Source organism: Dendropsophus ebraccatus, chromosome 13 (genome assembly GCF_027789765.1).
Source record: "Dendropsophus ebraccatus isolate aDenEbr1 chromosome 13, aDenEbr1.pat, whole genome shotgun sequence".
NCBI classification, from domain to species: Eukaryota; Metazoa; Chordata; class Amphibia; order Anura; family Hylidae; genus Dendropsophus; species Dendropsophus ebraccatus.
The window spans coordinates 39954438-40184838 of NC_091466.1; the positions used below are offsets into that span (position 1 = coordinate 39954438).

At 44.7% G+C, this 230401-nt stretch overlaps 5 protein-coding genes across 7 annotated transcripts; 1 reads left to right on the forward strand and 4 right to left on the reverse strand.

The window, feature by feature from the left end:
* Positions 1 to 32716: 32716 nt before the first annotated feature.
* Positions 32717 to 50786, reverse strand: ATP5MJ (ATP synthase membrane subunit j). Its single transcript, XM_069949648.1, has 5 exons — positions 48179 to 50786; positions 47646 to 47878; positions 34662 to 34785; positions 32851 to 32932; positions 32717 to 32795 (listed from the first exon to the last, which is right to left on the reverse strand). The coding sequence occupies exons 1-5, from the start codon at positions 50784 to 50786 to the stop codon at positions 32717 to 32719; spliced, it is 3126 nt and encodes a 1041-aa protein (XP_069805749.1).
* A 7826-nt stretch (positions 50787 to 58612) lies between these two features.
* On the forward strand, positions 58613 to 209621 carry TDRD9 (tudor domain containing 9). Of its 2 annotated transcripts, XM_069950673.1 has the most exons (36): positions 58613 to 58854; positions 85184 to 85275; positions 91476 to 91570; positions 92570 to 92791; positions 93064 to 93186; positions 107878 to 107958; positions 117906 to 118070; positions 119970 to 120073; positions 122200 to 122261; positions 137718 to 137772; positions 138031 to 138115; positions 138770 to 138827; positions 139906 to 140010; positions 140096 to 140193; positions 140304 to 140435; positions 141693 to 141855; positions 141947 to 142010; positions 142101 to 142164; positions 142249 to 142293; positions 142439 to 142492; positions 142862 to 142975; positions 144891 to 144998; positions 155158 to 155258; positions 155423 to 155593; positions 162721 to 162832; positions 165256 to 165468; positions 174997 to 175086; positions 175381 to 175641; positions 192477 to 192629; positions 193413 to 193483; positions 193609 to 193718; positions 195493 to 195589; positions 196468 to 196603; positions 197676 to 197791; positions 199607 to 199679; positions 209253 to 209621. In XM_069950673.1, exons 1-36 carry the CDS (start codon positions 58706 to 58708, stop codon positions 209352 to 209354), a joined length of 4044 nt encoding a protein of 1347 aa, XP_069806774.1. In that variant the 5' UTR covers positions 58613 to 58705; the 3' UTR covers positions 209355 to 209621. The 2 variants fall into 2 exon arrangements, with proteins under 2 accessions (XP_069806774.1, XP_069806775.1); XM_069950674.1 differs by lacking the exons at positions 58613 to 58854; positions 85184 to 85275; positions 91476 to 91570; positions 92570 to 92791; positions 93064 to 93186 and adding an exon at positions 107566 to 107637.
* Positions 67557 to 72412, reverse strand: RD3L (RD3 like). 2 transcript variants are annotated; one of them, XM_069950678.1, is made up of 4 exons: positions 72357 to 72412; positions 71825 to 71901; positions 71389 to 71696; positions 67557 to 68776 (listed from the first exon to the last, which is right to left on the reverse strand). In XM_069950678.1, exons 3-4 carry the CDS (start codon positions 71685 to 71687, stop codon positions 68485 to 68487), a joined length of 591 nt encoding a protein of 196 aa, XP_069806779.1. In that variant the 5' UTR covers positions 71688 to 71696; positions 71825 to 71901; positions 72357 to 72412; the 3' UTR covers positions 67557 to 68484. The 2 variants fall into 2 exon arrangements, with proteins under 2 accessions (XP_069806779.1, XP_069806778.1); XM_069950677.1 differs by lacking the exon at positions 72357 to 72412 and having other exon boundaries at positions 71825 to 71982.
* Positions 123601 to 125420, reverse strand: LOC138771158 (uncharacterized). Its single transcript, XM_069950676.1, has 2 exons — positions 125274 to 125420; positions 123601 to 125192 (listed from the first exon to the last, which is right to left on the reverse strand). The coding sequence occupies exon 2, from the start codon at positions 125169 to 125171 to the stop codon at positions 123735 to 123737; it is 1437 nt and encodes a 478-aa protein (XP_069806777.1). The 5' UTR covers positions 125172 to 125192; positions 125274 to 125420; the 3' UTR covers positions 123601 to 123734.
* LOC138771323 (uncharacterized) lies at positions 126166 to 128776 on the reverse strand. Its single transcript, XM_069950948.1, has 4 exons — positions 128702 to 128776; positions 128191 to 128619; positions 127523 to 128108; positions 126166 to 126389 (listed from the first exon to the last, which is right to left on the reverse strand). Exons 1-4 carry the CDS (start codon positions 128774 to 128776, stop codon positions 126166 to 126168), a joined length of 1314 nt encoding a protein of 437 aa, XP_069807049.1.
* Positions 209622 to 230401: the final 20780 nt, after the last annotated feature.

Below are 230401 nucleotides of genomic sequence, written 5' to 3' on the forward strand. Positions count from 1 at the left end.
AAACATACTAGTTCTTTCAATGGTAGATGGGGGCCTGCATTGGAGTATGTTTATATGATGCCTGTGCAGTGTGTTTCCTTCGGATTTGCTACTGGTTTTGGACAGTGATTGTCAAAGCTTCCCCTATAGATATTCTGCACTGGTGGCACATTATGTCTTGTCAGTCTGGTCTTTTTTTATGTTTTTAAATCAGGAAAAATCTGTAATCGATAATTGTCCACACGATTTTCACACAGTTTCTGCAAAATACTCTTGTCCAGATTTATCAAAGGATGTAAAATATAGACTGGTTAGTGTGAACTGCCCACAGCAACCAATTACAGCTCCTCTTTCATGTTACCAGAGCTGGAAGCTGAGCTGTGATTGGTTGCTGTTTACAGTTTACACCAATCTATATTTTACATCTTTTGATAAATCTCCCCCTCTGTGCGCACAAGGTCTAACTGTACTCAGAATAACATCATGTTCTGTTTTGTATAGAGGTATTTATTATCTAACCAAAAGGGTCCAACTGCTCAACATCCCCTTTGAGGTGGAATTTCAGGTAGAGGTTAAAAAAAATTAACCTTCTGCAAAAGCATATAGCATTACTTACCTATCATCTATAAAACTACCAAAAATCCATTTGTTTTTGTTCTGTATTGTGTTTCTGTACTTCCTGGTTGAGCAGTTGTACACAGTACTACAGGTTCCAGAATGCAATGCTTTCCCTCATCTGTTTATCACAGTCCTCCACTCTGCACATTCCCAAATCTGTTGCAGAACATCTAGGCTGTGTTCATACATTGCTGTTTCATTGTGTTACTGAATTATTTGCAGTACTTTATCATTTCATTATGTCCCCACCCACACAGCACACTGTATTCTCTACCGATCATGCTGATATTAATAACTTTCTCATATGCAGTTACCTTTTCAACATTTTTCTTTACATTATATTTTTTATATTTTATATAATTTTTCTTTTTTGTTATCTTTCTACATTTACCAATAAAATTATGTTAAAATGGATTTTATGACAATTCCACAGGGCTAGTATACCACAATATCGCTAGTATGATATGCTGTCATTGTTTTGTTACTTAAATGATGCCTCAGATTTGCTTTAATGCCTGCTTTGGCTGGTGGGGCGATCCATAGTAGGTGGATCGCACAGGTGGAACGCAGCCCTGTTCCGTCTTCCTTTCTTTCTCAATAATAATTGTCATGCTGATATTGGAATGAAGTAAAGAATTTTTTTAATTTCATTTAATTTTTTTTTTCTTTTCATCTCCACGCACATATTAAGATTCAGCATCTTTTATCTGTGAAGTTGAGCCCCATAATAAGGACTTTATCGGATATTATCTTACATAGGATATACTGTGTATGCCTTGTTTTTTGTCCATGTGGGATTGGCAGTGCTGGCTCTGATCCTCTGTGCCATTTAGCATCATTTAATTGTGTTACTGCATCATTTTTGTGAATATGCTGCAGTACTGCAATGAAGCTCCAACATGTGTAAACACAGCCCTAATTTCACTGCAGAGTTTTGCACAATCACTGAAGTTTCAGCACCTGCTTCTGGATGGTCAGAGATGGTGAATCACACAGGGGATTAGGGATCCAGCCAAGCCTCCTGTGACATCACACCCTGCCCCCTGTCTGCATCATCAGCCTGATCTCAGCAAACACTCACAATGTGAGACAGAGGAATGGAAGATTTGTCTCCTAAGGAGGGAGAGCAGTGGGAGCAGGAGACAATGTGGAATGGCACACAGGCCATTTTTCTTCACTTCCTGGACTTCAATCAGCTACCAGTATGGCAGAACCGTACAGATATGGTAATACATTATATAGACACATCTATATAACTTAAATGTACTTTTATTAGAAAACAAGTTTTCTATATGTGGAGTTCCCCTTTTAAGCGGCACTATCAGCAAGTATCAGCAGGTTCTGCCCACTGTCATAACTTTTAAAATCTAAATCAACACTAGATGTGAAATAAAGCAAGTTTGCAATATACATTTATTATTGTTTTTTTTTTGCTATCATGCTGTAAAACAAAGCTGAACTTACCAGAAATCCAGGTCCAGTCTCCAGAAGGCAGATTTTCTTTCTAAACACAGGAATTCTGGTCAGTACAGAAAGTCACAGCTCAATGTGTCTATCAGTCTTCCTGTTTTGTTTTTTTTTAAAATAAAAACTGTCAGAAAATAGGAAGTGCTTTGTTCTCCATGATAACTAAAAAATAATAATAACAATGTAAAAAATAATTGCAAATTTACTTTATATCACATCTACTGTTGATTTAGATTTTGAAAGTTATAACGACAGTGACACTTTAATTTAATTCCCTAATTGCCCCTATTTTAATTAGCGGCTTAGTAGTATTTGGGGCATCGCCCTGTGACCCGCTTGTCCTGCCCAGTCTGCCCCCTTCTGTCCCGCCCCCTATGCATATTCATTTATGCATTGTGGCCTTTTTACTGCGCATGTGCAGGGAAGATGTCCAGTCCCACAGGACTTTAATAGAAGTAGTGAAGAAGAGGACTGCAATAGAGATCGGGTGCCTGGGAAACTGGCAGTACTGGGGGAGAGGACTGGGTAAGCGTAAAGCTTAGTTTTTTTTAAGGTAGCCAGGGCCACATAGTAACATTTACCCAATGCCCGGAGAACCCTTTTAAAGGCATAAACAGATTTGAGAATTGCAGATTTAAGGACAGTAAAAACTGTGACAAAGAAATCTCCACAGTGGACCAGATTGCAGTCAGTGTCATTGTGCCGGGTAAAAGGTGATCCTAGGATAAGCCAACTCATTCCCTATTATGAATAATACTGTAAGGTTCTCTGAAGAATGTACGGGCCTGCTGGTACAATGTACGGGCCTGCTGGTGCGCCAACATTTTACATATCAGTAGCTGAAGAGATGAAACGCTTTGTAATATGATCCGTTTCTTAATTACTTGATGTATAATTATATAATACTCAGTTATTAGGAGCACAAAAAGAGCACAACAGGCTGAGGAGTCTATGTAGCCTGGAGCAGAGACATTGATGTGTAACCGAACATTACACAACTGGCGGGAATATAACATGGTTGTGGTTTGTGCAGTTTAAAGATTTACAGTAAGAGTGGATCTTCTCATATATTACTGGTATTCGTGCAGGAATGATGACAAGATAGAAGATGGATGAAAGATAGATAGATCTATAGACAGATGCCCAGCCCAGTGCCCCCATTGCACCGTTATCTCCTCCCCTCAGTAAGGGTGCCTTCACACATACCGTATCGCTGCGTATTTAACGCTGCATATTTATCGCTGCGTTTTTGTCGCTGCGTGTTTGGTGCAATTTTTACATGCAAGTTTTGATTTTCACATGATTTTCATGTGAAAATCAAAACTTGCATGTAAAAATCGCACCAAACACGCAGCGATAAAAACACAACGATAAATACGCAGCGATACGGTACGTGTGAAGCTACCCTAAGGGTGAATTCACTCTGAGGAATCCGCGCTGAGAAGTGCCTGTGCATAGAATAGAGTCTGGGGGACTGGCAGATTCTCTCAGGGGAAGGAGGTATTCACCTGGCCATAGAATGGAGTCTATGGGACGGGCGTAAATGCGCATGGATGTAAGCAGGGATGAGCAACGGAATCCACGGGAACCTCTTCTCCTAGATTCTTCAGTGTGGAGCCACCCTGACGGTCAGGTCAGGGACATACTTCATTCTGAAGGCAGCGTATCACTAAGAGGAGTAGACATCGATGGACTGGGGGCACTGGGCATGCCTTTAGTGCATCAAAGTAGACATTTGCTTTTTTTACAAACCAGAGGAGATCTCAGGAACTGGGCGGTAATACAAGCAATGAAAGGCACCCCTAGAATCTGCATGGCGGTGCAATCTGAAGGTATGCAAATCTTTATCTTTGGTACATTCGGTTTAAGGGAATCTACCTTCTACCAAGCTGACAACACCACTGTATAGATATCAATAAAAGCATTAAGAACATACCTTTGGTGCCTGTGTCTGTGTTTTCTTTTATATAAATGATTTGGTCTATAGTTAGTGTCATGGAGGCAGAGCCTATTGCCCACCTCTTAATAAGAGATGTATACAGCACATTATTCACATTATTCACAGGCAAAACAAGAGTCTGTGGAGCCTCGGTTGCAAGTCTCAAAACACGGGATAGCCAGATATCTCTAGCCTGTTGCCACGGGGTGACACCATGATGGGGAGAGTACCACACCACCCTGATAAGTAGCCCCTTAAGTCCCACTCGGTTGCGAGTATTGGGACAAAAATAGAGAAACAACAGGGTGGCCCTAACTATGTCTAACTTAAGGTGCGACTATTGCGATCATGACAAGGGCTTGCCAAGGCAGGCTTCCATCCACAGACAGCCGTTTCGGGGTATTTGCCCCTCGTCAGTGTGGAGCAGGATTCTAGCTGGTTGGGGCAATGACAAACCAACAAAACACAGTAATCACTGAACTCAAGGAGATCAGTGAAAAAATTCCAAAGAAGTACTCATTCAAGAGTCTCCGCTGATGCCCTCAAAAATGTAAATATGCAAAACAAGAGTCCGTGGAGCCTCGGTTGCGAGTCTCAAAACACGGGATAGCCAGAAATCTCTAGCCTGTTGCCACGGGATGCCTCCATGATGGGGAGAGCACCACACCACCATTATAAGTATCCCCTTAAGTCCCACCTGGTTGCGAGAATTGGGACATAAATAGGGAAACCACACTGACGAGGGGCAAATACCCCGAAACGGCTGTCTGTGGATGGATGCCTGCTTTGGAAAGCCCTTGTCATGATCGCAATACTCGCACCTTGAGTTAGATGTTGACAAAAAGGGGCCACCCTGTCATTTCCCTATTTATGTCCCAATACTCGCAACCAAGTGGGACTTAAGGGGGTCTACTTATCAGGGTGGTGTGGTGCTCTCCCCATCATGGAGGCACCCCGTGGCAACAGGCTAGAGATATCTGGCTATCCTGTGTTTTGAGACTCGCAACCGAGGCTCCACGGACTCTTGTTTTGCATATTTACATTTTGAGGGCATCAGTGGAGACTCTTCATTGAGTACTTCATTGGAATTTTTTTCACTGATCTCCTTGAGTTCAGTGATTACTGTGTTACATTATTCACAGGCAAATTAAGTTGTTTGGGGGTTTTTTTTGCAATAAAAATAAGAAAATTGCGGCTGGCCCTCTGACAGTGTCAAAGGCGTCCCTGGTGATGGGCCCAGCCGGTTGCTGGGGGTGCGCCTAAGGCATCCCTAGCTAGAGGCCGGGTTGCTGGGAGCACAGCTGCGCCATACCAATTGTTGTAGCTGCGGCCGGGGCTTCACCACCCCTGGCTGATCAGCACAGAGGTCTGAATTTGTGTGAGCTGACTGACGGTCAGCACTGCCCGTTAGAGTCAAGAATTGCCCTGGAGCTGGAGTCTTAGGCCCAATCAAGCCTGGGGCTGTGACTCCAGGCCTCATAAGTATCCTGCCTTGTGTGTCATACTTTGCCTGCGATAGAGGCTAGTTTACTAGTTTGTCTTGACCTAGTGTTCCTTCCTGCATTTGTGTACTTACCTGGCTTGGTGTAAGTCAGGTATTCTGACTTCTGGATTTTGGACTTCGACTATTCTCTTGGATTTTGTTTTGTACTGCGCCGCCCCCTAATTGCTGACTTGGACCCCTGACCCTGCTGTATTGTGTTGCATTTGTCTTGTCTTTTGTTCTGTGTTCACACTTAATAAGGATTAGCTTACGTGGTCATCCATTCATTCATGTTATACCATATTTCATCTCCAGTGGGGCTGCTGTAGGAAGAATGTGTTGCTTGACCGACATCAATAGTGTATTACCCAGATCCAGACACCCCTTTAACCTCTTAAGGACCCATGACGTACCGGTCCTTAAAGAGGGCGCGGCGGATCGGCCGCATGCGATCAGGAGAGATGGCCTGCTGAAATACACTGCAGGCCATCTCTCCCTGTCGGCATTGGGGGTTGTTAACCCCCCCCATGCCGACGATCGCTGCTATTGGCTGATCAGTTCAGATCAGCCAATAGCGGCGATCGGAACCTTTCGGGGCCATCGGTGACTCGATGACCCGGAAAAAAATGGCGGTCGGTGCCATCCTCGGACAGCACCGACCGCCATTACTGTAAAAAGTAATGCTGATCACGGTGCCACCGGCCCGATCGCGATCAAAGTCCCCAGAAGTAATAAATACCTGCTCTGGACCCCTCAGCTAGGTAGCTGAGGGGTCCAGAGCAGGTATTTGTAGATTACTCACCTGTCCCGGGGTCCTGATCAGCGTCTTCCGGGTTCGCGGCTTCCTCGTCTTCTCCTCGGGGCTTCTTCCGTGCGGTCCCCTTCGGCTTTTTTTGGCTCCAGCGTCGTCTTTTTCCGGATTTTGCGCTCTGCTGCCCTCTAACGGCTGATAAGTGTAATACAGTTATCAGCAGCAATAGGGATGTTCAGTATGTAGTAAAAGTTTTTTTTTCCAATTTTTTTTTCTATTTTCCGCACCCTATCGCCGCTGAGTGTTGATCAGCATTGCACGAAAGTGCGCTGCTAATCAGCAACTCCTCCTTTTTGGGTGTAGGGTGTTTTTTTCTATATCCTACTGCCACGGTCTGCTGATAAGTGCCGCACATAAGTGCGGCATTTATCAGCAACGCCATTTTTGGCGTAGGTTTTTTTTTTTTATACTTACTGTAAAAAAACACATAAAAATCACTACATTACACCACACTACACTACATTGAATAAAGTTTGACACTACACCACTACATACCCCATATACCAATCCCCATATAAAAGTGGCCCCCGGCGTGTTTTCGGTATCAGACGCATATGTTATTATTGCCTCCAACACCGAAACAGCCAGTGAGGATGAATGGGGGGGTCCTTCTTTCCTCCATTCATCCTCATCCTCATCATCCAGTGACGTGTCTAGGGGTAGCGTAGTGTATGCTGCCCCCCAGACACGTCTTTTCCGCCAGTACAGTCCCAATAAGAGATGGCGGTATGACGTGAAATTCTACAAACTCTGTGAGAGTACCTCAGGGTACACTTACAGATTTAGGGTAGGTGCACCCGCCGGCGGACTGATGCAGGCGTGCGTCTCCGCCCATGTCTTAGACTCCATGTTATGCATGGGTGGATTCCATCGTCTGTCCAAAGAATGAACACATTGGACGGAGAGCGGAATCCGCCTGTGCATAGAATGGAGTCTGACACGGACGGAGACGCGCGCCCACATCAGTCCGCCGGTGGTTGCCAGCTGCGTAATGCACAAAGGGTTATCCTTCGCCATTCCGCTGTGTGCACGTACCCTTAGAGTGTATGAAGGAAGGGACACCCATACTGTAGCTTGCAGCACGATCCGAAAATATCAGAAGCAGTAATAGAGCCCTAATATTTAGCAGCCAAGGAGCGGACCCAGCGCTTTTGGATATGAAGGACCCCGTATCGCACCAGGGCAACATTTTCCATATGACGTCCCGCACACTGGAAAACAGGAGACCCCAGAAGTGCAGAGCGTGGCGTAACAGGGGGATCAGGAAGGACACCATTTTCCAGTGTGACACCTGTCCTGATCACCCCGGCCTCTGCATACTGGATCGCTTCAAGGCGTACCACACGTCATTGGAGTTCTACATTTTCTAAATTCTTTCCCTTATTCCTATTTCAGGGGTCACGTTGATCCAGGGATTATTCTGATCGCCATTATGGAGTCGGGAAGGAATTTTTTCCCTGTGATGAGGCTACTGTCGTCTGCCTCACAAGGTTTTTTTTGCCTTCCTCTGGATCAACACAGGTTAAATTTGATGGACTCCTGTCAACCTTATAAACTAATAATTGGCCTAATACCCCCAAATAAATTAGAATGGTCCCTTTTCCCCAACTAAATAGGTATGGCCGCCATTCCCATTAGAAGATGCCATGATGCAATTACAAAGCCTCTGTGCGGCCAGGACAGTAGAACCCCCCCCCCCCAAGTGACCCCATTCTGGAAACTACACCACATATGGAATCTAACAAGGGGGGCAGCGGGGATATGGTTCCCTGGTGACGGCCACATTTGGGACGTGAAAATGAAAAAAAATATATTTTTTATTTTCACGGCACATGTTTTACATATGTGCCTGTTAGCAGTGGGGTCCATATGCTCACTGCACCCCTTGTTGGTTTTCTTATGGGGTGTAGTTTCCATAATAGGGTCACTTGTGGGGGGTTTCTACTGTCCTGGCAGCACAGGAGCTTTGTAATTGCGACATGGCCTCCATCCTCCATTCCAGCCTCTAAATGGCGCTCTGTCCCTTTGGTGGCTTGCCCTGTGCCCATATGGCACATTATGTCCACATGTGGGGTATTTTCATACTCAGGGGAAATTACCCTACACGTTTTGCGTTTATTTTCTTTTTTAACCCCTTGTGGAAATGGAAAAAAATCAAGGCTAGACCAACATTTAGTGTAATTTTTTAAAAATTTTTACTCTAAATCATTGATCTTGTCATGATTTTTTCATTTTCACAAGGGGCTAAAAGATAGAAAAAAAACAAAATGTATAGAGCAATTTCCCCTGAGTACGGAAATACCCCACATGTGGACATAAAGCGCCATGCGGGTGCAGGGTAAGCCTCCAAAGGGAAGGAGCGCCATTTGGTTTTTTGAGGCTGGATTTGGCTGGAATGGATTTCGAGGGCCATGTTGCATTTAAAAGGCCCCTCTGTTTCGAAGACAGTTGAAACCCCCCACAAGTGATCCCATTATGGAAACTACACCCCTCATGGAATGTAACAAGGGGTGTAGTGAGCATATGGACCCCACTGGTGACGGGCACAAATGTGGAACAATGTGGCGTGAAAATGAAATATTACATTTTTTACACTGGTCTAGCCTTGAATTTATCATTTTCACAAGGGGTTAAAAGAAAAAAAAACAACACAAAATGTGTAGAGCAATTTCCCCCCGAGTCCGTAAATACCCCACATGTGGACATAAAGCGCCATGTGGGTGCAGGGCAAGCCTCCGAAGGGAAGGAGCGCCATTTGAATTTTGGAGGTTAGATTTGGCTAGAATGGATGATAAACGCCATGTCACATTAACAGAGCCCTCGTGCTACCAAGACAGTGGAAACCCCCCACAAGTGACCCCATTCTGGAAACTAAACCCCTCAAGGAATCTAATAAGGGGTGCAATGAGGATATGGACCCCTTGATGACGGGCACATTTGTGCCGTGAAAGTGAAAAAATGAAAATTTTCACTTTCACGTCACATTTTTCCACATTTGTGCCTGTCACCAGTGGGGTCCATATGCTCACTGCACCCCTTGTTAGATTCCTTAAGGGATGTAGTTTCCAGAATGGGGTCCCTTGTGGGGGGTTTCCAGTGTTTTGGCAGCACGAGGGCTCTGTAAATGCGACATGGCCCTTGAAATCCATTCCAGTGAAATTCAGCTTCCAAAGGCCAATTGGCGCTCCTTCCCTTTGGAGGCTCGTACTGCGCCCGCTTGGCACTTTATGTCCACATGTGGGGTATTTCCGTGCTCGGGAGAAACTGCGCTACATGTTTCTTGTTTTTTTTCCCTTTGTGAAAATGAAAAATTGAAGGCTAGAACAACGTTTTAGTGTAAAAAATACTTTTGTCTTTTTTTCACGCCATATTGTTCGGAAAATCTGTGAAGCACCTGTGGGGTCCAATGCTCACCGCACCCCTAGTTACATTACTCGAGGGGTGTAGTTTTCTAAATGGTGTCTCTTTAGGGGTGTTTATGTTTTGGCACCCCAGAGCCTCTGCCAACCTGAAGTGGTACAGTCAGAAATGACCAAATATAACGGAGCCATTGAAATTCACTAGGCGCTCCTTTGTATCTGAGGCTTGTGGTTGCGTCAAATAGCGCAATAGGGCCACATATGGGGTATTTCTATAAACTGCAGAAACGGGGCAATAAATATTGGGGTGCATTTCTCTGGTAATAGGTTTATAATTATGAAAAATATTCGATTACAATAAAATCTCTGCACAGAAAATGAAAATTTTCAAATTTCTTACACACTTAGCTTTTATTTCTGTGACTCCCCTAAAGGGTTAAAAAAACTTTCTGGATGTGCTTTTGCAGAGTTTGGGGGGTGCTTTGTGGGGCTTTCTAACATACAGTCCCCTCAAATACACTTTAAGGGTACAAACCCACTTGACGTATTTGCTGCGTGAATCAGTCTTAAAAATAAGCAGGCAAAACGCAGGTTGGCTTTATACAATTGTTCTGCGTTAAAATACGCAATTGCGTATTTTTAAAGCGTGAAGCTACATGCGTTTTTTGCACAGGTTGTTAACAACTGATGCTTTGCTAACAACAAGCTTCACGCTTCAAAAATACGCAATTGCGTATTTTAACGCAGAACAATCGTATAAAGCCAACCTGCGTTTTGCCTGCTTATTTTTAAGACTGATTCACGCAGCAAATACGTCAAGTGGGTTTGTACCCTGAACCTGAACAGGTCCCTAAAAATATCTGATTTTGAAATTTTACTGAAAATTTGGAAATTTGCTGCTAATGTTTTACGCTTTCTATTGTCTAAAAAAAATGAAAGATAGTTTAATAAATGCTGCCAACATAAAGTAGACATGTTGCTAATGCTATTTAACATATAATTTATGTGGTATAACCATTTTCTGTATAAGCAGAAAAGTTTTAAAGTTGGAAAAATGCATTTTTTCACAATTTTTCACACTATTTGGGTTTTTTTTCATAAAGATTCGTTATAAGTATCGACTTCAATTTACAAGAAATGTGAAGTACCATATGTCATGAGAAAACAATCTCAGAATCAGCCGGATAGGTAAAAGCATCTTGGAGTTATTAATGAATAAAGTGACACAGGTCATATTCATAAAATTTGCTCCGGTCCTTAAAGGGTTACATAACTGTCCAAATTAAAATATTTTCCTGATTTATTTTTTGTAAGGAAAGCAATGTCACTATATAGGTGTTTTGGGGGTCAGGTTGCTTTTGCATTGTCTACCCTACAGTTTTATATCACTTTCTATTACATATCCCGGACAGTAGCTCAGGTCAGCTTTGGTGAATGTTTGTCATTTTTTACTTTGTGTGTAATTTATAGACAATGTAATGTAAGCTGTATTTGTTCAGTTACCTTGGTTTATGGGAGCATAAAATTTAACTACAACCCTGACAAGATCTTGCTCAGAGGCACGAACATGTAACAGGTGAGTGGTAAAAGCATGAGTGGTTTATTTCAGAGATCACGTGTAAACACCCACAATGGGATGTTACCTAGAGCAGCAAGGCCACATTAGATTCCACGAATGTTTTCTTCACATATTAGATGAGAGCGATCCATTTTACAACCCGCATAGTTGCTGTGAGAAAGTGCTTAATCTGCAGTTTAGCTTCACTTTTAAACCTTTTTGTTTAAATAGCTTGAATTGGTGAATATTTTAAAGCATTAGCTAAGTTCACACTATGTAAAAAGGACGGCCCTCTTTCATAATAACGGCGGCCATCGCTCAAATAACGTTAGGTGTGAACCTAGCCTTACTAACATTTAGAAAATATTTTGCCGTGTTATTCAGACATGTTAAAAATATACATTAGACAAGGTCTCAGTCCACAGACTCTTACTGATCTCGAAATATCCAGGAGAAGTGCAATGAAGCACTTCAGTCCCCATCTCTACATCCCCAACTTTCTACATCTGCATGACATAAAGGAGAGTGTCCGACAGCATCCAAAGTAAAGTTCAGGGTTCTTTTATTGCATGTCCAGGTACATCAGGAAAATGCAACGTTTGAACCTATCCGGTCTTTATCAAGGTCGAATTGCACATTTTCCTGATGTACCTGGACATTCAATTAAATAACCTTGATCTTCACTTTGGATGGTGTCGGAAACTTTCCTTTAAGTTTGTTACTACAGTGTCAGCTACCTGGATTGCTGACCATCTGGCATGCATCCCACCTTCTGCTCCCCATGCAGATATCCATCCTAGTCTGCATGACATGTCAAAAATATTTCTAAGTGACAGTAACAGTATAGGGTGAGGTAGACATTTTTGTAGGTATATAATTCTCTACTTATCCTCATATTAGAATTGCCACTTTTATAAGAAGGAGGAAACCATAAGAAAAGGGCAGAAATATGGAGTATCTTTCATAAAGAGGTAAACAAAATTCTATGACCCAAACTAAACATGGCCCCCACTTTACTGTCCTTAGGTTGGGCCACCAGCATTAGATCGGTAGGAATCCACTACGTATCACCACTGAAGCCATTGCTACGGCCTTTTTGTGAATTGTGAATAGGACAAGGTGAAGTACTAGCTGTAGCCACTACCAAATGTATGGAGCTGTGCCTAATAGACAACAAAGAGGCTGTGCTCATAATAAGATGATGATCCCTTTATTCATTGGCATGGATTTGACCACATGCAGCATCAGTAAGTGAATTGACCTTGGATGCTTCCTATGGCATAGACTGCCATTTTTGGAAAATATATGGTGAAGAGAAATTTCCTACAAAGGGATATTGTAAAAATCAGAGGACTCTGAGAACATTGCTGTGCTCCAGTTACATATTGGATGTGAAAGAAAACCTGTCGGTAACAATTGATCGCCTTTAAGTGAGTTATGCATGAGCTGTGTCCATGGGAAAACAAATTCCTTTTACGCAACTCCCCAGCCTCAGCCCCAGCACAGGAAGGATCCTGGATATAGATTTTCTCAGTGTATTAAAGGAGTGTTCCAGTTTACTAAGCACTTTATACATTTGGAATAAAGTTAAGAACCAGTGGTGTAGCATCAGCATGGGTTGCCTGCCCCCAGCGCATGGCCAGTGTTTCACCCCTACCCTGAGCAATGCCCCAGTCTAGTGAATGGGTTGTGTAAGGCTGTATACTGCTGCAATCACTTTGTGGCCTCTTTGTCTGAATATTGGAGAAATAATATTCTTTCTATAAATTCAGTGTCCTGTGAGGACAGCCGCCAGTCCTGTTATTTGTGTTTTTGTGTAAACAGGTGATGTGTTGCAGACACATGTCAAAAGTTTTTGATCACACTGGGTGTCACTCTTGAGACCCAATGTGATCCCGAAACACAGGCAGGGAGAGCAAACCACTTGGAGTAGAGCGTGCTGCCGCAAACTCCTCCCACCTCCTCTGTACCTCATATAATAAGTGTATATGTATTTCCAAGTGGTATGCTGATATATATAGACACTCGTGCACAGCTTCATTTATGTCCTGGCAATCTGGTGAAGAGGCTAAGGCCTTGAAACATGTTATGGTGGGACTTAAATATTACATTACATGCCCTGTGCAGATGGTTAGGCTGGGTTTACGCTACGTTTTTGATGCATTTGTGTGCACCCATTTTAAGCAGCTTTTTTTGCATTGACTCCTAATATAAAAAAAACAAACAAACAAAAAAAAAACGGTTTAAAACGCATGCTTTTTTAGCGTACTCAAAAATGTGGTCAATGCATGCAAAACATGCATTTTGATCTTTCTTTTTATAATGGAAGTCAGTAGAAAAATGGTTCAAAATGGATGCATGCAAATGCATACGTTTTTCCATCCGGTTTTTGCTAAAGGAGATGAAAACAAACTTGGTGTGAATCCAACCTTACTTGCTTTTTAGAGTTTCAACTGGGAAACAGACTTAAAGCGACTCCGTACCCACAATCTGACCCCCCCAAACCGCTTGTACCATCAGATAGCTGCTTTTAATCCAAGATCTGTCCTGGGGTCCATTCGGTAGGGGATGCAGTTATTGTCATAAAAACAACTTTTAATCCGGCAGCGCTGTGTCTAACGGCTGGGACTTACATTTGTATATGCATTAGGCTGGCACAACCTCTCTGTCCTTCCTCCCCACCCTCCTCATCATTAGGGTCCATTTACACAGAAAGATTATCTGACAGATTATCTGCCAAATATTTGAAGCCAAAGCCAGAAACAGACTATAAACAGGGAACAGATCATAAAGGAAAGCCTGAGATTCCCCCTCTTTTCAAATCCATTCCTGGCTTTGACTTCAAATCTTTGGCAGATAATCTTTCTGTGTAAATGGGCCCTTAGGAATACTCCAGGCAGATTGCTTCCTATTCCCCACCTGTGGCAGCCCGTCACATGGGCTGGATCGTTAATACACCTGTGCAAAGCTCAAACAGCAGTAAATGTTCCTTGATCATTCCTAATGATTAGGAGGGTGGGGAGGAAGGACAGAGAGGTTGTGCCAGCCTAATGCATATACAAATGTAAGCCCCAGCCGTTAGACACAGCGCTGCAGGATTAAAAGTTGTTTTTATGACAATAACTGCATCCCCTGCCGAACGGACCCCAGGACAGATCTTGGATTAAAAGCAGCTATCCGAAGGTACAAGTGGTTTGGGGGGGGGGGGGGGGGGGGTCAGATTGTGGGTACGGAGTCGCTTTAAGGCCCTATTACACAAAGTGGTTATCGGCTGTATTTAGGCAATTATCCGCCATTACGGATGATAATCGTTTTGTGTAATAAATGGCAACGATCAGCCAACATGAACAATGTCGGCTGATCGTTGTCTTTCAATATTTTTCACCATGTTGAAAGACCAACGATCTGGATAGCAATGATCTGTTGTCATTGCCCTGTGTAATAGGAGCGGTGGCAGCAGACCGCTATGTTCTATGAGCCTCTTGCAGCTCCCCACGGCCCCTCGCTCTTTCCCACTCGCTGTCAGCGCGTATAATAGCACCAGCAGCAACCGGGGAATGAGGAGCAAGCAAGCACTGACCTAACAGGTTGGCACTAACTTGCTCCTGCTGATCGCCCTGTATAATACGGGCTTTAGAACCAGGCACCTTTTTTTTTACTGAAAGCTTTGTTGCAAATTGATCCTGTGTTTTTTTTTTAAGGAAACCCGATTTATATAAAGTATATCTAGAATATTGCAAGTGAGCATATCATCATCAGGCGATTAGATAATCTATAATAAAATATGTGATTCCCACCCCTGGACTGTCTCCAATATAAGCAGACTTCTAACACAAAATATCCCTGAAATGTAAAGAAGTTCTCAGTTTACTGCTAAGTCCTCAACATGTTGGATGAAATAATATGGAGAGGAGTGTTTGGTGGAAAATCTCACACACTCTTCCCATCAGAGTGTGTAAAAGACATATGTCCAAATACATCTATGTAGCAGCAGTGGAAACATAAGCTCTATGGTAATGGAGTGACTGTATTTAAAAGGCTCTGGCTGTAGTCTTATGCATACCCATCTATAAAATGTCCATTTTTTATATGTGATGATGAATGTATGCATAAATAGCATAGACGTGACACAATCCATCATTACTGGTGATAGTTTATAGTCAACTCTGACATCCAGTCATCTCTTTGTCTGGGTGATGATTTCATCTGTCAGAAATGGAATTACTTTTCATGTGTTAATAGATCACAGACAGTAGATAAGACATGATTGAACACATATATACATCCTCATGTTACATGTAGATTTGTATTCATATGTCCCCTGCAGCAACAAAGTTGTGTCTGTGCAATACAAACATCTGGAGTGAGAGATGCTGTCTAAATCTGCTTTAGGGGGATTCTTTTATTGCCCCCCCCCCCCTCCATTGTCATAGCAGGGATCCCCTGTTTGCGACCCCCTGTATGAGCCACAGTGGAAAGTCAATTCTATGTGTGGCTCACACTCTGGTGAACTAGGAGACTATGTATTACATGCACCCCTATTCATTGAATGCTACAGTCACTGCAGGGAATAAGATCATGCGTTCTATGATCATGATCATTAAAACACATCTGTTTTTTTTAACATACGCAAAAACTTACTTGACCTTATTTTTGTGTATGTTAAAAAAGATGTGTTTTGATCCCTTTTGTATGATGAAAGTCAATGGAAAAATGGAATAAAATGGATGCACAAATGCAACGGATTGCATAAACGTAATGTGAACCCAGCCTTACAGTCGACACTTGTCAGCAACTGCTGGGATCAGACATCTGACATACCTCCCCCCCACACACACACACGTCAGAGCTCTGAATGGCACCCCCGCAATGCAAATGGGGTGTACTGTGTCTGCCATGGCAGATATTTTAGCTCGGCTTGCTGCAGGAAGGCTGTACAGAACAGCACCAATTTAACTGCTCAATATAAAATTTGCTAATAAAAGTCCCCTAGAGAGACTAAAAAAAAAAGTTGTCTATGTTACTTCCCCTTTATTAGCACTATAGCGCAACTTCAAAGTCAATATCCAAAAATTTTAAATCCTAAATCTTTTGTTTAAATGAAGTTTTTTCGTTAAACTTATTTTTTTAATACTTTTAAGCGATATTATCTTCTAATTTAGCATTTTACTATCTATTAAAAAAACTGAAATCTTGTGATTTAATTCTGACCACTAGGCTTAAAGAGTCACTGTCGTATTTTTTTTTTTTTTTGCAGAAATCAATAGTCCAGGCGATTTTAAGAAACTTTGTAATTGGGTTTATTAGCCAAAACTGCCATTATCTGCATGTAAAAAACCTTTTCCCAGGTCCCCCCCTCCTTCCTCTTTTTCATCCACTCTGAAAAATCTGAAAATTGTGACTTGTTGCAGGAGTCGTACCCTGTCTGTTTTAGGGAGAGGGGAGGGGGGAGGAGGAAGGAGGGAGTTAGCCGGCAGCAGAAAGCAGATAACAGAGGATTACAGGCACGGAGCTGGGTGACAGCTGTAATCCGAGCTCAGACAGGTCACTGGTGACTGTCACAGCAGATATCCCGTGAGGGATTTGTAGATTAACTCTTTGTTGTCCTGTTTTGGTCTTTTCTTTAGCTCTCTCCATAGGAGAACAATGAAGACAGGGGGGAGAGCTTCAAACTGTTTTTTTATGATAAAAATGCATTTTTCGGATAATAAACCCAATTACAAAGTTTCTTAAAATCGCCTGGACTATTGATTTCTGCAAAAAAAAAAATTCACGACAGTGACACTTTAAAATTAAGCTGAGAATTTGTTTTGTACAGATCATTTTCCGTCTGTGCCTTCCCTATCATCACAAAGTACATTGACAGGTTACACAAGTACATAGATAACAGAGGTACACGCAATAGCCGCTGCTCACAACTCATCATCAGCCCCCTCTATAAGGGTCACAGCATGCCCAGATTCCTTTCATCTATTCATCTGAATGGGACAGGTTCAAGTTATTGTGTACTATGACCACTGGAGCATGCTGTAAAGCATATCTCTAAATAGTGTTAAACACACTAGGGCAAGATGGCTGCCCTCTTTATTAGAAAGAAAACAAACAAAAAAAAACAGATTTGAGTACCTGATACTGATCAGTAATAACAATTGGGGTGGTATATTCCTTTTAAATGCCTTCAATATCTGAGTGTAGTAAATATTGACAGCAACTTCCACAGTGAAATGACAGATGTAACATTAAGAAGCTTGTTTCACTGGTTTGATGTGACGTATCTAGAACAAGCGATTTAGTCAATTCATATAAATATCAGTCACAGAGACTGTGAATTGAGTAACATTGGTTTATTAGAGATTTAGGAAAGGATGTCAATTAGGTTTCTATTGGGATCCAGCAGTAATTGGTGGTATCTATTGTGTAAGTCCATTAAGGCCATCACTATTTCTGTCTAACAGTGACCTGGGGTATTATAAGCTGAAATTTAGGGAAACTCAGGATCAATGTGGGGATGTTACTTGATGATTTCCGCCCCTGCACATATATAATATTTGTTGTATTTCAATTCTTTAAAATGTTTAAGATCTCTGTTTGCTGTCATTGAAAGGAAACATTCCTGTTTGCAGCCAGATGTTTTTTTATGGTCTGGTTATATTGCTTGCCCAAGTAGTCACAGCAGGGTACATATGCAGATCACAGGTTCTAAGGAATTTTATCTCCATAGTTGCCACAAAAGTCCTGGAGATGGTTCAGGCATCCATACCTCTAAGACCAACAAAGCTTTCTGAAGCCTCTTTGCCAGTCCATTGGCCTCTCATGTCACATGTACAGCAGGTCAGGACTAGAGTAGCCTGGAATGGCAGCATTTGCTGGTTTAAGTGGCTCAATAGCATGCTTGAGGTTCGCTCATCTCTAATTATGAGCATATTATGTTCCGGGACTGTACTTGAAACCAAATCACTTTTAAACTTTGGCAAAATTTCCCATAGGAACACCCCCAAAATAATGATTTTTTTTATTCTGAATAACATGTAAAACAGATTAAACAAATATTTAGAAAGCTGAATATTTTATATTATATGTTACTGTACAGTATAGCAATGTATAGTATATTATGTAAAGTAAGTGAATAAACCTGAAAAAACAGCAGCGGTTTGTAGATACAGGATGCAACTGCAGATCCCACAATGCAGTAGCGTAGTACAACAGGCTAGAATAGAGAAGCAGGGCTGCTGTCAGAGGTCTGTGTGGTCACATGACAGCAATGGAGAAGGCTGTGTTTGGCATGGAGCAATCAGGAAGTGAGAATCACAGAACTGTGCAGGAGGACAGTAACAGAAACTTTTCTTTACAGCAGTGTGAATAGAGAGTGTAAGTGCAGGAACAGTATAGCAGGTACCACTGTATATACCCAAGATGATGGTGTTGTGCAGCATTGCTGATTTTGTATTTGGACCAGTACATGAGATCCTCAATGCTGATGTTCTTTAGCCCTTCACCCCTCTTCAATGTACAGCATGCACTATATATATATACAGTAACAGCATTGCACTGGCTTTTCCAGTGAATAAAGCCTTAGGCCTGGTTCACACATAGTATTCTGATGATCAGTAGTTTTAACCAAAACCACCAGTGGGTCCAAGACACAAAAATAGGTGTAAGTCTTTCCATCATAGTTTTATCCACCTCTGGCTTTAGCTAAAATACTAACCACAATTCTACATGTGAACCCAGCCTTACATGAGCACTGTCACTGTCAGGTCCTAGTCACATTTTAAAAGTTTTGATCATGATGGTACGCCAACTCCAATCCTGCCTGGACAGCCCAAGCTGTCCAGGCATAATGGGAGTTGTAGTTTTGCAACAGCTGGAGAGCCAAGGTTCCCTACCCCTGCAGAGTTTAATGGCCCTATTCCACGAGTCGTTTGGAGGAGCAAATGAGCGCTATTAGCGCTCGTTTGCTCCTTGTTCCCCGCTCGCTGCCGCCGCTATTCAACGCGGCGTCAGCGAGCGGGTGAGTGCGGGAGGGGCGGCGGGGAGCTGCTGGGGGGGCTGCCCGGACGATCAGCTGATCGTCCGGGCAGCCCATAGGATATAACAGCGCCTGCTGCCGATGCTCCTATTCAACGGAGCGACGGCAGCAGATCGCTGCTATATCAGTCGCTTGTTTTTCAACATGTTGAAAAACAAGCGACTGCAACGATCAGCCGACATGAACGATGTCGGCTGATCGTTGCAATCTATTCCACGGGACGAATATCGTTCGTAGCGGCCGATATCGGCCGAATACGAACGGTATTGCTCCTCTAAACGACCCGTGGAATAGGGCCATAAGGTTTTATAGTCCCAACAACTATTAGATAGAGCTAAAAGAAGCGCTGAGCCAAGTGCTTCACGCTGAAGCTCGCTGACATTTCCCTTTCACAGGAGTGGGCAGGGTTTAGCATGGCAAGACAAGATCAAAAACACACCAATAGGTTTATTAAATTACAAGCCAGAAAACACTGTATGGTGCATGGCTTCTAGTAGGGATTGTTGACCTGAGGTACCTATGTTCTCTAAACCTTTGTTGGGACAGATTTCTCAGGAAATGCAAGTACCCTGCTCTCTCTTAAGGCCCTATTCCACCAACAGATCTGACGACAGATTATCTGCCGAAGATTTGAAGCCAAACCCAGGAGTGGATTTGAAAAGAGGAGAAATCCAGTCTTTCCTTTACTACCTGTTCTCTGTTTATAGTCTGTTCCTGGGTTTGGCTTCAAATCTTTGGCAGATAATCTGTCATCAGATCTGTTGGTGGAATAGGGCCTTTAGTAGTAGATTAAATGATGTTGTAATTCCAATAATACTACGCACATTCAAGTGGAAATGTGTTTCCATATAATCTCCAATGGTAATCTGTATAAACAGTCGATAACAACAATAGGTTCTGCTCAGGATATAACAACATCTGTCCATGGTTCCACTACAGCAGCCGCACAGTGACATCTCCAGAATAAGCATCCATTTCCTTCTCCAGAACATTACTCATATACCTTTTAGCAGTTGCATGGGAAAGATAAATGGCCGGGTCATGCCCAGCATGACAGATTTATTTCTTACTTGGAAAGTGAGTTTTACTAGAACAGGTTTTCAGGCTTTCTGGGTGGTCAGTGTGGATTTCTCCATTTCATCATTTATTGCGATGGAGAATGTTTGTATTATCCTTGTATCATCTGCTCTATTATTTCATCTATGGCGTTGGGTTTGTACATGTTGTACCGTACTCAGTACATCAATCTGTTTATAATGCTCTCATTCCTGTGACACCCAGAAAAAAGCTGATTATTAAGGCCCAATTTTTCCTACAATTTTGCCTTTGTTAGGACCAGGCTGGTCTCAGGACTTAGGAGCCTCCGCATGCAATGGTGTATGATTCTCTAGGTAATAGGTGAAAAGGAAAAATATCAAACATTAAAGGGGTTATCCAGCGCTACAAAAACATGGCCACTTTCCCCCCTAATGTTGTCTCCAGTTGCGGTTTGCAATTAAGCTCCATTTACTTCAATGGAACTGAGTTTCAAAACCCCACCCAAACTGGAGACAACAATAGGGGGAAAGTGGCCATGTTTTTGTAGCGCTGGATAACCCCTTTAAAGATCATATTAGCCGGCCTGGCCAGCGGAGTAATTATTATTACACATAAGCATTTTTATTATTTTCTATACCCTTTCAATAGCCATCAACCGTACATCACCTATTACTTACAGCAATTATTTTCAAACTTTTTGAAAGAGCACGATCAGCCGATGAGCGAATGATTGCTTGCTCCTTGGCTGATCACTGTCTTTATTACACAAAGTGATGTCTGCCTGATTGGCCAGATAATCCCTCTGTGTAATAGGGCTCTTAAAGTGTCACTGTGGTTATAACTTTCAAAATCTAAATCAACAGTAGATGTGAAATAAAGCACATTTGCAATATACATTCATTATTTTTTATGTTGTTATCATGTGTTGTAGAAAAGTAAGTATTACAACAAATATGTCAGGAGACTGGATGGATCCTTTTTAAAGGGGTTATCCAGGCTAAGAAAAACATTTCTGCTTTCAGAAACAGCACCTCTCTTGTTCCTCAGTTAGGGCACGTTCAGACTGCGGAATTCTCGTGGATAAATTCCGCCGAATTCCGTCATTTGAACGCGCTCACGGTTGCGCGCCATTCCGCTGGCTCCGTAGACACCATTCTATGAGTCGGCTGATTCCGCTATTGGCATAAAGAATTGACGTGTCAATTATTTCAGCGGAATGCAGAATCCACCAGTGCACAGAATGATGTCTATGGCATGGGCTGAGTGGTGCGAAGCCGTGAGCGCGTACAGGCAATGGAATCTGCTGGATTTTATCCGAGCGAATTCCGTAGTCTAAACCCACCCTCAGTATGTGGTTTTGCAGCTCAGTTCCATTTAAGTAAAAGGAGCTGAATTGAAATACCACATACAACCTGAAGACAGGATTGACAATGTTTTTGCAAAAAAGTAGCTGAGCTTTTTCTAATCTTGGGTAACCTGTTTAAAGCGACTCTGTACCCACAATCTGACCCCCCCCCCCAAACCACTTGTACCTTCAAATAGCTGTTTTTAACCCAAGATCTGTCCTGGGGTCCGTTCGGCAGGTGATGCACTTATTGTCCTAAAAAACAACTTTTAAACTTGCAGCCTGTGCCAAACGGGAGTATCTGTGCCCTAACTCTGCACCTCTCCATCATTAGAAATGCCACTGAAACATTTTCTCCTGTCTGAACATTGCACAAGTGTCTTAACGATCCAGCCCATGTGACGTGCTGACACAGGTGGGGAATAGGAGACAATCTGCCATGAGCAACGCCCTAAATGCTCTTATGCTAGTAATTTGCATGAGAGCATTTATTGATTTTATAAACAATGCAGGGGTGGAAAGAAGTGTAACTAATGGACATCTTCTGCTAATGTAAACGGCTACTGTGGCATATCAGGAGGTTCTCTGGGAAGAACCTGCTGATAGTGCCGCTTTAAGGCACATTGACATCTATCTGTCATGGTTTAATATGTCTTTCAAAATATTTTTGTAAACTATAAATTCTTTCAGAAATGAATGTTGGATTGATATAGAGACTAGAAATGGCTGCCGGCTGTATGTGCTCAGACAGATGGCTGCACATTGATTTTGGTCATTGTGATGTAAATATCTGAAGGGAATTTGTCAATGACATCTGTGTGATGGCGACCATTCTCTCCTGTGTTTGAGCTCTTAGTCCCAGTGTATGTGGCATTTTCCCAGCTCCTCAGGCCATCATGTAACTTTCTTTTGTCAAGTTGTCCCTTCATTCATTCTTCTCTATGATGGTGGTTTCATACACAGCTTTTTTTTTCCCCAGAAAACCCTGTGTGATCCTCATTTTCCAAAAATGCAGCGCTCAGATGTGAGATAAAAGTCTATAGTAAAATGCTAAGCACACTACAATGCATTTTTTTTGTTTCATTGCATATACATAACGCATAGAAAAACAATGTACCGTATGTTTTTTTTATTTTTAACATCATCATGCTTTGGGCTCCAGCAGTAGTCTGCCACGATATGTCTTTCCCATCTGCCAGGTTCTGCAGCGTTATCCCATCCAAGTCAATGGGGCAATGCTGTAGAACCACTACTGCTACCAGCACAGTGATGCAAAGTAGAAAAAAAATATATATACCCTACAGCTTTAACAGAAAATCCACAGCCCCTTTGTACAGCTGATCGATGGAGTTGCCTAGAGTCAGAGCCCCATGAATAGAACATTGATGACCTCTACTATATACTCACAATTATGCTATAAACTCGGAGGCACATGACATTACTGCCCAGTGCCTGGCATAAGGATGTCACTTCTTAGAATGCATATCATCAGAATAAACTCTTTGTAGACATAGAAGCAGAAAAGAAAAATTGGATTCTTGTGGAGTAACCCGCTGGGGAGGTAGATGTTAGCGGTATCCAGGCTGCCACTGTCAGATGTTATGGTCACGTTATTGGCACGAGGGTGCAGGACTAGACCACGGGAACTTGAGCAAGTGGGACCCCCGGACAATTCTTCGTTGCCCTTAGTCAAGGCACCAATAACTAGACCAATGCCAGGGTTCAGAAACAAGGGGAGTTGTGCGTTTATTAACACGGTGGTTGTCAATAGCAACAGTCGCTCTGGATGCAACCAATGATAGGCAAACTTGGATATAACTGAGCAAATGGGTGATGTTACAACAGGCCGTAGTGTGAAAGTGTCACTTTGGGTGAGAGGAATCTTAACGGAGGATGAGGGTAGTAGTTCCCTGAGAATGATGCTGGGTGGAATGATACTGAAGAGAATACTTGCGGTTGAGGATGAGAAGAAGATAGCGACTGGAGGACGGCACCCAGATCTCGAATAGAAGGGAAAATCTTGAGAATGAGACTGGTCAGGACTGGACCGGAGTATGGGCCCTATTCCACCGGACGATTATCATTCAGATTATCGTTAAATCGTTGGAAACTAAACGATAATCGTTCAGTTGAAATGCAGTTAACGATTAACGACCGAACGAGAAATCGTTGATTGCTTTATAAGACCTGGACCTATTTTTATTGTTGCTCGTTCGCAAAACGTTCGCATTGACTAAGACATCGTTCGGTCGTTCACAATAGATACGAAAGCAATAGCGAATAAATAGCGAAGAAAAAACAATCGCAATTACGATCATAAGTAACGATTATCGTTCCATGGAAATGAGTGAACGTTTTCAGGTCTTTCGTAATAGCGGTCGTTTGAGATTGTTAATTGTTAACGATTATGCAAACGATAATCGTCCGGTGGAATAGGGCCCTATGTCTCTGAGATAGTGAAGAGGATCACACTAGGTTGCGGCCTTTCTTGAGGAGCAGCAGAGAACACGTCCTTCCCTCTTTAAGGTAGAGGGAGAACAACCAACTAGAAGGGGAGTGACCAACTGACCCCAGCCAAAAGCTTGACGGCTATTGGGGTTACTATGGCAGCCGGGGAAAGTCAAATGACACTAAGCTGTTTGCATCACCACACCATGTGACATGGACACATATGCAAATCAATGTACATGAGAATATGAGGAACACAGAGAATAATACCAAACTTGAACACTGAGGGGGGGGGGGGGGGGGGGGGGGGGGGGGGGGGGGGGGGCGCGCAACATAAGCTGAGCTCTTTGCAGTGGCCATTAACCCTTTACAGTACTATAATATATAGGACCTTTCCTGTACTGGGACACTGCACTTGCAGCCTGCATAATTGTGAATACAGCTCAGGACTGTAAGAATAAGTTCAAGCCTAGTGGATTAACTGTAGACTAAACTACAGTATAATTCATGTGAATGGAGGGTAACAAACTGCATATGTAAGCTACATAAAAAATCTGCAATGATTTATGAGAGTGCTGTGGACTTTGATAGGTGGCATATACTATTTGTTGGTATATTAGCAATATAATGAGTGAATTCCTCTATTTACTAGTGTTTATGGCATGTTGTTGTCTTTAAAGTTTAGCACTAATTCTACTGTTTCCCCGAAAATAAGACCTAATAGACTCGCAGGGGTGTCAAACTCAGGCCCTCCAGCTGTTGTGAAACAATTCCCATCATACCTGGACAGCCAATGCTTTAGCTGTCCAGGCATGATGGGAATTGTAGTTTTGTAACAGCTGGAGGGCCTGAGTTTGACACCTGTGTAAAGAAGAGGTTTTGATAAATTGTTAAATATAAGGCCTCCTCCGAAAGACCTAGCAAAGTTTTTGTTTGAAAGCATACCCGTTGAACAGAAGACCAGGGCATAAAGCAGTGTTTCTTTTTAGCCTACCACCCTTGTCCCCTACCTTCACTGTCCGTTGTAGAACGGCTGCATGCAGGACATGAAGACCATCACCTGCCACCAACACCGATGTTCCTTTCCACGTCCATCACTTGTAAATGTGCAAGGAAGGCATCAACAGGCCTGTCGCCATCAATGTTGTGCCCTACCGCCAAATGTGAAGCTTTACAAAGTCTGCCGTGATCCCGTCGCTATACCATACCCTGTCCCTGCTGTGCTGTACGAGTGTGCTATGGTGCCCCTGCTGTGCATGTGACATAGGAATTCTTCTTCATGGAAAAATAAGACATCACCTGAAAATAAGACATAGTGCATCTTTGGGAGCAAAAAAAAAAATTAATACAACAAATAAAATAAAAGTAATATAACAAATGAATATGGTGTCACAGTGCAATTAATAATAATAAAATAGCTAGACCTATGTAATTTCATGGATACAACCTCACCAGACAATACTAGATGCAGAAGAAGGAGGAAGAGCAGCCCTGGCACAAGTCTGCCCCACACGTTCTGTCAGTGCATGACTACCTTCATCAGGGTCAGGTGACTGCACTTCATCTATATTCCTTTATCAGTGTCTATCTCCAGTTTGGTGTTTCTGGAAGAAAGTAGCAGTGTTTTCTAATCCTAGATAGGCACTTAATGGGGTTTTATTGTAATGGTAATCATTTTTTGCACTTAGATGGCTGTAAGATAGTTCCATCCTATTCATGTTTAGTCAAAAACAGAATTGGATCCCATTAAGTGAAAGCAGGCAAACCTAAAACCCTCAATGCAGATAAAAATCACAATGGCTGCTGTCCATACAAAAGCTTAATTTTCCAGCTCTGCTTCTGCCATTGAAACTATATTGTTATACTGACATCTACTGGCCGTTTCCACACATGCGTGCAGACTGAACTTAAAAAAAAAAATTGAGGCTCCTTCATATTGGCATGAACCTGTACAGTGGAGTATGGGTCCATATGGTAATATCTTTAGGAGATAATATGACCATACAAATATCTAACAGACACTAATTGTCACTCTCATTCCTATAGGATGAAGCCATAGAGTGCAGATGTGGGATTGTGGCTAAGGACTGTTTTATTTACTGGGTGCCGTGTACTTCAGTATATGGGCGGGTTCACACTACGGAATTCTCTCAAACAATGTCCGTGGAATTCAGTCAGCTGTCCGCCCGCACATCTGGGCGCCTTTCCGCCAGCCCCATAGACACCATTCTACGGGCCGGCGTATTCCGCTATACGCTGAAAGAAGTGTCATGTCACTTCTTTTAGCGAATCGCGGAATACGCCGGCCCATAGAATGGTGTCTATGGAGCCGGCGGAAAAGCGCGTGCCCATGCGGGCGGACAGCTGACGGAATTCCGCGGACAGCTGATCAAAGGAGTCACTCCTGCAGTCCCTTTCTGCCTACCAGGCACAGCTGTGTGCAATAAGTAGTGGTCACAAGGGATATTGCAGCTCATACCAGTGATGCTACTGGGACAAACTGCTACATCAGGTACAACCACTACCCATTGTATGCCCAGTCAGAGGTGCCCCTTGAATGAGCTGGTGGTTTTTCTAGATGAAAGTGTCCCTTGCATGAGCTTATCACAGAGCAAGTAGACCAAAAATATAATTGTCCAGGAGAACCTTCTTAAACACCTAGCTATATTTGATGCTGTCCAGAAACAGATCAGGTAGTTATAGTTTTATGCGGCATTAAGCACTTCATTGGCCAAACATCTCCTTGTGTAGAAGGGGATGTGTAGCCGATGTATGATGGGAGAGCTGCAGGAACTTGTGTGGCCCTGTTTGCACAATTACAGAGCTAGGTATCTAGCTAGATTTTCGGCAATTGCATCATGCAGTAATCTGCCCATCTAATATCACCTTAAGGGTTCCTTCACACCTACCAGATCTCACTTCTACGGATTCGAAGCAAGAACCGCTGCGGATCCGGTATCAATTCACCCTTATGATAGCACATATTCGCAGCGGGATTAACATCCCACTGTGAATATGTGCTTTAACTCCCTGTTGCCCGCAGCCCCGCCATCGCATCCCCAATCCCCGGCGGCGGCACATCCCCCCCCATTAGCCCATCTCCGTCCCGCCGCCGCAAGCATACATTACCTGCTAGGCGGCGCGGCTGCAGTGAGGCTCCCGGCTCCGGTCCCGCTCAGATCAGCTGAGCGGGACCGGAGCCGGGAGCCTCACTGCAGCCGCGCCGCCGAGCAGGTAATGTATGCCTTCGGCGGCGGGATGCGGGCGGCGGTCTGGGCTGATAGGGGGATGTGGCCGGGATGGGGGGATGGGGCGGCGGGCACCAGGGAGTTAAAGCACATATTCACAGCGGGATGTCAATCCCGCTGCGAATATGTGCTATCATAGGGGTAAATTGATACCGGATCCGCAGCAGTTCTCGCTTCGAATCCGCAGAAGTGAGATCCGCTGTGGATCCGGTAGGTGTGAAGGCACCCTAAAGAGAACCAATCATAAGCAAAAATGGAAATTTTTATTTTTTTTGCTAATTAGATGTCAATTGTGATTTTATTAATATTTGTAAATATAATTATTTTTATAATTTGCAGTCTGTATCTTATACTTTACCCAATTCCTGGTTTTCGGTGCAGCAAGGCCGGGCGCTGCCATCTCGATTACGTCACTTGCGGTGGAACGCAAGTGACGTAATCAAGATGGCGACGCCGGCCTTGCTGCACCGCAAAAGAGAATTGGGTAAAGTATAAGATACAGACTGCAAAGGCAGTCTGTACCTTCATAAATGGACTAAATGAAGATACAGACTGCCTTTGCAGTCTGTATCTTATACTTGACCCAATTCTCTTTTGCGGTGCAGCAAGGCCGGCGTCGCCATCTTGATTACGTCACTTACGTTCCACCGCAAGTGACGTAATCGAGATGGCAGCGCCCGGCCTTGCTGCACCGAAAACCAGGAATTGGGTAAAGTATAAGATACAGACTGCAAAGGCAGCCTGTATCTTCATAGATAGACTTAGGGAGAGATGTACTTTGATAATAGGGAAAGTGATTTTTAGGTGATAGGTTCTCTTTAAGGGTGCCCACACACACACACACACACACACACACACACACACACACACACACACACACACAGTTGTCTGGCATTTTTCAGGCCAAGGAGAAACAGCAATGTGGCACATGGTGTTTTTTTTCTGGCATGTTTGACGTGTCTGAATGATCCTTTATGTCAGGGGTGGGGAACCTTTTCCATGTCGAGGGCCGGTCGGGCATTAATAAAATCATTCGAGGGCCGCATACCGTGCGCGGCAGTTAGTAGCGGGGGTTTGCAGCACCCGGGGCAAGGCACAGTATTGTTCCCCTAGTGCCCCTGCTATTGTAGTTAACCCCCAGTGATGCCCCTTGTAGTTTAGTTAACCCCCAAGTCATGTCCCTGGTAGCCTAGTTAACCCCCATCAGGCATGTCCCTGGTAGCCTAGTTATTCCCCCCCCATCAGTCATGTCTCTGGTAGCCTAGTTATTCCCCCCCCCCATCAGTCATGTCTCTGGTAGCCTAGTTATTCCCCCCCCATCAGTCATGTCTCTGGTAGCCTAGTTATTCCCCCCCATCAGTCATGTCCCTGGTAGCCTAGTTATTCCCCCCCCATCAGTCATGTCCCTGGTAGCCTAGTTGTCCCCCCCCCCCCCCATCAGGCATGTCTCTGGTAGCCTAGTTGTCCCCCCCATCAGTCATGTCCCTGGTAGCCTAGTTGTCCCCCCCCATCAGTCATGTCCCTGGTAGCCTAGTTGTCCCCCCCATCAGTCATGTCCCTGGTAGCCTAGTTGTCCCCCCCCCCCATCAGTCATGTCCCTGGTAGCCTAGTTATTCCCCCCCCCCCATCAGTCATGTCCCTGGTAGCCTAGTTATTCCCCCCCCATCAGTCATGTCCCTGGTAGCCTAGTTATTCCCCCCCCATCAGTCATGTCTCTGGTAGCCTAGTTGTCCCCCCCATCAGTCATGTCCCTGGTAGCCTAGTTATTCCCCCCCCATCAGTCATGTCCCTGGTAGCCTAGTTGTCCCCCCCCCCCCCATCAGTCATGTCCCTGGTAGCCTAGTTATTCCCCCCCCATCAGTCATGTCTCTGGTAGCCTAGTTGTCTCCCCCATCAGTCATGTCCCTGGTAGCCTAGTTGTCCCCCCCATCAGTCATGTCCCTGGTAGCCTAGTTGTCCCCCCCCATCAGTCATGTCCCTGGTAGCCTAGTTGTCCCCCCCCCATCAGTCATGTCCCTGGTAGCCTAGTTGTCCCCCCCCCCCCCATCAGTCATGTCCCTGGTAGCCTAGTTGTCCCCCCCATCAGTCATGTCCCTGGTAGCCTAGTTGTCCCCCCATCAGTCATGTCCCTGGTAGCCTAGTTGTCCCCCCCCCATCAGGCATGTCCCTGGTAGCCTAGTTGTCCCCCCATCAGTCATGTCCCTGGTAGCCTAGTTGTCCCCCCATCAGTCATGTCCCTGGTAGCCTAGTTGTCCCCCCATCAGTCATGTCCCTGGTAGCCTAGTTGTCCCCCCCCATCAGTCATGTCCCTGGGATCCTAGTTAACCCCCAAATAAAAAAAATAAACATCCCACTCACCTAACCTCCGCTCCCACGCAGTCCAGGTCCTCTTCTCTCCCAGGTCGTCTGTGCCGGTCTTCTCCTGCAGGCGGCGCGCGATGAAATGACGTCATCGCGCGCGGCCCGCAAGAGACTAAAGACACGCGCCGCTCTGCTGAGGAAGGAGCCGACACAGACAGCATCCTCCGGTGTCCGCCAGCTGTCACAGACACCGGAGGATGCGGTGTATGCCGGCTTCTTCCCCAGCAGAGCGGCGAGCATCACAGGGGAGCTGCGGGCCGCGGGCCGCATCGGGAGGTCTCAGGGGCCGGATGCGGCCCGCGGGCCGGAGGTTCCCCACCCCTGCTTTATGTGGTTAAGGCATTTTTGTGTGAACTTTTTTTCCCTCTGCCATCACATGACCTAATTGGTGGACCACAAAAGGCGACAAAAACCCCGGGGGCAATGGCGTTTTTGAGATAACTCCAATCCCAAAACAATCCCATTGAAATCTATGGGAGAAAAAACACCAGTTTGCAAAAAAAAAACACCACACCCTCAGCATGCTGCATTTTGAAAAAAGTGCCACAGAACCTCAAAAACGCCAGAGAAAAGAGAAAAATGTCACCCCAAAAAACACCACGTGTGTAAGGCAGATGATTAATTTTCATTGACTTCCAGCTACCATCTTAAAAACTAGTGTTACAGCAAAATAAAACAAAACATGGTGCTTTTACTAGGGCTGGGCGGTATACCGCAAAAATACCGATACCGTCACTGGCGTCGGTTAACCGACCTCAACTTAGCCAGGACGGTATCTGCGGTATTTTTGTATTTTTTTCTGCTGCTCCTCCACCACTGACATGCCGGCGTCTCTGCACACAGGGACGCCGGCATCAGAGCGGGAGGTGGAGGAGCAGCAGGGCCCAGGTGACAATGCCGCCCGACCCGCCCCCCGCCCGTCCAAGCACCCTCACCCGTCAAGTCCGCTCCCGTCCGGCGTCCCTGCACACACGGCACATTGACATTGCCCTCCCAGGCACCAGTCCCGTCCCCCCCCCGGCCGGCGAGCACTGCACATGTCAATGTGCTGTGTGTGCAGGGACGCCGGACGCCGGGTGGGCGCATGGATGGACAGGCGCGGCGGGACGGGGCCTAGGACCGGACGGGTGGGGAGGGTGGTGGTGGGGGTGAGGGCGCTCAGACGGGCAGGGGGCGCTCAGACGGGCGGGGGGCGGGTCGGGCGGCATTGTCACCTGGGCCCTGCTGCTCCTCCACCTCCCGCTCTGATACCGGCGTCCCTGCACATGTTATTGTGCTGTGTGTGCAGTGACGCCGGCATGTCATAGCTGGAGGAGCAGCTGTACCTGTAGTCCCCTCAGTACCAGTACAGGGCTGTAACATAGGAGGAATGGATGTGCTGCAGCAGGCAGGAAAAGCTATTGCTGTGTGTGGTATCCTGCCTGCTGCAGCACATCCATTCCTCCTATGTTACAGCCCTGTATTGTTACTGAGGTACCAGCATGCACCTCCCTGTATAATACTATCCTATCCGCCTGCCATCCCTATGTGCCCCCTTTAAAGTTACACGCCCCTATTCACCCCTCTGTATAGTCATACACCCCTATCCACGCCCCCCCTGTTTAGTCATACACCCCTGTCCGCCCCCCTGTTTAGTCATACGCCCCTATCCGCCCCCCATGTATAGTCATACACCCCTGTCCGCCACCCCCAGATAGTCATACACCCCTGCCCGCCCCCCCCCCCCCCGAATAGTCATACACCCGTCGGCCTCCCCCCAGTATAATCATACACCCCTGTCCGCCCCCCATATAATCATACACCCCTGTCCGCCCCTATCCGCCCCCCTATGTATAGTCATACACCCCTATCTGCCCCCTATGTATAGTCATACACCCCTATCTGCCCCCCCTGTATAGTCATACACCCCTATCTGCCCCCCCTGTATAGTCATACACCCCTATCTGCCCCCCCCCATATAGTCATACACCCCTATCTCCCCCCCATATAGTCATACACTCCTATCTCCCCCCATATAGTCATACACCCCTATCCGCCCCCTATCCCTATGTGCTGCCTGTATAGTCCTGTAACCCGATCCCAACCTCCTGTATAGTAATACACCCCAATCCATCCCCCCCATATAGTCATACACACCTATCCCTCTGTGACCTGTGTATACCCTGTAGAGGGTGTATACCTGTATATACACATGTCCAGGTCTCTGCTGAGACCCCCTAATAATGACAAATAATAATAATGATAATAGACTAACCATGGGTTGCTGCTCAGTGAGTTCTTTTTAACTTTTTTTGAATCGAAATATCGCCAGTTTGGCACGGCAAGTGGGTGTGGTTTGCAAAAAGGGGTGTGTCATAATTATCGTTCAATTATCATTACCGCGGCTACATGTGCGATAAACCGCGATATTGATTTAGGCCAATATCGCCCAGCCCTAGCTTTTACTGTTTTTTTTTTGAGGTTTGAAGCCAGCCCTAGATCTGGAATAATCCATATATCATTCATAACCATACAATAATGGGCCATCTGGTGTTTTTCTGCCATCAATCTTCATGTTTCTGAGATACTGTATTATCAAATCCACTGCAATGATTTCTACAACCAAGATATTAGAGAGAAGTGGAAGTTACTGATAGTATTGGGAGGGCATGCACTATTACATATGTTCAGATGATGTACAGATTCTATGGGAAACATCTAAAGCATAATCTCACGTCTATCAAGGATTTAAAAGCAGATGAGACTCTTTCAAGAGGCCAATTCATATCCTGGCTACCTGAACTTGTTTACACGTATGTTCCACATTCATTTTGGCAACTGGGCGGTGATTTATTCCCAAGCAAGATTTTACCAGAAGCCTTTACAATTATACTTAACGGATATACCCCCTGGAAGTAAAATCTAATCACGGAGCGACTGTGCATTGTAAGTAGGAGTTGGAAATAAAACCAGGTCTGGTAAGAGACCACATTTGAAAAACATCTTTATTAAATATCTTAGACGTGACAGTGTTCCTCCATATCAAGCAACATGTCAGCGCTGCATCTGCATGGTGATGGGGTTGCTGGGTAACTGGCAGATCAGGTTAGCACAGTCTAGTGACTTCCTGGCTCTGAAAGAAAGGAGAAAATAAAAAGGGAGAAGTGAGCGACATAGGGAGGCCAGACCCTTGGAATTTACATAAGGTCTGAGAATCATGATCAGCCAACCATGTGTAATACTTACTGCTGTCTTTTACAGCTTTCTTGCCTGCAAAGAAAGAACAAAATGTAAGGTTTAATTTTATGCATGTTTTATATGCTTTAGAGATGCGTCTTTAGGCTATTTTCACACACACAGTATTTTGGTCAGTATTTTGCAACCAAAAGCTAGGTTGGATTGAAAACACAGAAAGGCTATGTTCGCAATCTTGAAATTTAGTAGATGGCCGCCATTTAACAATATTTCAAAATACCAGGTGTTTTAAAATAACGGCAACTGTTTGCCATTAAATGATGGCAATGATGATCCAGAAATATGGAAATATGGAAACTGGTGATAAAGAAATAAAGAGTTACTCATAGAAACCATTCAAGTTTTCTTTTAAACCTTCCCGACATGTGATGTCCATCTGCCTGAATATTCCCTTTCAGATCAGTGGTGCCAAGCAGTTAAGATGGCAGCTAAGGCCCTTAGGTCTACCACCTTAATTATCCTAGTACACCCTTTAGAAGAACAGTCAAGTGTAACAAAGAAGAACTACAAATATATAGTGCCAATGAAAGCAATGTTCATTTTTGCCCTTTTGTATTTTCTTCCTCACCTTCTATCTACAGAGCCACATGAGGGCCTATTTTCTGCAGGAAAAGTTGTATTTTTCAATGACATCCTTCATTACCATAACATATACACACATACATATACAAAAAAAAAAAAATATATATATTATATATATATATATATATATATATATATATATATATATATATATATATAAAATTATTATTATTATTTTTGATTTTATTTGTTTTTTTTTAGCTGAAATTGAGGGGGAAAGCAATTCCAAGTACAAATCCACCGATAGCCGATTCATATGTTTTTTATATTACTACTTTAAATACACAATTTTATTGGTTGTGTTGCGATTTGCAGTTTTTAGGAAGTTGTAGATGTAACTTCCTTCTTTTTCCATGATGTGATATAAACAAAAAAAAAAAAAAAAATTTTTTTTTACAGGATTCATTGTGCAAGATGTAAATCGGTTTATTTTAATTATTTCATTGCATTACACTGATGTGTTGAGTTGGTGATCTACTAGCAAAGCGCATCAGGCTGTAATATTATTATAGCTATCGTAAGTTTTTTGGCCACACTGCAATGAATTTTTTTTTTGCTAAAATATGATGCCTGCAACTTAGTCCTGTCTGATCAAAATAAGAATAATGTAGCTGCATTTTTATATTCTTAATAAAGCCTCAAGTCACAGCCAGTTGGGGTCATCACACCTGTGCTTAGGCTAGGACCTGTGACCTTATTATATGGATGGAAATGAATGCATCAATATTACAGCTGTCCGTTTCATCAGACCTGTAACCATTAAATAGACACAAAAATGTATGCGAACTTGTCAAAAGCAGAGGACGAACTCCAACGGTTAATAGGTTCAGTCTTTAAGCAAATCAAACTGTACCATGAAAAGAAATCTGACTGTCAGCCACAGTTTTGCCATGGACACTTTTTATTTAAAGTGTGATTTCCTTAACAAAGTAACAGAATATCGCTAGGATATACCATCACTTTATGACTGTGGTGAGGGTCCAGTTGTTGGGACCAATCCTCAAATTAAAGGGTCTCCAGCACTGTGTCCCCTTCCCCTAAAAGCTGTGGCATTAGTCCAGTAGATATCTGTATCTGCAGCAATCATTCAACATAGTAACTAGCACACTTGTCTAAAATAATACAAAACACATAAATGTAAGCAACATAAGTGCTCGCTTACCTCCGTATGATAATTTGTAATAGATGTAACCCATTATCGGGATACCAATAAACAACTCTTGGTAGGCCTTAGTATAGTATGGTTTGGCGACAGACCACCAGGCTGCAAAAGCTTTTCCTAACATCTGAAACAAAAGAAATTAACATAAATAACTGGAACACAAAAGAATTCTACAAACATATGCTTCACTTATGTGTGCATGGAGTTAACAAGCCATCCAGCCCTGGCAAAGGCCAAACTGGTTGAAGACCCATTTTGCCTTCAAGTCTGTCCATTATCAGCATAGTCACTGCACAATACTCTGACTACAGACAAGATCTGCAGAGACCAAGGCATTAAGATCTCCACCGGCTTCTAGAAGCAATGTCCATGTCCAAATCTACAGCAGAGCTGAGTGAATCTCCAGAAGGATTTGCCTACTCCAAATCTAATAAATTGTCAGTCAATTAATTTAGTGTTGAAAAAAAAAAATTGTTCTGCTTTCCAAATCTTCTGACTCCTAGTAGAGAATTTTGGAATGAGTCAATTCAGACTTCTTCAGGGAATCAAATATATGAATGCAAAAATAGAACCAGCACCATCTGTACGATCCAATTTTTCTAAGTAGAAGATAAAAATGATAATGGGCTCCTATGGAGCTCCACTCTTTTTAAAACTTACAGTGGGGAGAGGACACATTGCAGCTGCGGTCCTCTCCCTGTTCTATCTCCTGATCTGTACTCAGACCCGGACCGATCAAAACTTTTGACGTGTCAAAAGTTTTTTTTAAAATGACAGGTATGCTTTAAGCACAATAAAACAACGTGTTTCAAGATCCAAACACTCTCTCCCTAAGGAAAGTGCTTCAAGCTTTATCCAATTTACCTATTTTTTGCATTTATAGATTGGATCTGGACTAGGGAAATCAACTTAAGTCACGAGCAGATTGTCCTGAATTAAAGGGGAACTCCGGCAAAAATCATTTTCTTTCAGATTAACTGGTTTCAGAAAGTTCTATTCTATTTATTAATCTCCAGTCTTCCAGTACTTGTCAGTTGCTGCATGTCCTGCAGGAAGTGGTGTATTCTCTCCAGTCTGACACAGTACTCTCTGCTGCCACCTCTGTCCATGTCAGGAACTGTCCAGAGCAGCAGCACATCCCCATCGAAAACCTCTCCTGCTCTGGACAGTTCCCGACATGGTCAAAGGTGGCAGCAGAGAGCACTGGAGAGTCAGACTGGAGAGAAAACCCCACATCCTGCAGGACATACAGCAGCTGATAAGTACTGAAAGACTGAAGATTTATAAATAGAAGTAAATAACAAATCTGTATATATTTCCGAAACCAGTAGATTTAAAAAAAAAGGATTTTCGCAGGAGTTCCCCTTCAAGCTGCAGATTCCCCCCACACTTTGGATAAACCTAAAGCTTCACTGCAAATTAAATAAACCTTTGACAAGTCAAAAGTTAATTGTTGGGGGTCTTGGTGCAGAGAACCCTTCTGATCAGTAGACACAGCTAGGTAAAGTGTGCTGCAGCATTCTTTTAGGAGATGCGCTGTAAGACAAGACAAACGTTTACGTAAAAGTTTATCCAACACGTTAGGAGAAATTTGCAGCACTTAAAGGGGTATTCCCCCCAAAATTATTTTTGCATTAATACATTGCCCACCCGTAGCTTTCCATCTTTTCAATATAAAGTTAATTTGGATTCTGCACAGTTTTGCTGTTATCTAGATGCATTCACACCCACCAAATGCATAGAATCATGAGATCTCAGTCCAACGGACACGCTCCCTGCTCCTGGCCCGCACCCTCCGAGACGGCATCACGTGTCCTCCTTCTCTTCAATGGACTGGGTTAGTGCTTCTAACTCAGTCCACTGGAGTGAGGGAGGAGAGTGAGACGCTGACGGCTGCAGCTGCTGATCTTCCTCTCTGAAAGCAGCCCCCCCAGTGTGTAACCCCATTTTCCCCCCACTGTGCTCTTCCCCACGGTGTGCTGCCGCCCAGATCTCACCGGATGGCCAAACGCCCCGCCACCCCGTGTCTCACAACATGGCAGGCCGCCCGCGGCACCCCTGCAAACCAGACTCACACCATAGCCGGCCGCCCGTGGCACCCCCGCATCCCTAACCCCGTCTCACACCATAGCCGGCCGCGGCACCCCCGCATCCCTAACCACGTCTAACACCATAGCCGGCCGCCTGCGGCACCCCCGCATCCCTAACCACGTCTAACACCATAGCCAGCCGCCCGCGGCACCCCCGCATCCCTAACCCAGTCTCACACCATAGCCGGCCGCTCGCGGCACCCCAGCATCCTTAACCCCGTCTCACACCATAGCCGGCCACTCGCGGCACCCCCGCATCCCTAACCCCGTCTCACACCATAGCCGGCCGCGACACCCTTGCATCCGGCCCGGTCTCACAATATAGCCGCCCAAGCCCGCCCGTGTTGTCTGTTGTACTGGAGCTAAGTTTACAAGCTATAGCAGTAATAAAAGTGAAGCCCCACACCCACCCACACACACACACACACACACACACACACACACACACACACACACACACACACACACACATCACCAGCTGTGCTACAACATTATTTGCTCTGCTACAACATCAGCTCATCAGGGAGAAGCGATGCATGATGGGAAATGTAGTTTCCCTGCCAGCGCCTTTAGAAAAACTCAGGAACTGCAGCAGCTAGAGAGACAGGAGATGGCTCAAAATACTCAGGGGGACTTGGTGAGTAAGTCCAGCTAGGTTTAGGGGCATTTTATTTTTTTAGCTCTTGTGGGGAATACCCCTTTAAAATTATAAAACTCAAAAATCTTATGTCACTGTAAGGTTTAAAAAAAAAATAAAATAAAATCATACTACCTGACCTGCAACTTTAGTGACTGCCTCTCCACTGCTGATTCTGAGACAAGAAGTCTTAACAGGACCTGCCCACCCAGACCACCCAGTCAATCACAGACTATGGCAGGACCCTGCTGTATCCAGTGATTGGCTATGAGGGAAGGTCCTACTGAGACATACCATTGTGAAAGTAGCAGTAAGCAGCAAAGAAGTCACTGGAACTAGAGCTGCAGGGGGCAGAGTAGATGGGCATAATTTATTTTACAAGCCCAGAAAAAAAAAATTGGAGCCCAAAATACTCCTTTAAAGGGACAGTGTCACATTTTTGAAACATTTTTATTAAAAGGTAATAAGAAAAACTAAGTGTGTTGTATGTTTTATTAATTTTTTTACATAAGGCTTGGGTGTTTTTTAATCAAATTAATGTATACACAGGGGGCTGCCATGTTTATAGTGTCTGTGTGTGACGTCATTTCACGACACACACACAGTCACTATACGGCACCTCCAGAACATTGAAGTGAACCGACGGAGTCCGTCTGGTTCACTTACACTGGAGGCTCAGTCACTGTGTACTGCGCATGTGCATAGACATGCGCAGTACACAGCTGAAGTAAATGGGACGGGGTGACGGCGCCATTTTTATGAAGCCCCTGGTTAGTAAGAAGCAGAAGAGGGGGGGAGAGAGACCGCACAGTGAGTGGGCAGGAAAACTCTGTGCAGCTCTCTCCTCTCCCCAGACACACACACACAGTGCCGGACAGGGCGCCCCCCCACTCACCATTTAGCAGACCGTCGCCGCAGGCCAGCCTGGGGTGGGCTTGGTACGATGGTTCCCCCCCAGTACAATTACGGGGCCGGGGTGAGCTTCCGGGATAGAGAGGCTGCAATACACCGGCCCGGAAGCTCACAGCTGCAGCCGCCCGGTGCCGGGACTTCTCTTCTGCTCGGCTGCGGTCATGTGACATCGCGGCACCGCCGAACAGTAATGTCACATGACCGCAGCCGAGCAGAAGAGAAGTCCCGGCACCGGGCGGCTGCAGCTGTGAGCTTCCGGGCCGGTGTATTGCAGCCTCTCTATCCCGGAAGCTCACCCCGGCCCGTAATTGTACTGGGGGGGAACCATCCAGCTGAACGGTGAGTGGCGGGGGGGCAGCCTGTCACCTCAGCCTCTCCCCCATCACCCCCGTCACCTCAGCCTCTCCCCCATCACCCCCGTCACCTCAGCCTCTCCCCCATCACCCCCGTCACCTCAGCCTCTCCCCCGTCACCTCAGCCTCTCCCCCGTCACCTCAGCCTCTCCCCCGTCACCTCAGCCTCTCCCCCGTCACCTCAGCCTCTCCCCCGTCACCTCAGCCTCTCCCCCGTCACCTCAGCCTCTCCCCCGTCACCTCAGCCTCTCCCCCGTCACCTCAGCCTCTCCCCCGTCACCTCAGCCTCTCCCCCGTCACCTCAGCCTCTCCCCCGTCACCTCAGCCTCTCCCCCGTCACCTCAGCCTCTCCCCCATCACCTCAGCCTCTCCCCCGTCACCTCAGCCTCTCCCCCGTCACCTCAGCCTCTCCCCCGTCACCTCAGCCTCTCCCCCGTCACCTCAGCCTCTCCCCCATCACCTCAGCCTCTCCCCCATCACCTCAGCCTCTCCCCCATCACCCCTGTCACCTCAGCCTCTCCCCCATCACCTCAGCCTCTCCCCCATCACCTCAGCCTCTCCCCCATCACCCCTGTCACCTCAGCCTCTCCCCCATCACCCCTGTCACCCCAGCCTCTCCTCCATCACCCCAGCCTCTCCCCCATCACCCCTGTCACCTCGGCCTCTCCCCCATCACCCCTGTCACCCCAGCCTCTCCCCCATCACCCCTGTCACCTCGGCCTCTCCCCCATCACCCCAGCCTCTCCCCCATCACCCCTGCCTATCCCCCATCACCCGTCACCTCAGCCTCTCCCCCATCACCCCTGTCACCTCAGCCTCTCCCCCATCACCCCTGTCACCCCAGCCTCTCCCCCATCACCCCTGTCACCTCAGCCTCTCCCCCCGGCCCCCTTACCTCCTCTACCGCTGGGCGATTAATCGAATTAATTCGATTAATCGTCCAGAACGTTGAAATCGATTAGATTTTTTGTGAAAATCGTAAATTCGATTTTCACAAAAAATCATTTCCAGCTGTGGTGTCGGAGAGGAGCTAAGAGAAGGGGGGTTGCGGTGCGGGCCGGCGGGAGAGCCGTAGAGGGGCGGTGTGGGTGAGCGGGGAGAAGATGCTGGGTGGCCAGGCTGGAGAGGCTCCTTCCGGCCAGATATGGAGGTCCCGGGTCTGTGGAGGAGGCCGCAGGGACTACAGGAAGTGGTGATCGCGGCGCTGCTCATACTGGAGCTATACAGCGGGATCGGGGGGCTCAGTGCAGACCCCCATTCCCGCTGTATAGCTCCGTGGCCCGCAGCGACGCGATCACCACCTACTGTAGTCCCTGCGGCCTCCTCCACAGACCCGGGACCTCCATATCTGGCCGGGAGGGGAGCGTGTGTGGAGGTGAGAGGAGGAGGAGATGTATGTGCCCTCCTGCTCCAATCCCCTCCAGCTGCACCAGTCACCCCCCAGTCCCTTCATTGTCCCCCAATCCCCTCATTGTTCCCTTAGTGTCCCCCCAGTCCCCTCAGTGTCCCCCAATACCCTCATTGTTCCCTCAGTGTCCCCCCAGTCCCTTAATCCCCCATGTCCCCTCAGTGCCCCCCCCAGTGTCCCCCCCAATCCTCACACTGTTTCCCCCCAATCCCCTCAGTGTTCCCCCAGTGTCACCCCAGTCCCCTTTAGTGTCCCCCAGTGTCACCCCAGTCCCCTTTAGTGTCCCCCAGTGTCACCCCAGTCCCCTTTAGTGTCACCCCAGTCCCCTTTAGTGTCACCCCAGTCCCCTTTAGTGTCACCCAGTGTCACCCCTCATCTATACCTGTACTACTACACCCCCTATCCACTATACCTCCACTACTACACCCCCTATCCACTATACCTCCACTACTACACCCCCTATCCACTATACCTCCACTACTACACCCCTTATCCACTATACCTCCACTACTACACCCCTTATCCACTATACCTCCACTACTACACCCCTTATCCACTATACCTCCACTACTACACCCCTTATCCACTATACCTCCACTACTACACCCCTTATCCACTATACCTCCACTACTACACCCCTTATCCACTATACCTCCACTACTACACCCCTTATCCACTATACCTCCACTACTACACCCCTTATCCACTATACCTCCACTACTACACCCCTTATCCACTATACCTCCACTACTACACCCCTTATCCACTATACCTCAACTACTACACCCCTTATCCACTATACCTCAACTACTACACCCCTTATCCACTATACCTCAACTACTACACCCCTTATCCACTATACCTCCACTACTACACCCCTTATCCACTATACCTCCACTACTACACCCCCTATCCACTATACCTCCACTACTACACCCCCTATCCACTATACCTCCACTACTACACCCCCTATCCACTATACCTCCACTACTACACCCCTTATCCACTATACCTCCACTACTACACCCCTTATCCACTATACCTCCACTACTACACCCTACGTAGATGGAGGCACAAACATGATTTCCTATACTATATGGGGCCTCTGTTACACTGGAAAGCAATACAGTTGTTGTCTAAAATATTAAAATAGTATCTGATGCTGCAGGGAGAAAATGTTCTGTTTATTTAGCAAAAAAGGAAAAAAAAAAAAATCGAGATTTAAATCGAGAATCGTCCAAAATTGTTAAAAAAAAAAAACAAAAAAAAAACGAGATTTTATTTTTTGCCCATATCGCCCAGCCCTAATATATACACACACACACACACACACACACACACCACACGAGAGTACAGACTATTGTTCTCTGGTGTCCGCAGTATTACACAAGTAGAGCAGATAGATAGATATAGATAGACAGATATAGATAGATAGAGATCTATCTATCTCCTCTACTTGTGTAATACTGCGGACACCAGAAAATAATAGTCTGTGTGTGTGTATATATATATATATATATATATATATATATATATATATATATATATATAATATTTATAGGAGAGTACAGGCTATTGTTATCTGGTGTCAGCAATGTCCCATATTACACAGGCAGAGGAGGTATATTTATATCTCCTCTGCCTGTGTGATGTGTTTGACACTGCGGACACCAGAGAACAATAGCCAGTACTCTCCTGTGTGTGTATGTGTGTGTATATATCTATATTTACACCTCCTCTACCTATGTAATCTGTGACACTGAGAACAATACACCAGACACCAGAGAACAATAGCCCAGCCCCACTGCTACAGCCTACAACTACTACCCCCAGCCTCCCAGCCCCACTGCTACAGCCTACAACTACTACCCCCAGCCTCCCAGCCCCACTGCTACAGCCTACAACTACTACCCCCAGCCTCCCAGCCCCACTGCTACAGCCTACAACTACTACCCCCAGCCTCCCAGCCCCACTGCTACAGCCTACAACTACTACCCCCAGCCTCCCAGCCCCACTGCTACAGCCTACAACTACTACCCCCAGCCTCCCAGCCCCACTGCTACAGCCTACAACTACTACCCCCAGCCTCCCAGCCCCACTGCTACAGCCTACAACTACTACCCCCAGCCTCCCAGCCCCACTGCTACAGCCTACAACTACTACCCCCAGCCTCCCAGCCCCACTGCTACAGCCTACAACTACTACCCCCAGCCTCCCAGCCCCACTGCTACAGCCTACAACTACTACCCCCAGCCTCCCAGCCCCACTGCTACAGCCTACAACTACTACCCCCAGCCTCCCAGCCCCACTGCTACAGCCTACAACTACTACCCCCAGCCTCCCAGCCCCACTGCTACAGCCTACAACTACTACCCCCAGCCTCCCAGCCCCACTGCTACAGCCTACAACTACTACCCCCAGCCTCCCAGCCCCACTGCTACAGCCTACAACTACTACCCCCAGCCTCCTAGCCCTACTGCTACAGCCTACAACTACTTCTCCCAGCCCCACTGCTACAGCCTACAACACTACTACACCCAGCCTCCCACCAGGCTATCACTACTACACACAGCCTACCACTACTACACACAGCCTACCACTACTACAACCAGACTGTGGACACCAGAGAGCAACAATAGCCTGTATTCTCATATATATATATATATATATATATATATATATATATATATATATATATATATATATATATATATACACACACCTTCTACCTGTGTAATGTATATACACTGCTGACACCAGAGAGCAATAGCCTGTGCTCTCCTGTATATATATACTACCTGTGTAATGTGTGACACCAGAGAACAATAGCCTGTATTATATACCTACTCTAAATATAATTATGATAGTGCTGTGTCCTGGATTGGGGGGGGCTAAAAGCGAATTCCGCACCCATCGACTCTAAGGCCGGTCTGAGGACCATGCGGCAGCGGAGGCTCTTGTACATATGACTTGGCTATTGCTGAAGCACTTTCCATGGCCCATACACCAAGAGGACAGAGATGAGACCTAAGTGTAACAACAATACTATGTGCATGTTGGGGATGGGCGGTGAGAAGTGTGGGCAGGTGACCTGTATGTGGTTCTGCAGCAGGTTAAGGTGTATTAGGAGGTTCTGCAGCAGCTGAGGTTTATTTAGAAAGGCTAGGGACACACTTGTATCTGTACTGCTGTGCAGACAACAACAAAATGGCGCTGCCCAGCAGTACACATAATAGCACCTTTCCCCTCTGTTTCCCTGTGAAAAGAGGAGGGAGGTGATTATGTCACTGCAGTTGAGCAGAGACTGCCTCTTTTTTTCAGCAGCTGGCTTTCAGGCTGCTTTTACCAGCATTTTCCTGCTGGAGCTCCCCCTGGTGGCCATCACTGGGAAATATGAAAAATTAGATCGTAAATTTTTCATATTTCCTTACATGTAAAAAAAAAAAAAATGAAAAACACCTATAAATTAACAAAAAAAAACAACAAATTCAGTTTTAACACTTTAAAATTTTTTCTTTTACTTTGCGACACATTCCCTTTAAGGGTGCGTTCACACCTACAGGATCTGGAGCAGATTTAATGGGCCATCAAATCTGCTGCAGATCCTGTACGTGTGAACGCACCCTAAATCTTCATTTTCCCCGAAAGAATAAGCACAATAGCATCAGAAAATTCACCCCATAAATGCTTGTATGCAGATTTTTTTCTGTTGTATTGCCCTGTAAATCTGCCCAGTGTGATATGTACTACATCCGGACCCTGTCATTACCTTTGCTTGTCCCCTAAGGATGTATAGACACATGGAATAATTGTCGCCAAAAACTCTGTGCAGAATCCATCGCTCGTCCCTGCTGGCTCCATAATATGTTCAGGAGGATTCCACTGTCCGCCCAAAGTATTGTCATGTCAATTCTTTGGGTGTACGACAGAATCTGCCCGAGCATATAATGAAACAAGCAGAGAGAAGCAGGAGTAAGCAGGGTATGTTCACACCGAGGAATCCGCGTGGAGAAGTTCCCACTGATTCCGCCGCTCACCCCGGCATGCATCTCGATTCTATAGTCGGGCAGATTCTGACGTCCGTCCAAAGAATGAACCTGTTCGTTCTTTTGACGGAGAGCAGAATCCGTCCGTGCATAGAATGGAGTCTGTGGCACATGTGGAGATGCAAGCGGGGGTGAGCGGTGGAATCCGTGGGAACTTCTCCACACGGATTCCTCAGTGTGAACATACCCTAATATAAGATGTATCTGGCAGAGACTTATCAATGTTTTCACTGGGACAAGAAATGCTACAGTCACCTCCAAGGGACAGACCAGAGCCTGCCATTCAGGAGTCAGGGAAAGCTGGATGACACCATGATGGAAGTATAATGGTGGTCATAATGATTCTAAGGAGGTGGGTTTTAGTAACTTTGGATGGGATTTGTAGTTCTACCACCGCTATAGTGTCACTGGTCTATGCCAAGAACTGTCAGCCGACGAATCCAGGACTGAAGCACACTCCGTATACAGCGAGTCCTCGCTCCTATAAGGAATGACATTGGGAGCCAATGCAATAACGGAGGATGCAGCATGGACGCACAGAGCCGGCCTGTCTCCTCCGGAGATCACACAACCTACCTCGATATCTCAGCAGCAAATCTGCAGCTCACGAAGGTCACCGGTGTTGGGCCCTGAACAGGAAGCCTAATCAATGATAGAGAGGACGTGAGAGCCCGGGGAAAGTCCTGCAAGGTCACGCGTTTCTACAGCGCCACCTAGTGTTGGAGGTGTGTATCAACCTCTTCAGTCTGATTCTAGCCAAATGAATATATAATGAGTAAATGTATTTTCAGGATGTAATACTGCCCCTGTGTGGGACAAAGAGGGGGTATCCAGGTTTAGTAAAATATGGCAGCTTATCCCAAAAGATATCAGCACATTTGTCCCTAGTTTGTTTGCAATATTACAACTAGGAACAGGGGTGGGGCTGTTTTTGGAAGAAAGAATGTTTTCTCAACCTGGATAACCCCTTTAAATGTGTGGTCTGCTGCAAAGAAATGGCATAGGTTCAGGAAATGGAGCGCCTTCTAGTGACTAGTAGATCATGTGCAGTACCCAGGGGGACGGAGGACGGATGCCCAATGGGGCGCATAGATGGTGATCATTTTAGTACAGCTGGTTACAGTGGTTACCGTGGCTGCCATTTGAGGACGAAAATATCTAAAGTTGAAAAAAATATATATATTATAGGTGCATGTCCTTTAGTAAAATTGTTCCCTCTCATTGGGAGCCAAAATCTGTCAATACTAGGAACAGGCAAACATCTACTCTTACACTATTCTCTCTCTTTTCTTAAAATTTATTTTTATGAATGATTTTTGGCAATTTTCATTATAACAAACACTCCAGAAAATGAATCAGAAGAATTAGGCAAGGGTACATACTGGACATTATGGTATATACGGACATGGAGAGAAAGGAGCTGCTGCACCTCCCACCTACGGCTGACACTAATGTCACTCGGCTACATTTAAAAACGCCAGGATGTTGGCATATAATTTGATCAAACCATATTGCCCCATGTGCCACGTGCAGGTCCCCTGGCTCACATGGGTCCCTACACTTACTCAACACTGTGTCGGTCAGCGACCGCCAACCCCACAAAGAGAGTGCAAGCAGGGAAGGGAGGCCACAGAATGGCCCTGCAACACCATTGTCACAGGACCAAACCCCAAGGGGCCCCCCAAAGTTTGGTAAATACCTCCTGACACAATGTGGACCAAACCTATTAGGAGTGGCAGATGAATGATCATTGGCTCTTCTCACACTAACATCACTACCAGGTATCTAATGAAATATATGCTATGTGGCAAACTAGATTCTCTACTACAGAGTAATTGGGCGTGGAGACGAAGCGCTCCCAGTGTGTTGGCAGGGTTGTTTTGACAGTACCACTCAATACATCTAAATGGGTGGACTATATCATTGATTTCCTGTATTTAGAAGTGGGTTAGTAGGAATTTCTGCCAGTAAATAAAGAATTTTTTGTGTCTTGATTTTTTTGCAACAATTCTCTCTAAGGGTGCCTTCACACACACCAGATCCACAGCGGATCCAGTGCCCGTTCATCCCAATGAGAATACATACGCATGTATGTAAGTTCACCCTCCGCCAGCCGGAGCATACAGTACCCGCTCTGCCCATTACCCATCCTGCTCAGCCAATCAGTGCGCTGCCCCGCTGCAGCCACTGATTGGCTGAGCGCAACGTCCAGCTGAGAACCCCTGAAGCAAGCCGAAGCGGGGAGCAGGTAATAAATGCTCCAGCCGGCGGGGGGTTAACTTACACACAGCAGGATGTCAATCCCGCTGTGAGTATGTATTTTCATTGGGGTGAACGGGCACTGGATACGCAGAGGATTTCGCTGCGAATTTGCAGCGTGAAATTCGCTGTGGATCTGGTGTGTGTGAAGGTGCGTGGATTTCACGCAGCAAAATCCGCTTCGCATCCCTTGCCGGTCATTTTCAAACAGAATACATACTCGCAGCGGGATTGACATGGCACAGCAAACGATGAAACGAAGAGCGAGAAATCATTCTTTTTTTTTTTTTATAACTGTCATTTTTTATTGAGATTTTTCCAAACAGAAAAATTTTGTTTTTACATGAACACATATAAAGGTATCCCCGTTACCGGGAAATCCTGAAGTAAACAAAACAAGGCATATAGTGGGCATGTACAAGTAAGTAGCAAAACATCAGTGCCGCATAGCACTCGTGAGGTTCAAATTAAAGACGCAGAACAATATACAGGCCCTAAACACAGGTCCACTAAAACATGGGGTACAGACAAGACAAACCAACATAGAAGACAAGGGCGAGACAGGAAGGGATAGGTAGAGAGGAACGTAAGGCTCTAGGGTAACCCAGTGGCGGAGAGGAGGGGGGCATAATAAGAGTCCCATGGAGACCAGACCGACTCAAACATGTCCATTTTATTATTAAGAGAGGCCGTTAGTCGCTCTAGGGATCGTAATTCCTGGATCCTAGCCATGAGGCAATCTAAAGTGGGGGGGGGAGGTCTGTTTCCAGCCCCTAGCTATAAGAGACTTGGCGGCTGTTAGGAAAACCAGCAAAAGTTTAGCTTGTTTTTTCCCAAGGAGCTTGGGGAAGAGGTTGAGCAGGCATACTGCAGGGTCCCTAGGGATATCCACTCTGAGGACTGTGGCAGCCAAGCCGCAAACATCCCTCCAGAACTGTTGAATAAGGGAACATCCCCAAAAGATATGAAAGAGGGACCCAACCGCACTCAAACACCTCCAGCACGAAGGGGACATTGTGTTATTCAATTTATTGAGTAATTCTGGGGTATGATACCAAAGCATCAACAGTTTATAATGTGATTCTTTATACGTAGTACAAATGGAAGACTTTGCCGCCCTCTCCCAAATAACACCCCAGCATTCCGGTGGAAGCTGTCTACCCAGGAACTCCTCCCATTTTAACATGTATGCGTGTCTCACCAAGGATCCCCCCACAGGTGAATTAATGATGCGATAAATGTCTGAGATTAGCCCAGAGGTAGAGGTGTTACATCTCACTAGCTGCTCAAACGCTGAGGGTTTAGAGACCGTGAGGGAACCCAGGCGAGACATCATGAAATGCCGCATTTGTAGGTATGTCAGCCTTTCGGAAGACGGCAGGTCCGATCTGTCCATGAGTTTGTCAAAAGGTAGCAGGGTCCTAGTAAGTGGGTCAACAATATCTGCAAATTGAAAAAGCTTTTTAGTACCCCATAGTCGTACAGTTTGGGACTGGAGGCCAGGTAAAAAGTCTGGAAAGAGAAGGAAAGAATTAAGAGGGGAAGCTTTAGACAGGAGCCCAAACTTAGCCGAGCAGGACGACCATATGTGCAAGGTAAAGCGTATGGGCCCTAGTAGTCGGAGATGGGAAAAGGAGGGAGGCGATAGGTGCCAAAGGAATGAGTTAGGGTGGAATGGAGCCAACCACACCTTCTCTATCTCGGTCCATTTTTTGTAGGCTAGATACTTAGACCAGGCTAGGATTTGTCTCAAATGTGTCGCCCAATAGTAATGGAGGATGTTGGGTACGGCTAGCCCCCCCTGGGTTTTACTGCTCATCATCACCGATTTGGGTATTCGATGTCTCCTTGAGGCCCAGATAAATTTAAATATATCTCTTTGGATGGCTCTGAGTTCGGAAAGAGGTACACGCACCGGGAGGGTCTCAAAATAATAAAGCAATTTGGGGAGTATCGTCATTTTCACCGAAGCTACCCTACCCAGCAGGGAGATAAAATGAGCAGACCACTTAGAGAGGAGTGATCGAATTTCCCGAAACAGACTAGGGAAGTTGGCAGAGTAAACGGTAGAGTAGGAGGGTGTCAATCTGATCCCCAGATATCCAAGAGAGGACGGGGTCCACTTAAATTTAAAAACTGTGCGTAGGTGGGTTACCAATGAACTAGGCAAGTTCAGGGGCATAGCTTCGGATTTCGTGGTGTTCACTTTGTAACCTGACAGCGTCCCAAACTTGGTGAGTAAGTCATGAAGAACAGGGAGGGTCGTAACAGGGTCAGACAGGGTGAGAAGAACGTCATCCGCAAAGAGCATAATTTTAGAGTCTTTTCCCCTGATGGAGACTCCATGTATATCCGGACAACCGCGAATGGCCGCCGCCAGGGGCTCGATACATAATACAAACAATAAAGGGGAGAGCGGGCATCCCTGGCGGGTGCCATTCCGAATTGGGAAAGGTGCCGATAGCATATGGGGGAATTTGATAGCTGCCGTGGGCGTAGAGTACAGTGCCTCAACCGCAGTCAGGAAGGGGCCCCGAATACCAAAACACTTGAGAGTCTCAAACAGGAATGGCCAGCCTAAGCGATCAAAGGCCTTTTCCGCATCCAGACTAAGAATCAAGGCCCTCCCCGACTGCTGATTGACCGCATCAATAATATCTAATGCTCTTCTCGTATTGTCTCCTCCCTGTCTGCCAGGCACGAACCCCACCTGGTCTGCATTGATGAGGGAGGGCAGCCAGTAACCTAATCTGGTGGCCAGTATCTTAGTGAAAAGTTTAAAGTCTGAATTTAAAAGAGAGATTGGCCTGTAATTTGCACACTCCATGTGGTCCTTTCCTGGTTTGGGGATGAGGGTTATGTATGAATGGGAGAGAGAAGAGGGGATAGGCTCACCCTGCAGAAAAGAGTTGAACAGTGCCAGTAGTCTGGGGGACAATTCCTCCGAAAATGTTTTATAGTAAAGATAGGAAAATCCATCTGGCCCCGGGGCCCGCCCCGACGGGAGGGATTTAAGTACCTCGGCCAGCTCCTCACCTGTAACAGGCGCATTCAAGTCCTCTATGGCATTGGGTGGCAGGGAGGGTAGCTGGCATCCCGAGAGAAATTCATTAATTCTATCAGCACGGGCCCCAGGGCCAGACGGAAGGGCTGAGGGCAAGGAGTATAGGTTTGTGTAATATTGAGAGAAGAGGGACGCTATATCAGTGGGATGGAATTTCAGCGCACCGGTGGAGTCCCGGAGGACCTGGGGAGACCGGGAGGCCGCCCTGTCATTAAGCATATTAGCCAACAACGTGTGGGCTTTGTTGCCCTTCTCAAAGAAGCGCTGTTTGGAGTAAAGGAGGAGCTTCTCTACCTTCATTATTGATAATTCCTTCAGTCGTGCTCTAGCTGCCACCAGTCTCCTCAGCGTCCGAAGGGACGAACGCCGGGCGAGGGATCTCTCTAGGGCTAGTATATCTTGTTTAGCCTCACTAAGAGCCATCTGAGAGTCCCTCTTTTGGCGGGAACTCAGTGCTATACACTGCCCCCTTATTACGGCCTTATGGGCCTCCCATAAGGTGGCCTCGGACTCGACTGATCCTCCATTCTCAAGGAAGTAGGACTGTATAGAGGTTTTGATCGAATCACGGGTGGGGCGAAACTTCAGCAGACTCTCATTCAGGCGCCAATGACAGTAGCGTGTTGGGGTCAGCAGACTTTTCAAAGAAATGATCACCGGCCCGTGATCCCACCAAGAGATTGGGTCAATAGTGGCATTCTGCAGCAGTCTAACAGTAGGGATGTTCCCGAAAAAGTAGTCAATCCTAGAGTGCATGCGGTGTGGGTGTGAATAAAACGTGTATTCCCTCTCCGTGGGGTGATCAAGCATCCAGAGGTCATATAATTTATGCTTACGAACGAGCTTGCGAAACTCTCTAGAGAGCCTAGCCTGCTCAGGTGGGGCTATTCGGCCAGTGACCGAGTGCCTATCTAGCACATCAGAAAAGGGTAAGTTAAAGTCACCCCCCACAACTCTGGGGGCTGGGGGATATTTCGCAAGTTTGTTGAGAACCCTCCGGAGAAAGGGAATTTGCGCCCTGTTAGGAGCGTACACGTTACAAAAGAGGAGAGGCTTGCCCTGCAGTGTACCCTCTACTATCACATAGCGGCCACCGGGGTCAGAGAAGGAGGAGGAAATTTGAAAGGGGAAAGAGCGAGAGAAAAGAATAGCAACGCCTGCCGTCTTAGAGCCTTTGGAAGCTGATACGACTATGGGGTATGATTGGCGTGTGAAGGAAAAAGTAGCGGCACTATCAAAATGCGTTTCCTGTAGGAAAGCCACGTCTGCTCTCACATTACGGAGCTCTCTCAGGGCCAGTCTACGTTTGACGTTAGAATTGAGCCCCTTAACGTTTAAGGAAACCAGCTTAGCCATCAGGGTAACAAAAGAAGTGTGGACCTGCAACAATGTAGCTTACCAAGAGGAGACCACTCACGGACAGATACAGCGCCATGATCACCATCCAGGAGTCACCCGCTCCATCCACTGGACGAACCCTAGAAAAGAAAGGGGGAAGGGGAAACAAGGGGAAGGCAGGGGGACGTACACAAACAACACAAAGACACCAAAAATAAACCATAAATTTAAAAAGGTCAAGAGCACATGTCTCAATACCCTGACATGTAAAGTCAGGTAAAGGGGGGCAAACGGTTGTCTGTAAATAGTTGTACCAGTAGTGTCCATCAGCCCGTAGGCTGAACTTCGGTAGCCCCCAGGGGGGGGAAGTAGGAATCACCAACAGATTTAAGCAGGGTAAGTTAAAGAGAGATAACAACATATCAAAAACCAAACCACGCAATTCGAGAATCACCGTGTATCACGGTGATGTGGCCAAGTAACAGCAATGCAAGCAACCACTTCTCCATAGAAGAGCAGAGGGGGGAATAGTTCCCACCAATCCCACTTCACTCTGGAGATAGGGGTGGACCCGACCCAGAAGGAGGGCTCGACTCAGCAGATCTCGGGAGGCGCCTCTTCTGCCGCGTAGCTTGCCATATAGGCGGCGGAGAGGGTGGAGGGGGAGCTATGGTCCATTCCGTAATCTTAGGCATCGGTATGTCGAGTATGTCACAGAAGTGGGATAGGTCTGTCAGGTTACGCAGAATGGCGGACCGACCATTTCTCCTGGCTGAGAGAGCAAAGGGAAAGTTCCATCTATAGGAGGCATCATGGTCCCTCAACACATTCAAAAGAGGTCGTAGGAGGCGCCGCTTCTGGAGAGTGATCCAAGAAAGATCAGGGAATATTTGAAGGGATGCACCATAGAAGTCCAGTTCCCGGAGATTTCGTGCTTTAGCCATGATGGCCTCCTTGACTGTGTGGTCATGCAAACAGCAGATGACATCTCGTGAGACTCCAGTAGTGGGTTTGGGCTTAAGGGCCCTATGCGCCCTATCAAATTTGATCCTATTGGTGGGTGGCTCTCCCAGAATAGAATTGAAAAGGCCTTCAAGAGTGCTTATCAGATCATTATCTTGAGTTGCCTCAGGCAGGCCTCGTATTCTGATATTGTTCCGTCTCCCTCTATTGTCAAGATCTTCTATGTGACGCTGCATGTCATCAAGGGCATGTGACTGGGTGCACACAGTGGAACGTAGTTTGTCAATGTAGTCTCTGGTACAATCATGGTCATCTTCAAGAGAGTGGACGCGCTGAGCAATATGATGCATGTCTTTTCTCACTTCGGCCAGTTCCACTCTAAAGGTCTCCTTCACCTCATCAATTAAAGATTTGAAATCACGTTTGGTGGGGAGTAGAGATAGGAGGTTGTGGACCCCTTGCTGTGAAAGAGTGCCCATGACTGAGGCTTCAGAGTCTGATTCAACTACGGGCCAGTCAGCTCTAGGGGAATCATCAGAGCGGGATGTGCCAGATCCTGATTTAGAGGGTATGATTTGGCCCCCTTTCTTTGTTTTGTCCCCACGCTGTGCTTTAGGGTTAGATGCCATCATGTATTTTAATATAGGCTGCTGTCTCTTTAAGGGGACAGATTCCTTGTGCTGTCGGCCCTGATGTGGTGGGGACTGTGACGGAGTACAGGGCGGGGGTACCTCTGGGGTACTTACTTCACCTCCTGTAGTGGCGCTCTGCGCTGTCTTGGAGGAGGACGGAGCTGCTGCAGCGTGTGCCTCCACACCGTCTGAGGCACAAGATGGCCGCTTGCCACGTGGCGGGGAGCGCCCGCTCTCACCTCCAGCCAGATAGCGGTCTCCTCTCTCCCCTTCCTCCGGTCGCTGTAATGCAGCCTTGCTGCGGCGTCACCGGGCTGTAGGAAGGCGCGGACTGCTGCGTGGAGAGCCGGCTGGATCCGGATGCGGCCGCGCCTCGGGTATGGTACGGGGTGAGAGAAGGCAGGCGGATACCGAGACCCACCGAGGCTGAGGCTGTACCGGGAGTCTTCCTGCACCCCTGCTCCATGTAACGAGGTGAGCCGCTGCGGTGGGGTCGGGTTATGGCCGCTTATGTAGCTGCGTGGTGAGGAGCTCTGGTCTTAGGCTGCTTCCTCCATCGGCGGTTCGCCACACCCCCCGAAATCATTCATTTTGATCTTTCAACATGTTCTCAAATTTTTGTTTGCTAAAAATTTGCAGATCACTTTGTGTAAACAGTTTTAAAGTTTCACCCTTTGTGAAAGACGGGCTTAAGCGATCTTAAAAACGATTGCAATAACGATTTTTCTAACGATTTATCCGTCTAAACGCTGATCGTTATAAAAACAAAATCGTTAAGCGATCGGTTGGGCGAATTATCGCTTTGTGTAAACACAGCATTAAGGGCGGGTTCACACTACTGAATTCTCGCGGACACTGTCCGCGAAATTCCGACAGCTGTCCGCCCGCACGGGCACGGGCCTTTCCGCAGGCTCCATAGACACCATTCTATGGGCCGGCGTATTCCGCGATCCGCTGAAAGAAGTGACGTGACACTTCTTTCAGCGTATAGCGGAATACGCCGGCCCATAGAATGATGTCTATGGGGCCGGTGGAAAGGCGCCCAGATGTGCGGGACATAGTCTGCGAGAATTCCGTAGTGTGAACCCGCCCTTAGAAAGAAAACAATCAATCTGTGGCAAGGGGGTGGGTCAGCCCATACCTGATTAATAGGGTGTAGCCTCACTCTCCATAAGGGTGCCTTCACACATGCCGTATCCGCAGCGGATTGACATCCTGCTGTGTGTATGTAAGTTACATTGTACTTACTTAGTACATTGTTACAATGTACTACATTGCAATTTTGGCCACAGCTATGGTCAGTGAATATGGTTCCATGGACCCATGAACCTAATTACTGACCTTGGTGAAATATCCGCAATGCAACACTGCAATTTGTAGTCATGTGATCCAGTTGTGGCTACAGTACTAGTTTATCCAGTGTTAGAAAAACATGGCCACTTTCTTCCAGAGACAGCCTGACTTTTTTGTTTTCTACATGAACAGACCGGCGCCAGCATGGGGATACAGACGCTGTGGTCTTTTTTTTTAACTGCCACCCAGTTCCTGGTCTGTTACCGAGCATTGATTCTAATGGAGCCACCTCAGAGGAGAGGGGGGTTTCCTCACATGAGAACAGGGCGACGGTTCAAAAAAAGGACCATGGCAACCGCATTCCACTTAAAAGGGTTATCCAGCGCTACAAAAACATGGCCACTTTTCCCCCACTCTTGTCTCCAGTTCAGGTGTGGTTTGCAGTTAAGCTCCATTTAGGGGCCTATTCCATGCAGGAACCGTATTTACCACCAGGCACCCAGCGGGGGGCGGCACCCACAGGGAACACTTTTTTTTTTTTTTTTTAAACCCCCTCCGTAGGCACCGGCCTACGGGTGCCTAGTCCGCGCCGGGTGGGGGTGGGGGGAGAGGCTGGGGGGGGAAGACTGAACGGCCGGGAGCAGGAGCAGGATGGGCGGGCAGGCAGGCTGGTTCCCTCCCCCCATGCAGCGCCGAGGTCAGGTGTCCGGGGGCCGGGGGTGAGCTTCCGGCACACACAGCCTGACAGAGGCCGGAAGCTCACAGCTGCAGCCCCGCGGTCCCGGATCTTCTCTCCTGCTCGGCGGCGCTCACGTGATGTGACGTCATCGCCGAGCAGGAGAAAAGATCCGGGACTGCGGGGCTGCAGCTGTGAGCTTCCGGCCTCTGTCAGGCTGTGTGTGCCGGAAGCTCACCCCGGACCCCGGCGCTGCATGGGGGGAGGGAACCAGCCTGCCTGCCCATTCTGCTCCTGGCCGCTCGTCTTCCCTCCCAGCCTCTCCCCCCTGCCCCCCCAGCCTCTCCCCTGCCCCCCCCCCCCCAGCGTCTCCCCCTAACCCCTAGCGTCTGCCTGCCCCCCGGCCCCCCAGCCTCTCCCCTGCCCCCCCCCAGCCTTTCCCCCTGCCCCCCCCTGCATTCTCAGCTGCTCCCCTGCCCCTCAGCCTCTCCTCTGACCCCAAGCCTCTCCCCCTAACCCTCGGCCTCTCCCCTAACCCCCAGTCTCTCCCCTGGCCCCCAGACTCTCCCCCCTGCCCCCCCCAGCGTCTCCCCCTAACCCCCAGCGTCTGCCCGCCCCCCCGGCCTCTTCCCTGCCCCCCCAGCCTCTCCCCCTAACCCCTGGCCTCTCCCCTGCCCCCCAGCCTCTCCCCCTAACCCCCAGCCTCTCCCCCTAACCCCCCAGCCTCTCCCCTGACCCCCAGCCTCTCCCCCCTGCCCCCCCAGCATCTCCCCCTAACCCCCAGCGTCTGCCCGCCCCCCGGCCTCTCCCCTGCCCCCCCAGCATCTCCCCTGCCCCTAGCCTCTCCCCTGGTCCCCAGCCTCTCCCCCCTGCATTCTCAGCTGCTCCCCTGCCCCCCAGCCTCTTCCCTGCCCCCCCAGCCTCTCCCCGTAACCCCCCCAGCCTCTCCCCCTGCCCCCCCAGCCTCTCCCTCTGCCCCCCCCAGCCTCTCCCCCTGCCCCCCCCAGCCTCTCCCCCTGCCCCCCCCAGCCTCTCCCCCTGCCCCCCCCCCAGCCACTCCCCCTGCCCCCCAGCCTCTCCCCTGGTCCCCAGCATTCTCAGCTGCTCCCCTGCCCCCCAGCCTCTCCCCCTAACCCCCAGCCTCTCCCCTGACCCCCAGCCTCTCCCCCTAACCCCCAGCCTCTCCCCTGACCCCCAGCCTCTCCCCCCTGCATTCTCAGCTGCTCCCCTGCCCCCCAGCTTCTCCCCCTGACCCCCAGGGTTGTCCTCTCAGAGACTACAACTCCCAGCATACCCTGAGAGCTGTATAAATAGAGGGTGTTCTGAGATTTGTCACAGATACAGATGAATTCAGGAAAGGACCGGGTCAGCATGTCGTGTCTCACTGGTTCTATATTGCTGGGCCCCAGGTGCCCCAGTCCAACACTGGACAGAACCGGTCCCCAAACTAAGACGTCCCCGGCCTCCTTCCTTCCTCCATCAAGTCTGTTTGATGAGAACAGCGGGCATCAAGCAGAGCAGCACCCAAGTGCCAGGGTATATACCATGCATGTACAGTAACGGGGGGGGGGGGGGGTACCTCAGCGTGCAAAGTGCCTAGGGCAGCATGAAATCTAAATACAGGCCTGATTCCACGGAGTGATTATTCGGCCAAATCGGAGCGATAATCGGCCAAATCGGAGCAGTAATCGGCCAAATCAGCCTGATTCGGCCGATTATCGCTCCGGGGAATAGAGAGAACGATCAGCTCATGATTGTGTCATCGGCTGATCGTTCATTTAGGTTCAGACCTAAAATCATCGGTCGCCACCAGCGCATCGATATGGTGGAACAGCAGTGCGCGGAGGCAACCGATGATTTCAGCAGCATCATACATTACCTGTCCGGGCTGCAGGTCTTCTCCTTCTTCCTCCCGATCCCGCGCCGCAGCAGCTTCGGATCAGGACTGTCTGAACTGACAGACCGTTTAGCCAATCACTGGCCGGAACCTCTGTGGCCAGTGATTGGCTGAGCGGTCTGTCAGTTCAGACAGCCCCGCTCCGAAGCTGCTGCAGCACGGCAGGGAGGAAGAAGGAGAAGACCTGCAGCCCGGACAGGTAATGTATGAAACAAGGGCTGCAAGGACATCGGTAACGATACCCCTGCAGCCCTCGCTTAGCGATCATCGGGGCCGTGGAATAGGCCCAGTAAACGAGCGCCGATCTAGCAGATCGGCGCTTGTTTACATCGTTGATCGGGCCCTGCTTGGCCCGTGGAATAGGACCCTTACTTCAGTGGAACTGAGTTTTAAACCCCACCCAATCTGGAGACAAGAGCGGGGCAAAAGTGGCCATGTTTTTGTAGCGCTGGATAACCCCTTTAATAAAATGGAACTGAGTTGCAAAACTCCACCCAAACTGGATACAGGATTTCTACTGTCTCTTGAAGAAAGTGTCCATTTTTTCTTACACTGGATAACCCCTTTAAGCATACCTCCTAATGCTGCGTTTACACGTAACGATTATCGTGCGAATTTGCGCGATAACGGTCGGATTCGAACGATAATCGTACATGTAAACGCAGCGAACGATCGAACGACGCACGATAAATCGTACATCGTGATCTTTCATCAGGTCAGCAAATCGTCGTTCATCGTACGCAAAAAATTTGCACATCGTTCCATGTGAACAGTCGTTCGCCGATTTAACCAATGTGTGAGATAGGCTTAAACGATCGCAAAACGATCGCAGTGCGAATATTCGTACGATATATCGTACCATCTAAACGCTGATCGTTATAAAAAAAAATCGTAAATCCGACATCGCTAATCGTACGATCGGGCCAATAATCGTTATGTGTAAACGCAGCATAAGTGTCCCAACTTTTGAGCCAAGTCCCTCTTTGCCCCTTACATGTCCCTCTTTATGACCTAGAAATGAGATTGGCATTATTAAACGTCTTGTTTAATTAAAAAAAAAAAATCTGTTTTCTTACAGTATACTGTTATTTTATCATGTAGTGAAAGTTAGATACTAAAAATTGTTATATTCAGATGAATCGTGGGACATTATGGCCCCTGTCACACATGCAGTTCATGTGGCCCCATACACACTTCTGTAGGTGTTATATGATCCGTGCTGCAAAAAAACAACAACAAAAGATTAAGCCATTGTGCGTCCGTGTCACCTACTTGAATCAGCGGGTCCCTGTAAATGCGGACAGTTACTGAAACACATTCGGAATCCTGTCCGCAGTTGTGGGTCTGCAATTACAGACAGGGTTACTGATGTGTGACTGGGACCTAAGGATGCATCACATATACAGGATCTGCTGTAGATTTACAGATACTGTAACTAACTACATTGGTACCTCGGTTTATGAGTAACTTGGTTTCAGAGCATTGCTTTGGTTTAAGAGCTCCCTGTACTGGGTGGGAGGGGGAGTGGAGGAGGGTCATGGTATGCATTGCTCGGTATACAGTACTGTACTCTGACCCAGGAAGTCTCCCTTACCTTCCAAATCATAGCAGATCCACTTCAGGCTGGGGCTTACATCAGGGGACAGGACTGTGGGGGTAATCTCTCCATAGCTGTAACCCCTCTCTACCCGGACAGAGAGTGCTGCATGTATGTGGCCTGCTCATTCCTTCCTGCTCCCTGCAGTCTCTGTCAGCCCTCGTGTTTCCCATCCTCTCCATTACTGTACAGTAACTTATAATATCACATATTCTGCTGTTTCTGAATGTTTGTTTCATCTGTCCTACATGTTATTCAGAATAATAAGTTATTTTTGGGGTGTGGAGCCAATTGTCTGCATTTCTAAAATTTGGATTACAAGCACGGTCCCAGAACGAATTATGCTGGTAATCCAAGGCACCACTGTATATGCATCAATCTGCAGCTGGGCCTGGCTGTGTGAATGCATCCTTGAATTAAAAAGTATAGAAACGTCTGCAAAATCTTCCAGGTGTGAACCACAAGTGACCTTCTTTGGTCGTCCAAATATTAGGGCGGTATGCCTTTAGTCCAGCAGGCATGATACAACCAACGTTTTGTGGTATAATGGACACCATGATGGCAGTGTGAACAGTCACTGTTACCTGCTGCTCCCCCACAGGACAGCACAGACTACTTTCCTTTGTTTGTAATACCGCAAAATATAGAAAACGTCATTATTCCAAGCCGCCCTGTTAGTACCGAGCTACAGTGCCACACCCTGTGTAGCCTCAGATCAGGCCTATGCGCACAATCCCCTCACACAGCCAGGCGGCAGGTCCGGTCTCTATGGTAACTAGTTTCCCGCCGCAGCCGGGGCCAGTCACGTGACCAGCTCCTGCCCTGTCAGTCCGCTAGACGGGTTCCGAGCAGGAGGGGAGAGCCGAGGTCGCCGCCACCATGCTGAGGAACCTCACCGTGGACCAGATAAACGACTGGTTTACCATCGGTAAACAGGTGTCTGATGTGAAAATATTGGGCACCTGGACCGAGACCAGACATGAGCTGCAGAAGGTTGAACCTGAAGACCAGCCCAGGAGGTCCAAGGGGTAGGTGACGCTGATTGACAGTGGCGGTCTGCTGTCTGTGGCACTAAGGGTACCAGCATGACTTTACATACTGTAGCTAATGTAGCTTTAGGAAATTGGAAAGTAGCAGGGGAAAATGTCGGACAGACTCGTGTATGTTAGTCACGTGATTAGGAGGCGTACTCAGCAGTTGCCTATAGCAACCTGTCACATTCCAGGTCCCATCTACAAAGGGACAGCAAGTGCACCACTCCCAGCCTGATGGGAGTTGTACTTGGAGAGTGCTCCCATGGAGCAATATATTGTGTATTGTGTACCCCCCCCTTTATTCCTTCCAGGAAACATGTGAGATGTAAGATGGCCGCTCTTAGAGGGACAACTACTACAAAAACCAATATATCTGTATACTAAGGAAAAATCACTACATTTCTTATAGCAACCTATTCATTTTTTTGTGTCAAGGCCTCTGAAATATGGGTGCCATGGGCAGCTGCTGTGTGTGACCTTGGTCCTAACATTATTATCAGTAAGGATTTAGTGCCATTTACTGGATCTCATCCAGGCGTCTGAACAATCTGCTCTGGAAGTGTATGAAGAGAAAACAAAACCCTCCTGTCCCTCACAGACCAGGCCGAACCGCTCTGTTCTCCCTGGTGGGAACACCTGGTGCGTCGGTGCACTGCCGGTGATTGCGTCGGTGCACTGCCGGTGATTGCGTCGGTGCACTGCCGGTGATTGCGTCGGTGCACTGCCGGTGATTGCGTCGGTGCACTGCCGGTGATTGCGTCGGTGCACTGCATGTCATTGCAGAGATCAGCTATTGGCTCCACTGTGTTTTGGATGCAACAAACTTCAACAAATCTGCCAGGTGTGAACAAACTTCTTAAAGGTGCCCATACATACTAAACAAAACTTGTCCCAGTTTTATTGATGGCATATTCATAAACCTGGACAATCCCTTTAGTTCCCGAGCATCTAGCGCTGCTGCACAGCACTAAACAGAGCAGGATGCTGGCTATGTACTGTATATGTTGTGTAGCATCACTAGAACATAGCAGGAGATCAGGAACTGCATGGCTTAGGGTGCGTTTACACAGACAGATTTATCTGACAGATTTTAGAAGCCAAAGCCTGGAATGGATTTGAAAGGAGGATAGATACCAGTCTTTCCTTTATGATCTGATCCCTGTTTATAGTCTGTTCCTGGTTTGGGCTTCAAAGATCTGTCAGATAAATCTGTCTGTGTAAACGCACCATTAGAGTCAGACACAAATGGTGGTGGCAGCAGGCACTGGAAATACATACAAAATAAAAAAAAAATTATATTATAATTAAAGCAGTCTATTAAACACAATTTTATCTCCCCAGAGTACCCCTTTACTCATAATAAATTTTGATGCTTTGAAACAGCCATAGTAAAGGCCATTTTTCTCGGCCCGAACTGCAGTGTAACTGTAAACCGTTGTCATCTGCTAGATCAGCTGCGCAAATCCTGTTAGGGTATGTGCACACTTCGGAAAATAGACGTAAAACCGATGCGGAATCCCCTACTCGCGGAGTGCGGCGGGCGCACTCTTCTTCACCCGTGTCATAGGCTCCATTCTATGCATGGGCGGATTCCGTCGTCTGTCTAAAGATTGAAAACGTGTTTTTTTTCCGTGTATTTTCCGAAGTGTGCACATACCCTAATGCAGTGAGAAGTTCTGCAGACAGCAGATTATTTTCTGACAGGTCTAAAATGAGTGCATTGGCTTGTTTGCTGGCTCTATTACATGAGATAATATATGCCTCATTTGGCAGATAATCTCTTTGTGTAATAGGATATTAAAGGTGTATTCTGGGAAAATAAAATTGTGGGGCACTGGATCCAAAATCCCAAATGATACAGGATTGTAATGATAACTGCACCGTTTCTGTGCAGTCATACGGCATTTACCCCCTGAAGCACCAGAAGTGCAGCCACATGGGAGGAACATCTGATCTTAATCTCCTATTGGCTTGCTGCAGCTTGTAATAGAAAGTCTCTGGTGTCAAGCGAATAAGACAGCGCTCTGTGCGGTAAGGACAGGTATCAGAATGCAATGTACGGGGCCTTGGGTTGTGCTGCCCTCGTGCCACCCACCAATCATTTACAGATTTTTCTCTTAGTAGGAACAGAGTTGAATCTTCTGGTCACTTGTTGCCTAATTTTGGCTGCAGGTTCTTCAAATCTACACTACATGCTGGCATAAGGGACACTGCTGAAAACAGTATGGCTGTTTTCACACGTTCCGTGTTCTGCCTGTAACAGACATAATTATTCTTTGGATGGACAGTGGAATCCGCCTGTGCATAGAATGGAGTCTATGACACAGAGTCCTCGAGTAGGTGCGAGCTGCGGAACCTACGCCGGGTTTTCCGTTGTGATTCTGTAGTGTGCATGTACCCTAACAGTGTTTCCCCTGTTCCCCCATATTAGCAGTTATGCTAAAATGTGCCTCCAAAAAGTAGTCAGACCGTACCCCCATATTATATTGGCACCCTCTGTGCCTCATATTGTAGTTGGGCCCCCTCTCTGCATCCATCCAGGTAGCTCCCTTCCTGGTTGTTAGATCACCCAGTAAGTAGTTTCTCCCATGTAGCTGTTCCCCATGTAGGTAATCACCCTGTAGTAAGCACCCATCTATAGATTGTCAATCCCCCCTGTAGGTAAACCCCATCTTCTGTAGGTAATCCTCCTGTAGGCACCCCCATTTTGTACAATAAAATGAAAAACCACTCGCCTGTCAGTGTAGTTAGCCCGCATCTCCTTATCCTCTAAACCCTGTGAGCGCATGAGTGACATCACTTGTGCATCAGAGCGCTGTGAGAGGGAGTGGCCTCTTGTGGTTAGAGGCAGATGCTGCATGCGGCCACAAGAGTGACTGTCCTTGCTAAAGAGGCATAAACCTTTCTTTTTTTGCAACATATATGTGATACAGAGCCTAAAGTGACTGTACCACCAGGCCCAGGCTGAAGCACTGGAGGCGGGCCGACCCACCCTTAGTGGGAGGAAACCCTAGCACCTCTATGATTCTAATGGAGTCATGGAGGGGCTGGGGTCTCTTCCCACTAAGGGTGGGTCGGCCTGCCTCCAGTGCTTCAGCCTGGGCCTGGTGGTACAGTCACTTTAAAGGGGTACTGCGGAGAAAAAGAATTGTTGTCAGATCAACAGATAACAAAAAGTTATAGCTTTGTAAGTTCAAAAATCTCTTCCAGTACTTATCAGCTTCTATATGTCCTGCAAGAAGTTTTCTTTCTAGTCTGACAAACTGTTCTTTGCTGCCACCTCTGTCCAGAGCAGGAGAGGTTTTCTATGGGGATTTGCTGCTGCTCTGGACAGGTACTGACGCGGACAGAGGTGGCAGCAAAGAGCAGTTTGCCAGACTAGCAAGTAAACATCACTTACTGCAGGTCATACAGCAGCTGATAAGTACTAGAAGGTTTGAGGTTTTTTTTTAATACAAGTAATTTATCTGTATAACTCTGACACCAGTTGGTTCAAATTTTAAGAGTAATCCCTTTAATTACCTTGTATTACTTTCATACTGCAGCACAGAAAAAGTTTAAGAGGTTTTCCGATAAAAACTTAGGGCCCTTTTCCATGGAGCGATAATCTGTTCTAAAGACAACGATCAGTCCTGACCTAAAATCATCGGCTGATTGTGTCTTTTGGTCCTGACCTAAATTATTGGCCGCTGACTGCGCATTGCTACATGTAATAGCGCTGCACGGCTGACCACTGTAAAGAAAATAATAAAGTATATACATACCTGTCCACGATCCCTGATGCTTCTACCCGCTCCCCGGTTTCTTCCTGGCTTCTGCCTGCAGCCAGGGGTGCAACTAGAGAGTTGTTCTCTGGCTGAGCAGCCTGTCACTTCAATCGCTGAGCAGCCTCTCACTTCAGAGACTGGCTGCGGGCAGAAGCCAGGAAGACCCCAAAAGCCAGCAGAAGTATGTATATACTTTGTTATTTTACACTAAAGGCAAGGGCTGCACGGATATCACTAACAATGTCCAGGCAGCCCTTCTTGCACGTTAATCGAGCTATGTAATGGTCTCAATAAACGAGTGCCAAGCTAGCCATGTAATACGGCTCTTACTTGTCATCTATTCACAGTATCTTGGGGGTCCAACCTCCATGGCCCCTGTGATCTCCAGATGGCCCCTTTCTCCTTTGTTATAAATGGAGCCTTGGGTCGGCATGTGACCTGCAGCTCTATTTATTCCCTATGCAACTGCAAGAAAGAGCTCTCTCCAGCGGTTCCATAGAGATTCAAAACAAAGCCAGGGGCCGATCTGGAGATCGCCGGAGGGACACGCATAGGAGACAAGTAAGTTTTAATAGGAAAACCTATATTAGCATCTCATTGGCTTCTGCACTGATGACCTCGGCACAGGATCACCATGCACATCCTTTTTTTTTTTTTTTTTTATTCTTTATTTTTCCCAGAGTACGACAGATTTTTTTGCAGTAAATAAAAAAACCAGACCCCCCCCCCCCCCCCCCCCCCCCCTAAGGACAAATCTAAATAATTTGATTGCCCAGCCCTAGGTGCCACTGTCTGAAATGTTCTTTGCAGCGTAAATTGAAAAATAAGAAAAAAATCCATTTGGTAGTCATGTGAGTGGTTCTGAGTTCCTGAAGAGTCGTACAGTTCTGGCGTTACAAGTCAGCTCCAGCAAGGTGTAATGGCCTTGGCTTCACTTGCACACTGCAGATTTCATACATGTCTTTCCGTGGTTTAGTTGTATACCTGTTGCTGAAATATAGACTTTTATTGCTTTGGTGCTGCTCTTGCCATTCCCATAATACTTATCTTTGCCACACACACAGCAGAAGTGAGGGATCATGCCGCCCGTAGTGTATGGGGCTGTCTGAAATGAAATCTAAGACATTTCTTTTTCTGAACAAAAAGTAAATGGGTTTTTAAATACTATTTTCAGGCTTACCAGCCCCTTCCTCAGGTAGTAATAGAAGGGCCTCTTGCTAAGCTCAGTATGATCAGTATTTTCCACTGATCCCTCTGTATTAGACATATATATATAAGTGGGGACTTATATCGATTCCAGACCCTTTGCCAATAAATCCCCTATTCATGATATTGGTTAGTTCCCAGCAATAAATTAGAGCTTTCACCTTTTTTTATAACGCTCATAGAAGACAATTGAGGTCTTTGGCTCTGATTCTGGCCGTCAATAGATTATTAGGGTATCTATGTTTATGGTTGTATGGAGGGATCTTCTCACTGTACAGCTGATTTACCTGTCTCTGTCTGTAACATATGGGAGACAATCTGGTCATTCTTCTGACAGTTTTGGGTAAGACATGCTTTTATGTTACTGGGGCACTTACATTGATGGCCTATCTTTTGCATAGGTCACCCATGTCTGATCAGCAGGTGGATGTGTCAAACATTGCAGGAAGCAGACAGCTCTGTTTGTTGCATAGTGAAGCCGCTGGGCTACTAAAGTGCAGTTCTCATTCACTTCAGTAGGAGCTAAGCTACAGTAACCTGGCACAACACCCTAAATAGAGTTATCCCTTCACTGAGCTTATACCTGTGCTGCGGCTTAGCCAAACAGTGGAATGGCAGGAGTGCCGGGTATGGGCACCTATGTCAGTGATGAGGATAGACCACCAGTGTAAATGTCCCGGAAAGCCCCTTTAGTTTGTTGGTTAGGAAAATAAAACCATTGATGGGTATTGTCCTCTACTTCAGAGACAGGCTTTGGGAAGCTAAAGTAACTTTCTAATACAAGTAACCCACCACACAGCAGTACATATGTAATCTTGTTAGATCTAGGAGTGTGACATTTCAAGATGAGTTATTGTTTTGGTTGGGCTTTAATTATAGCTTTCTTCACATGGAATCTAGGCAGCTGGTGTCATTCTGATTGCCTGTTGTTTACTGTGGCATGACTGTGTGCGGATTGTGTTACAATTTTTTTTTTTTTGTGTCCAAAGTCATGTGTAACCTGCGACCTAACATCCAGCAGGTTCCAAATCGTATTGCTAGTTCCATTAACATTTGGTGTTTTGGTATTTTAGAATGCAAGAATAGGGCTGCAGATGACGCTATTTTTGCTGTAAAAAATACAGAACCCTCTAATGAAATAAGCGTAGTATAAACATAAGCAAAATAAGCATAGCAAATATCATCAGGCCCTGAATATAATGGTAACATTTTGCCAGATGCATTGAAAACCTCCTTGCTGTACAAATGACATAGATGCTAGTCTGTTCTATAGAATAATAAGACATTCCAACAGATGACTCCAGTAAACTGAGATGGCAACTTTAGCTATACATGGAAAATGGATAAAAAGTTTATTAAAGTGTTGAATTGCATAGAACCCCTTTTAAGAAAGTAATTTTTTGGGATTAATGATTGAAACATTTTTCCGGGTGCTATACTATTCGGTTATAACATACCTTTTCACATAAGATTAAGAAATGATGCATAAACCATTGTGCTTTTGTATTCTTTAACCATGTGGTGACAATGTAGGTATCTCTGTACCTGCATAGGTTGTAGCCCTAGAATTGTCTAATGCGACGGACAGAATAGGCTTCTCTAATACATGCAACACAGCCTCTTAACTTACAATGGAAATATTGAGAATTTTAAGGTCACCTGATCCATTTTGCCTCTGGCTTCTCAACTTAGTTTTGTAGCTTATTTTAATCTTTCCTCTCGCATAGGCAGCTCTTTTTTTATAGCCATATCTCAGGATTTATGAGCCACTGTCAGGTCAGTGCTTGCTTGGTACTCATTTCATGCACGCGGTCAGTGCTATTACACGCGCCAACAGAAAGTGGGTAAGAGCGGGGGGAAGGGGGCACGGGAAGTTGTGGGAGGGGAGCCCATAGGGGATAGCAGCGGTCTTCTGCTGCAGCTCCTTATTACATGGAGTGACAGCCAGAAGACTGCCGCTATTGGCATCAGGATTTTTGTTACTCTTGTAAACCAGCAATCAGCTGCATTGTGCATGTTAACTGATCAATGTTTTAAACATGAATGTCCGGAACAGCTGGTAATTGGCCAAGTACAGTCATCAATCGTTTTGTTTAATACTACCCTAAGAATGCTCAAGTGAATGTGGCCTATTTATGGACAGCTATGCATAAACTGTAATGCACCTTCCAATAACAACCTTCCCTGGAAGCTTCAGAAGCCAGACCTATGGCTATGCAGCTGATCCCCAGGCTTGCTTAACTTAAAGTGTACCTGTCGTTATAACTTTCAAAATCTAAATCAACAGTAGATGTGATATAAAGCATGTTCGCAATAAACATATATGTATACAATATGCATGTATTCATTAGTTATCATTGAAAACACGGCACTTCCTGTTTTCTGACTTTTTTTTTTCTGAAGGAGTCAGAAAACAGGAAGTCTTTTGTTTTCCAGGCAATCTGAGCGCTCACAGAGAGAAGGCAGTCATGTGACTGAGCCGTGACTCTCTGTACTAGACGGAATTCCTGTGTTTAGTCTGTCTTTTACAACAAGCACAACTAGGGGCCCCAACATCTTATCCTATCTCATGGAGGATTATGTGGCAGACTGCCCATTAAATGCATTACTTATCTATTAGGTGGGGGCACAGCTTACTAACATCCAGGAAAACAGATAAAATTGCATATGTGACAGCTGAAGGCCCTATTACACTGAATGATTATCGGCCATTACGGACGATAAAATTGTTCCATGTAATAGAAGGCAACGATCAGCCTACATGAACGATGTCGGCTGATTGTTGTAGTCCTTTCTTTCAACGTTTCTATAGTTTTTTTTTTTTTTTTTTTTTAACAATGTAAGTCAATAGAAAGCAGATCCAGCAGAATGGCATACAACAGCATCCATCCCCCCCCCTTTAAACATATACGTTAACGGACAGCAAAAATGCAATGGGAGCCCAGCCTTACCCCCTCTCTATGGCACAAAACAGGCTATGGCCTGAGAAGTACCCAAACTAAAGGTGTTATTACACAGAGAGATTCATGGCCAAAGCCAGGAATGAACTCTGTCTTTCCTGTATGACCTGATCTCTGTCTATAGTCTGTTTCTGGCTTTGCCTTCAAAAATCTGTCAGATAAATCTCTCTGTGTAAAGGCACCATAAGACACTCCACTCTATGGAGCTTCAGCTCTCCAGATGAGTGTTAAAACTTTATGATTATAAAGATAAAGGAAAAATAACATTAACAAAATTTAGATTTCGGACGTATTTCATACAGTCATAAGTGACCAGGAATACCTTTACTTGCACATCCAGTCAACTTAAATCCTTGGATTCCTGAGGATCTGAGCTCACCTCGATTACTTTTTACCATAATTGTCACCATGTGACCTGCCAGGATGGCTCAAGTATTTGTTGTCTCAGCATATCCATTTCTATACCTAAGCAAACTCTGTGTATTGCTATAAAGTGTTTTTTTTTTCTCTTCTCAATGTCACTTATTTGAAGGTCTACAGCACATTAAAGGGGTTATCCAGCACTACAAAAACATGGCCACTTTCTTCCAAAGACAGCCCCACTCTTGTCTCCAGCTTGGACGGGGTTTTGCTGTTCAGTTCCATTGAAGTGAATGGAGCTCAACTGCAAACCGCACCTGAATTGGAGACAAGAGTCGTGTTGTCTCTGAAAGAAAGTGGCCATGTTTTTGCAGCGCTGGATAACCCATTTAACCTACTTGCATATAAAAACCCAGGAACATCAGATAGACATACACGAAATTTCCCAAACACAGAAGTCACTGGTACAAAATATAAAGTTCTCTATAGGGCGAAACAATGTATATATAGCCTATTGTCTGTAAAAATAGCTACCACACCTCACTAAAAATAGGATTGCTTATTGTGTTTTCTATATATAAAATCTGCATAGAAGTCTTAGATGCACATGCAGATTCTTTCTAAAATCTGCATTAGGGCCAGTTCACACGGAGTAAAACTGGCAAAATCCCGCCAGCCTCTGTTGTAATACAGGCAGTCTATGGGAGGGCTTGTGCGCCTCTCTGCTCAGAAGAATTGTCAATTCTTCCATGCGGAGAGGCTAGTGGAATCCCGCCAGTTTTACTTCGTGTGAACTGGTCCTTTTAGAAAGCAGCGGGTCTGCAACCTGTAGCTGCTCTTCGTAAGGGTTCATGCACACTGAGCAAAAGACGAGGAATTTCTGCTTGAAGATTTCTGCTTGAAATTCTTCTATTCTGCTCCGAGCAGAATAGGAGCTAAATTTGAGCTGAATTGGAGTAAAATTCAAGCAGAATTCAAGCCCCATTGACTTCTATAGGATTCCTCTAGCAGATTTTGTCAACGGAGTGACATGTTACTACTTTGGGCAGAAAGTGGATCTGCAGCAGAAAATTCTGCTCAGAAATTCTGCAGTGTGAACAGCAGAGTGGAAATCCCATTCAACACAATGAGACATTGCCCTGTTCATTATTTTTTTTACTGGAGGAATTTCAAGCAGAATTTAAGAGCTGATTCCTCTTCAATTCCTCGTCTTTTGCTCATTGTGCATGAGCCCTAATAGTGTGGGGGCCCAAGGTTGCAGATCTCTGATAGAAGCAATTGGCTCATAAACCTGTATTAAGTGAATAGTCAGAACCCAAACTTCCTTTCCTCTAACTTGATGGGTAGTAGTATGGCAGGTTCCAGATTCGATGTGAGAAGGTTGGGAACAGACTTTGAGTATTCCTATCCACGTAGCTGGACACTGTTGGTATTTCCTCCTTGTGTAGGTTTGGATCCCCGGGCATGGTGAAGTTAACGGGGCAGTTTGCGTTCCACATGTCCAGCAACTTCACCTGTTGATTTTCTCTTTCTAAGGAGCTCAGGAATTCCTTTAGGACCTGCTTAAATATATAGACAATCTCCCAAGGTAGCACGTCATTCTCTGCCAAAACTTCACGAAATCTAGAAAGAGAACATGTGGTTAATATTTAGATTTGAAGATAACTAAACCTGAAAGGATGTTTCATAGGAGATTAGAAGAAAATATAAATTATGTATATTTCTGTTTCACAATGATCGTAGCTGGTTACATTATAGTTTCTTGCCCTTTATCCAATGATCGGCATTTAGAGTACTATGTTTTAATGTGTGAGTATTCACGTTGCACATTATGTAAGATTCCAGCAATATAGGTGCCACCCAGAGGCTTTTAAGTGAAAGAGGTCCTCCACAACGAACACTCATTACTTGTTAGAAGCAATAGGTCAGTCTGGTGTAGCAGTATGTCTATGGGGTCTGCTGATTACAATGGGAACTGAATATCTCCTTACTCCTGTGTTGGTACTGCAGTTTAGTTCTGCCACAGATTACAGCTGATCATTGGTGGTCTCAGCAACGGGACATTTGGTGATCAGCTTATGTATACCTTTCTAAAAAAAAACATTATTGGCCAAAATGGAGAACTTATACAATGAGATACTATGTGTAGTGATGGCGGCTGCCTTTAAAGTGACAGTATTGGTACAGTCTGATCCACAATCCTTCATGTATGCAACTTTTTTTTAATATTTTTACGTTTTGCTTTTCTTTCTAAGCTGGCCATACACAGTAAAGGGGTTGTCCAGGATATAAAAAAAACATAGGAGCTTGCTTCTGGTAACATCACCACTCTTATCCTGTGTGTGGTGATACAGCTCTGTTTCATTAACCCCTTAACAACCACGGGCGTACATTTATGCCCCTGCACCCGAGCCTTGGCGCAAGCGGTGCGTTAAAGTACGCCCTCCTGGGGGGGGGGGCACATGCTAATGAGCAAGCTGAGCTCGCTTCATAGCGGGTGAGGACCGGCAGCCGGGCCTTCACCCTTAATGGCGCAGCAGCCCGCCATTAACCCCAGTAATCAGAAGATCACAGATAACACTGATCCCTGCTATGCTATGTTGTTACTGATCAAATATATGTATGTTATAGTCCCCTGGGGGGACTTAAGAGTGTAAAAAAATAAATGTGTTTAAAACATGCCCTAACCCCTCCCCCAATAAAAGTCTAAATCACCCCCCCTTCCAATTAAAAAAAAAAAGAAAACACATAAAAATATTAACATATTCTATGTCCCAACGTGCGTAATTGTCCGATCTATTAAAATAAAACAAGATTCCCCCCCCTCACAATGGACAGCGTGAACAAAAAGCGGTAACAAAAGCTAGGATTGTTTTTTTTTTAATTACATTTTATGTATAATTTTTTTTTTATAAAAAGTGATAAATACATCCAATCTACACAGATGTGATACTAATAAAAACTAGAGATCGTGGCACAAAAAATGATGCCCCATTTAACCCTGTAGTTGAAAAAATAAAAGCGCTATAAGAGTCACAAGTGGGCCATTTTAAATATGCCTATTTGCGAAAAAAGTTTTATTGTTAATAATATAGTAAGACATTAGAAAAGCTATATAAACATACATATTGCTATATTCAGACTGATCTATAGAATAAAGATAAAATTTCTGTTTTACTGTAAACTGCATTACACAAACACGGACCCCCCAAAATATGCAGAATTGCATTTTTTTATCCCAATTTCACCCCATAAATAATATTTTTGGGGTTCCGTCATACATGTTATGGTAGATTGAAAGGCGCCATTACAAGTTATGCCTGTTACTGAAAAAAAACAAGACTTCACATGGCCCATTAGATGGAAAAATAAGAGTTATGGGTCTTAGAAGGCGAGGAGGAAAAAACAAAAATTGAAAATGAAAATTGGTGCGGTCCTTACGGCCATTTTGGGCTCTGTCCTTAAGGGGTTAAAGTGAATGTTGCGTTGTAATACAACACACAACCCAAGGACAGGAGTGGTACAGTTTTTGCAAGAAAGAAGCTATGGCTTTCTTATCCTGGATAACCTTATTTGACTGAGGTCACAAGATGGCCAGCTATTATAGGGGTATAATTTACAGGGGGCCCTTTACTATAGGGGTATAAATCACAGGGGGTCACCTACTATAGGAGGCAGCACCAGAGCAGGCCCTCTACTATAGGGGTATAACTCACAGGGGCCCCTCTACTATAGGGGTATAAATCACAGGGGGTCACCTACTATAAGAGGCAGCACCAGAGCAGGCCATCTACTATAGGAGGATAACTCAGGGGGAGCCCTCTACTGTAGGGTGCTGAGCTGCCTCCTCTTTCATTCTTGGAGCGTTGGAGGCAAAAGCCAGATGATGCATAATGCATGCATCCGTACACTGTGATGCCTCCGGCTCTCCACAGCCTTTAAGGGTATGACAGAACGCTGCAAGATACCCTCTGACATACGGCCTGTTTGGCAATCCGGCGGCACTATTACCACGCCAGATGCTTAAAATTGTCCCATTGAAATGAATGGGATCAGTTTAAAAATGCATTTTTCAGGAGGAAAATTCCACTGGATTGCAGGATGAAATTAATGCCCGGCCTTAGCTGCATGTAGTTGGGCAAAATATTCATCCAATTAATTGCAAATTAAGTAGATTTAATATTTTCATGTATTAAGTAATTTTTTCAGGAAGATAAGATTATGAGAAGCCTTACCTGCTGAGCACCGTCCCTGTATGGCATGGCTGGATCTGGGAGCACAGCACCTCCAGCTGCTTCTGCTCGGTCACCGGGATGCTCGGCTTCAAGCTATAATCGTTCCTCATCCAGTTATAATCTGTCCCTGCTTTCTGTCCCCTCTGCTCGTTCTCTATCTCGTGCAGCAGTCGCTCTCGCTCTCCCAGGTGCCATTGCAATTCTCTTAACAAAGTCTTGGTCACCACTTCAGAGCCAGGGTATTGCGAAGATTTGTCAGACTCTGCTCTGGACCATTTCATCCAACCAAAGAAAGGCATCTTTAGGCTCTGCAATTGAGGGAAAATGTGAAAAATGACACATTGTTTGCTATGAAAGCAAACAACAATAGCATTGGAGGCAGTGTTATATGATAACAATACAAAAACACAACAAATGAGTTGAGCATGTAGGTTACCTTTTTATTTCCAGATTGCTAGGTGTTTGTTTCTTTTCTTTTGTCCTGGATTTTTCTTAGAGGTCTTGCAAGGATTGCTGTTGGGATATAATTATTAAGAGTCCAGTCCCTTCGGTCCAGTTAACGCTGCCTCCTAGTCACTGTGCAAGAATGAAAGCCGAGCTGGCACCCTGCTGAGGACATCTGACATGATAGTGGCTGCTGTGCACTAACCACATCTGCTGATATGCAAGCTCATAAAGTTGGACATGTCACGTGACCCTTGTTCCTTTTTTTTTTTTTTTTTTTTTGTCACTGTCCTTTAATCAAAGATGGACCCCCCCCCCCTTTCACAATTCACAAAGTACTTTTATAAAACTTAGAATACTAACGTGGAGGAATTCTAACATCTGCATTTAGTTTTTCTGGTGTAAGGAGCTCTGCCTGCTTGCTGTTTTTGCAAAGCAAGAAAAACTGCTCGTTCCTGTAATCTGAGAGGGATGGCAAGAAGACATATATGCATGCAAAGCTTTATGCAAAAATAAGTACGTACCATTATGGTGCTGTTGCAGAGAGGGAATGTAATCCAGTCATTTCTCTTCTTGCCATGTAGACTTGGATGTAGGATGAGGCGCTCGTTCATGTTCTGACGATTTTTGTCTGTAATAAAGGTCGCTGAGGCAGTTTTTTTCCCCCTCCTCTTTTTTCCCCCTCTTCCGTTTCAGTTATCTAGTCTCTTTTTATTAGTCTGAACCCCAGGCATGAAGAGACAGCTCTTCTCCTTACTTCCTTTTCGAGATTACTGGTTTTACAGCTCAGATTTTTTTCTCAGCATTGTTGCTTGTTGTTGTGTTGTTTTTTTTCCTCTTTATCCTTTTTTTTTTTTTTTTTTTTTTTAATGCCGTAGAATTGTTGGCTAACTGAGGCTGTGTTAATGTGCCCTAGATGCCACACGACGTGCATGGCAGTTATTAAAGCAGATATTATACACTGGAAAAATTCAGATGTCAACATTAATAATGCTCAGCTGGAAGCTTTTCACATTGCATTGTATATGGTACTATGAAAATCTGAGGGAGCTGGCCGCATAATGACAGAACTGTCTTGGCAAATTTTATGACAAATTGGAAGCATGACTTATTACCACCTTTTTCTGTGTTTTGTTGTGTTTTTCTTTTTTTTTCTTTATTGTTATTGTAGAGGATAAAGAAAACTGCTGATAAATAAAAGATTTTGTAATTCTATGACAGAAAAGCTTTTTATTTCAGCCTTAACATTCATTACATATGTGCTAGGTTGTTTTCATCCGTCCCATACCACATACATTGTACCATGTAAGTGGGGTGAGCCAGAACGGGGTACCCTAGTGATCGGTGTGGTCTCTTAGGGCCCTATTACACCAACAGATTATCTGACAGATTTTTTTCAGCCAAAGCCAGGAATGGGCTATAAACAGAGAACAGGTCATAAAGGAAAGACTGAGATTTCTCCCCTTTTCAAATCCATTTCTGGCTTTGGCTTAAAAAATCTGTCCGATCTGTTGGTGTAATAAGGCCCTCATATTTTGGATAGTTGGTAAAAGTTTGAAAGATATCAGCTTTAATATGCTGATGGACAGTAGTGGCAATAGTCCCATAGGCCATGCCCATAAGGTAATGGTAGCAAAAAATGACTGATTTTGGTAACTTAAGCAAACCATTGTCTGGATATTACCCACGAATGATCATGGGCAATGGTTTACAGAAAATATGCTGCGTCTTTTTGACTACTCGATGCCAACTCGCTGTGGTTTAAATGACGTTATCTGCCAATGTCTGGTATATTGGTGGCACAGTTGTTGTATGAATGATCACATCGGCCACAACGCCCCATGTGTATGGCCAGCTTTAATTTGGTGGTGTCTAACCTGGTTACAACTATTGAGTCCATGGCTCAAACTAAAATTGTGCTGCATTTGGGTATGTTTAACTTCCTATCGGGAATGTAATTAGAAAATGACCTACTGATTAAATAAAAATTTTTTATGCTAAACATACACATACAGGGGGAGATTTACCAGACATGGTGTAAAGTGAAATTGGCTCAGTTGCCCCTAGCAACCAATCAGATTTCACCTTTCATTTTCCAAAGAGTCTGTGAGGAATGGAAAGTGGAATCTGATTGGTTGTTAGGGGCAACTGAGCCAGTTTCACATTATACCATGTTTGATAAATCTCCCCCACAGTGTTTGCTGGCCTGTATTTTATAGCTTTAGTGTAGCGTCACACGTGCCAAATTCACTGCGAATCCTGGTAGGGAGATTTTCAATCGGGTTCCTTCCCTACAGTGGAATTTTCATTCTTTTGCGAGCATGTAACCCGGCCCCTTTAACACCCCAGTCTCCCCCCCCCCCCCCCCCCCCCCCCCCCCCTCGCCGCAGCAGCATACATTACCTGCTTGGGGCTGCGGCTGCATGGGGGGCTCCCAGCGGTCCCGCTCAGCCAATCAGTGACTGCGGTGGGGCTGTGCACTGATTGGCTGGGTGAGACCGACAGGAGCCTGGAGCCTCCCATGCAGCCACGGCGCCGAGCAGGTTATGTATGCTGTGGGGGGTTGGGCCTTGGTTAAAGGGGCCGGTTTACATACTTGCAGCGGAATGAAAATTCCTCTATGGGTATGGAGCCCCAATGAAAATCACACTACCAGGATTTTTTTTATTTTTGGACTTTTTACATCCAAAACCACTGTGTCCCTAAAAGCTATGGACAAATTTTGAATGAATTTTTTTAACTATTTATTAACTTGAACATTATTAAAAATATTTCTTGGCTTCTCTTCTGTAGTTTGTCTGTTTTCACATACATTGTGTTCTGGTGAATAATAATCTGAGCTGAGCTACGACCGGATCTGTAAATATACAAAGGGAAGCTATGGGGGGGCCATAGGAGGGAAATACCACCTCTGTAAGCACTCATGTGAAAATTCTACATTATAGGGCCAGATAAAACAGTTTCCGTACATAGTATGTAAAGCACAGAATACTAGTATCAGTATCAGAGTCTGTGAAGAAAAGTCCAACAGTGCCTGAGATTGATTTTCTGATTCCTTATATAAAAGCATCAGAAAACGAATATGTTAAAAGACCTACACCTGCATAGAACAATACAGGAACCATGCAACAATATGGTATTCCTACTAGCAGGTACATTAAAAGAATACATTACAGTTATTAGCAGATAAATATATAGGAGAATGTGTGCCATAAAAATTGCTTCTGTTCTCCAGTACAAATGTCCTTGCTTTCTCTCCCATCCCTTACCCTGATTGGACTCTGCTTCCAGCTGACTTTTAATCAAGCAGGAAAAGGGATGGGAGGGGGAACAAGGAGGTATTCCAGCTTGCAACAGATCAGGGACTTTAACACCTTTTTAACATTCTGTACTGGAGTTTGAATATGTTTTCCTACATTATGAGAGAACAGACAGATAAATGAATGGTACCATGTGTCTCCTTGACCGTTAAATGACAGCAGTTTGGAACGTGAATTGCTGCTTTAGGGTGCGTTCACACCTACCGCATCCGCAGCTTATTTTTCCGCGGAAATCCGCAGGTCTGGTAGTGCAGATTTCAACCTGCGAGAAATCCGCATATGTGTGCGTTTTGCGTTTTTTCTGCAGCAAGTTTATCGCAACTGAAATGTCAGTTTAAAATGTCTCTCATTCTAAACGGACATTTCAGTTACAATAAACTTGCTGCAGAAAAACCGCAAAACGCACACATATGCGGATTTCTCGCAGGTTGAAATCTGCACTACCAGACCTGCGTATTTCCGCGGAAAAATAAGCTGCGGATGCGGTAGGTGTGAACGCACCCTTAGGGTACAAACACACGGCTTATACGCTGCGTATTTACTGCCGATACGCAGCAGATACGCAGCAGATTAGATCTAAATAACTGAACACAGTATCAAATCTGCTGCGTATCTGCTGTGTGTGTTTGTACCCTTAAAGGACAACTCCGGCGGGACCCCCCCCCCCCCCCCCCCCAAAAAAAAAAAAGACACACACAGACACCATACTCACCATCCCTCCGGTGACGATCGCCACTCCATTTGCCCGCCGTCCGCCTCACCGTCACCTGCGTCCGCTGTCCAGCGATGTCTCTTGCTTCCGGGTCCATGAGAGAGAAAAGGCTGCCAGTGCGCTTGCGCACCGGCAGCCTTTTCATTGGCTGGAGCGCATCACATGGCTTCCAGCAAGCTCAGCCAATCAGGGCTGAGCAAGCTGGAAGCCATGAGATGCGCTCCAGCCATCAGCCTTTTCTCTCCCATTCACTCTCAATGAAGATGCCGAAGAGGAAGAAGACCCGGACCGCCCCCCAGCTCTGACGTCACCCGTCACCAGATGCCGCCCGGGAGAAGAGGACCGTGACGACCGTAATAGGTAATGTATACATTCTTTAACTTCCGGGGTGGGGGGTCGGGAGTCTGAAAGTGGGGGAAGGGGGCCAGACCGGGTATTTAACCACATTACAAAGTTATATAACTTTGTAATGTGTGTTAAATAAGCCAAAAAGATTTTTCGCCGGAGCTGTCCTTTAAAGATGTTCAGCGCCACCTGTTTGCTGTATGCTCTGGCTATGAAGGAGTTACACTGCTGACAGTTCTGATCCACAAATGATTTTGTTTGGAACCAGGAGCCTTGTCCAATATGGGCTGGGACTGTCTCCTTGTTCCCTAAAAGTGTTTGGCTGAGGCTCATTCTAGTGCCGGTTATTGAGCTTGTCTCTGCCTGCTTCTGCCTCCGTTATTCTCTGTGTGTTTATTCAGACCCTTTTGCTTGTATTTCTGACCATCCCTGCTAGCTGCCTGCCCCTTACCCTATTGCCTTGCTTGTTGGATCTTGTTTTTGTACTGCTCGATTGTAGTGACCCAGAATGTTGACTCTTCTTTATTGTGTTTGTCTTGTCTTTTGTTTCACGTATCCAGGCCAGGGACCGCCACCCAGTTGCCCACTGCCATTGCGGCAAGTAGACAGGGTCAGTGGGCGGGGCTAAGCTTAGGGTACAATGTCCGTGTCTCTCCTGCATCTCTCTATGACCTGAGTCGTAACATTCTTACAAGAAATCCAGGTCCAGTCTCCTGAAGGCAGCTTTTTTAGTCTTGTGCTGGTTGGAAAAAGACCAATCATGTGAAATCTGGCCTGTACAGAGTGTCACTGCTCAAATATGTCCATCAATCACACAGCTGCCTTCTCTCTGAGCCTGCAGCTGACCTGGGAAGCATGGGACTTCCTGTGTTTGGACTCTTGGGAAAAAAAAGTCTAAACACAGGAAGTGCTGTGTTTTCCATTATAATAAAATAAAAAAAAAATGAATATAGATTGCAAACTTGTTTTGTATCACATCTACTGTTGGTTTATATATTAGTGACACCTAAGGCCTTAGGAAGTGGAGATGTATATGGTCATGAATCAGCCAGACAAAGACTACATTTGGTTTATTAAAGTAAATGTGCCCACCACCAGATATGCAGTGGTATACATAGGCTTACTTCACTGATGATATACCACGTATGTACAGCGTCTTTTGTAATGCGATCCATGCTTTATATGGGCAGCATATAGGGCTGGGCGATATTGGCCTAAATTAATATCGCGGTTTATCGTAGATGTAGCCGCGGTAATGATAATTGAACGATAATTATGACACGCCCTGTTTGCAAGCCACACCCCTTTTGCAAGCCACGCCCATTTGGCCATGTCAAACTGACAATTTTGTTTCAATAATTTTTTTTTTAAAAAAAGGAACTCACTGAGCAGCAACGCAAGGCAGGGCCATTTACTCTATAGTCATTATTATTTGTCATTATTAGGGGGTCTCAGAAGAGACCTGGACGTGTATAACCAGGTATACAGCCATACCTGTATATACACATCCTGTATTGTGTACCTAGCTGTATACCTGTATGTACACATTCTGTAGTATGTATATGGCTGTATACACACGTCCTGCAGTGTGTACATAGTATGTGCATACGACAGGATGTGTATTTACAGGTATACAGCCATGTACACACTACAGCTGTAGGAGTAGTGCAGACTAGGAAAGCAGGGTGACAACCCCTGTAGGTGCAGTCCTCTGGATCTGACTGAGGAAAATATTCCCCCTCAGATGTGTCATCTGTTTTTATACCGGAAAGTCCGAGGTTGGTATATCCCACAAGCTGTGCCATATTGTAGCGTATGCACTGCATTAAAATCTATTATGATCAGGTACTGCTATAAGACAGAACTTTATATATATATATATTTATATATATATATATACACATATACATACACACACACACACGCTTTGTTCACATTGATGTCACATTCCATTATCACTTACAGAAATAAAATATGGAAGCCAACAGCCCCCCTGTCTCTTATTGGGGTTCACCAGGTGCAGGTGGTGGTCATGTGTGGCTGGATCCTGCACTGTTCTCAACGAAAACTTGGACACAGGTGTGAAAAGAGCAATAAAGTGACAGTACAATAAAGTGTCCAGATCACAAGGGGTCCAATCCCATGTAAACAAAGCTCCAGCTCCTGCTAATTGTCAGTGCTATATAGCAAGTAGGCCATGTGATAGCTTCACACTAGGATAGATTCTCCATTTAAATCTAATTTTTTTCCCCTTTATGCTAAATAAACAGAACATTTGAGACAAGAACTATATTGCTTCCCAGTGTACCAGTGCTCCCCCTATGCCCCCAAATAGTAGAGAAGCCCCCTTTCTGCCTCCTTCATAAGTAGGTTTGCCAAATATGTGCCACTCTGTGCCCCCATATAGTATAGGAGATCTTTGTTCTTCCATCTAGGTAGGGTATAGTAGTGGAGGTATAGTGGATAAGGGTTGTAATAGTACAGGTATAGAGGAGGGGTGTAGTAGTAGTACAGGTATAGAGGAGGGGTGTAGTAGTAGTACAGGTATAGAGGAGGGGTGTAGTAGTAGTACAGGTATAGAGGAGGGGTGTAGTAGTAGTAGAGCTATAGAGGAGGGGTGTAGTAGTAGTACAGGTATAGGATGAGGGGTGTAGTAGTAGTACAGGTATAGATGAGGGGTGCAGTAGTAGTACAGGTACAGATGAGGGGTGTAGTAGTAGTACAGGTATAGGATGAGGGGTGTAGTAATAGTACAGGTACAGATGAGGGGTGTAGTAGTAGTACAGATAAGGGGTGTAGTAGTACAGGTATAGTTGAGGGGCAGACTGGCGGGCGCTCACACTAATCAGCTGTTTGAAGGGCCTGCAGCCTTCTTAAACAGCTGATCAGCAAGTGAGCTGACATGCTGACCCCCCACCATACCGATACTTGTGGCCTATCCTGAGGATATATTATTTTTTAAAGATTGGATAACCAGTTTAAGCCACAATCTCACATGCATGCAAATGCATCCTAATCCCAGAAACATTGTGCAACTGCTGGAGAATGCCATTGGTTAGGTTTCAAGCACATGTGTTTACATGCATGTGGGAATGTGGCCTTAAAAGGGGTTGGCTATCTTATAGCTGTTCTTAAATAAAATAGCATTGTTAAAAATATTGGATTTACTGTCTCTGTGCTGTATAATAAAACTTTACACCTGTTGTCCCTCATTATAGCGGCCAGCTAGATGGCTTTCCTCTGCCTCTCCAGAGCGGTGCAATGCACCCAGAAAACAGGCACAGTTATGCAGCTGTTGGGTATGCTGAGGGCAGTAGTTATGTACCGTTTCAGCTGTTGGGTATGCTGGCGGCAGTAGTTATGCACCGTTTCAGCTATGATGGATGCTGGGGGCAGTAGTTATGCACTGTATCAGCTGTTGGGTATGCTGGGGGCAGTAGTTATGCACTGTATCAGCTGTTGGGTATGCTGGGGGCAGTAGTTATGCACTGTTTCAGCTGTTGGGTATGCTGGGGGCAGTAGTTATGCACTGTTTCAGCTGTTGGGTATGCTGGGGGCAGTAGTTATGCACTGTTTCAGCTGTTGGGTATGCTGGGGGCAGTAGTTATGCACTGTTTCAGCTGTTGGGTATGCTGGGGGCAGTAGTTATGCACTGTTTCAGCTGTTGGGTATGCTGGGGGCAGTAGTTATGCACTGTTTCAGCTGTTGGGTATGCTGGGGGCAGTAGTTATGCACTGTTTCAGCTGTTGGGGTATGATGGGAGTAGTAGCTAGACAGAGGAGAGAGAAGACTTACAGCAGGGGCAAAGGATACTGGACGCTGCAGGAATTGCTGAGGAGGGAGGAGGCACACGACCTGGCAGAGGTCACAGGTCACCACACAGAACGCCGCAGCTCACTGGTTTCTGTCCTGATCTGTCCGTTACACAGATCAGCAGGCTGCAATGTCGGGGGCTGCAGCGTCCTCCTCACACACCCTGCTTCCCTGTCAGTGTGATGAATTGATTCCCACCGCATTATCACTGATCTCCGCAGCGGCAGACTTCTGAGTCCCGGCCTCCCCCACCTCACAGCCGCGCTGATCCTCACAGGCACATCCGCTCCTCCGCTCTCTGCATTGTCACCACTGCCCCAATCACAGGAACTCAGCTGTCCCTGCGGCCTCCTCCTCCTCCAGAGACCGGAGAGCTCGTTCCGCAAAATTCTGACGTGACCAGAAAATCAGCAATTCTGGAGTTTGGCTTTTTTTTTTTTTGTTTACAGTCCAGGATTATAAAGTTTTCTTAATAGTTTGGACAGTTCCACATGCCATGATGCTGAATATGTATTTTTTTTATTTTTTTATTTTTGGTAATGGTAAAAGCATTTGAATTTTTGTCAAGGAAGAGTGTATGTGTGTGTATATATATAATTTTTATTTTATTTTTTGCTCCTATTAAACTTTCATTGCTCGATACATTGCCAATACTGATCCATGCAATGTTGTGGCATGGCATAGATCATTGCTCTAGTAGCAGAGTCTGCCTGAGCCAGACTCTATTAGCAGAGTCACTTCTTCCACCACCGAGGGTAAGTAAAGGCCTCCCAGTTACAGAAGTAACACCCCTCAGTCATGTTGTGGGGTTGAAGCTTGGTAGCTGTCATATGGATATTTAACCCCTTAAGGTCGAAGCCAATTTTCGTTTTTGTGCTTTTGCTTTTCCCACTTTATGTTTAAAAGGCCATAGCAGTTGCATTTTTTCCCCTAGAAACCCACATGAGCCCTTATTTTTTGCGACACTAATTGTACTTTGCAATGACAGACTTTATTTTCCCATAAAATATACTACAAAGCTGGAAAAACATCATTTGCGCTGTCAAATTGAAAAAAAAAAGGAATTTGTTTTCATTTCAGGGAGTTTCGTGTTTACGCCGTTCACCCTGTCCTCAAGTCATTACGATTACAGCGATATGTAACATGTATAACTTTTATATCATGTGATGGCTTTTAAAAAATTCAAACCATTGTTAACAAATATATGTTCCTTAAAATCGCTCTATTACCATGCTTATAGCGCTTTTAACCTTTGGTCTATGGGGCTGATTGAGGTGTAATTTTTTGCACCATGACATGTACTTTCTATCGGTACCTTGATTGCGCATATGTGACTTTTTGATCGCTTTTTTATTACATATTTCTGGATTTGATGCAACCAAAAATGATCGCACTTTGCACTTTTGCACTTTGGGATTTTTTTGCGCTGACGCTGTTAACCGTGCAAGATCAGGAATGTGATAATTTAATAGTTCGGGCGATTACGCGCGCGGCGATACCAAATATGTTTATTTATTTGTTTATTTATATTTATAAAATGGGAAAAGGGGGGTGATTTGGACTTTTATTATGGGAGGGGATTTTTTATTACTAAGAAAATATTTTTACTTTTTTTTTTTTTACATTAACTAGAAGTCCCCCTGGGGGACTTGTATATACACAGCACTGATCTCTCATAGAGATCAATGCTGTGTATATACATAGCAAAGATCCATTAGATCGGTCATACATTGCACTGGCCTGCTGCAGGCCAGTACAATGTATTGCCGAGTCGGGATCAGCATCATTGCGACGCTGAGGCCCGGCACGGGCAGAAGGACGGATCCCCCCCCTGCGATCGCATCGCGGGGGGAGATCCGACCCACTAGACACCAGGGACACCGGGAGCAAAGCCTCTAAATGCAGCTGTCAGGATTGACAGCTGCATTTAGAGGCTTAATTAGCCGACGCGGCAACGGGACCTGTGCCGGCTAATAGAGGCGCTCCCCATCTGCAGATATCAGCCAGGAGCGGCGCCGTTCAGTGCTGGGTCCCTGCGGGACCCCTCTTTGAACTCCCCCCGTGGCACCGTGACGTATCAGATACGTCATTGGGTGCTAAGGGGTTAAAGTGTCACTGTCCTGGAAATGAATAGTCCAGGTGATTTTAAGAAACTTTGTAATCTGGTTTATTAGCCAAAAAATGAATTTTTATCATGAAAAAGCAGTTTGAAGCTCTCCCTCTGTCTTTATTGTTCTCCTATGCAGAGAGGGAAATAAAACACCGAAACAGGACAACAAAGAGTTAATCTACAGAAGCATCACCCTCTATCTACTCTGACAGTCAGCACTGACCTCTCTGACCTATGATTATGCTGTCACCCAGCACTGTGTTTGTGAAATCCTTTGTTCTCAGCTCTCAGCTGTCTAACTCCCTCCTCCCCCTCAGAGTGGCTGCGCTGTGGGCCCGCTCTGAATCGCCGCGATCTCGGCTGCTTACTGCATCACGGGACCGTGGCTATTAGCGGGTGCCGACGATCGGCCACGCCCGCTAATTAGGACAGCTGTCGAACATCACATCTGCCTCTAACTGTCTTGTGTCCCCCTCTCCCTGGTGTCTAGTGGCTAGATCTGACCGCCCCCCCCCCCCCCCCCCCCCTCCCCGGCCGGGATCGCATCAGCGTCGGCAATCTATTTAGATGGTCTGCTGCAGACCATTATAATAAAGCACCGAACTGATGGATCGGTGCTCTATTATATACACAGCATTGATCTCAATGGGAGATTGGTGCTGTGTATATAGAAGTCCCCTAGGGGACTTCTAATTACTGTTAGTGAAAAAAAAAAAAGTGTTTTTAATAATAAAAAAAAAATCCCCTCCCCTATTAAAAGTTTAACTCACCCCCCCTTTTCCCACTTTATAAATAAAAAATAAACAAACATTTGACATCGCCACGTGCGTAATCGCTCGAAATATTAAATTATCACATTCCTGATTTTGCATGATAAACGGCGTAAGTGCCCAAAAAATTCCAAAGTGCAAAATTGCGCATTTTTGGTTCGCATCAAATCCAGAAAAATTGTAATATTAAGCGATCAAAAAGTTGCATATACGCAAGTAAGGTACCGATAGAAAGTACACGTCATGGCGCGAAAAATGACGCCTCACACAGCCCCATAGACCAAAGGATAAAAGCGTTATAAGCATGGGAATAGAGCGATTTTAAAGAAAATTTAGTTTTTTGAAAGGTTTTGATTTTTTACAAGCCATCAAATAATATAAAAGTTATACAAGTTCCATATCGTTGTAATCGTAACAACCTGAGGAACATGAATCACAAGTCAGTTTTACCATATGGCGCATGGCGTAAACACAAAACCACCTAAAATAAAAAAAATATTGCGTTTTATTTTCAATTTCACTGTGCATGTAAATTTTTTCTGGTTTTGCAAGATTAAGTCTGCCATTATGATTAGTTTCACAAAAAGTAAGGGCTCATGTGGGCCCAAGAAGGAAGGGGTTAAAATTAGAGATGAGCGAACCTCGAGCATGCTCGAGTCGATCCGAACCCAAACTTTCGCCATTGGATTAGCGGTGGCTGCTGAATTTGGATAAAGCCCTAAGGCTATGTGGAAATCATGGATATAGTCATTGGCTGTATCCATGTTTTCCAGACAACCTTAGAGCTTTATCCAAGTTCAGCAGCCCCGGCTAATCAAATACCGAACATTCGGGTTCGGATTGACTCGAACCCGAACCCGGTTCGCTCATCTCTAGTTAAAATCGCCTGGACTATTGATTTCTGCAAAAAAAATAATTCACGACCGTGCCTCTTTAAATACCGGAATCACTGTTAAATGTGGGGTGGGGAGTCTTTAGCAGTCCTGAGCCTATAAATATTGTGGGCGGTTATGAACAGGTTTAAGGGGTACTCGGGGCCAGATGTATAATCCGTGTTTGGCCAGGGAGGGGGTGGAAAGAGAAGGCTCTGGTGACTTACCTCCCCGGTTCCACCGCCGGCTCCCGGATCGCGCTGCCCCATACTCCCGTCCCGGGGTGCTTCCTGGACTGAGCTGCGGCTTGAGATATGACGTCTCAAGGCAGCTCAGCCATTCAGCGGTCGCAACAGAGTCCTGCCTTGGCCGCTGAATGGCTGAGCTGCCTTGAGACGTCACGTCTCAAGCCGCAGCTCAGTCCAGGAAGCCGCCGCGGCGTGGGAGTATGGGGCGGCGCAATCCGGTAGCCGATGCTGGAACCGGGGAGGTAAGTCACTGAAACCTTCTGTTTCCACCTCCTCCCCGCCCAGATACTGATTATACAGCTGACCCGGAGTACCCCTTTAAAGGAGAAGCCCGGTGAAAATTAAAGTATTGTATTGCTCCCCAAAAGTTATACAACATACACTTATTAGGTGAAATGCCTATAAAGTACTTTTTTCCCTGCTCTTACTACTGCATCAAGGCTTCACTTCCTGGATAAAATGGTGATGTCACGACCCATCTCCCAGAGCTGTGCGGGCTGTGGCTGCTGGAGAGGATGATGGCAAGGGAACACTGAGGCACACAGGGCACTGGAGGGACACTAGGCTATCATCCTCTCCAGCAGCCACAGCCCGCACAGCTGTGGGAGTCGGGTCGTGACACCACCATTTTATCCAGGAAGTGAAACCTTGATGCAGTAGTAAGTGCAGGGAAAAAGTACTTTATAAGCATTTCGCATAAGTGTATTATGGGGATTTGTATAAGTTTTGGGGGGCAATACATTACTTTAGTAAACATTTTCGCTGGACTTCTCCTTTAAGACCCCAATTTAAGATTTTATTTTTTTTTTTTTCAAATTCACCTTGAATAACACATTATCTGGTAAATAAAGCTAGTATCCATAACCAAGCGGGATAAGGGCACATCAGATTGTTCACGGTGTCACAGTTGCTCTTTATCAATGAGCGCAATTAAACAGAATGCCTGGAAGCGACTCTCCAACACTGTGACATGCAGCGAATAGACAGTTTATTTCCACGGTGCAATGTAATAATCCCTTAATGAAAAAGGAGAAAATCCCCAGCAGACTTACTCATCAGTTCACTTGGTTTGCTTGTGTGACTTGATTTACAGTAATAATTTGCCGTAACTGAAGGTATAGTGTTTCTACCCCATAACGTTGGTGTGCTAATCTTTCTCAGGATACAATATGAGGTTTCATATATTGCTGAATTCCGGCAGTTGGAAGATTTGGACTTACAGAAGTACAGCAATGATGATCGAGAAGAGCCAGGTATTATTTTCGCATCTTTTTTTTTTTTTTTTTTGCGTACCAAGTAAAAAATTGTTGTAAATGTGGTAAAATAAAAAACACTATCTTTCCAATCCCATGGTGATCCAATGTAGAAGCTCCAGTGGTTGCCCCAATGCTTATAAGCAGCCAGACGATTTATTAGCAGCCGGATGCAAGCATCCTTCTAGCACTGCTTTCCCGTAAACACTCGTCGGCTAATTTGATATTTTGTATGGCCGTAAAAAAATTATCGGCCACACATCTCTCTGTGCATGTTAATGGCCGCATGTACGATACAGCAATCATTAGTTTATGGTTCCTTGTAAAGGCACTGCCAGAGCCAATCTTGCATGACTGAATATTGGGTCGTATAAAAGGACTCTTATAGGGTTCTTCATCTCATTACGTTATCTCCTGTTCACTGGCACAAGCAGTGCAGTGGGGTCTGACTGCTGGGACCCCTGCTGAAATCGAGAATAGGAACATTGTCCCTGGAATAAATGCTGCGGATTGCGCCTATGTCGCCACTGTGCCATAACGAGTATGTCACTCAGTAATGATTGGCAGGCCCCAGAAGCAACACATACAGTGGTAGCTGTACAGGTCCAGTGTACATGATTTATTCTGGGAACTGTTATGTCCCTATGGATCGAAGGGGGTTCCAGAAGTTGGACCTTTACTGATCTGCTTGATCTGCTTTACTCAGCTAGTGATACACGATGCACCAAAATATCGATACTACTATCGATATTCCTGGCCAAAAAACTGTTCGATACCGGTTCGAATTTCCTGGTATTGATACTTTTTGTTAAACTGCGCTATTATGCAGCTTAACATACACGTATAGTGCAGAGAACACAGCCGGCAGCTAGCTAAGCGCTGGCCATGTTCTCTGTGTGCTGCCCCCTGCTCCCACCTGTCACCTCCTCTGCCCGTGCACCCGCTTCCCCATTCAGTGCCAAATTCAAATAGCCGACACATAGCTATTACTTGTGTAGGCTATTTTACAATGTAAATGCCGCTGTCACTCTGACAGCAGCATTACCCCCTCCTTAGCCAGCTCCATATACAGCAGGGGTCGGCTACTGTGTGTAGCAGACCCAGCTGCTAATGACTGCGGGTAGAGCAGGGTTGCGGCTGGAAAGTGAGAGCGGCGCGTCCGGGAGAGGAGAAGGCTGATGGAGTGGGAGGCAGGAGTAGATGTGGCCATTACATCTGGGCGGGACTTTGAGGTGGGGACGGCAGGCCGGGGCCGTCGGGAAACTCCCAATGCAGACATTAACAATGTGGTGGCTTTACAGTCAGCCTGACTCTGACTGGGAAGGGAAGGGGGGCTGTAGCCTGTAGACTTTTGTTACATGACTACAACCCTTATCATCCCCAGATAGCTGACGTGTTCCACGACTACAATACCCACCCTCCCCCTGATATCAGGTGTGTTACATAACTACAGTCCCCATCATCCCCCTGATAGCAGAAGTGTGTGTTACATGACTACAACCCCATCATCCCCCTGATAGCTGGTGTGTTACATGACTACAGTCACCATTGTCCCCCAGATAACTGGTGTGTTACATGACTACAACCCCCATCATCCCCCTGATAGCTGGTGTATGTTACATCGCCACAACACAACCCTTATCATCCCCAGATAGCTGAAGTGTTTCACGACTACAATACCCATCCTTCCTCTATCAGGTGTGTGTTACATGACTACAGTCCCAATCATCCCCCTGATAGAAGAAGAGTGTGTAACGTGACTACAACCACCATCATCCTCCTGATGGCTGAAGTGTGTTAAATCACTACAACCCCATCACCCCCCTGATAGCTGATGTGTGTTATGTGACTACTTTCCCCATCATCCCCCTGATATCTGAAGTGTGTGTTACATGACTACAACCCCCATCCCTGACAACTGAAGTGTTATTGTCCATACTACCTGTCACCTTCCTGATCACACACAGTAAACAGAGCAAGCAAAAAGAAACCACCAAATTCAGCACCACATTAAAACATGGTACTAAATAAAACTACAGATCACGGCGCAAAAAAAAAGCCTCCTCACCCCCCAGCCAGACAGGCGGAGAGATAAAAAAGTGAGAATAGGGCAAATTTTTAAAAAACATTTATTTTAAATAATTAGGACTTTATTTTTAAAGTAATAAAATTTAAAGGAACATAAATTGGTTCGTACGGACCTGACAGTCGAGGGGCGGGGGGACATTCCTATTCTTTTTTAAATATAATTTATTAAGTTGGTATTGGTATCAAACTCAACATTCTGACATCACTACCAACAACATCATAGTATGTCTGGGATTACATGAAGAGACAGAACGATTTGAACAGCGACATACACAGAAGATCTTTTTTTTAGATCTTCAAGATGTTTGGAATACTCTTCTTGCCTGGTTCCTTCACAAACTGTGGAAGTTGCTGAGAAGAACTGATGCGGTCACACAATGTATTGATTTTATTTAAATTCTCTTCTGTTTATTACCTTTAAAAGGAATCTGTCACTATGTTTATGCTGGCTTTAATGAGGGCAGGATAAACTAGTGACAGAAATGCTTAACAGATCAGTGTGGTACTTCAATCATTTTGTTCAGCTGTTCTCCTAATATAAAGGATTCTCGTCACACCCTTTCCCCCGCCCTCCAGCTGCTGATGGACAGTTTTCTGCCTATACGCAGCATGGATAGATAACTGCCAATCAGCAGCTGGTGGGTGGAGTTTTCTGCTTCTTATGAATATTGAGGACTACCGGGCTCATGCACATAATGGAGAGGACTACTTATTGTCCATGTTATTCAGGAGGATATCTTTAAATCAGCTGCACAGAATAATGTAAGTGATACATTATTCTCTTCAGCTTCTCTCTCACTAGTTTATGCTACCATTAGATAGGACAGCATAAACCTACTGACAGTCTCTTTAACCCCTTAAGGACCGGGCCTGAAATGGCCTTAAAGACCGGGCCAATTGTCATTTTTGCGTTTTCGTTTTTACCTCCTCGCCTTCTAAGACCCATAACTCTTTCATTTTGCCACCTACAGGGCCATATGGGGGCTTGTTTTTTTCAGGAACAGGTGAACTCTGTAATGGTATCTTTCAATCTGCCATAAAATGAATGACAGAACCCCCAAAATATCATTTATGGGGTGAATTTTGGTAAAAAAAATGCGATTCCGCTAATTTTGAGGGGGTGTTCCGTGTTTATGCAATGCACTTTACGGTAAAACTGGCATTTTTTCTTTATTCTATAGGTCGGTCAGAACACAGCGATGTATTTATATGTATGTTTTCTAACGTTTTACTATTTTTTATTAGCAGTAAAAAAAATTTGGCAAATAGGTATATTTAAAATGGCCTTATTGTGACTCTTATAGCACTTTTATTTTTTCACCTACGGGGTCATATGGGGAATAATTTTTTTGCACCATGATCTCTAGTTTTTATTAGTAACTTTTTTCTCGATCAATATTGTTTTATTTTTCTAGATCTGATTATTACGCTCGCTACAGTATATTATATGTTAATTAACTTTATACATAAAACACATAAAAATAATAGAATGAGAAGGGGGGGGTTATTTTCACTTTTATTGGGGGGGGGGGGGGGGGGGGGGGGGGGGGGCCTTCGGCAGATTTTTTATAACTTCTATTTTTTTTTTTTTTTTTTTTTTTACACTTTGTCTCCTCAGGGGACTTTTACATTAATACATTAGATCAGTGCTTCTGAAACTTTTTCTTCTGGAGCCTCACCCAACAGACCAAGGCAATGCCTGGGCCTCACCAGACTGACCAAGAGGGTGCCTGGGCCTCACCATCTGTGGTAAAAGTCCATTTAAAAGTTTAAAATAGTGCTAGGGCTAGCTTTCACCCATCTCCCAAGCTCTATATACTAAAAAAGAAAGTACAAAATAAGTTAATAATGTTGCTAAAATTGATATTTTTAGAAACAGCAAAAGGACTGTGCCAATCATAGTCACTTTTGTGAAAACTGGCTCCCCAGCTGGGCCACACCAACAACTAGGGGGAGCCCCACTGGTGAGGGCCGCCTCACAGTTTGAGAAGCACTGCATTAGATTGAACACACTGGGTTTTCTCTCACACCCAAAACATACAGATAGGTCATTTTAGATTGTAAGCCCTAACAGGGACAGGGACCAAAGTTGACAAACTATGTAAAGTGCTGTTGAATCAGTTGGGGCTATACAAATGAAAGTATTATTATTATTATTATTATTATTAATATTCAGTTTTCCTGGGTTGGTACAAACCTACCATAATTATTATCCTTGTGGAGTGCTGACACCCAGTACCTCCACCGATCAGAGCTTTGGTTCCCATTACACAGTCTTCTCAGCTGGAAACATACAGCACTGTACATTGCGTAGTGGCTGCAGCTGCATTCCCATTTAAGTGGATAGAAGCTAAACAGCGGTAACCAAGCAAGGACAATACACCATGTAGTGTCTACGTCTGGCTCTGTTCTCTGTAGACAAAAACATCCAATCATCAGTGGTACACAGCGTTGACACTTTACTGATCACATATGGATGGCCTATTGTGAGGTTAGCATAGGGCATCAATAAAAAAGTCCAGGAAAACCCCTTTAGGGTGCTGTCTGGTAAGGACTAACCTGTTTTTCTAAAGCAGCATTACCAGTAATAACTTATCTGTTGGTGTCAATTTGTTGAAGGTAAACTATTGAACTTTTACTGATATATGCATATTTTCTAAGCAGACTCAGCAGAGGAAATGTAGTTTTCCTCATTGAAATAAAAATAAAATGTTAATGACTACGAGAGAGATCACGTTTTGATACTAACTTCACCTGCTTTGTCATGGACATTTGCTTCATAAGAAACTTTTTTTGTGTAGAATGTAGTCTTGAATACTGGTTGTGTAAAGAACATACCTTTCTAACAGCTTGTGCCTTCTCCTGAGCATTGTCTAGCCATGCAGAAATACCGTGTCTTATATAGTGACATGTTGAAGTTTGCCAGAAGGAATCGTCCCGCCCTCCTGACACAAAACTGTATTTAGTCATGCGAATTGTTCCCCCTTTATTGTTATATTGGATTGGATAGATGCTTATCAAAGTAACTGGTGGATGCAGATTTACCAGACATTTCCTCAGATACAGCGCAGGATCTGAAGCAAACTCCTCTCAGCAAACCCAAATGTAAATGTCTCATCTTTCCTGAGCACATGGATAGCATTTGTAGCTCTAATCATACAGCCCAGCTCTAGAGCCAAAGTGACATGAGCAATTCATCGACGGGTGAACCAAGGACAGACATTAAACACTTTCAGTATTGGTGCAAAAATGGACAAACAGTGATCATAATTATAATGTTGTGGAATTTAATATTTCCTACTTTGAATGGTTATTATCTAGAGATGGATATATAATATATAAGTATTTAAGGGGAACTATCAACCTGCTAAGTCCCTACTGCACAGACGCCAAGGAAGAAGGCCCCCATAGCGCCAACCCGCTCAGTCCCTGGCCTGCCCGCTCCATTCACTATTATTAATGGGGATGGATCAGCACTATGAGGGTGGGCAATGCTCCTAATGGGTGCCCCAATGCCCCTAATGGTCTCACCGGACCGTGGAGCAAAAAGACTAACTGCACTGGAACCCCCCCGAGGAGGAAGGTAAGAGGCATACCTCCATCCTCTGCTTTTCCTGTGCAGTAGGGACATATAAGCAGGTTGCTTTTGTCTAACCTGCTGATAATTCCCCTTGAAAGGAGACCTGTCGCCCCCCTGTGCCAGGACAGAGCCCGGCCGACCCCCCGGTGCAGACCCATATACTCACCGCTTCCAAAAAGTCCCGCTCCTGTACCCGCTCCCGGCTCCGAGATATTTCCATCCGACGCTGACTCCCAGAGATGAGTCGGTCGCCCATAGAGAATGACGGCTCCAGTCATTCTCTATGGGCATCGGAGTCATCTTTGGGAGCACGCGCTTGGCTTCGGACGGAGATATCTTGGCGGCGGGAGCAGGTCCAGAAGCAGGACTTTTCGGAAGCGGTGAGTATATGGGTCTGCATCAAGTGGGTCGGTCGGGCTCTGTCCTGGCACGGGGGGCGACATGTTCCCTTTAAATAAGTTTATTCATTGCAAATTATTTATTGATTTCCCCCCCCCCCCCCCCCACCCCTCTCCTTCACTTGTTGTACCAGGAACTTTCCGCAAGAGACCTGCAGTGGATAAAATGCCTGTGGCTGAATCAGAAGTCAGATACCCCGTACTGCCTATATTAAAGGACAGAGAAAAGGTAAGTTAGAGAAAGGGGACCTATGGCCTCCCCCGACTTGCCTCTTTTAGTGATTGGCAGTAAAATGCGACCACACTATGGCTATTTGAAGGAGGCGTTAAGCAAGCTTCATAGCATGAAAAAATTGATCATGCATATACAGTTGTGCTAAAAAGTTTACTTGTCCATTTTTCAGAGAATATGAATGAGGGTGCGTTCACACATACAGGATCTGCAGCAGATTTGATGGCGCAGATTTGAAGTTGCAGATTTATTGCAAAGTAACTCTGGGCCATCAAATCTGCTGCAGATCCTGTACGTGTGAACGTACCCTGATAAAAAAAAAAAAAACCCTTTATTTCCACTCATGGATAGTGGTTGGGTGAGGCCATTTAGTGTCAAACTATTGTGTTTTATTCTTTTTGAGTCATATTTACAACCAAAAACATCCAAATGACCCTGATTAAAAGTTTACATACCCCATTTCTTAATACCATGTATTGCCCCCTGTAACATCAAAATGACAGCTTGACGTCTTTTGTGGTATTTGTGGTTGAGGCTCTTTAATTTCTCAAAAAAAGGTAATGCTGCTTATCCTTTTTGGCAAAAAGCCTTCAGTTCCTGTAAATTCCTGCGCTTTCTTGCATGAACTGCGTGCTTGAGGTCTTCCCAGAGTGGCTTAATGATATTGAGGTCAGGAGATTGAGATGGCCACTCCAGAACCTTTGTTCAAAACTTAGTTTTGCCGGCGGAGGGGTGGAGCCACCTCGCAGGAGAAGGGTATCTTCACACGGGGTGGGCCCACCTCCAGTGCTTCAGGCCAGACTGATGCACGGGAATAGACTGACGTTGTGTGTGGGAACCAGGCCACAGTTTCAAAAGAAGGACTGCAGCACCATCATCCCTGCACCGGTGGCCGTATAAAAAAACTTGATGGTGCATTCACTTTAAACATTTGATCACCAAGTAGAAAAAGATGTATTAGTATTTAGTGTTTTATTTTTTTATTTTTTTTAATAGTTAATTACGTTAATTGCGAGTAATCCAGTTGTGGTTATACATGGAGCAACTGGAAGCGGAAAGAGCACACAGCTGCCGCAGTATATCCTGGATGACCACATGCAGCGCTCTGCCTACTGTAACATAGTAGTGACACAGCCAAGGAAGATTGCTGCGTGCAGCATTGCCACATGGATCAGCAAGGAAAGGAAGTGGCCTCTGCCTGGACTAATAGGCTATCAGGTATAACACCCCATATTTTCCTTTGACACATGCAGAAAATAATTAATCGTCTTACATATGTTTTTGGTTGAGTAGCCAAATATAGTTGCAAGCTAACAGTAGTACACCAGGATGCCAAAATTGACAGCTGGTTGTGTGTTTTTCTTTTCTCTTTTTTTATCTCCTCACCTCATTCTTTATATTGATTCTTAAGCTGTTTTTAAAAGCCAAGTTTTTGTGTTACAGTGTTTGTGTTACATGTGAATTTACCCTTAGTCTTTTATTGTTAAAAGGTTTCCCTGGAGAAAAAGGCAACTGCTGACACGCGCTTGATGTATGTGACCACAGGCGTTCTCCTACAGAAGATCGTGGCTGCTAAGAGCTTGGCTGAATTTACTCACATTTTTATTGATGAGGTCAGAGTTTTTCTTTAGAATAAACATGTTTACAATGACTTAGGAGCTATCCTGCAAGGAGAAAAATGAAGGGGAACTTTGGTCACTAGTGTAACCTGCAATTTCCTTTGCAGCTAAATTAAACTATAGAGTTGTGAAACCAGTATTGTACCTATCTCTTAAAGGGTTATTCTTATCTCAACTAATATAGTTATGCTTGTAGGGCTTCTCAAGTTGTATATTTTTGCAAATACATTCATTTAGCAAACTTGTCTCCTTTTCCTGATATGCTGCTTCCTCCCTCCCATTGTTGACAGCTCATTGTCTAGGTCAGCGTTTCCCAACCGGGGTGCCGCGGCACACTGGTGTGCCGGGAGAACCCGCCAGGGGTGCCGCGGGATCCCGGTGAGAAATGTGCGGTGTCACTTTAAGCATCCCATTCTCGGGATGCACGAATGAGCGGGCGAAACATTAAAGTAAGCAGAATATAGGAGCAAGAAGTGTCAGCGTCCTGCTCCTATATTCACTCCCATAGGCCGCCGGCACTTCATACCAGCAGCCTATGGGACGCCGGGACGTGACCTCTCCGGCAGGCGTGATGTTGTGACGTCATCACGCCTGCCGGAAGTCCCGTCCCCGCGGCTCGCAAGATGGAGTCCGAAGAGGAGGAGAGCTGCTTCCTGCAGCCATACAGCGCGGATTAGGTGAGTAGGATGTTTTTTGTTTTTTTTTAGGGGTAGAGCAGGGGGCATTATTAGTTCATGGGGGCACCTCTGGGGGCATTATTAGTATATGGGGGCACCTCTGGGGGTATTAGTATATGGGGGCACCTCTGGGGGCATTATTAGTATAGGGGGGCACCTCGGGGCATTATTAGTATAGGGGGGCACCTCTGGGGGCATTATTAGTATATGGGGGGCACCTCTGGGGGCATTATTATCTCATGGGGGGCACCTCTGGGAGCATTATTATCTCATGGGGGGGCACCTCTGGGGGCATTATTAGTATATGGGGGCACCTCTGGGGCATTATTAGTATATGGGGGGCACCTCTGGGGGCATTATTATCTCATGGGGGGCACCTCTGGGAGCATTATTATCTCATGGGGGGGCACCTCTGGGGGCATTATTAGTATATGGGGGCACCTCTGGGGCATTATTAGTATATGGTATTTTTCTGCACCTGATTTTTCCTGGTTATTCCTTATTCTTTTTTCTTTTGTATTGTCTGATAATTCTTTTCTATTAATTTTGTAGGCTCTATATTTAGATTTGTCGAGGTGACTTCTCTGGTACCCCATGGCTACCAATCTTTCTGTTTGCTCATCTGCCATTTGAAGGTAAGTTGTGTCCTCGCTAATAATGCGCAAGTATTGTCCATAGGTGACCGCTTTTTGTACATGTGAGGGATGGTAGCAAGAGTAATGTAAGTATGCATTAGACGCTGTTGGCTTTCTGTAGCTTGTGGTTACTATCCGACTATTTTTGACTTCTAGGACATCTAGGAATTCTATTTTAGTATGAACACGTCATCCACAAATTGTCGATAGCAGTGTAACTGCCTAAGTAATGGGTTGTTAGGAGTAAAAATCATGTGTTTTTCAAGTAATGCCAAGTACAAATTTGCAAGGGTACAAGTGGAGGGCGTACCCATTGCTGTACCCTAGCATTGTATGTACCACTCCCCTGCAAATTGAAAATTATTATTTTGTAAAATAAAAAGTAACGCATCGCATATGAAGTCTATGAAATGCTTACTCCTCTTCTGAAATAGTTTTAAAAAAATCGATATTTCTAAAGTGGCTCTTAAAACCATTGTTATAAAGCATACCCTCGTTAGTAAAAGACACAAACGATTTTTTGAAAACTATTTCAGAAGAGTAGTGGAAATAGAAAGCGATACTTGGGACAATAGATGTAGAGAGTCTGTATACACGGATTCCACATGTGAAAGGAGTCCAAGCGATACAGACACTATTGCAACAAACTGACAAAAGTAAGCATTTCATAGACTTCGTATGCGATGCGTTACTTTTTATTTTACAAAATAATAATTTTCAATTTGCAGGGGACTGCTACATACAATGCGAGGGTACAGTGATGGGTACGCCCGTCGCTTGTACCCTCGCAAATTTGTACTTGCCATTACTTGAAAAACACATGATTTTTACTCCTAACAACCCATTTCTTAGGCAGTTACACTGCTATTGACGAATTGTGGATGAAGTGTTCATAATTTGGTTAGGAACCCCAGAGGAATATGAGGATTTTGTTAAATATTTGAATACTAATGACTTCAATATGACATTCACTAGTAATTGGAGTAAAACTAAAATAGAATTCCTAGATCTCCTAGTAGAAGTCAAAAATAGTCAGATAGTAACCACAAGCTACAGAAAGCCAACAGCGTCTAATGCATACTTACATCACTCTAGCTACCATCCCTCACATGTACAAAAAGCGGTCACCTATGGACAATAACTTGCGCATTAATAGCGAGGACACAACTTACCTTCAACAGGCAGATGAGCTAACAGAAAGATTGGTAGCCATGGGGTACCAGAGAAGTCACCTCGACAAATCTAAATATAGAGCCTACAAAATTAATAGATAAGAATTATTAGACAATACAAAAGAAAAAAAGAATAAGGAATAACCAGGAAAAATCAGGTGCAGAAAAAACAGCTTCCAGCTTCGCGTTCTCATTCAAATTCAATTCAATGGCAGACAAAATTAAAAAAGTAATAAATGACAATTGGTACCTGATTCAGCAGGACCCAATATTCTCCAAACTGTATATGGATCGCCCACTGGTATCTTTTAGAAGAACAAAAAACATAAAAGATCATATTGTTAGAAGTAACTTTAACCTCTTAAGGACATATGATGTACCCGTACGTCATATGTCCTCATTAGCACTTCAAAGCGGGGCCGCGCGTTGTTGTTTATAGTAAAAAGCCCCCTCCCGTAATAAAAGTCTGAATCACCCCCCTTTTCCCAGGTTTTAATTAAAAGTAAACAAATAAATACATAAACATGTTTGGTATCGCCGCTCGCGTAATCGCCCGAACTATTAATTAATCACATTCCTGATCTCGCACGGTAAACGGTGTCAGCGCCAAAAAATCCCAAAGTGCAAAATTGCGCATTTTTGGTCTCATCAAATCCAGAAAAAATGTAATAAAAAGCGATCAAAAAGTTGTATATGCGCAATCAAGGTACCGATAGAAAGAACACATCATGGCGCAAAAAATGACACCTCACACAGCCCCATAGACCAAAGGATAAAAGCGCTATAAGCCTGGGAATGGAGCGGTTTTAAGGAACGTATATTTGTTAACAACGGTTTGAATTTTTTACAGGCCATCCGATACAATATAAGTTATACATGTTATATATCATTTTAATCGTAACGACTTGTGGAACATGCATAAAAAGTCAGTTTTACCCCAGAGCGAATGGCGTAAAAACACAGTTTCCCCAAATAAAAGAAATGCTTTTTTTTTTTCAATTTCACCACACTTTGAATTTTTTTCTGGTTTCGTAGTGTACCAAATGCAAAAATTCAGCCTGTCATTGCAAAGTACAATTAGTGATGCAAAAAATAAGGGCTCATATGGGTTTCTAGGTGGAAAAATGCATGTGGTATGGCCTTTTAAACACAAGGAGGAAAAACCGAAAACGCAAAAACGAAAATAGGCCCCGTCCTTAAGGGGTTAAGGAAAATAAAAAAAACAACTGGTTAACACAAAATCCACTCCAAGGAAACTACAAATGTGGAGGATGTAACTGGTGCCCCTTCTTCCTCAATACATAAGAGGTCACGTTAGGAGGGTATACACATAAAGTTAATGACTTCATCAGTTGTAAGACAAAACAAGTTGTATATGCAATTACATGCCCGTGCAGTTTTTTCTATATAGGGAAGACCGCACGGGCGTTAAACAGGCGATTTTACGAACATACACGTTCAGTGCGAACCTGACATGGGGCTACCTGACTCATAGAACTTATTAATAAAATACATGAAGTTATTAATCAAATACATGAAGGAGATATTAAAGTCTTAAAATTCATGGGTCTAGAGCGAGTAAGCGGCAAGAATACTACAAATGTGAACAAAACCCTATTAAGGAAGGAAGCGCGCCTGATAATAAGAACAGGCGCTCAAGGGGATATCGGACTAAATGACCGCATAGACCTCAACATGTTTCTCTGATTTCATTTTGCAAGGTGGTGGTAATCATGTTTAGATCTTAAATTTTAACTTTATTTTTAAATCCACTGTGACGCCCACCTTCCCACACGTCACCAGAACAGGTGGATATACCTGTGACGTAGGGGAAGAGGCGGAGACTGACTAAGATCACCAATAAAGACTATTTGCATCGAATAGTGAGTGCCCTTAAATCTTCTTACTCGTGTATTTATGAATCTGAGGCATTCTATTGACGTTCAATAAGTGAGCACCACCTTTGCAAAGTCAAGCGGGACTACTCCACCCATCCTGCAGTGTTTCCTAGCCGCATGAGAAGGGTTGTAGTGCCGGTGACTGTAACTACTGTGCAAAAGACTGTGTGGAATTCTTTCACAACCTCAGTTATAGCGATTATTACGGTCCCATGAACTTGTATATGCTGCATCAGAGGAAGTGGCCATGGACATCAAGTTAAAGGGGTAATCCCATGAGATTGTGTTTTGTGTTTTTTTTTTTTTTTTTTAATTGCACACAATTTTCTTTTTATATTTTGTCCTATTTCTCTCCGTTTATCGTAGTGCATGATTTGACATTATCCGCTTCTGGAATCCCAAGCTTGTGATATTAAGACTGCTTGCTTTTGAGTTGAGTGATAACATAAGCAGGGGATTATTACTTACTAGAAGAGGATAAACCAGAGAAAAGGTTCATTGGTGGAATTTATAGATACAAAGGATAAAGTGTACTGTATGACAAATACATTTGTCATAAGCAGCATTTTGTAGTTGTTAATATGGTTGGAAGACAAGCAAATGCAGAACACCCAGCGATCCTTAAGGGTACAAACACACTGGGCGGATCTGCAGCGGAATCCGCTGCGAGTTTGTCCGCAGTCCGCGAGTTTGTCCGCAGTCCTGCTGCGAGTTTGTCGGCCCATATGTGTACAGGGCCTCGCTGCGAGTTCGCTGCGAGAATCTCACTACGGATCCGCTCAGTATTCTGGCGATCAGTGGGGATTTAGTTAACAACTAATTATTCATTAGGTAACAATTGTTTCTCACCAGGATTACACTATTTAACCCTTAGGCGAACGTGGAAGTACCCGTACGTCCAGGGCCGCCTTCATGTGTTCAGAGTGGGGCCGTGGTCCCGGGTGCCGCTTGTAGCCCGGGACCGCGGCTATTAGCGGGCACGGTCCGATCGCTGTGCCTGCTAATAAAGTAATCGGATGCAGCTGTCAAAGTTGACGTATATAACTTATTTTATTTGATAGCTTGTTGCAGGACGATTTCTGACTGTTCTCAGCATCATTGCCACCCCACGAGGCGAAATCTTCTTTGGAGCACCGGGCCGAAGTCTGTTGATTGTCATGTTATACTCTTTAAACTTTCTGATTATTGCACCAATAGTTGTTACTTTCACATCCAACACCTTACTGATCTTTTTGTAGCCCATTCCAGCTTTGTGAAGGTCAACTATTCTGACTCTGAGGTCCTGTGACAGCTCTTTGGTTTTAACCATGTTGGAGACTTGAAATCTGTGTGATCTGTCTGATTCTGTTGATAGTTGTTTTTCACACATGTGATTAGTGAGAACAGGTGGCTTCAGGTCAGGTAACAAGTTTATTGGGAGTGTCTAACTGGTCTGTAAAAGCCAGAACTGCTAATGAATACTAAGGGATCAAATACTTATTTCACTCCATGAAATACAAATCAATTAATATATATTCCTTAGATTTATTTTCTGGATTTTCTTTTTAATATTCTGTCTCTCCATGTAAGAATACATCTACCATTAACCCCTTAAGGTCCAAGCCAATTTTCATTTTTGCGCTTTTGCTTTTTCCATTTTATGTTTAAAAGTCCATAGCGCTTGCATTTTTTCACCTAGAGACGTATATGAGCGCTTATTTTTTGCGAAACCAATTGTACTTTGCAATTACAGGCATAATTTTTCCATAAAATATGTTGTGAAACCGGAAAAAAATCATTTGCGCTGTCAAATTGAAAAAAAAAACGAATTTGTTTTGATTTCGGGGAGTTTTGCATTTACGCCGTTCGCCCTATGGTAAAACTGACTTGTTGTGCATGTTCCTCAAGTCGTTACGATTACTATGATATATAACATGTATAACTTATATTGTATCGGATGGCCTGTAAAAAATTCAAACCATTGTTAACAAATATATGTCACTTAAAATCGCTCCATTCCCAGGCTTATAGCGCTTTTATCCTTTGGTCTATGGGGCTGTGTGAGGTGTCAGTTTTTGCGCCATGATGCGGTCTTTCTACCGGTACCTTGATTGCGCATATACGACTTTTTGATCGCTTTTTATTACATTTTTTCTGGATTTGATGCGACCAAAAATGCGCAATTTTGCACTTTGGGATTTTTTTGCGCTGACGCTGTTTACCGTGCGAGATCAGGAATGTGATAAATTAATAGTTCGGGCGATTACGCGCGCGGCGATACTAAATATGTTTATTTATTAATTTATATTTATAAAATGGGAAAAGGGGGGTGATTTGGACTTTTATTAGGGGAGGGGATTTTTTATTAATGAAAACACTTTTTTACTTTTTTTTTTACATGGACTAGAAGCCCCCCTGGGGGGCTTGTATATACATAGCACTGATCTCTCATAGAGATCAATGCTGTGTATATACACAGCAAAGATCCATGAGATCGGTCATAGATTACTATGGCCTGCTGCAGGCCATAGCAATCTACTGCCGAGCCGGGATCAGCGTCATTCCAACGCTGAGGCCCGGGCCGGCCAGAAGAACGGATCTCCCCCCCGCGATCGCATCGCGGGGGGGAGATCCGACCCACTAGACACCAGGGATGTTGTGCATAAAGCACTTCAATGCAGCTGTCAGGTTTGACAGCTGCATTATTAATTAGCCGGCGCTGCAACGGGACCCGTGCCGGCTAACAGAGGCACTGCCCGGCTGCACGTGTCAGCCGGGATCAGCGCCGTTCAGAGCGGGGTCCCGGCGGGACCCCGCTCTGAACACCCCCCGCGGCGCCATGACGTATCAGATACGTCATGGGTCGCTAAGGGGTTAAAAGTATAGAATGATCATGTCTTTATTAGTGGGCAAACAAAGAAAATCAGCAAGGGATCAAATACTTCTTGGACTCACTGTACATATGGCTGACATGTCACCTTATTAACTTGGAGTTCTTTAACCCCCAGACGACCTAGGGCGTAACTGTACGCCCTGGGTGTTTCTCCCGCTATGAAGCGTGCTCCGGAGCGGAGCGCGCTTCATAGCAGGTGGGGGCCGGCTGCAATCAGCAGCCGGGACCTCACCGGTAATGACACGCTGCAGCGTGTCATTAACTCCTTAAACGCCGCGATCGCGGCGCGACCGCGGCGTTTAAGTGTAAGTGACAGGGGGAGTCCCCTGTCACTTACCGATCGGGACTCCCGCAGTGTGACTGAGGGGGTCCCGATCGGTAAAACGGGCCGCCGGAGGTCTCTCACCTGCCTCCGTGCGGTCCGATCGGCGATCTGCTGCACTAAGTCCGCACAGGCAGGCTCAATGAGCAGATCGCCGATAATACTGATCAATGCTGTGCCTATGGCATAACAATCATCAGTGTAGAAATCAAACTAATCTATGTAAAAGTCCCCCAAAGGGACTTCAAATGTGTAAAAAAAAAAAAAAATTAAAAACACTAACACACTACCCCAAAACCCCTCCCCCAATAAAAGTTGAAATCACCCCCCTTTCCCATTATATAAATAAAACATATAAAAATAAATAAACAAATAAACATATAATATACCGTAGCGTGCGTAATTGTCCGATCTATTAAAATATAACAAGCGTCATTGCGAACGGTAAACGGCGTACACGAAAAGAGGGAAAAAAGTGTGCGGATTACCGATTTTATGTTACATTATATAAAAAAAAAATGTATAAAAAGTGATCAAAACGTCCGAGCTTCACAAATATGGTATTAATAAAAACTAGAGATCATGGCGGAAAAAAATGACGCCCCGTAGGTGAAAAAATAAAACCGTTATAAGCGTCACAATAGTCCCATTTTATTTATAATTAATTGCCAAAAAAAAGGATTTCATTTAAAAAAATATTTAACATTAGAGAATCTGCGTAACCTGCATATGGTTGTGTTCGGGCTGACCTATAGAATAATAGTATCATGTCGCTGTTACCATATAGTGCATTACGTAGACACAGGAACCCCCCAAACGTTACCATATTGCATTCTTTTTTGCGATTTCACCAATTTATATCTTCATAAATAATATATTTGGGGTTCCATCATACATGTTATGGTAAAATGAATGACGCCATTACACAGTACAACTATTCTTGTAACAAATAAGCCCTCACATGGCCCTGTAGATAGAAAACTGAGAGTGCTAGAGCTCTTAGAAGGGGAGGAGGGAAAAACGGAAACACTAAGATCAAAATTTGCGCGGTCCACTGGGTCATTTTGGGCCTGGTCCTCAAAGGGTTAATAGACTAGTTCTTTAATAGACCTTTTTAAATAGTAGAATGACATTAATTTTATTCTTCCTGAGCTACAGGCAATATGAATCTGGAATAGACATGCTTATTCCTTATTCTAATGATGTAGGATGTCTCTGGTGAGTTCCCTGGTGTCTTGTTTGATAAATGGCTCTCTAAATCCACATAGGAAGAGACCTATTGGTCAAAGCCGGTGTGGCGAGAAAAAAACCATTTCTAGCAAGTGATGAATTTCATGAAACGCAGTAGTGTTTGAGTGAATCCTACATCATTGTAACAAGGGAACTTGTCCCTCTTTTATGCTGCCTGTGGTTTAGGTTAAGATAAACTGATGACATGCTCCAGTTCCAACAACTTTTTATGTGCTCTGGACAGTAGAATTCTTTTTTAAGTATTTAACATTTTCAAGTAAAATGCGATACAACCATTAGTAGGCAATTCATATTTACTTTAGGCAAAAGTATACAATCCGGGTACAAAGGAATGGAAGGGCAAGATAAAGATCAGATAACACTGCACCAGCCAATAATATAAAATCAGGTTGACAAGAAGAGTGCCAACAACCACAAAACTCAACCATCACTACTGCACCCAATCAACACACCCGTACACATATACATACCAGGCACCTCCAGTAGCCTCCACAGTTATCCAGTGAATCAAAATCTTTTTAAACTTTTGGGTGCATTTCCTACTCTCATATAGGGCTTGATAGAGGGGAACATATTTGTTAACTAACTGGATCCAACGAGGAAGCGATGGAGTATCTGAACTTTTCCACTACATAATAATGACCTTCCAGGCAATTACATGAAGCGATTTTTTTTTTTTTTTTTTTTTTTTTTTTTTTTTTTTTTAATACGATAAACAATCTCAAACGACTGCAAATAAGAACTGGCTGACACCTAAAGCAAGTGTTAGATACCAAGATGCACGTCACAATAGAATTCTTTGAGAGCTTCTGCTTGGCACCCATGACTTGTTCCTGATTCAGGTTCCAGGATTATCTGGTTGCCTTAGTGGACACATTTTAGGAGATGTCCTCTCTGAAGAGTCAACCCCTTAATGAGAAATCCACTATGTTCTTTTCTGACCTGACTCAGTGATATGACGATGTATAAACATGTGTATGCCCTGTAAATCGTCAGATTGAGTAGTTGTGTGTATTTTACTGAAGCCTTCTCTATTCTAGTAACATCTAATGTCTAGTGTAATTATAAGTGATGAGAGCGTTTAACCGCCTTATGTAAGATGGAAAGATTTCTTGGTCTCCTTAAGAAACAGTCTTAAGTTTTTTCATGTTAAATTGCATGTAGATGCTCTTTATATAGTAAAAACCTGTTTGCTTCCCTTTGCATGGTTTCCCCCCGCAATAAATCCTCCCGGCAGTTCATTGTCATTCCTGAAATGTCAGCAGAGGGGTGACCTTTTGGTTGCACTGGAGCAGGTCTTTTCCAGTACTCGGATACCCTTGGAGAATAAAATGACTTGCCTAATTTGTCCATACTCTTATTTTTTTTTATATTTCTAGCCTGTATTTTTTTTTTTTTTTTTTTTTTTTTTTGTAGGATACATTCTTAACATATGGTTGGCTGTGAAATATTAATGCTTCACAGAAACTCAAAGTCATGGGTTCACCTTCATTACATTTGCAAGTACTTTTTAAAGTGGATGATTTACCTTGGTTTATTTTTTCACTGATTAGAGCCAGATAGTTAAACATGTTCTTTCCTTCTAATGTTTCTGTTTTCTTGTCTTTTTCATTATTTTTGAATACATTATTATGGGGGCAGCCATCTTAGGTACAGTAGACTGACCCAGACCCTAGGGCTGGGCGGTATACCGTGAAAATACCGATACCGTCTCTGGCGTCGGTTAACCGACCTCAACTTTGCCAGGACGGTATCTGCGGTATTTCAAATGTTTGTGTGCTGAGCAGGGATGCCGGCAGCCAGGCAGGATGTGGCTGCAGCGGATGGGATGAAGGATCACTGAGCTCTGGCACTACAGCCTGGGGAGAGCAGCGGCCAAGTGCAGCCTCCAAGTGTCCTGCGCTCCCCTCCTGGGCCTCTCTCCCCGGTCAGCACATGCAGCACAGAGCCGACAACCGGACTGCTTCTGCTGGAGTGACCGCTCTGCCCCCTCCCCCTCCTGTCCCTGCCGGGACCCGTCCTTTCAAACAGGCCAATTGCCGCACAGAGCAGTGACCTGGAGCCAGAGCGGTTCCAGAGGCTCCAGTCACTGTGCACTGCCACAGTTTTCCCCCTCCGAGTAACTAACAGCAGCAGCTCTCATGAGGTAACCTCTTCCTACTATGTGCCGCTGCCGTCCACAGAGCCCTCCCCTGTCACCAGTCTCCGGGAGGTACACCTACAGCCGCAGGGTTGTAAATCATTTCCCCCCCAGGCCAGATAACTATCAAAGCTGGGATAGGGGCAGTGTCTGTGTATCAGCAGGTTATTGCACGGAGGAGCCGCTTTCTTGTTTAGCTGCCGTGCTCTGTCTATTGTCACTGACACCCACACTGACACTATGTACACAGAGCATAGCAGAGCTGTCTCAGTTCATGGACACTACAATAGCAGAGCTGTCTCAGTAGTCTCCTATGTGTATATACAGAGACCTGTCCCCCCTCCTATGTGTATATACAGAGACCTGTCCCCCTCCTATGTGTATATACAGAGACCTGTCCCCCCTCCTATGTGTATATACAGAGACCTGTTTCCCCTCCTATGTGTATATACAGAGACCTGTCCCCCCTCTTGTTTAAATAGAGCTGTATAAGGGTATGTTCACATCACGTTTTTCTCCACAAGTCGGGCTACACGTCAGGAATCGGTGAAAAAAGGATGCATGCAGCCAGACGTGCGACCGACGGCCACATGACGACCACATTGACTTTAATGAGCAGGACAGAGTCATTATGTGACTGTGTTCTGCTCATTTGCTGGACGTACACGGCTTTTGTGCAGTACTCAAAAGCACGGTCGACCAGATCCTGCACAAAAGCCGTGTACGTCCAGCAAATGAGCAGAACACAGTCACATAATGACTCTGTCCTGCTCATTAAAGTCAATGTAGCCGTCATGTGGCCGTCGGCCGCACTTTGGGCTGCACGTCCGCATCCTTTTTTCACTGATTGCTGACGTGTAGCCCGACGTGTGGAGAAAAACAAGATGTGAACATACGCTAATGGTGCGTTTACACAAACCATAATTGGCCCGATCGTACGATTAACGATGTCGGAGTAACGATTTTTTTTTTCATAATGATCAGCATTTATACGGTACGATATATCGTACGGAAAATTCGTTTTGCGATCCTTAAGCCTATCTCACACATTGGTTAAATCGGCGAACGACTGTTTACACAGAACGATCTGTGAATTTTTTGCGAACAACGATTTGATAACATGTTGAAAGATCAAAATGAACGATTTCTCGTTCGTCGTTTGATCGTTCGCTGCGTTTACACGTAAGATTATCGTTCAAATTCGATCGTTATCGCGCAAATTCGCACAATAATCGTTACGTGTAAACGCACCATAACTCTGCTGAGACCCCTAATAATGACAAATAGACTAATTTCACAGCCTTGTGTTGCTGCTCAGTAAGAAATTTTTTATTTTTTTTTTCCTTTTTTTTTAATCGAAATATCCTGAGTTTGGCACATACAAGTGGGTGTGGCTTACAAAGGGGTGTGTCATAATTATCGTTCAATTATCGTTACTGCAGCTACATGTGCGATAAACCGCGATATTGATTTAGGCCATTATCGCCCAGCCCTACCAGACCCTATTCGTTATAATGAGTTCACTAGGCATTCTCTGTGACCTGTGCAGAAGTCATTCCATAAGGTGGGAGAGGCTTGGCTCTGAACAAAACTTACTGTGAATAGCTATACCAGTGGTGTCACCATTCAATGTAGTCCTGGCTGTGGTAGTGCAGACACTACTGGAGAATAATCTGTACAAAACAGGAAGTCCCCCCCCCCCCCAACCTTCATTTTTATTGTTTTTGAATAACGTGTACATACCTATGAACAAATGGCAGTTCGCAGACTGCCTTCATATTCAAAAGGCAAAGCAAAAGTCATCTCACAGGGTGGATATTCAAGATAGGTACATACAAACCTAAAAAGAAAATTTATGTATAGAACCTATCACCCCCCCCCCCTTCCCTGTATCCATCCTCTCCTTGGTTGAACTTAATTTTTTTTCAGACTGGAGAGAATTCACCACTTTGTGCAGGACATACAGCAGCTGATATTTTTTGGGTGAGGGGAAGGGTAAGCCGCAACCAAGGCTTCTCTGTCAGTGGTTTATCTCTCTGAGAACAAAAAGGTCTGGCAATGAAAATCCATCACACCTGACCCCTATCTCCACTAACATCATCTGTCAATGGAGAGAAGAGAGGCCCACATACACAAAGACAAAAATAATAAAAAAAATAAAACATAGATAAAATGAATAATTAAAAAAAAAACAAACACCAAAAATTCTTCCTTTTTTTCTTCCTTTCTTTGCATGCAGAAGTTTTAAATTAGCCTGGAGGTAAAATATGCCAAAGGGTGTGCGCGTGTGTGTGTGTGTGTATATGTATGTATATATATTACAGTGGTACCTTCGTTTAAGAGTAACTTGGTTTAAGAGCGTTTTGGTTTAGGAGCTCACAGTTTTTCAAAATTGTGACTTGGTTTAAGAGCATTGCTTTGGTTCAAGAACTCCCTGTACTGGGTGGGAGCGCGAGTGGGGGAGGGTCATGGTCTGCATAGCAGGGTCTACAGCCCTGTACTCTGACCCAGGAAGTCTCCCTCACCTTTCAAATCATAGCAGATCCACTTCAGGCTGGGGCTTACATCAGGGGACAGGACTGTGGAGGTAATATCTCCATAGCTGTAACCCCTCTCTCCCCGGACAGAGAGTACTGCTATACTGTGCCCACATCTGTCCTGCTCATTCCTTCATACTCCCTGCAGTCTCTGTCAGCCCTGGTGTTTCCCATCTTCTCCATTACTGTACAGTAACTTATAATTTGACATATTTTGATGTTTCTGAATGTTTGTTTCATTTGTTTTACATGTTATTCAGAATAATAAATCATTATTTTTGGGGTGTGGAACCAATTGTCTGCATTTCTATGAATTTTTATGGGAAAATTTGCTTTGGTTTAAGAGTGGATTTGGATTACAAGCACAGTCTCGGAACGAATTATGCTCGTAATCCAAGGCACCACTGTGTATATATATATATATATAATATATGTCTGTCTGTCTGTCTGGTGCCTTGTACCATTTCAGCTTATGGGGCAATGGAAGTGACGCTGAATACAAAAGATTCAGCTTGTGGCTTCTGGTGTCCTCATCCGTTCTCATCACGGATGGTGCCAGATTGCTGGACATTTGTGAACCCAGCCTATTAGACGAGCTGATGACAGCCTGATCAGTAATGTAAATGAGCCTGTTACTGAGCCTGTTACAAGGCTCGATAAGCATTTAGCAAAGGCTGCACAGACATCGTTAGCAATGTCTGTGCAGCCCTTGCCCTAAACTGTTATACATTACCTCTCCACGCTTCCGGTGTTCTCCTGCCCTAAGCTTCTCGACGGCTGCAGCTTTCAAATAGCCACTGAGCTGACAGGCTTCTCAGCCAATCACTGGTCGGTACCGCTGTGGCCAGTGATCGGTTGAGCGGCCTGTCGGCTCACAGCCTGTTTCGAAGCTGCAGTTGACGGGAAGTAAGCAGAGGGCAGAAGACTGGGAGTGTGGAGAGGTAATGTATAACAGTGTATGTAACAGTATAATCGATGATTATAGGTCCAGACCTAAAGGCACAATAAGCTGATGATCGTTGTTTCTATTACATGGACCGATTCGGCCGGCTATTGCTCCATGTAATAGGGCCCTAAGGGTTTATTCTGCACTTAATTTCACTTGAATATCTCTATAAAAATGTTAATGTTTTTTTTTTTTTCTGATGTCCTATTTGTTCTTTACTTATTTCTATCTATAGGTTCATGAACGCACAGAAGAAATGGACTTCCTTTTGATGATCGTGCGCAAACTTCTGCGAACCAATTCAAGAATGGTGAAGGTCTGTGAAAACTTTACTGCAATCCATAACCCAAAATGCATACACAAATGCTCATATTACTGCACACCTCTTACACGGGGAGATATGCGGCTGACAGCTAATAATTTTTCAGCAGTTCAGAAGTGTCTGCTTGTTTGTTGGCTGATCACTAGCCCTAAAACACAGGGTGATCTTGGGCTGTTCATTGCCCCTGTAAGAGGGGCCTAACGCCTTTATAACAACAACTTCACTTTGAGGCCGTACGTTTGGTGACCTGGCAAGATTTGAGATAGATATATATATATATATAGATATAGATATAGATATCTATCTATCTATCCATTTTTTTTTTTTTTTTTTTTTTAACCAAGCATGTTGGACCAAATTCTGATCTCACTCATTTTCTCCTTTCTTTTTCTGCTCTGTAGTTTCTGAACCCACCATATGCTAGGATGGCTAAAGCTAGGTTAAAACGGTCCTAGTTAGTCTTTGTAAATAAAACTTCTGTTCCCGGAGGCTAGATGGCATTTATCTGTGACCGGTGTAATGTGTTGTGATTAAGAGTTTTCTTATGTTCCCTTAAATTAATTTCCAAACCTTGCTGCAGGCCAATGGAAATAGAAAATAGTTTCCATTGAATGGAGCGAATGCTGAAACAATATTCAGACTTGCACTTAATGCCAGTGGCTCTATGTGAACTGCTTCATAAGCATTTCTGGCCATTCATATTGTCTGTGTGTGAATTATGTGGTGCCCAACATTTCTTAGAAGTGCAGTCATTCTTGTCTTTCCCGTGCAGATTCTTTAATTTAAATGTTTTGATTCATTTTTGTTTGCATGTGCTTCTCCCACTTCTTGGTTGAACATACAGTTGAAACGAAACTTCTTTCCACCGACTTGTGCCTTTTGGGAGTCAGGTGGCCATGTTACCAGGGCCGTGTAGTCAGAGTGGGAGCTAATTTTGGCTGGAGTCAGAATCGGAAAAAAGGAACAGACTCCAACTCCAGCTATAAAACAAAGAAATAAAATAAAAATCTTTTAAAATTTTATAATAGAGTTTTCATATGAATTTTATAAATGTTCCTCAATTATATTTTATGTTCTATCAATTTAAGGATCTTATTTATTACCACCAGAAAAATACTTTCTTACATACATTTTAGTTATACGGAGTGAAGCATTTCATTGATACAGTATATCATACAGTCAAAAAGCCTGGCCCTATTAGATAAGGGTGGGCGGGGAAAAGTTGAAGGTCACTATTTGGCAGTTTGTTTCTGAGTTGGAAGAGTTCATTTTGTGTGCGGGTGGAGATCTTTGTTGTTCTCTTCCTGCTGTTCTCTTTTCCCTTGCTGTATGAGCAGTAATTGGCACAACCTGTAAAGTGCTGCGGAATCAGTGTGCGCTGTACAAATAAAAGCATTATTAATATTATTATGTGGTGTTTTCTCTCTGGGAGAATATTGTGTTTTTCTTTAGTGTGCTATGGCTGCAGTTGGCAGTGTGTGTGTTTGCGAGGGAGAGACAGGTAGAAATTGAAGGGGTATTCTGGGCAACAGTGAAAAGTCCAGGGGGGTGGGGAGGCAGGGGGAGGTGGGATCATATATTAAAGTGTTATTTACCCATCCACGTGCCCTCTTCAGAGCTTCACGGCTCATGGTTCCCCGCTGGGATCCTGATTCTGTGATGTCACGGCTCCACTAAGTAAGCCAATCTGTGACTGAGGCGGGACAGAGCTGCAGTCACTGACTGGCTGAACGGGTAGTTCCTGTGGGGCCGTGTTGATTCAGGAGCGTGGGTGCTGAGAGAGAGCTGATAAATCTGGGCCTACACCTGACTTGTATATCACAGGGATCTGGCATTGTTTTCCTCTGTGTCTGGTGAAGGAGCTGGAGTTGGAGTCGGGGCTGCAGACTACTCCACACACACAAAATGGTTGGCTTGTTACATCAGCTTTAGTGAGGAGGCCAAGGGTCCCTTTACACAGATTATCTGCCAAAGTTTTGAAGCCAAAGCCAGAAAAAGACTAAAAAAAACAGAGATCAGGTTGTAAAGGAAAGACTGGGATTTCTCCTCTTTTCAAATCCATTACTAGCTTTGGCTTCCAAAATCTGTCAGATATATCTGTCTGTGTAAACCAGGGGTGGGGAACCTCCGGCCCGCGGGCCGCATCCGGCCCCTGGCACCTCCGGATGTGGCCCGCGGCTCCCCTGTGACATGCGCCGCTCTGGAGGAGAAGGAGCCGACACACACGGCATCCTCCTGTGTCTGTGACAGCTGCCAGGAGGATGCTGTGAGTGCCAGCTCCTTCCCCTCAGAGCGGTGCACATCTTCTGTCTCCTGCCCTCCTGTGACGTGCGCCGCGCTAGAGGGGGCAGGAGCTGGCACAGACACAGGAAGATGTGTTGTATGCCGGCTCCTGCCTCACCAGCGTGGCGCACGTCTTCTGACTCCTGCGGGCCGCGCGCGATGACGTCATTTCATCGCGCCGCCTGCAGGAGAAGACCGGCTCAGAAGAGAGGAGGGAGAAGAGGACCTGGACAGCGTGGGAGCGGAGGAAAGGTGAGTGGGATGTTTATTTTTTTCATTTGGGGCAGACACTGGGGGTTAACTAGGCCACCAGGGACATGACTGGGGGGGGGGGGGGGGGGGGTTAACTAGGCTACCAGGGACATGACTGGGGGGGGGGGTTAACTAGGCTACCAGGGACATGACTGGGGGGGGGGGTAACTAGGCTACCAGGGACATGACTGGGGGGGGGGGGGGTTGACTAGGCTACCAGGGACATGACTGGGGGGGTTAACTAGGCCACCAGGGACATGACTGAGGAGTTAACTAGGCCACCAGGGACATGACTGAGGGGTTAACTAGGCCACCAGGGACATGACTGAGGGGTTAACTAGGCCACCAGGGACATGACTGAGGAGTTAACTAGGCTACCAGGGACATGACTGGGGGGGTTAACTAGGCCACCAGGGACATGGCTGGGGGGGTTAACTAGGCCACCAGGGACATGACTGAGGAGTTAACTAGGCCACCAGGGACATGACTGAGGGGTTTAGCCAAACAAAGTATGCAAAAAGGTAACAGCACAAACAGCCAAATGGCAAAAAATGGAAAAATATATAGAGTAGTGCACGCCTCACCAGATGGAACTCAAAGAAAATCCGGACTCCAAACAATGTAGTAAACGGAGACAGCACTTAGGTGAAAGTGAAAAAATCTTGTGGCTTTATTCACACCCCTGCGACGTTTCGGCTATACACACTAGCCTTTCTCAAGCAGAAATACACAGTGTCAAACTCATGCTTAAATAAGTGTTCACAGCAATCAAGGAAATCACATCACATGTGCATAATTAGAATCATGATGAAATAATACATAAACAATGTGAAAAAAATACATCCGTATAAACGATGTGCACAGCAGTGACATAAGAAGCTGTATCATATACAGCATAGTGTCGATCAATATGATATACATCGTGTACAAAGAACCTCAGTGTAAATATAACTGTGTCACATGTGTCAAAAATGTATAATAGATAAAATATTAAAGGATGATTACCCCATCCACAAACATCCATGGCGTCCCGCTATGTAGGATAGAGATTAGCTGCAGCATGGCGTCCGGTCAGAGTGCAGCAGACGGATCACGTCAGTCTCTAGCGTCGGCGCATGCGCAGTACAGGATTGAAACTCAAGCGGCCATATTGGAAAAGGGCTGTTTTGCCCGGGTCCAAGAAGGGTGATTAACCCTTACCAAAGCGGTACATGGCTGCGGATCCGTGACAATGTAATTGCCAAACACTATCACATCAACGTAATCACTGTAATAGACAAAAAATGTCAAGCGTTCATAAGCTTACAAAGGAGAACAACTATAGGTATATATACCTTAAGGAAAGAGTACCACAGCCCATGTAGGTCACGGTGGACAGCGCCACCCTATGGTATGCTGCTGTAGTGTACAGAAATATATGTTTTTTAATGATGGCACACAACTGTATGGACTCGGTGGACTGCGCCACCCTGTTAGCACACCAAGGACCAACCTCATGCCTCTCAAGGGCCACCCCACATGTTCATGCGAGGACGCCCCCGAGAGAGCACAGCAGCCCCGGACATCACACTAGGTAGTGTCAACATCCGGGCTGACGCGGTCCCCCGCGGCCACCCAGGAAAGAACCCACAGTGTGGCCAAAGTTGGCTAAAGCATAACCGCTGCTGATAAATAAAAACGCCCTACAAACTCAGATCCGCAGCCACGTCCCCTAACGCAAGGACAGACACCCCACAATTACAAAAAAATAATGAAATAAATAAATAGTAATGATAATAAAAATTAGAAAAAACTGCCTAAATAATAAATTGGACCCAAGGACATAGTCCCCCAAAAAAAAGGATGACCAAGAGAAACTCCAGAAATGTTAGTGATGCGTGAAATTGTTTGCGGGAGCCACTTCAGATGCTTGAGATTTGTGGTTGGAAGTAATTCATCCCAAAACGAAGATCAGACATCTAAAAATAGACGAAGAAAAAGAGATTACTAGTGGAACAGAATATGTAGAATGTTAACAACGTAACTATATGTCATTTGACACTAAAGCATCCTCATTTCAACCTGACGATGTGGCAGAAATCAATGTCGGCGGTTGCGTGTCACCGCACCCATCCACAGTCACCGTACAAACAAACATTACAACCTGAAATCGAGGTTTAACCCCCGTGGTGCCAGACAATCTAATCTATGAATCCACATAAGTTCTCTCCGTTTGAGTTCCGCCACTCTGTCACCTCCCCGCCTCTTTCTTAACACTCTGTCAAGAATTACAAACCTCAGATCTTCCAATTTATGAGATCTTTCAAGAAAGTGCTGTGGCACAGGTAAGTCAGTTCTTCCTGTCCTGATTGTTGAGCGATGTTTATTGATTCGAGCCCTGCAGTTCACAGTGGTCTCCCCCACATATAACATATTACATGGGCATACTATCACATAGACAACAAAGTCTGATAGGCATGTCAAATGTTCGCGGATTCTGTATGTGTAGCCTGTCGTAGGATGTGTAAACGAAGGACCCTTCAACATTAAGGGGCAGTTGTTGCAACCAAGACAAGGATAACAACCTAGTTTGCGTTCCCCTATGTGGCTTTGTCTCAACTGTGTGACGGGACCTATATCTGCCCTAACCAGGGTGTCTCTTAGATTTATAGGTCTCCTATAGGCCATCCTAGGTGTGACCTTAAACTCACCAATCTGAGGGAAGGCTCTACCCAAAATCTGCCACTCTTTTTGTAATATCCGGGAAATGTGTTTGCTAGCTTGAGAATAGGTCGTCACCACCGTCATGCGTGGGCAATCATTCGTCTCAACTGTTCGGTAGGTCTGGGGGACAGTGCTTTTTCTCTTTGTTGTGTGATTAGTGGAACAGGGTATCGTCTTGTCATGAATTTGTTGCACATGATGTCAAGTCTTTCAGGGAGTTTCGTTGGGTCTTGTACTATCCTCTTCACTCTCAACAATTGGCTAAATGGTAGGGACAGAACCATTGGATGGGGGTGGAAACTATCATACCGCAACAAATTGTTACGGTCCGTGGGCTTTACAAATAGATCAGTGATTAACCTGTTCCCATCCCTGTAAACCCATGGGTCAAGGAATTGTATACCATCCCGGGAAACTACCTGTGTGAACTTGATGGTCTCGTCTATTGTGTTGAGGTATTGAAAGAAGTCCTGTAACTGCTCAGTTGTACCTTTCCAAATGACAAAGATGTCGTCTATGTATCTCCACCACCTCAACACCTGGCCGAAGTGGTGGGACACATAGACGAACTTGTCCTCCAATGCCGACATATACATGTTAGCATATGTCGGTGCGACGTTACTGCCCATCGCAGTTCCGCGCCTCTGGGCGTAGAACGTGTCCTGAAAAAGGAAGTAATTCTCTGTCAGTATAACACTTAACAGGTCAAGTAGGAATGTTTTGGCATGCGGTGTGATATCAGAATAGTCCAGTGCCTCTTCTACAACCCTGAGACCCCGAGAGTGGTCAATCGAAGTGTAGAGTGATGTCACGTCAAAGGAGACTAAAGTCACCTGATCGTCAACTTCCACTTCACTAAGCTTAGTGATAAAGTCCTGCGTATCCCTGATATAGGACCTCGCACAGGTGGCAAACCCTCTAAGGGCTTTGTCTAAGTAGATGGCTAAAGGACCAAAGATGGACCCTCGGCCCGAAACGATGGGCCGTCCTGGGGGGTTTGAGAGACTTTTGTGAATTTTTGGAAGTATATACAGGACCGGAGTAACCGGATGTTCTACCTCCAAAAATTCTTTCAGGTTGTTATCAATTACATTCAATGAGAACGCTTCACATACTATACTGTCAATCCTCCTCTTGATCCTATATTTAGGATCACCAGTGAGTGGTACATATACATCACTGTCCGATAACTGTCTCAGAATTTCATCAACATAGTCAGATGTATCCATCACCACCAAGGCACCCCCCTTGTCAGCGGGCTTGATGGTGATGGAACCATCCCGCCGAAGGTCATTAAGAGCAGCTCTTTCTGTCCTAGACATGTTATTAAAACCAGAAGAAAACTCCATACATTTGAGGTTATCAATTTGTTGTTTAACATTAATTCTGAAAGTTTCAATCACAGGATTCGAGGTTGGTGGATTAAAACCACTCCTCCTACGTAATCCAACATCACCCAAGTTGAGCTCGCTGACACTCTCAGCTACAGTGCCATACTTATCAAGAAACCATAACTTAAGTTTTAGTTGACGGTACACCTCATGTAAGTCAAGTTCTAACTGGAACCAGTCTATTTTATTCTGTGGACAAAAGGTTAATCCCTTATTAAGGACATTAGATTCAATATCAGACAGAGGACGTGATGAAATATTTACCACTAAATCTGTAGATGTTAGACAGTTCATGGTTTCGGTGTAGATTGATCCCTCAGGGACTCCCTCCTCTGCGTCCTCGCTGGGGCATTCCGTTGGTTGCGTGGAAAGCCGCGGTCCCGCTTCTGTTGTCTGCCATCTCTGTCCCTTGAATCTCCTCCGGTGCTTCCTTCCGCCCCTTCTGGGGCGTCTAGTGGATCTAAAAAAACAGCGGACTCATTATCTGCATCATTCTGGGTATTAGATGTATTGGATCGTCTTTTCGACACCCTGGTTAGGGCAGATATAGGTCCCGTCACACAGTTGAGACAAAGCCACATAGGGGAACGCAAACTAGGTTGTTATCCTTGTCTTGGTTGCAACAACTGCCCCTTAATGTTGAAGGGTCCTTCGTTTACACATCCTACGACAGGCTACACATACAGAATCCGCGAACATTTGACATGCCTATCAGACTTTGTTGTCTATGTGATAGTATGCCCATGTAATATGTTATATGTGGGGGAGACCACTGTGAACTGCAGGGCTCGAATCAATAAACATCGCTCAAAAATCAGGACAGGAAGAACTGACTTACCTGTGCCACAGCACTTTCTTGAAAGATCTCATAAATTGGAAGATCTGAGGTTTGTAATTCTTGACAGAGTGTTAAGAAAGAGGCGGGGAGGTGACAGAGTGGCGGAACTCAAACGGAGAGAACTTATGTGGATTCATAGATTAGATTGTCTGGCACCACGGGGGTTAAACCTCGATTTCAGGTTGTAATGTTTGTTTGTACGGTGACTGTGGATGGGTGCGGTGACACGCAACCGCCGACATTGATTTCTGCCACATCGTCAGGTTGAAATGAGGATGCTTTAGTGTCAAATGACATATAGTTACGTTGTTAACATTCTACATATTCTGTTCCACTAGTAATCTCTTTTTCTTCGTCTATTTTTAGATGTCTGATCTTCGTCTTGGGATGAATTACTTCCAACCACAAATCTCAAGCATCTGAAGTGGCTCCCGCAAACAATTTCACGCATCACTAACATTTCTGGAGTTTCTCTTGGTCATCCTTTTTTTTGGGGGACTATGTCCTTGGGTCCAATTTATTATTTAGGCAGTTTTTTCTAATTTTTATTATCATTACTATTTATTTATTTCATTATTTTTTTGTAATTGTGGGGTGTCTGTCCTTGCGTTAGGGGACGTGGCTGCGGATCTGAGTTTGTAGGGCGTTTTTATTTATCAGCAGCGGTTATGCTTTAGCCAACTTTGGCCACACTGTGGGTTCTTTCCTGGGTGGCCGCGGGGGACCGCGTCAGCCCGGATGTTGACACTACCTAGTGTGATGTCCGGGGCTGCTGTGCTCTCTCGGGGGCGTCCTCGCATGAACATGTGGGGTGGCCCTTGAGAGGCATGAGGTTGGTCCTTGGTGTGCTAACAGGGTGGCGCAGTCCACCGAGTCCATACAGTTGTGTGCCATCATTAAAAAACATATATTTCTGTACACTACAGCAGCATACCATAGGGTGGCGCTGTCCACCGTGACCTACATGGGCTGTGGTACTCTTTCCTTAAGGTATATATACCTATAGTTGTTCTCCTTTGTAAGCTTATGAACGCTTGACATTTTTTGTCTATTACAGTGATTACGTTGATGTGATAGTGTTTGGCAATTACATTGTCACGGATCCGCAGCCATGTACCGCTTTGGTAAGGGTTAATCACCCTTCTTGGACCCGGGCAATACAGCCCTTTTCCAATATGGCCGCTTGAGTTTCAATCCTGTACTGCGCATGCGCCGACGCTAGAGACTGACGTGATCCGTCTGCTGCACTCTGACCGGACGCCATGCTGCAGCTAATCTCTATCCTACATAGCGGGACGCCATGGATGTTTGTGGATGGGGTAATCATCCTTTAATATTTTATCTATTATACATTTTTGACACATGTGACACAGTTATATTTACACTGAGGTTCTTTGTACACGATGTATATCATATTGATCGACACTATGCTGTATATGATACAGCTTCTTATGTCACTGCTGTGCACATTGTTTATACGGATGTATTTTTTTCACATTGTTTATGTATTATTTCATCATGATTCTAATTATGCACATGTGATGTGATTTCCTTGATTGCTGTGAACACTTATTTAAGCGTGAGTTTGACACTGTGTATTTCTGCTTGAGAAAGGCTAGTGTGTATAGCCGAAACGTCGCAGGGGTGTGAATAAAGCCACAAGATTTTTTCACTTTCACCTAAGTGCTGTCTCCGTTTACTACAATGACTGAGTGGTTAACTAGGCCACCAGGGACATGACTGAGGAGTTAACTAGGCTACCAGGGACATGACTGAGGAGTTAACTAGGCTACCAGGGACATGACTAGGGGGGTTAACTAGGCCACCAGGGACATGGCTGGGGGGTTAACTAGGCTACCAGGGGCATCACTAAGGATTCAAATCAGGTACAAGGGGCATCACAGAGGGTTAACTACAATAGCAGGGGCATTAGGGGAACAATACTTTGCCTTGTTCGGGTGCTGCAAACCCCCGCTACTAACTGCTGCGCACGGTATAACATTGAGTGCGGCCCTCGAATGATTTTATTAAGGCCCGACCGGCCCTCGACATGGAAAAGGTTCCCCACCCCTGGTGTAAACGCACCATTAGCTTTTCATCTGGTGCGAGTTTTAAGGCCCTATTACACCAAAAGATGTCTGACAGATTATTTTACTATTTTTTTCAGCCAAAGCCAGGAACAGATTTGAAAAGAGGAGAGATCTCAGTCTTATCTTTACGACCTGTTCTTTGTTTATAGTCTGTTCCTGACTTTGGCTGAAAAAAAATTCTGTCAGACATCTTTTGGTGTAATAGGGCCCCAATAGAGCTGATATGTGGCTAATTAAGGTAAATGCAGACAGATTTGCAGCAGATGTTAATTCTGTAAGTATCCTGTCCATTGTCCAGTAACCCTTATTGCTAAAGATTTTAGTTGTAAAGTTTCTGTTTTCAACATAAGACATTCTGTTCACAAATATATTTTTTTCATATAGGTAATTTTGATGTCTGCCACTATAAACTGCAAAGAGTTTGCTGACTATTTTGCTGTGCCAGTCCATAGTAGATTGGTCCCTGCGTGTATCTTCAGAGTCGAAGGGAAACCATTTGATGTTGAAGTGTTTTATCTGGATGACTTGAAGAATGTTCCACGTACTAAGGTGTGTAGTAAAGGGCATGAATCATCCAGATCTATTCTTTTTGCCTGAGCTCTTTTTAAATAGTAACTGCCATGATATCAAGCTGTGTGCTCTCCCCAGATCAGCTAGGAAAGACACGGCCCACTCAGGGAGGTTCTGATGGCCGAGGCTGTGCATAAGTTCCATCTTAAAGGGGTACTCCGCGCTAGCAGTACTTTTAGTCTGTGGCCGGGGAGGGGGTGGATATAGAAGGTGCCGGTCACTTACCTCCGCGGTTCCAGTGCCGGGGCCCCGCTAGGACTGCTGGATTACTAAGGTGCCTCAAGCCTCAGCTCAGACCAGGAAGCGGCCGCGGGGAGGTAAGTGACTGGTGCCTTCTATATCCACCCCCTTCCGGGCTACAGACTGAAAGTACTGCTAGCCCGGATTACCCCTTTAATGGGGCTCTTTCACGGTCTAGAATTGTTTCTTTGGAATCACAACCATAACCGTAGTGTCAACTACGACTCTCCACCAATCTGGGGATCACGCAATATGGTGTCGTGGCAGTGACTCTTTAACAGCATTTAGTTATAAACAAGCCCTCTGCAATGGCTAATTGGAATGTGGGTACACCCAAACGTGCCTGTATCCGGCTGGGGAGAACATAACAGACAGCGGCCGTTCTGTGACACAGCCGTGTCACAGAACGGCCACAGTCTTACAGCATGTGAACCTGGCCTTAAAGCTTACCTGTTACTAGAAATTATCAGACCTGGCAAAAGTTGTTGATCACAGTGTGTCTCACTGCTAAGACTCACTCTGATCAGGAGATATAGCTATTTATTGGAGAGAACACAGTAGAGTGATCCACTTCCCGGCTGACCGCGCATTCCGTAATTTTTGCAAAGTAAGTCTATGAGAAAATATTCACTAAATCAGTGGCTGGCCAGGGTCATGCTGCTGCAATCTCTCCTGATCAGAGTGGATCTCAGCAGTGAGACCTAATAATATGTCTGATGACATGTAAAAAGTTATTTGTAGTGACAGTGACATTTAAATTTCGTGATTAATACTGATCACAGCATTCAAATGCCTAACTTTGAGTGGCATACATGGGTTGTCTGTAGTTTTAATTTTTTTTCCCTTTTTAAAGAGGTACTCAGGCAAAAATCTATGTGGTTTCAGAAAGTTCTATTGATTTGTAATTAACTTCTATTTAAAAATCTCAAGTCTTCCAGTACTTCCAGCTGTTGTATGTCCTGCAGGAAGTGATGTATTCTTTCCAGTCTGAAACAGTGCTCTCTGGAAACTGGAAAGAATACACCTGCAGGACATACAGCAGCTGATAAGTATAGGAAGACTTTAGATTTTTTTTAAACAGAAGTAAATTACAAATCTTTATAATTTTCTAAAACCAGTTGATTTAAAAGAAAAAGATTTTCGCCAGCGTTACCCCTTTAATGATTTCCTAATACAGCCTACATTTTCCATGCATAAGTCTCATCACTTCACTCCCTCCTATCGAAATGCAGCAACTGCTAGATCAGTAACACATAACTCTGTAGCTGATTAGATGAAGCGATTTTTTTAAAATGATTAACGACTAACGATAAATGATCGCAAACGAGATTGTTTATCATTACCTGAAATCGTCCACCATATTACACAGAACGATAGTCATTAGTTAAGATCATAACTGCGATTAACTCCATCTTATCCCAGCAAAACAATGAACAATGTGCAATTACACTAAATGACTAGAATGTGGAATTACAGCGAACCATCAGGTAACATGGTATTGAACAGATGCCAGTGCAGGTATACTAGTGGTGAGGGTGCAGTGCATGTTGGCAAGTCACCCCCCCCCTTCCCCCCCCAAACACAACTTTTCTTTAAGGGTATATTTTTATGTTTTTTGTTTCTATTTGCTTGTTTTAGGTGGCAACTCAGTACTTTGATGAACTGACAATATGTAAAGAAATGTTTGAAGTTGCAACATGTTTGTTAAATTTATTTGATGATATGGAGAAGGAGGAGCAAAGGTAAGGGCTGTGGACAGTCAACTGGCTTGTCATTGGCTTTCCCTGCAGATCTTTGGTTACATTATCCACAGCTAATTTGGCTTTTGTGGATCCTGTCTTGTTCTAGCTCACAGACTGTTGCAGTGTTTTTTTCCTTTATTTTTAGTATTAATATCACAGATGTAGCCATTAGGCTGTGAGCAGTTGGAGGTTGCAGGTCACATAGGAGCAGCTGTATTTTATGGAGTTGCAGATAGATGGCTTCATATTAAAAGCCTGTTATTTCTAATATGAAACTGCTTGTCATACCCTTGTATTCCACAACGCATCTCTCACATTACATAACAGACACGTGTCCTCATCTGCCGGTGCACGCTGCCCCGCGTTCACTGTCCTTTTCTGAAGGATTAGCACTAACAAAATGTTTGTTCCTTTTGTAAAATGTTAGGTTGAACAGTTGTGGTTATGAGATTGTGCAGAAATGAGAACAGTAACCTGTTTAGACATTATGCTATATTTTGCAGCCCGTGATTCATCCAGTGACGACATAATATATGTTGACAGGACACATGTAGCTCAGGCTGCTCAAGAGGCATGTACTCTTACAAAGCAGATATTTTAAGGTTTATGTTATAAGGATATCTGTATGGTCCTTGGTGCAGCAAGCCAGAGGACTTACAAGTTAGTAGGCGATTAATTATATAAGCATCGTGTGTGTATATATCTTTCTATATATAGTGGTCCCTCAAGTTACAATTGTCTCCGGTTAAGATATTTTTAACACACGGTGGTCTTGCCTGGAGATCATACCCAACATACAACACTACAGACAATCTGAATCCAAGACATGTAAATGTGCTAGTTCCAACCAATTGAACTGGTCATTTCATAGGTAAAACACCTGCATTCTCTCATTTGTAGTCTAGGTGTGGCCATTCTACAGTACTGTGCGGTACTACATGTCCAGCACTGCTCTTAAAGGGGTTATCCAGTGCTACAAAAACATGGCCACTTTCCCCCTTCTGTTGTCTCCAGTTTGGGTGGGGTTTGCAATTAAAGGGGTTATCCAGTGCTACAAAAACATTGCCACTTTCCCCCTACTGTTGTCTCCAGTTTGGGTGGGGTTTTGAAACTCCGTTCCATTGAAGTAAATGGAGCTTAATTGCAAACTGCACCTGAACTGGAGACAACAGTAGGGTGAAAAGTGGCCATGTTTTTGTAGCGCTGGATAACCCCTTTAACTTGTGCAAGGGTGATCTGCTTTGGCCACCAGGTGAGGGTGGCTCCATTTTATTAGTATCATGTGTAAACTGTATAAGATCCTGAAAGGCTCCTGTCCACCACATGGGAAGTGATACACAGCTTTTATTTAGTGACTTAAAGGGAACCAATTGGCACCATTGTGCTGATATAGCTCCCAACTGCACCCTATAAGTCTATTGTGCAGCTCACCTACCATACCAGCTGTGTCAGCAGAATTATCTTTATATCTGGGGGAATTTTTTTAAAATTCCGGCCAGGAGAGGGGCGGCAACTAGTCATCTGGGCTTTTTTTTCTCAGCTATAAAAATAATGATACAGACAAGGCTAGTATGGTAGTAGAGCTGCATAGTAGATCTATAGGGTGCATCATGCTAATTGGTTCCTTTTTAAGGGGTTATCTCTGATTAGAAAAAGCACCAGCTACCTTCTTGCAAACTAGCACCACCCCCCCCCCCCCCAGGTTGTGTGTGGTTTTACAGTTCGGCTCCATTTACTTCTATGAAACTAAGCTGTAAAATTATACTCAAAGGGTGCATGCACACTACGAAATTCCGGGTGGATAACCAGCTGTCAATTCTTTGGGCTGACGGCGGAATCCACCTGTGCATAGATTGGAGTCAGTGACATGTGCGGAGATGCACGCAAGCAGCAGGATCCACAGCGTCTTATCTGTGAGCCCAGGAGAGGGGTTTTTTGTGTGTTTTTTTTAATTTTAAAACCTGAATAACCCGTTTAAGGACCTTGCTTATCTGTATTAGTTCTCTATTTTTCTTTACGCTTAATTTTTTGAATATAATAAACTTGAGGGACCACTGTATATATAAATGTATATACTCAAATATAATATCAGCTGGAATGCACCCTTTTACTTATATCTTCCTCAGGAACAACAAGTTCGGCTCCAAGACAACTACTGAGTCAAACAGTGTGCTGGTGTTTCTTCCAGGTAACTTTATAATAACACAGAAAGGGCAGTTTTTCCATGTGTGAAGTCAGGTTTTGCACAGCCACCTGTGTTAAGAGGGTTATCCCACAAATTGATTTAAATGTCACAACACACCAGGCTTTACTTTATCACTTTACATCTTATAAAGAGCTGAGATATATAGGAACTGCTAGTGTTGAGTCTCTTCACCTTCTATTTCATCCTCTGTATTGGAGGAAACACATGTGCTGTCTGTTCCCAGCTTCATTACCTCTTCCACAGTGGTATAGGGATACCTGCTGGTAAGCAGGCTATGAAAAGGTGCAGAAATATTGGCACATAAACAGTAATTGCTATCTCCTGTTTGTTATACAAGTGAACTGTGTATTGCCTTAGCTACAGCATTGGTGAGGACATAGGATTGAAAAGCTGTGGCTGTGTTGTCTGCCTCTAAGCTCTATTTGAGCCATGGTAATCATGGACTAAATAGATAGAGGAACATCCAAAGTTTCATTCAAAGACTTGTTAAATTTGGTATTTATGTGGATGTGAAACATTTCAGAATTTTTTTTTTTTACAGAAATAGATTCATGGGACCGTTCCCCCCTCCTGACCTTTTCTGATTTAGTTATCTACTATATTCCCCATTATATTTTCCCGGTGGAAAAAGTCGCAGATTTATCAAACAGTTGTAAATTGCCCACAGCAACCCATCACAGCTTAGATTACAGCTCTGGTAAAATTAAACAGCTTTACCAGAGCTGTAAGCTAAGCTGTGTTTAGTTGCTGTTGGCAGTTTACAACAGTTTTAGTTTTGCGCAATTTGAAAAATTTGGCCCATGTTTTTTTAGAGTTTTGCATTAAACCACTTCTATATTATTCCTCCTGGAAATCTGCCAATATATTGCTAACTAGGTTTCTCCAGTCCCCATGGTAGGTTGGTTACACCTAAAAAGGGGTTAGCTGACATTTCATTAAAAAGAAAAAAAAAAACAAGAATTACTAACCGGTAATGTCTTTTCTTTGAGCCCATGACGGCACCCCTGGAGAGGACCACCTCCTATTCCCATTGGACAGGAAACAGAACACTGGACCTTAAAAGAATCGCCTCCTCTCACCACACCAGTTCTTTGCAAGGATCCTAGGAGCGAATCTTTTTAACAAACACAACATAGCATACTAACTGTGTTATATAATATCTGCATATATCCATATGTATATATCTACCTCTATATACATCTTTATATATCTATATATATATATATATATATATATACTCTCTTTTTTTTTTTTTTTTTTTTTTTTTTTAAATAAAGTATATACATCTAAACATACATTAACTATGTCAAGGCATGTCATATCTCTTTCAAGGGCGGGTATTAGGCGGGGTGCCGTCATGGGCTCAAAGAAAAGACATTACCGGTTAGTAATTCTTGTTTTCTCTTCTCGCCCTATGACGGCACCCCTGGAGATTAGATTAGGAATTTCCCCCGCCTAGGGAGGGACCACTGCGTGCAGTACCCTTCTACCAAACGTCAAGTCCTCTGTTGACGATAGTTGTAATCTGTAATGTCTAAAGAAGGTGTGTGGAGTGCTCCAAGTAGCGGTCCTACAGATCTGCTCTAATGTGACTGATGCCCTCTCTGCCCAGGAAGTGGCTACTGCTCTGGTGGAGTGTGCCCCAAACCCTACGGGGATATCCTTTCCACTGGATCTATAGCATTCCCCTATGGCCTGTTTTACCCATCTAGCGATGGTTTGTGAGGTAGCTGCTTTACCCTTGTTCTTTCCCTGGAAGGATACTAAGAGATTATCAGTCTGTCTCCAATCCCTAGTGACCTCCAGATAGTGTAACAGAATACGCCTAACGTCCAATGTATGAAAGGCTGCCTCTCTATCGTTGGATGGATTAGTGCAAAATGAGGGAAGAACTACCTCCTGGGACCTGTGGAAATTGGATACCACCTTTGGGAGAAAGGCAGGGTCAGGAGATAAGATAATTCTATCATCCCTAATTGTCATGTATGGAGGGTTGATGGAGAAGGCTCTGATCTCGCTAACCCTTCGGGCTGATGTGATAGCGAGCAAGAAGGCAAGTTTCCAGGATAGCAGCCTGATAGGTAATTCTAACATTGGCTCGAATGGAGAAATGGTCAGTCCTGATAACACTATATTTAAGTCCCAAGGAGGGAGTCTTGATTTTATACTGGGAGCCAGTCTAGTTGCAGCCTTTGTGAACCTTTTTACCCATGGATGTTCAGCCAATCTGAAATCAAAAAGTGCACTAAGGGCTGAAATTTGAACTTTTATAGTGCTCGGTCTCAAGTTCTTGTTAAGACCCTCCTGCAGAAAGTCCAGAATTAGTGGAATATTAGGAGGAGCAATTACATTGATTGGCTGGTTCACGTACCTACAAAAGGCCTTCCAAGTTCTCAGGTAAATGGCTGATGTAACCCTCTTTCGGCTGGCTAAAAGTGTGGATATCACCTGAGGGGATAGTCCTCTGTCAATCAGAAGCTGCCTTTCACACGCCAGGCTGTTAAGTGAAGGCTCTGTGCTGTCGGGTGAAGTACTGGTCCCTGGTGTAGGAGATCCCGTCTCTCCGGAAGCACCCAGGGGTCTGCTATCGACAGTCTCCTCAACCAGGCGAACCACACCCTTCTGGGCCAGAAGGGAGCAACCAGAATGACGTCTGCTTTGTCCTGCCTGATCTTGCGTATCACCCGAGATAGAAGCCTGATCGGTGGGAAGGCGTAAAGGAGGCCGCTGTCCCAATTCTGTGCTAGTGCGTCTATGGCAGCGGGGTTGTCCTTCTGAGACAGGGAATAAAATTCTCTTACTTTTCTGTTCGTCCTGGTGGCGAACAGGTCTGCTTTCGGGGTCCCCCAGAGACTGCAGATTTGATGGAAAACCTCCTGGGATAGCTCCCATTCTCCTTGTTTTAGCTTGTTCCTGCTGAGGAAGTCCGCTATTGTATTGTCTGATCCTTTTAGGTGTAGTGCTGTCAGAGAAAGAAAATGAGGTTCTGCCAACCTGAAGATATGGTGTGTGATCCTCATCAGGTCGGTTGATCTGGTTCCACCTTGGTGATTTAGGTAGGCTACTGCCGCCGCGTTGTCCGACAGTACCCTTACGTTTCTCCCCTGAAGCTCTGGTAGCGCCTGTATTAAAGAGAGAAAAACTGCCTTTAAAGGGAACCAATCACCGGAAAAACGCATATAGAGCTTTTGAAATGTGCTGTTAGAGCACACAGCACACTTGCCACACGTGTTTCCATAGCCTCCGTGCCTTCCCCGTGTAAGCCGCAAAGTAACTTTATAAAACTGGCGCCCTGTATGCTAATTACCTGAGGTAGTCACCTGGGCGGTGTTCGGCTAGCAGGTAGTCACGGTCCCCTGGGCGTTCTTCCGCTGTAATCACGCCCCTCTGGGCGTGATTCAAATGGCCGAGTAGCTGTGACATTCTGATGCCGGACGCCGCCGCACATGCGCAGTGCAGCCGCTTCCATTCCGGCGGTACTGCGCCTGTGCAGAATAGCCTCGAATAGCCTGTTAGCCGGAGTTCGAGGCTATTCTGCACAGGTGCAGTGCAACCGGAATGGAAGCGGCTGCACTGCGCATGTGCGGCGGCGTTCCGGCATCAGTACGTAAGCGCGCCGACGTTGGGCACGGCGCGCTCCCGAGTGACGCCACAGCCACTCTGCCATTTGAATCACGCCCAGAGGGGCGTGATTACAGCGGAAGAACGCCCAGGGGACCGTGACTACCTGCTAGCCGAACACCGCCCAGGTGACTACCTCAGGTAATTAGCATACAGGGCGCCAGTTTTATAAAGTTACTTTGCGGCTTACACGGGGAAGGCACGGAGGCTATGGAAACACGTGTGGCAAGTGTGCTGTGTGCTCTAACAGCACATTTCAAAAGCTCTATATGCTTTTTTCCAGTGATTGGTTCCCTTTAACTCCCGTACGTTTTGGGATTCTCTGGCTTCTTCCGGGCTCCATTTCCCTTGTAGAAGAAGAGGTCCCGTATGAGCCCCCCATCCAGAAGGACTGGCGTCTGTTGTAATGGTTTTTACTTCCGTGATGTTCCATGGAAGACCCTTGTCTAGATGTTCCCGTTGCTCCCACCAGGACAGGGATCTTAAAGTCTGTGGAGATAGAGAAAAAGGGGAATCTAGGGAATCAGTTACGCCATCCCATTCAGACAGAATTTGACACTGGAGCCTTCTGGTGTGATACTGTGCCCACGGTACTGCCTGGATACAAGAAGTCAAGAGTCCTAACAATGACATGGCTGACCTCATAGTAGTAAGGGGATCAGCCGAGAGCTGCCTGATTCTTGTCTGGACCTGTAAGATCTTATTCTCTGGGAGAAAGGATCTTTGAACCCTGGAGTCTAGGTAGATCCCCAGGAATTTACACCGCTGGCTAGGCGTTTTGTTGGATTTTTCCTCATTGACCTCCCATCCCAGAGAGAAAAACACTGACTCTATGAATCTAATATCTGTCTCTAGGGCCGTCTGTGAATTGTTAATAATCAGAAAGTCATCAAGGTAGGGGACAATGATGATATTCCTTTCTCTCACATGTGCCATGACTTCTGCCATTACCTTGGTGAATGCTCTGGGAGCTTGAGAGATACCAAATGGCATGGCTGTAAACTGGAAATGAGAAAACTCTGAGCCCATGTTCACCGCCACTCTCAGAAATCTGTAATGGTCAGGGTGCATAGGAATATGATAATAAGCATCCCTGAGATCGATGGTGGCCATAAAGCAGTTTTCCGAGAGATTCAGAATAGCAGAAGATATTGACTCCATTCTGAACCTCTCGTAAGTAAGGGCCCTGTTTAGTGGCCTGAGATTAATTATTGTTCTGTATGAACCATTGGGCTTTTTCACAAGGAACAAAGTGGAGTAGAATCCCACTCCCCTCTGTTCCCCGGGAACCGGGATAAGCACTTTTTTATTTAGAAGGGAATGGATCTCAGCTAGAAGAGCCATGTGTTTGTCAGGGTCTGATGACAGGTCAGTACATACAAATCTTTCCCCTGGGGAGGACGAAAAAGAAATTTTAAGGCCAAATTTTATTGTATCCAACACAAAAGTGCTACCAGAAATTGTACACCACTGTGAAAAATAACAAGCTAAACGCCCTCCCACAGGGACCTCATGTCATTGAGGGGCCTTTTTGTCAGAAGAAGGAAAGAGAAAACCCCTATTCTTCTTCTGAGGTCGCCAATCTTTCCTACTACTGACGTTTCCCCCCCTAGGTCTCCTACCTCTTCCCCTGAATGGTCTACTGGTCTGTTGGGGTATAAGGGGGAATCCCTTCTTTCTGTCAGAGGCCTTCTCTAGGATAGACTCCAGGGCAGACCCAAATAGAAGCTTCCCTTCACATGGGACTCCACATAGCTTGGCCTTTGATGTGGTATCACCTTTCCACTCCTTTACCCATATAGATCTTCGGGCTGAGTTTGAAAGGGCCGCTGATCGGGCTGACAGCTTTAGGGCATCTGCTGATGCTTCTGAAATAAATGACACAGCATTGTCAATCGTAGTAAATGCCTGATTAAAGTCCTGATTTGGATTACTCTCCTTGACCTTATCTTTAAGTTCAGTCATCCACATTTTTAGTGACCTAGCTACTGAAGTCGTCGCAATCAAAGGCTTGAATGCGGATGTGGATGCTTCCCAAGACTTCTTTAAATATATATCGGCTCTCTTATCTAGAGGGTCTTTAAGCACTGCTGTGTCCTCGAAGGGCAGTGCATTCTTTTTTGAGATCTTCGCCACTGGATGATCTATCTTAGGGGCCCCCTCCCAGGATTCACAGTCCTCCTGACCGAAGGGATATTTCCTTTTGTACTAAAAATAGGAAAAGGTTAGAATCAATATAAGTGTCATATTACATAGTTTTTTTCAAAGATAGATGTAATACCAGACTTACAGCCCGTGGGATAAAGAATTTCCGGTCTGGATTAGCCCACTCGTGACAGATAAGAGTCTTAATACTCTGGTGTACTGGAAACACCAGTCTCTTTTTTGGGGCTAACCCCTCAAACATAATGTCCTGTACGGATCTGGGTTGAGGGGTATCGTCAATCTCCATAGTTAGTCTGACATTTTTAATGAGAGCGTCTATGGATTCAATTGGTAACAGTGACCCTGCAGAGTCCTCCCCTGAGATCTCCTCTGGATCAGAGGCTAATTCACCCTGATCGTCCACCTCTAGTGATAGATTCTGATCTTCCTCATTTATAGGAGAGGGATCCATCTGCTGACTTGGTCCCGCAATGACCAGTGGCTGAGAGTCAGGAGGTGGGTTAATGCTGACTCCAGGCGTCTCAGAGGAAGTTGGGCGAGAGGGTAGGGAGGCCTGCAGAAATACAACAATAAGTACACTCGTAGAGGGGAGCTAAAGCGAAATTTAAATGATGAAACAAAATACTTCTACCTACCCTGATTTCTTGCCTAACCATGTCTCTCATGTTTCTAATGAAGGATGGTCCTTGATCTTCTAATACTCGATTCATGCACCCCCCACACAAGGTCTTATTGTATGAACTACTAAGCCTCTTTCTGCAGACCGGACACTCCTTAATCTTAGTACGCTCCTTTTTAGAGGATCCCTCCTAAAATACAAACCATAACATCCTGATAAGATAGTGTGTTTAAAATACATATATGGGGAGAACCCCTCTTACCACACCATACCGCTGGATTATCTGTAGCAGAGGTCTGGGATTGTTCAGCGCCTTGGGACTCCATTTGACCCAGGATTGGTCTCAGGTCCCCACAGCTGGCACAGCAAAGTACAGCAAAGCACAGCACAGCACACAGTAACCGTCTTCCTAGCAGCAGGCTCTTTATGCAGGTGCAAGGCACTCTTGAGCTCTGCTGCTTTAAATATGGCGCCAATGCACCTAGGGCCGGCTGACCCCGCCCCCGCCGTGGCGCTGATGCGGCACACCCTCCCGCCGTCACCCCCGGCAAGCCGTGGCCTGGGCCTATAGAGCAAGGCCTATAGGGACATCCCCCCTCCGGAAGCCCGTCCCGCGTCATCACGGCTTCCGGGAGCGCGCCGCGACACGTGGGGACGCTGCGCCGACGTCATTACGTCATCGCGCCACTGCGTCATTGCGTTCTTGCGTCCCCCTGTTCGCGCATGCGCACCCCCCGCCGTCTTACTCACCGGGACGGACGCCAGAGGGGCCGGGAGACGCGCGGGGCCCGATCATCTGGAGGTGTTGGACGGGCCTCAGTCTTCAGGTATAAATACCTCGGGAGCCGGTACCCGTCTGCCGGTGATCCCTCAGCCCTATGAAGGTCCCTGGAGGAGACCCTCCATGTCCTGCTCCCATGGGACAGGAAACAGTAACTGGTGTGGTGAGAGGAGGCGATTCTTTTAAGGTCCAGTGTTCTGTTTCCTGTCCAATGGGAATAGGAGGTGGTCCTCTCCAGGGGTGCCGTCATAGGGCGAGAAGAGAAAAATCGTTTGCATAAGTACAGACCGATTTACTGAAGCCTTCTGCAGTCTCTGTTTCACACGGTTACGTGCTCTCCACTGCGCTCCATTTGCGATTTCTGGTCTCCAGTTTCCCACAGGGCTGTGGAGTCAGAGTCGTGGAGTTGGAGCTAATTTTGCCTGGAGTCGTAATTTACTGACTCCAACTCCACTTTTTAAAAAAAAATCTTTCAAAACTTTATAATTAAGTTTTCATAGCAACTTTATAAATGTTACCCATAAATATATTATATATTCTTTCCATCTAAGGACCTTTCTTTCATATATCATATTAAAGAAGTCCTATCTGTCCAATCTGACCCCACTAAGTCACTATGGCTGACCTCTCTATATCACAGATATTAGACATGTTAGCAGGTTTTCTTTGTGTGTGGTGAATAATTAGTTAAAAACATAGAAGATTGTCAGCAGGAAAAGACCACCTGCTCAATCTAGTTTAGTTTTGAAGAAGCTGCTAAACCAGATCCACTTTACACCACTGTGATAAATCTCCTGATGTCTGACTGGCCATATTGTAAAGGAGCTGGAGTCAGAGTCTGTCACTGTTAAAATCAGGATTCAGAGTTTCCTATCAGTCTTTACTCGTCTGCGTCACTATTTCTTATGCCCTCCTTCAGTAATCACTGCCCCTATGCCCGCCCAGCTTTCAGATAAGTCCGACCCCCTATTATCGAAGTCCACCCATCACTGTGCCCTCCCTATGTACTTCATTATTGTGACCCTCCTTCTTACACAGAACGGCAGCGTTTCATGCTGAATTCATGTCACCCTGGCTAATTACTTTAGCAAGACCACTTTAGTAAACTTAATTTACTATTGTCTGCAGTCTTGCCTGCCCAACACAGTCATAGAAGGCAGAATATCAATGTATACAGAATATCCTTTTTTTTGTAAGTGTAACTGTCGTTTACATTTTTTTTTTTTTTTTTGCGGAAATCTACAGTTTTAAGAATCTCTGTAATAGGTTTTATTAGGCATAAAAGCCTCTCTTTGTTCTCAAAAAGCAGTTTTGAAGCCTTCCCCCTCACTTATCTGTTCATTCCCATTATAACCTATGAAAGGGGAGAGCTGAAAAGCAGTTGTACAGTTTGGAGACTGTGTGGGCAGATAAAACACTGGATTCAGAGGTTAGAAAGTTCAGTGCTTATCTCGGAGCTTGGTGAGATGAGATTGCAGGATGTAGTGTTTTGCAGTGCTGCCTTTTCTCCTCTCTGTTCTCACTCATCCCCTCGACCCCTCCCCTCTCCATAAAGCAAAATGGACACAGAAATCCTGCTTCTTATAAAGTGAGGGGGAGGTAGGAAAACTGCTTTTTGAGTACTGAAGGAAACTCTTTTGCTTAATAAAACCTATTACAGAGTTTCCTAAAATTGCTTATTCTATTGTTTATTGATTTCTAAAAAAAATTACATTTAGACTTAAAGTGACACTGTCACCCCCTTTGTGCATTCTGACATCTCTACACAGGTGTAAAGGGTAAATTTAGCGTTTTTCATACCGTGGCCTAGCGACATTAGCACCACTTAGCCCAGCCCACCGTTGGCTCCGCCCCCTTGATGCACATTAGTTGAAGTGGCTCTAATGCCGCGAGGCCCCGCTCCTTTAACACAATCTGCAATAAGGTATGAAAACTAAGGTATGAAAACTGCTAAATTTACCCTTTACACCTGTGTAGAGATGTCAGAATGCAAAAAGGAGGTGACAGTGTCACTTTAAAGCTAATAACCAATGCGAACAGATGTTTACTTGAGGTTAATATAACAAAGATAAATCTCCCGTCAAGCAATGCCTCACTGAAGAAACTCAAGGTACAAGAGAGTAATACAAGCAGTATTGGGGTGACTTTGGTGCCTTTGGCTGCAACGCAAGTCATGTGTAATTGCACAGCTAATAAAACAATAGTGTCTCATAGCAACCTGCAAGTGGAAACAACCAGAAGTACATCCTGCATTTTTAGCAACTGTAGGTTTATGGTTGTGACGACATGTAGGTTGGGGTATTACTCAATTTACTTACAGTAGCACCAGTGCCGCACAATTCAGGCTGTGCAAAATGGCAATTTTATTCTCTCGCACGATCAGTGGCTGTTACTTTGTAGCTCTAACTTTTAAAGACATAACAGTATTGCATGGACCATTCACACCCTATTTACATAGAAAATGGTTGCACCTAGTTGTCTTTTTATGTATACAGACACAACCAGTGCCTACCTAGCACAGCTGTGCTGACAAAAAATATGTTAAAGCAAACCTTTCCCCCTGGTAGAGCCCAAGATATTTACCCTGTTCTGCTTTTATCATGTCCCACTTAGTGATGCACGATGCACCGAAATATCAATACTACTATCGATATTTTGAGCAGAAAAACTGGATTTCCTGGTATCGATACTTTGTTAAGTTGCATAATAGCGCAGCTTAACATGAAGTATAGTTCAGAGAACACTGCCATGTTCTCTGGGTACTGCCCTCTGCCCCCTGGTGTCCCCTCCTTCGCCCGCGCGCTCTCAGCTCCCGACGGCGCCAAATTCAAATAGCCAGCACATAGCGATCGCGGGGTCCCCCACACCCTCCAGTTCTCTACCTTCCAGGAGCTGCCGGTGCAGCCGGGGTCCCCTGCACACTCCAGGACCCACTGATACAGCGGGGTTCCCTGCACCCTCCAGCTCTCCCACCAGGACCTGCCGCTGCAGTGGGGTCCCTCCACAATCCTAACGCCGTCCCCCCAGGGCCCACCGGCACAGTAGAACAACAACTCCCAGCATATCTTTTTGTGGGGAGTTGTGCACAAGGAGGTACGCTGGGAGTTGTCAGGAGGCTGCTGCTGCACTACAACTCCCAGCAGCATACCTCGTTGTGCACTAGTACAACCCACAGCATACCTCTTTGTGCACAAGGAAGTATGCTGGGAGTTGTAGTGCACAAGGTGGTATGCTGCTGGGAGTTGTTGTGCCAGGAGGTTGCTGCTGCACAACTGAAACTCCCACCATACATCCTTGTGCACAACACCTCCCTATGCTGGGAGTTGCAGTTGTGCATTGGCAGCCTCCTTGTGCACTACAAGTTCCAGCATACCTCAGTGTCCACTACAACTCCCAGCATACCTTCTTGTGGGGAGTTGCAGTACACAAGGAGGTATGTGGGGGTTTTAGTGCATACGAAGGTATGCTGGGAGTTGTTGTGTCAGGAGGTTGCTAATGCACAACTGCAACCCCCAGCATACCTTCTTGTGGGGAGCATACCTTCTAGTGCACAAAGAGGTGTGCTGGGAGTTGCAGTTGTGCAGCAGCCTCCTGACACAACATCCCAGCATACCTCCTTGTGCACTACAACTCCCAGCATGACTCCCTATGCACTACAACACCCAGCATACCTCCTTGTGCACTACAACTCCCAGCTTTTCTTCTTATGAACTACAACTCCCAGCATACCTCCTTTTGCACGACTCCCCACAAGAAGATATGCTGAGAGTTGTAGTGCATAGAGAGGTATGCTGCGAGGTAGAGGGGAAATTAAGTGTTTAAAAAAAAAAAAAAATCATAATAAGGGTTCCAATAATCTCCCCTTTTCCCTTTTTTTTTTTTTTTTTCCAAAATAGGTAAAAAAAAAAAAAAAAAAAAAAAAGGAACATACATGTATTTGGCATCCATTGCATGCATAATTGTCAGAACTATAAAATGTATCAAAATGATCAAAAAGTCAGATAAATAAAAATGTTGTACATAGGGGCATCACATTCGCAGTCTGGGCGGGGGGAAATTATATTTGTATTTTTACGTGGTTTTTTTTTTCAAACTTTATTTAGTATCAAATTAGTATTGAAAAAAGAAAGCTGGTATCGGTATTAAACTTAAAATTCTGGTATTGTGACATCCCTAGCCCCACTCCAAAAGCCGATTCAGCCGCGGAGAAATCGCCTACTCCAGTGATTTCCTATGGATGTCGCACTCGTCTCTTGTCATTTACATATCGCACGCGGAGAACATTGGGCGGCGATTTCTCTGCGGCGGGACTTGCAGGACGAGGAAAGTATCCGGGGCTCTACTGGGGGGTCGGGCGGCCTCTGCCCTGGGTGCCAGAGTGAAAGGTTTCCTTTAACAGCGTGTTACTGTACATACTGTACAAAACAAAGTACAGTGGTACCTTGGTTTAAGAGTAACTTGGATTGAGAGCGTTTTGCAAGAAGAGCTCAGTTTTTCAAAATTGGAACTTGCTTTGGTTTAAGAGCTCCCTGTACTGGGTGGGAGGGTAAGTGGGGGAGGGGCATGGTCTGTACAGCGGGGTCTATAGCACTGTACTCTGACCCAGGAAGTCTCCCTCACCTTTCAAATCATGGCAGATCCACTTCAGGCTGGGGCTTACATCAGGGGACAGGACTGTGGAGGTAATCTCTTCATAGCTGTAACCCCTCTCTCCCCGGACAGAGAGTGCTGCATGTATGTGCCCACATCTTCCCTGCTCATTCCTTCATGCTCCCTGCAGTCTCTGTCCGCCCTTGTTTTTCCCATCCTCTCCATTACTGTACATTAACCGATAATAAGACATATTGAGCTGTTTCTAAATGTTTATTTAATTTGTTTTAAATGTTGTTCAGAATAAAAAATCATTATTTTGGTGTGTGTGTAACCAATTGTCTGTATTTCAATTATTTCTTATGGGAAAATTTGCGTGGCTTTAAGAGTGATTTTGATTACAAGCATGGTCCCGGAACGAATTATGCTCCTAATACAAGGCATTACTGTATATACCAAGTGCTACATGTCACAATAGTGGACTGATTCTCTTAAATTTGCCTGATCATTTTATATATGATTCTTTTAGAAGTAAGCCTTAAGCTTTCATTGCTCAGTCTTTTGAATTGTACAGCGAGCACTGAGCCCATGGGTAGATTATTCCTAAATAGACTTGAACAAATCCTAGGGCCATATAGTAATGGAGCCTGGAGGTGCATAGCTGATGCCTGAGTTTTGGTGTCATTTCTGTAAGTCCTCTATCACTCTATTCGCTCTGAGCTTTGTATGACAGGGTCACTTTGGTGATCCCTGGCAAACAAGCAAACTGTGTTTACTCAGTAACTATAATAACCAATACCTCTTATATACAATAAAAGGTTGTTATGGAAGAGAAACATCCCTGTAACATGTTATTTCTCCTCAGCTGCTAAAAAAAAACACTGATCTAATGGAAAGTGCTACATGTGTTTTTAGCAAGATGCAGAAATGACTAACGCCTTGTCACAGTGTAAAACTGACATTTTGCCTCTGTACTCTGCTCATCAGATGGCGATAAAGCCTGAGAGAAAGAACAAGGTTCCTGACCAGTTTTATTGGGCGTGTTTATGGGTGCATTGAGTCATACTCTAATCGGACATTATTCAGGACACTGAGCAGGCTTTTAGGTGAAGTTGTTGAGGGTAATGATTTGGCTGAAGCAAGAAGCACATAAACTACAAGGCTGTACTGCGTGTGCTGGGAGTCGTATGTGTAGCCTGCAGTGCATTGCAAAATGTCCTTCGTGTCAGTCATTGCATTTTATCTGGGCTTCTCAGCCTTAGGTTTGTACGTGTCACAATGCATTTGTGGAAAAAATGTAAATAGCATGCAATTATTCCATTTCCAGCTCTATTGTTTGCTACTGTTTCCACAAGGCTCTTCTGTTCCACATTAATTCCGACACTATCCTGCTCTCATTTGTGTGGGCTTTCCTGCAGCGGCTTACGTGTCTTTGCATCTGGCATTAACCTTTTAGCTGTAGACCTCGGTGCATGATTGTAATTGTTCAAGTGGTTAATGCTTGTATATTTTCTTGGTTCAGTTCATAAATTCCTTAATGACCCATTAAGAAAGTATATGAGGTGGTTCTGCTCCATGACATACACAGGTTTTAGGTCCACTTTCCTCCCCAAAAAATGAAGTTAAAAGCAATTTAAAAAGTGCTATGTAAACCAAAGTGGTACCAATGGAAGTGTTGCATCCTGAAAAAAAATATATATTTTTTTTCTTAGCACTCTCCTTAAAACCTTAAAGGGGTAGTGCGGCGCTAAGCAATTATTCACAAAATAACACACATTACAAAGTTTATACAACTTTGTAATGTATGTTATGTATTTGAATAGACCCTTCCCCATGCGACCCCCACCCCCACCCCACGCTAAACCCGAAAGTGTGGTGCATTATACTCACCTGATTCGTGTCGACCCCTGGCCGCCATCTTGTTACAATGATGTAATCTTCGGAAGGTCGACCGAACCGCTGCAGCCGTCCTTCATACCGGCCCCCCTCTGCCGCGTCATCAGCTGCTCAGCTGCGATTGGCTGAGCATAACTAAACTCAGCCAATCGCGACTGAGCAGCTGATGACGCGGCAGAGGGGGGCTGGAATGAGGGACGCTTCATCTGCTGCTCAGCCGCGATTGGCTGAGCTTAGTTATGCTCAGCCAATCGCGGCTGAGCCGCTGATGACGCGGCAGAGGGGGGCCGGCATGAAGGAGGGCTGGTGAGGTCTGGGCGGCCTCCCAAAGACTATGTCATTGTCCCCACGATGGCGGCCGGGGTCGACACGAATCAGGTATGTATAGTGCACTACACATCTGGGAGTGGGAGGGACACGGGAAAGGAGGCCATTCACTAACATAACATACATTACAAAGTTGTATAACTTTGTAATGTGTGTTATTTAGTGAATAATTTTCTAACGCCACACTAGCCCTTTTAAAAAGCAGTTTTGCAATATACTCGCTTCATTTTTGTATGTTATACATATGACCACTAGATGTCTCCCTTCACTGCGCATGTGTACAGCTGTTGTGTGTCCACATTCAGTAGCGGAAAATCCTGAGGGTGCTTGCATTGTATGGTTAGCTCTCCTTTCATACAGCACCAAAACCTCTATAACCACACAGTGACATTATACTGACTGAATTGTTGCATAACAAAGAGCGTTGTCACCTGGTAAACATGCATAGGTATATAGATAATATAATTAGCAAGATTATATACAGCCTACATGATGAATAAGTACTCTTTAAGCGGTAAAACACAAATTATATAATACTTTCTCTCCCTATTTGCATGTATACAAAGATCTGTCAGTCAGGGCTGATCTCTCACTATTTGTGTATAGAGTTTTCATTTTAGCCTACATCTAGGATTGCAAAACCATTCAGAATCCCTCATAAATAGATTTGGTATGGACATTATGAAACTAGTGAAAGGTTCCCCTAAAATTAATGATATAGTGTTGTTGAAGCATACAATTTTGTGTACAAAAAGAATCTTGTTTCTTTGTTTGCATGGGAACACAGCCTTATTTGAATAGGATTGGTGGGTTATTGCTTCAGAGATTATTCAGACAAAGTTCTAACAATTGACTTGATGTTACAAGTCTGTTTATATCAGGAAAACGCAATTTTTAACTGCAATGAAGCAAACCTATTTATGCCACCCTGTGACATATAGTATGGCCTAATAGTTATTAAATAGGAAATAACTAAAACATTGGAGAATTACAAATCCTCATATATCACTGGAGTCTTCAGTTGTAATGTAGTTGTATTGGTTCATGTAAGAATTCAGAACAAAGGCAGCAACATTCTAGTTATTTTAGTGGTAGGAAAGCTGTGTCTGATTTATTGTCACACTTAATACCTATGATATAATATGGTTTGGGCAAAGCTTACAGATACAGTGAGAGTTATTCTGATACAATACACATTCCCTGCTTTTAGAAGCTAACAATTAGTGTCTTATGTCTTCTCCGAGAGCTCTGGGTGATACGATAATTAATGGTTCTTGTTCTTTTTTTTCCGCCTGAATTGAAATGTCCTTTGTGGTTACTAAATATCCTGCAGCTGAGTCGCTCTTTTGGGGTCAAAGTAAACTTGAGCTTCTAATCGATCTGTATTACATAATATAAAAATAATAAATCACTGACTGCCAATCTGCACTTGTTACAGGCTTGTTTGAGATCAACTATATGCATGAGCTGTTCACAAGCATGGTTCATAAAAGGTAAATGTCTACTATGTCTGTGTTCTCTGCCCTTGTCAAGAGCTTCTCTTCTCTTTTGCCATCATAGCACTTCTTGCATAAGTTATATTTGTGGTGACCATTTTTTTTCATTTCAGCCTCATAATGTATGTACATATGTAAACTAAACAAATTCTGTGCATTTATAAATGGCAATGAATGTAATGGACTGATGAATGTGGCCTAAAGCCCAGAGTATTCTGACCTCACCAATACATATGTTGCATTTCTTTTAAATAGGCTGCACGTATACCCATTACATTCTAGCATCACTCTTGATGAACAGAATATGGTCTTCATGACGCCAGTGTTGGGTTACAGAAAGGTATTTACTTTTTATTTAGCTGAAGATAATTCTCCATATGCATGTGTGCAGTGTACACCATTCATGGTTATGACCCTGTTGTGCTCCCGGATTTACTTTGGACTGCAAGAAAGCTACAAATGTATTGTTTTAACAGATACACATTTATAAGCTATGGAGCGTATCTTCTGTTTATTTAGTGTTGCTTTCTTTCTTTGCATTGAAAGACAAAATCAGAAGTGGTGACTCCCCTCTTTTTCTTAAGCCGGCCATACACAAGACCTTAGATTTAAAATAGCTATCCTTGGCCAATAACTGTCTCTTGATCCGTACATGCAAGAGTGTGCATTTATTCCGAATAGACTAGGACAAAGTGATGAGACATGTTAAAATCTGACATGGTAGACCCTTCTCTCCTCTGACAGGAGGAGAGATGGGAAGAGTCAGAAGCTATCGCCCCATAACCTGAACAATAAAGGACTCCCCAAGGATATAGAAACAGTGTATGTACTTTATTGAAAATCAACTAAAAATGTTCAACAAATAGCAGTAATATATATTGTATGTACAACAAGTGGAGCCTGTAAAACATTAGTATGATCTTTTTTTTAACTGATGACAGATTCAGTATAATCGCTTTAACTGTGTGGCCTATTTGTGTCTGATGTTTTACAGATAATTTTATCCACAAACATTGCCGAGAGTTCTATTACTGTACCAGATGTTAAGTACGGTATGTAGTGGTTAGTTTTTGGCCTCACTCTTTTGACAAGATGTCGTCTAAGCACAGATTGTTCTTGTTCTTTTCTTCAAGCACCCCAAACTGTCTGTCTGCATTAACACAGATGAGAACACAGGATACTAGGTTACATTGTATGGACATTTGACTGGTGTACATACAATTAAAGGGGTTCTTTGCAGAAGCGTAACTAATATACTGAGGGCCCTATAGCAGAGATCGTTCCCCATGTACCGCCCTAATTGATAGTAAATAGAGGTGACAGTAGAGTAGCTATTTTTACTTGTGCATTAATCAAGGCATGGATATTAGTGTTGTGGGTCAGTTCTTCTTTACAATAGGGAACCCATGTAATAAAGCCAGAAATACATAGGGACACATTTATCAAAGTCTATCGCAAGCTTGAAAAAAAAAAAAAAAAATAATAATCTTACCTGCTTATAGTTTCCCTTGAATACACATTTTTGTTTCTTAATTCTATAGTTACCATATAGTTATTTGAAGGCTTAAGGGATTTTCACCCTGAGATCACACTTAGAAATATGTTAGTACATTAGTCCACCTTGAGGAATTTATCACCAACATTTTCACCACTGAGACCCCTACCGATCAAAACTTTTGTGACCTATCAGAAGTTGGAAAACTTAGTTGGGATTTCCTGTTCTGTACAGATCATTTTCCAGCAGTGCCCTCCTTAACGGCACAGGAGTACAGTGACAGGTGACCCACAAAATAGATCAGAGGTCCCCACAATAGCCCATAACTTCCTGTAGTGTATAGTGTACCCCTACCTGGAGAATGACCTCTGTAAAGGTCACTGAGCATGCTCTAAAGCCTTTCTTATTCATCTGAATGGGACAGATCTTGTCTATTGTGCCCTTGGGCTTGCTGTAAAGCATATCTGTAAATGCTGTTAAAATAGCTTAGGCATTATGGCTGCTCTCATAATACTGTTAAAAAAGAACATGTTGTATCTGTAATTAGTACAACAAAACGATGAGATGCATTACCTGTAACCACTTCTTTGACTTTGATGCACTTCTTAATTTGATTATATGTGGTACATCTACAGTTATAGACTTTTGCCGGACAAAAACACTTGTGTGTGATGAAGAGACAAACTACCAGAGTCTGAGGCTTTGCTGGGCCTCCAAAACCAACTGTGATCAGAGAAAAGGTACTGCTGCATGATAAAAGACACAGTTCAGGGGTGTTTGGCTGGTAGGTGGGTAACAGTCTTATATGTCAACTCTCTCCTTAAGGCCGAGCTGGACGTGTTTCGAAAGGATATTGCTATAGACTTGTACACAAAGAATTCTGGGATGAATCCATACCTGAGAATGTGGTCCCAGAGATGCTGGTATGTTGTCTACTTCAGCATGTTTTATTTTTTTATGTAAGTCAATGCTTTATCAGCTCTAATTATCTTAAGTCACCTACTTGACAGTTTATGTTGTTGATGTCCTTCAGAGAAGCCCTTTAGGAAACACCATCTTGAGGGTGAAGCTCCTTGACATGGGTGAGCCGAGGGCGTTGCTTGCTACAGCTCTCTCTCCTCCTAATGTTTCTGACATTGAACGAACCATACTTTTGCTCAAGGAGGTAAGAGTCTGATTATAACGGGCAAATTTTCAACTGCACAGGTTTCTTACAATGTTCTCTAGCAAGAATATTAGCTAACACTGCAAAGTATAGAATTAGAGAATAGACTGTTTTGTTCAATATTAGAAGTAAAAGCTTCTGTTTTGAGCTGCTGACTTTGCACAGGCCGATTAACGGCTAGGATCGTTGGTAGAAAGGCAACCTTGGTCGATAATCGGCACCTGTTATCAATCAGCCAAGGAGCAGGAAAACACCTGATCCTTGGCTGATCGCATCTTTTGTGCAGTGGCACAATTTCTCACAGCCGCACATCTCCCTGTGTATACAGGATGAGTGGCCAATAGCCAATATTTCAGTGGCCGTTTGAGTGTTGCAGTTTGATTAGTCCATGCTTTCTGAAGACACCAAATGAGCGCCAGTCTTGATAATTGGTGCCTGCTTGTGTCCTTGCACGGCCAAAAAAATCATACATTATATAGTTTTCTGAAAGTAAATATACTTTTACATATGCATTTGTACAATGAATGGTAACTGACTTTCACAGGCTTGTGACATTTCTTAATGGTGGTGTGCAGATGCTTAGACACACACTGCTAAAGTGGACAGCAGAAGTGCTTAGGTGAGTAAATTGGTATTAAACAGAATGGCGTGGTGTATGGATTTATAGACAGTGAAATTTCCTATGAATCTGTACAGGACATGCACAGCTTTCTAAGAAGAGCCGAGCAAAGCAGAGCAGAAATGAACAGGCACATCACTTAGTTGATTTCTGCTGTCCATTTTAGTGGTTGGTAGGGGTCTCATTAACTAGACCCTAGACTAGACTTTAGGATTGGCAGTCAATACCTACTAAGTGAGTAGTTGAGCCACTTCACCCCCACCGATCAGCCATTTGGTAGAGCCACAATGCTCATATGAACACAGTAACTTGAGACGGCTCAGTTGATTGTGTAGTGTCTCTGCTGCGTTACTGCAGCTCAGTTCTCATTCACTTCCTACCACAGCCAGTGAAAGAAGGATATATTACGTTGTGGCCATTCAGGTGAAGTAGAGTAGTACATTGATGGCCCATGTCTGCATCAGCGGCTACGTGTTAGTGGCACTGCAGACTGGACTTGTCTCTATGACGTCTATATGTCCCAGCGTGACATGTTGCTAGAGGTTGTATTGACGGGTCAAACAGTTTAACTCTTTCAGAAAGCCGTGCAAACCTGATGAAACCAAATACTGTTTGACACGTTTGTTTCTGATCCTCAGATAGGTGCACTTGCCGTTAGTGGAAAAGAGGAACAGAACCCATATGATGGAGAGCTGACATACTTGGGGAGAGTTCTTGCACAGTTACCTGTTGACCTGCAACTTGGAAAACTCATAGTCCTTGGCCATGTTTTCGGATGCCTGGATGAGTGTCTCATCATCGGTATGAACAGAAGATAATGTAGAACTGCGTTTAGCTCCCATATAGCTGACACTAAATAACATTGCCTTTGCCTCCTTTGCTTATTACACAGCTGCAGCTCTGTCCCTTAGAAATTTCTTTGCTATGCCTTTTAGGCAGCACCTGGATGGATATAGGTACATTTCTAATAATAATTAGGTGTAATCCTTTTTATTAACATTTTGCGTATCTAACGAATGTCATTTTCAATATTTCTTGATTTGTAGGAGCAAACTAAGCTATGCTGGACACAGTAGAAGTGATTGCATTGCACTTGTAGATGCCTTCAGGGTAAGCCATCAGTGTTATTATAATTGGTCTAATTTGTCTCATCACTGTGGAACATCCTTATCCCCATGTTTTCTTCTTTTGTAGTACTGGCAGAATTGCAAAGAGAGAGGTGACCTTAGAAATACCAAGGTATGTATGTATGCATGGAACTGTATTCCCTTATGCAAGTTTTTGTCAATGAATGTAATTCAGTTTTCAGCAGTCAATTTGGGCCTTTAAAGTAAACCATAGAGTACTATGAACAAATCTGATTTTTTTGGTGTTTATTTTGCAGGATGAACTAGAGTGGGGAAAATCAAATTACTTCCAGATAAAAAGAATAAGAGAGGCGAGTATAAAGTTTTGCTGTAGTTTGAGTGCCACTGGTTTGGATGGTGTGGAGGTTAAACTTTTCAGCCTAATAAAATCCACGAACAGACTTTTTATGTCCTCCTACGTAAGAAGTGTTCTCTGTTTTGGCTAAATGAGATCCACATCCCTCCTATCATTGTCCCTATGAGGTTATGTTTAAAGAACATAACCATTTAAATGCCTGATATCTAGTGTTTGTTTGCGTGGGTGCATGATAAACTTCTAACAAGATGCTGGTTGTTTGCCAGGTATCTACAAAAGATAGATAGATAGATATATTTATATATTTTTGTAAACTAGTAAAATGTTGCTGATTTGGGTGTCCCCTTTCTATGTGCCTTTTTAGGTGGCCCTCTTATATGAAGAGCTCAAAAACCGCATTGGCCACTTGAATATGCAGGTCACTCAACAACCACATAAGGATCCGGAGTACAAGCACAAACAGCTCTTTATTCTTCAGGTATGAAGTTATTGTGGGCACAATGTAATGCCTTCTACTCATCTAGCATGTAAGATGCCGTATGTACCGGAACCTGTCTTGATGAAGCGGTGGTCACTATTATGTCTAATGTTGACAAATATGTTGAAAGGATGAACAACTACTACCTAACATATACTTTATACACATTTTAAACTCTTTAATTTGTAAAGTCACTTTCCTTGGCAGCCCTTGTATCCAAAGCAGGCCCCTTCTAAAAAAAAAAAAAACAGCTGTAGATGGAGGGGCCTATGATAAGACGCATTCTTCATACTCTTTGGTTAAAAATATACACCTGCTCTTGTGCTCTGAATGTCCAAAACCTGTATTGTGCCAGTTTTTCATTGTCAGCACAGATATGGAAGTAGCACATTTTAGAGCCCCTAATTACCTCTTTAAATAGAATGTGTCATCACAAAGTGACCTATTTGAAAGATTTTTTTCAATTTTTTTTTTTCTTTTACTTAAATTTTACACTGGATATTGTTTTTAAAGGCAACCCATTCTGTGGTTTCATTCAGGCCTCTGGGCTGGCACTTGCTTTTCTGTAGAGATCACTTGTCAGCAGCCTCATCTTCAACAGACAGTACAGTGAACATTGATATCATTTGTTCACACTATTCACAATAGATAATGGCAGCTTACCCCTTCCCTTGTCTGCACAATGACTTCTTCACGAGTCACTAAGTATGCCCACAACACTCTTCCATATAATTTAATCATCCAGATCCATGTGTAATCAAAAAAGAAAAACTGCTAAGAAAAGAAAAGTTGGTGTACTGTTTTAGTTAGTTAACCCCTTCATGTCAGCCATATGACTAATATACATCAGCTGATGTGAAGGGTCTCTGGAGACAGTTGGGGCCGGCTACTATTGTAGGGGGTCCTTTAAACTTTTCAGTGGCGCCATGTAATGTGATTGTGGCATTGAATGAGAGGCACGACAACTGTCAGTTGTCCTATCGGCACCCCTGCAACTTAACAACAGGGTGCCAGTGGGTCACATCACAAGGTTGGAGGTCTATACTTACCCTCCGTCGTTCATGAAGTGCCCCTGCTTAGCCAGACTCTATTAGCAGAGCACAAATTTTATGCAATGCAATCAGTATTAACAATGTAATAATAAAATTTAAAATCATCCCCTGACCCAGAGATAACAGATAAACTGTCGCTTTTATAGTGAAATGTAGTAAAGTCCTCATATGGCTCTGTATATAGAAAATGGATTATGGGTGTTAGGGTGCTATCAGACAGGCCATGCCTGATCAATAATGCAGATGAGTGCCGTTCTGTTAGATCGTTGCTCGTTTACTGAGCCTATTAGATGGCTCAATGATCATTTAACAACGATCGTTGGCAATGTCTATACAGCCCTTGTCCCTGGCACAGCGCTCTGCCCTGGTAATCACTGGCTGCGGCTGTCCCGGCAAGTGATTGGTTGAGCAGCCTGTCAGCTCAGAGAAGCTACAGCACGCGGTGCCGGAAAGCAAGCAGGAGGCAGGAGAAGATCAGGAACATGGACAGATACAGTTGTTAGCCATCAGCCACGCATCGCTTTTACACACAGTGATGCGCAGTTTGGGACCATTGATTTTAGGTCTGCGTCTAAAGAAACACTCTAGTACACGGAGCGATAATCAGCCAGATTGGCCTGATTTCAGCTGGTTATCGCTTCGTGTAATAGGGCCCTCAGAAAGCCCTTAGAAAAAAAATAAAAACTGAATAGCAATAGTATACGCAGACAAAGGTTAAAGACAGGTAGTTGTTACTAAGGAAGCCTATGAAAAGATGCTGGATTCTATAGTTTTGTTTCATAGCATCAGATGAGTAACTTGTTTGTTACATCTGTTCAGTAAGTAGTATATTCATTGCAGCAATTTGCTGATTTTCTTTCCAGGTTGTAATGGCTGGAGCTTTTTATCCCAATTATTTTACTTTTGGGCAGTCAGATGAAGAACGCGGAATTAAAGAGCTAGGTGGCAAGGACCCCAAAACTACAGTTGTGGTATGTTAAGTTATGACTTCTAGATGTACAATAAAGAAGTTGTTTCATAAAAATATAAGGTCATTTTTAGGTGAAAACAGTTCTGCAACTGCAGGGAAAATTTTACACTCCTAGTTTCTTACCTTCATCCTTACTGCCCTTTTCTTGTATTTTGTTGATGAATCCATATGCTTATGAGGAAGTTCAGTGGGAGGGGCGGCGCCACTAGTGAATACTGGGGTGGCGCTCTATAGTGACGTCCATCACTGCAGAGTGCCAGATGAATATTCATCAGAAAAGTCGGGCAAGCAGGGGTGAATTGGTGCATTGATGGAGATAGTCCGGTGCCCCCCCCCTGCACCAGACTGCCTCATTAGCATCTGGATTAAACTAAACAGTACACAGAAACTGTGCCAAAGAATGAATGTAGGACAAGGGAGGAAAGAAAAAAAAAAAAAAACAACACAGGCAGCAGCGCCTCATGTAATATCGCACAAATAGGTAATATTTGCAGGTAAGGTGCTATTAAAGTGCTCGCCTTTAAGCCCCTTGGCCTTTGTGCATATCACCCTGAAGGGTATCAATTATTCAGAACAGCGGGTAGCCGATGATCCAGTGGAGGATTGGGCAGTGCTAACTTATATGAACTAGTCGTTTGCTTTTTGAATCTTGCCAAGAATGAATGTGGGATGTTTCTTACCTACTGATAGTTTCCCTTTAACCCCTAAAGGGGTAGTGCGGCGCTCAGAAATTATTCACAGAATACAACTTTGTAATGTATGTTATGTCTGTGAATCGCCCCGTTCCCCGTGTCCCCCCCCCAGCCCCCCACCCCCCCCACCCGTGTACCCGGAAGTGTCGGTGCATTATACATTACCTGATCCGTGTCGAGGGCCGTCCGCCATCTTGTGCCAAACGTCATCTTCGGACGGACGGCCGAGTCGCTGCCGCCCGTCCCCCCATCCGCCGCGTCACAACTGTGCTCAGCCGCGATTGGCTGAGCAAAGTTATGCTCAGCCAATTGCGGCTGAGCATCGGATGACGCTGCAGGGGGCGGCCGGCATTCGGGACAGTCGGAGCTGTTCGCCAGCCGCCCGAAGAAGACGTCACTCGCTGAAGATCGGAGACTGGTGTCTGCACGTGACAGGTGAGTATAGCGCACCACACTTCGGGGTACACGGGTGGGAGTGGTGGGACACGGGGAAGGGGGCCATTCACAGACATAACATACATTACAAAGTTGTATAACTTTGTAATGTGTGTTAGTCTGTGAATAATTCTTTACCGCCGCACTACCCCTTTAAGGACTGAGCCAATTTTCGTTTTTGCATTTTAGTTTTTTCCTCCTTGTGTTTAAAAGGCCATAGCACTTGCATTTTTCCACCTAGAGACCCACATGAGCCCTTATTTTTTGCGTCACTAATTGTACTTTGCAATGACAGGCTGAATTTTTGCATAAAGTACACTGCAAAACCAGAAAAAAATTCAATGTGTGGTAACATTGAACAAAAAAAAATAATTTTTTTTTTATTTTTTTATTTAGGGTTTTTTTGTTTTTACGCCATTTGCCCTGGGGTAAAACTGACTTGTTATGCATGTTCCTGTCGTTACGATTAAAACGATATATAATGTATAACTTTTATTGTATCTGATAGCCTGTAAAAAAAATTCAAACCATTGTTAACAAATATATGTTCCTTAAAATCGCTCCATTCCCATGCTTATAACGCTTTTATCCTTTGGTCTATGGGGCTGTGTGAGGTGTCATTTTTTGTGCCATAATGTGTTCTTTCTATTGGTACCTTGATTGCGCATATACGACTTTTTGATCGCTTTTCATTAAATTTTTTTCTGGATTTGATGTGACCAAAAATGGGCAATTTTGCACTTTGGGATTTTTTTGCTCTTACGCCATTTACCGTGCGAGATCAGGAATGTGATTAATTAATAGTTCGGGTGATAGACACCAGGGATGGCTGCATAGAAGTAATCAGATGCAGCTGTCATCTTTGACAGCTGCATCTGATTACTGTATTAGCGGGCACAAGCGGCACCCAGGACAGCGGCCCTCTGAACACCTCTTACGGGCGCATGATGTACCGGTACTTCATGCATCCTTAAGAGGTTAAAGTAAGCTTAAAGCGACTCTGTACCCACAATCTGACCACTCCCCCCCCCCCGCGATTCGTTTGGCAGGTGATGCAGTTATTGTCTTAAAACAACTTTTAAACTTGCAGCCTGTGCCAAATGGGAATATCTGTGCACCACCCCTCCGTCCCTCCTCTCCACCCTCCTCATCATTAGGAATGCTCCAGGCATATTGCCTCCCATTCCCCACCTCTGTCAGCCCAGTACATAGGCTGGATAGTTAAGGACCTGTGCAATGATCAGCATGGAAAAAAATGTTCCAGTGGCATTCCTAATGATGGGGGGATGGGGGGGGGGGGGGGGGGGGGGGGGTGTTAGATTGTGGGTACAGAGTCACTTTAACCCTTAAAGGATCGGGCCAATTTAAATTTTTGCATTTTTGTTTTTCCCTCCTTGTGCTTAAAAGGCTATAGCACTTGCATTTTTTCACCTAGAAACCCACATGAGCCTTTATTTTTTCACCACTAATTGTACTTTGCAATGACATGATTTTTTTCATAAAGTACTCTGCAAAACCAGAAAGAAATTCAGTATGTGGCTAAATGGGGAAAAAATGCATTTCTTTTATTTATTTATTTTTTTTCATTTTAACGCAGTTCGCCCTGGGGTAGGGCTGGGCGATATTGGCCTAAATCAATATCGCGGTTTATCGCACATGTAGCCGCGGTAACGATAATTCAACGATAATTATGACACGCCCCTTTTAGCAAACCACACCCACTTGCCATGCCAAACTGGCGATATTTTGATTAGAAAAAGTAAAAAAGAACTGAACAGCAACCCATGGTTAGTCTATCATCATTATTACTATTTGTCATTATTAGGGGTCTCAGCAGAGACCTGGATGTGTATATACAGGTATACAGCCTCTACAGGATGTGTATACACAGGGGGTCATATAGGAATACATGTGTATAACTATATGGGGGGGTGGATAGGTGTATATGACTATAGGGGGGGGGGATGGATTGGGGTGCATTACTATACAGGAGGTACATAGGGATAGAAGTGTATGACTATATGGGGGTGGATCGGGGTGTATTACTATACAGGAGGTACATAGGGATGGGGGTACAGAACTATACATGGGAGTACATAGGGATAGAAGTGTATGACTATATGGGGGTGAATCGGGGTGTATGACTATACAGGGGGCGGGGCAGATAGGGGTGTATGACTATACAGGGGAGGGTGGACAGGGGTGTATGACTATACGGGGGGATAGGGGTGTATGACTATACGGGGGGATAGGGGTGTATGACTATACAGGGGTGTATGACTATACAGGGCAGGGTGGACAGGGGTGTATGACTATACGGGGGGATAGGGGTGTATGACTATACGGGGGGATAGGGGTGTATGACTATACAGGGGTGTATGACTATACAGGGGTGTATGACTATACAGGGGTGTATGACTATACAGGGGTGTATGACTATACAGGGGTGTATGACTATACAGGGGTGTATGACTATACAGGGGTGTATGACTATACAGGGGTGTATGACTATACAGGGGTGTATGACTATACAGGGGTGTATGACTATACAGGGGTGTATGACTATACAGGGGTGTATGACTATACAGGGGTGTATGACTATACAGGGGTGTATGACTATACAGGGGTGTATGACTATACAGGGGTGTATGACTATACAGGGGTGTATGACTATACAGGGGTGTATGACTATACAGGGGTGTATGACTATACAGGGGTGTATGACTATACAGGGGTGTATGACTATACAGGGGTGTATGACTATACGGGGGGATAGGGGTGTATGACTGTACGGGGGGGGCGGACAGCGGTGTATGACTGTACAGGGGGGGGGCGGACAGCGGTGTATGACTGTACGGGGGGGGGGGGCGGACAGCGGTGTATGACTGTACGGGGGGGGGGGCGGACATCGGTGTATGACTGTACGGGGGGTGGGGTGGGGGGCGGACAGCGGTGTAGTCTGTACAGGGGGGCGGGCGTACATGGGTGTATGACTGTAGTCCCCTCAGTAACAGTACAGGACTGTAAAATAGGAGGAATGGATGTGCTGCAGCAGGCAGGATACCACACACAGCAATAACTTATCCTGCCCGCTGCAGCCCATTATTCCTCCTATCCTGTACTGTTACTGAGGGGATGAGATGACAGGTCAGCTGCTCCCAAGTGCTGCTCCTCCACCTCCAGCTCTGACACGGCCGCGTCCCTGCACACACAGGACTGGTCCGGGAGGGGGGACCAGCACAGTCCCGTCCGAGTGCCCCCCACACACACACACACACACCCGGCCGGCGAGCGCTACACACGTTGTCCTGTGTGTGCAGGGACGCGGCCGTGTCAGAGCTGGAGGAGCAGCAGCACGTGAGGGCGGCTGTCCTGTACTCCGCTCGGTGAGCAGGGACGCCGGTGGTGGGCGCATGGACGGTGCGGCAGGACAGGACCTCAGAGAGGGCGGACAGGTGCGCGCACGGGGGCGGGGGGGGGGGAGGGGACGGACGGGGGGGAGCGGGGGGGAAGGTCGCTTGGACCAGACGGGGGCGGTGCGGGCGATACAGGCGTCCCTGCACATGACATGCAGCGCTCGTGCCGGGCCGCTTGTGTGTGTGTGTGCGTGCGCGCGTGCGCGCTCGTGGGGCTCTGACAGGACGGGCGCGGGGACATAAAAATACAAAAATACCGCAATTACCGTCCTGGCTAAGTTGAAGTCGGTTAACCGACGCCAGTGACGGTATCGGTATTTTTGCGGTATACCGCCCAGCCCTACCCTGGGGTAAAACTGACTTGTTATATATGTTCCTCAAGTCGTTTCGATTACAACAATATGTAACATGTATAACTTTCATTGTATCTGATGGCCTGTAAAAAATTCAAACCATTGTTAACAAATAAATGTTCCTTAAAATCGCTCCATTCCCAGGCTTATAACGCTTTTATCCTTTGGTCTATGGGGTTGTTAGGTGTCATTTTTTGCGCCATGATGTTTTCTTTCTATCGGTACCTTGATTGTGCATATGCGACTTTTTGATCGCTTTTAATTACAATTTTTCTGGATTTGATGCGACCAAAAATTTGCAGTTTTGCACTTTGGGATTTTTTTTTACACTTAACGCCATTTACCATGTGAGAATGTGATAAATTAATGGTTCGGGCGATTATGCACGTGTTGATAACAAACATGTTTATTCATTTATTTTTATTATAACATGGGACGAGGGGGGTGATTCACACTTTTATTAGGGGAGGGGGCTTTTTTTTTATTAAAAACATCACTTTTTTTTTTTTTTTTTTAAACTTCAACACTTATACTAGAAGTCCCCCGGGGGAATTCTAGTATAAGTAATCTGATCTCTCATTGAGATCTATGCTGCATAGATATACAGCATAGATCAATGAGATAGGCACTGGATTGCTTACGGCTGCTGCAGCCGGAAGCAATCGAGTGCAGAGCTGGGATCAGCGCCATTACGGCGCTGAGCCCGGACGGAGGAGATTGTGTGGTTCGCTCCTCCGGGACAACATCCGGGAAGTGCGATCCACTAGGGCTGGGTGGTATACCGCAAAAATACCGATACCGTCACTGGCGTCGGTTAACCGACCTTAACTTAGCCAGGACGGTATCTGCGGTATTTTTGTATTTTTTTTCTGCTGCTCCTCCACCACTGACATGCCGGCGTCTCTGCACACAGGGACACCGGCATCAGAGCAGGAGGTGGAGGAGCAGCAGCAGGGCCCAGGTGACAATGCCGGCCGACCCGACCCGCCCCCCGCCCGTCCGAGCACCCTCACCCGTCCAGTCCCAGGCCCCGTCCCGCCGCACCTGTCCATCCATGCGCCCACCCGTCAAGTCCGGACCCGTCCGGCGTCCCTGCACACATAGCACACTGACATTGCCCTCCCCGGCACCAGTTCCGTCCGAGAACCCCCCCCCCGGCCGGCGAGCGAGCGCTGCAAATGTCAATGTGCTGTGTGTGCTGGGACGCCGGACTTGACGGGTGGGCGCATGGATGGACAGGTGCGGCGGGACAGGGCCTGGGACCGGACGGGTGGGGGTGAGGGCGCTCAGATGGGCGGGGGGCCGGTTCGGGCGGCATTGTCACCTGGGCCCTGCTGCTCCTCCACCTCCCGCTCTGATACCGGCGTCCCTGCACATGTTGTTGTGCTGTGTGTGCAGTGACGCCGGCATGTCATAGCTGGAGGAGCAGCTGTACCTGTAGTCCCCTCAGTAACAATACAGGGCTGTAACATAGGAGGAATAATGGGCTGCAGCAGGCAGGATAACTTATAGCTGTGTGTGGTATCCTGCCTTCTGCAGCACATCCATTCCTCCTATGTTACAGCCCTGTATTGTTACTAAGGGGACTACAGGTACCAGCATGCACCTCCCTGTATAATATTCTCCTACCCGCCTGCCATCCTTATGTGCCCCCTGTAAAGTTACACGCCCCTTTTCACCCCTCTGTATAGTCATACCCCCCATCCGCGCCCCCCCTGTTTAGTCATAAACCCCTGTCCGCCCCCGTTTAGTCATACGCCCCAATCCACCACCCTATGTATAGTCATACACCCCTGTCCGCCCCCCTGTTTAGTCATACGCCCCTATCCGCCCCCCTATGTATAGTCATACACCCCTTTCCGCCACCCCCAGATAGTCATACACCCCTGTCCGCCCCCGTATAATCATACACACCTGTCCGCCCCCCTATGTATAGTCATACACCCCTATCTGCCCCCCCGTATAGTCATACACCCCTATCTGCCCCCCGTATAGTCATACACCCCTATCTGCCCCCCCCGTATAGTCATACACCCCTATCTGCCCCCCCGTATAGTCATACACCCCTATCTGCCCCCCCCGTATAGTCATACACCCCTATCTGCCCCCCCGTATAGTCATACACCCCTATCTGCCCCCCCGTATAGTCATACACCCCTATCTGCCCCCCCGTATAGTCATACACCCCTATCTGCCCCCCCCCGTATAGTCATACACCCCTATCGACCCCCGTATAGTCATACACCCCTATCTGCCCCCCCCGTATAGTCATACACCCCTATCTGCCCCCCCCCGTATAGTCATACACCCCTATCTGCCCCCCCCCCGTATAGTCATACACCCCTATCTCCTCCCCTGTATAGTCATACACCCCTATCTCCTCCCCTGTATAGTCATACACCCCTATCTCCCCCCCCGTATAGTCATACACCCTTGCCCCCCCCCCGTATAGTCATACACCCCTGCCCACCCCCTGTATAGTCATACACCCCTGCCCCCCCGTATAGTCATACACCCCTGTGCGCCCTCCCTGTATAGTCATACACCCCTGCCCCCCCCCCGTATAGTCATACACCCCTGTGCGCCCTCCCTGTAGTCATACACCCCCGTCCGCCATCCCTGTATAGTCATACACCCCCGTCCGCCATCCCTGTATAGTCATACACCCCCGTCCGCCATCCCTGTATAGTCATACACCCCCGTCCGCCATCCCTGTATAGTCATACACCCCTGTCCGCCCCCTGTATATAGTCATACACCCCTATCCGCCCCCCCCTGTATAGTCATACACCCCTATCCGCCCCCTGTATATAGTCATACACCCCTATCCGCCCCCCCGTATAGTCATACACCGCTATCGCCCCCCCCCTGTATAGTCATACACCCCTATCCGCCCCCTGTATATAGTCATACACCCCTATCCGCCCCCCCCTTGTATAGTCATACACCCCTATCTGCCCTCCCTGTATAGTCATACACCCCTATCCGCCCCCTGTATATAGTCATACACCCCTATCCGCCCCCCCCCCGTATAGTCATACACCCCTATCCGCCCCCGCCTGTATAGTCATACACCCCTATCCGCCCCCTGTATATAGTCATACACCCCTATCCGCCCCCCCCGTATAGTCATACACCGCTATCGCCCCCCCCCCTGTATAGTCATACACCCCTATCCGCCCCCTGTATATAGTCATACACCCCTATCCGCCCCCCCTTGTATAGTCATACACCCCTATCTGCCCTCCCTGTATAGTCATACACCCCTATCCGCCCCCTGTATATAGTCATACACCCCTATCCGCCCCCCCGTATAGTCATACACCCCTATCCGCCCCCCCGTATAGTCATACACCCCTATCCGCCCCCCCCTGTATAGTCATACACCCCTATCTGCCCTCCCTGTATAGTCATACACCCCTATCCGCCCCCTGTATATAGTCGTACACCCCTATCCGCCCCCCCCCCCTGTATAGTCATACACCCCTATCTGCCCTCCCTGTATAGTCATACACCCCTATCCGCCCCCTATCCCTATGTGCTGCCTGTATAGTCCTGTAACCCGATCCCAACCTACTGTATAGTAATACACCCCAATCCATCCCCCCCATATAGTCATACACACCTATCCCTCTGTGACCTGTGTATACCCTGTAGAGGGTGTATACCTGTATATACACATGTCCAGGTCTCTGCTGAGACCCCCTAATAATGACAAATAATAATAATGATAATAGACTAACCATGGGTTGCTGCTCAGTGAGTTCTTTTTAACTTTTTTTTAATCAAAATATCGCCAGTTTGGCACGACAAGTGGGTGTGCTTTGCAAAAAGGGGTGTGTCATAATTATCGGTCAATTATCATTACCGCGGCTACATGTGCGATAAACCGCGATATTGATTTAGGCCAATATCGCCCAGCCCTACGATCCACCCCACTAGACACCAGGGATGGCTGCATTCAAGTAATCGGATGCAGCTGTCAACTTAAACAGCTGCATCCGATTACTTTATTAGCGGGCATGGTGATCGAACTGTGCCCGCTAATAGTCGCGGCCCGGGCTTTTAAATTGCTTTTTTCCTGCACTTGCTACTACATCAAGGCTTCACTTCGTGGATTAAATGGTGATGTAACGACCCGACTTCCAGAGCTGTGCGGGCTGTGGCTGCTGGAGAGGATGATGGCAGAGGAATGCTCAGTGCCCTGTGTCCCTCATTGTCCCTCAGTGTCCCCCTGCCATCATCCTCTCCAGCAGCCACAGCCCGCACAGCTCTGGGAGTCGGCTTGTGACATCACCACGTTATCCAGGAAGTGAAGCCTTGATGCAGTCGTAAGTGCAGGAAAAAAAGCTTTTTATTAAGCATTTACCGTTCTAAGTGTATATTGGTGATTTGTATAACTTTTGGGGGGCAATACAAAAATTCAGTAAAGATTTTCACTGGACTTCTCCTTTAATAGAAAAATACTCGCCTGCGATGATCCCCTGCTGCTTTAACGGCTCTTGGTCCCTGCCACTTAGGTATACTTTCAGGTTCCTGTGATGTTTCAACCTTGCAGGTACTGCCTGCTTATCCAGTCCTTGGCTGACTTGGGGTTGATGTGCCACAGGGACCGGGAAGCAGTTCTAAGGGTCCTATTCCACGGGCCGAGTTACCGATGTCCTCGCAGCCCTTGCAGCATCATACATTACCTGGCTGCAGGTCTTGTCCTCCGCTCCGTCTCCTCCCCGGGTCCCCCGCGCTCTATCTTCTGAATGGCCGGTCAGCTGACAGGCCACACTCAGCCAATCACAGGCCGCGGCGGTCCCGGCCTGTGATTGGCTGAGCGCTCCGTCAGCTGACCGGCCATTCAGAAGATAGAGCGCACGGGACCCGGGGATGAAGACAGCGCAGGGAAGAAGCCCTGCAGCCAGGTAATGTATGATGATGCTGCTGCTGTTTCTTCTCAAATCGTCGGTCGACCGCCGGTGGGCGGGCGGGGGAATGATGATGTTAGGTCTGGCCCTAAATGAACGATCAGCCAATGACACGATCATCGGCTGATCGTTCTCTCTATTTCACCGAACGATAATCGTTACTGTGGAATAGGGCCCTAAGCATCAGGGACCTGAAACCAAAGGAATGGCCACACTGGGGGATCACACCAGGTGAGTATGGCTTCCTTTTTTTTTATTTTTCTATCATTCTGATTCCATTTTAAAATTGTATTTATTTTTATTGTATTAATTTTTAACCGTTTCATACTTTTTAACTCTTTTGAGTAGTTGAAGAATGTCCCACCCTATGGATTTCTCTACCACAAGCAGATACAGTCACTCTTCAGACAGTGTGGTCAAGTAAAATCTATATTATTTGATGGATCAAGGTAAGCAATATTTATAGCCATGGCAGAAATTGACATGACTAATGGACAGAATGCTAGTTACTATATTGCTGTGCTAATTGTCTTACAAATGTGCTTGCTAAAACAGTTTTTTTTTTATTTGGTGGATGTATTCCAATTTTACTTTTTTATTTTGTTTTCATTAGAGCATTTGTGGAGTTTTCTCGCAACCCTACTGAAAGGTTTAAGACACTCACTGCAGTACACTTGGCTCTTAAGACCGCACAGCTGAAAGTTCCTCTTTCCCTTAATGTCCATTCTGCAGAGACAATTGAAGAGATTACTACAGGAGACATTTCTACTTTAAAACTAACCAGGTCATACTTTTCTTATTGAGTCAACAATAAAAGATTATATACCAATCAGCCTATCAATGTTCTTTTCCCCAAAATGATCTCTGTTAATCATTGAGAAGCAGCGAGAGGAATCATACTTTGTAATTACAGTTAAAACGACTCTGTACCCTCAATGTCCCCCCCCCCCTTCCCCAAACTCCTTCTACCTTTAGATAGTTGCCATATATCCAAGATCTGTCCTGGGGTCCGTTTGGCAGGTGATGCAGTTATTGTCCTGAAAAACAACTTTTAAAGGACAACTACCATAAAAAAACTTTTTCCCAGTAATTGAAGCACATTACAAAGTTATATAACTGTGTAAAATATGCTTAAATCACCTATCTGCCTCCCTTCCCTTTTTTTTCCCCTCCACCCCCCACCAGGAAGTGCACTAAACTCACACAGACCTAATTACTGTCACCCGTTTCTTCTCTCAGCTTCTTCTTGTGACGATGAGTCATCAGCAGGAGGGCTGCTCTAGCTCCTGTTACACCAGCCTCCCCCTCCCCTGCCGTGTCAGGTCACTCTGCTTGCTCAGTTCCCATTGGCTGAGCAACTGCAAGTCATGTCACTTGCTTATCTTCTCTCCGTTACTGACTCCCAGCACATAGGCAGCCCCCCTCCCCTCATACTGAAGGAGTCCTGTCACTTGTTTATCTTCCCTCCTTGACAGACCCCTGACAGTCTTATCTCTCCTGCTGCCCTGAACTAATTAGGGACGGCCATTGTGCAGATGTCACTTTGCAATGTACACTACATTGCAAAGTGAAAGTATGTGTGTGCAGCTTCAGTGCAGGGGCTGACAACCTGTGTGATTATACAGCAGCCTGATGGAAGAGAGAGAGAGGGGGTCATGTTTACTGTATGATGGGAGTTGAAGTGAATTGAGGGGCAGGCACTTGCAACATCACAGCAGCCAAAGTGCATCATGGGAAGCTGAAACCAGGAAGTAAGGGAGAAATGAAGACTGATAATGAAGCTCAGGCTGTATGCAGACGGTGGGAAATTCAAACAGTAATAGCTCAGGAGGGATGATAAGTATATAAACTGTTTCTGATAGTTTTTTTTTTTCTTAGCAGGGGAGTTGTCCTTTAACCCCTTCCCCCAATATGACGTCCAGGGACGTCATGAAAAGCAGTGGCAAAACGCATCATGACGTCCCTGGACGTCATGGCTTCCCTGCCTCCCCCCGCTGACCCTATCTAAGATCGAGCAGCAAGAGGAGGCTGTGTGACACAGCCTCCTCCTGCTGCCTCTGCCCGGAGGGGAGCCGCGCTCCCCCCGGCAGTTATCCCCATAAACGCCGCGGTCAATGCGACCGCAGCGTCTATCGGGAGATTCTGTGTCCTCCCGCCGATCGGGCAGCGGGGGGAGGCTGCAGAACGTTGCCTCCCCCCACCGCCACTAACAGTGTGTCCCCCGGCCCCCTCCCCTCGTCCTCCTATACCGGCGGATTGCCGCTATTACCGTTATAGCGGCGATCCGCCGGTACCGGGCATTGCTGGCGCCGCCTTATATCTCCCCCCACCGTGAATCCACGGTGGGGGGGGAGATGAAAATGTATCCCCCAGACCCAGATCAGCCCCCCTAGTGGGCGATCACTATCCCTCCCCAGGCGGCCATCACATCCAAGATGGCCGCCCCCATCCCTGCGAACAAACGATGTTTGTTCGCAGGGATGGAAATGAATAAATGATCAAAGCCCCATGCTCTCCGCCACCGGAGGTAGCAGAGAGCATGGGGCAGTGATCGGGGACCCCCCCGTGTGGTCCCGGAGCCGGCGATTAGCGGTATATACTATATACCGCTGATCGCCTGTTCCCAGTGCAAAAAAGCACTTTTTATCCCCTGTCACCATAAATCATTGGTGACAGGGGATAAAAAGTGATAGTGTCGCCCCCCACCCCCCCAGTCACCCCCCTTCCCCATATACATTACCTGATCCTGGAGCTCCATCCTCCTCGGCGTCCAGGCTGATTCTGAAGTGCGCATGCGCTCCAGAATCTGTTATCTCGGAAAATTTAAAGTGACAGAGACCAATTTGGTCTCTGTCACTGAACTATGATTACTGTGATAGAAAATATCACAGTAATCATAGTAATACAGTGAAAATGAATGTATAAAGTACAAAAAGTGAAAAAAATACAAAAAAAATAAAACACACTTTTTATTATAGTAATAATTGCAGTTTACTCCCAGATTACCCTTAACCCCCCCAGGTTGCCCGTAACCACCGCTGCTTGCCCGTATCCGCCCCAGGTTGCCCGTAATCACGCCAGATCGCACGTAATCACTGCACGTTGCCCATAACCACCGCACGTTGCCCATAACCACCGCACGTTGCCCGTGACCACCGCACGTTGCCCGTGACCACCGCACGTTGCCCGTGACCACCGCACATTGCCCGTGACCACCGCACGTTGCCCGTAACCACCGGACGTTGCCTGTAACCACCACATGTTGACCGTAACCACCCCGAATTGCCAGTGACCCCCTCCAGATGGTCTGTAATCAGCCCCGATTGCCTCTGACCACCGCACGTTGCCTCTGACCACCGCACGTTGCCTCTGACCACCGCACGTTGCCTCTGACCACCGCACGTTGCCTCTGACCACCGCACGTTGCCTCTGACCACCGCACGTTGCCTCTGACCCCCTCCAGATTGCCGTTACCACCCAAAATTACATGTACCCACCCCTGATTACCTATAAGCACTTCAGTTTATCCGTAACCACCACAGATTGTCTGTAACCACCCCATGTTGCCCATAACCACCGCAGATTGTCTGTTGCCCCTAATCACACGTAATTCCCCCCAGATTGCCTCTGACCACCGCACGTTGCCCCTGACCACCGCACGTTGCCTCCGACCACCCCAAATTGCCAGTGACCCTCTCCAGATTGCCCGTAACCATGCCAGATTGCCTGTAACCACCCCAAATTACAGGTACCCATCCCAAATTACCTATAAGCACTTCAGTTTATCCGTAACTACCCCACGTGGCCCGTTACCACCCCAGATTGTCTGTAACCACCCCAGGTTGCCTGTGACCACCTCAGGTTGCCCGTAACCACCCCACATTACCTGTAATCTCATTTTTTTATTGTATTTTAGTAACTGCGCTATTCTAATAACTATTACTAGCTGCGGTTTTGCTCCAGCAAATTGGCGCTCCCTTCCTTCTGAGCCCTGCTGTGTGCCCATACAGTGGTTTATGCCCATGTATGGGGTACCGTTTTACTCAGAAGAAGCTGCGTTACAGATTTTGGGGTACGTTTTTTTCTCCCATTCCTCGTGAAATTGAGAAATTTTAAACTAAACGAACATATTATTGGAAAAATTCTAGTTTTTCATTTTTACTGTCTTATTTTGAATACTTTCCTCTAATACCTGTGGGGTCAAAATGGTCACCACACTCCAAGATGAATTCTTTGAGGGGTGTACTTTCCTAAATGGGGTGACTTTTGGGGGGATTCTATTCTGCTGACACTACAGGGGCTCTGCAAACGCACCTGGCGCTCAGAAACTACTTCAGCAAAATCTGAACTGAAAATGCTAATTGGCGCTCCCTTCCTTCTGAGCCCTCCTGTGTGCCTATACAGTGGTTTATGCCCACATATGGGGTACCGTTGTACTCAGGAGAACCTGCGTTACAAATTTTGCAGTACTTTTTTTCTCTTGTTCCTCGTCAAATTGAGAAATTTCAAACTAAACGAACATATTATTGGAAATATTCGTGTTTTTCATTTTTACTGTCTAATTTTGAATACTTACTTTAATACCTGTGGGGTCGAAATGCTCATCCTACCCAAAGATGAATTCTTTGAGGGGTGTACTTTCGAAAATGGGGTGACTTTTGTGGGGATTCTGTTCTGCGGACACTACAGGGGCTCTGCAAACGCACCTGGCGCTCAGAAATTTCTTCAGCAAAATCTGCATTAAAAAAGCTAATTGGCGCTCCTTCCCTTCTGAGTCCGGCTCTGTGCCCATACAGTGGTTTACGCCCACATATGGGGTACCATTGTATTCAGGACAACCTGCGTTACAGATTTTGGCGAGCTTTTTTTCTCATGTTCCTTTTGAAAATGAGAAACTTTAATCTAAACGTATATATTATTTGAAAATTTTCATTTTCGATTTTTTCACGGCCTAATTGTGAATACTTTCTTCCAGCCCCTGTAGGGTTAAAATGCTCATTATAACCCTAGATTAATTCTTTAAGGTGTCTATTTTCCTAAATGGGGTCACTTATGGGGGTTTTCAGGATACCAGACTTATAAATCCATTTAAAAAAGAACTGGTCCCTAAAAAAATCAGTTCTGGAAACTTTCACAAAATGTGATAATTTGCTAATAAATTTCTAAGCCCCATAACGCCCTAAAAAAGTAAAATATGTTTCCCAAATTATGCCAGAATAAAGAGGACATATTGGTAATGTGATTAAGTAACTAATTTATGTGCTATGACTTCCTTTTTTATAAGTAACTAATTTATGTGCTATGACTTCCTTTTTTAGAAGCAGAGAATTTCAGAAGTTCATAAAATGCAAAATTTCCAAATTTTTCATGATATTTTGATGTTTTTCACAAAAAACACACAAAGTAGTGACCAAATTTTGCCACTAATATAAAGTGCCATATGTGACGAAAAAACAATCTCAGAATCGCTAGCATGCGTTAAAGCATCACTGAGCTATAAGAGCATAAAGTGAGACAGGTCAGGTTTTAAAAAATGAGCCTGGTCATTAAGGACAAAACAGGCTGCGGAGGCAAGGGGTTAAACTTGCAGCCCTGTGTCAAATTGATGTGGCCTAGAGTGCCCATGCCCTAGCATTGCGACACCCCTCCATCCCTCCTTCCCGCCCTCTTCATCATTATGAATGCCCCTAGAACAATTTCCCCTAGGGTCCGTTTACACGCGCAGATTATCTGACAGCTAGCTGCCAGATTTTTGCAGCCAAAACCAGAAATGGATTTGCATAAAAGAGAAATCTTAGTCTTTCCTTTATGACCTATTCCCTGTTTATAGTCCATTCCTGGCTTTGGCTGCAAAAATCTGTCAGATATCTGTCAGATAATCTGTGTGTGTAAACGGACCCTATTCATCACCTGTCTGAACACTGCAGATGAGCTGAATCTTTAACCCTTTGAGGACCAGGCCCACAATGACCCGGTGGACCGCACAAATTTTGATCATTGCATTTTCGTTTTTCCCTCCCCCCCCCCTTCTAAGAGCTCTAGCACTTTCAGTTTTCTATCTACAGGCCATGTAATGGCTTGTTTTTTTACAGAAATAGATTTGCAATGGCGTCTTTCATTCTACCATAACATGTATGACGGAATTCCAAATATATTATTTATGAAGATATAAATAGGCGAAATCGTAAAAAAGAATGCAATATGGTAACTTTTGGGGGGTTCCTGTCTACGTAATGCATTATACGGTAAAAGCGACAAGATACTATTACTCTATAGGCCAGCCCGAACACAACCATATGCAGGTTTACATAGATTCTCTAATGTTATATATTTTTTTTTTATGAAATCCTTTTTTTTTGGCAATTAGTTAATAATATAATCGCCCTATTGTGACGCTTATAACGGTTTTATTTTTTCACCTATGGGTCTGTATGGGGCGTCATTTTTTCCGCCATGATCTCTAGTTTTTATTAATATCATATTTGTGAAGATTGGACGTTTTGATCACTTTTTATGATTTTTTTTTTATATATATAATGTAACATAAAATCTGTAATCCGCGCACTTTTTTCCCTCTTTTCGTCTACGCCATTCTCCGTTCGCAATGACGCTTGTTATACTTTAATAGATCGGACAATTACACACACTACGGTATATTATATGTTTATTTATTTTTATATGTTTTATTTTTATAATGGGAAAGGGGGGTGATTTAAACTTTTATTTTTTTTACACATTTGAAGTCCCTTTGGGGGACTTTTACATTCACTACTTTGATTTCTACACTGACCATTGCTATGCCATAGGCATAGCATTGGACAGTGTTATCGGCGATCTGCTCATTGAGCCTGCCTGTGCAGGCTCAGTGTAGCAGATCGCCAAACGGACCGCACGGAGGCAGGTGAGAGACCTCCGGCGGTCCGTTTTAACGATCGGGACCCCCGCAGTCACACTGCGGGGGTCCCGATCAGTAAGTGACAGGGGACTCCCCCTGTCACTTACACTTAAACGCCGCGGCCGTGCAGCCGTGTCATTACCGGTGAGGTCCCGGCTGCTGATTGCAGCCGGCCCCCACCTGCTGTGAAGCTGCGGAGCACGCTTCATAGCCGGAGAAACACCCAGGACGTAGAGTTACGTCCAGGGTCGTCTGGTGACAGACTTCCATGACGTAACTCTACGTCCTCGGTCTTCTAGGGGTTAAGGCACCTGTGCAGTGTTCAGACAGGTGATTATTAGGAAAAATCCTGCCTGGGGCATTCCTAATGGTGAAGGGGGTGGGGAGGAGGGACAGAGGGAAGGTGCAAGCCTTGGGCATAGAATTTTTAGGCAACGCCCATTTGACACAAGGCTGCAAGTTTAAAAGTTGTTTTTTTAGGACAATAACTGCATCACCTGCTGAACGGATGCGAGGACAGATCTTTGGTTAAAAGCAGCTATGTGATGGTACAAGCGGTTTTGTGGGGTCAGATTGTGGGTACAGAGACACTTTAATGGTGCGTTCACACCTACAGGATCTGCAGCTGATTTTCTGCAGCAGATTTCATTTAAATAACTGAACACAGCATCAAATCTGCTGCAGATCCTGTAGGTGTGAACGCACCCTAAAATAGCTTTCAATAATCTTTATTTCTCGGTAGACAGGGCAGTTGCCTTGCAGCACTGGAGTTCTAGTTCAGAATACAACCAGAGACTAAATATACATATGGTCTGTATGTTCTTGCTGCCTTTTCTGTGAGATTCCCTTTTCTTCCCATACTATAGAAACACATTCATGTAGGTTGTTTTTCTTCCTAGGTGTTTGTGCATGTGTGAAAGGGACTGATGTGAATAAGGAGACCCTCTGTACAGCACAGGTGCTACATAAGCATCAAGATATAAATTGTATATTAACTGTATTATGTTTCCATCCAGAATTACTGTGGATTTTCACAAACAGACTGTTGAACCTGTTCATGTTTCCCAAACTGTTAAAGAGCAGCTAGAGACAATTAAATGTCTGCTTTTGTCTATCAGTGTGACAGAGGTAAGTGTTGAGATTAATTACAAAGTGTTGTTTACCTTTTCACTAGTCAACTCTGTTTAGCAAATGAGAATCCATGATGTAGTTATTACAACTTATGCCATTGTAAAGTTTCTTTTGCATAGATTAGTATCAGGGGTTGGGCGTGATGAAAATTACTATCCGACTTCTTTGTTCACAGAAGGATAAGCTGTAGTCAGAGTATTCGTGCCAAAAATTCCTGTGTATGGGGAGGACAGGAGAAGACAGAGAAATAACTGACAGCCGATCGAAGTTATTAAGGGTACGTTCACACTTACCGGATCCACAGCTTATTTTCTGCTGCGGATCCGCAGCAGATCCTTAGCAGATCTCATTTAAATAACTGAACATAGCATCAAATCTGCTGCAGATCTGCTGCGGATCCTGTAGGTGTGAACGCACCCTTAAGGTTCATGGCCACCTTTTAGACTAGGCAGATTTATCACGGTGGCACTTGACATTTCAGCCTTAAGGGTATAAACCCACACACCGTATACACAGCGTATTTACTGCTGCGATACGCAGCGAATACGCAGCAAAAACGCAACAAATACGCAACAAAAACGCAGCAGATTAGATCTAAATAACTGAACTCAGCATTAAATCTTCACCATCAAACTGCTGCGTATTTGCTGCGTATTTGCTGCGTATTTGTTGCGTATTTGTTGCGTATTTGCTGCGTATACGGTGTGTGGGTTTGTACCCTTAATAAGCTAATATTCATGTTTTTGCACCATTATCTTTCAGCATATGTCTGCAGCTCATTGTAGGCTGAGAAATTCATTCTAATGCTGATCCTGGTTGCTGCAGCAGGATGTTATCTGTATAATACAGCTGATGCCTCCAGCGCCTGTGCATTAATAGTATGTTGTGTAGGAAGGGGTTTAACCAATGCTCTAAGGGTGTCTGTGTACTAAAACGCTGCCATGTTACATCTAGGTTGTAGGTCCTTTCTCTTAGCTGATCCTCTGTGGATGATTCAGTAGTAGTCTTAGCCAAACAAATTGTTACAAATATGTACGCTCTTTGTCTGTGTACTAAAACGCTGACTTGTTACATCTAGGTTGTAGGTCCTTCCTGTAAGCTAATCCTCTGTGGATGATTCAGTAGTAGTCTTAGCTGAGCAAATTGTTACAAATATGTACACCTCTAAAGAAATCAACCCTTACGCCCTATTCACACATCCTGTTCCTGTCCGCAATTGCGGATCTGCAGAAAAATAGGACCAATGTATTTCAATGGACCCATACACACATCAGTGTTGTGTACTGGGCTGCAATCCGTTCCGAAAAAAAAATAAGGACAGGCCCTAGTACGGACAGTAACTGACACACCCAATACAACTCTATAGGGTCCGTATTTTTTTATGGATGCAATACGGACTGAATTGGCGGATTGTTACTGACTGAAATTTGCGGATTGGAAAAATATACTGATGTGTGAATAAGGCATTAAAGAGAAACTGGCAGTCACTAATATGTATATATCTTTGCTGCCAGATTTTAGATCCCTATCACAAGAGCATGGCATACATACCTTTAGTTAGCTGAAAGTGTCAGAGGCGGGTCTGTGACACTGCCATCCCAAATTACGGCTGCCACTTCCCCTCTTCAAGCATGATATGATATGGTGAATAGTTAGAAACATAGAAGATTGTCAGCAGAAAAACACCACCTTCTCCATGTAGTCTAGTTGTTAGTTGTTCAGGAAATGGAGGCTGGAGACTGGCTGCATCCACTGCACACACAGGAGAAGCTGCTTTATATCTTTTGTTTTTCACTCAGAAGTTGCCCCAGGATCATGGAGGACATTAGGAAGAAGCTGCTAAGCCAAATGTACTATAAACCAGTGTGATAAATAACACCCCTTGTGTCTGGTTTATGAAGAAGCTGGAGTCTGAGTCAGTCCCTGATAAAATTCAGGAGTTGGAGCTTAGTCTTATTGACTCTACAGCCCTGCTGGCAGCAAGAAAAGTAAATCCTTATGTGGATTGGAGTGGGGTAAAATTAAGAAACTTATAGTCACCTTTTTCAAGCTGGTACTTTTGGTTCCTCGGGCTTTCGGCTACATCCTAGTTCCTGATGACACGTCATCCCTGCAGAAACTGCCCTGCTCAGCGAATCACTGGCCACAGTGGCGTCTTGCCTCAGTTAGTGATTGGCTATACTGGGCAGTTCATGCTGGTGCGGAGTATCAGCAACCAGAGAGGATTGATTGGGAGCAGCAGGTGAGTATATGTTTTGTTCTTTTTAGGTACATTTTTATGTACATGTTTGAGAAATTTTCATGTAAGTAGAGCAAATCTGATGTTGCATGATGCCTGATATTTATCACAATGCAGTTTCAGTGTGCCTTTTATCAAGCTTCTGTTTAAGCCGTTTGTTCTTTTTTTTTTTTTCTTGAAGGTTGTTGAAGTTGGTCATTTCTGGGGTTATCGTATTGATAAATGTAGTTTAGATCTCCTTGGAAGACTTAACGCAGAAATCAGTAGCCATGATCTAAAACCTCTTTCTATACGCCCTCATCCAGACCTGGTCTGTCTGGCGCCATTTAAAGCTTATGACAGGCCCCAGTTTTATAGGGCACAGATACTGTACATTTCTGGAAGAGAAGCTGTGGTAAGTTATGATTATAATCCTATTTGCTTTTGTAGCATAATCCTGCGACATACGGGATCCACTTTTTAGGGGACTGCTCAAGACAGCTGAGTACAGTGCTTGGCTTTCTCTGACAGGCCCAAAGGCTGTTCTTTAGATTGCAGAGGGTATAAGCCATAACACCTTTAGCAATCATATACATTCTCTATCCTGTGGATATCAAAGTGATGACCAAATGCAGCAAAGCTTTGGTTATGTACCGTCTAAAGTAAAGTGAGGGATATGAAATTATGTGCCAATTTATCAATGTATTTACTTTGTACAATGTGTAGAAGCTTGTATGAAGCCCTGCACACATGTTGGAAAGGATCGGAATAAGTTCTCCATTTACTGAAAGCTTCCTAATATGTCAATCCCTCTTACACGGAGCACTAATCTGCCCAATCAGGACTTATTGCCAGATTATCGTTCCGTGGAATAAAGACAACATTCAGCCGAAGAAATAATCATCGGCTGATCATTGTTTTTTAACATGCCGACCGCACATTGCTACATGTAATAGCAATGCATGGCTGACTGCTGATGAACATGTAAAAAATATTTTACACAGTCGAGTCTTGTCCAGTGACTGGCTGATTGGCCTGAGGCGATGGGCTGCATGGACATCGCTAAATATGTCCACACAGCCCTTGCCGCATGATAGTCGAGCCATGTAATAGACTCTTTAAGGTTATGTGCACTCGCAGACTCTGGAAAACACGTGCATCTCCGCTGCTCCCATAGACTCCATTCTATGGTTTGCTAGATCCCGACGTCCACCCGAAGAATGAGTGGGTTCATTCTTTGGGCGGATGGTGGAATCTGGCAAACCATTGAATGGAATCTATGGGAGCAGCGGAGATGCGAGTAGCTGGGATTCTGTAGTGTGCACATACCCTAAGAGCGCCGATCTAGCAGATCGATGCTCTCTTTTTCGGCAAGTCAGGCTCTGCTGCTCTGGCCTCCTGTAATCAGATGTGGTCAGGGCAGAAAGATCCAGGAAGTGCTGATTGCACTGATCTGCAGCACGGAGGAGACGCTGGCTGGGCAGGGAGTTGAATGTTCGCTACCTCCAGCCAGTCAGTGGGTACTGAAAGCAGCCCTGGTGGGAAAAGGAAGTGATTTAAACTTTTAATATGGTATTTTTTAATAATGAAAAAGCTTTTTTTTTTTTTTTACAGTTATTTATAGTACCCCTAAGGGTGCTCTATGAGCACTGATTTCTCATAGAGATCACTGCTTTAAAGTGACTCTGTACCCACAATCTGACCCCCCCAAACCACTTGTACCTTTGGATATCTGTTTTTAATCCAAGATCTGTCCTGGGGTCAGTTCGGCAGGTGATGGAGTTATTGTCATAACAACAACAACTTTTAAACTTTCAGCTTTGTGCCCTATGGCCGTGGCTTACATTGTGTATGCATTAGGCTGACACCTCCTCTCTGTCCCTCCTCCCCACCCTCCTAATCATTAGCAATGCTCCAGGCAGATTATCTCCTGTGTGAACATTGCAAAGCTGCCGAATAGTAGGCAATCTACCTGGAGCTAGGGCTGGGCGATTAATCGAATTAATTCGATTAATTCGCCCAGAAGGTTAGAATCGATTTAGATTTTTTGTGAAAATCGTAAATCCGATTTTCACAAAAAATCATTGCGGCCAGAGAAGGGCAGAGAAGCGCGGAGAGTCAGTCGGGCGGGCGGACGGGAGGTGCAGGTGCCGGGCGGGAGATGGAGGGCGGGCAGCACTGCGTGGAGGTGCCGGCCGGGCATGAGGTGCAGGTTACGGCCGGCGGGAATTGAGGGGGCGGCGCTGCGTGGAGGTGCCGGGCGGGCGGGAAGTGCGGCGAGGTGCAGGTCGGTCGGCAGTCCCCCAGAGCCGCGACCGACCTTCCCCAGCTGTACACATAGCGTTCCGTTCCCCTACCGGCCACACATGCAGGTCCCGGTCTCTGCAGGAGGCTGCAGGGACTGTAGTGGTGATAGCGTCGCTGCCATTACTGGAGCTGTACAGCAGGATCTTCACCCCTGATCCCGCTGTACAGCTCCAGTAATGGCAGCGACGCTATCACCACTACAGTCCCTGCAGCCTCCTGCAGAGACCGGGACCTGCATGTGTGGCCGGGGTGAGGGGAGGAGGGCTATGTGTACTCCTTTTTCCAATCATTCCCAGCTGCCCCAGCCCCCCTCCATCACCCCCAGCCCCCCTCCATCACCCCCGCCCCCCTCCATCACCCCCAGTCCCCCTCCATCACCCCCAGTCGCCCTCCGTCACCCATAATCGCCCTCCGTCACCCCCAGTCGCCCTCCGTCACCCCCAGTCGCCCTCCGTCACCCCCAGTCGCCCTCCATCCCCCCCTAGCTGCCCATCTATACCTGTACTACCACACCCCTCTGTACCTGTACTACTACCACACCCCTCATCTATACCTGTACTACCACACCCCTCATCTATACCTGTACTACTACACCCCTCATCTATACCTGTACTACTACACCCCTCATCTATACCTGTACTACTACCACACCCCTCATCTATACCTGTACTACCACACCCCTCATCTATACCTGTACTACTACTACACCCCTCATCTATACCTGTACTACTACTACTGCACCCCTCATCTATACCTGTACTACTACTACACCCCTCATCTTTACCTGTACTACTACTACTACACCCCTCATCTTTACCTGTACTACTACTACTACACCCCTCATCTTTACCTGTACTACTACTACTACACCCCTCATCTGTACCTGTACTACTACTACTACTACACCCCTCATCTATACCTGTACTACTACTACTACTACTACACCCCTCATCTATACCTGTACTACTACACCCCTCATCTATACCTGTACTGCTACTACAACACCCCTCATCTATACCTGTACTACTACACCCATCATCTTTACCTGTACTACTACTACTACACCCCTCATCTATACCTGTACTACTACACCCCTCATCTATACCTGTACTACTACACCCCTCATCTATACCTGTACTACTACTACACCTCCATCTATACCTGTACTACCACTACATCCCTCATCTATACCTGTACTATTACATCCCTCATCTATACCTGTACTACCACACCCCTCATCTATACCTGTACTACCACACCCCTCATCTATACCTGTACTACTACTACACCCCTCATCTATACCTGTACTACTACTACTGCACCCCTCATCTATACCTGTACTACTACTACACCCCTCATCTTTACCTGTACTACTACTACTACACCCCTTATCCACTATACCTCCACTACTAAACACACAAAGAAGATCTCCTATACTATATGGGGGCCCAGAATGGCACACAGGGGGCTTGTCTACTACAGGGGAGCACTGTTACAGTGAGAAGCAATACAGTTGTCTCAAATGTCATTAAAATAGTATCTGATGCTGCAAGGACAAAACTATTCTGTTTATTTAGCAAAAAGGAAAAAAAAAATCGAGATTTAAATCGAGAATCGTCCAAAATTTTTAAAAAATCGAGATTTTATTTTTTGGCCATATCGCCCAGCTCTACCTGGAGCATTCCAAATGATAAGGAGAGTGGGGAGGAGGGACGGAGAGGTTGTGACAGCCTAATGTATACATAATGTAAGCCACGGCCATAGGGCACGAAGCTGAAAGTTTAAAAGTTGTTTTTTTACGACAAAAACTGCATCACTTGCCAGGACAGATCTTAGATTAAAAGCAGCTATCTGAAGGTACAAGCGGTTTGGGGGTGGCAGATTGTGGGTACAGAGTCGCTTTAATCTATGTAATCTAGGTTTTCCTTCCGTTCTGGTATGAAGCACTGGAGGCGAGCCCGCCTCCCCCCATTTTGACGATCTGCCCTCTCCTTTGTGATCTGGCTCCATTAGAATCAACGCAGCCGCGTCACAGAGCGGGGGAGGTTTTGTCACATTGAGGGGCGGCGGATCCGCCTCCAGTACTTCATGCCTGACCGGTGCTCTGTAGACCGGGGCCATGTGCAGAAACTGGGCGGCGGTTAAAAAAAAAAAGAAAAAGGACCTTGACCTTGCGTCGGTCTATTCATGTAAAAAACAAAAAAACTGTGTCCCAGTGGTATATTCACTTTAAAGGTTTCCACAGACAGGCATATATTGAGCCTGGTCAGCTTTTGAAGCCACAAGTACCTCTCTATTACCCAGACGAGTCTCCAAGGCTGCTTCCTCTTAGACAAAATAACTCAAAGACTGAATCCTCTCCGGTGCCCCATCTCGGGACCTCTCAGTTCTCGCTTAGGCTAGGTTCACACTGCGTTTTCAGCATCCGTTTAACGCATCAGTTTTTTGCAAAAAACACATGAAAAACGGATTGCAAAAAACGGATTCATTTGTGTGCATCCGTTTTTCCATTGACTTCCATTATAAAAAAAAAAACGGATCCGTTTTTTTTTGGCGGACCAAAACGGACCAAAAAACGTTGCTGACCCTATTTTTCTGGACGTTAAAAAAAAACGGATCCGTTAAACGGATGCTGAAAACGCAGTGTGAACCTAGCCTTACCAGATTCAGAGTGTTTCCCAGTATCTTTTGTTCTGTCTCCTTGCACACGGCCAGCAGTTCACTTTTGCGGTTGGTACAGGACAAGCCCCCTTCCTCATGGCAGTCCCAGCCCAACATTGGCCATTCCTCTTTTATGTCCGATTCTTCCTGACGGTTCACGCCCACTTGAATTCTATCAAATGGGTGTCCGTCTCCTGCTCTTTTTGGACGTCTGGCTTGCTTACATGCACGATGCCTGGGTCTGGTACGTTATATTACAGGGATGCAAAACTTTTCTTTATTTCCGTGCGATCCTTTCTTTCTGCCCCACACTCCCTCTTTAGCAGACTTTCGAGCAAGCTCTTGTCTCGCTTCTCTCCAAGGGAGTTATTGTTCCCCTAGAGCATTTCCAAAGTTTTTATTTGAACCTTCTGGTTGTCCCAGTCCTGGACCTCAGGCTCCTAAATCACCATGTCAGAATCTCTCCGCCTTTTGGTCAACACTGCTAGAGCTTGCATCCTAGGGGTGCCCAGATCCTCCTTTGCAAGGTCGAGGACATCCAAAGCATGGGGGATCCTACTGCTCAGCTTTACCACCGATGTTCTAGCTTCTTCCATTCTTGGTTTTACTGGGATCAATTAATGGAAGCTGACAAATTCAAGACTCTTCTGGCACAGTGAGAGTGCGCCCCCTAAAATGCTCGGGTGCTCGTTACTCGAGACGAATATCTTCCGATACTCGAGTGCTAGTTTCGAATAACGAACCCCATTGAAGTCTATGGGAGACTCGAGCATTTTTGCAGGGGACCCAAGTTCGGTTGGGGTAAGGTCGTGTGAAAACCTGTCAACCTCAGAAAATGATGGAAACACCACGGAAATGGACAGCAAACAGCAGGGGCAGCATGTATGCATGCCTCTGAGGCTGCCTAATGGCACCATTATGCCTAATTCTGTTCAACAGCCTGGTTAAAATAGAGGTAGGCATATGGACCACCCAAAAACTCAGCCTGACACAGCATGGCAGTGAGAACACAGGGAATCATTAAAACAGGGGTAGCATAGCATGAACCAGCCAAAAATTTCAGCCTGACACAGCATGGCGGTGAGGACAGAGTGAACAAGGTAGAAGCGGTAGCCAGTCAGCCTTCCAAAAATTATACCAGACCTAGCATGGCAGTGAGCACACAGAGAACCATTAAAAGTGAGCCTTCCAAAAATTAGCCCAGACACAGCATGGCAGTAGCCAACATGGAGGCCAGGCAGGAGCAACAGTAACCAACATGGAGGCCAGGCAGGAGCAACAGTAGTCAACATGGAGGCCAGGCAGGATCAGCAGTAGCCAACGTGGATGCCAGTCAAGGCCCAGCAGTAGTCAACATAGATGCCAGTTAAGGCCCAGCAGTAGTCAACATGGATGCCAGTTAAGGCCCAGCAGTAGCCAACATGGAGGCAAGGGCAGGCACACCAGTTGTCAACATGGATGCCAGTGAAGGCCCAGCAGTAACATAGAAGATTGTCGGTAGAAAAAGACCACTGGGTCCATCTAGTCTGCAATTTTAGTATTTTCTTTCTTTTTATCTTAGGATAGATAATAAGGCTTGTTTAAATTCTGTTATTGTAGACTTACCAACCACCTCTGCTGGAAGTTTGTTCCAGGTATCTACTACTCTTTCAGTAAAATAATATATTCTCACATTTCTTCTGATCTTTCCCCCAACTAACCTCTCACTGTGTCCTCTTGCTCAGTTTTTTTTTTTACTAAAAACACTCCCCTCTTGAACCTTATTTAGTCTTTTAACATACTTAAAGGTTTAAATCATGTCCCCCCTTTCCCTTCTTTCCTCCAAACTATACAGATTCAAATACTTAAGTCTTTCCTGATATGCCTCACACCCTCCACCATTTTTGTAGCCAGTCTTTGGACCTGTTCTATTTTATCAATGTCGTTTTTCAGATGAGGTCTCCAGAACTGAACACAGTATTCCAGATGTGGCCTCACCAGAGCTCTATACAGCAGGATCACAATCTCCCTCTTTCTACTGGTTATACCTCTAGCTATTCAGCCCAGCATACGATTTGCTTTCCCCACCGCCTGGTTGCACTGGTGACTCATTTTAAGGCTGTTAGAAATCACTATCCCTAAATCCTTCTCTTTTGAAGTCTTTTGCAACACAGTACTGCCGATGTGATACTCTGATAGAGGATTCCTCCTCCCCAAGTGCGTTATTTTACATTTGGAAACGTTGAACTTTAATTTCTACTGTTTAGGCCACTTATCTAGCAATGCTAAATCATTTTCCATATTACTGACACCTCCAGGAATATCAACCCTATTGCACACTTTTGAGTCGTCCGCAAACAGACAAACTGTACCTACCAAACCTTCTCCTCTGTCACTTACAAACATATTAAAAGCCAACAAGGAGGCAAGGGCAGGCACACCAGTTGTCAACGTGGATGCCAGTAAAGGCCCAGCAGTAGTCAATATGGATGCCAGTTAAGGCCCAGCAGTAGCCAACATGGAGGTAAGGGCAGGCACAACAGTAGTCAACATGGATGCCAGTAAAAGCCCAGCAGTAGCCAACATGGAGGCAAGAGCAGCATGGTGGCTCAGTGGTTAGCACTGCAACACTGGAGTCCTGGGTTCAAATACGACTAAGGACAACATTTGCAAAAAGTTTGTATGTTTTCTGTGTTTTTGCGTGGGTTTCCTCCGGGTACTCTGGTTTCTTCCCACACCCAAAAACATACAGATAGGTGAAGCACTGCAGAAAAACAAAAAAACAAAAAAAAACAAGGGCAGGCACAGCAGTAGTCAACATGGATGGCAGTAAAGGCCCAGCAGTAGTCAACATGGATGGCAGTAAAGGCCCAGCAGTAGTCAACATGGATGCCAGTAAAGGCCCAGCAGTAGTCAACATGGATGCCAGTAAAGGCCCAGCAGTAGTCAACATGGATGCCAGTAAAGGCCCAGAAGTATTCAACATGGATGCAAGTAAAGGCCCAGCAGTAGTCCGCATGGATGCCAGTAAAGGCCCAGCAGTAGTCCGCATGGATGCCAGTAAAGGCCCAGCAGTAGTCAACATGGATGCCAGTAAAGGCCCAGCAGTAGTCAACATGGATGCCAGTAAAGGCCCAGCAGTAGTCAACATGGTTGCCAGTAAAGGCCCAGCAGTAGTCAACATGGAGGCAAGGGCAGGCACAGCAGTAGTCAACATTAATGTCCATTACTGCTCTGGTCAATCCTGCCTTAAAAACGGCTACAACATTGAAAAAAGGTAGAAGGTACTGGTGAAAGAATGGCATAGGACACCCGTAAGATAAGATGACATCCACAGATAATATGGTTTGAAATGGACAAGACAAGGAAGGTAAGGGCAGGCACAGCAGTAGTCAACTTGGATGCTAGTAAAGGCCCAGCAGTAGTCAACATGGATGCCAGTTAAGGCCCAGCAGTAGCCAACAAGTAGCCTTCTACCCCCAGCACCCTTTCGATTTTCAATTTGACTGTAGCAGTTGGGTTAACATTCTATTGAAGTTCTATGCAGATGTACTACAAATCCCAGCAATACAGTGTAGTACCCACTAGTTTAGGGGGGCTGTACGATACAATGTGGTAGTGGCTGGACCTAGATACACACTCTGTGAAACCCCCTTACAATGTGAAACCCCCTTACAATGAGCAGTGAAGTTTTATGTAGGTGTACTACAAATCCCAGCAATACAGTGTAGTACCCACTATTTTAGGGGGGGGGGGTGCTATACGCTGCCATCTGTTAGTGGCTTGACCTAGACACATTCTCTGACACCCCCGTCCAATGAGCAGTGAAGTTCTATGCAGGTGTACTACAAATCCCAGCAATCCAATGTAGTACAGCAGGACCACCAGCCCCAAAATCAAAAAAGAGTACACTGAGCACTTCTGCCAGCAGCCGATCACCACAGTGTGCCTTTTTAAACCGTGGTAGCAGCACTGTAAGTCCCAGCCAGCAGTCTGTAGTAATACTATTAAAAAACGATTTGAAGCCCTAAAAAGGGCTGTTTGTATTGCTAGTATTCCCTGCCTACTGCAACGCTAAATCCTACACTAACGCTCTCCCTGAGAAGCAGCAACTCTGTCCCTAATCTCTCACAGCATGCGTCTGAAGCGATTACTGCCGGCTGCGCATTTTATATGGCAGGGTCATTTGATCTGGCCAACCAATCCCTGCTATCGCCAAGTATGGGTCCCATGTGATTGCAGGATGTACCAAAGAGTCTCCTGCATGTTAATTGGCTGATAAATAGCGCCCAAACTTACAGGAAACGGATGATGAGATTTTCTCGAGTATCGAGTACCATCCAGTACCCTAATACTCGATCGAGTACCAAGCTCGGACGAGCATGCTCGCTTATCACTAACCCTTACCCTTTTTTTCTTTTTTCTTCTACCCTTCTCTTCCTGTTCTAGACATTTCTACTTCCTCTGTGGTTCAGAGGATGATGATTGAGGCTCATTGCCCCTCTGATTTTGTGTGAAGTGCATTACGTTGGCTTAGGCCCCAGCATACCGCTCCTTGCTACTGTAAACACATAAACACAGAAAAATGCAACAGCTCACCGCAATGGCAAGCTACAGACCCACTACAGACATGAAAATAGTTAAAAGCAGCCCCAAAGCTCTTGGTTACCATTTGCAAACAGTGTAAACCACCGCCACCACGAAAAGGTGGCCTCATGCTCGGGGCAGACCCTACACTGTACTATGCCTCTCCATGGCATGTAATACGCCTATGATGATCATACCTTTGACCTTACTGTTACTATAATGTCTAGAATTGAAAAACAAACAAATGATTAGGACTGGAGAAACGTGTGGGGAAATCCCATTACTATTAAAACATATCAGGACATCAGCTAAACATAATTTATTCTTGTGTTGATGTATAATTTGTAAATTTCAATTAAAACAAAGAAAACAAACATGCATTTTTATCCTGTATATTAACTCTTCACAGGTCTTCTTTGTGGATTATGGTAACCAATCAAAAGTTGAGCTGAATCTTTTGAGAGAAATTCCCAGCCATCTTATGGATCTTCCTTATCAGGCAAGAAAACGGCAATTTTTCTAGCTTTTCTTTGTTATTTTCTGGTGAATTATATGTCTTCATGACATGTCATGCGGACATCATTTATGTTGAATTGTTAAAGCATTTTGCAAATGCTTTTGGATACCCCTCAGGGAAACATATGCTCTTCAGAAAGACTTACAATTTGTGCTTGCTTGTAGGAACAGTGTTAGGTTTTTCACTTCTCTTTGGGTTACTGTTTTTTGCATGTGAAAATGCAGCGTTCCAGAATCTATCCATGTAATAATTCTTAACGTTTCTTTTTAATTTTAGGCTTTGGAGTTTAAAATCTGCAAAATGAGACCATCTGCACGGTCACTAATATGTGGAGAACAGTGGAGTCGTGAAGCTAGTGAGAAGTTTAACGCCTTAGTCAGTGGCTGCACTCTTGTGGTGAAAGTCTTCTCCATCGTACACAGCATCCTGCATGTTGATATTTATCGATATTTTGAGACTGTTGAGGAAGTCAGTATAAGGGACCTCCTTATAGCTGATGGTTTTGCAGAACCTGCTGAGGAGTCTTATGACTCAAAAGTAAGTGTTCTCTTTTGTCAGCTCAATTCTTGTCATTATGTTAAGTTGTTATGAGTCCATAGGGATTTCTATTGGGAACAGGGCCATAAATTGTTTTTTTGTTTTGAGATTATGTCCTGCAGGAAATTCGATTCTTTCCAGTCTTTGGAGCAGGATAGGTTTTCTATGGGGATTTGCTTCTGTTCTGGACATTCCTGTCACAGACAGAGGTGGCGGCAGAGAGCAGCATGTCAGACTGGAAAGAATACACCACTGAAAGACTGGTGATTTTTTTAATAGAAGTAAGTTACAAATCTTTGTCACTTTCTGACACTCGTTGATTTTTTTTGCTTGCTGAAGTACCCCTTTAACCCCTTCCCGCACAAGGACGTAACTGTATGTCCTCGCACGGGTGGGGGAGTTCAGAGCAGGACTGAGCGGCAACCCCGCTCTGAACTGCCGCTGACGGGTGCGGCATGTAGCCTGGGACCGCGGCTATTACCGGGCACGGTCCGATCACCGTGCCTGCCAATTAAGTCTTCAGATGCAGCTGTCAAAGTTGACAGCTGCATCTGAAGACTTACTACAGCGGTTCCCTGGTAGTCTAGTGGGGAGATCCCCCCCCCCCCCCGTGACGTTGTCACGGAGGAGCGATCTCTGCTTCTGGTGCCAGCTGGGGTCTTTGCCGTAATGGCGATGATCCCGGCTTGGCATTGTATTGTTTTTGCAGCCAAAAGCAATAGAACACTGGTCTTATCGATCTATGCTGTATATCCTATACAGCATAGATCTCTATGAGAGATCAGTGTGCATACAGTGGGGAAAAAAAGTATTTAGTCAGTCACCAATAGTGCAAGTTCCACCACTTAAAAAGATGAGAGAGGCCTGTAATTGCCACCATATGTAGACCTCAACTATGGGAGACAAAATGAGAAGACAAATCCAGAAAATCACATGTCTGATTTTGTAAGAATTTATTTGCAAATTATGGTGGAAAATAAGTATTTAGTCAGTAACAAAATTTAATCTCAATACTCAATGCTCAATGTTATATATCCTTTGTTGGCAATGACAGAGGTCAAACGTTTTCTGTAAGTTTTCACAAGGTTGGCACACACTGTTGTTGGTATGTTGGCCCATTCCTCCATGCAGATCTCCTCTTGAGCAGTGATGTTTTGGGGCTGTCGCTTGGCAACACTGACTTTCAACTCCCTCCAAAGGTTTTCTATAGGGTTACATAGTTACATAGACCTTGAAATGCTTCTTACGAAGCCACTCCTTCGTTGCCCTGGCGGTGTGCTTTGGATCATTGTCATGTTGAAAGACCCAGCCACGTTTCATCTTCAATGCCCTTGCTGATGGAAGGAGGTTTGCACTCAAAATCTCACGATACATGGCTCCATTCATTCTTTCATGTACCCAGATCAGTCATCCTGGCCCCTTTGCAGAAAAACAGCCCCAAAGCATGATGTTTCCACCCCCATGCTTTACAGTAGGTATGGTGTTTGATGGATGCAACTAAGTATTTCCTTTTCCTCCAAACACGACAAGTTGTGTTTCTAACAAACAGTTCCACTTTGGTTTCATCAGACCATAGGACATTCTCCCAATACTCTTCTGGATCATCCAAATGCTCTCTAGCAAACTTCAGACGGGCCCGTACATGTACTGGCTTAAGCAGTGGAACACGTCTGGCACTGCAGGATTTGAGTCCCTGGCGGCGTAGTGTGTTACTGATGGTAGGCTTTGTTATATTGGTCCCAGCTCTCTGCAGTTCATTCACTAGGTCCCCCCGCGTGGTTCTGGGATTTTTGCTCACCGTTCTTGTGATCATTTTGACCCCACGGGGTGAGATTTTGCGTGGAGACCCAGATCGAGGGAGATTATCAGTGGTCTTGTATGTCTTCCATTTTCTAATTATTGCTCCCACAGTTGATTTCTTCACTCCAAGCTGGTTGCCTATTGCAGATTCAGTCTTCCCAGCCTGATGCCGGGCTACAGTTTTGTTTCTGGTGTCCTTTGACAGCTCTTTGGTCTTCACCCTAGTGGAGTTTGGAGTCTGACTGTTTGAGGGTGTGCACAGGTGTCTTTTTATACTGATAAGTTTAAACAGATGCCATTACTACAGGTAATGAGTGGAGAAAAGAGGAGACTCTTTTTCATTAATTGTATGTTTATTGGGGGTTTTTGTTTTATACAATAAGGGAAGTTGACAATTGAAAGACATCTGGCTGCGGTAAGAACATGGAGCAGCAATTTCATAATTTTGCGGCCTAATTTCACAGAGGGTACATTAAATAAATAGAAAACTGGATCTAGGGGGATTTCCAATCCACTGAATTCCTTTATCAGGTCCCGTACCATTGCCCAGTAAGAAGCAATCAAGGGGCATGTCCAATATAGTTACATAGTTAATACGGTTGAAAAAAGACACATGTCCATCAAGTTCAACCAAGGAGGGGATGGATACAGGGAAGGGGGAGGGGTGATAGGTTCTATACATATGCATCTATATTATTTTGGTCTAAGAACTTGTCTAGGCCTGTTTTGAAGCCCTCTACTGTTTTTGCTGTGACCAGATCCTGTGGTAGACTGTTCCACAGATTCACAGTTCTCATGGTAAAGAAGGCTTGTCGCCTCCGGAGATTGAACCTTTTTTTCTCCAGGCGGAGGCAGTGCCCTCTTGTCCTTTGAGGGGGTTTTACCTGGAACATCTTTTCTCCATATCTCTTGTAGGGGCCATTTATATATTTAAATAAGTTAATCATATCTCCCCTTAAACGTCTCTTCTCCAGACTAAACAAATGTAATTCTTTTAATCTCTCCTCATAACTAAGATGCTCCATTCCCCTTATTAGTTTAGTTGCCCGTCTTTGTACCCTCTCCAGCTCTAGAACATCCTTTTTATGAATCGGGTTCCAAAACTGGACGGCATACTCCAGATGAGGCCGCACCAAAGTTTTATAAAGCGGTAATATTATATCCCTGTCCCGAGAGTCCATGCCTGTTTTAATGCATGACAATATCCTGCTGGCCTTAGAAGCAGCTGACTGACATTGTGTGCTGTTCTGTAGTCTATTATCTACAAGTACACCCAGATCCTTCTCCATCAGCGACTCTCCCAGAGTAACTCCCCCCAGGACATATGATGCATGCGGGTTATTAGTACCCAGGTGCATAACTTTACATTTATCCACATTGAACCTCATTTGCCAAGTGGACGCCCAAACACTCAGTGTGTCTAAGTCATCCTGTAACATCTGCACATCCTCCATAGACTGTACTGTACTACAAAGCTTGGTGTCATCTGCAAAGATAGAAACATTGCTGTTAATTCCATTCTCAATATCATTAATAAACAAGTTAAACAGAAGAGGGCCCAGTACTGACCCTTGGGGTACACCACTTATTACCTGGGACCATTCGGAGTAGGAATCATTGACCACCACTCTCTGGGTACGATTATTAAGCCAGTTTTCAATCCAGTTACACATTAAATTTTCCAAACCGATAGACTTTAACTTACCCATCAGACGTCCATGAGGAACTGTGTCAAACGCTTTTGCAAAATCCAGGTGCACTATATCCACAGCCGCGCCGCCATCCAGGCTTCTACTTACCTCTTCATAGAAACATATTAGGATGCTGCAAAGTGCCTACTCCCCTCCCGCACCTCCAACATATATTGGGTAGCCCTGGGTTCATGGCGTGTAAGAATTCGGGTGTGTGGTACCAGAAAAACATCAGCTTGTATTGGTTTTCTTTATAAGTGGTGCATATAGACGTCTTGGCTGCCCTGTCCCAGATAATGCGTCATATAGATTGAGGTAACTGCCTCCCGAAGAGTGCTTCCCACCTAGACATATAGGGATATCTAACGTCTTCATCAGGGGGAGAGCTAAAAGAGGAGACTCTTAAAGAAGAAGTTACAGGTCTGTGAGAGCCAGAAATCTTGATTGTTTGTAGGTGACCAAATACTTATTTTCCACCATAATTTGCAAATAAATTCTTACAAAATCAGACAATGCGATTTTCTGGATTTGTTTTCTTTTCATTTTGTCTCTCATAGTTGAGGTCTACCTATGATGTAAATTACAGACGCCTCTCATCTTTTTAAGTGGGAGAACTTGCACTATTGGTGACTGACTAAATACTTATTTTTCCCCCACTGTACACTACAAGTCCCCTAGGGGAATTTCTAGTATATGAGTTAAAAAAAAGTGTTGTTATTAAGAAAAAGCCCCCTCCCCTAATAAAAGTTTGAATCACCCCCCTTTTCCCATGTTATATATAAAAATAAATATGTTTGGTATCGCCGCGTGCGTTATCACCCGAACTATTAATTAATGGATAGCCCCATGGTTGTAACTAGAGTTGAGCAAATTTATAGTAATAATAAAGCAAAGGCAATCTGCTCATAAGCCTGCTGCCTTCTTACTCATTGCTGCTCCGTGCCGCTCCTCCCTGCGTGCTGGGAAAAGCTGGATCCAGTTCTGGGTGGTAACTTCTTTCAGATTCCCATTACTGGATCCAGCTTTTCCCAGCACCCGGGAGGAGTGACACAGAGCAGCAGTTATTTAAATGGAAACAGGTTGATGAGCGGATTGCAGAGATAATGAAGCAATTTGCTTTGTTGTTACAGTAAATTCACTTCTCTCTAGTTTTAGAACTAGCTGATCATGAGAGTGTCCGACCACAAAGACTCCAGTCTGAATAGAGCAGCTGATAGCTGAGGCCGCTGGAAATGAGTCCTCCGGTGCATTAAGCATTATTAAATGTAATGCATACAGAAATACTGGTGGTTAAGTGCCGTAAGAGGTGGTGACGGTTCACTTCTAAGGGAATCTCCTAATGTATTTTAAGTGTCTACCTTAATAATTTGTGGGTGATTTGAAGTTTCTCAGCAAATTCTTCAAGCAGCTTTGATAAGAAATTGGTGTTTCTCCACAAAGCGACAGACCAGGATTTGTTTCTGTCATATCATCAATTTTCTGTGTAAATCTGTTGTGGCACGCGATTGGACATTTGTATTTATTAACTCAGACAGATTGGCAACTGGAAAGCGAAGGAAGATTCCTGTGGCATTGCTAAAATTACCCTGGCAAGACATCTGTTCTGTACATTTGCTTTATTAGCCAAGATTTCATCTCAAATACTAAGAATAGCAAACATTTCTTATAAATGAAATAATTGCACAACCTAAAATGTGTAATGCTTGGTGTCTCTATCAGAAGTGAGGGGGGTGGGGGCAGAGCAGTTCTTAGGAGCTGGTACGCATTTGCACAAGAAGGAAAAGGGAACCCACAGGTAGTAGCCAGGAACTTACCCATTGAGTTACTAACCTGGGTAATAGTAGATCTCGACATCACAGAATGGAAGACAAAGGGAATTGTCCAAGTTAGACAACTATATAACGGGGATAAACTTATCCACTTTTCTGACATACAATCTGCATACAACGTTAGTAGTCGAGAGATGTTTACTTACTTACAAATTAGTAATTTACAAGAACAAAAGAACAAGAATAAAAATAAATTGTTAAAATCATGTAGAACATCAATGTTTCGGTACTTTTGTTCAAGTAAGAAAGGACTGAAACATTTATACAATGAAATCGATGACTGTACTACTTTTCAAAAGATAAATCCATTTGGGTGCTGGGATAAAGAACTGAAAATAATAACAGTGGAGGAATAGATAACTGCTTTAAATTATATACATAAAACTTTACCCTGTGTATCTCATTTGGAAACGGCTATCAAAGTAGTACTTAGGTGGTACTATACCCTGACGCGTCTACACAACATGTCCATATCTTACTCAGGTGCTGGAGACAATGTGGGCAGGAGGGCACATTACTTCAAAAATTTGGAACTGCCCTTGCATAAGAGAACTCTGGATGAACATGGACTTTTTTTGATAAAATGCTAGAATCAAAAATTCTTATGAATCCCCAAATGGCACTATTGTTGATTGGTATTATCGATGTTCCCCAGAAATTTAGAGGACTAATATGCATAATATTGACTATTGCAAAAAAAATATGATGGCCAAGAATTGGAGGAGTAGCAAAATCCCCTGCCTTAACCCCTTGCCTCCGCAGCCTGTTTTGTTCTTAATGACCAGGCTCATTTTTCAAAATCTGACCTGTCTCACTTTATGCTCTTATAGCTCAGTGATGCTTTAACGCATGCTAGCGATTCTAAGATTGTTTTTTCGTCACATATGGCACTTTATATTAGTGGCAAAATTTGGTCACTACTTTGTGTGTTTTTTGTGAAAAACATCAAAATATCATGAAAAATTAGGAAATATTGCATTTTATGAACTTCTGAAATTCTCTGCTTCTAAGGAAGCCATAGCATATACATTAGTTAATAAATCACATTACCGATATGTCCTCTTTATTCTGGCATAATTTGGAACACATATTTTACTTTTTTAGGGTGTTATGGGGCTTAGAAATTTATTAGCAAATTATCACATTTTGTGAAAGTTTCCAAAACTGATTTTTTTAGGGACCAGTTCTTTTTTTAAATGGATTTAGAAGTCTGGTATCCTAAAAAAAAACCCATAATTTACCCCATTTAGGAAAATAGACACCTTAAAGAATTAATCTAGGGTTATAATTAGCATTTTAACCCTACAGGGGCTGGAGGAAAGTATTCACAATTAGGCCGTAAAAAATCGAAAATGAAAATTTTCAAATAATATATACGTTTAGATTAAAGTTTCTCATTTTGAAAAGGAACATGAGAAAAAAAGCATGCCAAAATCTGTAACGCAGGTTCTCCTGAATACAATGGTACACCATATGTGGGCGTAAACCACTGTATGGGCACAGAGCCGGGCTCAGAAGGGAAGGAGTGCCAATTAGCTTTTTAATGCAGATTTTGCTGAAGAAATTTCTGAGCACCAGGTGCGTTTGCAGTGCCCTTGTAGTGTCCTCAGAACAGAATCCCCCCAAAAGTCACCCCATTTTCGAAAGTACACTCCTCAAAGAATTCATCTTTGGGTAGGATGAGCATTTTGACCCCACAGGTATTAGAGGAAAGTATTCAAAACTAGACAGTAAAAATGAAAAACTCTAATTTTTCCAATAATATGTTTGTTTAGTTTGAAATTTCTCAATTTCACAAGAAACATGAGAGAATCCGCACCCCAAAATTTGTAACGCAGGTTCTCCTGAGTACAAAGGTATCCCATATGTGGGCATAAACCACTGTATGGGCACACAGCCGGGCTCAGAAGGAAGGGAGCGCCAATTAGCTTTTTCAGTTCAGATTTTGCTGAAGAAGTTTCTGAGCGCCAGGTGCGTTTGCAGTGCCCCTGTAGTGTCCGCAGAGTAGAACCCCCCCTAAAGTCACCCCATTTTGGAAAGTAAACCCCTCAAAGAATTCATCTTGGGGTGTGGTGACCATTTTGACCCCACAGGTATTAGAGGAAAGTATTCAAAATAAGACAGTAAAATTGAAAAACTCAAATTTTTCCAATATGTTCGTTTAGTTTGAAATTTCTCAATTTCACTAGGAACAGGGGAGAAGCTGCATACCAAAATCTGTAAAGCAGGTTCTCCTGAGTAGAACGATACCCCATATGTGGGCATAAACCACTGTATGGGCACCCAGCCGGGCTCAGAAGGGAAGGAACGCCAATTAGCATTTTCAGTGCAGATTTTTCCGAAGAAGTTTCTGAGCGCCAGGTGCATTTGCAGCGCCCCTGTAGTGTCAGCAGAATAGAACCTCCCCAAAAGTCACCCCATTTAGGAAAGTACACACCTCAAAGAACTCATCTTGGGGTGCAGTGAGCAGTTTGACCCCACAGGTATTAGAGGAAAGTATTCAAAATAAGACAGTAAAAATGAAAAACTCAAATTTTTCCAATAATAAGTTCCTTTAGTTTGAAATTTCTCAATTTCACGAGGAACAAGAGAAGAAAAGTACCACAAAATTTGTAACGCAGGTTCTCCTGAGTACAACGGTACCCCATATGTGGGCATAAACCACTGCATGGGCACACAGCCGGGCTCAGAAAGGAAGGAGCGTCAATTAGCATTTTCCGTGCAGATTTTTCTGAAGAAGTTTCTGAGCGCCAGGTGCGTTTGCAGAGCCCCTGTAGTGTCAGCAGAATAGATTCCCCCCAAAAGTCACCCCATTTCGGAAAGTACACCCCTCAAAGAATTCGTCTTTGGGTCGGATGAGCATTTTGGCCCCACAGGTATTAGAGTAAAGTACTCGAAATTGGCCAGTAAAAATGAAAAACTTTAATTTTTCCAATAATATGTTGGTTTAGTTTGAAATTTCTAAATTTCACAAGGAACAGGAGAAAAAATGTACCCCAAGTCTCCTGAGTACAACGGTACCCCATATGTGGGCATAAACCACTGTATGGGCACACAGCAGGGCTCAGAAGGGAAGGAGTGCCAATTTGCTGGAGCAAAACCGCAGCTAGTAATAGTTATTAGAATAGCGCAGTTACTAAAATAAAAAAAAAAAAATTAGATTGCAGGTAATGTGGGGTGGTTACGGACAGTCTGGGGTGGTTTTGGGTAATCTGGAGGTGGTTACGGACAGTCTGAGGTGGTTACGGGTAATCTGGGGTGGTTACGGGTAATCTGGGGTGGATACGGTCAACATGGGGTGGTCACGGCCAACCTGCTGTGGTTAAGGCAACCTGGGGTGGTTAGAGGCAACTTGGGGTGGTTACGGGCAACGTGGGGTGGATACGGACAACCTGCTGTAGTTACAGACAATCTGGGGTGGTTACGGACAATCTGGAGGGGGTCACTGGCAACGTGCGGTGGTTACGGGCAACGTACGGTGGTTATGGGCAACCTGCGGTGGTTACGGGTAATCTGGGGGGTTAGGGGTAATTTGGGAGTAAACTGCAATTTTTACTATAATAAAAAGTGTGTTTTATTTTTGGTATGTTTGTCACTTTTTGTACTTTATACATTCATTTTCACTATATTACTATGATTACTGTGATATTTTCATAATCATAGTTTAGTGACAGAGACCAAATTGGTCTCTGTCACTTTAAATTTTCAGATAGGGAGAGCGGGGGGAGGCAGAAAAGGCATGACGTCCAGGGACGTCATGATGCATTCTGGCACTGCTTTTCATGATGTCCCTGGACGTCATATTGGGGGAAGGGGTTAAAGAGGTAATTGCTGCAATACAGCACGCATACAGGTGTGAAAAAATTATACCTACAGGGAGAGATCAAATAACTCAATTTAACAAAAAATGGCAGAAGTGGGAAACCATGAGTAAAGAGGACTTGCCCGAATAAAAATAGGGAAATCACTATCCAAGTGACAGGATTAAACGGAGAGGATAGTTTATTCTTAAGTTTACTTAATAAGGGAACAATAAAGATGGCTAGAGTGTAGATTTGGTATTCCATACACCATAGTCCTAGAATAAGGCTATTCTTTTTGTGTTTTGTGTTTTTACAAATATGGCATATGCAATATGAGTATTGTCCTATAAGCAGTTAATGGATAAGATATAATCATATAAAGGGATAAGCTGGTCTAGAGGAGTTAGTCATATTATTGGGAAAATCTTGTATGTACCCTGTTTTGTTAATGGATGTTTGTGTATAATTTTGTCAATAATAATAAAGAATAAGAATAATAATAAAAAAAAAAAGTGAGGGGGGGGGGGGTCGGTTGGAGAAGCAAATGTCTGGCAGATCATCTTTTTATGTATTTAACTGCTAGAGATCGGCAGGTTAAATTGTGCTGATACGTGGCCATGCTGTTCCTACCTAAAGCCATATTTGGTTAAAGCGACTCTGTACCCACAATCTCTCCCCCCCCCCCCCCCCCCCCCCCCCACCCCCCCCCCCAACTGCTTGTAATCCAGGATCTGTCCTGGGGTCCGTTCAGCTGGTGATGCAATTATTGTCCTAAAAAATAACTTTTAAACTTGCAGCCCTGTGTCAAATTGGTGTGGCCTACAGTGTGTTCCGCTCTAGGCCTGCACTGCCTCTACGTCCGTTCTCCCCGTCCTCCTCATACCCTGGGTAGGATTTTTCCTATTCATCACTTGTATGAACACTGCACATGGGCCTTAAAGGTGTAGTGTGGCGGTAAACAATTATTCACAGAATAACACACATTACAAAGTTATACAACTTTGTAATGTATGTTATGTCTGTGAATGGCCCCCTTCCCTGTGTTCAACCACCCCCACCCGTGTACCCGGAAGTGTGGTGCGCTATACATACTTGCCACGTGCCGACTCGTCTCCGATCTTCAGTCTGCGATGTAGTCTTCTGATGGCCCGGCCGAATCCCTTCGAGCGTCCTGAGTGCCGGCTGCCCTCTGCCGCGTCATCAGCTGCTCAGCCGCGATTGGCTGAGCCAAACTGTGCTCAGCCAATCGCGGCTGAGCATCTGATGACGCTGAAGAGGGCGGCCGGCACTCAGGACGTTCGGAGGGATTCGGCCGGGCCGTCCGAAGACTACATCGCAGACTGAAGATCGGAGACGAGTCGGCATGTGACAGGTATGTATAGCGCACCACACTTCGGGTACACGGGTGGGGGTGGTGGGACACGGGGAAGGGGGCCATTTACAGACATAACATACATTACAAAGTTGTATAACTTTGTAATGTGTGTTATTCTGTGAATAATTGTTTACCGCCGCACTACCCCTTTAACCATCCAGCTCATGTTCAGTGTCCCAACAGGTGATGAATAGCAGAAATTGTTCTAGGGGCATTCCTAATGATGAAGAGGGCGGGGAGGAGGGACGGAGGGGTGTCGCAATCCTAACTCATGGGTGCTCTAGGCCATGCCAATTTGACACAGGGCTGCAAGTTTAAAAGTTGTTTTTTAGGACATCTGCATAACCAGTCGAATGGACCCCAGGACAGAACTTGGATTAAAAGCAGCTATCCTAAGGTACAAGCGGTTTGGGCGGGGCAGATTGTGGGTACACAGTCACTTTAAAGTGTAAGTAAATTGTTGATCTGGCTATACTCTTTCAAATTAAAGAAGAATTAAATCCACCTATTTCTATAGGATCAACTGACTGTTGTGTAAGGTCATTCTACCCAGGCAGCATATGCTGGAGATAGATTTGGCATGTTGGATTTCAAATGTCAGTATTTGGTTCTAGGGGAGATGCCTACCAACAGAGGTGCCTGGCAGTAGTTTTCTTATTGGGAATACATGTAGGCTCTGCATGTAGGGATTGGGAGAGAAAAATGTTGGTCAAATTAAAAAGTTTGGCCTGGTACATGTAATAGAACTGATATGTTCTCCCACTGCTATGTAGAAGCCAGCAGGATAATAAACTGGTGTATGAACATCAATTTGTCCTTGCTGTGAAATCTACCAGCAAATTTCAGTCTGCTATGTAGCCACTACTGCTCCAGGCACCTGCGTTCCATAGGAGGTCTATGACTTTTTCAAAAGCAATGTTCTCTATTAGTCCATCTGTGTATTTACATACATTGGTGATTCACCACAAATAGCAGTGAAGGTTTCTCTGCTTACTGCGGTAAGATTATCAGAGTGTCCTAGTGAATTACTTATTCGCTCATCTTAACACATGATCTTCTGCTATCTCAGGAGATATTGCTGGATCTGGTCTCTGAGCTTAAGCTCTGCCCTCTAGGTTATGTCACACCTTCTGACCAGTCCCCACTGTCTACATCACCATCTCCATTACATATACATACTGTACATATCTTTTTTGAGACAGTAAGAATAAGGTGTTATTACAGTATTACTTGTGCAGAATGTTGCTACAGAAAGAGTAGACCGGAATTGAGCAGATCCACCCCACTAGACACCAGGGATCGGCTGCAACTAGTAATCAGATGCAGCTGTCAACTCCGATTACTTACTTAGCGAGCACGGCGCTCGCACCGTGCCTGCTAATAGTCACGGTCCCAGGCTACATGCGGCACCTGGGACCGAGGTGGTCTACAGCGAGGCCCCACTCTGAACACCCGTAGGCGGCCCTGGATGCACATGTACGCTCCAGGGTCGTCTAGGGGGTTAAGGGTCATACGAGGCATCACATTGACACACTGTGGCAGGCGGGGTTTCTAGTAGAATGCTGCGGGGTCTCTGTGTGGATTTCCGCCTGTTTAGCTCAGTGTGAAGAGACCCTTAAGATTATGGTTTGTGTCCAAAAATAGTTTCAATTGAGTATTCCCATTTCAGGCATTTATGGCATATCATGGTTATATAGTTAGTACGGTTGAAAAGACACATGTCTATTAAGTTCAACCGCGGAGGGAAGGGATGATGGGTAGATATTATACACATGCATTTTAGTTCTACGAACTTGTCTAGGTCGGTTTTGAAGCACTCTACTGTTTTGCTGTGACCAGATCCTGGGGTAGACTGTTCCACAGATTCACTGTTCTCATGGTAAAAAAAGGCTTGTTGACACAGAGTATTGTCTGATAGATGTGTCCCACTGTAGATCATAGTAACATAGTAAATAAGGTTGAAAGAAGACAAGAGTCCATCAGGTTCAACCCCTATGAGGCAGACGACAATTGCCCCACCACAGGGAGAAAACTCCCTCCCGACTCCAATGGCAACCAGAACAATCCCTGGATCAACGTATCACCGGAAATCTAATGCCCATAACTTGTGATATTATATTGTTCAAGAAAATCATCCAGGCCTCCCTTGAACTTATTTAATGAATCGGCCATGACAACATCATGTGGCAGAGAGTTCCACAGTCTTACCACTCGTACAGTAAAGAACCCGCGTCGATGCTGATGATAAAATCTTCTTTCCTCTAGACGTAGAGGATGCCCCCTTGTCATGGTTACAGACCTAGGAGTAAAAAGATCACTACAAAGATCTCTGTACTGTCCATTCATATATTTGTACATTGTGATCAGATTGCCCCTAAGACGTCTTTTTTTTAGCGTAAATAACCCCAAGCTTGATAACCTGTCCTGGTACTGTAACCCACCCATTCCCTTAATGACATTTGTTGCCCTCCTCTGCACCCGCTCCAGTTCAGCTGTGTCCTTCTTATATACCGGTGCCCAAAACTGTACACAGTATTCCATGTGTGGTCTGACCAGTGATTTATAAAGAGGCAAAACTATGTTCGCATCTTTAGCATCTATACCTCTTTTGATGCATCCCATTATTAGCCTTGGCAGCTGCTGCCTGGCACTGATCACTAAAGTTGAGTTTACTGTCCACCAATACCCCCAGGTCCTTTTCGGAAGTAGTTTTACCCAGTGTTTTATTATTTAGCACATAACTGTACTTATTATTTCTATGGCCCAAGTGCATAACCTTACATTTATCCACATTAAACTTCATTTGCCATTTCCCCGCCCAAGCCTCTAGCTTCTCCAAATCCCTCTGTAATATGATATTATCCTCCTCTGTACTGATTACTTTACCCAGTTTAGTATCATCTGCAAAAATAGAGATTCTACTCTGTAGCCCCTCAACAAGATCATTAATAAAAATATTAAAAAGGAGTGGACCCAACACTGACCCCTGTGGTACCCCACTAGTAACTAAAACCCAATCTGAATATGTTCCATCAATGACCACCCTCTGTTTTCTATCACACAACCAGTTATTTACCCATTTGCATACATTTTCCCTGAGTCCCAGCATCCTTATTTTGTAGACCAACCTTTCATGCGGCACAGTATCAAATGCCTTTGAAAAGTCCAGATACACAACATCCACAGCCTCCCCCAGGTCCAGGCTATAACTGACCTCTTCATAGAAGCCGATCAGATTAGTCTGACAGGACCGATCCCTCCATAAATTTATGCTGGTGCTGCGTCATAAGATTATTTTCATTAAGATACTCCAGTATAGCATCTCTTACAAACCCCTCAAATACTTTACCTACTATAGATGTTAGACTTACGGGCCTGTAGTTTCCAGGATCACTCTTTGACCCCTTCTTGAATATTGGTACCACATTAGCTATGCGCCAGTCCTGTGGAACAAACCCTGTCGTAATAGAATCTTTAAATATTAGGAATAACGGTCTGTCTAACACAGTATTTAATTCTTGCAAAACTCTAGGATGGATACCTTTTTGTTGTTTATATAGGTGAAGAACATTTTGGGATTCGTTTTACTTTCTGTGGCTATCCTTCTTTCTGTTTCTATTTTTGCTTCTTTTATTTGCTTTTTACACATTCTATTCTTCTGTCTATAGTTGCTCAATGCTTCCCCACTACCTTCTTGTTTTAGTAGTCTGAATGCTTGTTTCTTATCATTTATTGCACCCCTTACAGCTGAAGTTAACCACATTGGATTTCTCTTATTTCTACTACTTTTATTTCCATATGGTATGTGTCGTTCACACGATTTACCCAGGATGCTCTTAAATATGTCCCATTTCTGTTGTGTACTTTTATTTCTGAAGGCATTGTCCCAGTCTATGTTCCCAAGGTCCTCTCTTAGTTTTTTGAAATTAGCCTTCCTGAAATTTTATGTTTTTGTAGCCCCTCTACTAATCATTTTATTGAAGGATAATTGAAAACTTACTATGTTATGGTCACTATTACCTAGGTGACCCCCCCCCCCCCCCACCACCTCTATTTTTGATATTCTGTCTGGCCTATTGGTTAAGATTAGGTCCAGGAGTGCCCCCCCTCTTGTTGGTTCCTGTACTAGTTGGGAAAGGTAATTATCTTTTACTATTTCCAAAAACCCGCTTCCCTTCCTGGAGCTGCAGGTTTTGCTTTCCAGTTTATATTTGGGTAGTTAAAGTCCCCCATAATAATGACTTCCCCCTGCTTCGCTGCCACATCTATTTGTCTTATAAGAAGATTTTCTGACTTTCACTATACTTGGAGGTTTATAACTCACTCCTATAAGAATTTTATTATTCTTCGTCCCTCCCCTAATTTCTACCCAAAGAAATTCCACATTATCATCACTTATATCCTCCCGCAGAATGGGCTTAAGGCATGATTTAACCTACAGACAGACCCCTCCCCCTTTCTTATTTTTACGGTAATTTCTGAATAGACTATAACCCTGGATATTAACAGCCCGGTCATAACTCTCATCCAGCCAGGTCTCGCTTATCCCCACTATATCATATTTCTCTTCAACCATTATGAGTTCAATGGCCTTTGACCCTGGCCTGCCTGTATTTGCTGTAGCTTGGTGGAGCCATGATTCAGAAAAAAGCAGACTCTTAAATGCGACCTACGTAACTCTCATAGACATTAATGGGATTTTTGTTTCTGTTTCTGGAACTCTGGAGTTGCAAAATAATTGTATGATAACCTTCAGTTCCGCTCTTAGCACCACTTGCAAACGGCTCATTTTGCTGAAGGAAGCCATTGTCAGCCAGACATTCCCTGTAAATGACCATCCATGTAATTGTAACAAGTGGCTCTCCATTCTGATTAAAGGGCATTCTGCGAGGGGAGCCCTTTATGATGTCCTGTTCTCTTATAGGCTGTGTAGACAGGGTTTTTTCTTTGTTACAACTCCTTTAATAAACTGGGTTTGTGACCTGTAAAAAGAATAACTGCTTGTGACTGGATTTTTGTAGAAAATCTTAAATTATAAATTTGAAAAGAAGATTGTAATGTAAAGCTGTGATAACTCCTCTCTCCCCATCTGACAGCTAGCGCCTCTTGTCTAATGTGTTTCCTCACCAAATGTCGTGCTTGTCTCATATTTTACTGTGGGTTGAATCTTCTCACGTCTGCTTTTCGTAATTTACCTAAAGTTCCCTGTACACATGACATATCCTCTTAGCTTCATCTAAAATCTGCCAGACAAGAGACCTTTCTACTAGACAACCATGCCACAATGTTATCAGCACCGCATCAAATGTGATGCCCCCTTGTGATCCTGTAGAAACCACAGGGTGGCATTTTGGCACGTTTGATGTAGTTATTGTGGTCAGTTTAGTTATGGCCCCTTTTGTATCCCCAGTATGCGATCAGCACTGACAAGGTGCTGTTGCCCCTTGACCAGACACCATAAAAATATATATTTTCAAATCAACTGGTGTCAAAAGTTTAAAAAACATTGTAAATTAGTTATTTTAAAAAATCTTAATCCATCCAGTACTTATCAGCTGCTGTATGACCTGCTGTATCCCCATAGAAAACCTCTCCTGCTCTGGACAATTCCTGTCATGGACTGATGTAGCAGTAGAAAGCACTGTGTCTGACTGGAAAAAATACACCATTTCCTGCAGGACATACAGCAGCTGATAAGTTTTTAGTTGAAGTTATTTACAAATTTGCATAGCTTTCTGACACCAGTTGATTTGAAAAATGTATTTAGCCGGAGTACCCCTTTAAAGCCAGTTAAGTTTATACCTCTGGTCATCACAAGCTAGTTGGTATACAAAACTTACAGGGTCTATTGTCTATACCGGTTACTGCTGGGACACACAATCGCTGGCTCCCAGGTATTTGCATTACACCTTCTATACCATAAACCGTATAACCCTTTAATTGGCAATTCACTGCTTTACAGATTTTAGGACAAGATACGTTTTAAAGGGATTTCCAGGATTTTGTTATGGATTGGCCATCAATATTTAATTAGTGGAGGTCCTGTACCTTCCAAGAAGGCTTAGAAATCACCTTGGAATAGGGGACCCGCTTTGCTTATGTAGAATTTTTTGAGACAACCTCTTTAGTACATGGCTTCTGTCATTTAATATTGTTACGAGTCACCACGAGTGTGATTACAGCTATTCTCTTCAGTTTGGGGAGGGGGAGAGGTGGAAAACGTATAGTATTAGAAACAATGACAAAAAGTTACAGTTGACAATGACAATTAGTTACAGTTTTCAATAAACATTTACTTGTCATAATTTCACATTACGGTGCATCTTTTTTTCCTCAGCAAAGCAACGCATTGCTGACAGATCTGTTCACAGATGGAAACAGCAGTGAGACGATGCACACACAGAGCTTCGACAGCCAAGTAAAGAAAGACCTGATCGACAGTCTGCTAGAAAGCTGTCAGAATAATCAGTTTGGTAATCCAAACAGTAAGGTAAGTAAATTACTTATATTCTGTATGTTCTCTTCATTGAAACCTAGATCGGCCAGTTTAGTTTCTGTGCATATAACATGTCATAGTATTTCTTTATAAATGAGAGCATCACTGTGAGTTGAAAAAAACTTTTGATATGTCATGTCATAGTTATGTGTTATTTATGTGTATTTAGTTTGGTGACTTGGTGCTTAGCCCCCCACCGATTTGGTAAAATGAGGTATCGATGGGGGCCTTGACAATGATCAAAACGCTATATGTGTCACTGGTAAGTGACAGTGGCACCGTATGTATAAATCTGCATATTAACCAAGACAGAGAGTACAATACTGATAGTTACATTGTTAAAGGGGAACCGCAATGTGAACCCTTGGGACTAGCTGTCACTGTTCGCAGATTCGCATATAGTTATGTGGGTTTAGAGGGCAGTTTCCTTCAATTATTGACAGCTTTCCACCTATGCACGGTCCTTCAGGAAGGCTGTAAACCATTGAATGGGACTGCATAAGTTATACTAAGGCTGTAAACAAGTAAACTCTGCATTCCCTGCTATACAACATGCCGATCCATGTACAACCACCTGACTTAAAACTAACAAACAATTTACCCCAAATGTCCTTTTGAACAGTGAAGGTTTTACTGTATATTGGCAGAGACCTGTCGCCATGCTTGGGTTTAGTGTGGTCAGGAGGAATAGCGGTTTGCCAAACAGACACTGTCATGTTTACAGGTTTTGTTATTTATTTCCATTATTTACTACATTCTCCTTATTTCTGTCATCAGGTTATACTTCGTGGCCCTTTCCACCCCTATGAAGTCCAGTTTCATAGTCTGATGAGTGTTTCAAAATTCAGGTGAGGAATTACTATGGGTTTTATTATTTTTATGAAAAGCTCACATCCTTGTGTGTATTGTCTGTTATAGATATTTGCAGAAAGCTTAAACTGTTCCATTTGGTGTCACCTTTTACTTTTCTTAGATCGGTGTGGATTGAGAAAGAAAGCATTAACTCAGTAGTTGTTAATGATACTCCAGAAGCCACTCACCAGAGATTGTTTGTTGCTGCATCATTGTCTGTAAATGCAAACGGTATGTATAAGTTTTATTATGAGTCTGGCCATAAACATTACATTTCTTTTGCTAAATCAAGTTGTGATTTGTCTTTTTAACGTGGCCTTTGTTTCCTATAGTACCTGTAGGGAAGTTTGGTTTAAACTAGGGCTGTGTTTACATCACAACTTGGTGTCTCATCCCTTGTAGGTGTTGGCATCCTGGCATAATGGGATGCCAGTGTATAAGTGCATGCACATATTCAGGCCCAATTCATGTAAATTTGGCCTAAACTGGTCCAAAATGTTGTGATGATTACTTACAGAATGTATCAGAGCCCCTTTTGTGTACAGTACTCATAATTCTCTCCCAGAGAACAAAAAGGATTAGGCAGATGATGATAATTCCTTTATTTATATAAAATCCTTTATATAGATGAAATACAACATGTGATCCTTCTCTCTTCCAACTTCATTAGTGGGAGAATAAAATAAAAAGTCCTGCTAAGGGCTCAGTCTGGTTGGTAAGCTGCTATTTAACTAGAGAGTAAAGGCCCTATTCCACCAACAGATCTGACGACAGATTATCTGCCAAAGATTTGAAGCCAAACCCAGGAGTGGATTTGAAAAGAGGAGAAATCTAGTCTTTCCTTTATGACCTGTTCTCTGTTTATAGTCTGTTCCTGGGTTTGGCTTCAAATCTTTGGCAGATAATCTGTCGTCAGATCTGTTGGTGGAATAGGGCCTTAACTAGAGAGACATATTTTATCTTTTTTTTTTTGTTTTTTGTTATAGATGTGGGGTCATAATTGTAATGAATGAATAGAGAGACACATGTGCATCTGCACCGACATTCATCCTCTGCCTGGATGCATCCTGCTTCTGCACAACACAATTGCATCTAGTTTTAGGCTGCATTCACACGTCACACGACCACAGACAATTGTATGTGCCATTAAAGTGAATGATGCTATTCACATGATCCGTGCCGCAACCCGCACTGCGAAAAAATAGGACATATTCTAGTGCGGATCGTGGCACAGATCATTCCCTGACGCCTGGCAGCAGAGATGACAGGAACGCATGATGTGCGCTCCTGTCATCGCAACTACTACTCACCTATTCCCCCCGTGCTGACCAGCTTACATGTTCACCAGAAGTGGCCTGGACTACGCTGCCGCCTCCTCCGGCAGCGTAGTCCTGGCCAATTCCCGTGAGTGTGTGTAGCCACCCTGCACAGGGGAATATGTTAGTAGTAGATACTATAACATGAAAGCACATCATGCGTTCCTGTCATCTCTGCTGCCAGGGGTGGGGGGCCTAGGGGATCCGTGCCACAGAACTCTGGATAGCGGCACGGATAGCGTGAATAAGGCTTTACTGTGAATTGCTGCAGTTTTTTGTTCAAGCTGCTCTGCTGAAAAAAACATAGAGCTGTGTTTGTTTGTGGTAAATCCATCCCACAGGCATATATATACATATATCTATCTCTCTCTCTCTCTCTCTCTCTCTCTCTCTCTATATATATATATATATATATATATATATATATATATACACACACACACACATAATATGACATACTATTACACATTTTGAGGGCCTGCAATATAAAAAAGGTCCATAAGAATCTGCTCACCTCCTTTTGGGTGGTTCATAACACCTCATATGGTGATGCTGTTAAGCACTTAATCTTTGCAAGGAAAAAAAAGGATCCAGCAGGGGAGTAATTCTGTTTTTTGTTAGGTATATTGTACTGTAGTATGGCACAGAGTTGTCCACATGTTCATAGTATGTTTTATCACTGTTCCTAGGGTCTTTACTCATGTTAAGAGAGACATCATTGCTTCCATCCATCCCTGGTTTACCGGCACTTATCAGCATGCTCTTTGCTCCTGTAATAGAGCTCAGGTATACACTGGCTTTTAAGCAATTCTTTCATCTTGACGCCGTTCACCGTGTGGTAAAACTGACATGTTATCTATGTTCCTCAAGTTAGTATGATTACAACGATAAGCAGTGTATACTTTGGGTTTTTTGGCGCTTTGATGTTTACCGTGTAAGATCAGCAATGTGATAATTTTATAGTTTTGACAGCAGCATTTAGCACTGGCTAATAGCCGCAGCCTCCGGCTACTGATAGCAGCCGGGAGCATCATGGTACAGAGAGGGCTTATGTCGTGAGCCCTCTCTATACCCCCTTAGGGACTCTGAGGAACAGGTACGCAATTGGTCCTTTAAAGGGGTACTCTGGTGCTGACAAAAAATAAACAATCATAAACATAGTTTTTACATTTACCCATCCCTCCGGAGTCTGTCTTCACTTTTTCTTCACTTCCTGGTTTGCGCTTTCCCATGATGTACTTTGTCTCCTGTGATGTCTAACTGACTCTGTAAAACTGTTAGATGGCTTACACTTTGTTCAGCCAATCAGAACTGCGCAACCTGAGTCATCTGACAAAGGGAGACTGGCTTAACAGGGCTTAGACCCGCCTCCCTCTTGATGATGTCATTGTCACAAAATGGCTGCCACAGAGCAGCCTGGGGTCAACAGTCATTAGGGAAGAATGAGTTTACTTCACTTCCTGGGGGGGGATTGAGGGGGGAAAAGATAGGGAAGGGGGGCAGATAGGTGATTGAAGCATATTACAAAGTTATATAACTTTTATAAACCTTTTAGCTGGAGTATCCCTTTAAGGAGTTTACATTATATGATTTGCATGCACATAAGAGAAATTGCTGTTTTTGTTTTACTTTTAAAGAAATGTTATCATTTTATATGTTATCAGAGTGGACGACGATAGAAGAGAATATACAGGTATCCTTTGTGGTCTGGGATGGCAGTACAGTAATCTTGCGGTTTGGCCTGAACATGACATGGAATTGGCCTTTGATGTCTCCATCAAAGTGGATGACCTAGTGAAGGTAAACTGATTGAAAATGAAACCTCTTTTTCTATACTGATACCCATGAGAGAAGCTGAAAATCAAGCTTTTGCCTGCAGTGGATGTGCCCAATACCAAAGCCTGAGATTAGCAGTCATGCTTGCAATCTGACTGCATGCTTTACAGTAGGTTCTTGGAATTGTTTATCATGACTGTTACGAGAACAGGAAGCAAGTTATTGCATGTTCAGGGAGTTACATCCTAACAGTTTCCTGGGAAGGCATTGACGACAACCGCCCAGAACATGAATATGCAGTAGGGCTGCAACCGTGGCAAGAAATCCATGCATCTCCTGATTGGCAGTGACCATTGAGGTGAGACTTAAATGGAACCTTTCACTTCAAAAACAGTCTTATCTGCAAGCGTGATGTTCTAAAGCCGGCAGCTGAGCAGATTGATACATAATTTGTAGGAAAAGTTCCAGCATAACTATTTATTTATGTAAATCTACTCTTTTGTGTACAATAGTCAAGCAGGTGGTCCTTCTCTGTTATTTATAGATGTGTATATAAATAAGAGCTGTCATCAATGAAGGCTATCCACCCGCTTGATTATTTCACTGAGAAGAGATATAGCTAAATAAATGACAAGTTGCACTACAAGTTACGCTGGAACTTTCCCATAAACTGTGTTATCAATCTACTCAAGTTCTCCTCTATGATGTGATGCCCGCAGACTGGACTGCATTTTCAAGGTAATGGGTTCCCTTTAAATGCCTTTACCTTGGAGTGATTATTGGCCAAAAGGCACAGTTTTTGCCCCATGTAATAGGATCTACACAATTGTTTGTTGGAAACACATCTCCCTATGTAAATAAGTGAACTCCTGCATAAGAGATCCAACTGTTCATGCCATTGTTCAATTCCGTTAATTAGGCAGTATGAGGAATCGTATATAGTTGATTGTTGCTTATATTGGGCAGCTGTCTGTCCATGTCTGCCTTGGTGGGGGAGGTGGGTGACTCCACTATGCAGGCTTTCAGCTTTAGCATTAATTGCCATTTTAATGTCAGTGAATACATGTTGATATCCATGCTTTGTTTTATTTTTCAGATAAACCATATAAGATCCACTATTAACAAGATAGTTTGTCAAAGTATTGATGGTACCATTGGTGGGAGTGACAGGATTGCATGGCTCCAGGAAGGTGTTCGAGAGTGTCTGATAAAGTAAGGGACCTTATAAACGGGCAGATTTACTGCACATAACAAGTGCCAATCAATGATGTAGCCGGTCAAACAATGGACATTTACTTCCATTTTTATGTTGCGATAATCGTGAGGAGTTTACAAATTGTTGCTAGTATAATCTGTCCTACAAGTCTCTTTACATTATTGTCAGCAGCACATTCCTGTCTCCATTCCCGGCTATATTAGCAATATTTCTCATGCTTACTCACCAAAAAAGGGATCAATGACAGAGAACATTTTATCGTTTGATCACTGGACATGCTTAAACTGGGCAGTGATTTAAGAGCAAACGTTCATTCAGGCGATCATTACCCCGTGTAAAAGGCTCTTGAGTCTTGGTTTGCTTATTGAACTGAGACGACTGATGAGGGTTTTTCTGATGTGGGTTGCATGTTATGTTAATCACATTTATAGACTGCAACTGATACACAAAAGAATGGTGTCCTCCATTGTCTGTTGTTCTGTTTTGTTGATTGCTTTGGAACCTATCATCCATATCTAATGAGTGAATGCGCAACATGTCAGGACCTAATTACATTGGTCTGCAGCCGCACGCTCCAGATCTGGGACGGGTCACTAACTATTCTAATTAATGGATTGTTTCCTTCCTCTGATGGAGTATTGAGTTAAGTGACGTAGTTTAGAACTAATGTTAAATTCTCAATTCTCAATACACAAGGTTTGTCAATGGTTAGTTTAAGGGGCTCAGAAGTTATTAACCCCTTAATACACCATGACATTCGTTTATGTCATGGTTGTATTATGGACGTATGGAGTGGGCTTAGCAGCTGAGCTTGCTCCATACCCAGTAGCTGCCAGCTGCTGCTGTGCTCAATGGGGACTAAGCCATTAAGGCTTTTAGAAACTGGACGCTATTCACTTCCAACATCTTGAAAATTTTGTGATAAAAAGCATAAAAAAACCCTAAACACAGAAATAGTAAAGTAGTTTTTTTTTTTTTTTTTTTATATCAACCTATTCACCTTAATGGGGGAGTAACAAATCTGCACCTGAGAGGACTCCACTATCATTTGGTTCTGTATCAGTATATGAGGCCATGTTCTCCTGTATATAGCTGTGAATTGGAAGTCTAATAGGACATCCTGTGTAGATGAAGATCTGTTGCATTTTGTTTTGACTCTAACTTAATAATTCATTTTGTGCAGTTTGCAGTTTTTGGGGCCTATTCCACAGGAGCGATAATCGGCCGAATCGGATCGCGGAATAGAGAGAATAAAGATGATCGTGTCATCGGCTGATCGTTCATTTAGGTTCAGACCTAAAATCGTCAATCGCCACCAGCGCATCGCTACGGTTGAACAGCAGAACCATACATTACCTGTCCGGGCCGCAGGTCTTCTTCTCCCGGTGTCGCGCCGGCAGCATCGGCTTCGGAGCGGGGCTGTCTGAACTGGCAGACCGCTAAGCCAATCACTGACCGGGACCGCCGCTGCCAGTTATTGGCTGAGCGGTCTGTCAGTTCAAACAGCCCCGCTCCGAAGCTGCTGCGGCTCGCGGGACCGGGAGAAGAAGACCTGCGTCTGGACAGGTAATGTATGAAGCAAGAGCTGCAAGGACATCGGTAACGATGTCCCTGCAGCCCTTGTTTCACGATCATCAGGGCCGTGGAATAGGCCCAGTAAACGAGCGCCGATTTAGCAGATCGGCGCTCGTTTATGTCGTTGATCAGGCCTCGCTCGGCCAGTGGAATAGGACCCTTAGTCAGTAGACCGTTTGCCATTGTTTTACATGCCTGTCTGTTTACCTCCATTGTAACTTTCCTCCAATATTCAGTTTGTTCCAGCAGGATAAACCTCGAGAGGTGATAAAGGCAAAGTGGTATAAAAAGCTGCACCAATGGAATCAGGTAAGTTCTTGTTCTTGTTCAATGTATGTCCTCCTTACTTTTAGCTCTGAGCTCTTTACCGTGTGGAGTATAGTATGGCTATGTTCCCACTGTGTGAAAATATATTTTTACTTAGTGGATCCTTTATCTGATATTAACCCCTTAGTGACCGCCGATACGGCTTTTTACGGCGGTCACTAAGGGTCCTTATTCTGCTGCCATCAGCTTTTTACGGCGATGGCAGAGAATTAGGCTACCGGAGGTAGCTGAGGGGTTGGGGCAGTGTGTGGGGTCCGTCCCGCCCCCCCCCCCCTTACCGACGATCACCGCTATTAACGTTATAGCGGCGGCCGTCGGTAAAGGAGATTACCGGTGCTGCCGCCGCCTTTCATCTCCCCCCGCCGTGAATCTACGGCGGGGGGAGATGAAATAAGTGTCCCCCAGACCTCAGATCAGCCCCCCCTAGTAGGGCGATCACTAACCCCCCTCCCCCGGCGGCCATCATTTCCAAGATGGCCGCCGCCATCGCTGTGAACCGACTAATGTCGGTTCACAGCGATGGAAAAGTTAAAATGAATGAAAGCCCCATGCTCTCCCCCACCGGAGGTAGCGGAGAGCATGGGGCAGTCATCGGGGACCCCCCTGTTGGGTCCCGATACAAGCGATCAGTGGTATATACTATATACCGCTGATCGCTTGTACCATGTGCATCCAGGCACTTTTTATCCCCTGTCACCATGAATGATTGGTGACAGGTGATAAAAAGTGATGTCCCGCCACCCCCCAAGTCGCCCCCCCACCCCCCACCCCCGTCCCCCAGTCACCCCCCCCTTCCCCTATACTCACCTGCTCCTGGAGCTCCTTCCTCCTCGACGTCCTGGCTGGTTATGAAGTGCGCATGCGCTTCACAACCAGCCAACTCTGAAAATTTAAAGTGACAGAGACCAATTTGGTCTCTGTCACTGAACTATGATTACTGAGATAGAAAATATCACAGTAATCATAGTAATACAGTGAAAATGAATATGTAAAGTACAAAAAGTAACAAACATACAAAAAAATAAAACACACACTTTTTATTATAGTAATAATTGCAGTTTACTCCCAAATTACCCCTAACCCCTCCCCAGATTACCCGTAACCACCGCACGTTGCCCATAACCACCGCACGTTGCCCGTAACCACCGCACGTTGCCCGTAACCACCGCACGTTGCCCGTAACCAACTCAAATTGCCAGTGACCCCCTCCCGATTGCCCGTAACCACCCCAAATTACATGTACCCACCCCAGATTACATGTACCCACCCCAGATTACCTATAAGCACTTCAGTTTATCAGTAACAATCCCAGATTGTCTGTAACCCTTCCAGGTTGCACATAACCCCCCCAGGTTCCCCGTAATCATGCTAGATTACATGTAACCCCCCCCCAGATTGCATGTAACCACCTCGCACGTCGCCTCTGACCACCGCACGTCGCTTCTGACCACCGCACGTCGCTTCTGACCACCGCACGTCGCCTCTGACCACCGCACGTCGCCTCTGACCACCCCAAATTGCCAATGACCCCCTCCAGATTGTGGTGCCCATGCCAGATTACAGGTATCCAACCCAGATTGCCTATAAGAACTTCAGTTTATCCGTAACCACCCCAAATTGCCCGTAACCACCCCAGATTGTCAGTAAGCACTGCAGGTTGCCCGTAACCACCCCACGTTGCCCGTAACCACCCCAGATTGTCTGTAAGCACTGCAGGTTGCCCGTAACCACCCCAGATTGTCTGTAAGCACTGCAGGTTGCCCGTAACCACCCCACGTTGCCCGTAACCACCCCAGATTGTCTGTAAGCACTGCAGGTTGCCCGTAACCACCCCAGATTGTCTGTAAGCACTGCAGGTTGCCCGTAACCACCCCACGTTGCCCGTATCCACCCCAGATTGTCTGTAAGCACTGCAGGTTGCCCGTAACCACCCCACGTTTCCCGTAACCATCCCAGATTGTCTGTAAGCACAGCAGATTGCCTGTAATCAGCCCACGTTGCCTGTAATCAGCCCACGTTGCCTGTAATCAGCCCACGTTGCCTGTAACCAGCCCACGTTGCCTGTAACCAGCCCACGTTGCCGTAACCACAGCAGGTTGCCCGTGACCACCCCACGTTGCCCGTAACCACCCCACGTTGCCCGTAACCACCCCACGTTGCCCGTGACCACCCCATGTTGTCCGTAACCACCCCAGATTACCTGTAACCACCTCAGGTTGCCCATAACCACCCCTGGTTGCCCGTAACCACCCCACATTACCTGTAATCTCATTTTTTTTATTTTATTTTAGTAACTGCGCTATTCTAATAACCATTACTAGCTGCGGTTTTGCTCCTGTAAATTGGCGCTCCTTCCCTTCTGAGCCCTGCTGTGTGCCCATACAGTGGTTTATGCCCACATATGGGGTACCGTTGTACTCAGGAGAACCTGCGTTACAGATTTTGGGGTACGTTTTCTCTCCTGTTCCTCGTCAAATTGAGAAATTTCAAACTAAACCAACATATTATTGGAAAAATTCGAGTTTTTCATTTTTACTGGCCAATTTTGAATACTTTCCTCTAATACCTGTGGGGTAAAAATGGTCACCACACCCCAAGATGAATTCTTTGAGGGGTGCACTTTCCAAAATGGGGTGACTTTTGGGGGAATCTATTCTGCTGACACTACAGGGGCTCTGCAAACGCACCTGGCGCTCAGAAACTTCTTCAGAAAAATCTGCACTGAAAATGCTAATTGGCGCTCCTTCCCTTCTGAGCCCCGCTGTGTGCCCATGCAGTGGTTTATGCCCACATATGGGGTACCGTTCTACTCAGGAGAACCTGCTTTACATATATTGGGGTGACATTTCTCTCCTGTTCCTCGAGAAATTGAGAAATTTCAAACTAAAGGAACATATTATTGGAAAAAATCGAGTTTTTCATTTTTACTGTCTACTTTTGAATACTTTCCTCAAATACCTGTGGGGTCAAAATGGTCACCACACACCAAGATGAATACTTTGAGGGGTGCACTTTCCAAAATGGAGTGACTTATGGCGAGATTTTACTCCGCTGGCACTACAGGGGCACTGCAAACGCACCTGGCGCTCGGAAACTTCTGCAGCAAAATCTGCATTGAAAAAGCTAATTGGCGCTCCTTCCCTTCTGAGCCCTCCTGTGTGCCCATGCAGTGGTTTATGCCCACATATGGGGTACCATTGTACTCAGGAGAACCTGCGTTACAAATTTTGGGGTACTTTTTTCCTCTTGTTCCTCGTGAAATTGAGAAATTTCAAACTAAACGAACATATTATTGGGAGAATTTGAGTTTTTCATTTTTACTGTCTTCTTTTGAATACTTTCCTGTAATACCTGTGGGGTCAAAATGGTCACCACACACCAAGATGAATTCTTTGAGGGGTGTACTTTCCAAAATGGGGTGACTTATGGGGGGTTTTCTCTCTGCTGACACTATAGGGGCACTGCAAACGCACCTGGCGCTCAGAAACTTCTTCAGCAAAATTTGCATTGGAAAAGCTAATTGGCGCTCCCTTCCTTTTGAGCCCTGCTGTGTGCCCATACAGTGGTTTACGCCCACATATGGGGTACCGTAGTACTCAAGAGAACCTGCATTACAAATTTTGGGGTGCTTTTTGTCTCATATTCCTTTTGAAAATGAGTAACTTTAATCTAAACGTATATATTATTGGAAAATTAAAATTTTCCATTTTTTTACTGCCTAATTGTGAATACTTTCCTCCAGCCCCTGTAGGGTTAAAATGCTCATTATACCCCTAGATTAATTCTTTAAGGTGTGTAGTTTCCAAAATGGGGTCACTTATGGGGGTTTTCAGGATACCAGACTTCTAAATCCATTTAAAAAAAGAACTGGTCCCTAAAAAAATCAATTTCACGAAAATGTGATAATTTGCTGATAAATTTCTAAGCCCCATAACACCCTAAAAAAGTAAAATATGTTTACCAAATTATGGCAGAATAAAGAAGACATATTGGTAATGTGACTTAGTAACTAATTTATGTGCTACGACTTTCTTTTTTTAGAAGCAGAGAATTTCAAAGTTCATAAAATGCAAATTTTTTTAATTTTTCATATTTTGATGTTTTTCACAAAAAACACACAAAGTAGTGACCAAATTTTGCCACTAACATAAAGTGCCATATGTCACGAAAAAACAATCTCAGAATCGCTAGCATACGTTAAAGCATCACTGAGCTATAAGAGCATAAAGTGAGACAGGTCAGATTTTGAAAAATTAGCCTGGTCATTAAGGCCCAAACTAGCTGCAGCACGAAGGGGTTAAGTATACTGATAAGAGGGTTCATCTGTTCACTGTCAGAACAGCGCTCACTTGCTCCTCGCTACCTGCTCACATGTTGAAAGACAAGGATCAGCGCCAACATTGTCCATGTTGTGAACACTGGCCTGAGCGATTGCCCAGGTAAATACCCGGTTTTACCCTTAGGTTAAAAATTTACTTTTAATGGTCTGCATTAAAACATGAGTGTAGTTTGTGCAAACATAAAATATTGCTACCTCTTCCTTGTGTAATCAATCTTGGTGTCAGCCGACACTCTGTATATTGTGTGTGTGTGTGTGTGTGTGTGTGTGTGTGTGGGGGGGGGGGGGTTGGCTTCTCAGTGTCGGGAGTACACATTCCCCAGCCGGGGTGATCTGTGTCCCTAGTTGTGTTATTCCTGTGGGTTCTAGGTTGTACCTTTTGTCAGAACTCCACTCTAAGCCCATCCGGGCAGGAATACACACTTACAGCAGATTACTACTGTACCCTGAGCGGTTTTGTATACGCTCGAACCCCGCTAGATAATAGTTAAAAACGCTGTCCGTATAACTAATAAATAAATAAGTTATACGGACAGCGTTTTTAACTATTGCACCTCTATAGAATGGGGATTATGGCTTCATAGAACAGTTATCTAGCGTGGTTCGAGTGTTTACAAAACCGCTCAGGGTACAGTAGTAATCTGCTGTAAGCGTGTACTCCTGCCCGGATGGGCTTAGAGTGGAGTTCTGACAAAGGTACAACCTAGAACCCACAGGAGTAACACAACTAGGGACACAGGTCACCCCGGCTGGGGAATGTGTACTCCCGACACTGAGAAGCCAACCCCCCCCACACACACACACACAAACACACAATATACAGAGTGTCGGCTGACACCAAGATTGATTACACAAGGAAGAGGTAGTCATACTTTATGTTTGCACAAACTACACTCATGTTTTAACGCAGACCATTAAAAGTTAATTTTTAACCTAAGGGTAAAACCGGGTATTTACCTGGGCAATCGCTCAGGCCGGTGTTCACTTATAAGTGTACTCCCCCAATAGGTCAGGATCCACTGCCTTATTAACATTGTCCATGTTGGCTGATCATTGCCTTTTAACACTGGCTATTACACCAAGCAACTATTAGCTGTAATGGTTGATAATCAGTCAAAAACAGCTGATAGTGGCTTGGTGTAATAGGGCCTTTACATCTCTGATCTGATAGATATAGGTGCCTACATTTATAGCAGTTGACCGCTCCCTCTGCCTATTAGAAAGGGTGAAATATATTTATTACACATTATCCATTCAAATAATTGGGTTACAATGAGAAAATTTTTACCTGCTCCCCACTCTGACCCATGAGGATCCTCAACAGGGAACCCAACGTTATTATTTGTTTACCAATAGTAAATCAAATTGAATAGGTAAGATATTTTTTGTGTGTGAAAGACATTGGGATCCAATCTTTGAGTCCCCCACCGAGCATATTGGTATGACTAGTGACATCCATAGACTAGTATAGTGATATGTGCACATGTGCCTCAAAAAAATGCATTACCAGAAGCTTATTTTCTTTTTTGCATCCCATGTTAGCAGGTCATAACTTTAATATTGGGCTCTATGAAGTAGTAAAGACAGTTAATAGTGGGCTCTATGAAGTAGTAAAGACAGTAGTTATTAGAAGTGCAAAATTTGGAGACACCACTTGTTCTATTAGGGCCCTATTACACCAACAGATTATCTGACAGATTTTTTGACTGAAAGCCATGAATGGACTATAAACAGAACAGGTAATAAAGGAAAGACTGAGACTTAAAAACATCTGTCAGATAATATGTTGGTGTAATAGGGCCCTTAGTTGTGTAGAGCCAATTCCATTGTTCTTATCCAATTTACAATGGGAGGTTGAATAATTCTGAATGCTATGGTATACTGTGAATATTATGTAGATGTCTATGGTGGGGATACTCTTGTCCTATGTCCCTTTAATGATTATATTAAGAAGGTCTCTAATGTTATATTTCAGTCTTTATAAGAGGGAGCGATCCCACAATAACCCTGCAAGGAGCTGATAGGCGGTTCCCTACTGAAGTAACCAGAGCTTCACTTTGCTAAGACACTGACAGCCTTTCAGTAATTCCTTCTTGCGTGTTTCCCTTGTAGATTTCTGTATTTAAGTTTAGGATAATGACGTATTGTCTTTGTATTTTGTGTCACTTGAGATGGAGCTTTTTTTTTTTTTCTGTTTTGCACATCTGTGTCATGAAGCGCTTCTCTTTGAAATGGAGAGCATTTGCAAGGCTAAACCAGGTCATCAGACTGGATTATATGTGTGACACTTGGATTTGGCATTTTTTATTTTAATCTTCGGTATTGCCAGGAGATGCCGTTATCAGAATTCATTCAATTTCATAAAGTAATCCTCTTGCTTTGCTGGGTTAGCATGTCCTTCCAATTTCCTATTAAGGCAGGATTAACGCTCATGAAAAAAAACCTCTGCAATTTCATATACACATCTCCCAGCTATCGGATGAGCCTGAATATGTATTCCTAATGATCTATTCGCCATTTAAAATATATAATAGGTGTAGATTATTGCTCTTATATCTGTGTGACAAATCTGTAATGTTCCTCACAGCTATTTGGCTTCACTTTATCTTTCATAGTTTAAGAGTGCAAAATAAAGAGAATAAAATGGACATCTCACTAGAGACTCTGGTTTAATAAAGTATGATGATTTGTCTATGCTGGACTGACTGCCAAGTGCTGGCCATGGACTCCACTTGGCACAGTCACCTCTGGAGCAGTTTGGGGCTATAGTCCAAAGCATTGCTTCTGCTACAGCAACACCAGATATGTTGCAGTTTATGTAACCGTTTTTGCTCTTTTTCTTATATAATTTTTTGCTTATTATATAATCATTATGTATTAATAAAAATGACACTGTAGCTTTTGTTTGGAAAAAACACTAAGCACTTCTTGACAAATAACTCACCGGCCACTTTATTAGGTACACCATGCTAGTAATGGGTTGGACCCCCTTTTGCCTTCAGAACTGCCTCAATTCTTCGTGGCATAGACTCAACAAGGTGCTGGAAGCATTCCTCAGAGATTTTGGTCCATATTGACATGATGGCATCACACAGTTGCCGCAGATTTGTTGGCTGCACATCCATGATGCGAATCTCCCGTTTCACCACATCCTAAAGATGCTCTATTGGATTGAGATCTTGTGACTGTGGAGGCCATTTGAGTACAGTGAACTCATTGTCATGTTCAAGAAACCAGTCTGAGATGATTCTAGCTTTTTGACATGGCGCATTATCCTGCTGAAAGTAGCCATCAGATGTTGGGTACATTGTGGTCATAAAGGGATGGACATGGTCAGCAACAATACTCAGGTAGGCTGTGGCGTTGCAACGATGCTCAATTGGTACCAAGGGGCCCAAAGAGTGCGAAGAAAATATTCCCCACACCATGACACCTCCACCACCAGCCTCAACCGTTGATACAAGGCAGGATGGATCCATGCTTTCATGTTGTTGACGTCAAATTCTGACCCTACCATCCGAATGTCGCAGCAGAAGTCGAGACTCATCAGACCAGGCAACGTTTTTCTAATCTTCTACTGTCCAATTTCGATGAGCTTGTGCAAATTGTAGCCTCAGTTTCCTATTCTTAGCTGAAAGGAGTGGCACCCGGTGTGGTCTTCTGCTGCTGTAGCCCATCTGCCTCAAAGTTCGACGTACTGTGCGTTCAGAGATGCTCTTCTGCCTACCTTGGTTGTAACGGTTGGCTATTTGAGTCACTGTTGCCTTTCTATCAGCTCGAACCAGTGTGCCCATTCTCCTCTGACGTCTGGCATCAACAAGGCATTTCCGCCCACAGAACTGCCGCTCACTGGATGTTTTTTCTTTTTCGGACCATTCTCTGTAAACCCTAGAGACGGTTGTGCGTGAAAATCCCAGTAGATCAGCAGTTTCTGAAATACTCAGACCAGCCCTTCTGGCACCAACAACCTTGCCACGTTCAAAGGCACTCAAATCACCTTTCTTCCCCATACTGATGCTCGGTTTGAACTGCAGGAGATTGTCTTGACCATGTCTACATGCCTAAATGCACTGAGTTGCCGCCATGTGATTGGCTGATTAGAAATTAAGTGGTAACGTGCAGTTGGACAGGTGTACCTAATAAAGTGGCCGGTGAGTGTACCTTGAGCTCTATTGGGTTTCACTATGGTGGTGGTTTTCTGCATGCAATGCAATTTTCCCCATTGAAAACAAAACTTTAGAGACAGCTATGTACAGGCTCCAATTGCATGTTCACACTATAGATTTTTCATGTGAAAAGATCCAGTGCAGATTTACAAAAGGATCCATGACAAAAAAAATCCAACGCTGACCCTCTTATTTGTGCTGCAAATCTGCACATGGATTAGCCCCATTGAGCAGGGCTAATCCAAACAGTATACAGCTACCTGCTGCAGTTTCTATGTAGGGTCCACTTCAATTGTAACATAATATTCTTCAACTTATGAACTATAGTGCTGACACACAATAAACTAATTGGTGGGTTACTTTTTACATGTAAAAATTGCTTTGTGTGAACATAGCTTGCAAAGCCAATATAAGGCTAGGATGATACTTTTCAACCCTCTTCCCCAACAACTGCTTTTCTGACCGCTCCTGGTCTCCACTCATCACCACTACCCTCTGGCTCCTGCAAGAACTGGCCGCTCAGCCAATTACTGAGATGAAAAAGTCTTTAGATGGCACTTCTGTGTCTGTGGGTGGTGCACGTAGTAGGAAAAAAATCCCAACAATACTGTGAAGAGTCAATCTCTGCACTCACCATAAATGCTTCATAGTTTTACGTCCTGTTGTATTTATGATGGCTATGTATTCTCTACAATAAAACTATGAAGCATTTATGGTGAGTGCTGAGATTGACTCTTCACAATTACTGAGATGAGACACCACCAGTGATTGGCTGAGCGGTTTCTGCATGTTATGATGTTACAGGAAGCAGCTGTAATGAGCAAGGACCAGGAATGGCAGCTGTGGAGGATCAGGGTAAATGAGTACCCAGACAGCTACCTTTTTACCAGAGCTGTATTACATCTCCTGTATTACTACATAGATAGACATAGTTGTAATGCAGGTGATGCAGGTTATGGTCATGTACTAATGTTTTTGCTCAATAGATTTTAATCAAAGGATTCCTAAGTGTTACAACCCAGAAAATCTTATATTTGTCTTTATTCTCAGGTGGACCAGAGATTCCTCATAAACCAGACAAGGACAACTGAAGAGGAAGACGTCAATTTCCATATCTACCAGTTACATAAGATTGTAATGTTGAACCCCTAAATATTTTGATTGCTTCACCCTGAAATTGGGGGAACATTGAGCAGATAGAGACATGAGTAATGCTGCGTTGGTGTGATACAGCAGTGTGTACTGCCTGTTGTGGTGCTTTTTGTTACTTGTTTTTTTTTAAGTTGTAAAATGTTACTTATTTAGCAGGAAAACTGGCAAGATTGGCACTTTTCTTTGTTAACGTTTCTCATGATAACATTGAGATGATTATTATTGTGTTACTTACAATAAAAGGCATAATAAGAGCAAATCACATAATCAGTCCTTTTATGTTTGTCCTTAAAGGGGTATTCTGGCCCTCTGATTTTAAGACCTGCCAGCTCAGCCAATCAATGGCTGGGATGGGACACCACTACCGACAGTAATTGGTTGATCTTGGCAGGTCCTGCTCCTGAGTGCTTGTTTTGGAAGCAGGAAGGAGTCTTGTGGAATTGGGCCTGATTTTTGCTGTGTAATAGGGCCCTAAGTCTATGGGACTGTTTCCTGTTGCACGCAAAGAGTGGGGAGAAACAACAATTGTTAGGATCTCAGCACCAAGAACCTCACCGATCCAAACTTTTGACATATCTCTATGGGACTTAAAGCAGGTTGAATGACTTCCAATTGGGTCAGTTCTTGTTATGGGATCTGTGTTTCAATGTACAGTAATACCTCGGTTTTCGAACGCTTTGGAACTCGAACTGCTTGGTATTCAAACGAAAATGTACCCAGAAGTAGTGTTTGGAATTCAAACTTTGCTCGGTTTTTTTAACGTTTTTGCGAGCGTGGATGGTGGGTTGTACCTGGCGAGTTAAGCAGTGGTGAGGCTTCACATACAGTACAGTGCGGTATAAGACTGCTGGAGTGCATATACAGTGCAGTAGTAGTACAGGCAGTGCACCACCATCTCCTATACATTACAGTGCTGGGATGGGGGGGGGGACGCTATACAGTAAAGGATGGGTGAGGAGTTGGTGACTACTGTACTATAATTGCTGGTTCTGATGAACATTTCTTATGTTTAATGTCCTGTACAGTATAGTGCTGTACTGTACTGTACTGTAGTGATTATACTGAGCACTTATCAGTGTAATAAATGAGTATTGTAGGTAATTATTGGTGGCTGCTGGAACCAATTAATCACATTTACATTATTTCCTATGGGAAGACACTGCTCGGTTTTCAAACTGCTTGGTTCTCAAACTGCCTTTCGGAACCAATTAAGTTCGAGAACAGAGGTACCACTGTATTTCATTTCCTAGATTTCTTAGTTGTTTCTCAGAAATTAAATGTTTGCAGCCTGTGTTAAATTGCTTGGGAATGCAGAAATGCTTTCCGGGGCAATTACCTAGAGGGAAAAGGGCCTTACAGGCTGGCATACATGGGGCCCATTGTTAGACTACCAACTGCTGTAGAAGCCTATGGTCATCCCCTCATTGTGTTGGAGTAACCCTTGTGCAACTTCTTACTTTGGTGGTTGGTAATTTTGGGATATAATTGCGGGGCTAAATGGTTGTGGATCAGCACCAGCAGCTGGAGGTTACACTGATTGATTAATTACTTTTATACTATAATTTGTAGCCTTTTTTAACGCCTTTTTTTAGTTCAATCAGCACCTATTACTATGTCAGCATTGTACCAGGGTACCACAAGGTAAGCTCTGCCATACTGAATATTGTTTGTGTTCCCTTTTTATTGCCATGTTCCTCTCTCCTGCTATCCAGGATATTAAAGGGAACCAATCACCTCAAAAATGCATATATAGCTTTTTAAATGTGCTGTTAGAGCATACAGCACACTTTCCATACATGTTTCTATATACTCCCTGCCTCCCCCGTGTAATCCATAAAGTAACTTTATAAAACTGGCGCCTGGTATGCAAATGACATCAGGTAGTCACTTGGGCGGTGTTCGGCTAGATGGTAGTCACAGTCAGTTCGGGTCCCCTGGGCGTTCTTTGGCGGTAATCACACCCCTCTGGGCGTGATTTCAATCACCCAGTAGCTTCGGCGTAACTCGGGAGCGCGCCGTGCACGACATCTGCGCACCTACATTTTTACGCCGCCGGGCATGCGCAGTACAGCCGCTTCACCCAGTAGCTCAGACGTCACTCGGGAGCGCGCCGTCGGCACGCCTACGTTCTTACGCCGCCGCGCATGCGCAGTACAGCTGCTCCCATTCTGGCTGTACTGTGCCTGTGCAGAATAGCCTCGAACTCCGGCTCACACTGAGTTTGAGGCTATTCTGCACAGGCGCAGTACAGCCTGAATGGAAGCGGCTGTACTGCGCATGCGCGGCGGCGTAAAAATGTAGGTGCGCAGACGTCGTGCACGGCGCGCTCCCGAGTTACATCTAAGCTACTGGGTGATTGGAATCACGCCCAGAGGGGTGTGATTACCGCCAAAGAACGCCTAGGGGACCCGGACTGACTGTGACTACCATCTAGCCGAACACCGCCCAGGTGACTACCTGATGTAATTTGCATACCGGGCGCCAGTTTTATAAAGTTACTTTATGGATTACACGGGGGAGGCAGGGAGTATATAGAAACATGTATGGAAAGTGTGCTGAGTGCTATATATGCATTTTGGAGGTGATTGGTTCCCTTTAAATGCAGCTCCAAATAATACACTGTGCAGTAAAAAATGTAGTTTCTATGTAGTGTTAGCAAATACAGTGAAACCTCTTTGAGACAACAACCAAATTTGCATTAAAATATTGTCATCTAAAGAGGGGTTCTGCCAGAGAAGAGGTTGGTATACATACTATGTGATGAAACTGGAAACCTGTGAAAGGAAATTGGTTTAGGCAATTGTTCTCCAAACTGTGGCTCTCCAGCTGTCTGAGAAATATAAACCCTGTCAGCCTTTGGGTGTTTGTGCATGGTGGGAGTTGTAGTTTTGCAACAGCTGGAGGCTTAACACTGTTTAAGGCTATGTTCACATCTTTTTATGAAAAATAACATTTTACGTTTTAATAACAATTAACGTTTTTAAAATAGCAGTGATGGCCATCAATAATGATCATGAACATTTTTTACTGTCATCATTCTCAAACAACGGCTTATTTTGCCTAAAAAAAACATTGTGTGAACATAAAGTGGCAATCTATTTAGAAGGCTTCACATCAGTAAGTTTGACTTTGCTGCCATCTGGTGGGAATTGATTGTGTAACACATTGTAGATGTAAATTAAAAAGCTAAAACTTGTAGTGACCAAGATACAATATATATATATATATATATATATATATATTTATACATAAATATATATATATATATATATATATATATATATATATATATATATATATATAAATTCTTTTTTTTTCCCCAAAAAAAGTTTTTATTAATTTTTTCAACACAAAAATAAAATCAAGAAGGAGGAAAGGGGAAAGGGATGGGTAGATGGGGGAGGGTGTAGGCAGGGGAGCGTTGCAAACATTGCCAAATAATAGCTACATCAACCAATTCCTCATTTCATAATACTAAAACATAAACAGCACAATAAGAAAGACATAGTCCAGTCCTCAGGCATTGTGAGAGATATGGAAACCTAAATGTTTGCATTGTAAATTACCAAAGATAGTCCTCTATGACAGTTTTTCTGCCATACCTGGGAAGGCAAACATGAACTAACATAAACCAGTAACATAACTGGTAAAAACCAAAGTAAGTGCAGGTAACACAATGCGGGAACAACAGCCCAGTAGGCATAATTTAAATAAAGTAATTCTCTCTCCCCCCACCCACCCCAAAAAAATAAAAATTAATAAATAAATAACCTTGGATTCTCTATGCACGGTGGCCTCCACCCAGTCCATTCTGAAAAGAAAAGTTAATTTCTGGGGGGGGAGAGGGTTGCTTGTCGGGAAGAACCTCTCCTGTAAAATCTATTTTAGATGCTGATACAAAGAAGAAAAGCTCTTTGGCTTGTTTTGAGCAGGGGTAAGCGGTATATTCTATGTGGCCAAATGTTGCCCATGCAGGGGTTAAATGAAAATAGTTAAGTAGATGTGTGCAGGCAAAATCTTTGATTTGTTTTGACCTGAGTCTGAAATAATGTACCGACTCCAGCTATAAAGGAAAAAAAGGCTGTGTGTGTGTGCTATGGCGGTAGCAGGCTCTGTGTGTGTGCTATGGCTACAGCAGGCTGTGTGTGCGCTATGGTTGCAGCAGGCTGTGTGTGTGTGTGTGTGTGCTATGGCTGCAGCAGGCTGTGTATGTTATGGCTGCAGCAGGCTGTGTGTGTGTGTGTTATGGCTGCAGCAGGCTATGTGTGTGCGCGCTATGGCTGCAGAAGGCTATGTGTGTGTGTGCTAGAGAGGCAGAAATTAAAGGGGTATTCTGGGCATCAGTGAAAAATCCAGGTGGTTAGGGGGTTGGGATCATAATGAAGTCCTATTAACCGATCCCCGTGCCCCCACAGTGTAACGTGCTCCCAATCCTGTAATGTCACGGCCTCACTCAAAAAATGCCTACTCAGCAAATCAGTGAGTTAGGTGGGACACTGCTGCAGTTACTGACTGGCTGAATGGGTAGTTCCTGTGGGACTGCTATGATTCAGAAGTGCGGACGCTGACTGAGAGCTGATAAATCTAGGCCTATGTCTGACCTCTATATCACGATGTCTGACCCCTCTATATCACTATGTCTGACCCTTTTTTATCACTATATGTGACCTTTATATACCTATGGCTGACCTCCTATATCACAGGGATCTGGCCTTGTTAGCAGTGTTTCTTTATGTATGGTGAATTTTTAGTTAGAAACAGAAGATTGCCAGCAGAAAAGACCCCCTGCTCCACCTAGTCTAGTTCTGAGTTACTCAGGACATGGTGGCTGGAGACTGGCTGCATCCACTGCACACACAGGAGAATCTGCTTTATATCATTCCTTATTCCCCCAGAAGTCGCCCCAGGATCATATAGGACATTACACTGAAGCTGCTGAGCCAGATCTACTTTACACTAGTTGGACAAATACATTTCCTGGTGTCTGACTGGCCATTTATGAAGGAGCTGGAGTCGCAGTCAGTCCTGATAAAATTCAGGAGTCGGGTCTCCGGCTTACTGACTCCACAGCCCTGGTTTCCAGAAGAAACAGTGGTCAGAAGTCAGCGTTTTAGGTATTACATCTGGGGCTCGTGTTTCCGTTATATAATTATGATGTGGAGATATATAGGCCAAATGCGCAATTTTGATCGCCATATCCTAATAAGATGCGGTAAGTAGAAATTTGTGCCCTATGTAGAGTGTTGTAAAGGTCTGAGGAGGTAAGGTGCCGCATATGTTGCAGCCATTTGCAGAGACTATGTTGGGAAGTGGAGTAATCAAGATTGAAACGTAGGAAGGTATAGTAGTGAGAGATGAGATGTGAAGTGTCTACTTTTCATCAGAAGGTTGTCTGTGGAATCTTCCTTTTCTTGTGGTTTTACCCTTTTGTATTGTTTTCCTTGCATAACTTAAGGCCCTATTCCACGGAACGATTATCGGCTGTATTTGGACGATAATTGTCCCGTGGAATAAAAGGCAACAATCAGCCAACATAGTGCATGTCGGCTGATCGTTGCGTCGTTTGTCTTTCAAACACGTTGAAAGACAAACAACCAGGATAGCAGCGATCTGCTGCCATCGCTCTGTGGCATAGGAGCAGCGGTAGCAGACCGCCACTATCCTCTATGGGCTGCCCGGAGTATCTAGCAGCCTCCCCGCGGCCCCTCCCTCACTCACTTGCTCACCGCTGCCATGTGGAATAGCAGCGACAGCGAGTGGGGAACGAGGAGCAAACGAGCGTAAACTTAGATTGTGCAGTGGAAAAGGACACAATAGAGGGATAATATGTCTAGGACTTTGGTTATATTGTTATGACTGCCATATAGAGAAGACAAGCGTCATTCTTACGATTTGTGGTGGTCTCATCACCCAGACCCCGACCGATAAAAACTTCTGACATGTCATAGCAACATGTCAGAAGTTTGTTTAAACTACCCTTCAAAATGTGAGTTGTTTTTTTTTCCTCGAAAAGCCCTGACCCTTAAAGTGACACTGTCACCTCCTTTTTGCATTCTGACATCTCTACACAGGTGTAAAGAGTAAATTTAGCAGTTTTCATACCTTATTTTATATCATATGTCATGGGGCTTGTTCAAGTAAAAAGTAATCTTTTATCAACCGTAGATTGTATTAAGTGGGCGTGGCCTCGCGGCATTAGCGTCACTTAGCCCCGCCAACAACGCCACAGTTGGCCCCGCCCCCTCGCTGGCCATTGGAACAGGCTGGCCGAAAGGTTAGACCCCACCCCCTTTACGCTGTACTTTGCAATGACAGGCATTATTTTTCCATAACATATGCTGCGAAACCGGCAAAAAATCATTTGCGCTGTCAAATTGAAAAAACAAAAGAATTTGTTTTGATTTCGGGGAGTTTTGCATTTATGCCGTTCGCCCTATGGTAAACGATACGATATGTAACATGTATAACTTTTATATTATCTGATGGCTTGTAAAAAATTCAAACCATTGTTAACAAATATGTTCCTTAAAATCGCTCTATTGCCAGGCTTATAACGCTTTTATTCTTTGGTCTATGGGGCTGTGTGAGGGTAATTTTTTGCGCCATGACATATACTTTCTATTGGTACCTTGATTGCGCATATGCGACTTTTTGATCACTTTTTATTAAATTTTTTCTGGATTTGATGCGACCAAAAATGCGCAATTTTGCACTTTGAAATTTTTTCACGCTTACGCAGTTTACCGTGCGAGATCAGGAATGTGATTAATTAATAGTTCGGGCAATTACGTGCCCGGCGATACTAAATATGTTTATATTTATAAAATGGGAAAAGGGGGGTGATTTGGACTTTTAATAGGATTTTTTATTAATATAAAAACATTTTTACACTTTTATTTTTACTTTAACAAGAAGTCCCCCTGGGGGACTTGTATATACACAGCACTGATCTCTCATAGAGCTAAATGCTGTGTATATACACAGCAAAGATCGATCAGATCGGTGATAGTTCGCTATGGCCTGCTGCAGGCCATAGCAATCTATTGCCGAGCCGGAATCAGCGTCATTCCGACGCTGAGGCCCTTCACGGGCAGAAGAACGGATCTCCCCCCCGCGATGAGATCCGTCCCACTAGACACCAGGGATGCACGGATCAAAGCCTCTAAGTGCAGCTGTCAGGTTTGTCTTAGCCAGCGCGGCAATGGTACCCACGCCGGCTAATAGAGGCACTGCCCCACTGCACATGCCCGTCGGGACCCCGCTCTGAACATCCCCCGCGGCACTGTGACGTATCAGATACGTCATGGGTCGCTAAGGGCTTAAAGTGTCACTGTTGTTATAAGTTTTAAAATATAAATCAATAGTAGATGTGAAATAAAGCAAGTCTGCAATATAGATACATTTTTTTTTTGTTTTGTTATCATGCTATAAAACAAAGCTAAACTTACCAGAAATCCAGGTCCAGTCTCCTGAAGACAGATTTTTAAGGCCACATTCACGCGTTAGAATTTTTCATCTGTATTTGCTGATCAGCAAATATGAATCCTTTGCAACCCATTAATTTCTATAGGGCCATTCATATATCCTATAAATTTGTGGATCCGCAATCCAAAAAAACAGGACAGGTTGTAATACGGTGCGCAATTGCGGTACGGACACTCCAATAAAAGTCTGTGGGAAAGTGCAAAATTTGCAGAGAGCACATTGCAATCCGCAGAAACATCTAAAATTGCGGCCCACATTTTTGTAACCATTGGTTGGGACAGCCAGTGACATCATTTTATGCCATCAGCTTTTTGCGACTCCGTAAAATACGGAGCACAATACGGATGCACAACAGATGATATTTTGTGGATTGCTAAGAAAAAAATGCTGGTTATTAAATCTTAGGATACCTTCACACGTCAGTATATTTTCTAAAGGGCCGCTTCGTGTAATATACACAACGATCAACAGATGATCGTTGTCATCGGCTGATCGTTGATATAGGTTTGGATCTATAATTGTAGGCCACCGACCGCGAATCGCTACGTGTAATGGCGGCTGACGATTTGCAAAGTAAATACATTACTTATCCATGGTCCACAGCTCCCTTTTATGCTCTGCTTCCACCCGGGTTCCGCTCGCTGCAGCTTCAGAGCGACCTGTCTTAGCTGACAGGCCGCTCAGCCAATCACTGTCCGGGACTGGCCTGTCAGCTAAGACAGGCCGCTCTGAAGCTGCAGTGCGCGGGGCCCAGGAAGAAGTGGACCGCAAGAGGAGCCCTGGACTCTGGATAGGTAATGTATTCCGTTTAAAGCAAGGGCTGCAAGGACATGGTTAACTATGCCCGTGCAGCTCTTGTTAAACGATTATCGGGCCGTGTAATAGGCCCAGTATTGGAGCGCCGATCTAGCAGATCGGCACTAGTTTACAGTTATCGGGCCCCCATCGGCCCGTGGAATAACACCCTAACAGTTCATTAAAACTAACCCATATGCAGTGTCCCAGAACACGCTGTCTGTTTCTCACTGTCAGTTTATTTTTGCTGCTACAGCCATGCCTGTTCTGGAAACTATTTGCACTGCAACTGTGACTATGTAGTCCCTATTACTCTCAGGTTCATGTATATTGTATATGTGTTTAACTCTGTGCAGTGGTATGCAAAGGCTGAGGATCATGTGACCATGCCCTGTAACCATGGTTCCTCCAATGGCCGTCGAGCTTTGGCCAGGAGTACCATGTGACTTCCTGTTCTACCTGAGTCTTGTCCTCCACCTTCAGGAGACAAGTTGTGTTTTTGTGTCTCTCTTCACCTTCAGAAGAGTGGACCTGGTGTTCTGCTGTAACAGATCCTGGCTCTCCGTCTGCTCAAGTGCCTGGAGTATCTTCTCATCTGGGTGTCGTTCCTGTTATTCATCTCCTCATCAAGTCAAGATTCATACCGCAAGTACTCTTAAGTCCACCCAGCATCTCTATTCTTCTCTCATTACTACTCCCATCATCCGGCACGTTTCACCTCAGCCTATGCAGCACCACCTTAGCTCTGTCTTTACAAGTCTGCTATATACCCGGTTGTATCCGGAAGAGACTGTTGCTACCAGTTACCTCAGTTACAATAAAAGTGTAACCACCGCTGTTACTGAACCCTGGCATTGGTGTCCGTTTACTGGTGCCCTGACTAGTTACAGCGAAGAATCTCATGCACAGTAGCAATTCTACCGCAGTATCCGCAGACCGGTCACTCAGCTGTGCCATCCTCAGGCCCTATACTGTGACAATCCTATACCCTGCAGCTGCCTCGGTTCCTGCCCGCTCACAACACCTGCACTGCGAAGTGACCCTCACGGGTCAGGGCATCGCACATACATGTCCTAGATTCGTGCTGATTTCCCCCTTGTCATTCTGGCCCCCTGTCCACGACTGGCTGTCTCTCTTCTGTGTACAGTGAGTGCTGCCCATGTGACTACTATTTGCTTGTGGGGAAACCCCACACACGCATCTTGTTCCTCCACATTCCTGTGCTTTGCTATGTGCTGCATATTGGGCATAAAATTCAAAGATGTGTGGGATTTTATAGAGGTAAAGTGCTATTGGTGGATCAATGGGCTACTAGTACAGATGGATATGCTGCCGCTTATACAATAAAAGTAGCAGATGCACAGTACACATACCTGCACTATACGCCAAAGGTGGCACAGTCACCCATGTACCATCTCATTGCATAGAAGATGATTTCCCACTACTGAACTGTGCATGCTTGACCTGAGTGAAACAGACTTTTGGGGGTCAGTAAAAGATGCGTTTTATGGGTTTAAAACATGTTGGTAATTTACCGGCAGGGGTGATCGACATGCTCATTTGATAAACCTGGAAACAGAAATGATAGTCAATGCTTTGGGCCTCCTCTGGTTGAATGAACTGTCTGATATGATAATTTGAAAAATCATTACGTATAACATTACTGATATAAAGAATTCAACATGAAAGGTGTGAATTAAAGTGATTTGTATTTATATTTTTTGTATGTTGTTTGTATGTCATAAGAAGATCTTTTGTATTGTTATACTCCTTTAAAAGGGGATAGGTCACGGAGTGAGGTAGGTGCTGAGACGAAGCATGCTAGTGTGTACACAAAAAGGTCCGTTGCCTTCTTACCTCCATTCCACCATTGTGTAGATGGAATAAAAGTTTTGCTATCAAGTATTAGTGAGTGCCAGAGCGTGTTCCTTTCTTCTGTGGAGCCTTTGAACTATACTCTGTGCAGAGCACCACCGAATTGTATGTGAGCACATCGCATTATACAGTAGTAAGGAATCTGGTGTGATACTAATGTGGAATTTGTGTGTCACCACGAGTGAGTAGTGCCCGGGTCATATCTCTTTTTAGGGTGTTTGTTAGGTAAAAATAGACTTGTACTATGGTGACTTTGTCATAACAAAGAAGGCCTCAGAAAACTGCAGCTCCTAAAATATATCCTTTATTGGGTCACATGGTTTTCCATGTAACCCAATAATGGATATATTTTAGGAGCTGGAGATTTGTGAGGTTGTCTTTGTTATGAGTTAATATTCTAGAATCCGGGAGGTTTTTCTCACGTGTTCCACTACAATTACATGCAGTATATGATACCAGCCTGCTATCAAGAGTGCTGACCTTTTGTATTGCCTATGGGGATCTGGGGTTGTGAAATTTTAAGTTTTTGTATTTTCAAATTTACTTGCATTTAAAGATGGAATGTCCATTCCTTTTTTTTATCAGCAGTTCAGGCCCCCATGTTAAAGCAGCATTAGAAGCATGCACGTTTAGCAGCATTGAAAACCAAATAGACACATTGGGACATTGACAGACTCTGCATCCTGTTTCCTGCCCCAGCTGTTATGCGTGCTTTGCATTAATCACAGGTGTCTCAAAGGCTTGTGTACAACATCTGCCACTGTCAATGACTTTGTTTGCAGGGGAACCAGCTTTTAAACCCCTATCTCGGCCACATGAGTGACATCAGTATCCCAGCCAAAGCTTGCAGATCAGTGATCGGTAACCTTGGCAATGAGCAGTAAGCAAGGGTAAGAGCAGATCGGGCCCAACGTGGGGAAAAAAAAGGTAAGTTTGCTAATGAGACTTATTAACAAAAGTGTTTTGCATTCTCTACAACTTGGAATCGGATCATAGATGGAAATGACTCTTTGCAGTGGTACTCCAGCCTTTTTTTCCTTTTAAATCAACTGGTGTGTGAAAACGTTATTTAGATTTGTAATTTACATCTACTTAAAAATCTCAAGTCTTCCAGTACAGTGGTACCTCAGTTTAAGAGTAACTTTGTTTAAGAGCGTTTTGCAAGAAGAGGTCACAGTTTTTCAAAATTGTTACTTGGTTTAAGAGCATTGCTTTAGTTTAAGAGCTCCCTGTACTGGTTGATGGGCATGGTTTGTATAACGGGGTCTACAGCACTGTACTCTGGCCCAGGAATTCTTTCCCTGGGGCATGCATCAGGGGACAGGACTGTGCAGGTAATCTCTTCACAGCTGTAACCCCTCTCTTCCCGGACAGAGTGCTGCATGTATGTGCCCACATATGTCCTGTTCATTCCTTCATACTCCCTGCAGACTCTGTCAGCCCTTGTGTTTCCCATCCTCTCCATTCCTGCTATAATGTGCCTGCACTTACACTAAGCCACTCACACTGCTGTATAGAAAGGTTTCTGTCACTGTCCTCCAGCATAGCGCTGTGATTCTCATTTCCTGATTGGACCATGCTAAACACCCCGCCTCCCTTTCCAATTGCTGTCAAGTGACCACACAAGAATTGGATTGCAATTTTGACAAAAAACCTCCCTCCGACTAGGGTTAGTTCGGGCGCAGGTCCAAAAGGTCCACAAAATAAATGGTTAAAAATATATTATATAAACATACATGGCATCAACTCATTTCTATACCGATCCGGAACTCATCAGCATATATACACCCGTTTGATGACATCATACACAGGTAATAGGTTAAAACCAGAATGGAGCAAATTTACCCATGATTAACTGGATGCTAGAAATAAAGATATATAATAGTCACACAAAAAAAACAATATAAAATATATACAATATATAAACTTATGATTTGAAAAAGAAAGCACAAAAATACACCGATCTAACAAATATTCTCAATAGTTTCATTTAAACCATGTGGAGATAAAGTACACAATTTAAAAATCCAATAGGAACTCACGATTGATGAGATGTCTATATCTGTTGCAGCGATCTTCAGGGATCTGTTCTAAGATCGGGACCTGTGCCCGAACTAACCCTAGTCAGAGGGAGCTTTTTTGCCGATATTGCAATCCATTTATATGGTGATTCTGGGGAGCGGCTGCGATCCTACATGCTATTGTTGTGTGTTGTGCCTTCCCTTGCACAACCCCACCAGGTGATTACTCTAATGGTGCGTTTACACGAAACGATAATTGGCCCAATTGTACAGTTAACGATGTCAAAGTAACTTTTTTTTTTCATAACGATCAGCGTTTAGACGGTACGATATATCGTACGGAAAAATCGTTTTGCGATCGCGCGCCCGCAGCCCGACCCCCGCTCATCCGCAGCCCGGCCCCACGGTCAACCGCAGCCCCCTGCGCCGCCCTGATCGCTACCCCCGCCGCCCCAATCGCCACCCCCGCCGCTCTGATCGCCACCCCCGCCGCTCTGATCGCCACCCCCCCCCGCCGCCTGCTCCGATCGCCCCGGCCGCGAGCATACGTTACCTGCTCCGCGTAGCAGTCTTTGAAATCCCTGACTCCCCTCTTCAGTGCATTGATTGGCTGAAGAGGTGAGTCGGGAATTTCAAACGGCTCCTCTTCAGCCAATCAGTGCTCCTCTTCAGCACTGATTGGCTGAAGAGGAGCCGTTTGAAATTCCCGACTCCCCTCTTCAGCGAATCAATGCAAGGCAGCACTGATTGGCTGAAGAGGGGAGCCGGGAATTTCAAACGGCGATCAGAGCGGGGGGTGGCGATCTGGGCGGCGGGGGTGGCGATCGAGCCGGCGCAGGGGGCTGCGGAGGAGCGGGGCTGCGGGCGGCTGGACTTTCGCGCAACGACTGTTCACACGGAACGATCGGCGAATTTTTTACGAACGACGATTTGATAAGATGTTGAAAGACTTCTCGTTCGTCGTTTGAACGTTCACTGCGTTTACATGTACGTTTACACATATGAATTCGATCGTTATCGTGCAAATTCACACGATAATCGTTACGTATAAACGCACCTTAAGGGTCCGTTTACACACACACAGATTATTTGACAGATTTTTTCAGCCAAAGCCAGGAATGGACTGAAACAAGCAACAGGTCATAAAGGAAAGACTGAGATTTCTCTTTTTCAAATCCATTTCTGGTTTGTGTTGCAAAAATCTGGCAGATATCTGTCAGATAATCTGTGTGTGTAAAAGGACCCTTAGGGCCCTATTCCACCGGACGATTATCGTTCAGATTATCGTTAAATCGTTCGAATCTAAACGATAATCGTTCGGTTGAAATGCAGTTAACGATTAACGACCGAACGAGAAATCGTTGATCGCTTTATAAGACCTGGACCTATTTTTATCGTTGCTCGTTCGCAAATCGTTCGCATTGAATAAGACATCGTTCGGTCGTTCGCAATAGATACGAACGCAATAGCGAAGAAATACGGAAGAAGAAACTATCGCAATTACGATCATAAGTAACGATTATCGTTCCATGGAAATGAGTGAACGTTTTCAGGTCTTTCGCAATAGCGGTCGTTTGAGATCGTTAATCGTTAACGATTATGCTAACGATAATCGTCCGGTGGAATAGGCCCCTAAGGGTGCGTTTACACAGAAAGATTTATCTGACAGATTTTGAAAGACAAAGCCAGGAATGGATTTGAAAAGAGGATAGATCCCATTCTTTCCTTAATGACCTGATACCTGTTTATAGTATGTTTCTGGTTTTGGCTTCAAAGATCTGTCAGATAAATCTGTCTGTGTAAACGCACCATTACTTATCAGTGTGCTCTGATCTGTGCTATGGAGCACTATTCTATTTTCTCTTACTATGTGACCACAAAGACCTCTGACAGCAGCCCTGCTTCTCTATTCTAGCCTGTTGTACTAAGCTACTGCATTATGGGGATCTGCAGTTCCATAATGTATCTACAAACTGCTGCTGTTTTTACAGGTTTTCAGGTTTTTTCAGGTCATGCTGATTGTTTTACTGTACAGTAACTTGTTTATTCTGAACAACAGGTTAAACAAACAATCATACTTTTTGGGGTGTGGAACCAATTGTCTGCATTTCATTGATTTCTTATGGTAAAACTTGCTTCAGTTTAATGGCCAGTTCACACTGAGCAAGATCATCGGAATCCCGCCGTGCTCGGTGTGCTGCTGTAAGTAAATGAGAGGGCGCGCTCGTCCGCTCCCTCTCCTCTCCGCTTAAAGAATTAACATGTTAGTTCTTCGAGTGGAGAGCGGCGGCAGCGGACGAGCGTGCGCCCACTCATTCACTTACAGCAGCACGGCGGGATTACGGGGCGATTTCCTGCTCGGTGTGCTGCACCGACGATGTTGCTCAGTGTGAACTGGCTCTAAGAGTGGATTTTGATTACAAGCACCGTACTGGAATGAATTATGCTCGTAATCCAAGGCACCACTGTACTTAACAGATGCTGCACGCCCTGCAGGAAGTGGTGTGTTCTTTCCAGTCTGACATGGTGTTCTCTGCTGCCACCTCTGTCAGTGTCAAGCACTGTCTAGAGCAGAGAGCACTGTGTCAGACTGGAAAGAAAACACCATTTCCTGTAGGTCCACATGGGTCTCCAAACTGCGGCCCTCCAGCTGTTGTGAAACTACAACTCCCATCATGCTTGGACAGCTAAAGCTTTGGATTTGGCTGTCCAGGCATGATGGGAAATGTAGTTTTGCAACAGCTGGAGGGCCGCAGTTTGGAGACCAATGCTGTAGGACATACGGCAACTGATAAGTACTGGAAGACTTAAAGGGGGTTACCCAGTGCTACAAAAACATGGCCACTTTTTCCCCCCAGACTTAAGAAGAAGTAAACTAAAACTCTATATAACCTTCTGACATCTGTTAATTTGAAAGAAAACATTTTCACCGGAGTCCCCTAAGCAATATCTGCAAACATTAGTGTATTATATTTTTTGGACTTCAGACATCCTGACCTCTAGGGGGGACTTTATACAGACAGGAGGTTCTCCTCACCCAGACAACCTTCTCAGTCCTATAGCAGTTACGTCAACATTTGCTTTGTACTCTGTAATAGAAAGTAATTGGTCGCCTAAACCAGTGCTTCCCAACCTTTTCCACCTCGGGGCACACCTTGGAAAAAAAAATTTCCTCGGGGCACCCCTACTAAATAATGTTTTACAAAATAAGAAAACCATCATACAGTGACTCACAGGTGACGTCTTCTTTGATCTGAGGAGTCACTTTCCCTTTTCCTCTCCATCCGCCATGATGATTTCTTCCAGCTACTTTTCATCTCTTCAGAACCTGCAAGACAAACAATTTAGGCTCCGCACATTTCTAGCAACTTCCTTTCCTTTCTCCCTTCTGTCGGCTCCCAAAGTAACTGCGCTGTTTGGTGTTATGTGCAGTAAAGCGAGTAGGAATGTGGGATGCCCCCTGTATGTAGGATCCCCTGCTATGCCCCCATGAGCTAATAATGCCCCCAGAGGTGCCCCCATGAACTAATAATGCCCCCAGAGGTGCCCCCTATGAACTAATAATGCCCCCAGAGGTGCCCCCATGAGTTAATAATGCCCCCAGAGGTGCCCCCATATACTAATAATGCCCCAGGGATGGCCTCCATATACTAATATAGCCCCAAGAGGTGCCCCCATGAACTAATAATGCCCCCAGAGGTGCCCCCATATACTAATAATGCCCCAGGGGTGGCCTCCATATACTAATAATGCCCCCAGAGGATCCCCCATGAACTAATAATGCCCCCAGAGGTACCCCATATACTACTAATGCCCCCAGAGGTGCCCCCATGAACTACTAATGCCCCCAGAGGGGCCCCCATGAACTAATGGTGCCCCCATGAACTAATAATGCCCCCAGAGGATCCCCCATGAACTAATAATGCCCCCAGAGGTTCCCCCATATACTAATAATGCCCCCAGAGGTGCCTCATGAACTAATAATGCCCCCAGAGGTTCCCCCATATACTAATAATGCCCCCAGAGGTGCCTCATGAACTAATAATGCCCCCAGAGGTGCCCCCATATACTAATAATGCCCCCATGAACTAATAATGCCCCCAGAGGTGCCCCCATATACTAATAATGCCCCCAGAGGTGCCCCCATGAACTAATAATGCCCCCAGAGGTGCCCCCATATACTAATAATGCCCCCAGAGGTGCCCCCATGAACTAATAATGCCCCCAGAGGTGCCCCCATATACTAATAATGCCCCCAGAGGTGCCCCCATGAACTAATAATGCCCCCAGAGGTGCCCCCATATACTAATATTGCTCCCCATGAACTAATAATGCCCCCTGCCCCTTAAAAAAACAAACCTCCTACTCACCTAATCCAGGCTGTGGCTGCAGGAAGCAGCTCTCTTCCTCTTCGGGCTCCATCTTGCGAGCCGTGGGGACGGGACTTCCGGCAGGTGTGATGACGTCACATGATCACGCCTGCCGGAGAGGTCACGTCCCGGCCTCCCATAGGCTGCTGGCATGAAGTGCCTGCTCCTATATTCTGCTTACTTTAATGTTCCATAAACATTAAAATGATCCGTGCATCCCGAAAAGCTGCGCGGCCGCAGCTTCTCGGGATGCTTAAAGAGACAGCGCACATTTCCCACCGGGATCCCGCGGCACCCCTGGCGGGTTCTCCCGGTTGGGAAACGCTGGCCTAAACAATGAAATCTTGACATAAATTGTTAAAACCAATAGGTCTCTTTAACACAAGAAGGATTTTCAACCCTGCAAGTGTTTCTTGGGATGGATGACTACATCAGTGAAACGTCTTTAGAAAAGGAAGAATTTTTGCATTGAACATTTTGTCACTACCTGCTGCCTCTTGGGTAGATTAGTTCCTTCACCAATGCGTACGTGCTTGTAATGAAGACTATCTAAGCGGGTAGTATAGAGGAGGGTTATGTGCACTCTAGGCAGTTTCAGCGGAGAGCAACAAATCAAACCTGCAGGAAAGTCTGGAGGTGATCTTCAAATCTGTGGAAACGTAAAGGGATTGTTCTAGATTTCTATTGTTCTATTTTCACACTGTGGGGATCAGCTGATTGCAGCTCCACAGTGGTCAGGCTTTGTTGTCCCTGCAGGGAATATAATGGATAATAATCAAACAATAGAAATCGGTGTGGCACTATTGTTATGGACAGACTTCTTGGAACCTATGTCAGCCGCTGGTGTAAACAAACAGAAAAAAGATTCCTTAATGTTATTATCTGTATTTCCTCTTCTTCCCAGCACAATAATAACCCCCCAGGGCTACTAGAATTCTGAAGTCAATGAAATGTACATCAAGCTGTCTTAACATTCAATCATAACAGGTACAGTAAAAACCAGAATTACCTGATGACAATGGTGCCTGACGGGCGGGGTTGGGTAGCAAGTGAACCGTCACTTGTTGACTTCTTTGTAAGAAAGAAAATGGAAAAAGCTGAGCGACTGTGATTAAGGCTAAAGTGTGATAACAAGAAGACGGGCTAGGGCATCTCCAATGCTGTAGGTTCTGTGGGTTGTTCTCAGTATGTAGTGGTTAGTACATACCAAACGTGGTCAAAGTAAGGACAAACGGCAGCTTGTTGTGTAGACACAGACTGGTCAGAGTACGGGGACCATAAAGGAATGGAAGAAGGTAATCTGGTCTGAGGAAGCACGTTTCTTTTACATATTCATGGCTGGGTGCGTTACCTGGGCACTAGATGGCACCAGGATGTACTATGGCAAAAGAGGACAAGCTGCTGGAGGCAGTGTTCTACAGAAAACCCACATTATGTGGATGTTACAGTGACACTGATCCATGGAGGCCGTGCATCACAACTTACAGGACTTGCTGCTAATGTCTTGGTGCCATATACCACAGGCCACTGGCCTCTAGCCATGCTGGTGTGTAGCCTAGTTGTGACTGGCCATCAGAGAGAGAGAGAGAGACCACCTGTGGGATTGACCTGAGCATTGCTCAATGGACCTTATACTATTTCACTTCTGGCACCGACTTCTGTGTGATTTTCACCTGCAGAACTGGCACATGACTTGTCAGAGTCCCCCTGAGCAGAACCTAATGACACATTGAGAAAGTTATTCCTGGTGGAGATGTGATGGGTTTTTCTCTTAATTTTTTTTCCAGATGCTCCTCTGACATTCTAGAAGAATTGTCAAGTATTTTGTAGCCAGTTATACCCTTATAGAAAATCCCTCCTGGTTATACAGTTCCCTATATGCCAATTCTTAACACCTGTTTTTATCACAATAATGAATTTCTATGTAAAGTGGTGTGTGTCCTGCCGTTTTAGTGCTCAAGGCGGGCACCTATAGTTTATATGGACATCATATCATCATGGAAGAGGTCCTATAAATAATAGCAGCTCTCTTCTTGCCATACCTAAACCCACACCTAGCAGTATCACCTGTCATCCTGCCATACCTGGACCAGCACCCAGTATTATCACCTGGCACCCTGCCATACCCAGACCAGCACCCAGTAGTATCACCTGGCATCCTGCCATACCCAGACCAGCTCCCAGTAGTATCACCTGGCACCCTGTCATACCTAGTTCTGTACCCAGCAGTATCACCTGGCACCCTGCCATACCTAGTCCTGTGCCCTGCAGTATTACCTGGAATCCTGCCATACCTAGTCCTGTACCCAGCACTATTACCTGGCATCCTGCCATACCTAGCCCTGTACCCTGCAGTATTACCTGGCACCCTGCCATACCTAGTCCTGTGCCCTGCAGTATTACCTGGCATCCTGCCATACCTAGTCCTGTACCCAGCAGTATTACCTGGCATCCTGCCATACCTAGTCCTGTACCCAGCAGTATTACCTGGAATCCTGCCATACCTAGCCCTGTACCCAGCAGTATTACCTGGCATCCTGCCATACCTAGTCCTGTACCCTGCAGTATTACCTGGCATCCTGCCATACTTAGTCCTGTACCCAGCAGTATTACCTGGAATCCTGCCATACCTAGTCCTGTACCCTGCAGTATTACCTGGCATCCTGCCATTCCTAGTCCTGTACCCAGCAGTACTACCTGGCATCCTACCATACCTAGTCCTGTACCCAGCACTATTACCTGGCATCCTGCCATTCCTAGTCCTGTACCCAGCAGTATTACCTGGCATCCTGCCATACCTAGTCCTGTACCCTGCAGTATTACCTGGCATCCTGCCATACTTAGTCCTGTACCCAGCAGTATTACCTGGAATCCTGCCATACCTAGTCCTGTACCCAGCACTATTACCTGGCATCCTGCCATACCTAGCCCTGTACCCTGCAGTATCACCTGGCACCCTGCCATACCTAGTCCTGTACCCTGCAGTATTACCTGGCATCCTACCATACCTAGTCCTGTAGCCAGCAGTATTACCTGGAATCCTGCCATACCTAGTCCTGTGCCCTGCAGTATTACCTGGAATCCTGCCATACCTAGTCCTGTACCCAGCACTATTACCTGGCATCCTGCCATACCTAGTCCTGTACCCTGCAGTATTACCTGGCATCCTGCCATACCTAGTCCTGTGCCCTGCAGTATTACCTGGAATCCTGCCATACCTAGCCCTGTACCCTGCAGTATTACCTGGCACCCTGCCATACCTAGTCCTGTGCCCTGCAGTATTACCTGGCATCCTGCCATACCTAGTCCTGTACCCAGCAGTATTACCTGGCATCCTGCCATACCTAGTCCTGTACCCTGCAGTATTACCTGGCATCCTGCCATACCTAGTCCTGTACCCTGCAGTATTACCTGGCATCCTGCCATACCTAGTCCTGTGCCCTGCAGTATTACCTGGAATCCTGCCATACCTAGCCCTGTACCCTGCAGTATTACCTGGCACCCTGCCATACCTAGTCCTGTGCCCTGCAGTATTACCTGGCATCCTGCCATACCTAGTCCTGTACCCAGCAGTATTACCTGGCATCCTGCCATACCTAGTCCTGTACCCAGCAGTATTACCTGGCACCCTGCCATACCTAGTCCTGTACCCAGCAGTATTACCTGGCATCCTGCCATACCTAGTCCTGTACCCTGCAGTATTACCTGGCATCCTGCCATACCTAGTCCTGTACCCAGCACTATTACCTGGCATCCTGCCATACCTAGTCCTGTACCCTGCAGTATTACCTGGCATCCTGCCATACCTAGTCCTGTACCCTGCAGTATTACCTGGCATCCTGCCATTCCTAGTCCTGTACCCAGCAGTACTACCTGGCATCCTACCATACCTAGTCCTGTACCCAGCACTATTACCTGGCATCCTGCCATTCCTAGTCCTGTACCCTGCAGTATCACCTGGCATCCTGCCATACCTAGTCCTGTACCCAGCACTATTACCTGGCATCCTGCCATACCTAGCCCTGTACCCTGCAGTATCACCTGGCACCCTGCCATACCTAGTCCTGTACCCTGCAGTATTACCTGGCATCCTGCCTTACCTACACCTGTACCCTGCAGTATTACCTGGCACCCTACCATACCTAGTCCTGTACCCAGCAGTATTACCTGGCATCCTGCCATACCTAGTCCTGTACCCAGCAGTACTACCTGGCATCCTACCATACCTAGTCCTGTACCCAGCACTATTACCTGGCATCCTGCCATACCTAGTCCTGTACCCTGCAGTATTACCTGGCATCCTGCCATACCTAGTCCTGTACCCTGCAGTATTACCTGGCACCCTGCCATACCTAGTCCTGTACCCAGCACTATTACCTGGCATCCTGCCATTCCTAGTCCTGTGCCCGGCAGTATTACCTGGCATCCTGCCATACCTAGTCCTGTGCCCGGCAGTATTACCTGGCACCCTGCCATACCTAGTTCTGTACCCAGCAGTATC

Excerpts from the sequence above, each read along its gene's own strand:
- ATP5MJ (XM_069949648.1), bottom strand. The coding sequence starts at position 50,786 with ATGGCTAAGCTGGTTTCCTTAAACGTTAAGGGGCTCAATTCTAACGTC. Across the intron at positions 34,786-47,645 it reads CCTCAGCGTTTGAGCAGCTA|ATGTTAGGAAAAGCTTTTGC; the intron begins GTGAGATGTAAC and ends CTTTTGTTTCAG. Across the intron at positions 32,796-32,850 it reads ACCTTATGTAAATTCCAAGG|AGCCAGGAAGTCACTAGACT; the intron begins GTCTGGCCTCCC and ends CCTTTCTTTCAG.
- TDRD9 (XM_069950673.1), top strand. The coding sequence starts at position 58,706 with ATGCTGAGGAACCTCACCGTGGACCAGATAAACGACTGGTTTACCATC. Across the intron at positions 92,792-93,063 it reads CTGGACTAATAGGCTATCAG|GTTTCCCTGGAGAAAAAGGC; the intron begins GTATAACACCCC and ends TATTGTTAAAAG. Across the intron at positions 122,262-137,717 it reads TGTGCTGGTGTTTCTTCCAG|GCTTGTTTGAGATCAACTAT; the intron begins GTAACTTTATAA and ends CACTTGTTACAG.
- RD3L (XM_069950678.1), bottom strand. The coding sequence starts at position 71,687 with ATGCCTTTCTTTGGTTGGATGAAATGGTCCAGAGCAGAGTCTGACAAA. Across the intron at positions 68,777-71,388 it reads ACAGGGACGGTGCTCAGCAG|ATTTCGTGAAGTTTTGGCAG; the intron begins GTAAGGCTTCTC and ends TTCTCTTTCTAG.
- LOC138771158 (XM_069950676.1), bottom strand. The coding sequence starts at position 125,171 with ATGGGAGCTATCCCAGGAGGTTTTCCATCAAATCTGCAGTCTCTGGGG.
- LOC138771323 (XM_069950948.1), bottom strand. The coding sequence starts at position 128,776 with ATGAATCGAGTATTAGAAGATCAAGGACCATCCTTCATTAGAAACATG. Across the intron at positions 128,620-128,701 it reads TGGTTAGGCAAGAAATCAGG|GCCTCCCTACCCTCTCGCCC; the intron begins GTAGGTAGAAGT and ends GTATTTCTGCAG. Across the intron at positions 126,390-127,522 it reads TAGACCATTCAGGGGAAGAG|ACTTTAAGATCCCTGTCCTG; the intron begins GTAGGAGACCTA and ends CTATCTCCACAG.